We start from the raw sequence: 288,358 nt of genomic DNA, 5'->3' as shown, positions 1-288,358 counted from the left end.
TGAGTGGTTTCTAAATATCTCACAAATCCTCACCTCAACCAATGCTATACCATCCCTTTAAAGCTCTGCATTTACTGGGATTAAGGTTTTCTCCCTTGATACAGGGTAATGGAATTGTAGTGATACCAGAGACAGGGAAAAAACCAACAACTGTGATTGCTTTAATTCAAGGTTACTCTAGATGCAGGTCATGCAAATACCACCAATTAGAGAGTGATTAAGTCAATAGTCGATTCAAAGAGAGCAATGCACTTGTTTGTCTGAATGTACCCTGACATAAATTTCTCTGAACATCATAATTACACTGTACCTGGTATTCATCCAGCTTTGCATGTTTGTCTTTATATGTGTACATATACAATTTCTGTATTTTTGCACACCCTTTGAACACCTCTCATTCATTTACATTATATGATTGTTTCATCTTTGCCCATTAATTGGAAAGGAGATATAAATGACTCTGTATGAGAATAATTGATTTGTATTGTGTGTGTTTAGTAATTCTTATTGAACATGTTGATTTATAAGTGAACAGATCAGAGAGGCTTGCAATTTGAAACCTAAAGGAAAACTAGTGGTTTGAAGCATATGGCCTTGATATAATCTATAATTAGTACCTACTATTAGATAGCTTGTCTGTCCAGTCAGGGTACTAATTATTTTCATAGAGAGGTACTACTGGACAAAGAAAAAAAAAATGATCTGAATAATAAATCTGATTCTAAAATCAGAATGTGCTCTTACATTGTGTTTTTTTTTTCCAACTTATGCATTTAAGCATCATTTATTAAATCATTCAGTTGCCTAAGTCACAGTTATTGTCATTGAAAAGAACTGATTAATTATTCTTTGAATGATCTGAATAATAAATCTGATTCTAAAAGTAGAATGTGCTCTTACATTGTGTTTTTTTTTTCCAACTTATGCATTTAAGCATCATTTATTAAATCATTCAGTTGCCTAAGTCACAGTTATTGTCATTGAAAAGAACTGATTAATTATTCTTTGCCATTGTTTTTATAGTAAATATTATCAGTATGTGTGTATCTGTCAAACAAAAGTGAAAATTATTTCAACCATAATTATATGTTGGGGCATCTTCATTGTACACGTAGGTTGCTTATTTTACCCCCGCCACACTTAGTGTGATGGGGGTATATAGGAATCACCGTGATGTTGGTCGGGCGGTCGGTCTGTTGCAAAATCTTGCGTCGCGAACTCCTTCTACAGTTTTGAAGCAATTTAGATGAAACTTAGGGTAAATGATGATATTGAGGTATAGATGTGCAAGACATGTTTTTTTTTTTTGTGTTTGTTGGACAATGCATTGCCATGGTAACCACAATTTTACCAAAACCTTGTGGAGGGAACTACTTCCATAGTATTTAAGCAATCAATTTCAAAATTGGTATCAATGATGATCTATAGGTGTAGTTATGCAAGACACTCTTTGTGTTTGTACTTGACAAAGCGTTGCCATGGTAACCGCATGTTGTCTTCAAAATCCTGTGGAGTGAACAACTTCCACAGTTTTGAAGCAATTGAAATCAAATTTGGTAGGCATTATGGCCTTGAGGCATAGATGTGGAACACATAATTTTTGTATTTGTAAGACAAAGCATTGCCATGGTAACCATACTTTTACCAACACCTTGTGGATTGAATAACTTCCACATCATTCAAGCAATTAAGGTCAAATTTAGTATGTATGATGATCGGGAGGTGTAGTTATGCAAGACACCATTGTAAGAAAAATGTGTTGCCATGGTAACCACTAATTTTTGTATCAAATTGAACCATTTAATCTATGAAGGTGAAATTTGGTGTGTATGATGCTCTTTAAGTGTAGTTTTGCAAAATGTCCTAAAACTGTATTTGTATCGGACAATGCGTTGCCATGGTAACCACGTTTTTTAAAAAAAAATCCTGTGGAGTGAACTTCTTCCACAGTTTTCAAGCAATTGAAACCAAATTTGGTAGACTTTATGGCCCTGAGGTATAGATGTGGAACACATAATTTTTGTGTTTGTCACACAAACCATTGCCATGGTAACCACAATTTTACCAAAACCTTGCAAATCGAATAACTTTTCCATCATTTCAGGGTTCTCGCCAGGAATTTCTTCACGCTTGTCGGCATTTATGCGCGCTGTTCTGGGGGTGGGTACGGGAGGGGGGTTCCCCCTCCCGCGCGAAGCGCGAAAGCCTTCGCTAATGCTCAATACAACACAGATAAATCGCCGCTAAGATGCCACTAAATGCGACATTTTCACGGAGATGTAATGAACGTTGTGAGGGGCATATTCTCACAGAAACAATGCAGAAATTCCATACCTTTTGTTGGCGGCAGTTCCTAAATAATAAATGAAAGAGAAGTAGGTGCCGATGGTGAAGGTTCTGATTTCTTTCACTGTTGCAATAATTAGCCGTCTCTGCATCGCAACAACGCGCGCCGTGTTGCTTTCTCGCCGTCTGCTCGACCACGTGGGTAGGCTTACTGCATGCAGATGCGCGAGAAGCGATCGAGAACTTTCGGGACATCGTTGCATTTTCCTTTCTGGGTATACTGCGGTAGTTTGGCCGTGACATCAAAGAGATATCATACAAAAATGTAATGATGGTCATTATTCCGAAGGTTTGTTGAATCATAAAATGAAACGATTCATTACTGAGTACTTCAAAGGTTTGTAATCGAAAACAACAACAACACCAAAGGTCGGTACTACAGATGAATGTTCAAAATAAAACTGATTTCGTTCGAAGATTAACAAGCATTTTTTCTTTACTATTTTCCGATCAACGAACCTTCAGAAAGGAATCTATCATCTATCATTGTTACTGTTTCGGAATAACAAACCTTCAGAATAAGAAAACACCGTTTTGGGGCCGTTGTATTCCGAAATAATACTGGCAGAACATTCGAAATAACAAAATTGATTTCGTGTGGATATAAACGAATATTTTCTCCTTTATCATTTTTCTATTAACGATCATTCAAAATGTAGAGTATTATTTTGGCATTATTCTTTCGGAGTAAAGAACCCTCAGGGTAAGAAAACTGTAACCGTTTTCATTTCTTCTTTATCGTTTTCCGATTAACGATCGTTCAGAATAAAGAATCTTAAGTATTCATTTTTATCGTTATTCTTTCGCAGTAACGAACCTTCAGAGTAAAAGAAAACTGTAACCGTTTTGGGGCCGTCGTTTTGTTCTGGAATTTCACTGACATAAACGTTCGAAATAACAAAACTGATTTCGTTGTGAAATGAACGGACATTTTTTTTTCTAACCATTTTGGGATTAACGAACCTTCAGAATAAGGAATCTAGCATTATCTTATCATTAATCTGTCGGAGTAACGAACCCTCAGAGTAAGAAAACTGCAACTGTTTTTGGGCAGTAATTGTTTTATTCCAAATTTCACTGGCAAAACGTTCGAAATGACGCACTGATTTCGTTTTGAAATTTACGGACATCTTTCTTTATTTTATTTTCGGTTAACGAACCTTCAGAATAAAGAATCTACTATTTATTATTTTATCATTACTATTTCTGTCGGAATAACAGACCCTTAGAGTACGAAAACACGCTTTTTTGTGCCGTCGTTTTATTCCGAAATTTCACTGACAGAAACGTTCGAAATAACAAAACTGATTACGTTGTGAAATGAACGGACATTTTTTCTTAATCATTTTTTGATTAAAGAACCTTCAGAATAAGGAATCTAGCATTATTTTATCATTAATCTGTCGGAGCAACGAACCCTCAGAGTAAGAAAACTGCAACTGTTTTTGGGCAGTCGTTTTATTCCAAAATTTCACTGGCAAAACGTTCGAAATGACGCACTGATTTCGTTTTGAAATTTACGGACATATTTCTTTATTTGATTTTCGGTTAACGAACCTTCAGAATAAAGAATCTACAATTTATTATTTTATCATTACTATTTCTGTCGGAATAACAGACCCTTAGAGAACGAAAACACACTGTTTGTGCCGTCGTTTTATTCCGAAATTTCACTGGCAGAACGATCGAAATAACAAAACTGATTTCGTTGTGAAATGAACGGACATTTTTTCTTAATCATTTTTGGATTAACGAACCTTCAGAATAAAAAATCTAGCATCATTTTATCATTAATCTGTCGGAGTAACGAAAAAAAAATGAACCTTGGTGGTGATAATTGATGCTGGTGTAGAGAAAAACAAAGACAGCTCGCTCAAAAGATGCTTCCTTCTTTCAGTTTATTTTCTCCCCAGTCATTCTTATCGTTCTCCTCCCATGAACCCCTGCCATGCACGGACGATGAACAAAACAAAATGTTACCGATGTTGCAATGAAAAAAAAGAGAAAAGAAACACGTCCTCGACGCAAATTATCTACACTTTTCAAGTTTAACAAATTGTTGTTCGTAATGAAGAATGGAAAAAAGAAAAAACACGACCACAAGCAGTGGGGAAACTTGATATCACGGCTTGTGGAAATTTCCACGAAATTTCCACGAAAGCCAGGTGTCAGATAGAGGAATGCCGCGCGTACTGTCACCTTGCTTCAGTGGTCGTAAACAGCGTGTACATAGCATGTAAACCAACTGGGAACATTGATGAATGATCATCATTTATTTTCTGCCCATGAAGGCCCCCTAACCCACCTTTTAACAAACCAAGCCAGAAGCACGTGGAGCATTACGTACGTTGAACTTGAAAGACCATCATGACAGAATTACTATAAATTTCGGCCCGGAAAAGGAAAATGGAATATTCACGAATGACGTACAAATCCATGGAAATTGAAAAGAATAAAATGGAACGCATGGCTTTTTAGTTAAAAAACAAGAACAAAAACGAAAAACCACTGAAACTACCAAAACCAAAATAACAATTTGCATTTGCTTACTCCATCATACGTTCTTTTTTCTTTTTTCTTTTTTTTTTAACGAAAGATCGAGTTAATTTTCTCTCTGCGGCAATGCTTTGAACGCATCTAATTTTGCGTCATTGCCGATGGCCAGCTTCCTAAAGAATTGATACGAATCCTTTCAAATATACGAAACAAAGTCTAAAAATCCTGGATCCTGGCGGTGAATTCCGGTGGTATTATAAATCCTGCTCACTATCAAAATTTAATCATCTGTTCCTTGCGCCATTTTACCAACCAACTGTTCCTGAAAATTTCATCCTAATCTGTTCCCAAATTTTGACTTATTTTGCGAATAGAGAGACAGACAGGCAGACAAACTAACAAACAAACCAAAGCAGCCAAAAAAAAAGAAGAGAAAAATACAACCTTTGGCGGAGGGGGGCATGCATTTCATATCGTTTGTTTTTGCGTAACCCGACAACAAGCGTGACAACAAGCGAGCACGTGTCAGAACACTGCCTTCCTCAGCCTCCTTCGGCCTCCGACCCTCTCTTTCCGTCCTCTCTCTCCCTCTCACAATATACTGTACTGTTGTATGGTAGCCCTACTACATATCGACCACCCTTATTGAAACCGACCGCGTATAATTCGCGCACTGAACACTTAGTACGCACTTCTCTGCGCGCAAAGCACATAAAAATGGATTGGCTTTGAATGTAGATTAGGATGGCGTGGGAAAACGCGATAATTCACTGTTCACTAATGGTTTTAATCAAGGATAAAATTTCGAATGAATATTTTCACCGAATCGTAATGACAGCACAATGTAATGTCTATGGAAGTTTCTAAAAGGCTACTAAAAAGCTTCGTACAACACGGTGTTCAATACAACTCGGTTTACGTGCATTGTCAATGCAAAATCAGCGGTCGATCCTAAAAACGCGATTTACCGCGGGGAGCTGAAACGAGGCCACGCAAGTTCGTCGGCGATATTTTTGCACTGAAACTTCGAATCGAAAAGGGAACAACGGCATTTGATAGAGCTGGATTTTCTCAATCACGTAGGTCAAGTTTTTTACGTGAATTTCAGTGTTAAATATTCTTATCAAGCAAATAAACATTAGGCGGTCGATTAGTAGTAGGTCCAACCCTACATGCAGGCGGCTGTCTGGCCGGCTGGGTGCAACTAGGAAGGTGAACCTCCTTTGTGCATGTGTGTGTGGATCCCAAATCAGAGCGCATGTAAGTGAGCAAGTGTGTGATGTGGTGTGTATCAGCTAGCACAGACTGCACGTCGCTCTGTTGAGCCGCATTGTTGTGATCGGTGCGGTGATAGCGTGGATAACTTTTTGCGCTTGTATTTGTAAACTGCTGCTCCTTTCAACATCTAGATTCTTTTCTAGCCAGATAATAAAGACTGAAAAAGGCGAGAAATTGGTCCGAACTTAGCTCGTCAAGCAAGTCACCCTTGTCGGCAAGTTCACGCGTGGTGTTACCCTTGTCGGCAAGTTTTACCCTTGTCGGCAAGTTTTACCCTTGTCGGCAATTCTTTCTTCAAACCGCACGCTTGTCGGCACCGACAAGGGTGATATACGCTGGCGAGATCCCTGCATTCAAGCAATTAAAATCAAATTTAGTATGTATCATGATCTAAAAGTGTAGTTTTGCAAGACACCAAAGTGTCAGTATAAGGAAAATGTGTTGCCATGGTAACCACTCATTTTTGTATCAAAATAAACCATTCAAGCTATGAAGGTCAAATTTGGTGTGTATGATGGTCTTTAAGTGTAGTTATGCAAAATGTCCCTTGTGTTTGTATCAGACAATGTGTTGCCATGGTAACCACACTTTTTACCCAAACCTTGTGGAACTAACTGTTACCATAGCACTCAAGCAACTGTGGTCACAAACTTGGTATTAACGTCATTGCCCTCATGACATCACATACTATGAAGCAACACCAGGGGCGGGGGTATTAATCACCTTCAGTGATAATTCGAGTTGTCATTGGTATTATTATTGATATTAGTGATAGAAAAGTAGCAACAGCACTGGTGGTAGTAGTGGAAATATTTCTATCATCATCCTTGGATGTATAAAATTCTCCCAAACTGTAGCATCTTTATCAGAATTGCCTTTCATCAAAATAATTTTCATATTGAAGTTGCTGATGTTTTCAATTCTTTTGTCTGTCCTTTTATTCACATTTTAATGAATACATCAGGCAGAAAACTTTTCAAATCATGCCAGTGCACTTACTTGCCACTAAGACAAGTGACATGGTGATATGAAAAGTTAAAGTTGAAAGAACACCATGATATTTGCTATATCAAGTGAACCATCATTGGCAGGGTGTACGACTTGTCATGAATGCAGAATCTTGATAAATACTGAAACCTCTCCAGTTTGTATTACTGTCATCCCTTGTTATACTTGATAAGCAATCTTTATTGCTAAACAGACAGTGTTATTGTCACTTAGATTGTTCTAAAACATGAATTAAAAACCAACAAACAATGACATGTGTAGGACACCAATATAAACTCTCTGTGCAAAAGCTGTGTGCAGTTATAACAAACTTTGTGATGGTAACATATGGTATCTTCCAGAATTCACCTGCTGATGAAGATGCACAGGACCTTCTGCAGTCTTCAACCTATGGTGAGGGATCCAGCAAGCACAGCACACTCAGCAACAAGGACAATGTCTCCACCCATCACGTGCAACTAGGTCCGCCCCAGGTCCACCCCCACCCCCACCCCCACTCCCCTCTCTCAGATGAGGAGAGCCCCCTGTTAGAAGCCAAGCGGTCTCTGACATCTAGCAGGGCAGGCAGTCGTACAGGCACTGGTAGTACGGTGGCCAGGGGTGGAGCTGGGCAGAGGGGCAAGCCACATCGTCGATCTCTCTCCATGATTGTGCAGCCAGGAAGTGTAAGGCGGCATCTGAATGTCCCAGAACATGAGTACGATGTTGAGACGGCCATGAGTGTTCCAGCAACCCCAATACCACAGGTGAGTGCTTGTCTTTACTGAATATCTTTCAACCACGTCTCTACCTGCATGTATCTTTGTGCCATCACCATGCCCAGGAACCAAGGCTCCTTCATTTGTCCCTTTCCAATCACGCCATCATGTAAAACACATCTTTTAGAAGGGAACAATATTATGAATTGCCCTTAATCTCACATTGTTACATAAAAAGCATCGATAAGCATTTCTGTGCTTTATGCTTTAACCTATTGAGGACGGGCTGATATTGCTACAACATACATTTCCCATAGACACCTGCCCGAGTATACTCGGGACTCATCAGCAACGGGTTAAAGCATCGCAGTGGCAGATGGAAGGTGCAGAATGGAATATGGAAAGTGAAATAAATATTGTGCATTTACTGTAGGTAATGGTTGTATGAGATATTACCTACTTTGAATGTTTTATGGTGCAACCCAGAGAGCTACAGTGCCACATGACTATTGCCTAGGATGACAAAATCTCACCCTTCGTAAGTATGATATCGAGGTATTAGATTCTCTACTTGCCACCTCACCTGGCAAGGCAAGGGAGAAAACAGAAATCACATTGCCCTGCAATCCCCACAACCATCTCATATAGGTATTTTACTTGACTTGATTTCTTGACTACAATCTCATTAATAACGGACGGTTAATGACAGAATGATGTACTGATGACATTTAAAAATGGATTCAAGACTGTTTAACTCATTACTGCTGCATGATAGATCCATTTCTTCCTTTTTTTCTGTTTTTTTTTTTTGTGACAAAGGCTTCAAACACGAGCACCAGCAATTGAGGCACTTGCGACACTGTCCCATCATATCCCCATGAAATTCTCATATCTTGATCCGTTGGTTATATTTTGTATTTGTCTCTTGCCCCACCCACCATCCCTTGCCTCCATTCCCCACCCCCTGGGGAATATTATGACTCACTTTCATTAAATATGAAGACCTCCCCAAGCTAGCTGTCCTCGCCTCCTGACTGGCCAGTCCACTACAAAAGAAAACAAAACATTCTGAAATGGGGAAAATGGGGAAAAAATCTAATCCCATTTACTGGTAGACTGAATCTCAGCTCCACTAATCCTCCAAGACAGACTCATGTCACCTGCTTACAACAAGTACTCCATTCATTATCGGTCAGTGACATGAAGAATTGGGAGGAAAATTAGAAGAAAAATTCATGGCAGTTCATTAAGCTGCTGCTAATACTTTGGCTATTGTGATTGATTGAGCTTGTTAGTATCTTTAAAAGTGGATAATCCTATGTATTCAATGGTTGTGATTTATTATATTTCAACACATCTTCATGCTGGATGAGCATTTTTTTTTTCTTTCTGGAGATAAAGTGAAATTGTATCAGTGAAGAAAGATTGATGGTTCATGAACATTTGCTTTACAATCAGAAAATTAAAGCATCATCCATCATAAACCTAGCTGATATCAAGAGTGCAGGAAACAATTCCATGTAGAGAAATTTATTCATAAAATAAATGAAATGATGGACTTTCAACTTAGGTATTGTTTCTGCAGGTTGATATTAGTTTGGATATATAATGTTTACAGTAAAGCTGTATATTCAAAAATTATCTGAATCCAAATATGTAAAACAATGCGAGAATCATTACATTTCTGTCTTATCTTCTTCTTCTTTTTGTCATAGTAAACAAAACTTATTGTTCTTGGTTATGAAATTTTCACAATTTTGTTAAATTTAATTTCAATTTTCCCTTCACTTTCTTCACTTATGTTAGCAAGCTGTTGATTGACAAAGTTACACCCCAAGATCTCTTGGAAGAAAGGTGAAACAAAAAGCAGAACACGAATGTCATCATCAATTATATCATGTATCCCTTCCCATAAGAGGTCTGGTCTACATCTGGCAACGCTCTATTTACATATGTCTGCAGCTAGCTCCAAGTCTACCTCTTTTCTGGCTTCTTTGATACAATCCATTCATCTCTTCCTTGATGAAAATTCAGTCATTTCTTCATTGATACGATCAATTCATGTCTACCTTGATACAGTCCATTCCTGGGTGCAGTCCAGTCATCTCTACCTTCAAGATACAATCCATTCATCATTACCTTGATACAATTCTATTCATCTCTAACTTGATACAATCCATTGAATATCTTCCTTGATGCAATCAATTAATCTCTTTCTTGGTAGAATCCATGCATATCTATCTTGATATAATCCATACATCTCTTCCTTGATTCAATCCATTCATCTGTTCCTTGATACAATCCATTCACCTCTTCCTTGATTCAATGCATTCATCTCTACCTTGATATAATCCATCTCTTCCTTGATTCAATGCATTCATCTCTACCTTGATATTTAATCCACTCTTCCTTGATTCAATGCATTCATCTCTACCTTGATATTTAAACCACTCTTCCTTGATTCAATGCATTAATCTCTACCTTGATATAATCCATCTCTTCCTTGATTCGATGCATTCATCTCTACCTTGATATAATCCATCTCTTCAGTTCCTTGATTCAATCCATTCATCTCTACCTTGATGTAATCCATATCTTTCTTGATGCAATCTACTTATCTCTTCCTTGATACAAACCATTCATCTCTACCTTGAGGCAATCCATTCATTTGTTCCTTGATGTAATCCATCCATCTCTTCCATGATACAATCCATTCATTTGTGATTTGCCACAACAAAAAGATCCTAAAGTCACTGATGGCTGAGCCGAGAAAATCAAGTTTGAAGTAAGATCATCAAAATCAGTCAAAATGACGAGAGTTTTCTTTTTGACATTATATTATAGTCTAATATATTGTCTATCATCTGCTGAAATCTTTAAGCTAAATGATCACAGTAAAGGCAAGAAATTAGCATTTTTCTTGGCCATGATTTTCCGACTTTCAATGGAACAGAAATGTGTCCGAAGATTAGGGTTTAGCACCACAGATAGACTCTGCCCCAAGCAATGAGGGAGTGATCTTATTGGTCAGTGCAGGGTATCGTGGTTACTGATTGGTCTTGTATAGATCGCTGGCACTAAGCTTGAATGAACATCGTGGCGGTTGCCCAGAGCATACCTTCTATTGTCAAGAGGTGAAAACTGTCTTGCCTCCCCTTGATCATGATAGTGTTGGAAGGAAAACTTTGAAGGCGGTTGTCTCGCAACACTGATTTCCTAAACCACTTGACATGTGCTAATAAAATCATATATATCTCTGCAACCAAGTACTTTTATGAATCATGTTCATATAAAATTAAAGAGAAGTATAAGGGAATAATGTCATGTCATATTCAGAAAATCATCCTCCCCTGACTTTCGGATCCTTTTGTTGTAGTGTGTCAAATTTCTTCTGTGATGCAATCCATTCATCTCTTCCTTGATGCAGTCTATTCACCTCTTCCTTCATTCAATCCATCCATCTCTTCCTTGTTACAATCCATTCATCTCATACCTTGATGAAGTCCATACTTCTGTACCTTGATGCAATCCATTCATCTCTTCCTTGATACAATCCATTCATCTCGTTCTTGATACAATCCATTCAATTCTACCTTGATACAGTTCATTCATCTCTTTCTTGATGCAATCCATTGATCTCTGCCCTGAGACAAACCGTGCATCTCTGCCTTGATGCAACCCATTCATCTCATACCTTGATGAAGTCCATACTTCTGTACCTTAATGCAGTCTATTCACTTCTTCCTTGATACAATCCATTCATCTCTTCCTTGGTACAATCCATGCATGTCTTCATTCAGGTCACTAATTAGGTCATTCTCATCAAACTGCCTCAGCTCAAATGCCTCAATAAAAATAAAGTCTCTTCTTTGTGAATCTTGTCTTCTTTTTGCATCTCTTTTGCATCTCCTTGTGCTGCTGTTGTCCTCTCGTGACTCTGCCCCCTCAGACTACCATCAGCCACTTAATCTTTGCCACTTCTTGAGACCACTGTGTCACCTGTAGAAAATACCAAGTACTGATTAATTCACTTTCTAAAAGCTTTGGGCCTTGAACTTTGTGGTAGGCCTATCTCCAAATCAGGGACTCTGGTTTGCTTTGATATCTTGGTATAGCTGATGATCTTCTGTTTTCTTATCTACCTTGTTACCTACTTACCTATCTACCCTCTGCACCCAACTACTCAACTGAATGCTGATGATGTTGCATGGATGTAAAATACCGGTATATATGTATGAAATTATGATAATGAAGAACGATAAATGAAAGGATATATAAGATTTTCTTGGAAGCTTTACTTTATCTTGGATGCAATTTTCACAAAATATAGCAAAAATCAAATCGAGATTTCTTTTGCATTTGTTGCTCAATATCCTATACAAGAAGCATTTTTTTTTTTGCAATAATTTCATGGAAGATGAGGAGTAGAAATAAAATGAGGTAATACATAATAGAACTCCATGGAAGGACTCAGCAGTAGATATTGAAGAGAACAAACTACTCTTATGCTAAGTAAAAGGAGGTTCTGAAGCCTCCTATAGCAGCCTCAAGCAGCCTTTCAGCTCAGCATAAACAGACAGACTTCAGAAAAGGAGATCCGATCAGATCAGGTTCTGAAACCACCTGCAGGGGGTGGTTTCAGAGCTTCCTATAAAAGCCTCAAAGAGCCTCGGCTGAAGTATAAATGCTACAGGGTTCCAAAAATGGCTTTTTTGCCAACCCAGAAGTTATCACTGAAGGTCATTGCCAGCTAATATATAAACAAACCATCCATCGTACATGTAGCAGCCGCCGATAAATGCCACACAACTTGCACACTTTTGCATGCAATTATGTTTGCAGTTATGTAAGAAATTCAAAAGCCTGCACTCGGTATTTGGAGGGGAACCTGGTTACCACGGGAATGGAGCCAGTCGGGCCTGCTTGGGAGCAATGATCAACAGATAAGAGACTGTTTTGTTTTTTGTTTTTAGCTCACCTGAGCCAAAGGCTCAAGTGAGCTATTGCGATCGCCCTTCGTCCGGCGTCCGTCGTGCGTCGTGCGTCGTCCGTCGTGCGTAAACTTTTTACATTTTCATCATCTTCTTGAAAACCCCACGACCGATTTTCATCAAACTTGGCAGGTAGCATCCCTAGGGGGTTAGGAACTCAATTTGTTAAAATGGGCACCATGCCCCACCCAGGGGGCCCCCAGGGGGGCCCAAACCCCCCAAAATTAAGGAATCTGTAAAAATCTTCTTCTCTAGAACCAGAAGTGATAGAGCTAAGTTAATACTATGAGTTAGTACATTGATGACTGTAGTTTCAAGTTTGTTCATGGCAGAATCAGGGGTGCCCCCCTTGGGTCCCAGGGGAGGGGGGTGGGGAGGGGTCCTAATGGGGCCTAAATTGTACATTTTCATCTTCTTCTTGAGAACCCCATGACCCATTTTCACCAAACTTGGCAGGTAGCATCCCTAGGGGGTTAGGATCTCAATTTGTTAAAATGGGCACCATGCCCCACCCAGGGGGCCCCCAGGGGGGCCCAAACCCCCCCCCCCCCCAAATGAAGGAATCTTTAAAAATCATCTCTAGAATCAGAAGTTATCGAGCTAAGATAATACTATGAGTACATTATCGAGCTAAGATAATACTATGAGTACATTAATGACTGTAGTTTCAAGTTTGTTTATAGCAGATCCAGGGGTGCCCCTCTTGGGGGTTGGGGGGGGGGGTTGGGAAGGTCAAGTGGGGGCCTGAATTGTACGTTTTCATCTTCTTCCTGAAAATCTCATGATGGATTTTCGTCAAACTTGGCAGGTAGCATCCCTAGGGGGTCAGGATCTCAATTTATCAAAATGGGCACCATGCCCCACCCAGAGGGCCCCAGGGGGCCCTAATCCCCCGCAAATTAAGGAATCTTAAAAAATTTGGGCCCTTATTGTTCATTTTCATCTTCTACTTGAGAATGCCTGGTCAAATTTTAGTAGAGCTGTGAATAGTTTAGATTAGTCAGTGACTGCGTGAAAGGTGAACTTGCGATACTCAGGTGAGCGCTAGACCCGCGGGTCTCTTGTTTGTTTTGTTTTGTTTTGTTTTGTTTGTTTTTTAGCGGGCTTTCAAACCTCAAGGAGGCTCTGAAACCCGCTTGCCAAGAGCATCTGAATAATTGTACTGATTGAAACAACAACAACAACATGTGTATGAGGAGTTTGTTTGAGCCATCACCCCAAAGGATGCCAGAGACAATATATATTGTGTACGGCGTGTGCGTTTGCATGCACATGTACGTCGCATGTGTGTCCCTTTATCCATCTCACATCTTGTTATCTTGTTAATTTAAGAATAATCACTCAGCTGTTTTTTGTTTGGGTTTGTTTGTTTGTTTGGGGGGGTTGTTTTGTTCTTTTTTTTTGTTGTTTAGCTAACCAAGATATGCTACACATGGTGTAGATGTGCTGATTAAACTTTTAGCAAAATACTGAAAAGTCAAACTCAGGGTAATGGCAAAAAATTGGCATACAAAGCAACTGTGGTATGAATTCATAATCTGAGAATGTCCAGTAGTAATACATATGATAAGGTCACTTTTTGCAAAAGAAAAGAAAAAGAAAAAATAGAGAGAGTTTGTTTCAGCGTATACTAACTATGTGTTCAACAAGAAATATCTAGTGACAGTGTAAATTATTTGACAGGGTAAAAATAAATTGACAATTATTTGCACATCCATGGTGATGTGATAGGTCAAAAGTTAAGATCAAAGGTTGCTGTACATAAGTTGATCATGTCATTCTCTAGCCATGGCTTCAGTTGGAAATGTTCAGTAGTAATGTCATCTTGTAAGAATGATGGAAATGATTGAACAATTAATATCCTGAACTGACATGGATAAAAATCCAAAGGTCATTATAACTCAGCCAAAATGTCAATTTCTGGCAGTAAGCTGGGTTCTGGGTACAAGTCCACTAATTTTTTTTTTCTTTTTTATAGAGATAGATTGAAATGAATTAGATAGTATTTCCTTTGTGCAGAGAGTGGTATTGTCAGTTCTTGGTCTGTGATCTAGATTATTGAGCTTCATCAAGTGTGAATAAAGAGAAAACATTATTGTATTCTGAATGTAGATATAGCAATTGGGCAGCAGATTCATCTCAGTCAACTGTGCCCAGCAGTTCAATAGGTCTATTCTACTAAGTGTTGCATATATACTCAGTCGTAATTTTGCTTATTTTAAGAGCATTATTCTTCATAGTAGAGACTTTAATCCTTACACAAACATATGACATGCATTTGAGAAAATTTTTGGTTTCCAACTATATGCTGGTAGATAAATGCAGGGGAATGCACTATAAGCTGATTCTTGTATGGTAATTGGTGTAAGATGTGCTTTTTAAACTGCAGTAAGTTGTTAACGAGTGAAGCTTTGATATGACTTCATTATAATGATGTGGGAACACTGTACTGCACAGAGCAATAAACCTTCAAGGCAACAGGGCCAATAGCCTAATTGACAACATTGATTTATAGACATCTATGATTGAAAAAAAAAAAGGATGAAATAGTCTCTTATTCAGACTCTACATGTTATATCTCAGTTTATGATCATTGGTACACTGTCAGTGGGTCCCTTTCAGGCTGCGTCCAATTTTTCCTTCTTTCACATATCATCCCCCTTAGATTCTCTCTCATTTTTGCTCAAAATTTGTGTTATATCCGTGCATCAAACTTTAACTTTGGTCGTACTTCATTCCTGTCATATCTTCCAGTGAATAGGATCAGCAACCACACAAAAGTCCCCTTTCCAGTAGTAATAAGTGCAGCTGGTCTCAGATTAGTTTGACACATCAGCTTGTCAGTAGACTATCCTCATATCATCCTGCCAATTTGACTGGCCCCATTTTACGTGTGACTGTAATGGATACTCCACAGTCTGTTTGCAGACATCCCTCGCACTCTCTTACTGCAACAGTTAATTAGTATTTAATCTGCCTATTGCTTCAGGTTTGGTGAATACAGACAGATACTCACCAATATTCAATAATGTGTTACAGCCAGTCATCTCGAGGAGCTACCCATTTACATTGGAAAATATGGATTACTGGTACGGTACCTCTTATGTACATGTTATGAAATATAATATATCTGGTTTCTGTACAGTATTTGTATGTTTTGATGGTATACCGGATTTTCCAATATTACCACAAAATCGGCATTCATGTGTAAACATAATGTTTGCCCTGCATTTGAATTGATTGATGTACAGGGTTCATTGTTGCAGTGCAATTTGATATGTTGTCTTAATCTTTCACAGGGATGTATAATTAGATCATAATACAATATAAGATAAGAATAGTTTTTTGTGGTAAACTATTTTGCATCTCTCCTGTCAAAATTAAAGTTCTGCATGTGGTCAAAGTAAACTTATAGGCCTATACTCTGTAATACTCAGTTTGACTTGTTATTGCTGGAGCTAGCTTGGTCAAGCCTGAGGCAAGATCTTATAATATATCAGACAGGATTAAAAATATCCACCCTAAACAGTTGTCTCTTATAAATGGTGCTAAGTAATCTAGTATAGCATTTCTACAGGTATAGAAGATTAAAAGAGAAAAAGAGCGTTTTATACCTAATGCACCTATATAGCTTACATTTGTGAGGAGAGTTGAGTTACCTATCAACCCTTGGGGGAATGAATTCTACACCATTATGGGCAGGTGGATGGGTAAAGTTACTTTGTAGTTCTTAGGCTTAGAGTTGATCGCAGAGACTCCATCTATTTCTACCTCAGTCTGAAAAGGACAAGTTTTAAGGTATTGTTCTTGAAATTATATATTGGTGCTTTTATTTGTAGTTTCATTTGAAAGCTTTACCTTATAGCATAGCACAACAATTTTGTTTCTCTTTTGCTTCCCCTGTCATGACAATACATTCATTTTGGTTATTTATTTATTTTTATTTTTTTGCATATTTTGGTTGTCTCAAAGCAAATAACACTTGTCCTATTATCAGTGACAAATGTAACTTTGAAGACAATAAATCACACTGTCACATAAATTGTAACAGTAAACACTGGATATAGTTAAAAGTATCTTTCACACGCACAATCATGCACAATCATTCACAATCCATAGCTAGAAGGGTTGTTCTGGTATAGTACTCATTAACCCTAAATGAAGTGTGTCTCTACTGACAGTAAATGTACTGTACACACTATATATTTACTGAGTCTAGTTTTTCGCAAGTCGGGACTTCCCAAAGAATTTGTGAGTGGTTAAATTTGCGATTGTGAAATTTACAGTATTGAACGGAGAAATGTTTGTGTGCACATCCCATTCATGTGGGCATCAGAGTCAATATTTTCATGTGTTATGAAATTGATGGCGTGCGCTCAGCTCACGAAATTAGCAAGAATGAAAACCCTGTGAAATATATGGCAGTGTACATGTATCAGAGAGTGTAACTCTAAAGTCAATGTGACTCTCAGTTTGCTTATTTTGATTATGATGTATGACATCTGCAGTCAGTCGGTCTGTGCCTCGTACGCTGCATACACCAAGAAATATATGCAGCATACTGTATTCTGCATTCATTTCTATCTTTTCTTTTCTTTTTTCCAGCAGCACAGTCCTGTCCATTAGTGTGAGAGTTTCCACATGGGGCAAAATGTCTTGTTTGTGATCATGTTTATGAATGCATTGCTAATTTTGTTAGGAGTTACAGGCTGGTCAGACACTTAGTGAGTCTCCCTACCAAACACAAATTGCTAACAATGTTCCATACCACATGTGTTTCTCAACATTCATGACTGTTAATGAAACATGCAACTGTCTACATGTATGCTATATAGTAAAAGGTTGAATTTATGTCAGACATAGGCCTCTATGAGCAAAGCATATGGTTTGTAGGCATCTCCGGTAAATATGAGGTAAAACTTTGCATCTTGGAACAAGTGTACGTGTTGGCTACTCAGGAGCGTGTCAGGAGCTTTCTTCATGTCTTCCATAAAACAAAGCAGTAGAAATATTTCAGGCTATCAATACGGAGTCCCTCATGATCAAACGTGTACTAGTAATTAAATTTACAGCCTAATGCTCGGGTAATCCTGTCTTTAATAAACATCAGAACAGGTTTCCCAGCGGAGGTTAAAAATCTAATTTATTTGTGTTTTCTGCATGTTGCAGCATCTTCCCCCTCCCGATATTGTAAAATGCATTTCGCCTAATTATGAGAGCATGTGCCTGGAGGACTGGTTCAGTGATTAAATGCTCAGAAAACCTCCATGGCTCATAAATAATCACCTTGCTCCTTCAAGGGGTCTGTGGACTTGACTCAAAGTCTTTGCTCTGGGACTTGAGCTAGTGTCTATAAAGCTCACACAAAATGCAAATTATTGTTACCGGGTGATCAGGCATGTGCCTCTTTTCCCCTTAGCGGAATGTCCGTTAGTGGTACCCAGGCTCCTCATGAGTCATTTCAGATTAAATTGGAAAACCGTTGCACAAAGAAAAAAAAAAAAAACCTCTTTCATATTGCTTATGGTTATGAGGAGTGTCTGAATCATGTCTGATTACCGTGCAATGGGTATAAGAGTGAGCGGAGACCTCGTCATTTGTAATATATGAAAAGATGGGAAAGTCCCAACAGAGCACTCAACAGCTTCTTATAGATGAAAAGTGACACCAAGTATACTGATTGCATAGCATCAATGACTAGTCTGTAATGCACTGCTTCCGCTAATCTCTAACAGTGAAACTTTGCAGAAGTTTATTTTAAAGGTTTCTATGTTGTTGTTTTTCTTTAGGTTAATGTGTTTGTTTTTTTCAGGTTTATATGTGAGTATAAATTGGATGTATACAGATTTCAAATCGAGATTCTTGAATGTCTCATACTGGTACACTATTCTGTGTGCCAAATCATAGTGATGCATACTTGTTCCCCCAAACAGATAGACAAGCAGTTCCTTATCCCAAGGACTTGAGAAATGACAATTTTCACAGTTACATTCCAGTGACTTTGCTCCATGATATCAAAAATTCAGAGGAAAACAATGTTTTTGTATGGTAGTCGTACTCTCTAGTGCTCTAAATGATATACTGTATGTCTGTTCCTGACGTTCTCAACATGTGGTATTAATATTGACAATCAATGTAGTCCTTTGACCAGGCTGTGTTATCAGTACCACAGAATTAAATGGCATCTAAGAAAGTAAAACAGGGAAAGATTCACAAATGACGGAAACAAACTGACACTTTGATGTGATATCAAATGTAATATCACATGCATTTAACAATGTAAAGTTGTCTTGATTATGATTTAATATCAAAGATGTTATCAATAATGGACACACATTTTAAACAATTCCACTATGAGGTATCACACAGAGTAAGTACTTCCAGAATTTGAAAAGAACAGATGTGATCCTGTAAAGTGTGGCTGTTCAATCTTGGCCAGCATATTAACACTAATGCTAATGTACTCTGTATAACACAACGAGAAGGAGTTGAAATTAAATATTAATTCTTACAGGCTTTCAGGAGCTGAGCAGCAAAGGATACCACCTAACAAGCGAGCCGACTGGCCGCACTCCAGGCTCGTTAGCAAACATCAAATGTGATTCCATGCAGCCATGTATTTATCTAACCCACGTTGAATGCACTCTATTTATGCAGGGGAGGTGGGGTGGGGGGAGTAATACCATTGATGGAATCAGCCAGGCTAAAATTACTGCCTCCCACCTTGGAGCCATGCCTGTGGAAACAAGCTATGCATATTAGAAGGTGGGTGGGGGGGGGGGGGAGAAAGATGAAGGGAAAAATGTTTGATGTACATGTGTTGAGATCAACAGAGAAAAGATGAAACATGTTTGATGCTCTGAGTGAAAGGAAAATGTATTTTTTAAGAACAAAAAAAAATGGATAAAAGTCTCTGAAAATGTTGCTTGTTAGCATTTACCTGTGTTGAGTTGGTCCTTCAAAGAAATGTGTATTTTTATCCATAAATATACTGACATTGTTCAAAACTAATTTGTCATTCATTTCATACTCTTTTATCTTTAGTTTGTTGTTTATTTTGCCCATGTAAAGTCTAACTCTTAAGTGTATGATTATAAGCTTTGCATATGTTTTCACCCTGGATTTTTTAAAAGTTTATTATTATTTTTAATTTTTACATGATTCAGTCTGCAGTTTTCCATTTTATGGCTTTGACCACCTCCTGCTTTGACTAGTCTGTTTTCGGTATCCACAATCTACGTCTTACATTTGAGGAGCGTTCACACGAATGAGAATCCGCCGGAAATGGATCTCATCATTCAGGGACTACTCCACTGCACTGCGGTGAAAACAAAACCTACCCTTGGGCATTCCAACCCAACCTCAAGCCACTACTACTATCCCCGCATAATGAGGATAATATTTGGTCATGTGACTACTCCGCGTGTACAGCCTGACTACTCCCGGTGTACAGCCTGCAGTGGATTCTTCTCCCCCCCCCCCCCCCCCCCCATGCCTCTCTCCCTCTCTCTCTCTGATCATATTTCTCCAGTATTCTACTCTGTGCTGAACAACCAGTTTGCTAGCAAATGGAAAGAGAGTAGAGGTGACTATGGCAACATTAGATTGACAAATCAGCCGTAACGGTCGGCATGATGGTTAGTAGTTGCAGGCAAGATAAAACGAAAAGGTGATCGATTACAGAAGTGTAATGAAGCATAGGGAGTTTTGAATAAATTATGAACTATGGTTGACTGATGTCCCCACCCTTGATGGTATGGTTTCCACTAAAAGTGTTGATATGATGAGATTGCTTAATGGGTGCAATTAATGCAGACTCATGCAGTATATTTTCATTTGACATAGATGATAATTGATTTATTTGAAAAATTGAATTGGTATGAATGCATTGTGTCCAAAGACTCTGACAAATGAGTTGCAGTAGTATCATGACATACCTTTTGCACAGATATCCTCATCCTCAAAAATACATTCATAACATATTGACCAATGCTTTCCTTTTAATCTCTTATGAAATTTTTGACAATTTTTTTGTGTAATTGTTAGTCTCTTTCATGTTGAGTTATACTGAAAGATACCCTAGATAAAAGTAAGTATGAATTGAATCTGCTACTGAATATCAGAAATATTAAGGTATGAAAATTAAAATTGAAGAGCACTGTGCCAAGGCAAACAGTTTGATGGCAATACAAATGGCCTACATCCCCTTTCTGTGTCAAGCGACACTTTGGAAGCACAGCCAGAGCTGCTGGGACAGTCATTGTCACCCTTCTGTTTACTCAGATGCTCATGCTTGGCCAAGTTCACACTCATCATCCATTCACAGAACCTTCCTCCAGCGTTTCGCCATGACGATGGTAGAGTGTTGTGAGGAGAGGGGGATAGTTAGACAAAGGAGGGAGGGAAACAGGTGCAGTACTCTGAGAGGGTGATGAGAGAGGATGCTATACGTACAGACACTCTCTATCTGGATGCAGTTCCAATATCTCTATTGATATTCCAGACTGCACAAAAGCAATGAGATATGACACAAAAGATGCCGACATTATTACAGGTGTAGCTGTACGTACTCAGTTTTGTATAGGGCCAAGGAATGTTTAATATTCACTGTCGGGGCTCCTAGTGGAAGTATCATAGGATGAACTGATAGGTTGCACAGCAAGGCAGTGTATCTCCTGTTTGTGGTATGGTGAAAACAAATATTGGTAGAGACATTTTGGATATGATGTCTATTTTGAATAGACATGCATTATTCTGTCACCTTGTAGATTAGTATTCAAGACAAATTGGAACGATGATGATGTAATCTCTTTTTAGAAGTTTTTCAATGGTATCAGAGATCTAAATTTGTATATGTAGGCCTACACACACACACACACACACACACACACACACAAGTGCCTGTATTCTATTATCAAATGAGGGGCAATGTAAAAAGTGCTTGTGAAATGATATGATATAGGTTTTTAGAATGCTTGTTTAAAATGTTGTTGTTACACATGATGTATTTAATCAAGCCAGGAAGCCAGGGTGTGAGTAGAGAGAGTCTCGAGGGTCTTTTAGGCCAAGATGCTGGTTTATACAAACTGCTTGATGCAAACAAGATGTTCCCTGCTTGACAGCTGCAAGGATCAAGAGGGGTGACCTCTGGTGCCATGACAACAAAGGAAATTCCAGGAATGCATCAGTTGGGGTTGGTCCCAATGTGTACTGCCATCACATCTTCTTATGATTAGAAGGGAAATTGAATTCAGGGGGAAGATTACCTCAAAAAAGAAAGATATTTTGAGTGAAGCATTTGACATTTAAGGAAAAGACCAGTGAATGTTTGAATGAAACTGGACAAGCATCGAGCAACAGTTCCACTTGCTAGTGATCTTGTATGGCTTCCTGAGGTGGAGATTACAGGAAGGCAATAGCAAGAAGACAAAATGATCCTAAATGTGGACGAAGGACTCAACTTCTTTCACCAAGGCTGATGTCTATAAACATATTATCTTTGAGATATCTCTGCAATAGTCACAAAGATGGTAGATCTTTCTTTACAATGTATGATCAGTAATGTTTCATGTGATTATGCACAAATACACACACACATGCAAAAAGAAAAAATGCGCATAAAAACAAAAAAAAATCTGAAGAATATAATGCATGTAATGACATGTAGGCCTATATCTGACTCAGGAAACATCGTCAAGGTGTGTAGTGAATGAAATGTTACACGATTTGCTGACATTCAAATCTTTGTAAGTTGTTAATGTTTACCTAAATATATATATTTTTTTAGATCTGTGTTGTTGGTTCCATCTTCCTTCTCATCGTAAGTGCTCTGTTTACCAGTAAAGCCGCTCCATAAGTTTTTGTCGCACATTGCAGCTGTCATACTCATAGAGAACTGTGCGGCAGATACTGTTAATACCCATACTGTATTCACAGTCACTGCCTTGTGGAAAAAGGCTTTATGGGTAAAGCTGACGATGAAGTTGAGCCAGCATTGGACAGCTTTATAAACAATGAGGAGAAACTGAGCGAGGTTGCTGCTAGAGGGTGTATGACATTATTTTTCTTGTGAATGTTAAGAATACACTTCAGTTGTGGACAGGAAGGTGGGAAAACATTTCAAGGCTTTACATATTACATTGGATGCTGTTTAATGTGGCAACAGATGTTGCAGGATCCTTGTCAAATTCTTCCACAAACACACCTCCTCTACCAACCCGATATGGATTTCTTAATGGTCTTTGTTGCCAACTAGGCAAATATGCCCCATTTTGAGATGCCATAATTGGTTGGCGGGGGGGGTTAGAACAAAGTAGACCTTCATCAAACAGTAGAAGACGCTGCCACATCCTTGCAATTTACATCCATCTGTCATACTTCCTGTGGACTAATTTATCTGTCCAGTCATTATCAATTTCTTGGTTAAGGAATAGCATGATATATGAGGAATGTAGTCGTTCATCTTTACAAGCATTGTCTTGACACACATGTAGTCTCCTCCCATAATACCAAGCATACTGGTGGGTGATAAATGAGCAGGGCTCATCGGGTCATTCGTACTTGCTGTGGCCAGTCAGGACAGTGCACTTCCCCCTGATCACATGACCCTTCTCAGTTCACGCTACCCATATTGCATTGCTGTGGGCAAACTTGAGTCAACACCATCTTCAATGGGCCAGGCCTTGCAACTCCTCGTGTGTCGAAATTGACCAATCAACAGAATATTTGATTCCCAGTGGCCTGTCCTGACCTAAAATTGGATAGTCTCCTTTAGCCAGACTCCATTACATTTTTTTTTTTCATTTACTGCACCAGTATTGAATGATGTACCTTAAATATCTCACTCTTTTTGGTCATTCCCCTCTTCCACTTCTTAGGTTAACCACTGAAAAGGGAATTTTTATTCTCGCTGAATGGAATTTTTGCGATCATGGACATACTCATTCAGGATGATATGAATTCATGAAATAATAACAATAATTATAAATCTATATTGCACAGGCACAGTTTCAATAGGAATGTACTTAACTGCGCATGAATATATAATCAAAATAAAAGAGAGACAAACAGAATAATGCACAATAGCATCAATCAATTCTGAACTAAAAAAATTGTAATATAATAAGGATACAGAATTAAAAGGGGCTGATTATGCATTTAGTATTAGTGTACTGCATATTTTCAATTTACGCTCTTGTGCTTTTTTAGTATCTAATCTTAAAGCATTATGCACTCAATCTCAACTCTTACATGTAAAAATTTTTCCAAGCACAGATTTGTATGTCTGTGTTATATCGCAAAAACAAGTTATTTATGTTCCACTACCAGTTACACATATAATGACATCAAAGTTGTAAATTTCTGCTATCAGTTTTCCTGTCACAATTTCTTGTCCAGATATAGTAAAAAAAAAATGTTTATAGAAATACAGGAAAAAGATTGAAAAAAAAAGGGAAAAAAAGACTGTGGTGAATACTAGGCAGTACGTAACTGCAAGTCAGTGGTACATGTGTGTCCAATAAATACTGATTGGTTACTGTGCCAAAGAGAGAGAGGGAAATATGAATGCTAGGCCACTCTTTGTGGACATCGGTAATTTAGTTCTTTTTGTGATGCCGCATTCTCTTGGTGAGGGATTTGATGATGATGAAAGAGGGAGCCCGAGCCAGCATTTTTGGATGGCAAATGAAATGAAATGATAATTAATTTGTTCCGTTATGTCCTGGCCACTAGCAGGTAGATGACATACATACAAATATCAAGATGAGAATATACAATATATTCTACAGGGTGTGTAAGAAGTATGAACAAAATACCATTCTCTTTCAATTCCCTCTCTTTCCCTTATTTCTAAATATATTGTGAATAAAAAAACACTTGCTCACTGTAGTGAAAATGTCATACAGTACAAGGATTTTGAAGCAGTGATAAAGTATTTCTGAGAGATCATAGTTATATGTTTATATAAATATCTTTAAAGCAATCATTAGTTAGTTCTCATGCTTGTCTTTTGAAGCAATCATATTTGCATTTGAATTAGTGGATGAATTCATTCAGCGGCAGAATTTCACATTCTCTATGAGGCTCATAAATCATGGTTGCATGAATTGTGTCAATGTTCCAAGTTTATTGTATACCTTTGATTTATGACAGATGCATGAACTAGAAAAGTTGAATAATTTAAGCTTGTCATATAATATCTATGAAGCAAGCATGCAATCATACTTTCTGCAGAATGCATTTAAAATTTATGCCGCAGTGCCTCTTGCCAGGTATATGGCACAGTAAGCCTCCAGTGTTGTGATTAGCATCTTTATGACTTGCGCAGAGGAGTTTATACTAGCTTCACATCTGTAGGAGATAGCTCCTTATGACCTGAAGAGGGCAGCTTTCTTGTCTAATGCAGCAGCGTGTGGTGTGGTGTGTACTTTCTGTTTCCACACTTTTAGCTGAAGAGAGGTCCATGCAAACTTTAGATGTTGGTTCATCTGCTTTTAATGATGGCTGTCATGCCATCCCATAGAACTGTCACTCACTACCGTCACACATGGATGCACCTGCCTGAATCTTCGCTGGCCTATATGTAACCACCTGTTAATAAACGTACAGCTCTCTTACAGTAACTGCCAATCTATCTCAGTGTGATATAGATATACTAAGGGGGCACCACACTGCCATTATGTGCATACAGCATGAGATGAGGGCAGACCCCAATGTTGAGATGTGAGAGACACAGCTCATACTCCGAGTCCTCCTCTGCCACATCTGCAAACTGCATAATCTCCCAGAGTCATTGCCAATTTGCCGGTTTCCAGCTATACAGCAGGGATGCGCTGGAGGACATTTGGGGAAGGCGCTCTGTGTTTGCTGGTATTGCTACGTCTTGCTTGATGCTGCGTTCCTAATCAATGGCTGCCTCCTGCTCCTTAGTGTAGATGCCTCGACACGTGTCCAAGCCTCACCATGCTCGCTAATTATGTTCTGCACAGTGAAGAAACGGTTAGGCTGCATCCAAGGGTGAGTGGCTATGGCATGTTATGTGTTCATCCGTCTGACCTGTGCAATGGTGTTATAATCCAAGGAGAATTTCATTGCAGAAAGAGAGAGACAGAGAAAGATCTTTTGGGGCGGGAGGGGGAGAGAGAGAATGATAGGGGAGAGTATGTACATTCCTCGCTGCAGTATAAGAAAAGGGGAATAAAAATGGGTTCTCATACGTGTCCACATTCCTAATGAGAATTAATTCTGTTCCACAAACGTTATTGGTGGTGCGTGTCATTAATGACCCACATGGATAATCCTATTACTGGGCTGATTTACTTTATCCTCTGTCATTCCTAATGACATGCATAATGTGCCCTCAAATGTTCCAAGTGGTATCCACTGTAGGGTTGTAGTAGCACACATTTCATATAACTCTCCTGGCAAAGTATAGTATATTAAAGCTGGAGATGTATTCTGCATAAGTTATTATGAATGAACTGTGCGATAGATTTTAGCTAATGTTCCGCACAGTAGCTTTAGGCTGTAAGTGATGATGGAATAAATATTTCCACTCGTATGTCAACATTTCATTTGTCAAAGATGCTGTATTTTCAGGTTGAAAAAGGAAATAATGCTGTTAGTAATAATACTCATGAGTCTTCATATACTGCAAAAGTGGATGTTTTCGCGTGACTAATTTTTCGCGCTCGGCCAGGTAAGAAGAGTTTCACGTGTTTGTAATTCCACAGAATCAAGACATCATTTACTGAAATGTATGGCAAGCACAAATATTTGCGTGCTTTTATTTTCCACGCTAGTTTCTGGTTGCGCAAAATGCGCAAAAATTTCAGCACCGCAAAAATGTCTACTTTTACAGTAACTCTCCTGGCAAAGTAAGTTAGCATAGATTTGAGATGTATTGTGCATAATATCGTGAATTAACTATGTGATAGATTTCAGTTAATGCTTCTGACAGTAATTTCAGACAATAAGTGGTGATGGAATAAATATTCTGCACATGACACAGGAAGAATAAAGAAAGATGAAGAAAATGGAGAATAGAATAAGTAAAAATAGGTAATATGGATGAAAAGAAAATGTCATTCACACATGAGATAAATATCTGTTCAGTGCTTATCTCTCCAGATAGGACGTGCAATATGTAATGAAGTCGAGAATATGAAAAACTGTTCTGAGGTGACAGACACAAGTTACCATAAAAGTGGATATTTTCGTGTGAGTAATTTTTCACGCTAGGCTGGGTATGATGAGTTTCGCATGTTCTTAATTCCACAGAATCAAGACATGAATGTTACTGGAACATACAGCAAGCAAAAATGTTTGTGTGCTTTTATTTTCACGCTGGTTTCTGGTTGCGTGAAATGTGTAAAAAATTTCAACATCGTGAAAATTTCCACTTTTACAGTAAATTGATGTAGAACCTGAATAGAAATGCATCATGTTTGAGCTTGATTCTAAGGTGTGAAAAAGATTGCGTTTGTGTAAAAAAAAATTATAAGGTATTGCATTGTATATTTCATGTGTGTGTGGCACATCCACAAAACCCGATGAAATAATTGAACATTGCTTTCAGACTGTAAGCTTTCCAGTGGTCTGTAATTGGTTCCACTCCATTTTCAAAAACTTACCACAGAAAATGATGAAAGAGCCAGCCAACAGACAGATACAGTATTAAGAAAAATGTCATTTACCTTCTCAAGCTGAATGTAATATGAAGGAGATTAGGTGGTACAAAGAAAAGGTCAACTTAAAACACCTGAGTAACAAGGGCCAGGAAAATTGAGAATGTCACATTTCAAAACATTCACAGACACTGCATTTTGGAAGGGAGGTGATAAGTAATCAAGCTTTATATCTTTTAACAAATATAACATTTATTATCTTCAGCTAAATCACCTTATTTTTCATTTCAGACATATTTTGTATGCATATCATTAGCTTTATTAGTGATCAGTTACCATACTACCTTAATAATGTTTAGAGTGATAGGAGCCACACATGCATTAATGGTACATTTTTTTGTGTGTGTGTGTGTGAATCCCAATTGTTTTACTTTAAATGAAAAGTGAAAACCCATACATCAATGGCATCATGTTCAGAACATGAGGACTTGGTAATATATCGCTCATCTTTCCTGCTTAAACAATTGACCTTTACAATTTTGATTATGATGTCGGCATTTCCACAGCAATAAGAGTACTTTTCAGGGATGTCGTGTAATATTGTGTGTCCATTGTGCATTACTTCCCAATGCAATATGATCTTTTAGAACACTTTAATGAGAGATAACTTTTCTCTAAAATTGCTTTAAACAAACAATCTATTAGAATTTTTGCCAAAATGAAAATCTTGGGGGTAGCGTATGTAATGCTGGATAGAAATGTATGAACGAAAATATGAAGATCAAGTAATGCATATTATTGAAAACTTACTGTTTTTCAACTAAATGGCCTAATATTGATCAGAAAAGATAATAACAGCCCTAAATTTCCATGGAAGTGACAGTTTGTATTTGTGGCAAGTTTAAATTACTCTCCTAAATGCAATGGTATTTTGCAACTTATTTTGTGATGTATTTGCAATCATATTGTGAATTACTGCATGAAATGCAGTGGTAGTTCATGGTAAGTGTGAATGCACCTTACAATGGAATACCATGGTATTTCATGGTAAACATGGATGCACCTTACAGTGGAATACCATGGTATTTCACAGTAAATATGAATGCATCTAACAATGGAATACCATGGTATTCATGGTAAATTTGCATGCACCTTACAGTGAAATACAATGGTATTTCACAGAAAACATGAATGCGCCTTCCAGTGGAATACCATGGTATTTCACAGTAAATGTGAATGCACCTTACATAGGAATACCATGGGATTTCACGGTAGATGTAAATGCACCTTACAATGGAATACCATGGTATTTCATGGTAAATGTGAGTGCACCTTACAGTGGAATATCATGGTATTTCATAGTAAATGTGAATTCACCTTACAGTGGAATACCATAGTATTTTATGGTAAATGTGAATGTACCTTACCATGTGTCCATCTGCAGTCATCAAGGAGATGAACCCATATGAATCTTGCACAAGATGGAAGTATGATATGTACCCAGCTATCCAGAGTTGGTTTTCACAATGTCTGGCCCCACTTTTTCTCTCTGGTTCCAACTGAAACATTTAACATTGTATTCAGCATATTTAAAATAATGGGTAACACCTTATGCAGAAAAAGCAAAGTCCTATGAAGTCTACAAACATAATCAACTTTTTGCTGCAATGATATGCAATGGCGAGACTTCTTCTTGCAGTTGTCTAGGAATAAAATATTACATGACTGCTGTACAGAAAAAAAGGAAGAAACCCCATGGCCTTAATATGTATACTGAAATCACTGATGAATTACAAGTCATGATATTTTGCCTTCCACAAACTAGCCTCATCATGGCAAAGACTTGTAACCTCATATCACCTTCAAAAAGTTTATATATTTTCTACAGTGTACTAACTGGCAAGGGGAATCTGGATATGAGCTGAAGATGTCAACAGAGAAATACACCATCCTCGTTTTCTGACAAACTAGAATGTGACAGAATTAAATTACTTCCTTGTCATCCTTGCACGTGAGATGTCTTAAAGATACCTGTCACTGGTCATGTGATAAAAGAAGATTCTGACTTTCATATTTATCATCAACACCAAGATTTGTAATTACAGACTAATAAAAGTCATCAGCAGGCAGCAACAACTTGAAAGTAGCTTTCAGCAAAAAAGAACAAACCAACAAACAAATAAGCAAACAAACCTCACAAAGTCCAAAATGCGTAGCATGTGTGTTAGCTTGTGAGTATAGTATGTATGTGTGTGAATGTGCCTGCGTGTACTTGTGTGTACTTTTTTTGAAAATACTGCCCTCACATGTCAAGCTCACAACAGACCGTCTTTCTTGCCTCTTCGCTAGACATTTTCACATCCCTCAAACTCAGCTTGTTGCAGAGGCTAAGTCAGGTGGACAAATAGCTGTGATATAGTTCTATGAGTAGGCAAAACACAGGCCTGGCTTTAAGGAGACACCCAAGTGTAAAGAAATGTCAAGATTGCACTGAAGAGGGTGCACTTTGTATGTCATCAGCGGCAGTACGGCACAATTACGGCTTTACTATATTAGTATGCGGGCAAGTTCAGTTAACCGTGCTGCTAATATGCCATTCCTGGCTATTTTCAAAGTGAGTGTACCTCCATAAAAGCTATCCTGTGGTTAATAGCTTCATTGCGGTCTGCCAGTTTGAATCTCAGACGAGTTAATGAACCAGGGGAGCATCTTTCCTAGGGTCACAATTGGTGCAGTGAATGTGCAATCATTTCATGGTATCATGGTTAATGAGGAGTAAAGAGGACAGTTAAGTACTCATAGCTCTCAGGTTGAATTTTCATTCATCAGATTGAATTCATCCAGTGGGCTCGAGTGTTCATGATTTCTCACTACATGCATAATTTTCATGAAATATCTGCTGTGTTTTAGTAATTACATTTCCTTTGAGAGATAAAGGAGTTGTTTGTTGGGAAATGCAGATATAAGATAATAAAAGAGAAGAGATATTATTGCTTCATTGTAGGCTTCCCCCCCCCCCCCCCTCTCTCTCTCTCTCTCTCTCTGGCAGGCATTAATGATGGTTTCAATTTTCATTAATTTGAGATAATTGCAAACACCCATATCTTCATATCTACTCCAGAAGTGAAATACTTGAACTCTAGTCAATGTTCTCATAGGATGAGATATTAAAGTGATCGATTACATAAAGCTCTATATTTGATTCAGACTGATGTATAGTGTAATGTGTCTGGCCCTCATTTCATCTCATTTCTTTGGCAGTGGTTAATGTCTCTGATCTTTGTGTACGATATATCATTGTAAGGTCTACATACAGCCACTAGTGGATAACTGTGTTTTGCTTGAAACTTCCTATTTGTTCGTTTCTTCTCTCCGAGACTCCTTCTGTACTTTACGACTGTATTTGTGACTGCCCGGCTCAAAACCCACAGATTAGGATCCTCTGTAATGGACTGAAATATGTCATTTATGTTGACCAACTCAATTCTTTAAAGTTTGTCTTACTTGGGAGGGTAAACTTTTCCCCACCTGCTGTCAAACTTTGACTGCTTAAAACAAAAGCCGAAATTGAGTTACTAGCATTTTTTCTGGACCATATATATATATATATATATATTTTTTTTACATTGATACTTCTGCACAGCATGCCTGAATGACCCCCTAATCTTTAACTTGTTGACGATGATTTGATTTTGCTATAACACACAGTTTCCATATAAACACCTGCCTGAGTATACTTGGGACTAGTCTTCAATGAGTTAAATTTATCCTATTTTCTCCCTTTTCTATAAAACTGTACCTCCTAACTCTTATTTTATTCACTTTTTAAATGGATTAGGGTGAACCAATTTTAACAAATTATACATCATTTTAAAGCTTAGACCTTACTCTTTTACACTTTGTAGAAAAATGGAAATTCATTTTGACCTACTTTTTGTGGTTTTTGAAGTTGGACGGCCTCATTTCTTTAGTTTTGCATTCTAGGATGTAGCCTGCTTGTTATCTTCCTTTCCAGTGACCTGTATTGATAATGAGGTTGTTGCTGGATTAGCAATGGGTTGAAAGCATCCATGTTTACAGTATCAGCGGAAAAGATTATTACGCAGCGTGGCACCAATATTCTGTTTTGTATGCTTTTTAGCAGTGTCATGTTTTATTTGATATCTTATGAATTTAACTTCACCACTTGTCTTTAAACCATTGTATAGGTTGATAATTCTGCATGTAATCACAGCATTGTAAGATAGAACAGGAACCAAAGTTGATAAAGTAATCCAGCATTTCAAGAAATGGACAATTCAAAGAATGACTTAAATATTCAGAATGTGGTGTCCATGACAAGGCAGGCAGTTTGCCAGACAGCTAGCATTTTTTTTTTTTTCTTTTTGCCCTGATCTATCTTTCAGGGACCAAAAGTCGCGGCAAGTAGGAGGGCATGCAAAATTCAAAATGCCATTTTTTTTTTCTTCTACTAATCTAGGGATAGAGGAGGGGAGCAGACGTCTGCCACTTTTGGCAGAAGGCTTGATACCCTGCCATTTGCAATTTGCGCCAGTTCCGCATCAAGTGCTGCCACGGAGATGGGATGTTCTCAGTATTCATGAATTCATGATCTCGGCTGTCTGGAGGAGCGACTCCTCCAGGCAATGTTAGGGGTGGATTGCACGCCTCATGCACCGAGGAGACCCAAACTGCCTTGTTTCTACTCACTTTCCTCTTCACCCATTTCAACTGTTAAATATCATATTCCACTTTACACATCAGCCCATTGATCTCTCACACAAAATTCATTAAGAGATATTTTTTCCCTTTTGAAAGTCTAATGTTGGTCATGCCTACTAGCTTTTATTTCTATCTCTCCTTTTTTAAAAATTTTGTTATTGCAGGTACTTTTTGAGACATTAACTGATTGGTAGGAAATAGATTTTGTGTGATTTAGCATCACAATCACCCTATATAGTATACAAATAATGAATGTTTATGAGTGCAATGGACAGAATATTTCATGAGGTGAAAGATGAAATGATCCATTCAACGAGGCGCAGCCGAGTTGAATGGTTCTACACTTCATATTTCACCGAATGAAATATTCTGTCCATAGCACAAATGAAAAACATTTATTATTTGCTTTATATAACGCCTAAAATAGATCCTTCTCATTTGATGTTTTATTAATTTAGAAACAAGAGAGAATCTCAGATCGCGAGAGTGCTTACTGAGCGCTTTACACTTACGCTAGCATGCTGGACTCTATCGCATATACACACACTGCAAACGCGTAGTGTGCCGGGCTCTCAGCGAGCGTGCAATGGAGCAAATCGTATGGATCCAAAATTGCACGGTAGATGGAGCCGCAGTTGAACGGGTGATGATATCATAGTGAAATGGGCCGAATGATCATTGTCAAACAGCCAATCAAATGACAAGGATCTCTTCAGGCGTTATATAATATTAGATATTGCTGCCCCACACACCTCTGTAGAAATAATCAAAACTTTCTGGTACTGTAAAGCAAGATATATTCGAAGCATGAAATTTTTGCAAATTGGGGCTGATAGCCTTTTTCGTGTCATGACATTTTTATGAATTTATTTTTATGAATTGCCTCTGTCTTTTAAGGCATATAGTATTAACAAGAACTTTTGTGTGTATTATAATTTTGCGAATCTTGGTTCTAGCAAAATTCATGAAATTAAAATGCACACAAAAATTTTTGGTTTTACAGTATTTCGGTAAGCTCCATCAGTTGTACAATTTCATAGTATCAGCTTCCTGGAGCCATTTGTAATTTTACACCTGCTGTAGGTAATGTGCATCTTGTTACCTCCTCAGTTTAAAAGTTGCTTAGTAATCGAGGCATAAAATGGGCATTTTATGCATCTCATTCTGTCATTCAGTGTACTTGGGCTCATTGCCAAGCTTGGTTCATTAAGCCTTGCCTCTGTCTATGTCCCCTTCCATTGCCTCCTTTTTTCCTCTCTGTCTTTTTTTTTTTTTCTCCTCATCCTCCTCCTCCTTCTCCTATCCAGTAAGCCCACGCCTGGAGCGATGCATAAAATGGTCTGAAAACCTCCAGCCGTTCCTCAGTACTCCCTCTCCCCTCGCGCACCTGCACCTTTCCAGGCCCATTTTATCCATCAGTCAATGCAGCAGCAGCTAGCTCACCCCTGGCAGTGCAGCCGTGTGCGTGCATACCCATGCTTGAAGAGTGGCTGGGCGTACTCTCTCGCATGTGCACACACACACATACACACACACATCATATCCCTTCTTGTAGAGGTATTGTGGCATACACATAGTGAACACACACACACACACACAGAATGGAGTGAATCCTTTCATTCATTCACCCCTTCCACAAGGCTGTCGTCTGCAACGTTCACTGTGCTCGTCAAGCTGTATCTCACGCGCACGCTGCATCGTTGCTGGCAGTGCACATTTTTGGCATTTCTCCCCATTCCATGGATTTTCTGCCAGCATAATTGGACTATGTGTGTTTTTTCAGTGGTTTTGACAAGGACAGGAAAGACTTAGTATACCGTTATCCTTTCTTGCTCGCCTGGAGGGGGAGAGCTGCAGTCTATAATGTTATGAAGCTGTTTGTAGTGGATGCGTAAAATACCCACAGCAGTTAGAGAGCTAATAGCTGGCCTTGGTGTGCATGTACATGATGGATTTCTCACCTGATGGACAGTAGGCAACATTGATGTGACCATTTTGCTGGAGATAATCAATCAGATATTGCGCTCCTGTGTGCAACCCAGTACACAGACAAGGCAGAATTATCCATTCACTGCGTGATATTGTTCAAATATTTTTTGGTTGGTACTCACCATGGAGACGGATGGCTAACCCAGCAGCGTTTCGACCCCGAAGTCGCAGCCCGTCGCCGGTGGTTGTGAAGCGACACACGTACACCACCATGCGGCTGGGTTCGCTGTGTTGTGGTGGACGTCCACCTCGCCGCTATCCACCGTTTGAAACGAGGCCAACCGCCAGCATGGAGGAGCTTGAGATGCAGCTTGCCATGGAGGTATTAACCCAGTTACTACCACTTACAGCTATTCTACACAAGATGTCAATGGCATTTCTAATCAATTTCTTCTAGCTACTTCGGCATTTTTGTCACTACACTCTACTTTCCTAGCTCAGGCACTGCACTCACAGGCCTGTCCTGAGGGATATCATCTGTTACACTGAAAGAAAAAGTGTTCTGTGATGTCCAAATATAACAAAGCCAGTTTCAAGAGAATAGCCAAATGTCTCTCTTTCATTGTTCGATCTTGTTACCAAGGCAATTTCAGGGTTTGTCCTCATTTATTGTTTACAATCAATTACAATTGTATTACTACCATACTGTAAAACCAGAAATTTTCGCTTGTATGAAACTTTGGCCAAGATATGCGAAAGTAAAATGTAAAGAAAGATTTTGTCTGTATACAATGCATTGAACACCAGTTGCAATTTGCGAAAGTTTTAAACCACAAAAATGGCTTTACAGTAGTTACACAACTTAGGAGTACATAGTCATGTAAAGGCAAGGCATGGTAGCATACCATGAAGTCTGAAACTGATGATATGTAGCTGTGTTATACTATTTATAATATGAAGCATTTGTTATACCATCACTCCAAAGGCTAAGGTCAAATCTCTGTGTTCCATGAGAATCTGACCACACAGTGTGTGTGTATTCAGATCCCACTGTGTGTGATCCACCATATGGCAGACATGAACTCTGTGTCAATACCTATCAAGCAGCCTGGATTCTTGTGTTTATCAAAAATCTTCTTTGTCTAAATTTGTTCAACATGGCACTGGATGGTATTCACAAAGGATGGGGGGGGGGGGGGCTCTTTGTGTTGATGGCACCGATTTTATAGTTATCTCTGAGCATTCAACCTTTCAAAAAAACTTATTGTAAGTTGATGATGTACTTTGAATCATTTGTGCATTAAGTGTCTGAACCTCTATTTTGGAATTTTATTCATTAGCAATCTGAACTATCTCGGATAAAAACTTTCAGTTAAAGGGGATGGCTGGTAACTGATTAGTGGGAATCAAGGGGATGATTTTTTCAATTCTTGTGGGATTCATTTAAGAGTACATTATATATCTATTGTTGTATGAAAATTATTTGCTTCAGAACGGTCTCATATTCAAGTGATGTGCAGTTTGATGCCCCGTCATTGTACAGGCATGCCAGCCTGGAACCATTAAACTGCACATTACTTGAATATGAGACCATTCTGAAGCAAATAATTTTCACACAACAATAGATATTTAATGTACTCATAAATGAATCCCACAAGGATTGGAACAATCATCCCCCAGCATTCCCACTGATTCCCACTGATCAGTTACTAGCCATCCCCTTTAAAGGCAGTTTGAGATGTATAGGCTGTTCATAGTGTTCCATTCCTTATGATAAGCGTGGATTTATCAATTTTTGTTTCCCCCTTTTTATTCTGATGCATCTGCTTTGGAAGGATACAATATGCATTTTAGTTTAGTTTTCTGTCCAACCTTCCTAAGATGAAGTGATGCCTTATATGAACATGTCCTTTGGAGGTCAAAAGTCAATGAACTTTCTAAACCTTCCTTTATGTTAATACTTTTTTTTTGGGGGGGGGGGGGGAGGGGGATAATTTTGATAACGATTTGGTTATTACTGAAGTGGATATCTGTGGTATTAACGAAGTAAAATGTGTTGCTAGTGTTAAAGGTTATGCAAAGAAAGGGTGCTTGTTTTCTTTTGTTAACTATATAGTCATTGTTATCACATATCAGATGTTTTAGAGACACATGGATATAGATTGCCATACAATGATGAAGATCAGTTGATTTAAATATTGAATCATTAAGATGATTAAAGTATTTAGTTTTACATGGTACTTTAATATGAAACACCATTTCCAATGCCAATAATTAATGTTCTGCCATCAGAGGAGGTGTCAAAACTCTCAGGTATAGTGCCAGGGATTGGTTGCTATGCATAGGTAATGATGCATTGTGATGTCATCACTGTCATCACAAGTGTGATAGAGAATGTATCATGTGCAATGTAAGCCAGAATCCACCGGAGGGAAGAGAGGGGTGGATATCACTTTACCCCACACCATGTTCACATTTCTAGCCTAGGGATTTCATCTCATCTCTCCATCTTCAATGATTCCATGCTAAATCACAAGCTCCATTGATCTCTATCCCTGAGATATTTTCGTGGCCCACAGTGCAGAAGATATTCAGTGAAAGCCATACCTTCCTCAGCTTGTCGTCTTCACCTTATAAATGTACCGTAAAAAGAGCTTTTACGGTTGTTCCGACATTTCGTGAAAAAGGAATTTTATGAACATGATGGATACTTCTTGGTAATTTGTTTCTGGAACCTAGTAAGTAGTCATTACATAATTTACCAACTGAATTCTATTGGGCACACAGTTGGCATTATCCATCTAGTCCTATTTGAATGTGTGTGTTTTTTTCCCTCAATTTTCCTTGTAATATACAAAGTGTTCATCTACATGTCCTACTGGATCGGGCAATCAAACTGATTTCGAGCAAAGTCTAGTGAAAGATCATCAGCCAAGTGGCATAATATATAACACTACTAAAATTAGAATTAAAAACTAAAATGGCAATAAGATATGATTCATCAGATTTGCTCTAATAGATGAAACTTAAAGGACAATTGACTGATTTAATCATCTATTGTTCAGATTGCTACATATATGCCAACAAAAACAGATGAGTTTACTACAGTTTACTGAAGTAAGTTTTCCTAGTTTTCTTGTTTCTGATTATCTAAGAATAGTTGCGGCTGATGCAGTGTGAAATTGTACCACTAAGACAGTGAAAAATCAGTCGTATAATGTCTCATGTATAACATGCATTTACCTATTCATATGGAAACAATGTTACAGAATAAATAAGGGAATTAGATGTAGCTCTCACAAACTCTCTATGGAGGTATTCATTAAAAAAAAAAAAGCCACTCAATATCAACCTGACCATTCAATATGTATCATGGTCAGAAGATCTCAAGATGATTTGGGATGTTTGAGAGCAGGATTGAAATATTTTATACAACAGCTGCACTCTTGAATTCAAGAGGTGTCCAATTCATCCAGTTAAGGTGTGCAGGTAGGGAGTTCACCTGTCTTCATGCATGAACATGAGTGATTTGGGGACGCTGTCCTCCTCTGATCAGATGAGAAGGACTGAATGGATTGAGAACCCCGAGAAACAGCGGAGCAGGGATGACAAACAAGAAATTTGCACTCTATTGACCGAGTTCTGAGATGGTATTTGCTTCCCGAGGTCTTGGGCTTTGCCGGTAACCGGAGAGCCTTGCTAGATATTCACAGGTGTCAGGGGAGGCAGTTTCCCCCTCATGGATCCTCACCAATATTGTGCGGTCTCTGTGAAGAGATTCTTGTGCAGAATTAGAGGTAGTGGTATTCAAATTTAGGGATTTATGTAAGGCAAAAGCTTCCCAAATATCTGTCCACTGTTTCCATGGCAGTTAAGCTGTGTGTGTTGATATACACTGATGATGTCTTGTGTGATTAAACTTTGCATTTTTCTCATATTTGCCTAATTTGACACGTGATAAATTAATCTAATACTGTCATTTTAGTAATGTCATTAACTTCTCTGGCATTTTGTCTCTAATCAAATTCCCCCGCACCACAGGGATCATTCAGACTCTATGCAATGCAGTTGCCATAGTAACACTATCATACGTAACTGTTTGAGAAAACGTAAACTGTGCAATGTGCCTGGAAATTACTGTATTCCCAATTGTCATAAGAAAATTTGTCACTACTGATATTTTTTACAGCTATTTTCCCTGCTGATATATTGATGTTGAGATGACAGCAATCTCTGCTAGCTTGAAAGAGGGAAGAGCTAAATTGTTTAGACCGAGTAGAGAAAAGGTTGGGATACTGTGTTAGCCCTTGTGTGACAAACCTGCATGAAAAAATAGTTCCAGAACATAAAAGAACAGTCCATTCTTACCCATCCTATCTGTGTAGTGTGAGAGGTATTTCAACTTGTATCACAATCTGTAACTGACCCAAGTATAGCATTTTTATGATCAATGTGGCTTTACTACCATGTTGTTGATGTGTAAATTTTAATTTTTTCAGTCTTTTTTTTTCCATTTTTTGTTGTTGTTACAATCCATCAACTACTAGGCTAGGGTTAACTTCTAATCTGTCTGTGTGAGAGTATGGATCATTCATCAACTGATTTTTTAACAGGAATCAGAAGGACACACTATTTTCACATGGTGTTGCAGAGTGGAATTTCCTTTAATGTACTGTAAACTTGACAATTCAAGCCATGTGGTATAAGGTTCAAACTTATTCCTGTCATCTGTAAGCAGTCTTGTGAAGGAGACGTGTGAAAAGGATTTGGATGTAGGGATGTAAATCACGTCTGGGATGCCAAGAATCCCAAACCTCCTCTAGTGGAAGATTAAGGGGACAGCGGAGTAGCTGTTTGGATGCAAATTTGTAGACAAGTTGATATATGAATGGACTGAGGGTAATCAGAAGCCATTTCACTGTGAGATATAGATAAACATTTCACTGCTTGTAAATAATTGGATATATGTATATGCTGTTTGAATTTGTTCTCAGATGTTAAATCCATGTATACATCTGTCTGTCAATTTTAATTGTGACCAAACTTTTGAACCATGTTCACATATTGACAGTTTTGATTTGTGATTTGTCTTTATTTGTTTTCAATTCTTCCAGAATCCCACGCCTCCTCCAATAGATTTCAACCTTTACGCCACCAAGAAGTCAGTAGCAGAAGGCCTACTTGTGGTGGCGCTGTTGACGGCAAATGCAGCGCAGCTCAAGACCATTGTCACAGCAGGGCATCAGAACCGTTTCCATGGTTTTGTCACAGCCCTTGTCATCCTCTCCATCCTCCTCCTGGTCACTGTCATCGTCTTCCTGCTCCTGCTTGGCCGCGACAACCTCAATGACGTCTACAAGCAACGGCGGCTGGACTGGCTTAACAACATCGCCACCGCTCTCATCGTTTGCATTGTCTTTATCAATGTGTTCGTATCAGCATTCGGGATTGAGTATTCCCCGTTATAGCAGGGGAGGCCAAGTTATCTCATATTAGAGGAAACTCTTGAAGTAGGATGACAGTATTAGCAGTCTTTGGGAACAAGTGGAAGGATGAATGGCATGGATGTAGCAAGGAGAAGAAACCGTGTAAAGATGCCTCCATCATACACATCTTCAGATGTATTTCAAGGGAAAGATATCAGTAGGGTAAAACAACAACGACAACAGCTTAGCTAAGGTTCATGATGTGCTGATTCAAAGAATCACATTTGATGGGCTGCTGCAGACCACAGTGTGTTCTGCTACATTACTCATGCTGCAATGCCTTTGATAACTCTCGTCTACCCACTGTCATGGGATCAGTAGGTGTAATGAATGGCTGCATTGTGATGTCTGCAGACTTACATATTGTATGTACCAACACATTTGTGGGTTCCAACAATGTTCAATCTCTTTGTTACAAACCAATGTGCCATTTGCCATCTCTCACAAGCCTCAGCGTTGTTTCTATTTGCATACATTCTGCATACATGAATTCCTGATGCTGTTTTCTTTCAGTGGCCCTAAATTGTATGACAAAAAGGTTCTCAGCTAAATGTCAAGTTTGTGTCAATCAAATGTCCAAAAACCTAACAGAATTAGAGATGTGTTAATTAAGCTAAACTATTCTTGCCAAGCATCTGTCTGTTTGTGTGTTAGGATTCAGTTAGCATGATACACATTGATTTACACAGTGAGTATCATTGTAAGCCCAGTGAATGAAATGATTCCAAACTGCATTGAAAAGTCAATATCTGAAAGAGTGTTTCATTAATACAAATTAACTGAGTGTAATTTGCAACCTTGTATACACTCCCTGTGATTGCCTACATTCAGAAACAAGGACAGAGTCCACATAGTTTGTCCTGTGTGTTGATACATAAACCTATCCACCAAGTTTTATGTACTGTGTTCATTGTATTCATAGTATAAATCATATTCTTTTGTTTCAATATAGACCACAGTATGAAGGGAACAGAGAATATATTGAAACTCATCCTTTGTCTGTTAAGCTCCTGTGTGTTGTATTGTCTCACAGAGATGAGCTATAGTATATGCAGGTAATTGTGATATATCACCTTGCATCTTTCCAGATGTGCATTATCCTGTCTTTGTGATTCACAATTTAGCAAGCTTCTGATATTTTGGTAATACAAAATCCAGATCTCCTGCATGAAATGGCCATGTCCAGACGAGTTAAGTAAAACAACAACAACAACAGCCAATGAAAACATTCAGGTGGTGCTATACAGTACAAAATGGTCTTTGCATGCTGTGCTCATTGTAAAAACACAGCGATGTGTATTTTGGTCTTTCGCAAAAATACAGCTCAAGTCTTTCTCATAAGAAAGCATGTCCTTCAAAGCTATTCTTACATTATGTTTGATGAGGCTGTTCCTATGTGTGCTAAATTTGTTAGCTGAGCAGTTTTGTACATGCAATTTCTTCATTATACCTCACTTTATTACAATCCCTGCTTTTCAGTTTTCTTTGAAGAAATTACCAGTAGAGTGGCAGACGTAATATGGTTCCATGGCCAAGATTTGTGTTTTGACATAGTTTGCAGTGTAGTTTGATTTAGGGCCATTGTCCGTGGGAAAAGACCCTTGTGGGTTTTCTCATGGAACCAGAATATTGGCGTTTTCTGTCCTTTATATTAACAATGACCAGTCTCACAGTCAGTGTAACAAACAATGCAAACAATGAAAGTGTTAATCTAATAATGCAAAGTTTGTAGCTGGTATGGCTGGATTTGTTCACCTGTATTAGCAATAGATTTCATTTGTATCTATTTGAAAATCATAAGCTTAATTACTTTTTTTTCATGATCATGATGGATTCTGCAAGTTCTCAATTACTCAAAAACAATTTGATTACAAAGCTTTCAATCTTGATGCTACCGTCATCAAACAAACTACACGTGCAGCATCGGAGGTATTTTCTCCTCTTGAAAGATGCAATTTGATACGACAGTGACCCAATTCTTGCCGCGGGGTAGCAGTTAGCAAAACATCTCTTGGCTGGTCCTCTCTGGTCATTTAATTAAGCCTTGGATGTACAGATGTAAGATTGGTCTGATATAGCTTGTCCAGTCTTGCTAGTGAGTTGAAGGCAGACTTGAAGCTTTGATGCAATCTTCTGGTTTCTCGCTGAAAAAAGAAAAGAAGCTTGTTGCAGTGTCTGACTCTTCAACTGATCCAAAGAGCACCTTTGCCCCGTGGATAGGTTGCTAAAAAGTGGGGCTTTACTGCTGGAGGGCAGTGATGTTTTCCAGGATGTACTATTTGTGGGAAAAAAAAGTAATTTGTATGCATTCACTTGACTCTCACATTGTTGTGTAATACCAAATCAAAGATACCCAGAGGTTTTTGTATATCAAGGAGCCTCATGTTTTCTATTATTATCAACATCCTTCATGAAATTCAATGATTTATAATAACCTTTCTGTATAATCTTGCTCTTGCTTATACATGCCTGAACCTTACAAGAGGTGCCTTTCAGGCAGCATTTACAGGCCTACACTTTTTATTTTGATTGTGCACCCAGAATTATGAAATCAAAAATTGTCTTCTTGTTGTATATATGGAAATTATGAACTGTGGAGAAACACTTGCCATTTCCAACTGAAGGAAAATTGCTGATAGCGTAAACATGGAGTCTGTTGTTCCACTTGGAGTTGAAAAGTGTGATATTACGTTTTCTGTCCTTCAGTGAACTTTGATATTTTAGACCATTATTTCTTTTTTTAGAAATGTGAAAGAGAAGTTAGCATGATGTTTTAGGCAGTTCTGTGCAGTTTTCCAAGCCACACATCTCCTTACTGTATTTTTTGACAGGAAATATCAGCAACTGTTTTCTACTGCTGGCTTGGTAATTACAACTCTATTTTACCATTCAGTACTGAAATAAATTGTCCATCTATTAGATTAGCTGACAGTACTGGTATGAATGTATTTAAACGACTGAAGCTTTAAAGATTGGAAATCATGCCGATAATTGAGTTTCAGCTTTCAGCGTATCATCAGTGAAGCTATTTGCTGTCTCAAGGAGGCTTTGTATTGAATGGGAGCACCTTTCTACAGTCCTGCTGTCTTACCCAGATGGTGATGTATTGCAATCCTCAGTCGAAAGGGTTGAATGTTTTGACAGAGCCATTGACTAGGCCAGGTAGAGCACTTTTCGCCATCAAGATGTCTTCTATATCTTCTTGTGTGTTAATTGCAAATAATTCAGGAGGTAATTGAATTTGACATGCCTGCAGAAATTTTTTTAGTGTTACCATTACGACTGTGATTCCATGAATGTAGGAAATGATGCCTGATACACAGCAGCACTAGATTCCTTCTCCTTGTGGGAAGAAATGGCCAAGCTTTCGAGCATGGTTTAATTTGAAATATTGCACACTCAACCTGCATTGCAATAGTTGACATTGTTTTATTTGCTATTTTCCTGCCATAGTTACGCATTTACAGCACTGGCCCCAAGGTGTGTTAGATGAATGTTTCTTATTCAGTCTTTAAAACAAAAACAAAAGCACTACCCCCCCCCCCCAAAAAAAAAAAAGAAAAAAAAAAAAAGAAAAGGGGGACACGTGCCATGTTTTAAGGCTACGAAGTTTATGGGTAAAGTCCTTCAAAGAGACTTTTTTTGTGTGTGCTGGCCCACTTCCATAAATACGACAAATGGCTGAAGTTTGAGCAGAATCTGGAGGAAGTTATGACAGGTACAACATTCCCATTGAACATGATACCCCATAGACATCTTGAAATCAAATTGCATGATTTTTAATATATGATAAGGCACATTCACCCATTTTTTTTTTCTGTGATAGAAATGTCACTTTATATTATCCTTTGCAACTTATGACTGAAAATGATGTATTGGTGAGATATGTCATTCTATCACTAAGATTCATTATGTTAGTAAGTTATGATTACCGGTATGTCTTTTTTATTCTTATTAATTTAATTGTAAAATGTTGTTATCTTTCATTTAAAGAATAGTATAAGAAATTATGTTCCACATATTCACTTTCTGTCAGGTCTGATTTATGGTGTCAAATTTGTAGTATTTGATATTAGCTATAAGGAAATATATGATGCCTCTGTGTACAACTAATAAATGGAATGTTGCAAATTTGTGAGAAAAAACAACAACTAATGATCACAAATATGAGCAATAGTTGCAGCTATATTCTTTAATTAGTTCATGGAAGATTTTTTTATGTTTTATCAGATAATGATGGATACTCACTCCTTATATGGCCTTGAGCAAATTATGACTAAGAGTGGTCATGTTTGTTGATGTACATTGTAGATACCTCTTTGGAGATTGCAGACTTAGCCAATTCTTCCCCCAAGGGTTGGGAGTTTCATGCTATGTGTGCATGGAAAGTAGTCATCACATAGACAGATGCCTGTTATAAGCTACAGGTAAAATTGAGTGGATGTGATTGGACAGCCACAAATTGAGCAATATGCCATCAATTTCACTTTCTCGCTGCTTGCATACCACACAAATTTTCGCGTACCAGCTTCCCGAGTCAAGATGGTATCTTAATTCAGACACAAATATGATTATGTCTTCTGGAGTCATATAAGCCATCTTTGTGTTCTACATTCAGGATATTTCTGTAGGTATGGTGACGGGCAGAAAAAGATTGAAGTCATTGAAGTGATGGGATAAATGAATGCAATATACCATTGATTCAGGGGATATTTGTAGAGAGTGGCTTCTGATCAGATATGGGTCACTCTTTGCCCAACTCGGCTGCCACGTTTGAGGTTTACATTGAGGAAAATGAGAGCTGTACTATCTTTGGAATACTGCCAAGGATGTACAGTGTTGTAGTCTGTCACATAGTAGCTTTCTTAGCTCAAAGTCAGTATGATTAAAGGCAGCAATAAGAAAAAAGAATAGTGCTGGAAAATATTGATAAAGTTCCATTTGCAGACAAGTTCACATTTTTTGTTTTTGTTTGTGTTTGTTTTTTGCTTAAGACTGCAAAACATCATGTGAATGACCAGTTACAAAGGTTTGTTGTGTTATGGATAGCAAATGCTTGCACCATTATTTTTTTCTTTCTTTCTTCTACATTTTCAAATGAGATGGTAAACTACTGTGTAATCAGTTGATATGTTATAAGAAGAGGTGTATAAAATCTGGAGGCAACCCATTTTAGGTATGCCATCTGACATATATGATGGGAGTACACTGGTCAGTCTGTCATCTGGGGGGTGTTTCATCAACGTTTGTCGGCGCTGACAACTTGAATCACCATAGTAACAGTCAGTGAACAGAGCATCTCAGCCAATCAAAACCAAAGATTTTGCTGAAATTGGTCAGCGCCGACGACAAGCGTTGATGAAACACCCCCCAGATGTTAAATCTTATCTAGCTAACCAAATCTTCAAGTGCAATTCAGCATGTCATACTTCCAGTGATGTGGTGTTACTGATGTTGTTGAACTGTGGATTATCACAGTGATTTAGCAAATAACAATGTGAGTAAAACTTTATACAGTTGGTAATCACAGCAGGTATTCACAGTGGTTTACCAATATGAGTTTATACAGTTACAACTGTGGGCTATCACAGTGGGTTTCCACAGTGGTTAACCAATCAGAGATCAGACAGTTACCACAGTGTGTTATCACATTGGGTTTCCACAGTGGTTTACCAATCAGAAATTGGACTGTTACCACATTGTGTTATCGCAGTGGGTTTCCACAGTGGTTTACCAATCAGAAATTGGACAGTTACCACAGTGTGTTATCACATTGGGTTTCCACAGTGGTTTACCAATCAGAGATCAGACAGTTACCACAGTGTGTTATCACATTGGTTTTCCACAGTGGTTTACCAATCAGAAATTGGACAGTTACCACAGTGGGTTTCCACAGTGGGGTACCAATCGGAGATCAAACAGTTACCACAGTGTGTTATCACATTGGGTTTCCACAGTGGTTTATTAGTCAGAGATCAAACAGTTACCACAGTGTGTTTTCACAGTGGGTTTCCACAGTGGTTTACCAATCAGAGATCAAACAGTTACCACAGTGTGTTATCACATTGGGTTTCCACAGTGGTTTACCAATCAGAGATTGGACAGTTACCACAGTGTGTTATCACAGTGGGTTTTCACATTGGTTTACCAATCGGAGATCAAACAGTTACCACAGAGTGTTATCACGTTGAGTTTCCACTGTGGTTTACCGATCAGACAGTTACCACACATTGTTATTGCAGTGATTTCCATGCATTTTCTGCTGTTGGTTACCACAGTAAGGAATCTTACCTCCTGTGAAATACCAAAACTGTGATGCATTGTCTTCATGAAAAGTTATCAGCTGAAGTTGTGGTTTCATGTTCACAAACAATATCAGATGCATCAGTTGATATCTCTCTACTTTCCCCTCTCCCTCTCTTTTATTCTTTCTTTCTATTCCCTTTTTCTTTCCTTTCTTTTCTCATCCTTTCTGGTGATATATATGATCCCATCTGTCAGTCAGTCAAGCCCCATCTCACTCTCCTCCTGTGTATCAATCTTGTAACCAGGAGGTTGATTCATGCCATCTCTAATCCCTTACTCCCACTTTCATGCTCCATGATGCACATCAGTGATTCAGCCATGCTTCTCTGCTCCTCCCACTCTCCCTGCCCAGCCTCTCCCCCATTCTCCACTCCGATGCACAACCTTATTCCTCAAGGATTTTTTTCCCCTTCATATCCTAGTTTTCAATCCTAGCTTGTTGTTTTTCTCTCATCTTTATCAATTTCCTCTCCTCTGCCTAGGTGAGTATCTGCATTAGTCTTTCTATTCTGTCCCCTAATATCTGTTGCACCTTCTACCTCCTCACCTTTTTTTTTTCCTTGCTTATTGTATCAGACACAATCAGTTGCCTTTTCTGCGCACATTTCCAGTTGCTCAGTATAAGTATATGCTGATGATTTTTCTCTATATCTGTTGACATTGTACTTTTGCCCATACAATGTGCAATGTATGTTATGTCCTTCTGTGTCTCTTACTATGTACTTCTATCACACTAACATGTCTCTTTCTCTCTTAACCCACACTCCATCTCTCGAGAGGGAGGGTAAATGGCTCATTCTGATGAGATTGGCTACCAGAGGGTCTCCCTGATCACTTCTCTATTCTCAAGTCAGCCACAATCAAGGCTACTAGTGGAAGGGAAAGAGACATGACTTACTCACCTCCACCATGACTGTTTCCTCCCAAATAGATAAGAGTCAATGCCAATTTGGAAGCCTGGCTGCATGGATGTGGTAGGGGGAGAAAAGATGAGACAGTCATGTGATGATATTGTCTTCATATCATGGTCAGGTGTCCCACAAGGTTGGTGCACTTTAGGATCCACCCGCTACTGTAGGTTTGGCGAATTAGGGAACGGATTTCACCGTCACTGTGCGGCGCTTGCTGCTTCTCTTTGAGGTTAAATGAATAATTTATGCACCGCCCCAAGGCAGTTTTGCCACAAAATTGAATGTGTGAGGCATGGCCACTTTGCTATGACGATACCAGCTACACGTTTACCCCTTTATCTGTGGAAAGTGTCAACTTCTGTCCTGGTGTCATAAGAGGATACGAGATGAAGCTTAGCAGAGATGTCCTTTTAATTAACTAATTTGTCACACCTTCACAAGAATAATTTATGTTGATTATTCTCAAAAGCCTTTTTATCTGTAATGCATAGCTTGCATAGCTAACATTGTTTCTGTGGTCGATTGGACATATCATAGCATTAGCTCCCTTTGGAGCATCATCCACAAGTGTGTGATAGATTCCTATCAGAGCAAGAAAAGGCACATAATAATTCCTGTCTCGCATTAGTCGCATCATGTATGAAGCCATGTAAAAATTCTGTCTGGAATTACTCTATTTTTACTATCCACTATTTTCATTTTTGCTCAGAATCCTATCTTGAACAGCTTGTCATGATGGGTAAAAATCTAGGATTATTTTATAGTCAGTTCATGGGATTAACCAGCACGATGAGCAACTAACAGCGTTGATTTCACGGTAGGCTATATGAATGGAAACATTTCACAAAATTTTTGTATTTCAAGTTAAAACATGTTAAAACAAGCAAGATTTTAAGTATCAGCTTCAATTAGTTGTGAAGCTGTTGTTAGAACAATCTGTCAAAACAAGATATAGATATCTTTAGATGTTGAAAGCTGTGATTTACAGTACTGAGATGTTTTTCCTCCTCCTCCTCCTCCTCCTATAGCCTACGTCATCCACCTACTCTGTAGAGACAACAACTAAAGACGTAGACATCACCCATAGACACATGCAGACACAATCTTCCCCCTTAGACTCAGAGTGTGGCTAGGGAGATTGCTGTAAGGCTGAGATTCATTTGATGGATCATCTCACCCCCGTCTTAGTGGCAGGCGGGATGCCTGGCGAGACGTGTGAAAGATTAGTCCTCGTTATGGCAGCATGCTAAGTCAGAAACCCAGAAGAGTGTGTTAGTCCATTTGGCTTTAAATCACTGATTCCCAAAGAGGCTGCATGGAACCAGCATCAGCTAGGCAGAAAGAAAAAACAAACATCCGAAGGAAAAGAAATGCTTCTTTCCTTTCTAGCCAGTCTTTGTAATTCTACCTCTCTTATTGATGATTTAAATTTGGATTTTTTTTTTCTTGTGAGTGGTTGTGAAAACATGCTATTAACTCTACCCTGATCCTATTTTGTACAGGGATTGTCTTGCAGAAAGCAGAATGTGCCTGTTTTGCAGATGATGTACTCAGGTTTTTGTGCTTGAAGGCAATTGTTACCATGGCCTTGTTAACACAGAAAATTATGTCTTGAAATTGCGCAAATTATCACAGATTTTTTTTTGTTTTTTTGTGGTTTGATGATGAAGTTACTTGTGCTAGTCCTATGAGTTATTATAACTGAAATGGAATTATTATTATTTTTTTTAGGCAAAGCAAGTACAGGGATTCGTCTCCACAATCTGCCTCAATTAAACTTAACCTTGATTAAGATTGTTATTAGATCAGACAAGAACGTTTCATGACCTTTTCTCGTATATGCGAACAGAGTAAAATATTCCGACAAACGTGCCACACAATGTATTGCATCATTAACATGCATGTAGATATTTTCACATCTAGCAAGTCTACTGCTGTCAGCAGCTATCATCACATCGTTCACAGGTTTAATTTTTGATCCATGGATATTCGCCTGGATTTTCCCCTACAGTAGTGGGAGTCCAATACACGACTGCCTTGCAGAAAGAAACCATGTTGTATGTCCTTGTGAGGTTTGCTGTCAAATGCCTATCAACAAAACCACAAAATCCATGGCTGCATGTGTACATATGTTAATGAGGTATGAATTCTGCAAGGGCATGACACTGACAAGAAGTACACTTATCTGCAAATATGGACAACTTGTGGGGAATGAAAACACACCATATGGCATGTATGGTAGATATGGAAACTATGCATAGTGAAGGGAATTGTTTGAGTTGCCAATTTGGAGACAAATGTAATGTAATTTGAAATAGCCTGGAAACTGAAATGAATTACAGTAATAAAAGCATGAGCATGGTTCTATATTTAGATTCGACTTTAAAACACTGATATAATGAAAAATATACCAGAAATGCATATTTTATCAATAGGAGATAAATATTTTGAAGAGGATTTCAGCTGAGGAAAAAAAGATAAATAATGGCTTTAGATGCAAAGCATTTCATCTGTCTCTGACTGTCAGGGTAGGAAATTGAGAGCAATTTGACAAGGGAGATAACCAAAGGGACTCCACTTTGACAAGGGAGATAACCAAAGGGACTCCACTTACTGTTGACTTCAATTTGTATCCAAAGGATCAACCTGCAGAGTGGAGTATTTAGATACAGCTTGAGGGACGCAGAGAAGATTTACAGACCATTTACTCTACCCAGTCACTGCTGGCCACTAAATTACGGGAGTAAAATGAACAGCGACATCTGACTTTAGGATGGAATCCAATGCTATTTCCTCTCTCTATGGCTAAAGAGGCTCTCATCTTTAAGGATTGACTCTTCTACCCCACTCTCGCCCTCTCTCTGCTCTTCTGATAGCTCACAATTTTTTCACTGTGACAAGACTTGTCATAGAACATTTTATAGTACCCTGTTCTCTAGCATGCCTGAAGCTATCTGCCTTTAGGGATGAATTAATGCATCAGTGTCACTGTTTATATTCATTTTAAGGTAAAATGACAAATACCATGGTTACAGCACATCAGGTTCTAAGTCAGATTGAAAGTCACACAGAGATATTTATGAAGGAGACATCTACTAATTTTTAGGTCATATTTTAAGGTCACATTTTCCCCTTTACCCATGCAATGAATGACTAAAAATAAACAATAGGTAAATAAATTTTGCATGAAGAGAGGACAGTGTATAACTGATGATGTTTGTTATTAGAATAGAAAAGAATTTCTTAACATCCAATTTGACAGAGGTGATAGCCGTGGCTTAAGTTATACAAAGTATGATTTAAAGTGACGACAAACTATAAAAAGAAAGAAAAAAGAGTGGGCAAATGTCTTTCTTAAAGAGAAGGAAAAAGTAGAAGAGAGAAAAAAGATGGGTTACAAGAAAACAGCACAGACTTGCTGCTAAACATCACTCTCATACATTGTTATATCACTGATTTTTTTTTTTTTTTTTTTTTTTTTTGATGTTAGATTCTTCATGGACATGTATGGCTTCTTAAAGAGGCATTCAATACCCTGTTTATCTGACTTTGTGAGGAAAATGTTGATAGTGTAAGCATCTTGGATTTCTTTTTGAGTATGAATCCTTCATTGATTTTGGTTGAGTTCCTCCCAGAAGTGACATCAAAGCACAAATAGCCGATGGCACAGAATGGCAGAGACCCAGTCTTTCTCACACTGCACCTGTTATGAGCTCAGTTGATGGGTGAACTGTTTGTTCTGTCTTGTCACCATAGCAACAAGATTTAATGCCTAGGGAGGTGGTGGAAGGAAGATGTGAAAAGGGCAATTTATATCAGCCTGGCTTAGCCAAGGATTGTCTTGGTTGTATTTTTGTTTCATAATTTGGGTCATGGCTGAAGAGACTGACTGTTATGCAATGAGATATTCAAGAATACACTTTTTGTGTTCATGTGTCGTTATGGAAGCATTTCATGTCTTGATGTGATGATGGCATCCATGCAAACACCAACCCTCCTCCCTGAGACAAAGGAGGTACAAGGTGAACTTGCCTAGTACCTCCTTGCGCAGACTGCATATTGTATCCTAAACCATTAGTAATGGTACTGTGAATGTGTGCAAAGCAGGCAGAAATTCTATGTCTGTGTGTATTCCACCATGAGCTTGTCTCGTCCACTGTTGATGCCATCTCATCTTTGTCCTTTTCAGGAATAGAAAAGGGCAAACACTTTCCATCTTTCGGATTGTCCATATGGTCCAGTCATTACAAGATTTATTTATGAACACATCTATCCTGATGCAAAGGCTTTTTTAGGTGCAGGACAGATATATACCACAGATGTCTTGGCTGAGGGGAAAATTTTTCTGGATATCGCTTGACCAGGAGCTAACAGCTGTCTCAGCATGCTGTATTCCAACATATCTTGGGAAGGAATCGACTGGATAGAATAGTTCTGAAGATAATGACCTACTGGTAGTGTTTAATTCTTATAGTTCTCATTGAGGCTGTCTTCAACAAGATTGTCTACCAACCTGGAGATTCCCACAGAGAAATCCATTCATCTGTTTGACAGAAGACTTGTGAAACACTTTTTTAACATCTCTTTATCTTGTGACAGAGCTTCAAAATCATCCGGATTGTATGGTTTTGTTGTTGTTTTAAGTAAAGATAGGGTATAAAATAAGCATCATAATGTAAGACTATTCAAATGTCTTGTTCCACAAAGACATCAAATATTTATTGATACACAAAATTGCCCAAAATGGTAAATCGAGAAGACTTTCATTGGTCTCATAAAAGTTTGAAATCTATTCTTGGGTGGGGCATTGCCCCCTGCACCCATTTGCTAGGAGTTTTCTTTGTCCTATCTGATGAGACCCCCTGAGGCAGGCATCAAGCCACACCCACAATGTGTTCAGCTCTCACGTTGGACTCTCTCAGCTACATGTATGTGGTACATTTGTCATGTTTAATTCAACTGTAAGTCTAATCAATGACATGAAATTAATGGTGCTAGTGTTCCTATTCAACCACACAGCAGTTTACTGTGACATCTATGTAATGTACCAAAGATTTGATGTATTAGTGGTTTACATATGAGATTAAATATTAATAAGAACCCCTTTAGACCCTTGTGCAATTTTTATTGAACAAAATTTTGGACACCTGCTGCAGGGAGAGCAGTTTTTATATTGGCTGAAAGGATTTTTATTCAATTATCTTAAGCATGGTGCCAGCCAATATTGGTTGAAAAGTTAAATGAATGAAGGTAATTGAACATTGGTGTGGTCTCTTATATGGGATTTCACTGATAGAATGAGGAGTCAGATAGCATTTGAGATATTGTCAGCTGTTTGTGAATTCAAGCTTTGTTCAGGTTTTGAATCATTGTATTTTTCCCAAAATATAATACCAGCCTGCCACTTGATTAATTCTTAATATAGTGTATTTTCAACAGATCGTAAAACCTCATTTGTGAGCAAATTTCATTCGTGAGATTTGAAAACTCTGTACAAATAGAGCACTGCGGAGCACTGCTGTAATTATTTTCACTTTGTCGAATCTCCAGTCATAACTCCTCCTGAATTGCTCTCTTTTGTAACTACAGATGGACTGTAGGGATGTAGAATTTTACCCTTTTGTCCACCAAACAATCTGTCTTGAATTTCCAATCTTTAGCATCAAAAGTGAAAAGTCAAAGTCCTGGTCCCTCCAGCAAACAAAAAGTGTCTGACAAGCAAAAAGAGTTGAGTATTTCACCCTTGAGTGAGGAAAGAAAGAAGGAGGGGTGAGTTCGGGGTGAACAAAGAAAGGTTACAGACTTACTACTTGACCTGCATCAAACAGTCAATGTAGAGCCATGGGCTGTATTCTGGGCAAAACATATTATATACCTCATTTCCAATGAGAAGGCTAACAATTACCACTCTTTCTTTGTGTACCCCAGGTTGTACCACTCCTCTGATATGCTTGTGTTTTTCTTGCCTGCCTGAAATAACCCATGTAGCCCCCTGCCACTGGTTTGCCTTGAAATCTTGTCAATTTCTGAGACTACTCACTTCTCTTTGTTGATATCAGTATGCTTCAGACTCTCTAACACCATTTTTTCTTACTTTTTATTGTTCTTTATATTTTCATTTGTATCTCTAGCATTTCTGATTTTCAACCATAGATAATAACATTGTATTTAGTTGTGTACATTACAACCTTGGCAGTACACATATCCATGTATCATCTTGTTGATGACAAGATAAAGTAGATGCATATCAAGAAACCAAAGACACTGCTAACTCCCTGCAATTTGTGTGATCAAACTGATTTATGAGATACTGGTGATAAAAATGAATGCATCCTAGTTTGTTCATGAAACTAAAGATACTAGTTTGGAGTAATCATACAAATAATGATAACATCCTAGCTTTGTTATAGGGAGTCACAAGGCAAACCAGCCCAATCTAACAACATTCTTATATTGCAAAATGACATTTTAAAAATTGATGCTGTGATCTTTAATACGTGCAATATGGAACAGACTTGTAGCGATGGTGGATATGGTGGCTAAAAGTAGTTAAACTCAAGACCAATACATAACATTATTTATTCTTTCTTGAGGCATTTCTTGATCGTTTTTCATTTTTGTGCCAGATAGGAGCTGATACATACAACAGTGAGTAATTGATTTTCATTATAAGAAAGTTTTAGTTTGCAGAAGAAAGTATTGCCAGATTTCCGTACAAAAAGAAGAAGAAGAAGAAGAAGCTGCTGCTGTCGTGCAGTGCATGTGAAATGACTGTGAAAAGGAAGGTTCCATTTTATAGTATGTGTCTAAGAGCTTGGTTAGACTTTTATCTGTCAATGTTTTTTTATTTGTTTTGCTGAGTATGCACCGTATAGAAGTGTTTAAAAAGGCTTAAAGATTGCCACAATGAATTGACAGGCATTTCTTATTTACAAATGTAGAGCCATGTTTGTCACCAGCCCACAACTTGCCTGCTATAGGTCAACTGACAAATTCTGGTAAGATGAGGTAAGACATGCCAAGCACTGAAATGACAAGACTTCCTGGGGACCAGGAAAAAAACACACTTTGTCATGGCATGTTTCTTCTCTATTTTTCTCAAGGCGATCTGTGTATGTATGTACTTATTTATTATTGTCAGATGTGCTTATTGTTTGCTTTCAGCTAGTGGATTCAGCGTAGGAATGTGACTTCTTTTGAGTGCAAGTGTCACGTTATGGATTAGCTTGGACAGGAAAATTGATTTCATCTTTGATCCAGACAGTCCTTCAATGTATATGTGATTTATTGCAAATGTTGTATATTTATTGCAGAAGTTAACAAATATGAGTATTATTAAATCTGTGATTGTCCAAATGTTTGGACTTTGAAAAGCCTGCTATGTATCGTGGGAATACCTTAATTATACATAAAATCCATAAAGTGGAGGAGTAAGGGTTAATATTTGAATGAGTGGGTGATGATTTAACTTGACCAGTGTGCTTGATGTCTTTCACACCACCATACTTCTCTCATGGTCAGTCTGGCCAGTTTTATTTCTCAGGAGAATGATACAGATGTGATCGTGCTTGGGTTGATGCAACTCTTCTGGGGTTTCATTTCTGAAAATTTCATGTTAGAAATGATTGTAATGACAAAACAATGAAAACGATCCTCCACTTTATTCTGATAACATCATGAGACCACCCTATGGTTTGACACGTCAAAGGGAGGCCATAAAACTGTGTATGGTCAAGCAAGTGACCATTGACCAGAAGTGTAATGCTTGAAAAGTTTGGTGCAGATCTCTCAAGCTTGATTGGGCATCAAGTTTGTCTCCCTTGTAATGACAATGATACATACATGTATGTAGAGCATTGCTTGATTTAGTTTTGTTTTCGATTTTTCACAATCAGTTGAAAGTAATTGTGCAACAGGCCATGGTGTTGTGATATGTTGCTTTGATGTAATTTGGCCATAAACCATATGCGTTCGAGCCCCGAAGGGTGAAATAAGTGTAATAGAAGTAAAATGTATCTTTAAATTTCATTGTGCTCTTTCTTCTTCGTGTAAGACACATCTCTTTTCAAGACACTGCCTTTCAGCATTTCTCATTCATCATGTAATGATACTTCATCATTTAAACAAAGTATCCATTTTTATCAACTTAAAAGTGAATCTTTTAAGATGAATATGTTGCAACAAAAATGAAATGTACATATGTTTTATGTAGATATTACATGAATATTTTTTGTGTTCAGTGTTTTAATGGTGTTGTAATCTAAAACATGATTTTTTTTTTGTCTTGTCAGATAATTTAGTTCAAAGACAAATGATTGATTAGTGTCCACTGAAATGAAATAAAGAATTATGTGAGAGTTTTTTTTAGATGTTGAAGACTCTTCATTATGATCGTTATGTAATGATATTGTATGATGGTTCTACTTTTTAGAAAAGAACTGTGTTCTAGATGTAGAAGTTTAGAGATATTCTTTGTGTATTTATTGTGACTGGTTTCTTGTCTTTGTGTACTTTTGTGACCTACGTGAATAAAATGATTTTGTACAAACAAAATGATTATTCTCAAATTGGGCATTTGTACAGTTGTGTGCTTTGTAATTTATTATGACATTTTGCTACACTTGCCTATGTGTGAAATTGCACCAAGATTGTGTGGTTTGCAATTTGTTCAGGCAAAACTTTTCGAAAAATGAGTTGAAGGCTACGTCAGTTTGTCAGACACACTGAAGAAGATCTGATTAGGGCAAATAAAACATGGTGAAGGTTCAAAAAGTGAAAGAAGAGAACTAATTGATTAATAATCAGTATTTTTATATAAACATTGGTATTCATCAACGATATATGTATATATATATATATATATATATATATATATATATATATATATATATATATATATATATATATATATATATATCCCTAGTTGGCACCTTAGGGAGACATATTGGGGGGAAGTGTCTTCATTAGGGAGACAACTGGTCATTAAGGAGACAATTTTCGTGTCTCCATTGCGTAAACTGCCATTGAACATGTATTAATAAATTTGCATATAAAACAAATGGAAATGTCTTCCAAATGACCCATCTAGGAGTATATATATATATATATATATATATATATATATATATATATTTTTTTTTTTTTTTTTTTGGGGGGGGGGAGGGGTCAGGCACATTACAGGCAAGGTAATACATATACTGTACATACAATTGCTATGTAAAGGTGTATATGACAATTTAAACATGGACTTCTTAAAACCACTGAAAATCCCTGGCTATAATCAAGCTATAACAGGGCAGGATAGCAATAATGTACCAAGGAATTCTGATTTGTCTTGACAGGACTTCTTGAGTATTGTCTTGAAAATGTATGCTGTTAAAATAAATGATTGTGAACTTAACTAGCTAAGACTAGAAATGGCAAATGGAATGCCATGCAGACTGACGGACAGGTGATGACACTATCAACCATCACTGCTTACTGACAATTTTGTTTTCCTTTTCACAATGACTGTGGCATCCATAAAGAGAAACATGAGATCAGTCCTCAAGAACGTGGTGTCACCAATCCTGAAACCAATATGCCAAAGTTGGCTGTAATAACACTAGAATAACAGTCCTCCTGTCAAAATGTGAGGTCCAACTTTATAAGGGTGATAAGAAGTTTGGAATTTCCCCTTCATTAATTCTGCTTGCCTCTATCTTATTGCTTAACTATTTGTTTATTCTGCTAACCACCACCCCACCCCCTCTATGACACATTGATATTGGAAATGCTAGGCACTGATGAATAAAAGCATACATACAATTATGGCTCAAGATAACACAAGGTATCACAAACTGTATGGACAATTTAACCTCACATCCAAGCACTATTGATATAGTGAAGTCAGAAGGTGCTGCCATCCAGTGTTGATTTTCAGTGAGGTTTATGCTCCATTGTGTTTGAGTTTGAAGTTTCTAACTTGCTGCATTGTTGAGTCAAGCGTGAAACCATGACGCATTAAAAAAAAAAAAAAGAAAAAAAAAAGGAAGAGATAGTTGTGATGAATGAGATTCTATATGTCAATACAATGACATTTTATATCCAGTTATCATCCAATATGCAAATCTCTGCCCATGAAGACTAAAAGTATATACCACTCAAACCCAGACAATGTTAACACTATTTCTTCATGTAATAAACAGTTAAATTGTGCTTCTTTCTTGGAAGAGTTACAAAATAGCAACTACAGTATGTCACTGCAGAGGAAGTACTAGTATGAGGAAAAGGAAATGATGTATTCATGAAAGTAAAAACACACAAATATATGGAAACATGAGAATGTGTTTTTAGAGAGTATGTATTAGAAATGACTGCTATAAAGGGAGTACAGGTTAGACAGTTTGGGTATTTAATCACTTCTTTGCTAAATGCTCTTTTTAATAGCTATTTCCCCCTCTCATTTCATTCCATTCGTCATCTCACATCCCTTTGATTATAAAACATTCCTTACTTCAGCTCCCTTTAGACAGACAATCAAAAACATTCCCAAGGTTCCCTCAAGGAAGACCTAACACATAGGACCTGTAAGGGCTCCCTCAAAATGGACTCTTTAACCTTACTAGGGCATCCTCTGCTAAGAATAGAAGACAGCCCTTACAAAGTGTTCAAATCCAGACAAACTTACACACTTAGTATCTCCATGATGTGCATAAACACACATTCTAGATAGAGCTCACACATACCCTCCTCAAACACTAAAATAAAAGCAAACTCGATAATTTGAAGTTTCATGTAATTCCTTTATTCAAATTCTTTCTTACATCAGGACTGAAACCATCCATACAAATAATATATTATATATGTACAAAAATAATGACAAAATGCTATGATCATTGCTCAGACTGCTTCACCTGTACAAACTTATCTGTACATTCAGCACCAGCACGACATAATATCACTAAATACAAAGAGTGCATACCTGATTATGAAACAAATACAAATCTTACACATAGAAACAAAAACATTGACTCAGGGTGTAGATCATAACAAGCTGACACCTAGACTCCTACTCCAGGAGTTACCTCCAAACTAAACTAGATTGATAAGACTGGCTCGGTATACATCACATGTCAACCATTTGGTGTGGGGGTGGTATCTTTATTGGATTCTAACCAGTACAACATTCATTAAGTACACACTAATGTGACACAAGACTGCTCATATGCTACACACACTGTGACTGGAAACACAACTCAATACCATGGGATTCTTCAGAGGGCAAATGTACTTCAAAATCTCAAGATTCTTCACTAAAAAGAAATTAAATTTGAATCTAAACCAATGACTCAAATGGATACCTCTGCAACAACTTTTCATCAATTCAATGAAAACATTTCACTTCTACTTCTTGTCCTTTCACATCAGAATATCTGAGCACCAGTTTTGTATATTGAAGATACAACGTAGTTAGGGTTCAACAAGGGGGAATGTTAAGTTAATGGAAAAATGGAAGTATAGTTAGAAAAAAAGAATCCATTTGAAACATGCTTGATTATTTGACATGAAGAAAAGGACTGGCATTTGTTAAAGTTTCCACAGACAGAGAAATATCATTCCTAACCAAAAATTTGCCAAAATCTCAAGACATGTGTGTTGGGTTGGTGTTGCCAATTTCAGGAAGAAATGATCTGAGGCTCATATCTGTGCCAGAGAGGGAAAAATAAAATGATGCCTTTGGGATGTGGCTGAAAGAAGGCGAATGTATAAACAACATAGGACAACATTCTTTTTTTTTTTTTTAAAGACAGGTAGCAATTCCTTGTGTGTGCATGTTTAACCTAGAAGTCATGTTTTCATTCCATCTTGACTGGCACTTCAAACAGAGGTACTAAAGAGGGCACGGAGGAAGATTTGAAGAAAAGAGACCCACAAGAAGCTGATAAGACAAGCAGATGATAAACATACAAATACACTAGACAGAAAACAGAGATATGTAGGCTGATGTGTGAGAACAGAGAACAATGAGGAGAGGTAGGATGAAGACAATATTTACAGATGGAGAGATAGATATCAAAGTAAATGTAGCTTTTGAGGTGGCGAGATTGGCAGAAGGTGGAAATATATGTTGATAGGTACATGAAGATATCGATCAATATAACAGGTGTACAAATCACACGGCAATAACGATGGTGGATGATACTTTCATAATGCAAGGACATATTAACCCTAAAGGGGCCGGGCTTTTTTGGCTATGCTCAGACCGGGGGGGGGGGGGGCGGATTCCGCCCCCCCCCCTGAGATCTCGGCCATCGGTGGTGCGATCGCGATGAAATTTTGCATGCGTGAGACCCGCGTCATAATCTACAAGATTGTGTCATAAGATTTTTTTAAACAATCAATTTCTAATTTTAATTAATTAATTATGCAAATTAAGCTCAAGGTGATATTTTAGCTTAATCAAAAGCATTGGGAGTCTAATTTTTGATCTGTAAATCTGTTTTAGCATATTCAACAATTGTACATCACAAAAACTTCCAAAACTCATTTCAATTCTTATGTATTTTATTGTTTTCAGAATTTCTTATGTATTTCATTGTTTTTCAACTTTTGTTTTTTCTTTGTTTTTTCATTGGAAATTGTCACTGACCACTTTTCTACCATAATTAGCACAAAATTTATCAATGAAAGTGATTAATTGTAAAAATAATCAGGTTTTTATGCCTTTCATGACAGAGCACTGTTTTCCATAGGAAATGTACACAAAATCACAAAATTGCGCCCGTTTTGGAGCGACATTCCGTTACAAAAATGGGCGTGGCTTCGCAAAAGTATGCGCGGACGTTGCAAATTTGGTCTCAAAAGTTGCGCGAGACTTGAACGAAGAAAGTCAAGAAGCCTCGCGATGAGGCCTTCTCGCGTTACAGAATTATAGCGCGAAACGTCGAGGGGGGGGCGGATTCCGCCCCCCCCCCCCGGCCCTTTTAGGGTTAAACTTGTAGCACTCTCCTATTTACCCACCCCATTATGTTGGCACAAGGCCCTGCAAAAAAAAAAAAAAAAAAAAATAGATTGACAGATCGACAAAAATAGGACAAAGACGTCGATAGTGAAGATGGCATGATTATATAACGAGCTGAAAAGAAAAAAGAAATTGTGAAGAAATAGACAAAAATATTCAGGTTTTTTGAATGACATGCGCAAAGTTTACAGACAACATGGAGCTGTTCATTATATGAATGCAGAACTCAGCTGCACAAGTCACAGATGTTTGAATGTACAATTTGTAAGGAACACTTTGGACTTGGAGATGACTGGATTTTTGTGTCCACGAAATTTGGCAAAACCTGGAAGCCATGATGAATCCTGTAAAGTCCATAGTGAAAGACCTGGTATTATTCATCCATGCACATCGCACAATGTATACAATTGTACTCACAAAGCTCTTCCACAAATTGGCAGACATCACACGATCCAGGCATTATGAAATTTGATGTTTGATGTACTTTCATCTCTCAACTATTTCTGCTTGGTTCTTCCTCTTCCTTTTCTTCTTGGTGTCCAAAGAGAACGATTCAATTACTAAGGAAGAAAAGGAGGTATTCAGCTTCCTGACAATGCTCAAATATCACCGTTCACAAAAGTCTCACCTTCTTCATGCACTATTCACTTGTTCAGACAAATTATACCACAAGACACCAACACAGAATGACACTCTTTACAATGCGCACTCAACAACAAAATTCAACTAAAATAAATAATATGTATGTTATAAATACCACTTGTCTTTTGATGCCAAGAGTCATCTAGATTGTTCCATACCTTGTCAATGGTCTAAATATCATATAAACATGTAAATACTCAAACACTCACAATCACATACAAGCAATACAACTTGTAATATCACTTGTTGCTATCTCATTCCAATTGCATAGCAAAACAAATATTACATCATATACATCAGACATGGCATTGATTGGGTATATAAATGAAAGTATTACTCATGTACAAGTTCCAATTTCAGTTATAAAGTTGTTATGTGTACAATACATGTGATGCATTCTCATGATGAATATATTAATTCAAATTTATGACATTGAGTATATCATTTCAGCACCAACAAGATGCCAGCATGCATATTCTGGAAGACAAAGAAAATAGATATGATGATATCTCTCTCATACCCCTCCTCGACAACAAAAACAGAAATAAGTTGAATATACCACTTAAATTTGAATACAAATTGAAGAGTTGCTGGCAGGTATTTAAACAAAAAAAGATAAATGAATAACTTGCAGAAAAAGAATAAAACTGTTAGCACCATGGGATGACTTGTCAGCAAACTCTATTAAATATTACCCTATGTCTTATCATTGTGAAAAACTCATTGTATCATACAGTAAGACATCTAATTGTACAACATGCACTGATCTGTCAATTTACACTCACTCCACTCTCTGGGATATTGTAATTTGGAATTGAAGCCTGTCGTATGTGACTGGGGTGAAATGCCCTTCAAAAGATGACTATGACATTTTAACCCCACGATGACATTACTGATACCACTCCCAAAGCCTGATGAACGTGAAGTGTGAAGACTGTGCAAACAACCATTCACTGTCTATTAATGAAACACAGTCAGTGCTTCTCATACTGACAGCTTTATCATTTTCACACAAAATCTTCCATTTTTGACAATCCTTCCTCTTTTGCGATTGCTGTTTGCTCCTGATACAGTGTAAAATTCAGCCTCAATGCCACAAAATACTGAGGAAGAAGATGCAAGGTTTCTATTCTAGACAAACAAGGACACATCAATGCTGGCAAACTGATGATCCACATCATGTATTTTCTGTTCAAAGTGAGGCAAATTTAGGGGTTCCTCTCTTCTATCTACTTCAAAATAAACTAAGGTTACATGTACTGTCATTTGTTCTCCTGATTGATATGGAGAGGTAAGTAGAATTGGTCCACATAAAATACACACCCTGTCTACACACAGTGATATCAGATAAAATTTTATGGTATTCAATTTCACTTACCAATGAACCTGTACAAGTGCAATCTTACTTGTATCAAGTTGTGATTTTGTGATGATTTTGACCTAACAGAGACAAGAGCTTTCCATTATACATCATTGCAGATTCAAATAACATATACTTATCAGTCAGTCAGTGTTCCTGAAGAACAGGCTTTTCCTTCATACATCATTAGGTTTGATGAAAAGGACATGATGACCTTAATGATCAGAAATTACAACATAAGGACAATGAACCCAAGGGACACAATCAATTGATGAGAAAAGCACTGTTACAATATCAACTTGATGATATTAAACAAACATAGCAGGTTATGGTCACATGATTGTGAGTCATCAAACATATATCTCGTGGGAACTGTAAACAAGTTGTCTATGTTGTTTGACAGTAATCACACTTGTGTATAGATTCTTGACATGTTCTGTATTAGTGAGCAACTAAATTCTCATTTTTTTTCCGCATTCTAGCCATGATATGTAAATGCAAAATCATGATTTATTCAAGTTATCTTGATTTTGGTAACACGAAAAATGTCAATCACAAACATAACAGAAATTCACATTTCTTTTCTTTTTCTTCTTTTTATCTATTGCCAATTGTGCACGGAGCAAATGATGATGATATATTTCTACATGATTTCATGTTAGACAATTTTCAGAAAAATGAAACCATTAAGAGTTCCCTTTAATTCCTCCCACTCTGCTCCATTTTTCACTATTTTCTTTGTTTTACATCACTTCCTCATTCACTACAACTTTCTCCTTGAACACACTTGCCTCCAAAAACAGTAAGATCCATTGGAGAAATAATCTGATTGTAGTTTACAAATTATCTCTGACAGATTCTTAATGTTAATTTGAGGTGGTAACATAAAGTGGTTTTTCACACAAATTACAATGCAGCATAATGGTAAATTGTATAGCAGTATGCACATGGTCGCATAAAATTGATAATATGATTGTTGAGGACAAAAATACATATATGAGATGAGATTGGCAATGTGAAATACTAATTCTACAGATAATCACTGCTACAGATGGTTTGGCAACATGATGTTGTGAGCTTACTTAAATACATTTACTCTGTGCAATAATAGTGACCACCATTTGTACTAGCAGAGTGTAAACAGTAAGTCAAATCACTCCTTGTTCCCCATCCCCCACAAACAAGCAAACTAACAAACAAACACATTGTTTACACACTACACGACAAGCATCTTTCACGATATGTAGTTCTGTATGCAAGTGGTCACAGCTGCCAAGTTCCCACTATTTGCTCAGAAAATTGTAAGAATTGTCACTCCACACTTTCAACTTTGAAACATTTTGAGTATATTTGAGTATAATGGCTTGAGTCAAGGGATCCACAGTTGAGATTTGAAAAGAAGCCCTAACAGACATCTCATCTTTGACCTTGTGTTTTCTCAATACAAAACTCAAATTTGTTTTTCCTTTTTAGACTGTAAGATAATGAAACCATAGCAACAGCCAATCACCTACCAGGATCTCTGTGTAGTGCAATGGCAGTCAATTTTTTTTTTTTTTTTTTTTACTAAAGCAATGCTGACAGTGGATAGGTTCCATGCTGAATCTATATATGGCTTGATACAAATGTGTTAGCACACAACAGCACAGAAGAGTAAGAAGCAGTATTAAGTGTAACTATCACGAAGCAGGTCACACTGGCAGTGAAGTGTGATATGACCTTTGACCTCAAACCTGTATCACACCTTACTATTGGTCTTCTGGTCTCTAGTCTTTGTTCCCAAGCATCAGGCTCAAGTGCTGTGTATCTTTTCTAATGCTACAAGTTTGGAAGGTAGAAATACAGTTCTGCCATGGTGGGAGGGAATATTTTAATTTTAATGTTCTTCAAAACATTACAGATGAGCTCCATACCCCTTCAAACTGTTTGCTAAAAGCACCAAATTGGCAAAATCCCAACAGGTTTTCCCTGATCTTATAATAATCTCCCGATATGCATCCTCTTTCTGTGTCAAATTTCATTTTCAAGTCTGGACACTGTTTTCAACTACAGAAGTATAGACTCTCCTTGAGCTGAAATTGATAAAAAATTATATGCACACATGACGTTTGCAATGAGTGACTACTTGTATATGTCGGTAAACGAGGAAGCACCAATTAGCCAGTTTGGTCTGCACATTATCCAGTTTTGTTCTAACAATACATGATTGGAGGCCTTGTAAAACTTCCATCCTTTCACTTGTAATGTAGTGTGTAAAGATATCGTTTTCTCTCTATCAGCATCTTGCATACATAGAATGATGTGAAAGTTGGGCGGGCTACACTCAAATACCACTTGTGGCAAATTTTTACCATTTGAAAACTTGATGGTTCTCAAGCAATAGATCAATACAAACAATACCAACATCCAGACAACACTGCTACACCACTGGTACATGTAAGTACAAGGAGAGGATGTTTATCTAATGCTGGTGCCAAATTCACCTTAAAATGCCAACATTTGGGTGGGAAGGTATGTTCAAATAGAGTCCACAATTGCCACGTCTTCCAGTCCTTTAGAATTGCTGTGCCACGGGTTGCATGGAGACAAACTGCCTGTTTTCATTGGCCGTCCATGCCCCTTCCTCCGCCCCTTCCGCCTCTTGGTTCTTGGAGAGGGGGCTGCGACTTAGCACCATCTCTAGCTTGTTCCCGGAGTCAGCGATCAGCGGTACCACCATGCAGCAATCGAAGTTATGTGTCCTCGTCTGGTTGATCTGGTATGGTGTAGGTGAGAAGCAAACACAAAACAAGAACATAAATTATTGGTGCTTCTAATCTAATTCTTCAATTCATGCATTCATATATAATATTTTGTGGATAAAGACTCTGAATTATACATGATTTATGCTGATAACAGATAGATATACACATAAATTAATACATAATGAATTAAATTCATTCACAAACCAACCATATAAGTTTGCTGTGTTTACAGATCTAGCAAGTTTCAGTGACTGAAAAATGTCACATTCTCAGGCCTAATTTTGTCATTTTATCCTACATTTGTTTCACAGCTGTTTGCATAAATATACAACATCATTTCATTGTAATCATAGGAATTACACACACACACACACAAAAAAAAAAAAAAAATGGGTATCAAAATTTCAGCAAAACAGGTGGAAAATCAATCTCTAAAAAAATGGGGCAACAGCATCAAATCATGTCAATTTGTTCAGCAAAAAAACAAAAAACAAAAACAAAACAGAAAGAAATAAAGTCTACCCAGAATGTGCCTGTAAGATGTCATCACAACGAAATTGGGTACATGAACTCTATAAGAAAGAACTAATGCAATAGACACAAATTCAGAGCATACACACACACATGCTGAGAAGACATCTACCATGCATCTATTTTCTGACACACCCTGTAAAATATGTCCTGACTTTTTTTCATTTCCAGCCATAATTAAACCTCCGGGGAAATTTTCCACTCCTCTGACACGAGCTCGCCATATCAACTGAGCAATTATGAATCGTCACATTGCCTGGTGAAGCAGAGAATGGTCTACTGCTAAATCTCTACACCCATTCACCATTCCATCACACAGACAATCAGTTTACAGGACATTTTCAGCATAGGAAGCCTTTTTGGTGCACCCTGTACTCAAATTCCCAAGCCAAATTTCAGACCTAATTTGGCTGGAGGGGACTGATAGTGGCACCTCATTCTGATGGCGCTGCAAATCAATTCACACGTTACAGCCTGATGCTCCAAGCACATTTCTTCTCATAATGCACAGTTATCATATTCTGCCTCTCTTCTTTCTAACCCCCTCTCTTCTTTTCCCTCTCTCTCTCTTTTTCTCCCATTCTATCTCTCTCTCTCTCTTTCTTTCTCTCCCTCTCTACTCCAAATCTTATTTTGTAATTTCTCTGCCATACCCGTACCTTGTACATTCACAGTTTCTTCTCTTCCCTACATCTTGCTTACAGTGTACTTTGCTTTTTATTAATTCTCCCCCCTCCCCCTCTTTCGATCTCTCTCTTCCAATCTCTCTCTTGACAGCTTTGCTAGTTTTCTTTTCATATTTCCCTCATCTATACAAGTTTCTTTTTCTCTCTGCATTTGATAAAAATAGAATGATTTAGTGCTGGTTTGACATTTCTTGGACAAAAAAAAAAAAAAAGGCAAGCAAAAACACCTTGTTTGCTTCCATGTTTGTCAGTGTGTGTTGTTGATTACCCTGAGCAAAATGCATACAGTAATGACCGCAAGCATATCAATGGACATAAAAAAGGTCAGAATTGTTTGTCAGTAAAGCAATACTGTTTATGAATGCACTCCCCTGCAAACATTCCCTCATCTGCAAGTATTCCTTGTTGTTTCATATTTTTCCTTCCTAATGACATGATCTCACTCAAACCTACATGAATTACACTTCACTACTTAGGATGTAAAATGATTGTGAACCAATGTGTCGATATCATTGTGTTTCTGATTCACTTACATGTCTTGTAGATTTGGTCTTACCACACAACTTGAAAATCATGCATAATAACTGTCATGTCTACATAATTTCTTTCTTTTCACCCAGTCACTCTGTACAACACCTCTGATCTTGCCTGTTAAACCTGGTTGGTCTTATTTTTTTAATATTAAATATAACATTGCTAAGACTGGTCTGTCTATCTGTATTTTATGAAATTTCCCAGACACATAAGATGGCACACACAGGTAGAGACAGGATTCTGTGCGTCCATTGTACCTTAATTACTGCCCATGGCAACAGTTGTCAAGGTCAACAAGGAAGAAGTCAATGGAGTGTAAGATGAAGGAGTGATTCAATAATTGTATCCAGGGTGACATAAAGAGAGATTTTCCCCCTCACTGACTCCTGCTAATATCACATCAATACCTATCCCCCTGGTCAAGTCTGCTTCAGTGAATATTACCACTGCCTTGACCTGTATCTAGGGCTGAGCTTGCTAGTGATGTGGGTGGAGTAAAATAAGTAATGTCATTGCGTTTATTCCTATCAGACTTTACAGTGCGTTGCTGCAAAGGAGTATGTGTATGTTAATTCTTTCCCCTTTGCACTCTTGTTGGCTATATTTGCTGCCTTACACTATTACAGTGGGAATGAAATGGCAAAAACGTCTAAGCTGCAAAGTGTTACAATTGTAAATTCAAATGCAGTATGGGATTTGGCCAAATAGCCACAAGTACACAAAAATTATGAAGTTTACATGCTCTAGGTATGACAATTAGATGTAGATCAACATATCAGAATACACATATTATTTGGATTTGTTTATGAAATTAAAGGTTGTGAAGTAATAATTAAAGTTTTTGGTAAGACGTAAATCTTCAAGCTACTTTTACCACATTGTGACATCCAATAAAACTGCACAACATTCAAGGAGTGCTTTCCAGATACTTTAAATATGTCTTTCCAGGCATAAATTTGTGGCTGATGAGCCATGATACCTAGTAAATCTGATGTTCATTCTTTCATTTTGGGGGTGGGGAAGCCTGTAGTCATTATAAAATTCAAAAATAATGTACATCAATATGACCAACCAAGACAGGAAATACCAATACAGGATATAATTGGCATTTAAAAGTGACCAAAGTATTTGTGTATCTTCCATTTGGACAAACTTTTTCTATGGTTCAAATTTATACAAGGAATCACATTTACACAGCAAATTCTAGATACACATGAATCTTTGTATCAATGCGGAAAAAGAGCTATGATAATACCTTAAAACAAACAATGTAAAACCTGAAATTTTTAGTTGCCTGAAACTTTCACAAATTTCATGAGGGGCCACAGTTCACTGTAAAACCAGTAATTTTTTTTCTCTACACAAACCAGTACATGTAGTAAACTTGTAATATTTTCCTGCCGGGCAATTTGCAAACATTTTATGCCGCAAAAAAGGCCATCAGCTGTAATTCCCAAAAGTTTCGTGCTGTGAATTTTACTGGTTTTACAGTGATTGATGATCATGTGATAAGGATAGAGGTAAAAGTATAAGGAGTCACCTACCTGAAGGATTCGGTCAAAGGGTCGGACGTTTCCATTCTTTGATGCCGGTCCACCAGGCCTGACAGTGTTAACAAACACACCTTTCTCTGAGATACCATCTGACAAGCTGAATCCAAAATCCTCCACATCACTGTCCTTACTCAGTGTGACCCGGTGGAGCTCTACGGGCGTGGCATTACCCTGGTCCGACACCGTGGACTCATCGCCGAGGTGGGAGGCATCGTTGTTGTGAGAAACCTGATGCTGAGTGGTGTTCACACTCTCACTCTTGGAGCTGAAACTCTCAAACTGGTTGTAGCTGCCACCGAGATGAGAGTGAGATGGAAGAGTGTAGGCATTGTGACCTTCAGAGTACATCTGGAGGGAGCTGGTACTCGGTTTGCGAGCTCCCATGGAGTTATTATAGAAGCCGTGACCGATGCTGCCAGTACGACGCATCTCGCTGGACGTAAACTGATCTGTGTTGAGGAAGCTGGCCTCAAGCTGGCGCAGAAACTCCCGATGCTTGGCGATCTGAGCCTCATGAGGGTGGTAGCTATGCTGGGAGTGTGCATAGCTTTCATCTTGGTCTGAACTGAGGAGGTCACCGGGGTAGGGTCCCCTGAAGCCTCGGTTTCTATGGTCCTCCAATTCCTCCTCACTAGCATCATTGGGTGACGTGGAGTGAGATGAGTTCTGCACTCGACGGGATCGCGTGTTACGTCGAGACGGAGACATGCTGCTACGGCGAGAGTGGCTGGTCTTAGGGGAGTGGGAGCGGGAGTGATGCGTGTGGTTACTATGGTAACCAGTGTCCATTCCTGACCCTTCCCACGAGTCTCCATTGTTCTGCATCATGACTGGAGTAGTCATGTGATCCACATCATATTGGTTCATCCCGCGACCAAACCTGCTGGGGCTCTGACTACGAGATGGAACCTTGGTTGTCAGCTACAGGTGCAAAGTTTGGGCAGAATAAAAACAAAAAATTTACAGAGTACAGAAAATCAAAATCTGCAATCATTCCATATCTATTTCATTTAATTCTTTATTGCATCTTGCTATTGTAACAGTTAAATATTTCATAAATATAACTGGATCAAAGGTCACATCTCTGCTTGTGATAAAATATCTGCATTAAAGGTTGTAATCACAGGAAAGAAGTGTCTTGTGCACTATATTAACTCCACCAAGCCCATTCTCTCCATGGGGTTTTGAGAAACAAGTCTTGGTACCTGTTAAAGACCCAGTAGCATGAGTATTCATAGGTGTCCCAATTCATTCATTGCCCATCAGGGTACATTTGAAAACTACAAATAGCACTAGTCAGCGAATATGTGCATCAAATTGTATGCTCATTGCCAACGGCCGACTCCAGTCGAGATTCTTCGACTGTGTTTGTCCTACACAACGAAATCAGTGATACAGCTATACACGATTCGTTAGGGGGATTTTTGAATATATATATATATATATATATGTATAAGTCAAGCCAGCCTTCCCACTCCATGGTATCCCCATGCTATCAGGTCTTTGATACAAACAATAAGATTTACTAATAAGGAGGTAGGAGGGTGGGTAAGGTACCTGGTCATATCCCCTCTGTCTCTCCCTCTTGCTAATCTTGAGCACCACAGTGTCCCCAGCAGACTGGAGCAGTCTGATTGCCTCTGACAGGGTCTTTCCCTTCAGTGAGATACCATTGATGGCCAATAGTCTGTCTCCTAAGTGGATAGCACCAGTCCTGGTGGGAAAAGAAAACACAAGTCATGCACTACTCCATTCAATGAATACACAATCTATGAAGGAATTGGAAAGTGATGAGTTCATATGTACATATTATTTGCACTTGGTTTCTGTAAAATTGAAGCCAGATCTCAAAATGTGCATAATGTGGCTCTACATGAAATTTTATTAATCACATACTTGAGGTTTATGTTTGTACTTTGTCAATAAGGTGGTTTGGCTTACCAGAATGCAGATACATTCATGATATCTATTTCAACCAGTAGTGTGGCTAGATTGAGCTAGTAAGAGAGTGATACACTTGAACTGAACTACACATCTAAATCTTGCCTCATACTCTCGACAGCACTGCATGGTTAGGTAACGGGTGGTGCATTTACATATTATGCCATCATCAAAGTTAGGGAAATGAATCCAACCCCCTCACCTTTCAGCGAGACCATTTTCTGTGAGACCAGAGATGATAACTGGATCAAAAGGTTCCTCAGTCCCTGAGATGGTGATGCCGAGTGGTCCTCCATGCCGGACCAGCTCCACTGAGTAGGATATTGCACCGCTCACATCCGGCTCATCTAGGGAGAATATAAAGTTTATGTTTGCCAGTGAAATACAATATTGTATGTATAATGCATGCTTGGGAGTTGCATGTATCACATTATACACTCCCATACATTTAGCATTTCTATCATCATTTATATTTTCAACAAGGTCACAGGCCTTGGTGGTATTTAGTGCATGCTGGAAATTCTGCATTTATGGGTGTATGATTGAAAGGGTAAATTTGACAGCAATAATCACATACTGCCTATAACAAAAAATATGAAACTGTATTGGGTAAGTCTTCTCAATGTACTATTCGCAAGCATCACCCAAAATGCAGAAAGTGAGAGTGAAGAAATTGTCATGTGCCTTGTTCACTACACCCAATCAACAATGCACTAGGAAGAAAATGGCTTTGACTGATCAGAAATTCATATTTAAGCATTCTACCTTTGTAGTGCATCTATACACTACTTCAGTGTTTTGCTTTGTATCATATAAAATATGCTCATGTATAGACTTGCATGAAAAAGTCATTTCCATTTGAAGGGGTGCCCAAAATATTTTCAGACAAAAGAATAGAGTCCCAATCAATCTTGGTTGCCATGGAAACCCACCTGAGTAAGCCTCATTTTTCTTGACCTTGAGTTTGACAATCTCATCAGCCTGAGCGAGGAGGTGCATGGCCTCCTCCACAGTGATACTGTCTAGATGGATGTCATCGATGGCAAGAACTTGGTCTCCTGGCTCCAGTGTACCACTCCTGTAGTCAGCAAGGATACAGGGACACATCAATATCACATCATCTTCATCACTATCGTGATGACAGAAGAATCATTTTCGTCATCATCATCCTCATTATCATCATCTTTCTTATTTGAAGCATCCTATGAAGACTACTTTAAATGTATGCATAAGAGAAAGGAATAAGGCAGTTTTCACAAGACAGCATGTTGATCCCCTCACATCATTGGTTCATTTTCTGCTACTACACGGAAGCAAAATGGAGTTGTTATTAGAATTGTCAGTACTCTCTTTTATTTCTCAAATATCATGGCAAAATGTAGTTACACAGAGCTTAATATAGGCACAGAATCTCAACATGAGTGGGCATTCCTCAAATCTCATTGACTGGTTTATTCATGGTTTGTTTTCCAGTTCCTCTTATCAAAAGAATTCCTGTACACTGCAGAAGAATAAATCTTTCAGAACAAATACCAGGTGATTTGCCTCAAAACATTATTCAGTGACAGAAATATACTAGTGATTTTGTGGGTTTTTTTACCTTCTTGGTACAAAAATGTCATGCCTTGGTTAGAGAATCTATGGTTTTACCTTAATTCTTTGCTCTTTTTAGTAGCATCCTAACACAATGGATATACAAATCATCACAAAAGACATTACATATACCCTTTCACACTCTTACCAATTTCTATCCATACAACTTAATCTATGACATATGACATTGAAAATAATAATGAAATAACAAGATAGGCTCACAGTGTGATCCTTAACATACCTATTTGCTACACTGCCCTTTTTTACTGTTGATATAAGCAGGCCATCCCCTTGCCGTCTGTGCTTAGGAGCTGAAAACCAGAAAATATTGAAATGATCACAAAAATGACAGTTTTTACTACCACTGCAAGAATTACAAAATATATCTAAGTACATGAATTCGAGTAAAATTTATCGATAACACCTACAATGCATAATCAAATATGACGGTATTGACTGCAGAAAAAAATGTATACAAATCATTCCTTGGAAAAAAGCATATCAGCATGAACTTCTACCTACATTCTTCTACAAATATTCTTACCAATTATTTGAAAACCTAAGCTTCCAGAGTCTTTATTACGTTTCCATTACTGGCATACATTGTACTTGAATGTCTTGAAACATTTTTGTGAGTTGCTAATCACAAGTAAACCATAAAAGCATAGATGAGAACGTTTTCCACGAGAAACTTACATGTTAATGTGATTCCAAGTCCCATTTCACTCACTGGTAACTTGACATTAAATGTTCCACTGCTTGGCACAACTGACTCTGCAATGATAGAAACAGATAAAGGTTTGTGGGTCGAACTTTGTCACCATCAAACATACAGTGACATCATCATGAATAAAAACACATCAAATAACACTTATCAAACTCTTCAATTTATTTTAGAGCTTATATATACTGAGAGTACAGTGAATATTTCACTATACTTTCACCAAATGATGAAACTCTTTTTTTTCAGTATGGTTTCAGAATAAAGCTGTATCAAACAAAAATATGAATTAGCAATTAAATTTCCACTGATCCTCATTAACTGTCCAAAGAAGGGAAAAATTCTGCCATTTAATTTGTTATATGCATTTCAATGTGACAGATAAGAAATGCTTTACTCGTCACTAATTTGTTTTTTCTGTCTTTTCACTACCATCAAACATTCTATGTAATTCTCAGTAGCTAGGAATGACACACAACAAAAAGGTCCTACCTGCGATATCAAACTCGACTTCCAGCGTGACCTGGGGTACACTCTCTCTCAGTATATGATTAGCTTCATCAGCTGTCATATCTTCAGTGAAGTTTCCATTGATGGAGATTAGACGATCACCTGCTTGTACTACACCACTCCTGTGTTACAGAGGCAAACAAAAATGCATTATCTCACAGGTAAAATCAGCTGGAGTAACATCTGGGTTTTCTTGTGAGTCGTATCAAGCTGATTACATACTTTTTTTTTCTTTCTTTCTTTTTTTTTTTTTTTTGCTTTGCTTTCTACTGCCAGAAAACAGATGTAGTCATGGAATATCGTTGGATTTTATCTACGAGAGAACATACAGCACCAAAGTGACAGTGTCACAGTCTTTTGTTATAGCTCGGGTTGGAACCAGGTGCGAGCATGGTTAATAGCAGTGAGCTACGTGAGGTTGTTAAGAACCAGTTTCCATGGCGATGAATGGCTATGACATCACACTTTGCAGTCAATACTGCATTCTAGCAATCACATGACACCATGTTTCAAAATATCATGTGATCAACTGTCTATTGTCACATTTTATATGGGAGGGAAACATAATCCTGATTTGTTTTACATACACACTCTAAAGTTAGTTATGATGCCAAAAGCAAATTGATCAATCTTTGTGAGAAGTAGATGTTGTAAAAGAGATGACATTACATTTTCTTATTGACACATCTAGTAAATCACACACAATACATCACTGGAGAGAAATCAACCATCTCCTTACTTCTCCCCCTTGCCTCCAGGCTCCACAAATCCTATGATAGCCGCTGAGCCCAAGACCTCCGTAGCAAAGACACCACTCTGGAGCTGGATGCCGTAGTCCCCGGTACGAGAGTAGAGAGTCACGTCCACTGTGTCTGTGTGACACACTTGTGGTGATGACAGTCCATTGATGGTGGACGCAATGGACACTGCAATGACAAACAGTGTGTAAATGTTTCAATGTTTAACAATGTTCATGATACTTTCCTTTAACATTTTGAACACAAGATATTGGAAATAATTTTCTACGACCACTCAGAGGAGATTTGATGACATCATTGTGAAATTTACAGATGCACTTCTTAAGACGAAATTCTGTAGTTTGTAATGTCCCACTTTGCAAAAGTTTTGCTCACAACGTTCCACATCATTCAGGCACAGATACCAGACATGCCACATGTAGAGTTATGATCAGGGATCTCTTTTTCATTCAATCAGAAAGAATTTGATTGAAATATATGATTCCTGATCAATGAATCGAATACCACAATGTCCAATGAGATACTCACACATAGATCCTGTCTTGTGACCTTTTGACCTGAGTTTCCGTGCCAATGTGCTGCTCTGTTGTCTGGTGTTCTGAGACTGGTTCATCGTACCAACCCGAGACAGACTGCTGTGACTGTAGCTTGGCATCAATGGGCTCATTGGAGTGGTGCTTCTTGAGGGTGGGCCTGGGAGGTGGGGGCAAATAGGATTAGGAAGATTAGTGGGGTGTTGCCATGGTAACAAAATAAGATAACATACCACCGTATGCAGTGAAATCTATTATATGTGCTAAATCCATGCATTTTTCTTCCTCAGGATAATGACAGTAAGAACATGTTTACCAAAATGATGAGAATGAGTAAATCCTTTTCAGGACCACATTTACATCCAAGAAAGAATTAACAGTAAAACCATCTACTACTAAACGTTCTCCCACCATGAAAACCCTCAAATAATATGTGTTAATCTAGTCTTCTTTATTCACAGATATACAGCCTTGTCTTGTGTTTTCAATGGGCAGATTATCATAGTTTGACTATATTCCATTTGAATATAATTTGAAAAATTAATTCATACATAATAAAAGGCCACACACCTTAGGCAAGCACTTTACCTTAAAAAAAAAAAGAAGAAAAGAAATATAAATACCTTGGTGTTGAAAGAAAACTTCAAATGCACCAAATATTCTGTGTATGCATGTATTAGCATCATAACTTACTCCCTGTCATACTTTTCTACAGATTTGTTAGTCTCATTAACTCATCTAAATACATACTTTGGCTATCAAGTTAATACTGTATATGCCGAATATTTCGTGAGGTTTTTATTTTCGCAAATTTCGCGAGTCAGCTGGTATTCACGAAATTAAAAACTCACGAAAATATTGACTCTAATACCGATATGAATGTGACGTACGCATATGCATTTCTCCGTTCAGTACAGGACTCCACGATCACGAATTTAACCACTCACCAAATTGTCGAGAAGTCCCAATTCACGAAAATTTATACTCGCGAGATAGATGGCGGATACAGTAATCTGGTTTAATAAACCCAGTAAGGAGCCAGAGAATACCAGGACCAACCCCACTTCTACCACACCTACCTGTCAGCTTGGGCATCTCCCTGGAGTAGGTCAGTCGAGGGGTCATCTGGCTGACCGGCAGGATCTCCAGCTTGACCTGCTCTGTGCCGGACGCTAGTAGCTTCATGGCCTCCGCAACACCCATGTGACTAGTGCTAAGTCCATCAATGGTCAGAATCTCATCACCAATGTGTAAGGCACCACATCTAGATAAACAACAAAATGAAACCCTTCATATACTGACACTGTATGCATCATTCATGAAATCTATGGTCACACTTTCGATATCATTACTGTAGTAGCAAAACAAAGTGACATCATACTCTATGTCATGGCCTGGAGGATGAAAGTGATCTTTATTTTAGATCTGTCTGCAAAATTGATGATTCCTTTGAGGAAGTACCCTAACACTCAAACAGAAACAATCAACAACAACAAATGTGCACATTTTCTTTCTGTTTTAAGTCTACCGGGACTAATTTATTGAAACAAAGTTTCCCCTCTGTATGACAACTCTTTATATATTTACTCACAAGAAGAGCAAAACTCAGGTTGGTGCTTCATGGCAATCACTGTTAAATGCTGCCCTCTGCTGCTCAGAGCAGACCTATGTAACTGAGTTGGCTCAGTCTCTGTTATCAAATTGGCCAAGAAATTCTGGTGATCAAGTTTTCAGATTAATTACATCCCAGACTAGAGGAAGTCATGTGCGTGCAGGGACACACACCCACACCCACATACTGGGATTATCCACAGGATTAGGGTCTTTCTGCCCATTTGATAGGCAAGATAATCCACTGGATAATCTGGAGTTCTACATCTCCACTGAATTCTAAAATCCCTGCCCAAAATGGCAAGTATTTCCAGTTCAAATGACTCCAAACCTCAGCTCCTCCCTGTTTCTAAGAGTCCACCACAATTCTTTCTATCACTCTATATTCAATTTCTTGTATTAAAAAAAAAACAAACCAAACAAACAAACAAATAAAAGCAAATCTCTCTTATGCTTTATGGAAAAAAAAAAAAGAGAATTTCCACATCCCCATTTACCATTCTCAAACATTAATTACCTTGGCAACTTACGGATTGCACAATATGATTAATAATGACTTTGTCCTGACAATGGTCTAACATTCACATCATTCCTTAAAACTTATGGATTCTTGACTATTTTTACACGAATAACAGACTGAACCTCAAACACATTCACTTAATGGTCTCAACAGAGGCCCTTACCTATCTGCTATACTGGCTGGCTTCAAGTTGTCAATAATGGTTACTGTTTTGCCACTCCTGGGTATAGAGCTCAGTCCCACTCCTAGGTGTGCACCGGGGGTTTTAGACACCTCCACCAGTAGGGGGCCAGTTGCATTCTTCACTGCCTCTGCAAAATTCATACATAATGAATCAACTAAAATTCAAACATCTTATTTCAATGCATCATCAGCATTCTGAACATGGCTACAATTCCATTGGTAACAACTGTTAAGTGTTTTGATATTACAAACAGTCACATTATTTAACAACCTGCAAATAATCTGAAGTGTCAATTATTTCATATTCTTAGCTGAAGAAGGAGGTATTCCACTGTTGTCTTTAGGTGCTTAATGTCACATTGTGGGTTCAAGCTTCAGATTTATTGGTCTACTTAACAAAAAGTTATGACCTTCAGAAGAATGGCAGGTCATGTGTCAATATCCACATAAATATGCTAAAATAAATCATGCTCGGCACATAAAATATAGAGAGGCAATTCTATCCTAAAATCACACTACAGATATCACCTTCAGATCCATTCTCTAATGTTTGCCATAAAAACACAAACAAATGCAAACATATAAAGACCACATCAACTTAAACAGAAGAAAAGTACAGTACACGAGTACAACACACGTGCATCATGCTAACATTCAACAACAAAGACAATTCAACAGTTCATCCCAATGGTTACACTTTAAGCACTAGTTAGGTATTTTCACTATAAAGAGTATGGCTATTTTAACCACATATGACTTGTGCCTTGTTTAAAATTGATGCAGCAAATGTGATAGTATAGGTTGCACACCACAAGACAATTCATAGTACTGATAAAGAACAGATATGCCTGCACTGTTTAATTAATGTAGATTAGACAATAATTCATTAACGGAAATATCTAATTATATCTTAAAATAATCCAGCAGCATGGTAGCAGACAAGGGGTTCTGTAGTCATTCACGATCAAAACAAATCCTAGTAATCCTTTTGTTCTTGACTTTTCAACAGGTTCCTTTTTATGATCTTTATACTCTCATATAACCCATCAGAAATCCAGAGATAATCCTTATTATAACGTGTTTCCTTTTCAGGATTACAGGCATTATTTTGTTTCTCTTCAAATGAGCTACAAAGTCTTTTATAGTTTCTTACAGCCACAAGCCAGTATGAAGAGCTTCTTGAATTGGCCAATTATATGAAAATTATCACTTAATACACAAGAGGAAATTGGTGTTTATGGGTGCTCCTAATCCCTCTCGGCTCACACATCTTACAGGACAGGTCTTAATAAAGGTACAAGGACTTAAGTCTCATGTGTTCACAACAAAGGACAGGGTACTACAAACCCTTCTATCCACTTGGCCAGGGCAAGTCCATTTCACTTTCAGGCAAGTGAAATGAATGAGCACTTGCCTCTTCAAAGCATGTAGGCACTTGGCGGAATGGCAAATCGGGCTAGTGAGAAATATAGTTTTTTGTTATGCCCAGCAGGGACTAGAGTCATTACATTTAACGGGGCAGTCGACCCTGAAAATTACTTTGTGTGAATAGAAGCATAAAAATTGAGAGGAATAGGAAAGTGATAGTTTGAGCAAGTTTGATTGCTAACAAACTAAAAAAAAAAATCAAAATTTTCTTCAGTTTTATCAGACTTTGCTCAAACTTTCACAGTTGTGTCCCTTTTATTTTTAGCTTCAGTTCAAACAAACTAATTTTCAGAGGGATTTTTACCTTTAAACAATGCATCAGACATTTCCGGAAAAGACAAGACCTACAAATTACCACAAGCAAGAAGGACATTCAAAGACCCAGGAGAAACTATGGGTGAAGCTCAAAACAGGATGAAGATTTCAAATCATTTTCTTTCTAGTCCTCTACTTTCTGTGCTTATCAACATGTGTGGGTGCATTTCAGGTACAGTTTGATTTGATGCATGGACACCATTTTGATAGGATCCTGACAGGGCATACTGGGGTGGAAAGGATGAGGACACAAAGCGGAAAGTGATGAGGCTACAACAATGCCATCTCTAGGGAGGAGAGGTATACCACAGGCTGACAGAGGTACAGGAAGCTACCATAAACATGAACAGAGGGTGAGGGATGTCCAGATGTGAAAATGGAGACAAAAGTGCTATGACAGAGAGTCAAATAATGATGGAAAGACCCACAGATATTCCCTAATGGTGATTATGACCTTTTACTACAATCCTTCTGACAAAAATATTCTCAAACCTTTCCATGCGAACAGGTGGCAAGACGTAATGGGTATTAAAATCATCTTGATAAAAAATAGCAACAGACACACACCTGTTTTGGCATGCTATGAACAAGTATAATGAGAGAAAAAAAAAAGAGAGGTTTTATATCAAAATGACAGAAAAATGGAAGTACAATCACTGATGACTATCAATCACTGATGGGCTTCAACAAAAAGACAAGAAGTACAAATTTGCCATGAAGTGCATCAGAAAATAGAGAGGGAAGAGGGGGGGGGGGGAAGATCCTACATGCATCACAGATGGCAAGATAATTCTCATCCTTTCTTTCCTGTTTCTCCTTTGAGGACCTTTGCCAACAATCAATCCAAAACAATTATCAAAATTAGAGTCAATTATGCATCCATCCATCTTCATTTCAGATGAAATTGTGACACAGAAATAGTACAACTGGTAGTTTTCAATGAGCTACCTAGAAACCAGAGGTGAATAAGGCGATGACCACATGGAATTGAAGCCTTGTCAAACACAGGTTTTAAAGCAAGTCAAAGTGATGAATGTATGGAAGTGGTAATTTCCCTCGCTCAGGTCGGAGTGTCTGACTCATCTGTCTTACTACAGCATAGATGAGTTGTAGTGGAGGATTACTTGGGGGAGGGGGGTTAATGAGAGAAAGAGAGAGAGAGAGAGTAGACAGAGAAACACACAGACAAAAAAAAATAAACAAAGAATTGGATGGGCACTCATAGATAGACAGATGGATTATCAAAATACAAGTAAGAGGATAACTTGCAAACTCTCAGTATATGTAACAAGGAAACACAACATCACAAGAACATATCATAACGAATAGCCTATACATATGGAAAGTGATTCAGTAATATAATTATAAGTAGAAGATGAATATAATTATACATCATTATAAAAAAAAAAAAAAAATTAGTTTTACATGTGTACAACAAATAGGCCAGTATTCCCTGAGGTGGTTGAAGTCAAACCATGGTTTAAATTTAGTCCATGGACAAAAACCAAGTGTGAAATAGGTGAATCTTTCACACACGAGTACCAGCATGCGGTTATTATTGGATGTGTGTTGGTGTGTGTGATCTGTCACGTGCATTTACGCAAAAGAAATTTGCATAACCACTGACTAAATTTAAACCACCTTCATGAGTTAGGGCTATAAAATTTAGCGGACAAGGGTGTAGGCCTATAGATTCTATCAAGATCACCAATACTGGTCATCCACCTCTTACATCTCTTTGTCTTGCTCATATATTCTGATTGCTCATTGAATGTGGGTGTGTTGGTTAACCACATTATCGACTCCATCTCTAGGATACTCTGCTCTACATAAAAACCAGTCTAGCCACATGCCCAATTTAGGGCTATTTTTTTAACCATTTACCAAATTTAATCTGGTCATAGCTGGCATATCAGATTTTGGATGGCTGCCTACATGAAGCTGAAAATATTTCCTACTCTTCCATACCACTTTACTGCAAGCATCTGACTTGCCTATTTTTGGCAGGAAATATTTCATTCCCCGTGTATGATATTCACGAGGCAATCCTACATACTTCATTGTCTGAGGCCCCTTCCTTTCCTTGTTTTGTAAAATGTCAATGTTTGTAACAACCTTCACAAGAGTCTGCATCATCCTTTATCCAAATACTTCACAAAGACACTCAACTTCTTACAGCCAAGTTTAAACTAGTGACTCAATGTTCATTCAGCCATAGAGTTATGTGTTTGTTTTGTAGTGTTTGGTCAACCAGGGACTTAATAGCATCCACTGTACAACAGTATACGTTGTTGTTGTTTTTTTCATTGCTAACCACCATTTGGCAGCTAACGTCAAGTATTCACTTAATTGTTAAGAAGGTATTCTGACAGGACACTTAAACTACACTTTTCAACTGGTGGATTAATTTTAATTTAAGTAAATTGACAGATTTTTACCTTGTTTGATAGTCTAGCATCAAGAAAACAACTTGTTATCATTTGGTGATTTATATCTGTGGGGAAAAAGATGAGTTGAAAAGGACCGTGTACCTACATGTAAGCCTACATGCTGAAAATGTTTGCAGTATGTAGTCCCACATATGTAACGTCATGGACACATGTGGATGCTCATAGAAAAGCATGGACCGAAGTCAAAAAGTGAGGATATTTCTTTATATTTGATCAGTTTTAAGAATCACAACATGCTTAAAACTTGACTGAAAGTTGACTTTCTGTTCATTTGATCATAAAAACCACTTTTTACCAATATCTTTATGTATTACGGTAGCATACAAAGGAGAGTAATCACCCACCTCAGAATATATTCAACTTTCTACAATGTCTCACTAATGGCACATAAACTTCAGTATCTGCTGATAAACGCATGGAATCTGATTTAATAGAGTCGTTCAGTGGAAAACAGAAACAGAAACTGTGATTATATTCTCAAATCGGTCATGGTGTGCAGAAGTAGATGAAAATGCAGATGAGAGTCAAAATTACTCCCTCCATCTTGAGGGAGTCATTAGAGGCAGGCAATTTCTCCACAGAGCAAAAATTAGTTTAATGGTCTATAAAATATTTATAGCTACTCCTAACTTCTTGTATGCATTTTTTGGTGAGTGTTGTTGATTTTTTTTGTGGAAACCAAAAGGCACTATGTAGGCAGTGGTGATTCATTGACGAAAATAGAGTGTACAAGAGACCTTGAAACTTCAGGCCGAAGTGAGAGTCAAAAATTTCTCCCGCATTATCGATTAAGAAGGAGGATTAGAGAAAATGAGGGCTAGCTTCAGTCGATAATGATTCAGAGAATTTAATGAGACAGAGGTGGAAGAGATGTGTTATGATAGTCTTGATTTCAGCCTTCAACATTACTCTTTAAATTACTGGTAGATGGCTATGATCAGATGCAATGTTTGCACTCTATTAAAGGACAAGTTCACCTTCATAGACATGTGGGTTGAGTGAATGGAGCAAAATAGTAGAACACATCAGTGAGAGTTTGAGGAAAATTGGACAATCCATTCAAAAGTTATGAATTTTTGAAATTTCTGCTGTCATGGCTGGATGAAGAGACTATTATAGCTTGTGATGTCACGTGTGTACGATATAAAGAAAGAATAAAGAAAATACAACATATTTCCATTTTTCTCGCATAACAAATGAACACTCGACTTCTCTCTTTCAGAGGGCAGGGGGAATAACATTACCCTTAACATACGTCAGTAACAATTAAGTCGAAGAAATGTGCACTTTATTCAAAAAGTAGAATTTTGTGAAATTCTCTTTTTATTTTCCTTATATCGTTGTACGCATTTGACATCATACACCGTAGTAGTCTTCTCATCCAGCGGTGACTGCGCAGACACTTTTAAAATTCATAACTTTTGAATGGATTGTCCGATTTTCCTCAAATTTTCACTGATGTGTTCGACTAAAATTGCTACATTCTCTCAATCCTTATGTATATGAAGGTGGACTTGTCCTTTAAAGTCTTAACAGCAAATTACATTTCCTAGCAAAAATAGGTAATAAGGCCTGTGGCTCAAGTTAGGTGGTTGTGGTATAGAGTGTTGCCAACATTGGTAGATATGATAGTGATGGGATACTACTGCTGGTCCTTTTCTCCTTTGATTGACACACTGACCCTACTCCCTAATGCCCATCCAACAAGGTCAAACAAAGAAATCTGAGTTGGGACAAACTCCCTTGCTTGCATGATTCAAAGATTCTGAGGAGCTGTTTGGGCAAATTTGGTCACATGGAGAAGATTAGATGCTTTAGTCAACCATGATTCAGAATCTCGCTTTAAATCCCAGGGTCTTGGTCCATTGCCTTTAAAGATAGAATCTCTCGGCCCTGGCCTATAGCCTTCTTATGTGGGAAATTTCTAAAAAATTATGAATCCCTGTATTTAATTTCTCTGCTCATGCTAGATCAGAAATTTCTGTGTATTTTTTATTTATGATGCATCAAATGAAGGTACAATTTGCATCTTGAAGAATAATAAACTTTACCATCAGACAAAGAACAAATTGAATTGAAATTGAAATTAAACAGATATTGTTCACTATGATTAAAATGAAATTTACTTCAGAAGTTTATCATATTTCTAAAGTTTAAGTCACATATTTTTATCATAATGTAAGCTTTAGAGACACCAAATGCATAAAAAAAAATGAAGCTTAAGTAATTACAATTATATTTTTTCCTTTAAAACAATTTGAACTATCTTTGAATTCTGATGCTCAGTGCATTGATGCCCAATAATAAGATACAAATTGTAACTCTGTTTGCAAGAGGGGACTTGGAAGTGAAAGAATACCACTGTGTTGCAGTGTAGTTTTGTGGTTCAACACAAGTTATCTAGGATGCTGCTTCATTTACTTCCCTGAATACTGAATGCTACAGCTTGCTGATGAATGAATATTTGCAGATATTAAATATATCAGTCACTGATTTAACGATATTGCCTTGCTCTCTGCCAAAGATCATTCAAACTTTTTCTTTTTTCTATATTCTTTTTTTTTTTTCTTGTGGGGGGGGGGGGGGGGGGGAGAGACTTCTACATCCACTGGCTTTATCAAATATCCATGACCAATTTCCCCCTTGCATGAGGCTAAAAGGCAGACTCTTGTCAACACTCTAACCTGAGTAAGGCTGCCACCTGGAAGGTTTGATATCTCGCATGAAATACGTAACTCAATTTGCCTGGATGATTGAACTGTCATTTGTAACACGCCACAACCAAGCAGAGACATGCTGTCAGTTTCTTCTACTTCTCTTTGGCACAGATATCAGACTTTATAACAAACTTCACAATTCCAAAATAGCCTTCCGATGCATCATTTACAATCTCTTGAAATTGCAGTTTTCACCATGATGCCATCATGAATAGCCTGGTCAATAAATGGACATTTCTTATTTTAGAACCAAGCATACTTCTCAAATTTATAATCCCCTGGAAAGGAAATCAAATTCAGTAATGAAAATGCATGAAATGAGACAGTTTTATGTCTGGAGATCAAATCTAATTATGACAGACTCTGGTATTAAATATACCAATCTCAGGCAGATGATTCACAGCACTGTTAATATGTCATTACTTCACCATTTCAGTCACTTTCTCACACACACGGATTAGTGGTCTTTCTTAATCCTTATCTGTTAATCAGTAATATTTTCTTCCTCTCGTATCACTTGTCATACAAGCCAAGAAAATCCAATCTAAATAAAAATCAAGACACTGATATAAAACATACTAGTACTAATTTGTAAAAGCAATCTTATTTTGCAAATACATGACAGCTGACAATTTTTGTTAATGTTTTCCTTGGAAAAAAAAAAAAACATCATTACTACTCAATATCTTCTGTGAAGTAGGCTTTTCTCCTGCTACATAAGGGCAGGTCAGGAATAACTTAAGGATGAAATCTTCAGAAAATCATGGATGTTACGACTTCTTTTTCCGATTTTTTTTTTTTTCTGATAATTTTTTTAAAGATCACTCCCCATTCTGCGGCCCCTGCTGCAGAGCGTGCAAATGGCCTGCACATGTTTGATAATCCAATAAAGGAACAAAAGGCATAATGACAGTTCTATGTCTCATTTTGATTGGGTAGAGGGAGGGTAGAAGAGAGCATTCCACCCATATGTCCATCAAGTCATGTAGAGTCATTTAAAAAGATCTCCTAAAGACAGTGTGTGATGAAATGAACACTTTCAAGTCTGGTGAAAGTTTGCTGGATTGTAACAAGACCCATGACTGACATACATGACTTGGATTACAAATGCCCACATGTTTCAACAATTGCACTTATGACATTACACAATTAGTTCCCTTGGCTGAAACTACAGTATGTACGTGTATATGTTAAAGATCCTGTGAAATGCAAGTTTCAGTTTTAAGTTGTATCATCGACAAGGATATCCACACATAACACTCTAAAAATAAGAATTGAGAACTAATATGAATTTAAAAATAATTGCTATACCAAAGAAAAGTTGCTCTAATGAATATTTAACAGCCATTTCATCATCAAAGATGTTTGCTCAAGTTTGGCAAGCCCTGTATGCTAAGTGTATGCATTGTGGTGAATGGTTCTAACAAAAAAAAAAAAAAAAGAACTTTGTGTGTTTTTTATTTCACTGACAGCTGTCACATTATTCATATCATATCTGATTTAATGTAATAACATAATAACATAATGATGCTTTAACAAGAAATACATTTGATTCAGCCTTGAAGAAGACTAACTGACTGAGTGATGACTACTACTTTGGATGGTCTATACTCCCCTCACACGTACTGTATAAAGTGCACATGGGATCACAGAATCTTTCTTTGCCATTTTTTTAAACACTGTCCTAATTTCCTATGGCCTAGAATATGACTATGATTTCCGGCACGCTATAGTTTAAGTCACGATATGTAGTATGAATCCTTTCCTCTGGGTTTTTGTTTTGTGTGTGTATGGGGGGCTGCTATGTTTCTCTCTATTCAAAAGGAAAAACAAAAACAAAAAGAAAATACTCTTTTAATGGATGACATAACATTATTATTTGGATATGTTTTCCCAAGCAAAAAGAATTATAGACTGCATTTGACAAAGCAATCTTGGTCTCTAGGTTTACTACAAATTACCAACATGGACTGTTGATTGTTTTTTAACATGAACTGTTGATTTTTTTTTTAACATGAAAAGTAAGAGGATTTTCCATGAATCTACTGCATGCAATTTGACATCCTGGCATACAAAATGACAGACAGACAGACAGACCGACACCAGACTCAAAACAAAGGTGAAGATACAAAATATGATAAGGATATGTCTTGGTACCTTGAAACACATCACTGTTAGCATTAGACAGGAAAACCAATACAGAGTCGCTGTTAGTATTATTTACATTAGTAACACAGAGACAAAACACTCCAGAATCAAGTCACTGAACTGTCAAGATAATAAACTGATATTTATAAAAAGAAGTAAAAAGGATGTATTTAGAACATCAGTGTGTGATGACAGGCAAAGAGTGCCTAGATATCACTGCCTTCTCCTTGAGTTCTAGACCAATGGGTTCTATTATGGGGTAGGCAGGAGGTTAGTGTCAACACATTGATAACTTTCACGTCTGTTTGATCCCCTGTCAGATAAAGGCACAAGACTGAAGGTTAATGCACTTGGAAGGAACTCTGACAAACATGTGTGCTAGTCGAATGTGTAACGCATCACATTTCCATCAGAGAACACAAGGTATGACAGAAGAGTTTAAACTTTTCTTCAAAGAGGGGTGAGGGGAGTCACGCAAGTTCAGACACCTGTTATGACCCTGAATCAAATATAACACTTTTTCATTTCCCTTGAAACTTCAGGGATTAACATTCTCCTTTCATGTCATCTATAATGAGTCCTACCTCCTTCATATTTTAGACTCGTCAATTTACTACCGTGGAATTGTTCAGCTGTACATGACTTTCAAAAAGGGTACTTCAGCAATCTTTCATTAGTCACTATATATTAGAACATATCCTGGTATATTGCAAGAAAGGATGTTGGGAAGAAAAGGGGATGGGGACAAAGAAGGGCAAAGGGGGCAGGGTAGGAGTGAAAAACTGACAGAGAACTTAGCATTGCAAGAATATTACCCTTTTTTGTACGATTTCTGCTTGACTAAATCTTACTTTTTAGCTCTTGGTTACTCCGTCTTTGCAGACTACCTGTGCAATTCTATCAAGTCCACAAGGGCATTAAGTTGTTTGTTGTGCTACAAAAATAATATCCTTCCAAACTTCCAGTTAAGTTTTCTATTCCAATCATACTTTGACAAGTGTTTAGAGATAATTTTCAATATAAGAAATGATATGTGAGAGAGAAAGGTGAAGATGACAATGCACTCTTTCATTTCATTTATTCGTTTTCATTTTCAACAACTCTTTGAAGGCTTGCCGTTTATTTCAGGACCCAGGGGCAAGCAAAATTTCACTCTGTTTCTCAGGAGCAAGAACCAGAGATAAAAAGAGAAAAGATTTCCCCTGTACCCACTTCATCATCTCACACAATGTCATCCATACACTGACAATTGATCTCTTAAGCAGTGACCTACACCAGAATGTCTCACATTAAGAGCATTGCCATGGTAACCATATATCATGAACTACATCATCCCGACTCACCCATGATGGATACATCGTACTCAAATCGCATCACAGCGCTGCTGCCTCCCCTCCGTATAAAGTTAATGGCCTCCATGTGGGATGCTTGGCTGACATTGGTGGACTCCACAGCAACCAGCCTGTCACCGACCTTCAGCGACCCCTCTCTACACAGGTCAAAGGTCAAATAAGTATGATGGATGCTGTTATGAATTCTTATGACAGGGTAATGACACATTAATTTGAAGCACATTCTTAGGTTTGATACAAATGACAGCTGAGATGATTTGAAGCTCACAATAATAGCAGGGCAGGTCCCTGGAGGATGTAAACTATTGTTAACAGGTTACAGCTTCCCTCTTGCCGGTCCTTTATAAGGAATATGGTTCCATATTTTGCCATCAATCTTTCCACTATTCATCCTGTTTGTCACAAATATTCATGCATGCAGTGCCACCAACACATTCCAAGACCCATTTTGTGGACAAAATCTATTCAACTGCATCTATTGAATGAAATTCGAAGGCAGTATGCATTGATTTTGATCATTCAAAACACTTTTATTCCAAAATACATCCCTACTCTCAAGAAGTCATATTCCCACAGGTAAACATTTCAAAGACCATACTAACATTCCTAGCACACCATCTTTTAAATGAGTCTATTAGTGATCATTGGCAGAATGGATTTTGAGTGTGATTATCAACTTAAATTGTTTGAAACGGGTTTCAATACCCACTATCAAAATGTGTTTGCAAACACCTTTCAGATGGTATTTCTCGAGTTGTCGCATTTATCAACTCTGTCTCAAGTTGATTGGGAGGCCTTGTCACTGCACAGCTCCATTGCACAGTTTGATGCGAGGAGCAGAGATGTGTAGTTGGCAGAGGTTGGCGTTGCGAGGTCTGAGCTATGAACGAATTTCAAAGCAACTTTGCATTTCACAATTCTACTAGCTCAAATGCGTTTGTGATCACAATTTAAATCGAAACAGCTTCGTGTTTATCACCTACCCAAAACTCCCTGAAACTTGTTTGGAAACCTTAATTCCTCACCAGAAGTGAGTTGATAAATGCACCCTATGTCTGCTACACGACTGTCTGTACATGGGTGGCAGGTCCTAGGATGCTTTGCTTGGCTGGCATGTTTATGCACTAAGAATAATCTATTCTGAATCCAAAGTAAGTGGGTCTGTTTATACTGAGTTAAGAAAGAATATGACATCGTGCATGTGAACAGACCCACTTACTGTCACTACAAAGAAGAGATGAATTAGATCTGAGATGTTTTCATGACATGTTCTGTGATGACAGCTTTGGAGTGGTGTTTACAAAGAGACCTGCTTGGGATGGATAAAGTGGTAGGAGGTGGAGTCTGCCTCTGTTTTCAAGAATGAATGTTATCCGAAGTCAAATCCTACCTATCAGCTGGGCCACCTGGCCTGATGTGAGTGATGATGAGTGGGCGTGTCTTCATGCCGTTAGCATTGACTCCGCCCCTCACGGTGAACCCATAGCTTCCCTCCTCCTTGGCAAGTCTGATGTCGAGAGTCTTGGAGTAGCCTGAAGCTGTGTTGATGGGGGCTGGAAAACAGTCAAAATATGTCGTGTGATTAGGACTGACACGTGCTGAATTTTCATAGAACAGACTTATTATCACAGCTTCTCCAAACTGCACTATCACTTTATGCTGAATACTTCATTTCAAAATAGCTTTGTTGTTTGGCATTGTGTAATTTGTAATCACTCAGGGTTTTCTTGTTTTCTTTTTTGTTTGTTTGTTTTGTTTTGATAGTACTCTTTTGCATGATCTATGCTGGTCTGTTTCTTTGGTATCCCCATCAATTGGCCTTAATTCAAATCTGCACTAGTTTGAGGTATCGAAGCAAGTTTGTATGAAACAAGTTGCATACTAGTATATAGAGTTTAATTTAAAGTTTATCTTTGGAATAAACTGACTTTTTACTGCACAGATTAAAGCTTCAATATTCTATTGACACAAAGTGATATTGGGAAGAATCTTCACAACATTACACAAGAAATAAGAAATGAATTGATGTGAAAATTTCTGTTCCAGCAACAGCATTGAAACACATGAAAAAAAAACAAGAGACCCGTGGGTCTAGCGCTCACCTGAGTATCGCAAGTTCACCTTTCACGCAGTCACTAATCTAAATTATTCACAGCTCTACTAAAATTTGACCAGGCATACTCAAGTAGAAGATTAAAATGTACAATAAGGGCCCAAATTTTTTAAGATTCCTTAATTTGGGGGGATTGGGGCCCCCTGGGGCCCTCTGGGTGTGGCATGGTGCCCATTTTGATAAATTGAGATCCTGACCCCCTAGGGATGCTACCTGCCAAGTTTGACGAAAATCCATCATGAGGTTTTCAGGAAGAAGATGAAAATGTACAATTCAGGCCTCCATTTGGACCTTCCCACCCCCCCGCCCCCAAGAGGGGCACCCCTGGATCTGCTATGAACAAACTTGAAACTACAGTCATTAATTTTATTAATGTACTCACTCATAGTATTATCTTAGCTCTATAACTTCTGATTCTAGAGAAGATTTTTAAAGATTCCTTCATTTTGGGGGGTTTGGGCCCCCTGAGGGCCCCCTGGGTGGGGCATGGTGCCCATTTTAACAAATTGAGATCCTAACCCCCTAGGGATGCTACCTGCCAAGTTTCGTGAAAATGGGTCAAGGGGTTCTCAAGAAGAAGATGAAAATGTACAATTTAGGCCCCATTAGGACCCCTCCCCACCCCCTCCCCTGGGTCCCAAGGGGGAAGGGGGGCACCCCTGATTCTGCCATGAACAAACTTGAAACTACAGTCATCAATGTACTAACTCATAGTATTAACTTAGCTCTATCACTTCTGGTTCTAGAGAAGAAGATTTTTACAGATTCCTTAATTTTGGGGGGTTTGGGCCCCCCTGGGGGCCCCCTGGGTGGGGCATGGTGCCCATTTTAACAAATTGAGTTCCTAACCCCCTAGGGATTCTACCTGCCAAGTTTGATAAAAATCGGTTAGGGGGTTTTTCAAGAAGAAGATGAAAATGTAAAAAGTTTACGCACGACGGATGACGCACGACGGACGCCGCACGACGGACGCCGGACGAAGGGCGATCGCAATAGCTCACTTGAGCCTTTGGCTCAGGTGAGCTAAAAAAGACAAAAAAAAAGAAGGAATATCCATTGGCTCATAACACTATGACCTGAATATTTCAGCCAACAAGAGCAACACTTGGCTTGATATCACATTCTCTCCAGTGACCTCATAGGAAATGGTCGGGTTTGATCAGCAAATTCAGTGAGTAATCTTGCTGATACATCCTGCTTAATTTTAGATCGTATGCTGTGATGGATGCAAGTAGTGGCACGACATACCACAAAAAAAGAAGAAAAAAAAAAGAAAGATTACAACCCAGCTCCAAGGTAAGTCTATGAAGACAACTGTGACTTTCATCACACACCTGTGAACCAAGGAACAACACATTGCCTCCTGGCATGTTTACATAGATTCCTGCTTCAACACCTGATCATAGGTGGCGATCTTGGGGGGACTGGGGAACATGCCCCCCCCCCCCCCCCCAGAAATTTTCCTGGGCGGGTGGGGGGGGGGGGGTTCATCTATCCTCAGTTTTTAAAGCTTAACGTTCTTATTTTGTTAGCAATCTTGACAGTCAGTATCTGCAAACCTGTTCAGAAGATTTAACATTTTTTAACTGCACCTGATATTACAGTTTTCGCGAAGCACTATCCTGTGTTCAAAGTATGTAAATGATTGAGGTTATATGGATCACTGAGGTTATATCAAACCATTTTGTTTAGCCATAATCAGTGTACTTGTAACTGTAATCAAATGTAAAACGGTGCCTCTTCACGTGCTGGCTAGCAATTGTGGTCTACTGAAAGAGAAATTGATTTACTGTAACTTGGGAGCTCGTATTCAATCTCCAGCGCCACTTTGTCTCCGGCATTCTTCAGCAGCATGATGACCTCATCGTGTCGTAGGGTCGCTGTCTTCACATTGTTGACAGCCGTGATGAAGTCACCGGTCTGGAGCAGGTCGCTACGGTGAGCCACGCCCCCTGGACGCATGTTGGTGACCCTCGGTCGACCATCTTTGTCAATTCCACCTGATTAAATGGGTGCAAAAAGTTTGCTGGTTAACTGAGATCACTTACTATACATCATTCAAAATATCTAAATGTAAAAAGCTATTGTCACATACAATGTACATACCTTGACATTTACTTTGTGATCACAGATTCTCTTTAAATGTATGAAAATGAGATAAATGACATCTCAAGAAATGAAATCTTTTGAAGATACACATGTACCATTGAAGGAGCAGAGCAAAAATTGAGGGAACATTTATTTATATTTCAAAGCATATTTAAGGATAGCAGCTTCATTAACACTTTGATATGCTTGGTTGAATGACATTTCAAGAAATGATATCTTTTGAAGGTACACATGTACCACTGAAGGAGCAGAGCAAAAATTGAGGGAACATTTATTTATATTTCAAAGCATATTTAGGGATAGCAGCTTCATTAACACTTTGATATGCTTGGTTGTATGAGAGATGAAAGTGCAGACTATGCAATGTATACACTCAAGTACATAATAAACTGATATCCACATGAAAGCAAACAATCTTGCATTTTATATGTGTAGAGCTTTGCTCACTCGCCAGAACAGTTCAGCATTCCATACCATTAAAAACACTTGTGAATAATAAACTTGGCCCCATTTTTCTCTGATCGTGCCAGAATACACTGAGATACACCCAAGGCTATAGACTGCACTGGGTAAAAACACTGATCAATTTTCACATTTCCCTCAGTCCTCATTAAAATTCAATTTATTTTCTTTCCTTATCACATAAATCTTTCCTATCAATCTTATTCTATTACTATCACAAAATCTACTTCAGGCAGATGGTTTTGCTCAACATTTCATCCAGCGTCATCATGCCTTTTTTTTTTAAATTCTACTATGACATCATTGGGGGTTCTCCCATTTTAAGACATACTGTACCACAAGCCTGAGTAGTTAATGAAGATCTGATTAACCTTCCCACTCAATTTAGTCTACACTCCACATTCTGTAAGGTGTAATTATGTCACAAATGGCTTCACTAATCCTATCATCTCTCAGCCATCACTATGCATCTTAAAGTTTCTTGAGCCTCTTCTTCTAAACTCCTCATTATCATGCCGCAGGATATCGCCTACGCAATGAATTTCACCCCAATTAATCATTTCTTGCACTTTCTGACGTATCTCCTGTAATCTCTACCAGCCAGCTGCATCCTCGCCAGACATCACACCCCGTAGACCCCTTGGTCTTTACCATCCCTCTCCCTGATACTACATCCAGAGGGCATGTATCGCCTTGCTGAAAGAGGTGTGTTCTATCTGGACCAACACCCTAAGATGCATGGCTATCTATCCATCTACTCATCCTATAGGGTCTGTAGGATGCCTCTGCCTGGCTGAAAACCAAATAGCACATCCTAAAAACATTGTACCATTTATCCTGTGACTACTGGCAGAGTTTCTCTACCCAACATCCTGGCATAGTGCACAAGCTACCTTTACTCCATTGCTTACAAGGAATCTTTATGACATGCATAATACTCAGTCAAGGAGGAAACCAAATGTTCGATAAAAACTTCTGATTGCCCCATTTTGGCAGGTTTTAAAGGTCAAAACCCTCTAGAGTTCAGTGATTCTTATCTCAATATGGCTTCTGGCTCAGGAACAGGCATTCAGGAAAATATGCAATACCCTGTACTACCCACGTCAGTATCTATTCATTTTTGAAATAACAGATTCAGTAACAGTAGCAGAAGTGCAGAACCTTTGGCTCAATCTAAAGCCAAAGACCAATTACTGAGAATTAACCATAGCTCTGAGAAACCTCTCTTAAGCGTTTCAAAATGTCACTTAATGATGGTCTCAAAAGACAGCATCTTATAAACATTTGTGAAGGTGCAGTTTTGAAAAACAAAACAAAGCATTGCATCATGATAAACCCTTTACAATCTAATAGATAAAACATCTACTTTTTACCCAACACGATATCTGTAATATTTAACATACTTTACATTATGAAGCTTTTTGCAAGTTTTCTGCGTTTGTTTATGAACAACATGCAAACAAAATGCCATATCGTTTGTGGATTTACTTTTACTGCAATATCAAACAATTTCGAAAATCTATATGTTCCCAAAACCTTGGAAAATCCCTCCTGTTTTGTTAATGACTTTAAAAATCTGCAGCATTTTTTAAGGTATAACTGGTTAGTGTCTTGTAACTCAAATTTGGAATAAAACAGTTACCAACATTGATCCCCTACCTTCTTTACACATCACTCTGCAATATTCTAAAATTCGGACTGAAACAGCTCAGTCTTTTTCACCAGTTCACATATCATCTTTTCAAGATATTCTCTTTGGCTTTACAAAGGAAATGGAATAATGACAGCTACTTTCAATGAACCTGAAATGTTAAATTTTAGATTACGAATATGGGCATAATGCCCGCTACAGAGCCATTGAAGTCAGAATGCATAGACTAAATTGGCACCTCTCAATGACAGTCCCACTCCACACCCTCCTAGCTAGCTATCACGCCTGGATGTCATTTCCGATTAGATCCTGTGATTGAAGAATCTGTGGCCGGTGTTTTGTAGGGTGGCAGGACTACAATAGAATGCCACGCTATCAAGGCTGTAACCTCAGGCATTTCAGCGACAACAAAGAAGACTGGTTTTTCTGTCCCCTTCACAGTTTTGACTGACCCCAAAATAGCAAAACTGTTCTTTAGCAGCTTGTGGGAGAGCTCTGAGAACCTGTGAAATTTGTTCACACACCAAGGGAAATAACTGGAAGTGGAAATGTTGCAACAGATTAATGACCAGAACAAGAAAAAAAAAAAATGGATAAGAGATACATGGAGGAAAAGAAAACAGACGATAACAAATCAACAGGCATAAAGTACAAGAACCAGAACTCTACAGTGCCAACATGGATTCAAACACACTTGCTAGAAAACCATTATCTCTAAATATCGCAACTATCAGGTCACACGATTAAGATGGAGCTAATAACATCCATTATAAATGGTCAAGATTGGATGCAATATGATGGAAACTGAAATTACTATCTTTAAGATGTCACTACATAATTTGCAGTACTGTAGCTTTAAGTCAAACCAAACAAGGAAAGCTGAATCAGACAAAATATGAGTGAGACAAGACTTAGTTCAGTCTTTCAGACATTTAGCAATCCTAAGGGAATCAATTTTGAGGGCTTTGAACCAAGGAGGTGAGGGAGTTGACTTCCTGACACTCAGACCAGGCAGGGTTGAACACAAAGGGAAAGACATTATGAAATCAATGCTAGCATCCTGTATTCCTGTCAAACCGCTTACAGTGACAAATGATATATCACACAGCCAGGAAACAGGAAACACAAAAGTATGTTGTATACCTATTTTAACAATTTAACAATACGGCTTCTGACACCACGATAGCTCACAGGATTCTGCTTAGGGAGACATATATGATATTCTATGCAATGATTTACATGACAATGAAAATTACACAAACAAAAAGAGGGAAAACATGACATTTCTACCAGACCTTCAGTGAAAAAAGATAAAATTCTTTCTGAATGAATCATCACAAAGGTGTCTATTCTGGCATTTCACCCAGGTATTCACATTTGATACGTTGGTGCATGGTTGGTTACACAATGATTAATTTCTCTCCTTGTAACAGAAGTGTGGGTGTTCAATCTATCATGACTCTGTCAAAATTTCAATACTTAGCACTTAAAGTGAGGGAAAACATGTTTCAGTCTGACAGTAATAAACTGAGATTTAAAGTCCACTTTCATTCATCTAGCCACACTGGAGAGTGGTTTCACATAAGAGTGTGCTAAGACTAAAACTAATGTTCTGCGCAATCTATTAAACATGATTTACTACCTTTAGTCCCTCATTTTTCTATGATGTGAGGAACTATTCATTTGCAATTCATTTTATTACAGCAAAATTCCCCCTCACGTTAAAGCTGACTTGACTAGAGAAAATCAGATGGTTGCAATAGTTAAAGCTTTAACAAATCAGACTTAAATTGAAAGCGGTATAGAATTATAAAGTTGCACATATTTTCACAAAATAGTAATATCAGTTTTAACAACAATATGCAATTTACCAGACATAAATTCTATATATATATGTCATTGATTGACCCACAATTCTCCCACAAATTTGAGCACAAAAGATCATTACTACCAGGTTTTGGTCAAGAATTCAGCAGCAATAACCCTTTCTTGTAAAAAGCAATCATTTCTATGTTGGTGCAACAAAGAAAAAAAGATTGATGTGAAGGATACAAGTTTGTTTTTCCAGATTTCACATCACAAAAGAAAATTAAGCAAGTGAAGATCTGTGTGTAGGTCCATGTTGACTTGTGAGGCCATGACATCATCACCTTATCTAATTTGCATACATAATTGCCACTTATATCACTGCAATGTCAAAACACATGAACTTCAAAATTCAATAAATCCTCTTTTTTTTAGTTCCAATTCTGCCTTTCTGTTTGTTTTATTTTGCTCAATTTATTGAGACTAATTTGAGCACGATATGGAATTTTCCTTCAATTAAACATCTCTGACACAAAGCCTGTATGACGACCTGTGTCACATGTTTTGGAGTGGGTCTAGTTACAAAGATATCTCCTTTCACTGTATTCCGCTGCTGGCAGATGCTGCCTCACCCTACACAGGTGGTGATGATCAGGCTAGGGGCTAGTGGATGGGGTGGTGGTGAGTAACTTAGCAACCAGTGGTAACCTAGCAACCTGTGGTTAGAGGCGGGTACTTTACCCTGGAGGAGGAAGTACATGTGTTCTCTCCTGACTGACAAAGTGTCAAGTTAAAGGAGGGCATGGTTTGTCATGCTCCCGGTACTTTTAGAGAGAGTATGTTACAAAACTGGATAAACTTTGGCTTGAAGATAATTATAATCATGACAAAGTGTTCTTCTTTGTGACATTGAGGATCTGAATTTGATGCTTCCTCCGTGACCTAAGCGGGATTTATGCAATGTCAAACTTCTTGCCAAAAATCTATCACTTTCCGTCATCTACACGGAAAAAAAAAGAAAAAGATAAAGCAGTCCAATATAATTAACAGGAGCATAATACAGATGTCACAATGAAAAGTTTGATGAACCCTACTTCCCCAAAAGGGCACAGAAAAACATACATCTTATAAATGTTTTGTGACAGTGCATGTAACACTTTGCCCACACTGTGATAGAAATATAGGCCCCTCTTTCACCATGAAACTTTATGACTAATTTATTTTCAGGATAGAAACTCTCTACAGTGAATGCACTCAGAAAGAAGGTGCCCTCAATCTGAGCCTTAAGGTGGTCGGTTGATCAGCCTAGGTAGACCAGGGGTGTGTTTCATAAAGCTGTTCGTAAAGTTACGAACAACTTACGAGCGACTGGTGACCAGTTCTGATGTGCTATACTTATCAAAATTTCCATAATTCAGCACCAGAACTGATCACCAGTCGCTCGTAAGTCATTCGTAACTTTACGAACAGCTTTATGAAACAACCCCCTGATGTCAGTGGTGACAGAAAACCATCACAAAGTAAGACTAGGAAACTCGGGAGAAGGTTGATAATTCAAACTTTCCTGTACTTTGGCGCACTGGCCACATGCTCACCATAAGTCAGGGCAGTCATCCTGAGCTTGAGGGACCTGGATGCAAAAATGAGGGGTAAAGAAGGAAGGAATGGGAGAGGAAGGGGGCAAGGGAAGCCCCCCTATGGGGTTGGTAATATTTCCACTTGTCAGTCATTACCTGATATTGTCAATCCAAAGCCAACACCAGGCAGCTTTTCCAGCTCCACAATAGAGTAGGCTCGAACTTCCTCTGCATTGGAGATAACACACATATAACAGCAATTAGCTCATGAAATATTTTACCCCTGTCAAAGTCTCTTTAAAACATACTTTAAAATCAGAACAATAACATGATAAATCTCAATTTGAAGTTAGTAGGCCTCAAGATACAAGATGACCTTAGAGAAAGCTTTTAATGTTTTCAAAGATATCAAGATATATAATCATCATTATTTGAATGCCAGAAATCATATGAATTACAGAAGTGACACAAACAAAACCAGACATCAATATTGCTGATAAGATGTATGCTGCCAAAACAAAAATAATGGATCAGTGATTTGCATAGAGACTCTAAATTTTAGGAATATGACTTCAGCATGAATTTTTCTCTGAAACCACTGATTCTACAATTTTCAAACCTTGAAAAGAATAAACTTCCCACGAATGCACAGTGCTTACCTGGTATTGTGGAGTTCTCATTGTGTAGTGCAACCTCCTGAGTTGTTTTATTCTTACTCTTCCTGTTGTCATCATCTGCAAAAGGAAGATAAAAGAAACAAAACCTAATTATTTAGCTGAAAAACTGACCAAATTTGAATCTGAATTTTCCCTGAAGAAAATAAATATTACTTGTTTGTAAAAAAGGCAAAGATATTGATATATGGTGAGTCAGCACTCTCCCATCCCTGGATTGTTTGGCATCAGGAACTTATATCATGTTTGCCAGTTCCCTTTTTAAATGAACACATGATACAAACAGTAAAAGACATGTCTGGTGTTACGCTCAGTCTTTACAGCTCAAATGTTGATACGCTGAACAATGCTGCTGGATAGAACAGACTCTTCAACATTAGATGCAGTATAAGACTGGTGATATGTCTCAGACAACAATGAATGGCTCAATGTATGCACCTCACAAATACACTGGAATGTGATTCTGCTTCAGTCTTTGGCTGAAGCAAAATCTACACCATTCATTCAAACACTTGACAAATGTTTATTTCTTGTAAATGTTTGGTTCGATTTTGTTCAATAAACAATGAAAGAAGAAAACACATGTCAGCTAAAAAGAGCACAAGAGCTAAAGAACATTTTCACTTTGGGGAAAAGTTTCCCTTGCACATTCTCTGAGTCATGCTAGACTAAGCCTACATGCACAGTTGACAGCCATACAAAGAGTTGGTAAACATGGCTGTCTTTCAGTAATACATTTATTCCCAGCAGGGTACGATACACATGTACATAGCAATTGGATTTCACTTGGAATGCATACGCTGTATCTATAGCACATCATTTCATGACGATCATACACACTCAGCTCATATATCCCTGACAACCCTCCCTCTCTGCATAGCAATTACCACTCAATGAATATCAAGTTTTCATACATGTGTATAGGTGGAGTATCCAACACTATGTTCAAAAGGATACAAACAATAAGAAGCTATTCTTCCAATTTAAAGGGAGTAAAGAGATAATAGGGTGCAGAAACACATTGCTGTTGTGAATTCAAAACAATGCAGAGTATACAATAAAAACAAAAATTACAACAGAATTGCTTCAATGTGTCCCAAAGACAGCAGAAATTTGAGTATCCACTGCATGTCCCTTGCTACAAGAATGAACATGGAACTACAACAGTCCATTGTATCTCCATGGAGTGAGTTTTGGTAGTCCACTGCCAAGCTGCCTGTGGAGGTTTATGCATATAATAGTCCCAAGCAGAGCAGTAGGACCCAATCCCTCATGCCCAATTTTTATAATCAAAACCTGTCATAAAAATGTCAGTTCAGTGAATGTTAAACTTGTGTGGTTTATGTCGCCCTGAATAGCACTGAGAAAACCTTGAAGCCTTTAAAAACTGGTTTGTCACAAATCAGCTTGACCTTATGAGGACTGGCTGTTCTGGTATGCCATTGAATGAGGTCTAGAGGCTGTTGAAAAATGGACCGCATACTCATGTCCTGACCTACATATGTTACTGAGGCCAGTCGAGGTAACCACAGGGAGATATCTCACTTGTTGGGATATTATGTGTCAGAGTTATGACTACCACCTAGCAGTCCTTAGAGCCCCCTAGGTCCACCATTTCCAACCCTGGACAAGGCACGGATAACAAACCTTTTACCCCTTTCTTTCAGTACCGGAGTCGGTACCTGGAAAATCATAAATAGTAACTTCCTCCCACCTTGAATATAACACTTGGTCAGTGAATGACCATGAGAAGAAAACCTGCACAGATTAACACTCACTGCAACTTACTAAATGACAACAGAAAGGAAGGTAGCGCACAAATAATGATCCTATATCTCTTGATAAATTCCACCATTAATCTGTTTGCAATGGCTACATATCACGAGCACTGAAAGACCAAGGAACTCTTTCATTCCTCTCTTTTACAGCTGAGGGTAATAACTGGAGATTTTGCATCAATGTGGGTATGTACCAGTAATCTCCAGATACCATCTTATGATTAGGTGTAACAGAAATTGTGAAGATTTTTGATGACATTACCGCAAAACTCTGTTAAGTTAGGTTCACATGCTGTACCTAAACTTTAAGTTTAGGTCGAAAACTAACTCTCGATGATTAGCTTGTAGTTTAGCACTGTGTGGACACACTCAAGAGTTAGCAATCATTGACAGTTAAGTTTTTGACCTAAACTTCAAGTTTGGCAACTGCGTGTGAATTAACTTTAGATGTCCATGCTGGTTGCTAAATAGGGTTTTAATCTTATAACTATTAGACAAAAATAATTAATGGAATTTTAAACCTCATGATTTCCCAAACTTTGATATTGATCACATACTATTATGCAAATTAAATGGAGTGATGTCACTACCTCATATCTCTCCATTGTGTACCGCTACAAATATTATGATTATTATTTTTGTTAATCATCTAGCAGCTAGTTACAAGTACAATTCCCCTGTGGGACAGTCATGATTGCTGCATCAATGACCCTTTCTGAAAACATCACGTATGAAATGAATTCATTTAAAGATGAAAATTTTATAAACCCACAGATCCAAGTCAGTTGAAGACATTTTGCTGATCTCATGGTTAAAATGCATTCCTTCAATTTAGAGGAACTTTTATCTAGGATAAACTTTTTCTCAGATGTAGTCTGAGTACTTTTCTGTATATTTATTATGTGATTTAAGCAAATCATTTTTTTTTCTTTGTGGAATATCCCATTTAAAGCAACAACAACAACAAAAAAATGTTACTGTAAAACTGATAGCCAAGCAAATCAGGTCACAAGTAAAACAGGGTTACAGCAAAGGCAGGCAAATTCACAATAGCAGCATCAGAAAGGTTGGCTCTTAAGTGTAAATATTGACTTCCTGTCTTCTGATAAAAATATAGCATGAGCAATGGTGCTTCACACCAACCCCATTGACGAGTCGCAGTGTGTTACAGGGCTTCAAAATCTCTTCATTCAGTGCAAACATTCTGTAAGAATTATAACACTGCACAGCAAACAGTGAAGGACATTATGAATAAAACCTAGTCTCTGTAACTTGTCTAACATTTTATGTTGATAAATCACAGTGATTTAAACATACACACATGCATTGGCCCAAATCACATAACCTGAGTGAATACCAATCAAGAGATACTAAAGTCTACTCTCTATTCCACTTCACATTGAAACTTTAACATCATAATTTACTTTGCAAACAATGCTATGATCAGCTTAGCTTTGCTTGTTTATTTGGCCTTTGTTTTCAATGGTAACCTATCATAATGAAAGGTTCTGCACAATGTATAGAAATAAGGTAAGTATGCTTGTCTTTAGGCCCTAGGTCCCTGTACCTTTAAGCACAACAAAATGAAGTAAACAAAAGACTTTGACAGAACTGATATTCTTTTTCCTTTTTCAAAAAAAAGAAAGAAAAAAAAAGAAGAAGAAAGAAATGCATATCGTATGGAGATAGAAGTGATACCCAGACAATGAAAAACAACCCTCGAAAACCATACAACTACAATGTCAATCTATCGGTTGCTTGGATACAGCCAACATGGGGGGGGGGGGAACAAGATAAAGGATAAAGACACTGTAGGTGACAAATATTCTAGATAGCAAGGCTGTTAACGTTGAAGAAAAGCGGACAAACAAATGTACGCAGTTAAAAGTTAAAGTAGCAATTGCTTGTGATTATTAAACCATCAGTGAACTAAAGTGTTGAGTTGTAAGACTGCCTCCAGTATAGCAGGAAGCCTGAAAAGCTTTTATAACTTCTCCAGAGGAAAAAGAAAGGCATCCATGCAATGAACACATCCTCATGGCTAAAGCAACAGTCTGATTAGCTCTCCACACCACTAGCCTTGATTACATCATCCCTTCACCTCACATACTGGTCTAGAAATAGACCTGCCTACCTACATGGCTTGCACCTGCTGCAAATCCAGACAACTATAAATAAATCCTCATACTCATAACACCAGCCTGATTTCGGACAACATTGATGACCTTAGGAGAACATATAATTCTGCAAGTAAGCAATTCATATCATTCATTTCAAAATCAAAGTCATATCCTGAAGCAACTATAACTGACCTACAAGGTTGTTCGCAACAAAAGGTGTGTTTTTTTTTTCTTTTTCTTTTTTCGGTATTGTCTCGCCACTGTGTCTGACAGCCACTACTCTGTATGTTTGTGCAACTCATACAATTTTAGTTCAAATGTTAAAAAAATAGAAATATAACAAACTAAAGTTGTATGAGTTACACAGTGGCGAGACAATACATTTAAGATTTGTTTGTGTGTTTTTGTGTGTGTGTGTGTGTGTCAGCTCAAGACAAGAAATCATGCCTTCAGTCCGTGTCCTATTCATATATTCTTTTTTTATATGTTATCAATAGGTCTGCTTCGTAGTCAAGTCAAACTTTTAGCTATTGTTTTGTCTAACAGAAACTAACACAACAACAAAATATAATTACCAACAAGGTAGGAATGCTACAATCAGCCATGCTAATTGCAGCTTTTCAAGAACATAAAAGATGGAAGTATTTTGAATCATAGCACTTTCTTTGCAAAGACTATACTATTCCAGTAACATTTTTGCTGTTGAAGTGTGAATAAAACTATATAGAATCAAACCTTCATGTCACAATTATCTCAAATCTGTTCTTGCTCTGTTAAAACTCAAGCAAGTAAAATGGCAATCATGAATATCAGAATAAGTTCCAGATTAAAGAATTATTGTGTGTTTTGGCATAATTTCATGCTGACATAGATTCAGCCAGTGCTAATGAAAAACAGAAACAAACAAACAAACAAAAACTCAAGTGTGGCTATTCATGCAGCAGAATGGAATAAATTCTGATAAACTTTCCAGTGATTTCAGATAGCAGCCAACTGCATCCCAAGCAGGAAGAAAAAAAAATCTTATACTGCATTGTGATTTGTTCTCCATGAACTGGTCAGATCATTCATGAGTAACATCATCCATCACTGGGAAAGAGAACTGATAATGACACTTGCAAATTGCTCAAAACAGTTTTGAATTGCTCTATACAGAATTGTAGCTGGCTAAAAGGGTTAAAGAAAACTGCCAAATACCAATCCCTGTCTTAGACTCACTCAGATTGCTGACAAAAGTCTGCATGCATTGGATATCACTCTTTTCAGGATTTCTTTACTGCCTACATGTACATTTTGTATGCATATACACACACAGTTGCAACATTTAAAAAAACAGGCTAAAACCAATGCACAAACTACATGATATGTAATCTACTAACTCTCATGCCTGATTGTCTCTAGCTACGAACGTAGACCTGGCACCAAGTCAAGTGCAACTGGGCAGTGGAGCGTTCTGACTGCTCCATATTAATAGACTACACCTGTATGACTACCTCAGTAATCTCCACCTTCCGTTCGCTATGATCTACGGAGTTGTACAGTATACGAACCTGCCTTGCGCGACTTTGGAAAGCAACTGGTCTTAGACATGATGGCACTCCTTCCAGCGATCCTTGAGAAATCCTCTGGATGAGAGAAAATTCCAGGACTCTGTGCAGCAGCTTAATTAACCAGCAGACAGTGCAGGAGGTAAGAGTAGAATATGGGGTCTTCCTGGGGAACAGGCTGTGGCTGCTTTGCTGTAAGGATGACTAAGACTTGGGGTAACCCTGGAGCTGGTCAGCTGGAATTGATTGCATCCATGTCGTCACTGGGCCAGCCTCTAAAGGATTCCACTGATTGGATGAATCAAGATGGAAACGGGATTCCTCACCAATCTTCACACTTTCCAACCACCTGACAGGACTTCTATGCGACTCCTTGCACACTACTGACAGTATTTCAGGAAAACACTGGAAGTGACGAACTAGGCCACTGACTTCTCTCACAAACTAGACCAGAGAAGCCAACAGCTTCGCTTGATTTCTCTACTTGCAATATCTCTCCCAAACTAAACAGGAATCGGGTTCAACTTGAAGTCATTTGCTGAACAGTCTGTCAAATGCACATCTCTGATTCTATCCACTTTTGCATCTTTCACTGAAAATCCTTCACCACACTGATTGGACCACAGAGATGAATATCTGTGAAAGTGAACAGCTCCAATCCACAGGCAACCTACAAATAATCACTTCCATTTCACACCACTGCTCCACAAAAAAAAAAAAAAAAAAAAAAATTGTTCTGTACAGAATCCAGCTTTGCCCGCAAATATCCACTCCCTTTGATCACTCAGAACTATGAAAAATGCCAGCAGTTGCAGAATCTTTTTTAAAAATATCTAATGCGAGAGGCATGCGCTGGCTGCAGAGGGGAACAAGTGCCAAGGTTTGATGTTACTCAGAGAGAGCGAGAAGGGGAGAGAGGGTAACAAGATTAGCGTGGTGGGAGCTTGTCACACCACAGGGAAGGAAACAAGTGACATTTTGGCACATTCATACCATGTGATCCAATGCTGTGAGCAGGTTAAGTTTCGCCATGCACAGGTAATGAGTGCAAATTATCAGCACAGACTTTCTCCCACCGAGTCCAATCACCATTTCTTACTGTGATACTTTGCTAAGAAACATACCGGTACATGTATATTTACAAGTAAGTTTAGTTCGTCCTGATTGTCAATTTCATGTCATCATGTTGTTCTTACCCAATATTGGCAAACATTGAATGCTCTACATCAGTTGCCTGTGCCATACATCAGTAGCTACAGAATGACCAGATGAGTCACAACAAATCTCCCTTACTTTTTGAAATACCGGTACCCTCAAGATGGGTCATATGATTTCAGCTTGTCCAGAGGCATTCAATCCAACAAAGTTAGTTCATTATCAAAAAACAAAAAACAAACAAACAAATGGTATTTTTGTGAAATAATAGGCCCGTTCACACACAAGGGAAAAAGTGCGATTTAAAAATCGATTTTCTTATCGCGATCAAAATTTCCAAATTTTTTCCAGTGTGGACAGAAAAATCTCACTAATTACCGCGATCCTTATCGCGATCCAACTCGCACTATTAGTGCAATTTTTCAGAATAATCGTGATTATTTTGCCAAGCGTCGTGTGTGTGAGCGCGATCGAGATTCGGAAATCGGTATTTTTAATCCCATCGTTCATAGCGCGTGCGAAACTCTATTGGGACTGCGGGGTCAGTCTTCGGTCATGCAAGATTCGCGCATGTGCAGTTTGGCCACTGATCGTTCTTTCCTTGCTGCGAAGTGCGATTTTTCCCTGTGTATGAACGGTCAGAAAAAAAAATCGAAATTTGGATCGCGATTGAAATTTCGATTTTCGTTGTTTGTGAACGGGCCTATTTAGAGAGTTCACTACAAAACAGACTACAGTAAAGTATGTGGCAAAGATAATGTTTTACAACTGAAACACACTGACATGGATTGGCCTTTGGTAACTTCTAAGATATTTTTGCTCAGAATCAGGTTTACTGAGTGACGTATATTCAGGTATTTCTTTTATAACTTTGTTTTTGTCTTTGTTTTGTTCTGATTTTTAATATTTTGTTTTGTTTTGTTTCTAATTTGTTGTTTTCTGTTTTGTTATTGTTGTTCTTTTTAGTGAGGGTAAGTTCCCTTACACAGTACATACAACAAAGACCTGGAAATACTTCAAACAATAGTGCAATGATACAGATCTATAAAAAATATTACCATGGTGATGGTCAACAACCACCTGACCGAAGTGAGGCCTTTCATTTGATACCAGTAATGACTTTGTGTTGGATTGACTCACTCTTTCAGGACTTTTTTAATCAGTCTTTCTGCACTAGTTAGGATTTGAGTTTAGTGGATTTCAACTTTCAGTGACCTTTAATTCAACCCTCCTCTGAACTTGAATACACTGAACCACCCAAACACCCTTCCTGCTCACAGATAATGAATATTACAATTTTCATGGATATAAGCTGTGAAGGCTGTTCAACAGAAATCCTTGTCATAGTTCAGCTGATAAAAACTACTTCAACTCTCTCTCTCCTGTTTCAGTGAGCTTCATTTTCCATTAATTCAGTCCGACTGGATTTTGCCTGCCCTTTTTGCATTCCCTAGCAATCAAATAGGAACAAGCTGATGCACTGGAAAGAAGACTGGTTGGCTAAATATCAGATCTTGCGATGATAATGACCAGGCATGGGGAGTTGCGATATCTGATGATTAAATCGTATTTGTCATCTGTCTAGGGAAAAAAGATTTTATCATCACTCTCCACAGTCTGTACCAGTATACCCTGAAAAATCTTTCATATTCGCCAAATCACCCTGATCAAAGCCACAAGTACTGGTAAACGTACACATACATTGGACAAAAAGCCTGTTATGAAGCCTGTATAGCCTTGAGATATCATACCATTCACTCTGCTATCTCTCTAACTGTTGTTATTGCTACATGTACATCACCAGCTGAACATGTGACATAACCAACACCTACCCCCTCCCATTATATTTTAACCCGTCGAGGATGGACTGATTTTGCTACAACACACATTTCCCATAGACATCTGCACGAGTATTCTTAGGACTTGTCCTCAATGGGTTAAACTGTGTTCCTTACTTCGGTCTTCCCTCTCCATTTCAGTCAAACGAAAACCAAAACCTAACACTCTTTTTCAACCCCCCCCCCCCCCACTTTCTACCCTGTATAAATATTTCAACACAGGGGGACACTATTCCACATACATGTACTTTCAAGGTTGGTTGACAGAGCTAGAGAGCTCTGCCTGCCATCTAAAATGTGGAAGAAGTCAGTAAGTGCCATAATTTCAATCAGTAAGAAAGTAGTAAGTACTATTCTCCATTTCCTCCACATTTGTCATGCAGACAAATGTAAGGCTTTCCACACAACCTGAAGGGAACCTCTTGACCTTTGCTACCCAGATGAAAGGACACAGGGGCTTAGGTCCATCACAGACTTTGACCTTAATCTCAGGTCATGGCACTATACCATAGGAACCACAGTCACTGAAAGGCCTAGTCTCTGTATCCAGACTCCTTGCTATTTTTAGGTGATCCGAGTATCCTCTCGGATCACCTTCTGTATCTGTACGGATTCTTTGTTGGTGGTTCTACTTCTTCTTTCTTTATTTCTGGACAAAATTTGTGTATCGATTAGCTCAGAAAGTGTTCTTCCTATCAATTTCTAACTTGTACCATATATGTATCATGTCCAAAAGACGACGGGTCTAATAAAATCATAGTGATCAGTCGACTGTGACGTCACTATGACGTCATTATATGAAAACACATTCTCAATCATATCTCATTAATGGAATGGAATTTTTCAATGAAATTTACGTCACATATATTTCAAGTTATGCGCATTCTACTCATATTCTAAAAATTCATATTTTCTCTTAAAACGCGCGCGTATGCGCGCGTTGAAATATTTGTATGCTCAAATCGAGCTCAAATTTTTTTTGCACACGTTTCAGACCATTTGGAGCATTTTTTTAAAAATTGAAAAAATCGGACGGACGCGTACGCGCGCGCACATATACGCATGCACAGCTCATATGCAACTGAAATTTCCCATTTTTTTACATTTATCGGATGCCTGAAATGTCAAGGAATATTTCTACCAAGTTTCAAGTCAATCTGACTCAATATGACGTCATACGGGCCCGTCAAAGTTGGAATTCCGCGCGCGCGTCAATGGCGATATACAGTGCAACAATGCCAAAAAACCGCCAATTTAAATTCCGATATTACTCATCAGGATGGACGGTGACCCCCCATTTTCTTTTTATATTTTGAAAGCTGATAAGTTGTACATGTTATTTCATGGGTTGGCGATGCTGTAAAAATTATCAAAAGGTATCAAATTTCTTAATAGAATAAAAAAAGTAAATTTTCAAAATGAAGTCATCAAGTTTCAAGTTCACTCGAGCGTATCGCACTAATCCTTTGCCAATTTCCACCCAAATTTCAGTATGATGTAGCTTATTAAATACTGTTTCATTAATGTGTAAATGACATTTTAATCGGATGATGTCTTCACCTCGTAAAAATGGATTGAAAGTAATCTTGTCAAATTTGACCAGTTTACGTGTTATCTCTATGGGAGTGCAGTTTTTCAGGAAATGAAAATTGACGTGACGGTCTTTATCGAGCACTAGCTCACTTACTCTTCTGTGAATTTCTCCCAGATTTTAATATGTTGTAGCTGAGACTTTGTGCTATCGTAATTGTGCCCTACATTTTTTCATTTGATGTCGGGATCATGTCCAAAAACTTTGTTGAAAGTAAAGCTTATCTTCGATGTATTGAGATATTCCTTTCTTTTTGCAACTTTCTTTGCAACAACTCAAGAAAAACATATCCTATCACCACCATAATTTGCACATGTTTAGTTCATGTCACGTACATTATTTCACAAAATAACAACTACTTGATCAGACACCATCTTGGGTATGTAAATTAGGGTCAAAGGTCATAAATGTTTTATCCTGTATCTTGGTGAATACATGTCCTATCTTCCCCATATTTTGCACACATAAAGAACATGTTACAAGGATCATTTCACAAAATAACCATTTTTGGCTTAGAGGCCATCTTGTCTGTGCAAAGTGAGGTCAAAGGTCATATGTACTTCTTCCTGTATCTTCGTTATGACGTGTTATCTCTATGGGAGGGAATTTTTCTAGATGTGAAAATTGACCTGATTGTCTTTATCGACGACTAGCTCACTTACCCTTCGGTGAATTTCTTCCAGATTTTAATATGTTGTAGCCAATTTAATACTCTTTAACTTCCAAAGTTTTAATCGGATGATGTCTTCACCTCGTGAAAATGGATATAATGTAACCTTGTCAAATTTAACCAGTTTACGTGTTATCTCTATGGGAGGGAATTTTTCTGGAAATGAAAATTGACATGACGGTCTTTATCGAGCACTAGCTCACTTACTCTTCTGTGAATTTCTCCCAGATTTTAATATGTTGTAGCTGAGACTTTGGGCTATCGTCAGTGTTTTCTCCATTTTTTCATACGACGCCGAGATCACGTCAAAAAACTTGGTTGAAATCAAACTTATCTTCGATGTATTGAGATATTTCTTTCTCTCTGCAACTTTCTTTGCAATAACTCAAGAAAAACAGCCCCTATCATCCCCATATTTTGCACATGTTTAGTTCATGTCACGTACATTATTTCATAAAATAACAACTACCTGATCAGACACCATCTTGGGTATGTAAATTAGGGTCAAATGTCATAAATGTTTCATCCTGTATCTTGGTGAATACATGTCCTATCTTTCCCATATTTTGCACACGCAAAGACCATGTTACAAGAATCATTTCACAAAATAACCACTTTTTGCTCAGATGCCATCTTGGCTGTGTAAAGTTGGGTCAATGGTCAAATATACTTCATTCTGTATCTTCGTTATAGTGTATACCGAATTTGGTACCAAAGATGGCAGACCTGACTCTCTTTTCTAAATGAGAATCCAAATATCACACGGCCAATGTCTCTAAACACAGATGAAACCTATATGGTCATGCCTATTGCGATGAGGACTCGAATCATTGATTAAAAAAAAATCGGATCACCTAATTTGTCAGTCTTGACAAATTCCGAGTCTAGTTTTTAATAGTTTTGTTAATAGATTTTGAACTCATTCTCATTCTGCCCTACTATTACAAGATTTCCTTTTCCCATTTTGTTCCCCTTATCATGTTATTTCAGATCTCATGTTTTATACATTTGATTTCCACAATTTTTTGAAGCATACAATGTAGGGCCTAAATACATTTTCACAAATGATCACAAAAAAATGTCAGTTTTTCTACAACTTGACCATTTGATCCCCGAGAATGAGCTACTGTAAAACCAGAAATTTCACAAGCATGAAACTGTTACAAATTTCAAGAGGAGCCCAGATTCACAAAAGTAAAATGCACGCAGAAGTTCTTATTGACACAATACATTGAATGCCAATGGCAATTTGCAAAAGCTTCATGACGTGATAAAGGCTGCCAGCTCCAATTCACAAAAGTTTCAGGATGCAAATGTTTCTGGTTCGACAATAGTATTCACAAAACAGAACCAAAAGCCTGTACATTTGGCAATGACACATTGCAGCTACATTGTACGATTGTAGATTGTTACACAGGCTAGGTTTCCAAGACTACAGGGGTATTTGGGGTAAGCCACTGAAAGGTTCAAACTGTCAGGACAAACCCAGATGGAGGGGTGGGGAAATGTTTTCATTTCATCCAATCTGCACTAGCTCACTGATGGATGGAGTCTCAGTGAAAATGGCTGTTCTGTAAGGCAAAGAATGCGGGCAATGAAAAGAATGCCAAGATTGGCGACTCTGTAGACAAGCTACAATACTGGGTCATCTCATGATACTCACAGCATGGAATGAATCCCAAGTATTTAAAACATGAATTCTCACATCTACATTACTGGATGCATATTCCTGCAACATTTCTCACTCTTATTAGGTTAGTGTGACAATACTTTTTTTTAAACCCCCTTTGAGTAACATGGGACAAATGTGATATCAGTAGCCACATACAAAATAGTGGGATAATGATCATGCTCCTCACCTCAAGATTTTTTTTGCAAGTGTTCACAGCCACAGACAGAAATAGCCTGCTAATTGCTGATTGATACATCAATAAATCTATTGATGTTGTGCCTCCCAGTGGTGTGGTGTGAATCCTGTAGTGATGTGTGCTTTGAATGATGGGATATAAAATCTCAAGATTATATGCTCCAGTGTTCCAACAGTCACTGCGGGGCAAATTTCTTGAGATTTCTTGGGATTAGCATTGCGATGCTGATCGCACAAATTTGTGGGTTTTTGTGTCCACACGTGCAGAGATCTCGAGATTGCGATCATGATGCATATCTTGAGATTTGTATCCCGCTAATTTGTGTATGTGTGAATCCTGCCATTGTCTTTATATATTGGATAAATATAACAAGAACAACTTTCATCTCATGGGAAATCTTATAATGCCCTTCTAATATGTTTGTATTGTTGGAAATGATATGAAATGAAATGAAATTGTACTTCTCCCCAGTGATAATGAACAGTTTCTCCAATGCACATTGCAAAAATAAGAAGTGAATAAAATTTACCATTATTTTTAACAACTATTCACACACAAACAATTTCAACTCCATATTGTCATCCTCTACCAGCATACAAAATGGTTTCAAAATTGAGTTTACAGTTGGATTGTTGAATTTTCTCTCTGTTTGTACATAGTATCGTAAGTGTTTGTATTTCCTCAAACAAAGCACTGCATGGCAAGGTCAAGTTTACAAAGATTGTAGTGCTACACAAAACAAATTTACCATCACTCTACAAGTAGCTCAGCAAACGTACAGTGTGTGCTAACATGGCAAAATGACCTAATGGCTAATAAAAATCATAAACTTGCACTTACGTGTACACAAGACTCCTGCAAATCTCAAGTACAAGAAAACTACATATCTAATAATATTGATGAGTTTTATTATTGTTTGTTAAAAGAACAACTAACCAACCACTCACGAACATGGGATAAAAGGCCACAAATAGGCCCTTCTGTGGGAAACAAATACGGCTATCACTGACCACAGTCTTATTTAAAAGAAAAAAAAAGAGGGTGGACTCCACAAGTTCTTTGTTAGAAATAATGACACATTCCAGCTGTTGATAAAAATAACTTGAAGCCAGTATGACTGTGGCTGTTTTCATGAAAGTACGAACTATGGAAGTAAAATGTCTTGCATCATCAGGTCATACAACATGCCTAAATCCGAGTGCCACCAATATTCATTCCTACTGTAACAATCTTATTTAGAACTTGGTTAGTATGATAAGAGAATTGGATGCTCTCATTTAACTTTGGAAACAGTCTAAAACCCATAAGTATAACGAGTGGGTTTACACAGTTCCAAAGTTAAACTAGTGCATCAAATTCTTACCGATCCACTCTGTCCTGTGCAACATTTTTATTCTGAAAACTAGTTATTCACAGTATTTTATATTCAAATCAAGAGCATATAAATGAGGTTAAAAATATCCCTGGCAGACTGCAAATACCTTGGTGACTCATCAGCTTTTGATCTAAAGGAAAACATGTCATCTTTACTCCACTGTGGAGAAAAATGACCAATAAAAGAATTTAACTGCCTAAATTCACTGTGAAGCACCATAGTCACAGCTTTGCAACAGAAAAAAAAAAAAATAAATCAGGTCATATCCGAGGACATCAACCATACTGAACTTTTGAATATGTTTAAATTTCATGGTGGATTTACCTCAGTAATCACATAGGATGGGGGAAAAAATGCTGGCTTTGAAATAGAGCAGCTGATATTTTGTGGATAGTGATGATACAATTCCCGACAGCCATCAATCAGGATTAAGTTTTGGTATTTCAAAGTCAGTGAATATGTGCGCCGGTGTTACAATAACAAGGAACAAACAGTTCAATGGGTTCCACTGGTTTGTCTGAGCTAAGGGACAGGTGATATGAAAGATGGATAAAGAGTTAAGTTGGTTCAGGATTCCCCAACAATTATATCACAAAAAAAAAAAGATATATCTGTACAAATTGCTCTATGTATCATGCTGCATTCAGAAATTTCAGTGATTTTTCTATGGTCGCCACTGGAATGTATTCCATTCAAATATTATTCCAACTTCAGTGTATGTCACCAATGAAATCAGCAACACAAGTGTTCCTTAAAGGGGCATATCAAGTTAATGTAAACTTAATACTGAAAAGTAAAGAAGAAAAAAAGATCCTCACATCATTCAGAGATCACATTCTAGTGCTACTGCCTGAACATTCCTATCTCGGCATCTGTTCCTCTACACTGTAACCCTTGTCAAGATACAACCATGTAGTCTTTCTCCCTATCTCTCTCTCTCCATGGATGTAACATTTCATGTTTGCTTCAAAGTACCTGAGGGAAGCAACCCCATCTGATGACCTTTAGTCTCGCGGCAACGAACCAAACTCCAGAAGAGACACAATTAGAACATGGAGACACAATGTTTGAAGACCATGACATGTGTAAATATACAAAGATGCCATGGGCAGTGGATGGCACTGAAGAGGCAATTTGAGATGTGGTGTGGAATAGTCGAAACGATATCATTTGGAGCATCTCACAGCTCATCCTATGACAAGTTACGAAACAGCTGTGGGGGCGGGGTCAGACACTGTTTTTTTCTGCATACTGTAAAAGTGGTCATTTTCGCGCTCAGCTGGGAAAGACGAGTTTCGCTTGTTTTTAATTCCATGGAATCAAGACAACGACCACAGAAAAATATGGCATGCAAAAATATTTGTGTGCTTTTATTTTCACACTAGTATCTGATAGCGTGAAATGCGCGAAAATTGCCACTTTTACAGTTCACTCACTTACTCTGCTAATGCTACAAAGCAGAGCCATTACGATAGAATAAACCCTATCAACTAGCTTTGAATGCTTTAAAAGAGCATTGCTTAACCATAATGCCAGCTTATTGATCATCTGACAGTATAAATGCTCTTGTCAACACTTGTTCACAGACTAATTCTTACATTTTATCATTACATCTTTACATTTGCTTACACATATTGAACATAAATCAACTTCAAACATTAATTAGATCACTAACTAATTTGATATGGTGCAAATGACTAATACTGTGTTTAAAGTTCTCCATCAATAAGAACTGTGGAATCACTTGTAAGTTGACTGCAAAGGATTGAAAGTAAGTTATGTAATTCAAATCATTCAATACCTGAAACTTTTTTCCATATAAGGGTATGGCCTTTTGTACGACTACAAATGTACATTAATCATACATCAATGATTATCAGAGAGGGAAGTATGCTTTATATTACATGTACTTTAAAGCAGAAAGAGTAGTGCACACAGGATAAAATTTTATGTTTTGATTCTAAGAAGCCCATCAGTGTGTTGCTGGGTTTTTTTTTTTAAATGAGTGACAAGTTCATGGCAAAGTGTCATCAATGCCATGACTTCACACAGCATCACTCTTTATCACTACTCTGATGTCGCCATGGCAACACAGTCACTGATGGCTCATGTCCACATGGGCCTCTCATCAACGTGCCATTGATTCATTGATGAGCTGCGCAAAGCATCTACATGGAAGCGAGGATATCGATACACGTCGGAACATTTGTGCCTCCATCAATACTTGATAGAGAGGAAATTGATAGAGCGGCAACCTTGTTGTCTACCGGTAGAAATAATAAACAAATATAGGTCAACTATCATCACTGACATCATGTTACTTCAAGCAGTTTATGTATCGCACACATGTATCTCACATGCCTATCAACCAACCATGACCCCATCAAAAATAATCATGACTACCACACATGCTCAACGCAAATCCAATGCAGAGGCCAGTCCAGTCTGAGAATATCTCCATAACCCCGTTATACAGGTTGATGAAAGATTCTTGTCACATGTCTGTGGATATGATAAGGCAGTGACCTTGCGGATAGTACCTGGACCTACGATCTTCCCGAAACCGAAATAAGCACCTACCTCTGATGGTGGGAAGTCGGTTTTCCTTGGGAAGGCGCAATCTGGCCCTGAATCGCTGGTGCCTACGTCGCATGTACGCATCCATCAGTGTCCCCTCCTTCGGCATATCATATGCGCACATCTCCCCCCTAATTGGCATTCCCTTATTCCATGTATAAAAACCTCCCACATTCAGGAAGCGACCGTCCTCGCCCGTTTGCGCTAAGACATCTCACATGTCACGCAGAGATTCTTAACTGTCTCTGATGCCAGTTGTTTCTGCGATATAATCCCTCGCCTAAGCTGTGATTTATTTTTCCCCCTCTTTTTCTCTCCCCCTTCTTCTTTCTAGTGCACGAATAGATCGTACAAGGAGCGTGAGATGATAAAGGCAAATATCAAGCAATGATCAGGGAAGGTTGGAATGGACATGGTGAAAGGAGGGTCTATTGCTACACCAAGATGTGGTGATTTGATTACAGGACAGGACTTAAAGGAACGTGGGTTTGGCTCTATCAAGCTGATCTCACGTACTGACTCAATGTTTGCTCAATCTAGGCTCGGAGCATCTCCCTCTCAAATCTAATCATTTCTTAATGACTGCTTTATTGATGAGTTCATTTCATCATATGGAAGCCACATCAAAATTATATATCAACCAGAAACCACTGAATGAAATCACATTGTATCATATTGCCATGCAGATCACCATGAGAGGCTTAGCTCCATCCAGTGTGAAATTGTCAACTTTAAAGGCATTTTGCCTCTTTTCCAAGGATAAAATCTCTAAATCTAATACTTTCACCACATGTTATGTGCATTACACAAATTACAGGTCAAAAGATATGTGTAGGAAAAGACTGACTCTGCAGAGTACTTCACCAGTGAGGACTAACATAAAACGCAAGTAAGTCTCCCCAGACCTTGGTTACTTTTTGATTAGTAACGATGTTACTCTCATCAACACTGCCTGGACAAATAATCCTGTTGTGATTTTCAAAAGACACCTCTTCCCTGTTGTTTTTATTTTCTGTCCCCATTTCATATGTGAGCTTGTTATATGCTTAAAGGGAAAGTCCACCCCAAATTCAAGTTGACTTGAACTCACAGAGTAAGGTAAAACAAACTGGCCAGTGATGATTTACTATACAACTAAAAATATTCAGGGCATTAAACTTTCGCAAATTGGAGCCCATGGCCTTTTCGTGCCATGAAGCGTTTATCATTTGCCGATAGATGGTGTACAGCATTGTACTGGCATTTAATGCATTGCTTCAACAAAAATTTTCATCTGCATTCGACTTTTATGAATCCTGGATCCTCCCAAAATTTTGGGAGACTTTCATGCACCCATAAAATTTCTGGTTTTACAGTATTCCAAATCTGTTACCATATGTTATGTAAACGTTAACTTGAACAGAGTTGCACTTCAATTTGACCCTATCATCCAAAGGTTACAATGTCAGGTACAGTAAAGACAAATACACAGATATGTGTCTTGAAAGAATAATAAAAATAATCATGAAGGAAAAAAAAATCAGTATTTCAAGTAACTGAAATACATTCAAGCCAATATGAGTGAAATTCTAAACAGGAAAATTTTGAATGCAGAATGTTGTACATGATGTACTGTCACACAAAGACATGAGAAAGAAGAAATTCATAAAATAAGAGCTCTCATTGATTATACTAAATGTCAAGATTATGATGAATACCAAGAAAAGTAATAACTAATAACAAATTTAAAATAATTAGATTTAAGGATAATATGGTGTATTATGCACAGATATCAGTCAAAACAAACAATAAAAGTTGCAAAGCCATATACTGTGTATGTACAGATCCTTACATTTTATCTTTTTTCAAAAACGTCTAGAGAAGTAATTCTACATAATAACATAGAGTACATGCATGCATACATCATTGGAATTACATCACTTTCTACTACAAGCCAGTAGAAACTTTCTCAACACACTGCATATCACAGGTCTTTTTTTTTCACATCCGTCTCCTCAACTTTAAGCCTCTAGCACAAATCATATGCCTACTACACGTACGATGCAAGTTCTATTGTAACACCCAGGCACATGTACCTGGTAAACACAATTTCAAATAGTACACCGTGGGTAACGAAGTGAAGTTGAATGAACTTCCTGTTCTTTCATTATCAGTACCACCGGTAAATGCAGTTTGTTGTACATCTGTATACAAGATTGGGCCAGTGATAGTATTGTGCATATCTGGTCACAAAAACTCTTTGACAACACGTGATAATTAGTATGGTCCCAGATTTACGTAAATCTGGTACAGTGTACAGTAGAAAAGATTGAAGATACATGTATAACTATTCCCCCCCCCCCCCCCACAAAAAAAAAACAAAAACATACGTAATAACACCCTCTAGATATCAGATCATCTGTAAAATTATGCTCTGAAAAAAAAATAAAAAATCACACCTTCAAATATATGGCATTACTGATCGAACTGTGTTCAATGATCTATCCTTCCCAACTGGCCGAAAGTCAAATTCACACATATACCACTTTGGTATCATGTACACTTTGTATTCTTTCTTGAAGGAAATAAATAAACAATTAAATTGAATTGAACTGAATAGTACTGGTATTAAAAAACACTGATGCATTGACATTTATGATACACGCATATGAGGAAAATGTCCTTCAACAATTGTGTCACGTAAAAAAAAAAAAAATGTGTGTTAAAGATTTACTTTCAATATACACTGTCTGTTCTACTACACATGGGTCGAACATGGTGTCCATCTAACCCTATTGAAAAATCGTGACTCAAATCACACCAGTTTTAGTAAGGCCAAACTGTGTATGCTTAAGTATCAGAGTTTGACCTGACTTTGACCCAAGTATCCAGAAGTATCAAAAATTGCATTATGGGATATAAAAAAAAAAATGTTACAATTTTGCACACAGTACATACTCACAGCAAATAATCACGACTATTCTGAAGAAAAAAAAATGCAGCTATTTTGGAAACATCACACTTCACGCAATGTGCGGATTACAAATAATCTCACTAATAGTCGCAAATACTATGTCCACACACACACAATTGTACATAGTTTTTTTTTTCTTTTGCATCACAAATAATTGTGACAACTGGTGGCTGTGTGAATGGGGTTTTGAGACGACAGTCATTACAGGATTAAGGTGCAATTCCACATTACATTCATATTGGCATACTAGGTACTGTAAAAGAAGATATATTTGTGGCATGAAAATTTCGCGAATTGGAGCCGATGGCCTTTCTCGCAGCATGAAATTTTCGCGACTTGCCACTGGCATCCAATGCATATTGTGTAGGCAAGAACTTTTGTGTGTATTTTAATTTCACGAATGTTGCTGCTCGCAAAATTCACGAAATTAAAATGCACGCGAGTAATTGAGAGAAATCAGAAAAACAAAATGGTAGACATTACTAGAAGCCTGTCAGTTCATAATGAACCATTACTACGTACCACATCAATACAAAATTTGATGATTTATACAGCAAACAACAACAAAAAATGGCTTCTCTTAAGCAATATTTATGGGAAGACAGTAAGGTAGGGATGGCAGTGACATATTTACCATCTCGATGAAGAATGTCCAGCATCCAAGAAGACAACTTGTTGGTTCGCCAGTTCCATCCCCGTTTCTTTTGAAATGGCATTGTGATAACGTGATGCAAGAAGTAGGCCTACAATGTTTGTCTGTCTGTCTGTCTATCACTCAGACGTGGGTAAGGAACACGCGCCAATTTTCAAACAAATCCTTGACTGCTCCGAGTAATGGATATATGAAAATGTTTCAAATTGTGCTGCCTCAGGGTGCACGAAGAGTTCAAGTCCTGGCTGTGCGTTGGGTGACAGGATGAGTTTTATTCTTCCACATCTTTTCCTCTGGTTGTCTACAACACGTTCTGTTCACTCAATCAAAGACAAAGAAAGTTTTCCTGTGAATTTGATGATAGTTTCCTCGACAGCTGCAGATCAATTGTAAACCAAAAGCAAAATATTACCCATCTATTTCCTTCTGCACTGGGGATCCAAGAGTCACTTGGCAGCAGTAGAAGACAATGAGCTTCACATCCAGCTCACCTCTGATTCACATTTCACTCCATTCTCTCTACTTCCTACATACATTCATAGAGCAATGACATCCTCAAAATATCCTGAAATCTTGCCATAATATTCTGGCAAATTGGAAACTTCCTTGACACTGCTCTTCGAAGAAAAGTGCTGAAAAGATCTGCTCCTCTTGAGGGGCCCAGAGTGTTCCCTCTCTCCAAGAAGCAAAGTTTCCAAGGGCACGAAGCAGAACCTCAAACCCTCTGTATATAATCCCTCAAATGCAATCCAGTCAGACTTTCTATCACCAAAGCACATTTGTGGTGATGATATTGGCCATCATCGGTGAAAATCAGTTGGTTTAACTACCTTGGTAGCCACACCCTCACCTAACTTTGTGACAAGCATTCTACTCTCAGGAACTCATTAAAATAACAGGATCATTAGTAGGTTAGTACGGCTCAGCAGTTTTCCACATTGACTCAGGAAAGCAATTTTCCCTGTTAACCTGAGGGAGCAGGTAACCATAGCGACCAAGAAAGCAATTTCCATTCACTTGTCTTCAGACTTCTCACTGTAATGGATTATGCTGGAAAATGCCTCGCTTCCTTTGTGATTTCTACAGAGCATGACAACGCAAAATGTTCCAAACCCTACAGCCACAAAACTGAACACAGCGACTTATATGAAAATGAATAGCACCTCGAGAAAGTCACTTTGCTCATGATCATATTACAATGTCTGCCCGTGATCACTTCCAAGACTTGAACTTCAAATTGTTTTAACAGCTTCAAGCAGCAAAATCACGTTTTCCTTGTCTGTTTAATTACTTCAGGACAATATGTGACTGGAATAGAACACAGTATCAGCATTTATTTTGAGTCCAGGTGTCCTCGGCTCGCTCCTTCTCCAGACAGAAATAACTACACACAATGGTGATGACCAATACGGGTCCAGGACACGTCTTGGAGTCATTCCACAACTCTAAATCATTCAGGAAGTCAATCTGTTGTCTTGGGATGTATTTAAACTCAATTTCTTCAAGATTTCTGTCTCCTCCGGAGGGAGGGAAAGATGTGACTGTCCCCACATCTCACCAAATCACTGATAGAAGAGGCTTCCAGTAACCCTCAGTCTACCATAAACAGGTGCAGCTCAGAATGAAGGCAAACAGTCACAGTTAAATCTGACTTCTTCACTGGGACAATATCTCATCCGGAGTAGTCAATGATAAAATTATGAAAAACTACAACGCCTGTTACCATCTCTAATTCTTGCTCCCAGATGTGACCTGACAACTTTGTGACAAGCGAGTCATTACTTTCACTGTAATGAATGGGAAGACCCAGATGGCTAGAATCCTCTCTTAAACCACTAATTTAATCACACAACTCACGCAATCACATAGTATTTTGTATGCCACAGAAGGAGCCCTTGCCCTGCCCTAATGACATCTGCCCCTTTCAATGGGAAATAATTGATGGAACTCACTGGAATCTAATTTCAGGACAAAAACAATCATCTGCACCATAACGTCCACATCGGCAGCTGCTTGATACAAAGCCCTTTGCCTGCTGTTTTCCATTAACAAATTTCACAATATAAAGCATATCCTGTACTTACGCGTGTATAGTTGTATGACCCAAAAATCACGTTCAACTGTCAAGACAAAACTTCCATCGGTGGGAGATCTCTGCACACCAGACACTATGAATCATAGTAAATTACAAAATACACAGAGGCCACGACCTGAGGGTACATAAAACATATGATACACACTTCATGAATCCAAAACCAATGATATCTGCACTTCTTTTTTCTTTCCACAATGTAAAAAGAAAAGGTGGATCCTCCATCAAACAAATCAATTCACAATATATTACACAATTAGAACCACTAATCTCAATCAAGAAGGAAATAACACATCTCTGCCACAGTCAAGCGTATCTATCTGCCCCAGATTCTGTATCTTCTCGAGTAAAATCAGGCCTTCAACAACATAAAGATGAACCATCCAAATTAACCCACTGAAAACTAGTCCCGAATATACTCAGGCTGGTAGCAAAATTAGCTTGTTCTCAACAGGTTAAAAATATTCTCAGAATTCCTTCACAGGGGCATGCGTCACAGAAGAACCACTGAATCGACCAGTAAGAGATGATCCTCCCGCTTCACATCATCACACGGTATAGTAGTGATGGGAATGATGATGGAGGGAAATCAAGGCAGACAATCCCATTGACAAGCGCTTCAAAACTCACCCCACCACCAACGGAGAACAGTGTTCTTTACGTAGGAGCTCCTGGAGTAACAAGGTCAATGTAAGTTTATTGCGCCAAACAACACAAACCCCAGCGCCCTTGAGATGGTTATAACAACACAGCTTGAACACTACGTTTTAAATCTTTCCCTTGTTGTCAAGTCCATGCAGCGATATTTCATATCCCATAAAACACACACACAAACACACACACATATCTAGGCACACACAAATGCACGATGCTCCCCTGGGCTACTAGGGGATAAACTACACATTCCTTATCATAGTTTTGGGGGTGAGCAAAGGCCTATATAGCTGCTCAAGAGCTCACTGAATTTATGATAGAAGACAGACTTGCCTACACGCATGGCGCCTCAGGGTGCAGGGCATACTACCGGTGTCAAAGAGTCAAATGGATACCTGAGGTCCACAAATGGGGAAACCTGACCAATATGAAGATGTTATTACGATGCAAATAATATCATCCTATGGAGCTCCATAAAGCTCTTGTTGAGTAGAGTCCATCCCAATATAAAATGCAGCACAACCCAAGAGATTCCATTTCAATAAAAAATCCAAGAGCATCTCGGCACAAAACTATCCAAACGTCTATTCTACAGCAGGCATTCACTCCCGACAAAAGTCATTCTGAGTGTTTACAGACCTGAAGTTTACAAATGCACTTGAAATCACCACAATCTCTGGCTTCTGTTTCACTCTCCTAATGGTAGAAAACAAACAGCACACATGTCAATAGAGATCCTCAACTCACACAAACAGGCCAACTCCCACATAAGAAGTCACAGACCATGAGTCTAAACAGCCCTGCTCTAAATGGAATCGCATCCTTTGTTCAAACAGTACACAAAAATGTTAATCAACAAATCCATCCACACGAGTCCCTGATTACAGGCGGTGATGCAAAACCACTGAACGAAAAACACAGAAAAACATAGAGAGAAAGAGAGAGAGAGAACAGAAAGTGCGTTGTATACCACCTGGTGAAAACTTTACCCATAAGGGGCTGTGACCCACTGAGCAATTACCAGACTATTGCCGCAATTTGCTTCTCAGCCAAATCTGGAGGTAATTACAGGCCTCTTCCATCCTTCATTTCCTTCACTAATACAAATTTTCTTCACTGACAGACGCCACAGATTATCAATGAAACATTTCCAGATCATGTCTGTCTCCCGTTTCAAGACAAGATGCGAGGAAAAAAGATGCACAACTCTTTTTGGAGTGTAATTGCTAATTTGGCAGCTTACGTTACTGCAGTCTGCTTTGGGGTATCCTTGTTTCCTTTGCGTAATCGGTCTACAGCTATGTTCTTGTAGGAAAGAGCAGAGTAAAAGCCAGGGAAAGAACACTGTATCTTTCTGCAGCCATGCTGATTGATGAGGCGGGAAGTTCATCACTTCATGGACCTGCGATAGGGATGGTCTGGCGACTGAAGAGAGAGGCTGTCGGACGTTGGGCGCAGAGAGATAAGAATGAAGGTGTTTATTGACACCATTACTGACACAAACCCTTTTGCAGACAACAGCATAGGGGTACAAAGGCAGAAGAAGATAAATTACAAGGTGCATTAAGAAGAGATGTGAATTCACATAGCAACTTGCTACATTTAGACTGATTAAGAAAAGGATCTTATATAATATGATGTCATATTCTTCCTGTATTTCTTATTCCCACATTGTCTACTACCAACACAACTACATGCCCATCTTACCACAAACTCAGTCTTTCTTCCTCTATGATAACTGCAACTCAGAAAGTCATATTGTCATTATTAGAATCAAATTCAGAAGTGATGTGGTGCAGAAGATAATGAACTATGGAGAGTACATACTGATGTCAATCAGTACAAAGCCTACGCATAGTTTCTATTCTGCTAAATACACTAATCTTTTTTACTACCTCAATAGAAATTGTGCATGACGAAGACTGAAGCTTGAAATTGACATGAGCTAGTCACTCCACAATGTTATCAAGGCAGACTTGTTCAGATAAAATGCTACTGATTGCTTTTTATGGATATCACCAGGGGATCACAACACCTTTGGAGATAGCACAGTTTGTCTGGGTCTCTGGATATGTTGACAGTAAAGATTAGGATGCATTCTTGTCACTTTTTTATTCTTATCCCTTCTTCCACACAGACATGTTTACCATGGCACTAACACCATGTACAATGTGTGTGGGTAACACATGTCACACATGTTTGACACCTATTCATGAATAGTCCTTTCTTTTGTCACAGATAGGAAGTAAAAATTAAATTTACTTAATCCAATTACAGTACAGGATAATCAGAGCTAGTAACTATGTTGTATAATAATTATCATTCAACACTACACAGTAATGTAAATACATGTAGTGTCAAAATTAAGTTTCATGTAACGCTTCCCTATAAGGAGGATTGGAACCAAGATGTTTAAATTTGGAATGTGACATATAATCTTTATACTCCCAAAGACTCCACCAGTATGTGTCTGTATATTTACCTTCACCAATACCAGTACCTGATAATTATCCTATTTATTGTGTGCCTTTAATACTGGCAATGAATCACAATGTCATTTTCTAAACACAATGTACTGTATCTGACAGGATGCCCAATAATCCTATATAACCTAGTATACATGGTACAGACAAAAGGTACAGTAACAAATGGTGGTGAGTATTGGTCAAAATCTTCTATTCACTGTTCTTCTTTTCTACCATCACTTACAAGTCAAGTAGCATTACTATTGATCAAGAATTATATACAATGATAATGGATATTCAAATGTGTTCCCACAACGACCCCCACCAAAATAAAAAGGAAAAACAAACAAAAAGATAAAGAGAGGAAAAAGAATAAATTTGCCTGGCTGGCACTGGAAGGCTGAATACTGCTAGCTCAAGTGAAATAACTCATTAGCCAGTCAAGCCATGTAGCAATAACATTGAGTCTCCTTTTGAAACTGGTTTGTAATCCTTGCAGCTATTTGTATTTAATCTCATAACATAAAGCTCAATCACAGGATACCCGCCCCAACACTTCCCTTCGTGTCTATTACCGAAGGCAAACACAGTCACAGACCAAAATTTCACTTATGGTACAATGTAGATGAGAAATGCGGTACTACAAATTGGGTAAGGTGGTATGAAGGGGAGCACGCTGTGAAGCCAATTTCAAGGGATCAATCATCGGAACGCAACTCGAAAAAACATGTACCACTTTTGACTACTCTGGGGGTCACTGCCCTGGTATAACAGTGAACCCAACAAACAGTTGCAACCTTCTCGGCATGAATGAATTATACACATACCAGCAGGTCTGTACAAATGGACGCATCTCCCCCAGTATGAGAGAGTTTGGGAGGGGGTGACATAGAGGGATATCAATTTCTACGTTATATTGATTTACTTTCTGTAAGGGTTGTTGTACGAGCATGATCGACCGAACCCAAATAAGCAATGCACCATTAGCACAGAGATATGGACTGGGTTGACATACATGAACATAATTCATACGTGTTCCCAAACAAACTTGGTACCAATGGTAGCGTCCAGTACAAGGGACCTCTTTCAGATGGAGTATTAAAGTTGTTTCAGCAGGGGGTAATGCGTTTTGGGGTAAACAATGTTAGTTACACATGTGTGCAATTACTGGACAATTCTGAAGAGAATGCAGACTGGGAAACTTTGGAAGTTTCTTTTGGTCAGTGTGTTATAGTGTTATCATGATATGCGACTTTTGTGGGGTCAGGAAAAAAAAATATTAGACTGTGGCAGCTAAAATATATACACATCGCAGTGCAATGGTTCAAATGAAGTTACACTGTAGATGCAATTGTGCCAGAAATCTTTCTGGAAATATTCTTCACTGTAATAACCTTCACTGTGCAAATTAAACACTTTATTAAAGATGATATTGCTAAATGTATGAATAAATGGCCTGGGAGAGCATTTTTTTCACTTTCAGTTACTTACAATGCATGAAAAAAATAATACATAACTACTTTGAAAAGGAGATTATAAAGTTCTTTTTCCATTTATGGTCACAGTCCGGCAGAACATATCATATAAAAAGAGCTGATATCAATAGCAATGGTGCAGATGGGAATACAAAATTGTAGATGGCTGCAGTAGATTTGTCATAAGAACACAAGCAAGGCAAAATCTAGTTCTCGCTAAGACAACACAAAAACTTTGTAATTCCCTGAACTGACAGATTAGCAATGTGTTTAATCAACACTGGAACACAACATGGAATGTCTCTGCAGTGATCACATGCCTAGGGCCAGCCAATCAAATCCAGAAGCCATACATGGCTGTTCCGCAGCTCCGGGCTAGAGAAGCTGTGTTTACTGCTGAACAGGTGAGGCAAAAAATCAGGTAGTCAGTCAATTCTTTCCGAACTCTATATTACAGCAAATCTCATAAAGACCCACTGCACATGTATCACTGTAGCCCCCTCTTACACAATACCACTTCTGTGCTTTGGGGATACTGGATGCACAATAACACTTCTTTTTTTTTTCCAAAGAATAATGGCACACAGATCTACTGTCACCAAGTTTTTACAATGAAACATGCACTTTTAATACAAATTGCTCAGAAAGCAGAAGCTTCGTGCCAGCAAGACATTTTCAGCCAATTCAGAAGCAAACCAACAATCAGACTCAGTACCTGGTACCCTGAATCTCAGCACATGTCTCACAAACAAATACAGTAATGGAGCCGCACAATGCGACGAGTTACAAGCCAACTTCTGCAAAGATACAAATATTCCAGTGTATATCCCAAAAGACTCACGACTCCAGATCCTCCACCACACTTTTAAGAAATCAGAGATGGTTTGGCAAGTTCTTCAGAAGAAGTAACAAGATGGGACAGTGTGAAGAAAGTGATGTTCCTAGGTATGGTACCAGCAGACACCACCATTCACGGTCCCATATGACCAGCCACTGAGCCAACCAGCCCACATTTAGAACCCAAAAGTGCCTCTGTAGCTGTACCACAGTGATGCACTCACAGTGTGAAAAGCTGGCAGTGGTGCCAACAAGACAGAAAAAGGAGGATTAGTTCTGTTCAGACCTCTAGGCTTTCATTATTTGGGACATTGTTGGAAGGCTTGTCCTTTCACTGGGAATTACTCAGACCTGTGACAATGGGATTCTTCAAGAGGGAAGGTGTGCAAAGTTGCATGTGAAAAAAAAACTTTTCTGGTCTAAACATTTGTGAACAAGCAGCCTCACTCATACTCACTGATTCCACTGAATACAAACCTCTGTTGTCATTCCCCTTGAAGTCTTCAACCCTTTTTCTTTCTCTCATTAATTTATGGGCAAAGGTTTTGTAATGAAATGTTATTTGAAGCTTCTAACCTCGTTTACTGGCAGGAAAGACACTGTCTAAATTTTACACAGAAGGTTAATCATGTAGACAATGTATGCATTCTGGATCATGTGGGTTGGCAACACTACCCCCCCCCCCCCCCCCGAAAAAAGGAAGTCATGAAACATAAGAGCTGACATTGCACATGAGTGCACTCTGGAGGTCTTTATCAGGGATACAGGTCTATATATTGTATGTGGAACCTGCAAATGCCTCCACAATATCAAAACATTCACACACACACACACACACACACACAACTTTCAGGGACTTTACACAAACTTATTATCATTATCATTGTTTTTATACACACACATACAATTCCAATATAGAGAACAAAACACCTCATAGGCATCTGAAACCCATGCAATATCTTTTAAATCACCGCTACAGCATTGTGAAAATCTCTTTAATTAAATACACACATAAAAGATTTTTTTTTAATTTAAGTTTTCCAATTAGGCTAAGAAAAATATTTTCCCTTAAACCTCCACAAGGCAAGAGTTTAAGGAATTGCCACCCATTCAGTCCCTTGTGGACAAATGACTTGTACCAGTGAGAATAGCGATGATGATTAGAGGGAAAAGGGGACTCTGAGGACAAAAGGGTAACCCCAGATCTCTTTTAAGGTGTTAGTCAAGTATCCTGAATTATTAGATCCGGTCACTGTATTAAAGATGGTGTAATCACACCTTTGTTCATCCACCATCCATGCAGACCAAAGTTGGGCATTTCTTGAGGCCAGCCAGCCATGGCCAACCAGCCATAACCAGAGTGGTATCACGTACAGCACAACATAAACAGGACTACAGCTCAATCTGTGTGATTCCTTCCAAGTCAGATATGACCACTCTGTCACCCTTCAAAGAATGGAGCATGATCACTGGTCTGTAACAGTGTTAACTCAATGTCTATTAAAAAGCCTGATTGTATGAAACTGAAAACCATGGTATTCTAGGATAGTGCTACTCTGACACATTGTATTCTTAGAAGAAGCGCTTGAACTGGTCCACATGCATCAGTACATTTATTCTTTTCCTACCGTATGTCAAGCACTCTGTCTCATAGCATAAATTTTGGGACTAGCATCAAAACAGTGTCTTGAACCTAGTCATTAAAGTGACTAGGTTCAAGACACGTTTTTGTTTGTTGTTGTTGTTGTTTTTGTTTTTGTTTTTGTTTTTTTGTTTTTTTTTTTTTGGGGGGGGGGGGGTAAAAACTCGCATTGATACATCAAAAATGGATCTGCATTGAGCACTACGAGAATATTTTCATTCCAACAATTATTCCTACGTGTACTGCCATTCTAGCCAGCATATATGAAAATTATATCATTTAGCACAATTTTATATTCTTTTGAAAATCTTCAAGAGAGAGACATACAATTGTACAATGCACAAAACGTGTACTTCCAAATAGAATCTATAAAAATACCTTGTCAAGTTGCCAACAGTACAAATTGCACATTATGTACAAGTCATGTATGTACATCTGTACCAAAGTTAACAGTTTCAGAACATCTCAATAACTCTAAACTTTGAAGATAGATTAGATAAGTAGAGTTCAGTTTACTTCTCTCGCTATACCTGTTGCTGATATCATTATTAGTCTGTGTTGTGTTGCTGAGAATTATGTATTCACATTACACCTAATTTCAATCAATTTAAAGCTAAAAACGTATGTGCAGTATACACCAACATTATCAATATCATATGATCTCCATGCACAAATCCAGTTTTGCATACAGTTTTATTTAATAGCAATTTGAACACAAACCAAACTTCAGGGTATTACACTGTCTGTCTACTAATGCTGAGGGATAACGCTGAAAATGTGCACTGCCTAAGCTCTGGATTTACTGAAAGAATATTCATGTAAGGGTTATCAGAGAGATTTACAAGGATTATGCGAAATGATGACAACTCCCCTGGATCTTGACAAGTGTGGTGAAGTCAGTCACAAACTTGGAAGATGACTACTATATGGTAAATACAGCCCCTGCCAGGGTATTGAATCCTTTAGAGGATCTGATGCTGTGCAAGGCGCTACGTAAGTGCTTGCCCGACTGCCAGGGTAAGTGAAAATCAGTCCGGCAAGCGTTTTGGAACATTAGAAAAAACACACTGTACTTGCCCAAATTGGGCAGACAAATACATGTACAATGTACTTTTGAACCTACCTTTTTTTCACACCCCCCCCCCCCCTTCAAACCCACAAAGTCAACCAATCAGAAACCCAGAGATAGTGACTGTTTTTAATGATAAAATGCAAAACCATTTAATTTCATTTCAGCAGCAATACTTATACTATTGTTCATGAAGAAGTCCCAATGCAATGGAACACCAGCACTCAATCAAACCAAGTTTGTTACGCCAATGTGTTTAAGCGTGTAAATTAACATACTGTGCTGTTTAGTCATATGATTGTGTTTAATCAAACCCCTGACTTACATTGTACAAGTGATTTTCTACAAAATACATATTTTTGTATTGATTTTCTTTTATTTTTGGACTTTCTTTCTGAGCAAGTAAAATTCATGTTCGGGCAAGTGTTCTGCAACAATTTGGTAATCTGCATGCCTAACTGGGCAAGCGGTTAAAAAAAAAAAAAGCATTTACTGTATGCAGCCTGAACAGTAAATATATTGTGTTCAACTTGAGGCTGGTGATCAAAAAGTATGTGATTGAGTACCTGAATGCTCATTTTGAATATAAAAACATCCAAAATTATCACTTGACATTGCTGCATACTGGCAAAACTTGGGATCATACACATAATTAATTGATACTTATATCATTAAACAAATCAAGTCCTTAGCTACAGCATAGTATGTACGTCAAAATTCCCATCAAGATGAATTCCACCCACACAAAGACCCCAATCCTTTGAACAACTTCAGTATCATCTATAACCCATGCACAAAATACACACCTGTCAGAGAAAGGGAGAAAAACAGAGCAACCTGCTCTGTGTTTCCTGCCTCTGAGCTCTCTCTACTGCCATTTCTAAACCCTACATCCTTCCTCTACTTCCTCACTATTTGAAGTGTTCCTGACATATCGCCACTTTAGGAAAAAACTGTTTCAGCTCGTTATGTCTGTTCAAGGCCATTTCAGAGTGACATTATGACACAATGACTCAACCCACATACAGTGTACACTTATACAAGCTAGTTGTATTCCCAATCAGGAATGACGATAAAATTGACTTTCTTGTCTAATCCAAACAGCCCACCTGTTTCAATATGATTTTATCCGCATTCTAAATAAATGGGAAAATTAACAACAAATCTCGCATATTTTACAACTCTACTGACAATGACATCACACGACTTCACAACAGTCCACTACCATGATGCATCTTTCGATCTCCCATCTTTTGATAATTAAATGTACAAGTATCTCCCATACAACATTCAGGCATTTTTTTCCATAAAAAGATTACCACCTGACTGTACTGCCCTGAAGCTACTGGGATTTGAAACTTCACGAAAGCTTGTGGACTTGTCATTCCCTCTGGGAGGATTGACTTACCCGACTAAAGCGAGTGAGGGCAGTATATCCCTTCAAAGTACAGGATGCACATGTACAGAGGAGGTGAAAGTGGAAATGCAGGAGTGTGTGCTCTGTGTAGCAGCAACCTATACAATAAATGTCTCCTTGAAATGTTGGCCTGCTAATGGCAGAAAACAATGCCTGGAATGTGGAGAGAAGTTCTTGCTCCAGTTTGTTCACACCAGGACACAAATCAATGCTATGCCAGGCATCTCGTACCCTGCAACAATACATTGTACAAGAACTTTCTTTGCAGTATATGATATACATGTATGAGAAACTGTTTACAGCCCATAGGAGAAACTCAATTACAGTGATGTATGTATGATGTATTCCATGTATCAAATGTTTTGAATGGAGAGGAGTTGGGTCTGTTTCACCTTTGTTGAACAAAACAGGTAAGGTTTTGAAGCCAACATTTTCCCCTCTTTGATAAATGGCATTCTAAATACTGTATAATATCCTAAAATATACTGGAGCATCACTACAAATAAATCCATCATCAAGCAATGTATTGTACTTTAGACTGAAGGTAGTTAGTTCCTTCTACATACTTGTAAGCCCTTCAAATTAATCCAATTTGAACTAACAATGGCAACCAGTATGAAGTCATATCAGAAATACCACATGTCAAATTTCAGCTCTCACTATTTTTGTAAAAACAACAACAACAACAAATGTACAGTTTTTCTGAATTCCTGTCCTTTCCATTTCATAATGATTCTGTGCTAATACCTTCAACATCATTTTGCTAAAGATAAACAGATCTACTCTCTTAAGGTCAGTCAGTCATAACACATAATTCAAATGATGGACGGAATGGTAGCTTCATCCTGCATTTGGCAATTTTTTCATTGAAGATCCCCACAACTTGATGCAAATAAAAATGACTACCGGTACTTCTCTCAAGTAGAGAGAAAGCACACACAACTTGGATTTAGCACTCAACATTAAAAAAAAAAAGCCAAAGCTTGGTGATATAATGTACATAGTATTCCAAGAAGTACTACAATGTATATCCTCTGCAGTTTCGGCAGGCGTGTTCAAAAAGTTTTCCAATACATGAACAATACTAATGAGGAGCTCTTTAATAAATCAGCAGCCACCTGCCCCCACAGAATGTTTCAACATGTGAAGTTGCTTCTTTCCTTTTGCATTTGGCCTGCTGCACTGAAATATAATTTGTGTGATACCAAATTACATTTGCACACCTGAAATTGCACAAGTACAGGTACAATTGTACATGTTGTACATACATGTACTGTAAGGATAAACTTCAGCTTGGGACCTGACAAGCATGCACACACAATCCTCAAAACTTTTACCCAGTGCATCAGAGTTGAGAATAAATCATGGTTGAAAATGGCCAGAGTTACTCTGTAGTTGATTTTACTATTTAGCAGTGAAGTACAACTGTACTTCCCTTCTTGGTCCCCCTTCCAAAGAACATGGTAAGTAAGTGAGTAATCTGAAGGGTACAGTTGTAGACTTAAAGGGAAGCACAAGTTCATTAAAGGAAAGTAATCTCACATTCTAGGCAGGAATTCATATTGCAACCACCAATGATATAGAATGATATAGAATACCATACTACATGTATAATATTACTTTGGAAAATCAACACTGGGAGACCAGACATAACTAGTGGTTGCCTCATGATCTTGCACAACCAAAGTAAGCAATGGTCTACTAAAATACAAAATATCTACTATTTGGTTCCCTGGTTGAAAAACTACAGATGAATGAAAATAACACTTTTTACATAGAAACATTTGCATTTTGGAATTATATCATGAGATATCAATACATAATTATCAAGAAATTAATTATAGAGACCAAATTTTACACAATTAATTTTGTACATACATTGTAAATGTGTTTAAAAGAGATATGATTTGATTTGCTTTATTTATTCTCCATATGGCATCATTTACAATTTTTGTTTTTGTCAACATATCAAACATACATGTAATATACACTATACAAATATGATACTCAATAAAGCTAGTTTCTACAATTCCAACAATTTTGATTACACATACATCTGTGACATAATTTGATGTAATGTAATTTGATATCCATTTCTTAAAAATGTTTTCAGTTCTGCTCACAAATAGTTAAGGGAGATTTAACAATGCACTGTATAATATACAATGTACAAGTATGTATCCAATCAGGCATGCAAGTGGAAAAAAAAAATGGTTTCAATGTAACTTTCAGTGTTGAGAAAGGAGTGACTACTGCTTACCAGTGGTACTTTAAATGCCTTTGGTACAAAACCATAGCTGTACAAAATAAAGTCAAACACACCAAGGTACTTGTGTGTTCATAACATGTGTTAACTTTCTCTGGGGTGTAGCAGGAAATTCAAGCTTACTTGCCTTTCCCTGGACTAAATTATCAAGTTTCTGCAGAAGATCAAAAAGTTCGAAACTAACTGAGCTGGTATCTGATCCAGGATGGTATTTTAAGACTATAGTCGGGGAAGAGAAGTTAAGATCACAGTTGTGATTATCATCTATTTCCATCTTTGTAGGTCCAATGACATTTCATGACTGGCTTTGTGCCAGTGATCATTGTTTTGAACTATCTCCCATTTTTCACATATCTGTCTTTGGACAGGTACCATGTAGGCCCTACAGCTACTCAAAAAGATTGGGTTGAGCCCAATCTTTAGTTTCAGGGGATAATACTTCTTATTTTGCTATTTTACTATCTCCATGTGTGAGTGTTGGGCCTTTTTAAAGTTGTGCTGTGGCACCTGCTTAGAAAAGCACTTTATTCAGAATCAGAGCAGCTTTGAAAGTGATTTCACTGTAATGTATAATACTTGTAAGTTGTAGAGGAATGATAGAAAAAGAATTGATCATCATTATACACAAATAAATTTAAATGAAAATTAAACAACTCTATGTACATGTAGGTCCTACACATATGTGACCCGCTACAACAAAAAGGTCCTAAAGTCGCGCACGGTCGAAGCCGTGAAAATCGAGTTTAATGTCAGAGCATTAAAATTGGTCAAAACTTACGATTTTCTGATTTTGATATAATATTGGAGTCTAACATGTCTTCTATCATCTGTCGAAATTTTGAAGCAAAATGATGAAAGGAAAGATAAAAAAATAGCGTTTTTCTGAGCCATGTTTTTTGGCGTTTCAACGAAGCAGAAACTGGTTCGAAAATTTGGATTGAGCGCCACAGATAGGTTCCGCCCCTAACAACGACCAGAGTGATCTCATTGGTCAGTTTGCTGCTTGCTGCTAACCGAAGCGTGAAGCTCGCACACTGCCCAGTCGACTGGTGCGTGCGGGCGGGGTGCGCTATGCTCAGCCGCTTCTCACATCCTGGTCACTGATTGGTTGGTGAGGAGACCGCCGACGCTGATGTGCTTGAATGAACTCTTCGGGGGTTGCTAGGGCTTACCTTCTATTGTCCAGAGGTGAAAACTGACTTGCGTGTCCCTTGATCGCGATTGCGTTGAAAGGAAGACTTTTAGGGCGCTTTTCTCGAAACAGTGATTTTCCAGACGTCTCGACATGCTCTCTTTTAAACGTCAATATCTCCGCAGCCAATTATTTTTTATAAAATGTGTTATATATCAATTTAAAGCAGAAAGATTAGGGGATTATATCATGCAATTTTCAAATATCGACCTCGCCCGACTTTAGGATCATTTTGTTGTAGCAGGTCACATATTATATTATAGTCATTCAATTGTATCTTCACCTTTAAGATCACATACCGTTATGTCATTTTGTTTTTGAGAGCACAGATTACCATTTTATGGCAAGGACACACCACTGACATGCTAAATTGTATCACATATGTACAAATGTACAGGGAGTTAAAGGGGAACTTCAGTGGCTGTAGAAATGCAGAAAAATAGACATCTGCTTCAGGAGGAGACAGCCACAAAGTGCATTGTAAATGGGCTCAAATCTTCTTTCTTTGGCAATTTCTCATACAAATACATGTATGAGAGGATGAAAAGCCCAAAATATAAGAGTAGCTGAGTCAAACAGCAAGTTCACAGTGTGTATGTGTGCAATGTTCACTACAATACATACATACAGTGTACATCAGTGTACATCAATACGTTCACACTACAAACTACAAGGTACGTACACACTACGTTTACTGCTTGCCAATTTTTCTACAGTATACATTTGTACGTCTGATATTCAATATCAGCAAAGACAATGTTGAAACTGGTACACAAGAGGCGTGACTCTCTTCTCCAAAGTTCAAACTGTGATCAGAACTTACTGTACAGTTACGGTACATGTATATCCATGTGTGTATTCTCTGGAGTCAAGTGTTCCATTCTTTTTGGCAGCGTGCATTCAGAAGCCTTATGAATCACCGCACAGAAACAAACAGAGAATACACATCGCATCATGTCACCTGTGAAACCTCACCCGACATCACAAAAGGCTGGATTTACCTCTAGACCTTGATTCATGTGACTTCACACTGAACATAGGTTGTGTGGCTGTTCTCCCTGTGTGTTGTCTTCAGTGTGAAAGAGATGACTGTTCAACTGAGGCATTCAAGACTGACTGCCATTGACATTTAAGAAATCAAAAGGGAACATCATTTTTGTCTAAGCCCTCTTAATATCAAAATACCATCCAGAGCTGTCATTTGCCATCAGGGTTACCTGCAGTGTCAAACTTAAGCTGAAACAACCGCCATACACTGCTGGGAGACATGACGTACATTTTTTTCTAAATACTTACAGGTTTTTGCTCTCTTCTATAAGCCCTTACTCGTGACATACAGCTGTACTCATAGTCAGCACTGTTCACAGCTTATCATGACTGCAAAAATCTATAATGCTTTATAATAATGAACTTTTTCATCCCTGAAGCATTCCATTTTCTCACCAATTTGGCTGATTAATTATACTTTGGATATAGAATGTGTTTGGAAGAACAAAATTTGTCAGATACATGTACTTGCATATTATAGCAGATTTCTTCACTGATTATATAGGGAACATGGCAGATTTCACTCCTAGACATGCTAGACCATGTGTAAGCATGCATGCAAACTATTACATAACCATCACTACTACAGTAGGTCATCTTTTTGTATCAACTGCATACTTTTCTGCTTCATTGCACATTTACATATCAGTTTGTATGTGTACAGGAGTATGTAGGATGTGGTAGATCAACTTACGAGACTGTTGGTAGTCCAACACTATAATCAAGACTCAGCGCTTTGTATCATCAACAATACAGAAGGAATAATCAGACTGACTGATGTATGAATTTAAAAAAAAAATGAAATTATAGCCTTAAAACAGCAATAACAAAAATGCACAAATATTTGATTACAAAAACAGACTCTGCATAGTTTTTGCACAGCTGTTTGTATCTAATTTGTGCTACTATTCCATATCATTTTAGAGGATGTCCTTCAGACAAAATTGCTACCAAAAAATGTTCGATTGGAATACTGCAACACAGCTCAGAATTACACTGCGCAAACTAACCAAAAAACAAGACAAAACAAAACAAAACACAACACAACACAACACAGCCCAGGATTCTTTAAGGGTTCTGTAATTAATAATAATTTGACATGATGTGGCAACCAATGGGCACATTAGCACACCAAACTTTACTGTATGTAAAATTTGTACCATGTTTGTGACCATGATATACAATATTGTAATACAATTTGCAAATATTTCTTATCAGATATTGGTATTTAGTGAGGAAAAAAAAAAGAAGACCTTTTTTTTTCATCAACCCATGTGAAGCAAATATACTGTTTATTTATCCGCTTCTGTATGGCGACAATATTGGGTTCTGAGCGGTATGTTTTGATACATTTTGACTGGAGTAACTTTCATAAACTTTTGTGTGAAAAAACTGCTACACTGGTGACATTTCATGAACTTTAAACCCCATTATTCTTCTTGCATATGTGTAACCTTACACTTTGCAGCAAAAGCACTCTTGGTGCTTCTACAATCTACACCTGTACATACTGCACAGTCAGATGGTAGCAAATACAATGGAATGTTGTTGTTTTTCAACGCATAGCTAACTGTCAAATCTCCTTTTGCTTGTACAGCCTGTATACACATTTAAAGCAACAATCATATTCCCCCAGGACCAAACAAAGTCAGCTTATCACATTTGAATTTTGAATAACTCATAGAAGCAGGCTTATTGGCACATGGCAAGGGTAAAATTGGGCTACAAGTGAGAGTAAAGAATTTTAGTTTTGTTTTCCTTTCCAATTATAGCTTTATCCGAAGTGGTGAATAAACAGCTGACATAAAATAGGCCTGTCACACAAGAGGGAAGGAGATAAAAGCTTGAGTCTGTTTTCATTTATAAAATAATCCTGACTGATTAAGATCCTTGTCAATGACTTAAAATTGCCAGCTGTTTATGACTGTGCAGATTCTCAACTGCTTATTAAATGTCATACAGAGACAGATAAACTTATGCCAAGACCTACTACAGACAGAAATATACTGACATCAATTTCAAAATTTTGTATGCAAAACAATATATTCTGCATGACAGACAGAAGCTGTAGTGCATGATACATACTGTCTTTCACTCACAAACTAACACTATGTGCATGCATCACATGGAGAAAGTTGTCTGTCCTACAGGATGTACAGTGTACATTAAAATGTACATAATTACAGGAGAGCTTTCCTATTGAAAATAACAAAATGTAGGGAGATGACACAGTTGATTAACATTAGATGAAACCGATATTTTTACAATACACATTAAATGCCCTTAATTTTTTGATGTTGCATTGTTATACATTATTCTACATGCGTGGTAAAATTTCAAGGTGATTATGGTTTCTTGTTTGTAATCATCTAAGCACATTCTTGTGGCAACAAGGGTGAATCTATAGACCAGTAATTGCCTTACTTCAACAATAATGTAAAACAGCAACTACTGATGTTCATACTCATTACATTAGTACTGCACTAGACTTACTGGTTACAACTGTATGCACAAAGTATTGTAGCTCCAACAAGACTGTGGAGATACATGTACAGTACATGTATGTAGTCAATGCAATCAGTAAAGAAAAAAAAAACAAAAATGTTTGGCAGGAGCTTGTTTCATAAAGAAATATACAATTACAACATGTATTGTGAATTCAGTGAATTAAGGCAACAACTTGAATAAAATACTTGAGCAAAATATAATGTACATGCTAAGACAGTCTCTTCATAATCCAGTATTTTTTAATACTGATAAATCATCCAAACTCCAACAACTACTGCAAAACGAGGAACGTTCGTGTCCATTTTAATTTAGTGAATTTCACAAGCGCCACGATTCGTGAAATTAAAATGTACCTGAAAGGTCTCTATTATGTGCATTGCATGCCAGTGGCAATTTGCGAAAATTTCATGCTGCAAATAGGCTGTTGGCTCCAATTCGCGAAAATTTCATGCCAGGAATATATCATGTTTTACAGTCTATAGCTTACATACAGTACATGTACTGTATCATTTATCATATCTGAGTGTGAGGTACTGAATTCTTGCTGTGCTACATGATCAAATGCTACTATGGTATAGTGGAATCCCATTATAACGAAGTCCTCGGGACTGGGAGTTTTCTTCCATTATACTGAAGTTTGTTTATAACCGAACATATAAACAATATAGAACAGAAAGCGGATATAATTTTGCGGCCTGAATTTTTACTTCGTTGTAACCAGAATTTCGTTATAACTGTGTTCGTCATCATGGGAGTGCACTGTACTCACCCTTCAAGGGCTAGATTTCACAAATCAAGATGTTACAACCATTTCTCGATTACTTTGAGATGTTCCTCTGTGTCTTGAACCATGTACATACATGTGATGTATCTATGGCTATCGGCCGTTGTTTCATTTACAGCAATTCATACATATAAGGGATATCTGTTTCATTAACTCTTTTGGTACTTTTGCACACTAAACTCAGTCGACAGTTTGCCAACTTCACATATTGTGCTCAATAAATTGATCAATGAATTGCCGAATGCCACTGTACAATGAAGGGGTCACTTGCAGTCCATTCCTCACACAGATACATGTAGTTTGATCAGGGCCGGCGGAACCCCTGCCCCCTTTTTTTTACCCTGGAAGTGGCACCCAAAAAAAAAAAAAAAAAAAAAAATAGAAAGAAACCTTTGATTAAGGCCTTTGTTTTGAGCTGAAGGCCATTTTTTTTTTTTTTTTTTTTGCTTGTCAGCTGAGGAAACCCAGAAGTGGCACCTGAAGGCCCCTTTTTTTTTTGCTTGTTAGCTCATGAAACCCAGAAGTGCCCCCCCCCCCCCCCACTTTTGAAAACGTGGCACCAGCTGTGTTGACAGTGGTGATTGAATAGCACAGTTTTCCGAAGGGTGTTTTTTTTTTTTTTTTTTTTTAACTAAATCTCATGAATGTCATCACAACCAAGAATACAATTTTGCAGTCTGTTTTGGGATTATGTTTTGAATACTGGCCATTTGCAGGAAATATTAATCACCACTTTTTGGTACCTGGTACTGTTTACATTAAAAGAAGACTTGGAATTTTCTCTACAAATCCATTATACTGCATTTTTAGCATTTAATATTTAGAATGTTACAGTATTACACTGTGCTCATACGATATGGTCTCAGAATAATGTGGTACACAGGGGGTTTAGTTTACAACATGGCATACAAAGAGTCAAGTCAAACAAAACTTCAGTTTATTACACAAAATCAATGCTTGCGCCTGGTTAGTTTTTACCTGTCACAAAGATTATGGAAGAATTTGCTCGATAATGAATCTGTAACGCAAGCCGCCCATAATTCAACTACAGCACCTTCCAAAATTCAATCGCCTGCTACATGTATGTGTAGAAACCCCGCACGGGGCACTGTAAGGTTCGTGTTGGGGTCGCTGGTGCAGTTATAGAAACATGTACGCTTTTGCACACAGTCAAACCTTGGCACGGAAGGTCGAACCTTAGTGCAAGTACCGATAATCCTACACTGTATTCCTACATAAAATAAGCCGCCAATATTTCAACCATAATACTGCCAAAAATTTGACAGGTGGCTACATGCACAAAAATACACATGTAGTCAAATTTTGGCACTGGATGTCGAACTTTGGTGCTAGATTTTTGTACACTTGTAGTTTGTAAATCAGCTCATGGATGAATATGAAGCTTACTGAGTGAAGGAACGGCAAGCATGAATAGATCTACAGAGTGCCGTCACAGGAAGTGCTGCTTCCAGAATGATGCAGCAGTCTAACGGAAGTAGGTAAAGATGTGGAAATGGTAAATAGGAAATTGAGGTTTTTGTGCAATGTCTGAGTACATGATTAATCTAATGTTACAAATTTTACTGTTTCATTTGTTTCATTGTCACATTGTCAGGCACCACAGAACAGGAAGCGCAAGCTGGATCTGGATCTGGATCTGGATGAATACACTGAAAAACTCTGAATAGAGTATCACTCAGCACTGTGGTGTGATGTGCAGCTAATCACAACGGAGGTGATGCTGGAGCGCTTCTTTAAATGTATCAAATTTATGAATCTGTTTAATATTGCTCGGCAGGTTATTCCAATCCTTCGCTATTCTATGGAAGGAGTTGGCAAGAGCAGTTGAAGAACCGTGTGAAATAGAATAATTATCAGGGTGATAACTTCGGGTTGCCATACCACTTGGTGCTTGAGTCGGGCTGATATAATCCTCTAGCTTTAAATCAATATTGGCCTGCTTTATTTTATGAAATGTTGATAGCCTTAAAAGTGTACATCGTTCTGGAAGTGAAGTTTAAGATCCTTTGTCATTCCAGAGGTGGAAGACTACCATTGCCATTTGTAGTCATTACAGATGAATTTGGTTGCTCTATTTTGTACTGCTTGAATCTTCTTGATGTTACGTTGAGTGAAAGGGTCCCACACTGTACAGCAATACTCCCAAGTGGGGACGCACTGGGCTCTTATATGCTTGGAGTTAAACATTTCTCAGTGCATTATGTAGATTACCACAGAGGAAGCCAATCATACTGCTTGCTCTATTGTAGCTGTGGTTGTATCAATATGTCTGTTCCATTTCAAGTTGTCTGATAATAAACAACTCCTACATGTAGGTATTTATGACTGGACACTGACTCTGGACTGATGACCGGAAAAGGTGTACGTGCATGTGATGAATGGGTCGAGACTTCCTTGTGAAGCGCATAACATTGCATTATTATTATTATTATTTATTTGGCTTTCAATCACAAATACATTTTTCGAAATCAGAAAATTGTACATTGGAGTGGTAAGGGGGCACCAGGTTGGGTAGCCCGGGTCTGGAAAGAGCCAACTAAATGACTTAGGCCCTCAGGCCATCCTCCCCAACCCACCTGGTGCACTCAAAACAGTCAGTTTACAATATAAAAAATACAAATTTCATCAACAGGCATACATAAAAAACAAAAACAAAACAACTGTTTCTTTGTAAGTGTCAATTTGACACTTGTCAGGCTTGCATTTCATCTGCCATCTCTTTCCCCACGTCACGTCTCTAGGATGCGTAGATCTTGTTGAAGTACTGTACAACTGTACGACACAATCTTTGTGTGTCTTTAATATGTAATGGGATGGTAAGCTACAGTCGTCTGCGAATAGGCAGACATTGTCATTGGATGAAAGCTTATCAGGGAGATTATTGATATATGTTAAGAAAAGCAATGGGCCCAGAACCATGCCTCGGGGCACTCCCGAAGAAACATGAACAGGTCTAGAGGATGATCCTTGGACTATGACTGTCAGTGTTTGTTCCCTTTCTGTGAGAAAGTGTGAGAAAGTGTGAAATCCAAGCAAGCAGCATCTACCTGTACACAGTCACAGGCTGTAGCTGATGATAGGCAATACAAATTACCCTCTTTCAAGGTGTTTACTTTATAGTACTGACTGCTTGTTGGTACTATTTAGTAAATTGTAGCCGTACATTATTACAGAATGCATCCACAAAATATGTCCACTCGCATGGACAGGTGGAAACAGGAATGAGATGCACCAGCACTGCACTGCACTGCCACATTCACTTTGAACATCAAGACATCAGACGCACTGCGTGGGACTACACGCAGAAAACGCGACGGCGAAAAGTCGGACCTTTAAATCACATACTAATTTTCTTATATTCCACTTCGAAATATTACACAATAACTTACCGTCACTTGGCGCTCTTAAGCACGCTGGCTTCCAACCTGGCATCTTCACAAGTAGAGCTTATATTCCTTCAAAACAGAATTCTAGTGGATCATTATTCCCACCCAGCTCAGTATCACGGGCTTCAGCCAGAAGTTTGCCAGAGAAAAGTTACACTCGACTCGTCGGTGCTCACTCTCCTCGCTGCTGATTGCCTGTCACTCATCGAGCAACGCACAAACAGGGATTTGTCGCCCGTCGTCCATTGAACGCTGTGCTTCGATGGCTGGCGCTACGCTGCGGTTAGACGAGACTCGATTTACGGTGTTTCGCCCCCGTAAAAGGTAACGAAACTCACGTAGCTTTGTGTGTGTTCAGCCTGCGTGGGGCGACTGACCTTCATCGCCGTCTCCGCATGTACGCCAAACTTGAAATGCAGGACAACATTGGCCGTCACAGGTCACATGACTCTTTTGTTGACGGAAGTAGCATGACTTGATCGAAAGTGGAAGTCACCCAGACAAACAGCATATGGGCCAGTATCTTCACTGTCTTTTACTCTTTTCTTCTCTATTCTGTATTTGTCATGACACTGACTTTCCATTTAGAATTTGCATCTCTCTATTTTATCATCAAAATGTGGATAAGTATACAAACTAGACGAGAGGAATAGTATCCCTTTTTAAAGGGATCGTATAGTTCTGGTTGAGAACTCATTTCAGGTTTCTAACATTTTTTGGTGAGATAATGAGAAACCTCTCATGAAATGTGAAAGAGCATGTAATTCTACGAGGAATTCAACGTTTATTTCATGAAAATTGATTTTGAAATGGCTGAGATAACCAAAAAAAGAGTGATTCTAAGAAAGTGTGGGACCCACACTTTATTACGATTGCTTTGTTTTACTTTGTTTTTGGATGCTTCAGTAATTCCAAACCCGATTTTCATCAAATAAACTTTGAATTCCTCTTAAAATAGTATGTTCTGTACCACATTATAGGTGTTTTCTTGGTATCTCGCAAAAAGTTTAAAGCCCAATTCTCATCTCCACCAATACTGTACTATCCCTTTAATGCATCACACATCATTTCAACTATATCGCAAGGGGGTCTTAGTACCGTCTTACGTTACCTTGATTGTGAGTATTCGCGTTCTTTCTACATGGTGGGATATCCAGCTTTCACTTTTGTAACATTGCAAAATACATCTTATTGATTGTTAAAAAACAAACAAACACGTATGTTGTTTATATATTGCGATCATGAGGTATGTTTGGGAACATTTCTGTGCTGAATGACATTAAAAGGTCTGAAATTATCATTTTTTTTTAAGTTACAATAAGAAGATTGCGGCCGGATTAGAAATGAAAGCTTGCACATGACAGTAATAAGCCAGTTCGGAGTTCCACTTTGCGCAGGAGCAGAAAAAAAAAAGTCATTTATTCGTACCAACAGGCGTGTTGGTTTTTTAATTCATTTGGAATAAGCATCTGTGATGTAATGATCACTCATGTAATCCATATTTAAAATGCTGCTTGCCAGCATATCCACCTGACAGCAAAAGTGGTGTTTAGCAATATCACTAGAAAGAGATTGTTAATACATTCAATACTAAATAATGAACGGATAACTGACGGATCATTATGGTCATCTGGTTTACGCAAGTTCATTCTTTGTTTGAACAGGATTGATAAATGCCATAAATGTTACGTGAATCTTATGCATTATGTCGCTCTGAAAATGAGTAAAGTGCCCCTAACCGACTGATAAAAAAAAAAAAAAAATGTCATTTGTACAAATCGTAACTCCGAACAGGCTTAGGTTGATCCCCCAACCTGAGCAGCCCATCATTGGGTTGCTTCTTCTTTTTTTTCTTCTTCTTCTTCTTCTTCTTCTTCTTCTTCCTCTTCTTCTTCTTCTTCTTCTTCTTCTTCTTCTTCTTCTTCTTCTTCTTCTTCCGCTTCTTCTTCTTCTTCTTTACTCAGAATACGTCTATGTTATTAGTAACTCGCTTTTTTCAAATTTATCATTAATTGTACTTAAATGTGCCGAATATAATGACACTGACAAGTACTTGTACTTGTATTTTTACTAGCAGTGATACTTCTTTCAATCAATCTTCATTTGTCAAAATAAACGAGGGGATATAGAGTAGGAACTGGATACAAAAGGGGAAAAAAGGCATTATGGTGACATACGACAGAAACACAAAGTACAAAATGATAACAAGGGAGCAGGAATAGAACTATTGATGGCGAGGTTAGTTCGATATTCAAGTTTCAAGTTTCGTGGTTTGTTTGTTTTTTATTTCATTTCCAACAATTTTAGGATACAATGAAATGTTTGGGTATCAAATAATTACATGAAATCAGTACAACAATGTAATGAACATAATAAAATGTAATAAAGACACAGGGAATTGCTAACAGAGATACAAATAAACGTTATATCTTTATGGTAAATTCCGAAACAAAGTTGTTGTAAATGGAGGTTCCGAAGATTCGTTTTACAAAAGCGAAATAAGGTTTGTATAATTCTGAAGGTTCGTTAGTTATTACGAAAGCGAAATAAGATTTGTATCATTCTGAAGGTTTGTTATACTTCGCACCTTCTTTTCATTTTCGGATTAACGAACGTTCGGAATAACGAATCATATTTCATTTCCGGATCAAGGGACTCTCGAGTAACGAAACTCCTATTTCATTTTCGGATTGATGAACCTTCGGAATAACTTACTTTCGGCTCAACGAATCCTCAGAATAACGAACCATGTTTTATCTTCGGATTGACGGACACTTTCACTTTGCGGATTAGCAACGAACATTTCGGTATATAGGGCATTTATGTATTTCGGAATAACGAACCTTACTTTATTTACAGATTAACGAACCTTTGGAATAACGAACCTTGTTTCACTTACGGATTAGCAAATCTTCGGAATAACAAACCTTATTTCATTTACGGATTAACGGATCTTCGGAAAAGCGAACCTTATTTCTCGGATTACGGATTAACGAACCTTCGGAAAAGAGAACCATACCTCATTTACGGATTAACGAACCTTCGCAATAAAGAGCCTCACCCGATGGGAATTTCAGCAAAGAGAGGATAAGTTAGGTAGAAAAAGGAGAAAAAGATGAAGAAGAAAAAGAAGAAGTAGGAGGTGGAGGGGTAGGAGAAGGAGAAGAAGAAGAGGAAGGAGAAGAAAGCAAAGGGACAGGGAAAGGACAGGAAGTACATATCATTAATAATGTCAATATGTCAATATTCTGAGAATTAAAGATGTACGAAATACCAGTGATATCTTCCGCACCTGACGTATCATGAAATGATATGATTGTATGATTTATATAGGCTTGCAAATGCGATTGATCTGATTTTTCGTCGGATCTATATTCCACGCAAGAATGAGTTCATCTTCACAGAGATAAACTGCAGTCAGATCAGGATCAGAACTATGTATGACATTCAAGAAGAATAATTATGATGACTAAAAGACGAATATCTAGCACGGACACACAGCTCTTGACGTCATGAAATCCAGAGATAGAGTACATGTGTTGATATGTTTGTTTGTTAGTTTGTTTTCATTCTTTTGATTTCTGTCGCTTCAATCAATACTTCATAGACGAATACCTCCTACTTTTTGGAATATTGCTCTTTGTTAGTAGCTTCTTGAATGAATATCCATTCTGACTTGTGCTTTGCGTTTCACATGACAAGTTTACTGAAAAAACAACAACAACAACACTAAATACAAGGATCGCCAAGAAACTGCTTATAGATGTGACTGACACGTACAGCATCATTTTCCCCACCATATTCCTGTCCTACTACTATTCAAAAAGTGTGACTTTTCGACCACAACATACGATCATTTAACAGTTTATGAACATTCCCGTTAGTTCCGTCACAGTTTTTCATTAATTCAAAGACTACAAAGGAAGATTGAGAATCAAACCTTCATTCTTAAAATTCCTGTGAATTACTATTGTTAATCATGCGTGGTTTATTGTTCAAAAGGTTCGTTCAAATATTAGTCCAAATACTAACGAACCTTCGGAATTACTAACCTTATATCGTTTTTTAATCAACGAACATTCGTAATAACGAAATGTAACGGTTAGTTATGGGTGGTATCGTAATAGTTATACCGTCCAACTCAAATTAACCACAGATAATAAACTGCACATGAAAGCTGGAACGTTTCCCTTGAAATATGAATAGTGCTACAGTGTTTCTATCTCGTGCCGATCTAAATAAAGAGAATCGTATATAATTATGCCTAAAAATGTCACACAGTCCATCCAAAATGGAATGTCAATAAACTCATTTCCCGGCGTATTAATTTTTGAGCATATTTCGAGGAGAAGTCGATCACTGACAACCCCGATGACTATTTAGGGTTCGTCACAGGTTTGCTCGACTTAGAACGCCCAAGTGTCAGCAAAATAGACACTGTCTTCTAAAACAAGTCCCGAGTAGCACGCCCAGTTGTGTTATGTATATAGGACAAAGAGGTTGCCAAAAAGGAGTAGTGGGGTAGAAATGTTCGTGACTTTAGTCGCATCGTAACCTAGTATAATGCGTCTGAGAAAAAAAAAAAGTAAAGAAGAAATGCGTAATTCATTCTGGAATTGATGTCTCCCCAAGAGATTGATGCAGAAGATGTTTTTAAAAGAAATGTGTGCTTGTAGATCAAAGCATATGCTATACGCATGACAATTTTAAACGGTTTTCACTCTGCCATACGTATAAAACAGACAAACAGACAGACTGGCAAACATCAGCTTAAAACACACGCCAGTTTTCATATGATTGTCATTTTACATTTGCATGCATTTCTAAACACAAGTGACGCAAAAATAGAAAACAAAAATGTATTACATGAAGATCCAGAATTATATCAAATAAACATGAATGTGAAATTTTATAGACGTACATAGAGTATATTTTCATAATTTGATCAATGCAATAGCAATGCGTGAATGCTTCATACCAAAATCATTATATTCGCCTTTCACATTATCGCTATGAATTATTATTTTCATATAGGCCTACATTGTGAGCTGGCTAGCAAACTGAAAGTGATAAAGGAAGGACAAACGTTAGGTGACGCTTGATAACAACTGTTTGTAAGAAGTCTAGATATCTCCATTAATCAATATATCACTGAATGTCAAAAGATCCAGCAAAGTACATGAACGGTCACTCTGTAAATGCGGTCACGCCAGACACTACGGTAACTATTTCCAGGACCTACCTTGTCTACAAACACGGAAGGAAGTGGGAAGGTAGCAGCCATTGCAAAGCAACCTGACAATAAACGCTTCCGGTTCAATGAATAAACAACATACTATTCCAACTCAACTAACGACTGAAACAAAAAGTGAACGTAGCAACGCTGGTAAAACAATGGTAGAATGAGCACTTCGCGATTCATTGTTCATTTTTTTTTCTTCAGGCTATAGATCAAAACGTGTGGGTTTTTCTAAATCTTAATTACATATCTACTGCATGTCAGGTGTTCAGAAACTCTTGTTGCTTCCTAAGAATATGCATTCACTCTAAAGAAATACCGCGAGGTACTGTGACAGAGTCATTAAAGATGACGTCACTTACCAATGTAAAAAGAAAAACAAAATGAGAGCGATAAGGGCACTGAATCACAGTCTTTTTACTCAGCTTTTCACGTAAAATTGAAAATTCAATCAGGAGCATTCTTTTATTCTCACAAGATGCATGAAGTATTTTGGATTGAAACAATAAAAAAATCACATAACATTTTTTTTTTCTCACTAAGGAGAATACCCCTTCATTTAAGTTCTTCTTGTTCGCGCTTTTACGTTTGATAGGCCTATTCATTCATTAGAAATCCAACTTTGTGCAGGGAGTCGAACAAATATTATTGTAGAAACATCAGAAGGCGAGCATTTCTCCTTTTAAAGGATATTGAAGCAGATCATAACAAAAATCCCCACCAAAAGCCATACAGAAAGTATACGGCGAGTTGGCCCGCAGTAAAACCTATTCCAGGAATAGTGAGTTATTTCCCCTGTTTCGTCAATCCTCCATAAGAGGAATGTGATAAGCATTGTGTCTCTGCCAACTATAATCCCCACTGTCTCCGTGGTTTTTTTTTTCTCCTCCTTTATGACATCCAGACATATAATTCTAACTTCCCTAAATCATAATGATGAACTCACTTGTAACTAGAAAAACCCCATGGAGACAGCAGACCTCGGTAGAGCAGCACATTTCCACCAATGTGATTTCCAATCTCTGAACAATTCCTGGATCCAGACGAATATCCGAATCACTATAAAAATCTAATCATCCGTTCCCTGTGTCATTATTTTTTTCCTGAAAATTTCTTCCATGCTCGTTTATAACGTTTTCCTTTTTCTTCTTCTTTTTGTTTTTGTTTTGTTTTGTTTTTTGTTGTTATTGTTGTTGGGTTTTTTTTTGCAAATAGACAGATAGAAAAACATACAATCAAAAGCTGGCAGAAACCTCCTTGGCGGAGGTATATATCATTAGAATGGGTGACGACGAAAGGCCAAGGAATCTGCTCGACAATATTCTCCGAGGCGCAGACAAGTTACTGTATCGTAGAGGGCGTGATCCCAGTTCAGGTCAGCAAGTACATGTATAACTACCACAGGTAGGGCCTACTGTGTGATAAGGTGTTCGTCTACGCGGCAATGAACATTCTTTTCTCTCTGTCCTGAATAATTACACATCACAATGCTATTGCAAATGATCGACCTGTTGATTGTCATGATTAAGTTTAAGTAGAGCTACTAGTACTCATAAGTTTCTCACACAACACTTCATTCCTTTGTCTTTTCTCCAAAGGTCTGTATACTTTTTCGAGATATATGTGTAATGTGTATATACATATAGATTGAGAGATATAAATTGTTAAAATAAATATGAATATATATAAATTCGTTAAAATATCAATTTCATGCACCAAGTTTCATTTAACTTTCAAAAGCACTGAGCACAAAATCAGCTTGATGTCAGAGAGATTAAGAGTACAAAAAAAAAAAAAGTGGCGGGGAGGGATACCATTGACATGTAGCCCCCCCCCCCATTAAAAAACAAAAAAGTCTGCAGCCCCTGCATGTACATATACATACATATACAATCATGTACATCAACCTGATTTTCTGACTCATGCTTTTGAAAGGTGAATGGAAGGTGAGACTGATACTAGTATACTTTTTTTTTTTTCATTCATTATGCATTGTAAAGTTATTGACATTTGCTTTAGCAAGTTTGGTACTGTAAAACAAGGAATGTTCACAAGCATTTTAATTTTGCAAATTTTGCGAGCACCAAGATTTGCGAAATTAAAATGCACGCGAAAGTTCTTGTATACACTATATGCATTGATTGCCAGTGGCAATTTGCGAAAATTTCATGCCACGAAAAAGGCCATCGGCTCCAATTTGCGAAAATTTAATGCCGCGAATATATCATGTTTTACAGTAAGTATCAATCTCAAATGGAGTTTCATTCACCCTACTCTCTGTCTGTCTCTCTCTCTCTCTCTCTCTCTCTCTCTCTCTCTCTCTCTCTATATATATATATATATATATATATATATATAAATAAAAGCACACACACATATATATATACACACATATTTGAGAGTTGAAAAACTTTTGACCTTGACTTATTACATTCCATTCTCACAACTTTTAGGGACTTTCATTTTCTGTGAGTGGCTCCTTAAGATCTGTGACACTGTACGTACTGTCAAACAGTAAGAAAAATGAGCAGCTTAATTCATATTCAATATTTGTTACCATTTATTTAACAAAAAAAAAAAACCACTTGCAAGAGCTTAATGGAACAGCTCATCAACTATAATGAGAGTTGACTAATGTCTAGCAAATGAAAAAATACCCAGTAACCTTTAAAAGGTACTAGCCCACATTTGCAAACCCACGAAAATCAAAACTGCATAAAACAGGTCCAATATGACTTCAAGTACAAGTTATAACAGTAACATACCTCATCTGTCACTCTTTGTCTATACCATTCGATAAAAGAGAGAAAATCATCGTTTTAAAATCAATTTTCAAACCGGGTCAACCCGACCCGAAATTGAATTACGAGCGCGGGCTATAGCTACGTACATTGTACATGTAACACGTACGTGGACCGGAGCTAGCGAGCGTTATACGCATGCATACGGATTACGGTGCATTTTCATTTATTTTTATGAAAGTAATGGACTAATTGGAACGAAATTTTGCACAGGTGTTACTGCAATCATACCCAAACTCCATGCTAACTATGAGACCAATTGCTGCAGGTTTACAAATGTGGGCTAATACCTTTAATTGCATGATGGATTTTATTACTAAATTTAGGCAGGATAAAATAAACTTGGAAAATGAAGTTGATATGGAATTCAAAACCTTGATTTTTCTTTTTGACTTTGAAAAAAAGACAATAGCTTCAATCAACTTACAAGATTGTCAAATTTTGCTGGTGATGATTAAGATACTTCATCCAAATGAATCACACCAATGCAAGTTTGACTGGGCATATGAGAGCATGCTTTGAGATGCTACAGACCTCACCCACTTTACAGTCTATGAACACTCCATTTTGTTACTTTACTGTGTGTTGCACATCTGCACTTCATTTAACTCTGTCGACGGAGTGCCAAACCCACCCAAACCGATCGATAAATCGCCAAATACCACAGTACAATAAAAGCATTTCTCACGATTCCATTCCTGTCGCATGTCACTTGCATTTTATGTCATGAATGACTATCAAGCAGTGTGTTCTACTGGATTTGCAAGTAAAATCTAAAAGTTTCTGTCATGCCTTTACAATGATATATAGTTACTGGTCATTTGAAAGAAAACCAATCACAGATTTGTCAAAAGAATTTACATCAAAGCAATGCTTGGCCTTTTTCTACATCTTTGTTCATTATATGCCCAGGGTAACAAAAAATCTATGAAAGTTACATAGTTTTAAAAAACAATTATAACGTTTTCCAAAAGCATGACGTAAGTTGCTATTTCTGAATATTGTGGCACACAGAGGGTTTACACCATGGAACATAAAGAGTTAATCTAGGGTATGGAACCATAAAAATGTATGTACATTGTACTGCACTTGTATGTATCATGGTTTCCATCATAATATGTATCACTGTCTAGTCATGAACAAGTAATGAAAACCATGCAGAGGGGTTCTTTGTATATGGAATATGAGGAAAAAACTTAACCTGACTAAAAGCTGAATCAGCAAACTAAACAATCAGAACTAAATGATCCAAGATTAGGTCCATTCGAGGGTGGATGATTCCACACTTCATATCTAGCTAAAGACTTAATTGTGGAATTTGGTGTTCCAACTTTTGATCTCAAGACAAGATATTTAACTCCGGAATTTTCAGCTGTCAACGCTACAGCCTTCATCATCTGAATGACCTGTCTTTGCCTTGATCATGTGACAGTCAATAAGCAGGTCACAGACTTTCGGAAGTTTCTTGAACACAGACGACGCCCCAGTTCCACCTCCTCTGAAGTATCACAACACATCCACATCGAATCGCCAGGCCATCACGTGGACCTAGAGAAGGTGGAGGTTCTAGACCGGGAACCTCGATACTTCGAAGGGGAGTTAAGGAAGCAATCAACATCAGGGCCTACCAACCTTCTCTCAACAAAGATGGGGGGGGGGGGGGGGGGCTACAAACTTCTGAAATTCTATGAACCGCTTATTGACTGTTACGTGATCAAGGCAAAGACGGGTCATTCAGCTGATGAAAGCTGTAGTGTTGACAGCTGAAAATTCCAGAGGTAAATGTCTTGTATTGAGATCATAAGTTTAATACTAAATTCAGTTGAATTTCTAAAACAGATGAGCTTCAACTCTGACTTGATTGTTGTTCTTTGAGTCCTAATTTTGCTGTGCAAGATAAGCTTGCCACCAATTATTACATACATGTACTAGCTCCTCCTTGATTACACAAACAAAGCAGAAAACTTATACTCGCAGTAAAGAAATCAGGTCATAATAAACTTATCCATGCAAATTTTCATTTCCATTGACAAATATATTTATCATTATGCATGCTAGGGTTTAGAATGACAAGATAAACATAATACAATGTACATGCATTTTACTTTGGAGTCAGAGAAAAGTACTTTTTATTAAATCATTGTTCTAGGATAAATCAATCTTTGTTTATATAATCAACATCAATTGCCATACTGTAGTTGCAAACACCTTCACATCATAGATCTAGTGAACAAAAGATATTCTACCACCAGGCAGCGAGGGAGATCAAACTTGATCAACTCTAAGACCACTCTGCTTCTTTTCACACTTCCGAGTAATCTTGCTCTACAGTTGTATCTCTGCAACCACAGAGCAACAGTCACTAAAATTGCACATCATTTACTGCTTGGAGCATTTCTGATTATGATTTTGCATAATGATTTGACAGCATATATAAAATAAAAACTTTGTCATCTCAGCCACTGATGATGAAAATATCCTGCACTCTTGCTACACACCTGATAATTTCTGAACACTACAGAATCAAAGTACTGAGTAAGTTTGTTCTTTCCTTCATGTTAAAGGGAAGATAAACCCAAAGAGCAATGTGGATTGAGTGAAAGCAGCAACATTAGTAAAACACATCAGTGAAAGTTTGAGAAAAATCGGGCAATCGATGCAAAAGTTATTAATTTTTAAAGTTTTGGTGTTGGAGCCGCTGGATGAGGAGACTACTAGAGGATATGACGTATGAGTGGACAACAATACAAAGAAAATATAAAGGAAATTCAACAAAAATTCACTTTTCTAGAATCATGAAAGAGCAATGGACCAACCTCTTTCAGAAAGCAGGGGGAATAATTGCTACCCTTGACATATGTCAATATCAAGTTGATGGAATTTGTAATTTTCATGAAAAATGGATTTTTGTAGAATTTTCTTTATATTTTCTTTGTATTGTTGTCCACTCATACGTCATAACCTCTAGTAGTCTCCTCATCCAGCGGCTCCAACACCAAAACTTTAAAAATTCATAACTTTTGCATCGATTGTCCGATTTTCTTCAAACTTTCACTGATGTGTTCTACTAATGTTGCTGCTTTCACTCAATCCACATTGCTCTTGGGGTTTATCTTCCCTTTAAAGTGTACATGGCTTGCAGCATGCATCTCTACTCACAGTACACAACATTAAAGGTACACTCACTCACAATAGAAAGAGACTCCCAAAGACAGACAGCAGGGAAACAGAAAACTGGTCAGCAAAAATTTGAGTAATGCTGGTAGAAACTCACAGAAATGTGTTGTTTCCTTTTCATCTGTATATCAGTAATTCACCTGATACAATAAACTAAGGATACGCCGAGTTGGCAGTTTCTGTCATATGGCTATAATACTATATCAACAGAACTCATTAGTTTCATACACAAATCCCAAAACCCTTACACCTTCTGAAAAGGAAAATCATCTCAGTGATGATACTGGATATATATCTCTTATAATACAATATCATAAAATGGTAAGATAGAACTAAAAAAGAAAATATGAGTTATATACTCCGGGTTTTTCTATCTACAAAGTAAGATGACGGTTAGGACAAGGATGACACAAATCACATGGTTGAGTGAAGCCTCACAGATGCACCATTTCATTGACAGGTAAAGTCTGGGAGAGAGCTTGGTCACCATGTTGTGTTTTAAACTCATTTCATCAATAATATGGCAGTAAATTTGTTTCTTTAACTTTAGACTCCTCACTTCATTTTACTTTACTTCAAAAGGAAATCTCATGCGAACACTATATCGAAAAAGCTGTGTGCTGATAAAGTTAGATACAATAGATATCAGTGTATCAATTCCATTCTGTATATGACATAAACACAGCAGCTGGTTTAGAACTGAAAAAACATTTTCATGTACATAAATTGATGAAAAATTCAATTCTGGGGTTTAAAAGAAAATACTTTTTTTTTTTCTCTCTCTCTCTCTCTCTGAATAACATAAAAATAATGATCAGTCAAAAATTTTAGACTTTGAAACTGGGGCATCACAGCATTTGGAAAAAAAAAATCAAAATTTTATGAACACATTATATGAAAAGCTGTGAGGAGATTACATCAACAACTCACTCATTTCCATTGACTGTGTGAAAAAACAAAAACAGCTTCATTTTCATACCTTCCCAAATTTTTATTTGATTTTGATCAAGCTTTCACATTTGTGCTTGTAAAATTCTCTTTCTTTTCAGACTGGCCAGCAATTTGTCCGGAATTCTCTGTTAAGAGATGACCTAAGCATTAAATTTCAGTCAAAGTTTCTCAGAGTTGAAATAACTTGAAAAAAAGACAAGAAGGAAGCACATACTGACACTCACACACATTTTAGTCTGACAGAAATCAAAGGAAATTATCAGGGGTGACTATGCTAGGATTGGGCTTAGGGTTAGATTATGATTGTTTTATTTCTTAAAGTGTAAGGGATTAATCCCCACTGGATTTATCATGCAAAATGCAAAAAATGACAGACAAATCTGTTTCTTGTCAGCCATTAATTAACAAACAACCTTACATCTTGCTTTCTGTCCCTGAATAGGAGTGGGTTATCACCAAGTAGTAACATACAGACCACCTTTTGAGGTTATGTGACAGGCAGCTTTAAAGATATGAATATATATCCACAGATGTGATAAATTGTGCTACAACTACTTAAAATAGGATAATCCATTTTCTATTGTCCTAATCAGGCTTGGTAATGACAGATGCAGATAAATTTCAAAGTGGTTAGAAATATCATGTGAGTTGTTCATTATAAAGCTTCTAAAATATAATCAGCTACTCACATTACCATACTGCGATGTTGTGTTCTTAAGGAATGAAACCCAAATGTGCAGGTGAATTGAGTGAATGCAGCAATATTAGTAGAACACATCAGTGAAAGTTTGAGGAAAATCGGACATTCTGTTCAAAAGTTATAATTTTTTACGACAAGTACACATTTCATCGATGGGTAATATTATTCCCCCTGCTTTCTGAAAGAGGCAAGTCAAGTACTTTTTCATTATGCTAGAAAAGTAAAAATATGTTGAATTTTCTGTATATTTTATTTATATCGGTCTTCATTTGTGACATCACATACTGCAGTAGTCTTCTCATCCAGCAATGGCTGCACCAAGACTGTAAAAATTCATACCTTCTGAACAGATTGTCCGATTTTCCTCAAACTTTCACTGATGTGTTCTACTAATATTGCTGCATTTACTCAATCCACAAGTATATTTGGGTTTCATTCCCCTTTGATGCATTGTACCTGGACATGAATACACCCATGACAGACCTTGATAGATCCCTTGCTGCTATCTCGCTGGAAAAATTGTTCTCCCGTCATCTACTTTTCATGGCATACCATCACAATTAGACAGCCCTGGGCCTGGTAATACCAGGCAGCATGACACATCTGTACGCACACACATTACGGATAACACAACCAGTTGAGAAGAAGAATGAATTTTGAAATGTTTTTCAAAATACTGACCATCTTCTGCTCTTCAACTGACTACATACGGCAAGAAAACAATGACAACTACAATGGATGATCACCTTGTACTTTGTTAAGTTTCTCAACAGCAAAGTCCCTTTATCCAAGTACTCTGTAGCATGTAAAGTGTTTTGACGCATTGTGCATCACTCTCAGTCATCATCTGATTGGACTCAGCCTCTCAATGAAAGTACGGGGAATCCCTAAGGTGACCAGTTGCTCTCTGGACATGGTACTGAGGTTTGGACTTTGGGACAGGACTTGGTGCCAGCATAGTTCGGACAGGGATGGGATGTCCAGCCACACCCTCTGGACGATGGATGTCCGTACTCGCTCGTCGAGGTCCTTTACCCCGCCAAAGAGGTACATACATTTGGTCTGGTAAAGAGACGTTAGAAAGAAGAGCCATGAGATACACAGAAAGTAAGAAGACGCAAAGGGTAAGGACACTAGTGGTATCAAGTGAAGGGAAGGGGAAAAAATGCAATAGTTATTCTGAGAAGTATTTTATGAAAGACTACATTTGAAACATATCTAATAAGAATTGAAAATTCGAGAAATCAGACATGATTAAAAATGCAAACAAACAGGAGTATAAACACTACAGTATAAAATCACTACAGTATAAAATCATGCTGATGCTCATACACACATATTTGACATACACCTTTGTCAGTATTATTATAGTCACCAAATAAACTGAAAACATCTATAATACTTGCATACAGTATTTCATTAAAGTTATTGTAAAAGTGGTTATTGGAATCAACACATTTACAAGTGGAACATATGATGTGCAGAAATATTGGTGTGTTTTTATTTTCAAATTTCGCGAATCACTGTTGGACTGCGAATTTAACCACACGCGAAAATATCTCAGACTGACAGGCATTAGTGCACTTATGATAGCCGAGGTGTCAAAATCGCGAAAATAACATCTCGCGAAAATGTTTTTGACCTCCTCATTCGCAAAAATATCCGTACACAGAAATAACAGCTTATACAGTATTGACTATGTACAGATGGGAAGGGAAGGACCACCTACTTCAGTTATTGCAGCTGCATGAAAGAAAGTTTTTTGTGGTAGGGTGGTGTGGATCTTCTGCCATCTCAGTTCTGGTAGATGAAGACACCAAATGTCATCTAGGACCTGCTGGTGATCATGGCCTCCACACATGTAGACTTCTACAGACATTGCAACATAGCAATGAATATAAACAAAAGTAAAGAGAAAACATTAAAACAAAACAACAACTCTAAGATATCACACAACGGATCAATGGTATACTGTGAACACAATGCTTTGAAAGATAACTTTTACTTGAAAATGTAACCACAATTTTTGGGAAGATTTTGAAATGCATACCAGGTATGTCATCCATAACAACATGAGGCTGTTCCAAATACATAATCATGCCAGTTATATCCTTTGCATGGAAATTGCATATGAAAAAATGGACAAACCTACTCTGTTCATGATAATAAATTAGTACAGAACTCAGAGAGGCACTCTGAGAGCACAGACCTCCGCTACGCAGCTCATTTCCACCACTGATCTTGTTCTCCAACAGAGATCAGTGATTTCTACCCGTAGGTATGCATGCTGAAAGTCGCCCGATTTCCCAATACAGAAGCCTTTTGTTACGTCATCAACTTCAAACTGCATGGTGTGCCTCGCCCTAGCAGAAACTAGAGCATGCACTTTAGTACACATACGAAAACCCTCAAAAATGCGCAGCTTCAATGCCCAAGTTCTTTGACCCTACCTGCCAAAATATCAAAAATCCTTCATAACATCCATAGAAATTTCCAGATCACTACCAAAATTTAATCATCTATTTCTTGCGTCATTCCCAACCTTTCCTGCAAGTTTCATCCAAATCCGTCCACAGCTTTTTGAGTTGTTTTGCACATGGACAAACATACCAATGGTAATGAAAACATATCTCCTCCCCTGGCAGAGGTAATTATTGTAAAGGAAATACATTGTAGAAAACATCAATAAGAACATCTTATATTTACCACCCATAAATCACATGCTGAAGTTGAAAAGATCTAAATGTATTGTGTTTTTTAATCAGCCTAGACAACAAGCAATTTCCAGCAAAGTCACATTTAAGTTGAACTGTACATATCTTGTTTATCCACCTATGTACTATGCTGTCACATGTGCTTTTTTTATTGTTTTGTTGATGTTAAAATTATTGAGCATGTAATGTTAGTTAGACCAGGTTTGGTCATGTACATGTAAATGGTTGGAAAGAGACTTACATTTGGTAAGTGTGATATTCTTAAAATCAAGAGCTTCAATGATGGAATCAGTTTAAACATACCAGTGACTTTACATTAGACTAACCTGACTTCCACTGGACACAGCTGTGGTATGCCCTTCTCTGAGGTGAGCTGCTCTCTTCTGATGGTATCGTTGGCTCCCAAGACCATCGCATTGTCTCCAGGTTAAAGACATGGATCTACCAGACCAATAGAGCAAAGAGCAATGATTCCACTTCAGGTTCTGAAGTCCAGTTCTATCTTTTATTCATGGCTTTTTGTAAGCAGAATTAAATATCACAAATTCATAGGAGAGTTCAGACAAAGGATGCTAAAATTAACATATTAGTGCATAAAATGTATAATGGAATTGATAGAGAGGAATAATTATCAATGGAGGATGCCAGCATCAGAGCTGATTATCACTATGGTTATGTAATCTTAAATAAAGCATACACACTTGCTTTAGAAGTTTTGAGGATTCTGATTACACAGAGTCAGGGCAGAAATCTAGCTGCTTTCAATAAACTGATGTCTATAATGTATGGGAAATGTCTATACAGAATGTGCCACATATCCCTGGGAAGGGAGCAACCATCTTGATGATACTCAAAATTTTGGTACCTCGCCTGTTCCTAGCAAGACAACTATGTCATCTAAAAGCAAACATAGATCCTATTGATCATGCTAAATTTCACGCTATTCAAAGGCAACTTTAGTAGTGTATTTGTGGCTAGAAGGAGCTCTTATAACCAATTATGCTTCTTGTAGATAGAGTAAAGGACATTTTACTGAAAACCTGCTCCAAATGGAAGTAAGGTAGTAAAGAAGGTGGAGAGATGAAAAGAGAGAGAGAGAAATAGAAAAATTACTTGACAAATTGCCCTACATCGACGTTAATAAGCACTGAATTGATCAGTGTTTTAGTAGTAGCCATGATAAAAAATCATGGACGTACATACTCAAGCAGGATTCGAACCTACGACCTCCTAATCACAGGACAGGCATCATCTCCACTAGACCACCAAGCTTTCGCCAGACAGCAAGTGTTGGTTCTCATCCTTATAGCATGCAGCAGGTACTGCGTAATTATTCAAATACATTAAATTCTTCCATTGAGATGTTTTCATTGTAACTGATTGACAAATTGCCCAACATCAACGTAAATACGCACTGAATTGATCAGTGTTTTAATAGTAGCCATGATAAAAAATCACGGGCGTACATACTCAAGCAGGATTCAAACCTACGACCTCCTAATCACTGGACAGGCGTCATCTCCACTAGACCACCGAGCTTTCGCCCCAAAATCAATGAAAACATCTCGACAGAAGAATTTTATGAATTTGAAGAAAAATGACTTGCCTTTTCAAAGTAGAGCATATGCCAGAGCTCTTCCCAGCTGCTGCCGATGACGTAGAGCTTGTTGTCATGGAAGGCCAGACCATGACGATACATGCCTCGATTATGGGCCAAGGTGGCATCTTCCCTGTGGTCACTGGTCAGGAGAGTTGACCACTCCTTTGTCCGCATGTCCAGCTGGAAGAGCTGTGAGTCAAAGAAGTGCTCTTCCTCTGACAGTCGCTGGCAGCCCCCAAAGACATAAAGTATAGCCTGATGCATCACCATTGCCTAGACATCGAGCAAGAATGGTACAGTTAAAAGGAACAAAACTGTTTTTCCTTCATGGAACAAGCTTTAGCTGCATAGTTTTTATATGAAGGGAAGAGTGTGTCTAACTCAATTTTGCACATCATAATACCTACCAGTACAGTAGAACCTTGTCATAAGGAGAATGGATATAACAAGATATCTGATATAATGAGGAAATTTCAGTGGCCCTAAGCAGCTCATTCTAATGAGAATCCCCTGTACTACTTTTAATCACTCAAAATGATATGTCTTTACCATTTTGATGTAAAAATCTTCTCCATTTTGATAATCAAGTAAATATCACTGAATATTTCATGACATAGCTTACTTCTTTAACATTATTTGCTTGAGTGTTTGCTGACATGAAAGATTTTGTACACTTCTTCAATTCATTTTACATCAAAACAAGGTAAAGGCTGTGTAGTACTTAGATATTAGTGCACATGAAGAAATATTTGACAATAATCTAATGAATGAAATATATGTTCAATATATCTCATATCCTCAGCTCATTTTTTTTTTCAGCCAAAGAAAATAGGCAACAGTAAGTTTCCTTTACATACTGGTAGAAAGTGCAGTTGCAATATGCTTTAAAGGCAGCATTATTTGCTTGATATGAAAACATCATTAAACTAGAAATGTCGCTATGGCAACTGGTATGCCTCTGCCATAATGCATGATTCTTCTAATAGGTCTATAGTACATGTGGACAATGTGTGATTACATTTGCACAAAATTGGCAAAATATTGAAATGACATGTTTGTCACAAATGTGTTGAATGTTCACCTCCCTTGACCTATGTTTAATTGGATGAATAGGAGAGCATGTATTAGGGGATTTAAGAACTTTAACTTGACTTTGACCCTTTCATAAGTTTATGCATTGAGTAATTTTCAAGGTATGGAGAAAAAGTGCAATTTCTGTATCGAACAGTAAATTGTTATCATTTTCATCTGGCCTTTGACCCTAAGATTTATAAGAGAATCACTGTCAGGCAGAACATACATAAATATGTACTAAGTTTCAAGATAACTTGAGCCACTTCCGAGATATGGAGAAAGAAGTAAGTTCAGCACTTTCACTTGATCTTTGACCTTTTGACCTTTGACCTTCTTGGCAAAAAAAAAAATCCCAGAGAATCTCTATTGGGTTATACATGCATACACCAAGTTTTAAAATAATGATCCTGCTGGCATTGCATACATAAGGGAAATAGTAAAATTTAAGTATTGCCCTTGACCTTTGACCCCTGACCTTTGACACCATGAACCCCAAATTCCCTAGATAACCACTGCCCGTCAGTACATTCTTATATACTATATTCCATGAAGATACCTCGAACAATTTCCAAGATACGGAGAAAAAAGTGAAATTTCAACATTTTTACTTGACCTTTTGACCTTTAACCTTTGACCTCATCACCCAAACTTTCACCAGAGAATCTTAATTGGGTAATACATGTATACACTAAGTGTAAAGAAAATATCTTCAGGCATTGCATAGATATGGGGGAAATAGTGAAATTTTAAGCATTTGACCTTGACCTTTAGACCTTTGACCTTGAGCATGTGCACCCAAAAGTTGATAGGCACAACTTCACCCCCTAATACACATACTGTACATGCCAAGTTTCATTAGGATACCTCAAAAGGTTTTTTAGTTACGCTGTCCACAAAATTCACTACGGAGGGACGGAAGGACGGACGGACGGACAACCCGAAAACATAGTGCCTCCGGCACCACTTCGTGGCGGAGGCATAAAAATCATAATCTTTGGGGATAAAATGGGTGATTGTCTATCTAAATGTTGACATTGTCGCAAATATGACAAGTAAAAGAATATTTCTCGCATTCATAACAGTGTCAAATGCTGTTCAGCCTTTCTACTGCCATCTAGTGTCCTAACACTCTTCACAAGCCTGACATACTGGCTGGTCTGGGGAGCATTTCATTAAGTGTTTGGTCAGATATTTTTTTTTTTCCCTTACAAAACCGAAACTGAAATCTTTGCATCTGATTGGCTGAGAGCAAATTCGTCAGAAAAAAAAAAAATCAGACAAAACTCTGATGAAACACCCCTCTGATGTCATGGTAGAGAGAAATGACAAGATTAATGATTGCAGACAGGTGTTAAGGTGACAAGGTCACGTCACTTACCTGGCCGTACTTCCCAGGGATGGAACCAGTGCAATTCATCACTCTCCATTTCCGCTCGCCGAGATGGAGTGTGTAGATTTGGTCATTGCTCACTATGCCCCAGGGGTGGATGGTGCCTCCAAACAGAATCAAGGTGTTCCCGCTCAGGAGCACTGTAAGTCAAGAAAGAAGAATAAATCTTTGTCATCAGGGGGAAAATAAAATGGATGGACAGACAAACAAACAGACAGACAGACAACCTGAGTGCACAATGCCTCCAGCACTCTTTAAGGTTGAGGCATAAGAATAAAAAGGAGTTAGTCTAATGGATGCTAAAAATATGATGAAAAGACAGATTTATCAACCTTGCAATATCTTTCTTGCAATGGAGCAAATAGAATTAAAACAGGTCTGAAACTCAACACCTTTTTTCCTTCTCAGTGAGATTGCTATGGCCTACCACTTTTAACATGTAAAAAATACATTTATTTTAGGTTGTATTACTTTTACTTATATATACATGTACATGATACTTTTCATTTCTTACAAGTTTGTTTTTAAAATCAATGAAAGAGTATTTTCAGTCTTTAGCTTAATAGAAACAGTAGAATCACTCATTTTCAAATACATCGTATTACAGCTGCCTCTACTGCAATGATACCAAGTTCAAATGGGACAGTACTAAACAAATGTCCCATTTGAACTTGGTATCATTACATCAGAGGCAGCTATACGTATCTACAGCGAGCTTAATAAAACATGTTATAACACAAATAGCTGGCATTCACTGATGAGTATTTCTGCTCACTTTAGTCAAAGAGAACTAAGACATACATTGTAACTCCTAATCACAATAGCATCCTACAACAAGGAAAAGTAGAAATTACGCGGTGCATAATATATGTCCCCGCCGGAAGTAGCATTTTGTAGCAAAATGTACAATATAGGTCAAAAATCAAGGTCAAAGGTCAAAGAAGTCAAAGGTCAAAATTCTGTGTAGAAGTTTTGAAGCACTCACCTAGTGCCATCACATAAAGCAAACGGAATCGAAATCGGGTTAGAAATGGCGAAGGAGTAGCATTTTGTAGCAAAATGTACAACAAAATGTAGGTCAAAAATTAAGGTCAAAGGTCAAAGGTCAAAATTCTGTGTAGAAGTTTTGAAGCCCTCACCTAGTGCCATCACATAAATCAAACAGAATTGAAATCGGGTAAGAAATGGCGAAGGAGTAGCATTTTGTAGCAAAGTGTACAATACAGGTCAAAAAATCAAGGTCAAAGGTCAAAGAAGTCAAGGTCAAAATTCTGTGTAGAAGTGTTGAAGCCCTCACCTAGTGCCGTCACATAAAGCAAACAGAATCGAAATCGGGTTAGAAATGGCGAAGGAGTAGCATTTTGTAGCAAAATGTACAATACAGGTCAAAAAATCAAGGTCAAAGGTCAAAGAAGTAAAAGGTCAAAATTCTGTGTAGAAGTGTTGAAGCCCTCACCTAGTGCCATCACATAAAGCAAACGGAATCGAAATCTGGTTAGAAATGGCGAAGGAGTAGCATTTTGTAGCAAAATGTACAATACAGGTCAAAATCAAGGTCAAAGGTCAAAAAAGTCAAAGGTCAAAATTCTGTGTAGAAGTTTTGAAGCGCTCACCTAGTGCCATCATATAAAGCAAACGGAATCGAAATCGGGTTAGAAATGGCAAAGGAGTAGCATTTTGTAGCAAAATGTACAATATAGGTCAAAGGTCAAGGTCAAAGGTCACGACTGAAATTCTGTGTAGAAGTTTCAAAGCTCCCATGTAGTGCTATCATATAAAGCAAACAGAATCAAAATTGGCTCATAAATGACAGAGAAGTAGCAAATTGAAGATTTTGATCACACACGGACGCACACACGGACGGACACACGGACGGACGGACGTACGGACACACGGACGGACACACACACGTACGGAGCCCGTTTCATAGTCCCCTGCTCAAACTCGTTCGGCGGGGACAAAAATGGTATTTTCTTCCAATGAGTCTCACTTGACATTGATGCTGTTTGCTGAGGAGGTTCGCCTGTTGTCTCCAACTTCATCCATTTCCTCAGGGATAGGTTATAGCACCATAACTAGGTACAACAAAGGAAGGCATCACACGTATGATAATTCATACATTCTTAATACAGTGGCCTGTCACATGTTGTTCCTAGCAATAATCATTTAATCTTGCTGTTACAATCTTTAATTTGTAGCTACATCAACAAAGGAATACCACATATAATATGTTGAGTGGACATTGACATTTTATGTGAAACAAAACAAAATAGTGAAACCATCACACCTCATGGTGAATCACTATACATAGGATACAAACAACCAAGTAGTCAATATCATTTTATGAGGTACAGGCAGAAAAAGAACTGCTTTCAAAATACTAGAACAACACACAACTCTGATAAAAAGACAACATAACCTGAATAATTGATGTGACAGCAACCAAATGGTCCTACTGCAGTATGTCCAACAGACCCGCATGGAGACTCTATTTCCTCCTTAGTTGTCTTTCATATACAGGCAGGAATAGCTCATCAAGTACACTCACAGATATTCTGAATGCACCTGGATGGTTTCTGTTTCCCATAATCAAATATCAAGAGGATAGAATTACCACCCCCCCCCCCCAAGAAAAAACAAACAAACAACTACACAAGTATTCTTAAGCTGAAACCAGCATAAAACATCACTAATACTTCCATGTAATTGTAAATCTAAACTTCCTTTCAAGAGGAACATTCCTGCATCACATAACAGTCTAAGACTGTCCTCAGGCTTTCCCTATGGAGATCTACTGAGAAGAGAAGGGACATGTACCAAATTGAACTATTTCATTTCTTTCTGATTACAAAATTTGCTAGAAGGAAAACAGGAAAACTGATATAGTGTTGCTGTGTATGTTTATACACAGAGACAAAACCCCAACACATTTTCACAGAAGAAAAGTTACATAATTTGTTAATCCATGTGATTAGAGGATGTTTCTCAGTCGCCTTACATCAGTGAATATATGGTTGTAGTGGGTGATATCTTGGATGCCAGGTGTAGAGACATGAACCTCTGGATGGTAGCCTCCGAAAACATACAGGTTGGCGCCATCAGTGGCACAGCAATGGCCACTCCTCTCATGGGGTCTCCAATCTATGGTACAGGCAACGAATTTGCACAGTTTCATGAAAGTTTTAAACACTGTAAATATGCCACTTCTATTCACTGACCCTCCAACAGCTCCAACATCGTTGGCTATAATCAAAATGTAAACCTATTACTGTTTGCAGAATGAAATGTACAGTTAGAAATACTCAACTGCAACAGCAAATTAAATTATCTAACATCATTTATAAAATCTGGGGATTTTCAATGGGGAGGGGAATAATATATATATATATATTATAGATATTTCTTTTTATCACTAAATTAATGGCAATAATATCTTCATTCCCATTAAAGCATAGTAAGATACTTCACATGTGCTAATTACAAATCACTTCTTTCTCTTTTCGTCTTCAACCTACAATTTTGTAAACGTCTTCCATTGGCACACAAATAAATCTTCACTAAATACTGTTTGTTTGTTTTTTAATCAATGGATCATAAAAGAAGAAACTATGTGTTCTTTTCAATCAAAGAGTCACAACTATTTAGCAATAATAAAACCAATATTTACATTTTGTGTGGATATAATGATATTTGAAGTTAATTGTCAAATTATTGGAATACATTATTCTCATATTATCTTTTGATATGTAAAATGAAAGGGACTGTAAACCAGAGCCAAGTGCATGTCAATACATGTACATGAATGTAAAATTTCACAACTTTCTCAGTTTTTGCCCCACTTTAAGACACCTTTCACCTTTTGTGCATAATAAGTATAATGACCTCTCAGCCAACATAATATACTCAATCAGTCAGATCACACGAAGAAGAAGTATCCATGCATTTACACATCAAGTAATGAAAACATGACATCCATGCTATAACAATGAAAAAAGAATTCAACAATCAACGTAGCTTAAAAATGGGCAGGTCAATTTAAAAGTACAAAGACAAAATATACACATTGAAATGAAATGATCACTAGAATTGATTCTATTGATAACTAGAACTCTATTTCATCTAGAATCTACATTAATTTATTAGCACTTCCTTATCCTTTCTTTTCTTTCGAATTCTATATAATTAATGCATGGTTTGTGAAGATCACATTGCAGCAAACATTTTTTACTTGATTAGACAGAAAAATCCATCTGTCTGGAGGAGTTTTTTTAAATCACTTTTTGACATTTACGGCTCTCGCCTCCATTAGGAGGGGATTCCGTGAAGCCAGACGTAGTCTCCCCAGAACATATCCCCGGCGACCAAATGCAGTGCACTCCCATTATGACAAACACGGTTATAGCGAAATTCTGGTTACAATGAAATAAAATTTCAGGCCGCAACATTATCTTCTCTATGTGTTTTATTGTTTATTTGTTCGGTTATAGTGAAATTTCGATATAAATATAACGCAAGAAAACTGCCAGTCCCAGATCCCGAGGACTTCGTTTTAACGAGAGTCCGTCGTACAGACCGATCTTTTGGCCAACGTCAGCCAGTGCACAATCCATCCCAGTTTAGCTTTCTACGAGCTGCTGCAGGGATTATCCATTCAGGGATTATCCATTCATGGAAACATGGACAGATAGATTAAGGCGAGGCTACAGTCAGTAAAAAATGACAGCAGACAGATCCCCGCGCATACAATAGCGAAGTAAATTATTCTGAATTCTGCATTTATAAAACTTAAGTTTATTTTCTGAGAAAGTAATTTTATGCAAAGTATTGATATTACGCAGTTGAAGGCGCAAATATCCAAATGTGAATGACGCGCCTCAAACACAACAACAACAAGGCCCCCACAATTGGCCACAAAAGCACAACTTACAACTTCTACAAGCGCAATTTCCGCGCAGGCTAACTATACACAGCCCAGTCGCCGCTGCACATACGTAGCGTATTAACAGCGTCTGGTCGGGCTACGCGCAAGCTAGCTCTACAGTTCGACCTCGATTATCCGGCCATGTCGGGACCGGCGCTCATCCGGATAAGCGAATTGGCCGGATATGGGAGACACAATGTTAATGTATAGGCCTATAGCTGCCGTCCAAGCTGCCGTCCCAGTGCACTGGCAGCTAGGCAGGTAGCGTACCCCACAACGGTGGTGTAATCTACGCTAGCCTGCGCAAAATTGTAGTCCTTTCTTCACAAAAATAAAGCATATCTTTTTGTGAAAATCATACATTGTTTTACTTTTACCTCATTACAGATATTGAGAAACCTATCATGCACATGTTATGAAATTTGTGAAATAGATCAATGAAAATCACTGTTTTTTCTCAATTTTTGGATGAAAAAGAAAGTCCTTCACTGCTTGAACCCGTCCGGATAATAGAGATTTCCGGATAAAAGGAGGCCGGATAATCGAGGTCGAACTGTATTGCGCTAGCTAAGTCACAAATACGGATAACTTTTCCAACATTAGAAGAAAGATATGGGACCAAGGACTTTGCTATTACGCTGAGAAGTAAAATTACATACGATACTTTTGTACGTAATCATATGGTAATGTAGTGTCTAGGCGCAATTTTGAAAGCAATACCTAATATCGATGCATTTGACCACTTTTATCCGGGCTTACCTTCACTTCCTAGTGTCTCAATAACACATGTACGAGCAGATGGAGGCGGAAATCTAGATCTGTGAAACATTTTAAAGACGTTTTACATAATGTCAATCTCCCGAAACTGCAGCACAGCGCGAGCGAGCAGTTGTTGATGTTGGGGTTTTTTGGCTTGCACCCCTAGATCCTCTGTAGCTGCACATACATCACGGCCGTATACGTACAGTACAAATGTACCTCTGTGTACCGTACGGACGGAACTAGCTTGCTAGCTAGCTATTGTGTACGTCCGCAGCAAGCAAGGACCACAGATTTTACATAACTTCTGATTGGCTCAATTGTCGGTCAATATGAGGACAGAAACCAATCACTGTTTATTTGACATTCTTTCACAAGTTAAGTACAAAGGGATTTTTCATCTCTGTGCACGAACTTTGAAAACATGGAAGTAGGTACTGAAACAAGTAAACCACGAAGAATAAAGGCCTTATTATCATCTTTCTTGAAAGGAGTTTCACGTAAAAGGTAAGGATGTTACTCGTATGTATTAAGTTTTATTTTGAACAGTTGTAGGCCTTGAATTATGGCTCTGATCAAGACTGAAGGATGCATGGTGTATGTCAATATAAGTGCGACCAGCCCGAATTACCGAACGCGAAGCTCCCACTGTTGGAAGTTTTTCTATGTGAAGGAGCGCCCCATTGCCGGGGTTAGATTCTAGTGTGTCACGAACATATTTTGCACCCATCTGATTCCAACAGTAACCATCCATCATTAATACCCAAATACTAGGGTTAATTTTCATACAAGCTTGCATGAAGCGAATGCGCGGAGCTGCTGCGGCAGCAGCAGCCACGACGATCGGTGCCGGTAATTGGTACGGGTGCAGGCATCGACACTGCACTGGTCATTGCACCGGTGCGGTGCCCGCCGCGCCCCCTTGCCCGCCCCACGGCCCGTCGTCGGCCGGCGCGGCACGGCGTAGTCTTGACCAACAAGTAGGCCCTATGTCTAATTCCGCGAAAAACTTCTCATTTATAGTTTTGACATTTGCTGGGTCAGTTTTTCGCTTCTTTAACGTTAGACAGCTACAGATGCAGACACCATTTGATACATACCGGTATGTATCAATGGTGTCTGTCTTACTAAAGAAGCGAAAAACTGACCCAGCAAATGTCAAAACTATAAATGAGAAGTTTTTCGCGGAATTAGACATACTTATTGGTCAAGACATAGTCAGGTGTGTCACAATTTTAAATACAAGTAGGGCCTAGGGCGCGGGCCTAGCTAGGGAGGGTAGGGCCCCACCCCAGTCATGCACTTACGGCCCTCTCGGTGGGAGATTACTGAATTTTACCATAATCGAGCAGTGCATGTGAAGTCGAGTAGATTCTAAACCATACCTGGCTGGTACCTACCGTGGTTATATGGCCTACAAACTTTAGAGGTCTAGTTCTATAATAGATGTCTGTGGGTCAACTTAGCCGAGTTTACCCGCTTGGCTGAGTTTACCCATATGATAACTATGTATTTGTTTTGATTAAAACTCAATTTTTGTCAAAACAAATAGATGGAATTGACAATTGACGGTAATCCTATTTTTTTTCCCGACATAACCGTGCAACAATTATTTCAGAAAAATATTTGGAACAGAGTATTCACTAGCACAAGTCATATACCCAAGTTTCATTCTTGGGCAATAAAGAAAAATGTGAGAAATGCTTTTTTAAAGTCAAAATTTTCTGTTTTGGAAGCTAAATCACAGGTTTATTCTCAATAAAATCCCAAATAAGTAACATTGCGAGAAAGAGAATAGCTTCTTCTTCAATTTGCTGTATAGATTTTATCATTTGGTAGCTTCTGAGGCAAGATATTGCGATTGTCCTGCAATACTTCCTCAGCGGTTTTGCGTAAACACATTGCTTACTTTATGCAAATTAGGCAGCGAGGTCAAAAGCTTTTGGTGAGTTCATTGCAATGTAGTGGTAAACTTTCGTCCTTCATTCATGATTTTAAATTAGATATACTAAATGAATGGATGCTGTATATCTCAAGCAGGGATCACTAATCACTAGAGGGCATATATGTCCACTGTCCTCGCGCAAAATTATTCTGTGAAATAATGGTAAAAAAAAATCCTCTAAGATCTTATCGCGATCCGTCAGACTGTTACCGTACCATCTACACAGTTACCGATTCACGGGCAGCCACTACATGCACACACACACACACACTCACTGACACAAGCCTGATGCCTGCGCGGGTGGTTACACAAATTGCGATGAGGTGGTGGCAGCGGATGGATGAAGGAGGCATAAAGATATTTACATGATTGTTGTGGCTCACTAGGATGTTCAAAAATGGAAGCTATTGTATAAGCAGACTTCCTCACGCTTTGCCCCATAATCATGGCAATTTTTCTGTGATGCAACAGCATAAATGTAAAGCTTGATAATCCTGTAGTGGGGAGCAAAGACATGCGATATTGCACAGTGTTTGATGTGTCAAAATCACAGTGTGAGGCGGGCTTCAGTCACATTATCACTTGTCACACGGCATTCCATACATCAAGAGGAGCTCGCCTGCTGCTCAGTTTGTGGTGGTTCATGGGATATCACCTTGGCATACAGGGAATGAGGTACCGATAATATAGGGCTGTAAAGTGCATGACTGCCAAAACACTTATTGAAACTTGTGTTATAAGAAAGCGTCATTTATGCTATAATTATAATTGATATAGAAAAGTAATTTTAGTGTGCCCAGGGAATGCCTATTGTACAATATTTATATGAGGTTTTGTTCAATTTTTGTACACGATTGCTTAATCACGCAGTTTCTCCATTGTTCCTCAAAAGCCCAGGCATTTGGTTTCAGTATTCTTTTGCTTTTGTCTCACCTGCACAGCGCAAGAAAGACATAGGTGCCGTTTTCGGCATCAACAATTTGGTGTAGCTACTCCCAATAACTTTCCACAGCTTTGAGCTATGACCACTAAACTCACACCACAGGTACATAACCTAAAAATGCCTGTTGAGTTCGAATGTGGGTGTAGTCTGTCAAGATGAAATGTAAAAAGTCAATGAACTTGCCCTGACAAGTACTGTACTCGCAGTATTGTGGTGTATTCTCAATAACTTTCCACTGATCTGAGCTATGACGATCAAACTCACACCACAGGTACATCACCTAAAGATGCCAGTCAAGGCTAAATATGGTTAAGTCGGACAAGGCAAAGGTCAATGAGCTTACATCGAAAAGTGCCTCAAGTTTCATGTTTGAGATTGGCATGTGGCCTGCAAACACTTTCCCCAAATTTTGGAATATTGTATGCACTGGGGTAGTGTTGTGTCAAGTTTGTGAATATAACTTTGTATATATTTATCATGATGCCTAACATATCATTGAATATCAGCGTTTTCTATATTTTTTCCTGTAACCCTGCAATTTATGTGTTTAAATGGCATCTATTTTTATGCCTCCGCCACGAAGTGGTGCCAGAGGCATTATGTTTTCGGGTTGTCCGTCCGTCCGTACGTACGTCCGTACGTCCGTCCGCTTTCGTTTACGCGATAACTTGAGTAATATGTACTGGAATTTTACCAAACTTGGTCCAAGTATGAAGTATGATGGGGCAACGATTTGATAAGATTTTGGGTGAAATCGGCTAAAGGTCAAAGGTCAAGGTCAAATCATGAAATTGTATCCGTTTACGCGATAACTCAAGACTGTATGGAGCAAATTTCACCAAACTTTGTTGGAGGATGATGTATGATGGGAAAATTACTTGATTAGTTTTTCAGTGAAATCGGACAGAGGTCAAAGGTCAAAGATCAAGGTCAAATCCTAAAATTTATCTGTTTATGTGATAACTCAAAACTGGATGAAGCAGCTTTCACCAAACTTGGTCCAAGGATGATGTATGATGAGACAATTAGTTGAGTAGATTCTAGTGACATTGACAAGAGGTCAAAGGTCAAAAGGTCAAGGTCAAATGCTAAAAATGTTGCTATTTCCCCCATATCTATGCAATGCCCGCAGTTATTTTCTTGAAACTTAGTGTAGACATGTACTACTGCGTAAGGATTCTCCAGAGAGAGTTTCATGTCATAAGGTCAAAGGTCAAAAGGTCAAAGGTTAGGTGAAAATGTTGCAATATCACTTTTCTCGCAAATGGTTCAATGTATCTTCATGGAACATGGTACATATGCATGTACTGACTGGCAGGGATTATCTAGGGAATTTAGGGGTCATGGGTCAATAGTCAGGGGTTCAAAGGTCAAGGTCAACTCCTCAAAATGTTACTACTGTATTTCCCTCATACATGTATACTAGTATATGCAATGATTGCATTATTAGTTTTAAAAGTGTTTAATATATGTACATGTATTACTTGATGGAGATTCTCTTGGAAATTTCCAGCCAGAAGGTCAAAGGTCAAAGGTTAAGGGTCAAAGGTCAGGTTTAAATGAAAAAAAAAATTGTACTGTAATGACACTCTTTCTTCATACCTTGAAAATTATACTCAATGCATTTCATAAACTTATAATAAGGTCGGTCAGAAGTCAAGTAAAAATTTTCAATTCCCCAAATATGTGTACATGCACGCTTTTTAGAGACAATTATAGCAAACCCAGTTCGTGGAAAGTGAACATTCAAGATATTTCTGACAAACCTGTTATTTCGATATTTTGCCAGTTATGTGAAACTGTCATCACACATTGTCAAGACATTGTACTATACACCTATTGGGAGAATCATGCATTATGGCGGAGGCATCAGTCGCCGTAGCGACATTTCTAGTTTAATCCATATTTCCTATCGTAATCTAGGAATGACAGTGAAACAGAACCAGTCGGAGAGATTCCTGGTGGTGTTACAGAGACTGAAGTCAAAGATGACTTTGTAGTCATTGAAAACTTGGTTCCCCAAAGTGATGAGCAGAGCAGCACTGCATTGCCTCAAAATCGCCAAGCCTTCTTCAAGAGAGTGGAAACCTTTTCTGTATCCTTCTTATAGAACAACAGTGTGCGTTTATAATGGCTGAAGGATTGTACATTCCAGTTCTTCATTCTAAAAAGATGCAGCAAGCAGATATATTTGCATGTGAAAAGTAACTGACATTCACAACAAACTACATTTACATCGTGTTTACAAAATCATAATGCTTTGTAAATTGTGCATAGTGAATTCGTTTTCAGAGTTCCATGTCACCAATTGATTGTGGGAATATTACCAGAATGACAAATTTTCAGTATTTAACATAGAATGCTCACAAGGGACTCTTAGCTCAGTGAATGTTATGGACCATATGTCATTCATGCTGGCATTCAGTGGCAAGTGGAACATTGACAAAATCAAAGAATTGTCATTTTAGTGGAGTTTGCACTAAGTCCAAGAAAGTATAAGTAGCTGGGATAGAAATCGTTGTCTTATGATGACATACAAGTAGCATAAAGACTTGTCACTTTTCAGTTTATTAAGATAATATTAGTGTTAGTAAGTCCGTTTAAATTTATGTTTAGTGACAGAAAATGATCTTGTTCTTAGCCAAGCATTAAACATGAACATGAGACTCTGAACAGGGCATTTTACAATACCTTCAAATAGATTTGTCATGACTCATTACATCATGGTTACTTGTGATCGGTTTCTTTCTGTTATGTATGTCTATGTTTATATGTGTGGATGGCAACATATCTGTATCACTTTGTTTCTAGCACTAGATATAATGCAACTGAAAAGAAAGAAATTATTACATGTATGTCTTTAACAGTAACTATTTTCAGACATCGACTTGGTTTGCCAAGCCTGAGGCTGTATCTCCTCTCCGATGTGCCCAGTTTGGTTGGGAGAATATTGGTGTTGACTCCCTGAAATGTGTCACCTGCAAGGAGGTGCTCTACGGAGGTCTTCCCCCCAAGTGGGAAGCAGACTCCTGTAAGACTTCATGTATGAAACTTGTATTAGAGGTTTTTGAGGTCTGCTAAAGTTTTGTCTGTCATCATCTATCACCTATGTACTGGGATCCAAGACAAATATTAATTATTCTGGATAATTATTGCGTGAAAATCTTATAATGGTGACTCTCAAGGCTCTTTCAAAATGAAACATACAATTGTAAGCAAGAGAAATAGACAATAGTTATCTTTAAGTCACTTTAATCAAGGAGTGATGTACTACTCCCTCCCCATCTCACTCCTTTTTCTCTTATTCTTTATAAGGCAGAAAAGAATAGAAAGAAAATGAATATCATAGATAATAAGTCAGAGTGTTATGATATTGTATAGCTGACATGCATCAGAAGTGGTTTAGACTTGCGTAAGTAACTTACATCCTCCAAGACAGCGAAGCTATATTGGTGAGCTTGCAGAGAGACTCGAATTGTCAAATTTTTTTAATAGTAGTTTATCTATCCAGTTAACCTTGTCAAAAGATATTTTCATGACCCCTTGATAGTAAAACTTCTATTGTATCATAATTAGAACTATCACAGAGAAGTGTAATTATGCCTAAAAAAAAAAGTGACTAAGGAAAATTGTGAAATTATACCTGCGCTTCATAACTTGATTTGTTACAATATCTTTAAATGTGACACATATTTCAACATTTTTGATATCTTGGAATAAATAAATCTGTATGGACCAACAGTTAAATCCAAAATAATGTGAACATCAAATAGTGGCTTGATTTATCAATATAAAATGTTTTATTTTTCATTTGTGTGTATTTGCTGCCAAGGATTTGGTGAAATGGGTCTGATGTGAAATATATATCTTTGTATGTGTACATGCTATGCTTATCAAATAGAAATTTTACTGTGACTGTCTTTTGCTTATCATTTGTTCCTGTCATGACAAGAATCATTTAATTTTTTGCAGATAAGAATGCATGCAAGAAACTGGAAGATGCCCTGCAAAATGGGCACAGTAAGATTTGTCCATGGCCAAGCAATCCTTCACCAGGTATGTGACCTTACTCTTGACCTCTGGTCATCCTGTCTGTTTTAGAGTCATGGTGATGGGGGTTTGACAGCTAGAATCTATTTTCACAAGCCCATTGCACAAATACTATATACTGCTGTTTCTTATGTACTGCTGTTTGATGAAACTCTTCAACATTATGTATGTCATGATGAAAAAATAAAAGTTCACTGCTGAAAGATTGTCAACCTGCATTTTACTACATGCAAACGTCAGTTTACCTTCATCCACAAAAAAAAGAAGAACAAAAATGGATACTCCATAGTGCATAGCGTTATGTGAGTTTGGCTGTCACTTATTCTAATAGATTATATTCGTTATACATTTCTAAAGCGTGTGAGGACACTGTCTAGATTATGTCACTACCACTTTTCAGAGTACACCAGAGCCCTTTTTACACTTGTGTTTCTTAACCCTGGACTTTCTCTGACCCAGGACTATCGTTAGTCCCGTACCAATTTCTTCAGCTTTTTACACTGGCCAATTAGTCCCGTACTATCTCTTGTCCGGGGTTAAGGAGAAAACTGACCTTTTTACACTCGTATTTCTTAGCCCCAGACTTTCCAAACCACATGAATATTCATGATTACGCTGTGCACTGTACACGTACACGCACGCACCGGCAGCACTTGATTACCTCGTTTCTGATTGGCCAGTAGGTGTCGGACTTCGTCTCCGTCGCTTAGCCCCGGATTATTTTTTCGTTCTGTTTACACTCACTTGCTTGGCACCGCAGTTGCGGTGCTAACCCTGCTATTTTGCAGGGCCAGATAGTACAGGATTATCGGTGGGGCTAGCCCACTTTGGCAAAAACGAGTGTAAACAGAAAGTGGGCTAAGGATAGTCCCGTACCAACGGTGGGGCTAAGGCCCCCCCTTAGCCCCACCGTTGGTACGGGACTAAGCAAAAATTTACAAGTGTAAAAAGCCCTCAGGTTCTGTCTTCTTCTCTGAAGGGATGGTGATATAGCTTCTTTCTCAATGTAATACAATTATTTTTAGTCATTGTATAATTTCCGTAATTTGTGTCAAATAGCAAACAAGCCAGATTATTGAAAAACCAGTGGATATTCATATGATTTGCGTGATTGCAGACATGGTTATACAATACATTGTTTACTGCATGATATACTGCGGGTTGTGGAAAATTTGTATCTGTAGAGAATTTAATGCTCTGTTATGAAATATTTCAATTTTGTTGCACCACCACACAAAGCTGTGGAGTTTTTAAATCTGTAGCAAAAAGTGATCATTATTTTTTGACGTTCTTGTTGTTGCTTTTTTTTTCAGCATCGTTCCTAGAGGTACAGCTCCTAAACCACAGTGAGGCAGAGCGCGCCTTTCTCCATCGTGTCTCTTCCATACGCTGCTTTGGTGCCAAGATGCCTGCCGTCGATAGCTCTTTCCTTCCTCAGGTTTGTAGAAAAAGCCTGTGGAACATCATATGAAATGCAGCCCATCAGTAAACGTAGAAAAGATATTTAGAAAAGATATTTAACCATTTACATGTACATATATGTGCCCAGACGCTTAGATTAACTTGCCAAACTTTGTCATCAACATTCATTAATATTTCCAAACTTTACCTAGTTGAAAAGTCAGCAAGCCCACAAGTCTAGCAATGTCTCTCAATCTACCAAGAAGGCCAAGGTGGCATAATAAGGATTAGGGGGATTAGGTAATGTGTAATCTTTGACAGTTAATTTCCAGACATTTGTGCTTATTGGCGAAGAAAGCACACCAGCATGCATGCCAGTTGGCAGACAAAGCACTATTTTATATATAGGTATATTATAATCATATGAACATCTGTTGATCAGTACTGTGTGCAACTGCAGGCAATTGCTAGATGTTTGAAAGTTATGTTCAGGAAGTATCAATGTCTGCAATGGAAATATTAATCTTGTTTGGTTAGATCTCGTGTAACTAGTGCTAATTTTGTTCAAGGGCACTGCCTGGCAAGGATTCTGTTTTGTTTGTTTTGGTTTTTGTTTTTTGATATGTGACAGACTCACCACTCGTAAACATACGTCACAGCCACTTTCAAAAATTCAAACAGACTCTAGAAGAGGGCAACATTTGTGCAACATTTGCCAGGTTGACACTCTGTATCAATGTATCATTGATGCAATCATCGTGCAACATAGATCAATATATTGCTGGCCCCCGCATGCACCAAGTCGCAACCACTGTGCATGTGTGATAATATACTGGTAGCTGGGCTATACCTGCTGTACAGTGTATGTGCGTGCAGCTAATACTTTACAATTGTAGATACAGTGGACCTAATGATATAAAAGCAACAACTATTGAATGTACATGTATCATTAAAGGCGCAATCAGAGGAAAGTCAGGCATGAAATTTATATACTTGATAAATTTTGCAAATGCCATTAAATCATGTGGCTTTCTCTTCACAGAGATTATAGCTATACTATAGATATTTCATTGGCATGTGTTTTTAAAACAAAGAGAGATGCACAAAAATTCTGTAGCATTTTTTATCTGATTTTGAATTAAAGCCCAAACAAAGTTCTGGTATGCCTGCAAAAGTTGTCAAATTTTGCTCCAAAATGTGAACGTATGCCTAGGAAATGTGCGGAATAACGCTGTAATAACAAGATATTCGATGGGTAAGGACGAAAATGGGATATATTAACCAAAAACATTCAGTCTCGGAACTTACCCGAACGGGGTCAGGCTAGACTCGGACTCGGGAATAACTCGGCCTCGCTTTGCTTGACGGCGGGATGAGTTGTACTGCTACTGGTTTTCCCTCTGGATTGTACAGTACTATGCACACGGGAGCGGCCTGTATAAACTACATTGTAGCGTTCTGGCTACTCGCAGTAATGGTCCGAGTTGTTACAACACGCGCATCAAAAACCTCTTTGGCGCGCATGCAAAATTAGTGTGCGCCTCTCAAGCACCTCTAAAAACAATCAAAGACAATTGATGAACAACAACAAAAACTTCAAAGACTGCGCATCTCAGCAACTGAGGTGATGTGCGTATTATAAAGCGTCTTTGCTAGTAGGCTTGAGGACCGCGCGCTGTCCATTTGTTTTGTACAGGATTAGCACGCACTTTCCTGTCTGCTCAGTAAGGCCTCGTTTGGCCTGTGCCCGTAGTATTATAGAGTAGGCTACTGATGAACATGGCGATCACGAACTGTGTGTAAATTGTCTGAAATAGGGTCGAGTTTTCCCTGAGACCGAGTTAGTCTGGAGCCTTCTGGAATAAAAGTCGGTTTACCGACTTTTATTATTTTTCTCAAAATACTCCAAAACGACTCATCATTCCGGCAAACCGCGTCAGCCAGGTAAGTTTCTTTGTAGACTCTTTCGATATATTGCAAGCAAATATGAAATGGTGCCAGACGGGTTCTCAAGCCCTTACCAGAACTTAGTTTTCACTTTAAATGCATGTGGCTGTTCTAAGCTATGAGAAGTGATTGTCAGAATTCGGGCTTGGTTTTACATCAAATGCATCATACTGGCTAGGTAACACTGATAGGCACTGACTTCTATGATGTCTTCTTAAAAGATTGACTCTACCTTCTATCTCTGTATTTTGAAATGTTCAGGAGAGCTCAACAGAGGAGGGAAGTGATTCAGTATCTAGACTTGTCACAGGAGTTTTGGGGGAGCAGCCCACAAGTGACTACAAGGACAGGATAGAGCTGGTGTGCATCCTTGCTCTATGTGGCTGGTCAAGAAGGTTAATGTTTGTGTAATTTTAATGTCAGTAGAGTCCATTAAGCTTTTTCGGAATGTAGCAATTTGTTTTGTAGTGTGTACCATATTTGGAGAATGTATTTAGTTGATTCTGTTATAACATTTTAGTATAATATACTTTAATACTTTATGCCAAGCTAGGCATACACCTGTAATTGCAAACCACATCATTTGTGTCCACGTTGTAACATACAATATTGATTACACCCTGGCTGTATAAGCATTGTTCAGTATGCTGATCTTTTGAATGTATCCAAAGGGGGTAGTGATGATTATGACTCAGAGAATTTATCATCCCTATTGAATATCATGGGTTCATGGTTACTTTATATGTTAATGTGATCAAGCAATAATGATAGGTTTACAGTTACTACAGTTACTACAGAGTGTGTGGATTGTAGTTGTAAATATTAATGAAGAAAAGGTTAACTTTTAGCAGCATAATTTCATTAACCTGTATTGATTCATTACTATTATCACACCCTGTCAGTGGACTCAGTACTTTAGGTCTGCACTGTGCTACTCACATGTTCAACTCGGAACATTGAAAAATATTTGTAACCAAGTGGGACAAATATTTGTCTGTGTACTGTCAATGTCAATCATGTTCACCTAGGGAACTATTGGTATGGATGTATTGAAGACAGCATTGGACAGATGTTGCCCACCAAGCAAGTGCAGGAATTTCTAGTTCATAGGTTTTGATTGTTGTTGTTGTTGTCTCTGTCAGTTCTTCAGAGGATTCAGACAGCCCCACTATGATGTGTGAGTATTGTCGTCGCACCATCGGTCTCTGGAACTTTGCACCGTATGGAGAGGGAGGGTCAGAGAAGAAAGATGCCACGATTGACACCCCAGAGCCTGCACCAAAGAGGTTGAAGGTACACGTAGAACAGTATTATCTACTCATGGAGGCTCATTGGATATCAATAGGACCACAGACTCTAAGTCTTGATGTCCTTGGTTTGAGTCCCATCGTCAGCAGCAATGGTGTACCCTAGGCAAGGCATTTTATGCTCATTGCTGGGAAGGGAGTCATCAGTCCTATGATTACATAGTCGGTGTCAAAATTGATTTCCTATCCTGAGTTGATTGAGTGTGTTATATTCATACTTAGATGTTCAGCAATTGTTACAGTTCTCTGTTTGACACCCAATGTCAGCATGGTGGCCGACACCATGTCTAGCTTCTTCTTGTTTTTATGAGGAAAAATAGGGCCCTATTGAGAGTAATGTGCCCCAACCAGCACTAGTATCAAATCAACTGATATTATGAACAAATCAACTGATATTATGAACAAATCAAATGACATTACTATCTAAACTTATACTAATGAAATGTCTCCATGATGGAGTTCATAATCGTTTCCATAGAGGAGCTCATAACAAAAAATAAGTCACCACAAGGGAGCTCATATAACAGAACAAACTATAAAAGCACTTGGAGAGCACAGACCTCTGCCAAGCCAACATCTCATTTCCACAAAACACGCATGCAATTTCCCAATATAGAAGCCCTTTGTTTACATCATCAGCAGAGCACGCGTTTTAGTGCGCATATGTAAACCTCCAGTATGCGCAGCTAAAACTCCCAAGTTCATTGACCTGATATGCCAAAAGATAAGAAATCCTTCAAAATCCATGAAAATTTCTGGATCACTACCAAAACTTAATCATCTGCTCCTTGTGTCATTATTGTTTGTTTTTTTCCCCCGCAAGTTCATTCAAATCCGTTCGCAATTTTTTGAGTTATTTTGCAAACAGACAAACCAACGCCAATGATCACTTAAAGGGATCATATAGTTTTGGTTGAGACCTAATTTCAGGTTTCTAACTTTTTTGGTGAGATAATGAGAAACCTCTTATCAAATATGAAAGAGCATGTAATTCTATGAGGAATTCAACGTTTATTTGATAAAAATTGGTTTTGAAATGGCTGAGATATCCAAAAAAGAGCGATTGTGATCAAGTGTGGGACTCACAATTTATTACGATTGCTTTGTTTTACTTTGTTTTTGGATGTTTCAGTCATTCCAAACCCAATTTTCATCAAATAAACTTTGAATTCCTCTTAAAATGGTATGCTCTGTACTATATCATAAGTGTTTTCTTGCTATCTTGCAAAAAGTTAAAAGCCCAATTCTCATCTCCACCAATACTGTACCATCCCTGTAACCTCCTCCTTCCTTGGCAGAGGTAGTAAGATTATGACATAGTCTCCACATTGCAACTCATGCCTAGCTTTGTAAGTTGAATTATGAGTTGAATTCCATTTCCTGTTCTAAAAGCATACATTTGGGTGGCAAATACATTAACATTTGAGAATATTTGTCAGACGTTTGAAGTACTGTAAAGTATTATGAAGATAATGATTCAGTCCTTTATGTGCAGGTAACGCTAGCCTTCAGCAGGTATCAGTATTTTGATCTGCACAGGGTCTGTAAAGTAGAGAGCAAAAATTACAGAGAATGACATGATCATTGAGCAGCATATTTTAGTCAGTATCTCTGTTGCAACTTCTAGGTGAACAAAGGCCCACTGAATCCCATAGAAGAGCACAGAAGCTGGTGCCCGTGGACCAAGCCTACAACGTCCACCTTCCGTGTGAGTTCTCTGCCCAAACAGACTGACCAGGCCGAGGAGGTGACCCTCCGTCCAGCCTGGCAGGAGCTTCTTGTCTTGCTCCAGCGGAGATCAAGTCCAGGGAAAGTAGCCTCAGATGGACCTCTGACCAACAAGGCTATGGTGAGTGCATTAGTCTGACTGACCAAATCAATGAAAAACAATACACTGACATGTTCGTAATAATTCCTGATTTGAGATAAAATACCCCTCCACTGTCATGTGACTTGAATTGTGTAAATCAAATCAAATCAAATCAGATCAGACATAGAACCAAGAAGTCATGAAATGCAAGAAGTGCCACATGTTCAGATGAGATGGTAATTTTGGTTGCATCTGCATATGCAAATCAAATGTGAAAATAAGTAGAACTTAAAGTTCTGCAACTCTCTTATTTTATGTCCAATTGTACTGAACCATCAACCATTCCATTCCATTTGTCTGATTTTACTCTCTTTATCTACATCAAGGTAATCATGGAGTGCCCTCTGGCTTTAATAGTTGAGTCTTATCATAATTGAATTTTCATTGTCAAGGCATAAATGAAAGAAATCTTTCATTCATTTGAAACTTCATTTAAAGGTGTCAAAAAAACACACCCCTTGATGAAACTTTGGTCACCAGAGTTACGGCAAATAAATTTGAAATTAAGAAGTACTTGGGGATATAAAGACAGTAGCCCTTCAAGTTCCATTTCTCTTTGTCAGGAGATAAATTTTACTATTCAAAGGACTATATGAATGATATAATGGTCCATAAGTTTTATTTATCATTGTTCTGTTAAACCATTTTGCCGGAGAGAGAATATCACTGTTACATATCAAGCAGAGTCACTGTGGAGATGTTGCTCACAAGAAAATATACATTTGATTATGTTTAATTTAAGTGTAAAAAAATGGGGAGTACTACAGAAAAGAATTTTTAAAGATTGGGAAAATGCATCTTCAAAGACAGATGAGTTTATCACTGTGTACACATCAAACAAAATTGACTTAGAATATTGTTTGGTGAGAAATAGTTAATGTTTACCAGATGCACTTCTGTTGGTATACTGATTTTTTCATAATGATTTATGTGCATTGCTTGTTACAGTCACAGTCAAGCTTGAAGTATCCAAGAGTCAAATGATATTTGGATTGATCATGGAAGTCAGCAAATCAAATTCCTGAAATATGCCACTTCTATATTTCAGTTCTTTTTCAAATATTCTAATTCATAGCAAACTTACAGCATCAATCAAGTAATTTCAGGAGAGGAAGATGCTTTCATACTTCTTATCATTTCTACCTCTTTGATTCTCATCAAACCCAGACTCCTCCAAGCCAAGCATGGAAGGTGGTGAGAAGGATCGCAAACTTCTGGCAGAGTCACGGCACCAATCGGAAGACGTGATGGTTTCTCAGTAACCAGCCAGCTTTGTCATAGTCTCCCTGAAGAGCAATGAGCTCAACGTGAGCTCCTCCCAAGAACAATGCACAGGGTTAGAGGTCACTCCTATCACCCCTACGCCGAAATATGTGATGATGGAGAAACCTGCAGTGACACAGGATATGATGGCCCTGATTACATTTTCTCAGAGAGAGTGTGTTGCTGAGGCTTTCTAGTAACAGCCTTCATTTTAGTTCTCACAAAGCCTGTAATATTCCTGCAATCAACAATCTAGTTTTCTAGATTTAAGACTTCACTTTGCCAGTCTTAGCATCTAGGAGACTAATTTTCTTTTTTAAAGCAGATACTTCTGTAATAACAGTATCAATTTCTCCATGGTTACACATTGATAATCAGTGGATGAAAGTATTTTTCCCTTATATGATCATCATCTTTTAGAATTACAATGGGTGCATGTAGTTGGTAACTAGTAGTCTTTCCAATGTTACACAGTACTTCTTCAACTCTCTCTCTCTCTCTCTCTCTCTCTCTCTGTTCTTATTCCCATCCTTGTACTGTGTTTCTTTTTTTTTTTCTTTCTCTTCAACTCTTTGTATTTCATTCTTGATGCCTGTAGCCTCTTCAGATAAGTGACCAATCTTCTGTCTGAAAAATTCATTCCAATATGAGGAGAAATGTACCCTAACAGGTACTTGAGTCTGCCTGCAAATCATGCTGATAAAATCAGCAGAGTGGAGATGAAACACAAACCTGTAAGGATTAAAAGAGTGATAACACAAGCATCCCCTGGATTTCACGCTACCAACTTCTACTTCACTATGTCTCTTCTTTAACTTTGTGTTACATAAATGCTTTGCACATGGCAAAGAAGGGGGGAGAGTGTTAATTTCATTACCTTTTCTGCAATGATTAGAATGAAAATTTAATATTAGATAATCATCATGTGAGTTTCTACACACTCTATCCATTTAAACATAGCATTTATTTTGTTTAAATTGTCTTCTTCCAGTACATAACTCTAAGCCGACTGATTTAAGTCACTGCACACAAGCTTACTGTGTTGTGTTAAGTTGACAAACAAACTTTACATCATAGTAAGTTCTGTGCTGTGCTTCTGTTTATGACAAGAGCCAGAAATTGTCATTCACAGACTGGCAAAGTTAGAATATGTGCCATACAGGCAACTCCCATCATAACAAAGTCCTCATGACAGGCAGTTTTCTTTCATTATATCAACATTTTGTTAAAGCTGGACAAATAATAAGTAAACAAAGACATGTAGATAATTTTGGACCTGAATTTGTACTTCATTGTAACTAAATTAGATACTGAGGCTCCCTGATGGCTATATACTGATCACACTTGGGACTGATTTTAGCCGTTGCAGGATTCAGTAATGTTGAGGATGAAAGTAACTGATTCTTTAATGTGTCTGTTGTTACTGCTTGTATGGACAATTACTATGATTAAAATTTTGTATGAAAACAGCTTTGAGTTTTTCTGTGTTCTGTAAGTTTTTGTATGTCTAACCAGTCTCTTGGGTTTGAGATATCAAGTGATCTATAGGGACAAGTGAATCGTGATTGCTTCTTGGCATTTGTAGATGAGTAAATGTCATAAAATATATGCTACGGCAGAATGACAACATAGATGTTAACAGTGGAAAAATGAGTCTTTGGTTGGTGGGGAGATCTTTTGGGATTCGTTGTTGTGTGATGCGTTACTAGGGGTTGTGAAATCAATCTGCTGACTTTGGTATAATTGTGTCAGATTGTATCAAGTGTCTTTGATAGAAAATACTGATTGCCTTATGAAACATTCTTTTGCAGCTCTACGTATACTAACCTCGCGTCAGTGTATTGAATTCAATTCAATAGTCACAACACAGTAATAGTTTCTTGACAGTATTTCATGTAATGGTACCTTTAAAAGTACAATCTGCAGTTCATCAAGCATGCATGGATCAATATTTCCAGATTGTACATTGCACTCATTAGAATAAGGATGATCTACACTTTTGAAAAATGACTTGAATACGGAATTTGCACCCTCTTTTTGAAAATGTTATTGGGTACAACAATACAGCAAAAATGCACATTAAGACATGAGGGGATGGGAAATTAATTCAGTAAAATGTCCTTCAAAATGAAGATATGCATCATATCTGGTGCATGTATGTGTTATGTTTTGGTATTTGAATCATCTTCCAAACATATGTGGTGTAGGTGTTAATATTCACGGGGAAGAACATAATCATGATACTGGAATTGGAATAAGACATACTTCCTACTTCCAAATGATGATTATTATTGGACTGCTGTTTCATGTCAAAAGTGGCCGATTGGTCACTTAGTGACAATCAAAAATGTCTTTTCTCCCAAGTCAAGATTGTAAAGATAACTTAAAGAGAGAAACCCCCCCCCCATGAAACCAGTAGATTTATAATTTATGTAAACTCCTCACAATGTCCACAAATGGAGACATAAGTGGTGAAAGATGGACGTGTACACTTGTGAGGATTACCGTGAATATGGTAGTGAACATGCTGTTGATGAGATCTAGAGGTTGATTCTCCTGCTACTCCTTGTGGTGGTAGTGGTGATGATTATGATTACAATGATGATGATGGTGATGATGATAATGATGGTGGTGGTAGTGGTGATGGTGGTGATTGTGATGACGATGGTGATGTCGATGGTGATGATGGTGGTGATGATGATTATGGTGATGGTGATGGTGGTGGTGGTGATGTTAACTGTGGTGCATGTTATCAATACAATGTACTAGGATGAATGAAAGTAATTGTTAGTAAACTTCTCACAACCTGCATGGTCAGGAAAAGAGAACAACAACAACAACAACAACAACAAAAAGACAGCAGAAAGTTTCTAAAAGATGGGGTAGTGTACATCTAGTAATTGACTCTTCATCAGTGGTCTGACATAAAATATCTTCATCCAATATTTCCTGAAGGAAATGGTCAAGAAATGTGTTACAAAGTACAACACAAGGACAAATTGTTCAGCAGCACATTTCTCTACCACAGCACACACTCGAAGTACTCTGCTTGCATTATTTTGGTAAAATCATGTTTTTCCGAGATAGCAATTTGCTTTCTCTCATACAAATTCTAATTTGTGGAGAAGAAGCAGCATCAAGTGTGAAGAGTAATTTCAAACCATGTTTCAGATGACTAATTAAAAGAGCAAATTAATCAGATGAATGAAAAACTTCAAACATGAATTACACGTTTTTACCAAATAGTAACATTGGTTACAGAAGCATATATTTTCTGCCTTTGTAGATATTATCGGTTTGTGCAAAACTATACGATAAACATGTTTCATCAACAATTCAGCAACTACAACGTTTGTCCTTGTTACAGTAATCATTACTGGGTTATTGCAATGAGACAATAAATAATGATACAATAAAACACATTTTCTACTTAAATTCATGTATGAAAAAAAAAGAGAAATTTAATAAAGGTTTGTGTCTATTCCATGGGAGTTGTGTGAGTCCATGACACCATCACCTCTTCTAATTAGCACAGTGGTCACTGCTAGGAATGCTCAGGGTCTGCATAAAAAGATGCATAACTCATTTCAGGTCTGAAGCAACTGTGGTAATTATCTTTTGGGATTTTATTCTGTTCATAGAAGTCAACTTGAAAATGGTATGGAATTGCACTTTAACCTTTGACTGAATTGTCTGAAATGTTTTTTTTTTTTTTTTTTTAAGGAAAGAAATTACTGTAAAACTAGGAATTTTCGCGTGCATTTAAATTTCGCGAATTTCGCGAGCGCCAAGATTCGCGAAATTAAAATGCACGCAAAAGTTCTTGTCTACACTATATGCATTGAATGCCGGTGGCAGTTCACGAAAATTTCATGCCGCAAAAAAGGCCGTCGGCTCCAATTCGCGAAAAATTCATGCCGCGAATATATCATGTTTTACAGTAAGTGTCTGACTTTGCTACAGATGATGATATTTAAAATATTGCATTTTGTCATAAAGTGCCAGATTGAAAGGGTGATCAAACACCTTCTCCCCCCCCCCCCTAAACATAATAAGTCATTTGAGTCCATGTTTTGTGTTGTACATGTGCTGAAATGATTTTATTAACTCTGATTGGTGTGAAATAAATTATAATTTATTTCACACCAAGGGTTTCAGTCTATTGGTATCCTTAGTCAATTAAGCAAAATAACAACAACAAACGTCCCCTTTCTCCCTACGATATCCTTGAATGGCTAAAACGTATTTCTTGGAAGATTTGTTTACCTAATTTGCATATTATGCAATAGATATGACCTTCCACCGGTGACCCCCGGTGCACTGTCGAAAGCCTTACTTGCTTACGTCATTTTTTCCAAAAGGGTATGATATCAGGTGAACACGTATAATGTTTAGAATAAGTTTTGTTTTATTTGAAAGTCATCATGTAAAATATCAAATCGACGTCAAGCCTGCGTATAAATTTCTATGGTGGTCTTATATGAAATTTGTAAGACAAACTTCTGTATTTTCTGCTATTTCAAAAGCGTCAATTATGATGTTAGTTTAGCAATTTCTAGCGACAGTGGATTATTTCCCCCGCAACAAATGGAATCGTCCAGTTCTGTCATTGTTTTGGTTCGTTCGGCAAACTTCGGTTCTGCTTGCGAGTTACTGAGGGCGGCCTGTTGTGCAGTAATCAGCTGTGTTTTCATTGACAAAAATTACCCAGAAATAGGATTTTGCAAGATGTCGTCGCCTCCACCGAATAAGAAGCGAATAGATGCAGATGTTATCAAGTTGTATCCTTTTTGATCAAAATATTTTGTGTTTATTTGCACGACATTTCGTGAGATCTCGTCTCCTGCTCACGCAAGCAACGTAAGCACTGAACTGCCATTGGTTTCCGTAAATTTGTTGTACACGTATGGCAGACGTATTACAGGCGAGTTGAGTTCGTATGCAGCTATTATCAAATTAGCAGCACGATTGTTGTCCACTTTGACGAGTGATTACTCAGCAACTTTACAGTGTCGAGCCATATATTGAGAAGGTTATAATGCTCAGCATTCATAATTATATGCACAATCCAAACTTACATTTTTGCTACTCCCTTTTGTCAATGCAAGGGCATTCAAAAGTGGCTGTAGCCTGAAGCCAGTTACACTTACACAGTTATTAACATTGCATGCAACTTCTATGGCTTGCATTTATCATTCGTAAAATCTTCTATAAATTGTGAGAGATACATGCAAGGAAGGAGAACAGAAAACTAAGGAATCATTGCCAACCAATGTTTTCCTGCTTCTAATTTTAGATGTGCTCTTCTTCAAGTAGTAGAAAACTATGTGATGTAGCCCGACCAGACGCTGTTACGCTATGCGAAAACAGCGTCTGACGAGTGCGGCATGCAGCCTCAAAGTGAGGAACCTCAACACAACTACAAAACTTAGGAAAATGTATACTTTTCTCCTTTAAACAGAATACTTTACTCACGTTAAATGCATGTTTCTATTACAGAAGAATAGTTCGCCACACTGGGTCCATGGAGACCACTTGCGATAAGTCCGTGGAACAAATAAATGACACTTTCTGGCGCAATTCCTGACCGTCGGTACGTCGCGACGTACCATGTACAGCGACTGGGCTGTGTATAGTTAGGCCTGGCGTGAAAGATTGTGTACCGTGCAGCCGTGTGGACATGCTGGATATGATGATCAATTTCGGTAAGTTTCATTGCGTACATTTGAATACTGATAGCATCAGATGTAGAGTAAATATTGAAAAGTATACTCGTTGAGTTTGAGGTGACAAACTGTATGTTAAGTATCAAAATTCAAAGCTATCGTAATACGATTACGTCGCTCTCCTAGTGGTTGGTCGCGCGCGTACAGCCCTGTCGCGACGTACCATGTACAGCGACTGGGCTGTGTATAGTTATATGTGATGATGAAATGTGTGGTGTTGACATTTCTTTGCCTTCTTTGATACATATAATTAGTACGCTCAGTTCATTCTGCTTTAGCATTGATGAAATGTGCTTGTTTCAGAGCCAAGCATAAAAGAAGTTGATATCAAGTTATCTCGTCATCGTAGTTTTTAGGATGTCCCCTGCCACACTTGGCTGTAAACAGGCCCATGGCCATGCTCCACTACATACGCCTCTCACACTGCTACCGTCATGAGCGATGACGTCGTGTCTGGCTCAGCACACTGCATGCACCATGCCATTTATCCCTATCATAGCAGACGATGACAAGCTAGTATTGGTTGATGCTCAGCTTGCTATCGCTTTCAACTATGAAAGGTTTTCCCTTGTTGGTCGGTTGTTCTCCCACAATGCCTTTTGAAAATGACATCATTGCTTTCTTCCATTCATAAGCTTTACATTGATACCAAATACTCCTCTGTGGTTTTTTTTGGAAAATGACATAAATTTTCCTTGTAATTTCACCCTCTCTTATGGAATTTTTCGGCAATTTGTGCCAGGAACATGTCGTCAAAGGAGTAGTGTTGGTCATATATTTATCTTCTTTTTTTTTTTAAATCTCGAGCGATTTGTCTGTGTTTTGATACTGCTTTTAACTTGTGCGAGTATGTGCAATGTATGTGCGAGGATGTTTGAAGTACATGGATCTATGTTCAAAGTGTGAGATTCCGTAGCGAGTGACCTACCCCATACTTCTGCGTTACGCAGCGAGGCTTTGAGGGTACATACAAACGGGTTACGAGAGCGAGCTAGCGTGCAGTAACTACACGCGCTGTGCTGGCAGGAAGACGAGCAAGACACACGGCCAATGCAGTGCCGTGGCTCAGCCAATCAGCAAGGAGGTAAGACCTGGCAAGCACATAGCGGAATGGAGAGAGCCCGAGAGAGTAGAGACTAAGACATTTTTAGCTCTCGCCTTGCTGCTATCACACGGCCGATAGTCGAGATATATCGATATTTTATACTCATTCGGGAGTGAGTAGTGGAGCGGAGGGCATTCTCAGTGGTTTCTGGGGCGATAAATTCATTTTTTGTGGGGGGGGGGGTGTTGGACGCAAACCCATTGATATTCCATTAGTAGTTACAACTGTACCACAACAGTTTCCCTTCTAGTCTTTTTGTAGCATCCAATACATGCAATGATAACATGGCCCTCTTACGAAGAGGACCGTAGATAAGGAGGACCATAACTAATCTGTGCATGCATGAAATCTAATGACTTGCCTTCCCCTTGATTTTTGATGGCCTTTGTTGGAATTAGTGTTCTGCACAGTAGCAATGAAAAATGCTGTACACACAACATTCCTTGGATCACAGTAATAAGGTTAGCGATAAGCACTTACAGGATATTTTTATATTTCAAACCTTCATCATATTTGATGACCATGTCTGTTCGTCAGAACTGCCACTATTGCTCAATCCTGACAAAATCAGCAATTTACATGGGCTGTCAAAATTTTATGCATACTTCGTCTTAATTTACATTCATGCATATTGTACACAGACTGAAAAGCAGATACTATTACTGTAAAACAAGGAATTTTATGCATTTTAATTTCGCGAATTTTGCGAGTGGCATTATCTGCAAAATTAAGATGCACACAAAAGTTCTTGCCTACACAATATGCATTGGATGCTAGTGGCAGGTCCGGAAATTTCATGATTAAAAAAAGGCCGTCGGCTCCATTTTGTGAAATTTTCATGCTGCGAATATATTGTGTTTTACAGTACTTACATGACAAACAAAAGGAATAAACACATTCTTTTGCACTGACCCTTGACATAGCAAGTTGTGTACATCCATTACAAGCATGCTGCTTCTGTCATCCGCTGTTTGTGGAATACTGTCACTTTCATGTGTGAAATTTAGATACAAAATTTACACATACATTAACAATCTGTTATGAATGAGAGATGAATTTGCACTTACCGTGCATCATTACCTCAGCCAAGGAAGTAATTTTTTCCCAGCATTGGTTTGTTTGTTTGCCTGCGTGCAAAATAACTCAAAAAGTTGTGAGCGGATTTGAATGAAACTTGCAGGAAAAGTTGATAATGACACAGGAATGAATGATTAAACTTTGGCAGTGATCCAGGAATTTTTATGAATTTTTGAAGGAATTTTTTAATGTTTTGGCCAATGGGGTCAATGAACTTGGGATTTCAAGCTGCACATATTTGAGGTTTGCATGTACTCTGCTCGAGGCACCATGCAGCATGCAAGAAGCTAATGAAGTACTAGATAAACACAAGGCTTCTTTATCAAAAAGTTGGATGAACACCTATACAAATCTTGAGATTTGGATCACAATCATATTATCAGGCAATTTTGTATGTGTGAATGCAGCTATAGGGAAATTATGCAATTTTCAGCATGCATGTATGGGTGGAAATGAGCTGCTACTCCTAGGCAGAGGTCTGTGCTCTCAGAGTGCTTTTCTAGTTAGTAATACTGTAAAAAGCGGTTATTTTCGCGTGAGTAATTTTTCACGCTCGGATGGGTAAGTCAAGTTTCGCTTCAGCTTGTTTTTAATTCCGTGAAATTAAGACATCGACCACAGAAACATATGGCATACAAAAGTATTCGCGTGTTTTTATTTTCACGCTAGCTTGTGGTTGTGCCAAATGCACAAAAATGTCAACACCACGAAAATTTCCACTTTTACAGTACTACAGGTGCGAAGAGTTCACACATCCCTATGCTTGAACTTCAGCATATTTAACAGAGTATCTAGTGTATGTTTGTACTTACAGGTTTGTATGCAGTGTGTTGGTTTTACATGTATGTTCTCTGCATCTTTGTGGTGACACCGGCATGTATTCCACAGCATGCTTCACCAGGATGGGAGTGTACATTGTAGGTGACGGCTACTGCCTAAAAACCAGTGGTCTTTGGTTATTGGCAAAATCGGGCAGTGGAAATTATTCTCCTTCTCCTGATCTTTCTTGTTCTTTCCTGTCTTTTCCTCTTCCCTTCTCACCCCTACCCCAACCCTGGTATTCCTCCTTCTCCTCTCCTCTCTTTCTTCAAAGTGTAAAATGATGCAACAAGATGGTAGGGCCTACATCATCTAGACACTCCCCAAATTGTATCCTTTTCATGAAGCCACCATGGAGTTGCTCTATGCTGCCAGTCGAAGAAGTTGCCATACCAAGCTTAGATGTAAATGAAGTTTTCAATATTTATGACTAACAGTTGTATAACCAGTGGATAATGCAGTAGGAACGCTGCTTTATTAATAAATTACAATAGGCCTATTTGTGACTAAGGATGAAATTATTTTGGGGCTTAGTATTTCACTTATGAACATTGGATTTAGGGAGGCACTAGGGATGCTACATTGTACCTAGAGCTTTTATATAAATCCCCTCTTTGAAATCAATTGTGTTACAAGAATGCCATCAGCAAACTATAAATAAAATGCAACACAATACAATACAATACATGCCATACTCTTTCTCTGCATACGGTATTGTCCAAACAAAACTAAAAGCAAAAGCATGTGACACACACACAGTTCATTCAATACAAACCTCTACCCCTCTACATCAGAAGAGCTGAATAAAGAGTGATTTTATGACTCTTTGCTTTCAGATCAAGACTTGTGTCTGCAGTTGAAACAAAGCTAGGGGGAAAAACAAAAAGAACTAAAGAGAGTGGAGATCCCCCTCTGTGGTCAAAGTGTAATAAATGCAGTGTAATAAGTACAGTGCATTACTATACATGTATTACCAAATTTTATATTTGGCATCCTTACTGTTCAGAAGTAGTAGTGGTCATAACTGTGCAGTTTCAAGTAGTCGCAGAGTATATCGAGCATGCCTGTTAGTGCAGAAATAATGGTATTATATGGCAATGTATGGGATACCAACTGAATATTGGCTCTAACAAGTGCAATAATCCTTGGCATTTCATGAAATATGGCCATTCAATATAATCATTATTATCCACAAACATTTGCAGTATCTACAGAGGGCATTAATTGTTAAAAAAAAAAATACTACTTTTATTAGAATTTGAAGTAGACTCTGTACTAAAACAAGAGTGACTTGGAACTGTAGCAAGAGTTCATTCACTTAGCAAATGTTCGTACACTCCAGCCTATGAACAACAGGCAAGATAAAATAAGGTGTACAATAGTATACAAATAGTGAATGGTCACGAGTGCAATGGTACGAGATTTTGCACGAGGTGAAAGATAGAGGCGCTCTATTCAACGAGACGAAGCCGAGTTGAATAGTGCGCCTCATCTTTTACCGAGTGCGAAATCTCGTTCCATTGCACGAGTAAAGACCATACACTATTTGTTTTATACAACGTCTAAGTAGATCTTTGTTATTTGGTTGGAGGAGTGTTGGGTAGGTCTGAGTAGGCCGAGAAGTCTATATTATACAAATGATGCACAGGATAGAGTGTGTTAGTGAAGGTGCGGCCGCTGTCAATACTCGAGAGTGCGCCGCACCTTAACTAACGCCACGAAATAATCCTGTGCATCATTTGTTTGATAAAATGTGTCGAAAACTAACAGCATTATTCACGTACCTTTGTGGGTCAATACCAGTCAGCTACATGTACAGTGTAGCACTCGCTCAAAAGTCAAGATGTCCAAAGATGTTCGTCCGAAACATTTACGCACGTCGCACTCGGAAATCCCGCACATAAGTACTGTACGTACGTATAAGAGTATACGTACGCCACGTGTTATGCACAAGAAAGGCCGCCGGCTGTTGTGGCAGCCCGCGGCCCGAACTAGAAGTTGTTTACAGGATTGACAGCGCGTATAGTAGCGTGTGACGCACTTGTAACAACTGATTGAGTGCGCACTGCTAGTGTAAACATTGTGACGTACAGCTGCACGTCAGGCCAGGGAGGTGGAAGAGAGACTCTTCTTAGTGCATTTACTAAGAAATTAATGCACGCACACGTGACTCATTTCAGCGCTTCCAATTGGCTACATTCTTGAACCCATTTTATAAATTATGTATGAAAAATATAGCGATACTTACATGTGGATCCACTGCGATTCTCTTTCTGGCTTGTGCAGTCAGTGTAGATACAGGTCACAGCTAGCGCTCATACACGGACACTAGCACTACGTAGGCCTTCTACATACACGCATGCATGTACGGCACACATGCACTACTGCGCTAGCTGCATGCAATCCTCAATATGCATTACACAGTACATGCAGTACCGTACAATTTCTCGAACCTTGGAATAGAACGAAAAAATCGAACCAAGTTGCACGCAAAAATAGAACCAAAATTGCACGGCGCGTTGAATGGAGTACTTATTGAATATCACGTCACCAACAATCCTCCAATCAAATTACAAGGATCTACTTGGACGTTGTATAATATTCCACAGCTACTGTGCTAAGTAGCCTATGGGAGATTAATACATTAGCCTATGTGTTTCAGTGAATATGCTCTGATATTGCACATGACGATCAAGCAGACAAAAATGTCTGTTTTTAATGCATTGCTAGAAATGCCTTATTATATACATTTGCGGACTGCATAAAAAACCTGTGTCTGATAAAATTATGATAAAAGTCTTGATGACTATAAAACAGTTCTGCCTTCAAGCAAGCACTCACTTCTCTTATCTGCAAAGCACTAGACAGTAGATGACTTTTAACCTTTAATGCTTCTTTGCCTTTTCATAACAAAACATCGAAAAGCAAAAGCCTCCTATGGCATGATCCAAATCACCTCCTAGAGGTAGTCACAGGCCTCGTGCATTGATAGCACTTTATTCAAAATTCTCTTCAATGTGTTCCACCGTATTCTGTTCACCCCATAGCGTATATTCAAAAGTGTTTTCTGTTCACCTGAATTTTGCAGTGTGTTAAAGGGCTGTCAGAGGGATCCGATTTTGTAGGCCAGTATTCTCAAGAGTATCGCAGATACACGCTTTGTAGTAACCAACACAGTGATGAACAATGAATGCAAGCATGTTATTATCCTTTCTCTCTCTCTCTCTATTTTTCAACATTCATTACCCACTCACTAATCCATGAGTAATGTTTCATACATGGTATATCTTTTCAATTTGTTTATCTTGATCATGTTGTTGTTAAGACAGGAATATGTTGAGACTTCTTGCTTTTCTTTACATTTGAAGAACAAAAGAAAGACAAATGTGGCCCATGCTGGTACCAAGTCATTTGTTTCAAGGTGGCTAGGCATACCCTCCATGGCAGCACTTTCCTAAACTAGGATTTCCATAAACTCACACATATACACTCTATTTGATCAGCAAGTTTAGTGAAACAGAGCAATTATAGTATCAGAGAAAGAGGAATACAGTTTGATCTGTCTGTAAAAGGAAAAACAGGAGAGGAAAAGTAAAGGAAAGACTGCAGGCTCTATCTTTCATCTGTGGTAACAATATTGTACCTTTTCTATCCATTTCTTGGACAAGATTCTCTTTTCCGCAACATGATCAACTAAAAACAGAGCAGGGAGTCTAGGGAGTTGTGCTATTAAATGTCAATGCTTTATGAATTATTGAGAGGGAAGAAAGAGAAATAAAGAATGAGCTTATTTGGATTCTCAATGAATGTTGAATGATTGTTGTCAGAACATGTCTCAACTCATCAATAAATGCACACTGCAGGAAAATCAGGCATACTAAGTGACATATGAATGGCAAACTCCACAGAGTAGTACAACAATTCTATGTTTGGTAGCATTAGTACTGTTTCATATTAGCATGTAGCACAAGACATGGGCATCCATCCTCTATTATGTGGTCTTACACGTAAAGGTGTAACATTGCTACTGTTGTGTGTATGTTTTCCTCATGTTCGCCTTGGCCACGTATACCTCACATTATACATCCATTGATTCTGCTTCTTGGAAACCAGTATCATTTTCTCTGTTCTCTATTTAGATCACATGCTCTACTTGCAAACATGTGTGTTATTTATATCCTTTCTCAGTCACGTGCACTCACAATGTGGAATTACAAGCAAAGTTTGCCAAGTTGACATAAAGAATCTGCATGTGACACACCCCCCACAATAACAAAACTACCCCAAGCAAAAAAAGACTGCAATGCACTGCATGTATACACATAATGATGATTTGTGAATCTTCTGTCTGACATACATTTTGTGAGAAAAGGCAACACAAACCAACGACACAAGTTTAGTGTAGTAGGTGTCTCTACTGTTAATGTAGAGATCTTGTTCTTTGTTTCTCATTCTCAGTTTTTTTTTTTCCTTACTGCTGTACTCTAGCTTTCATGTGAACTGTTTTTAACAGTATTTCACACGTTGTGCAATGGACTCAATTAAAGCACTGAAAAGCAAGTGCATAACCATCGATTGCTCTTTTTTACTGTCCTGCACATTGTATACAGAGAAAGTTCTTGTGTGTAATAGTGGGATAAATCATTTTAATATACTGCAAAACCAGAAATTTTCGTGTGCGTTTTGATTTTGAACATTTCGTGAGAGCCAAGGTTTGTGAAATTAAATGCTCTCGAAAGTTCTTGGCTACACTATACCATGCTTTGAATGCCAGTGGCAATTTGCGAAAAATTTCATGCCACGCCACCAAATTTCCAGAAAGGCTAGGTTATGGTGGTTGATAAGGTATCTAAAACTCAAAATGAACTTTCTGAATTTCCTCCTATTTTGAGCCTCCAAAATTTTATATTCAAAGATTTTAGTGGCCTGAACGAGCTCCAGAGGATTAAGTTAGTGTTGAGCCCTGACCATATTTGCTATCTAGGCTAGTGTGATTACTGTAAAACCAGAAATGTTCGAATGTATAACATTTTGATTTCTTTAATTTTGCTGATTTTGCGAGAGTCAAGATTCGCAAAATTAGAATGCATGCAAAAGTTCTTGTCTACACTATATGTTGTTTTAAAGAACGAAAGGAGAGAGAGAGAGAAAATGGGGCCCTATACAAATAATTTGCCCCATACACGATATGCTTGAATGGCAGTGGCAAGTTTCAAATATTTCCTGCCACCGAAAGAAAGTAGTAGTGGTCTAGTAGTCTATTTGCGTGGCTTCAGGCCCCATGATGATTTGTATGGCCTGCAGAAAGAAATTATTGAATTGTAGAGACTGATTTAAGTGTATTGTTGAAAGTCTGGGATTTCTTTCTACTAACCATGCAGTTGCACAACTAGTTCATCATATGAAACTGATGGAAAAATGATGACTGTACTTAGAATGTCTTTGGAATAAATTTCCTTTGCCAAAAATGCTTCTTGCATGAACAAGTACTGAACATGCTTTTCAAACTGCTCACATCTGCCTTGAGTCAGTGATATACCACACAGTTGCTTTCAGGATGAGACATGGCAGGTCCTTGACTTTTACTGCACCTTGCCATGCTAGCAGTATCTGTATTCCATCATGTTTTTACATTGTACATGTACATTATGTTTATCTATTGAAATTTGCTGCATCTCTGAGTAATGAAGCAAAGGTGATTTGACCATGACTGTGCATGAGTTGATATCACTGTAATCAGTCTGGTGGACCATACTAAAGTCATATGTGAATTATGCATTCTTTTGTTAATCCCTACTTATCATAAGCTATGACTCAGTAAATCAGGGCCCTGAATAGACTGACTCCCTCCCAAGTTAAATAAACAGCAGTATAAACTTGATGTATTCTTTATTATGATTAGTCAAAGAAGCAGTCACTAGTTTTTGCGTAATCTGCGTGGCAGTCACCTGCATATACTGTACATGTGTAAGTGTACTGTATTTGCAAGTTGTGAAATTGTACTTTATGTAATTTTTCTGACCAGTGGCATGACAACTCATTTCAGTTGCTAAATTAAGCATAAATGTCTTAAATCAAGCAGGATTCAGTATATAAGATATAGAATAAATGTTGACTGCTTCTTTGCAGGTCACGATTGAAACTATTTGCCCTGCATGATTTCTCAATTTCTCAACTTTGTATCAGGGCATAGCACTGTTGAGAAATCACCTCCATGCAATTAATTTTAACCGTGCCCCTAAAAGCAGCTGATATTTGTAAACTACCTGCATATTTTTATACCATTTTATATTGAAAAATGCGTCCATCTGTCATGGAATATGTTGTGATGAATTCCGAGGTTCCTTGTTATTGATATACCACATCCTTGTGCTTAAAGGGAAGGTAAACCCAAAGAGCAATGTGGATTGAGTGAAAGCAGCAACATTAGTGGAACACATCAGTGAAAGTTTGAGAAAAATCGGACAATCGATGCAAAAGTTATGAATTTTTAAAGTTTTGGTGTTGGAACCGCTGGATGAGGAGACTACTAGAGGATATGACGTATGAGTGGACAACAATACACAGAAAATATAAAGGATATTCAACAAAAATTCACTTTTCTAGAATTATGAAAGAGCAGTGGACCAACCGCTTTCAGAAAGCAGGGGGAATAATTGCTACCCTTACCATATGTCAATATCAAGTTGATGGAATTTGTAATTTTCATGAAAAATGGATTTTTGTAGTATTTTCTTTATATTTTCTTGATATTGTAGTCCACTCATACGTCATAACCTCTACTAGTCTCCTCATCCAGCGGTTCCAACACCAAAACTTTAAAAATTCATAACTTTTGCATCGATTGTCCGATTTTCTTCAAACTTTCACTGATGTGTTCTACTAATGTTGCTGCTTTCACTCAATCCACATTGTTCTTGGGGTTTATCTTCCCTTTAAGTTGCCTTGTACACATGTCGCTCTTGTAACATTAGATATAGAAAAGCGATTCACATGTTTTCTTCCATTACTTTGCGACGGCATAAAAAATGGTATCGTTGGATACTCACATGCAATGAAGGTTCAGGCGATGAAGTTGCAAACACTTTATGTATGTATTATGTAGCTCGCATGACCCGGGCCAAAATAAGCTGTGACCCAAAACCCATTATCCCACTTACCAATATCTTTGGCTTTTCATCAAGTCTTTGAGTTTCATCTTACGATACATGTATTTGAATTATGGCCTCTCCCTTGAAATCCATGATTTATGGTCATTTAGATTTATGACTGTCTTGTCAGCCATAGCTCACTGAATCTATTTTCATTGCTGTGCCTACATTGTACATCAAGGTACCAACTCTTCCGAGATCATCAATGTCACTTTCCACTTCACACGAGGTATCTAATCTTAAAGATTAGCTCAAAGTTTTTAAACGTGATGATTAGCTCCAAGTTTAGCTCCATGAAGATGCACTTAAAACTTAGCAATCTCTAAGATTAGCTGATGATTAAAACCACAAGATATCTTAGGGTTTATGCTCTATCCGTGAGCTGAGGGGGGTCCCCGCTTGTAGTTTAATGTCATTTAGACACGATAATCAACAAACCCAAAAGTTAGCATGACTTTTCCATGAACCCCATTCCCCCTTAGCTTTCGGGTCAACCTCCAGTTCATGTTGTACACTACTACATCATCGCACATTATCAGGTTTATGGTTACACTTAGCTCTCCGTGTATGTATTTCTCCCTGTTCTGTGGTTTGAGCATCAAAAGGGGCTCTCCTCGAAAGTTCAATTGTAGAGATTAGGTGTCATCTGGACATGCATCATAGTTTGAAACTACAACCTAATCATCAAAGTGTAAAAATTTCAAAGATTGCACACATAATGTGAACCTAGCTAATGAAGAACAAATCTCCGCAGTGGACTAAGAAAAGGTTAAAGGGTGACCTCATGTTTGTCTGAATGTGATTTGTGATTCATCAGGCTGTGGTTTAAAGGCTGTACGTAGGCCTACACGTATCCTGTATGTACATGTAGTACATCATCGGTGTATACTGTGAAGTTAGAAGTCATTACCCTGAAAGGGTGTGTACAGTTCTGGTGGAGGTGAGGATTTAGCTTGTAACGTTTTGCGAGATATTCAGAAACCACTCTATGAGTTGTCAAAGAGCATGCAATTCTAGGGGTATCAAAAGTTTATTTGATGAAAATCGGTTTTGAAATGGCTGAGATATCCCAAAACAAGGTGAAACAAAGAGATCCTAATAAAAGGCGTGGCCTGTCGCCTTTTATTATTATCCCTTTTTTGGATATCTCAGCCATTTGAAAACCAATTTTCATCAAATAAACGTTGAATCCTTCTTAAAATTACATGCTCTTTCATACTTCATAAGAGGTTTCTCATTATCTCACTTAGGAATGTTCAAAACATGAATCCCCACCTCAACCAGTACTGAACAGTCCCTTTAACACTGGGGCATCTGAAATAAATGTATCTTAGAAGTGTAATACAGTCTTAAGTGTTCATTATCATTACTTGTATTTGTATTGTAATATCAGGGATGTAAATTCACAGTTTAAAACATTAGTCAATAATAGCTTTAGATATTCAGTGCCTTTCTTTGTCAGTGTAAGAAATTATCCCTATTTTTTTTTTTGCATTGTAAGATAACGAGAGCACAAATATTGTGCATAAAACAACATCCCTGTCATCTATAATGTTAGCTTTCAAGGGGAGTCCAAAGTAAACAATAGCAGTGTGCAGTGTAGAATGATTTCTTATAGTCCTAATTCATCCCTTACTATAGTATAAAGATGACATGTTAAAATATGTTAACTGTTGAAAAGATGATACAGCACAAGATATGATTTCACATGAATGGAGAACATGCTGTGAGGTTGTCGTTTATTGGGGAAAATCCATATGGCAGATTATGTATAGTACTGTACATCATCATGGATATCTTTTTTTTAAAGAACTGCATTAGCCCAGCAGTGTATGTGTAGTAGGGTTCTCATTTGCAAGTATATGTTTAAAATTCTTTTCTCTCGCGATGAGCAAAAGTATACAAAGTAAAAGCCAACATTTGCCCACAATATGGCAAACTGACTGGCCATTTGTAAAAGAATCTTGCGACTCTAAGTCACAATTTAGTTTACTGACGTGACATGCTAATTTTCCTCTTGAGTCTTCTGATGCCCACAATAGCTTTACTAGTTGTGCAAGATCCAATGCTGGCATGGCTTGATTTTTTTTTTTTATGCCTCCGCCAACGAAGTGGCCGGAGGCATTATGTTTTCGGGTCGTCCGTCCGTACGTCCGTACGTCCGTCCCGTTTTGTTTTTGTCGATATCTCAAGAACTGTGGGGTGGTTTTGCATCAAACTTGGTATGAGGGTATATCCTGGGGGGATAATACTTTGTTTGGATTTTATGGTCACGGGGTCAAAGGTCAAAGGTCACAGATTATTTTGTGAAAAAAAGGTTGAAATTTCATGTTTTTCTCCATATCTCGCAAATGGTTCAAGGTATCTTCATGGAACTTAGTATATATGCATGTACCGATGGGCAGTGATTATCTAAGGAAGTTGGGGGTCATGGGTCAAAGGTCAAGGGGTCAAAGGTCAAGGTCAACTCCTCAAAATATCACTGCTTTCCTTATATTTATGCAATGCCTGAAGGATTTTTTTTTTTAACTTGATGTATGCATGTATAACCCAATATATATTCTGTGGGAAGTTTCTTGCCAAAAGGTCAAAGGTCAAGTGAAAGTGCTAAAATGCACTTCTTCCTCCATATCTCAAAAGTAACTCAAGGTATTATCATGAAACTTACATATTTATGCATGTTCTACCTAACAATGATTCCCTTTGGAACTGTGAGGTCAAAGGTCAAAGGCCAAGTTTAGATAATACTATTTTACCATTTGATACTGAAATTATACTTTTTCTCAATACCTTGAAAATTACTCAATGCATAAACTTATAAAAGGGTCAAAAGTCAAGTAAAAATCATCAGTTCCCCCAAATACGTGCACTCTGACGTTTTAATCATTCATCCAAGTGAACCTAGTTCTAGGAAAGTGAACATTCAGCACATTTGTGGCAAACCTGTCATTTTAATATTTTGCCAATTGTGTGAAACTTTCAATCACACATTGTCAAGACATTGTACTATAGACCTATTAGGAGAACCATGCATTATGGCGGAGGCATACACCAGTCGCCGTAGCGACATTTCTAGTTTTTAAAGAAATTATATTTTTTCATGTTTTTATATTGCACATTGTTATTTTTGTGTTTCAAAGACAATTTGCAAAATGCATGAAAATACCCTTCGCTACAATTTCCGCACATACAGTACTCTGTAAAACCAGAAATTTTTGCGTGCATGAAACCTTCGCAAATTTCACAAAGAGCAAAGATTTGTGGAATTGAAATGCATGTACGCAAGTGTTTGTTGACTCGATGCATTGAATGCCAAATGTTGATAATTTTGTGCTGCAAAAAAGCTGTCAGCTCCAAATCATGAAAGTTTCATGCCGCGAATGATTCTGGTTTTACGGTATGCTTATGAGCGTACTACTTCAAGCCAGCTCTTCTTATCCGTAGCTGGAGCTACTGGGTAATGAAGGGGTCTTTGTGAGCTGTATGCTGAAGTCTCACCTTGCCAAATGAGGAGTGTTAAGGGCCAGATTGAAAGACAATGCTTCTCGTGTGGAATAATGGGAGGATTAACTTGCCAGTGGAATGAGTTTGAGATATCTGTGTGCAAAGTCAAGGGGACAATCTCAAGTTTGATATCTCATTAACTGATAAACTGACTGTGAATCCATTGTACCATCTTCAGTTGGTGCAAACATTGTGCAAGTGTCTAGTAACAGACTAATTATTAATTAATGAAACAATTTGATTATCAGCTCCGTACTTGAAATTGACTCATTCAAGACAGACAAGTGTTTGAACGCCTTCTGTTTGATTAGTGTGTCAGATCATTAATGCAGAATCTCCTTCACCCCTCCCCCCCCCCATCGATTGCGTAATACAGCCTGATTTCATACCAAGTGAATCTACAATGTACAGACTTTTATATGTACACACACTTGTATTATGAGCTAGATGTGCATGTCTACTGAAAAAGTATAGAGTGAAAAGGAAAGGCCATAATATCCTGTGCTTTAGTGCATGTTACATAACATTGTATATCTTGCAATGGTACCACATTTGGTTGCCATTGATGCTGGTATTGTTCCTTTTCTTCATTTGTGCATTTACATACATTGCATTATATCATGCATTGGATTTTTTTTTAAGGGCAACTACAGTATTTATCAATAAAGCCACACTACTTGATGAGGATACATGGTGAAGACAAAGAATCATAGATACAAATTTAGAACTGAGAACAGGAGCAGATGCTTTACATCTCTACACCCAAGTAAGCTATAGCTTCTTATCCCATTTACTATATTTCTGTGAGTGATTTAGGCCATATGTGGTGCTGACATGCAGTCTTCTTACACTGTAGGCCAGACCAGTTGATACTTGATGCCGTGACATTTACAAACATTCTGGAGGCAGTAGAGCCTGAAATGAACCATCGCTAAAGAAAGAAGAAAAAATGGAACCACCCTTGGGGGCAGCATTACATCTTAAATGTCAGTGTCAACATGTTTACAGATGGTGACCGCAATGGGCTGAATATCTACAACATCCATCTATGGCTCCCTGAATTCCCTGTTACATTTGAGGGACGTGATCCATTTCAGCGGAAGCAGAAAATGATGAATTGTGTCACAGCTCGTGTGAGATAGGGAGGAGTCTGAACGGGGCATTAGCCCTCGTCCATCATTAGGCAGGTGTGTGTGTGCTTGGCAGTTGAGGGGAGTTGATGAGGCTTTCTTACACATGTCTTGGCCCTGCTATCTTTAATGCCTGCTTATAGGATGTATTAGAAGACAAGTCTGGGGGTCACAGGAATGAAAGATGTGCAACAATGAATAATGTGGAGTGAATGTGATTCATATGATATCAATATGAATCAAACAAAGGTGACAACAGTTGGTAATGCTGATTGGAAGAAAAACAGTGATAGTGATATCGATATACAGTGGTAAGGGAAAAGTGTTGAAATATATTTTGAATAATGATTTGAATGATATGATATAGAAAAAAGGACAACAACTTCAGGAACTGTCAGTAGTAGAAGATGATAATGGTACTGGTGGTGATCGATAAACCCCTTTTTTAACAATAATGATGATACTGTAATTTAATGGTGCTTTTTAGACTTGAAGATATAGTTTTCTGATACGGCAGCCATTTGTAGAAAATCAAGTCGCATATGGTTTGTAGAAATAGTCAAGTCACGGTGTCACAACCCTCAGTTGACCCTCTGTTGTTTGCCTAAACCGTGATTGCAAATATTTGCAGGTTGCATCAATATCTTGTCTTGCAAGTGGAAATAAGCGATATGCTCGAATAAAGGTACACTGTAGTTGATTTATGATGCTTGAGTATCGAGTACCGAGTACAGTGACTTAAAAAGCATTTCCACAAGTATCCAATAAAAAGCACTGTATAGTTCTACTTTTACAAAATTGAGCCATATGTTCTATAATAATCTGTCTGTGTATGTGCATTTGTATAGCATTAGAGGAAAGTGATAGAGTTACATAGATAGATATCCAGTACACTGAGGTATTCTTGAGTGATCTGTGCAGCTCATCATAAAGCTTACATAATGTGCCCTGATGAGGTCATCGGGAAGTATTTTTGGCCTGTGACAGGAAGCTGAGAATTTTACCTGAATGCCAAACATGGCATAAAGTATTCTATTTTTAGAACCAGCTGAAAAATTAGATTGCATACATGTGTGCTAAGATAGGAAGAAGTATTTACTTAAATAAATTAAGTCTTGATGGACGGCCATGATTAATCAATTGTGTTTTGTGCATGCTCTTCATTACCATATTAACTGGACAGAATTTTCATTTTCAGAAAGTAATGCTTTGTACAGAAGGTTTATGGTATTTAATTATGTCTAATAGTACAGACCTAGGCTGTTTCATTTTTTTAACTCGCTGTCAGCTTCCATGCGTATCAGAGGCTTCAATAATGAAATGCAAACAAATTTACAGTAGATTAAAGGCATCATATAGTTTTGGATGAGACCTACTTTCAGGTTTCTAACATTTTTTGGTGAGATAATGAGAAACCTTTTATGAAATATGAAAGAGCATGTAATTCTATAAGGAACTCAACGTTTATTTGATGAAAATTGGTTTTGAAATGGCTGAGATATCCAATAAAGAGCAATTCTAATAAAGTGTGGGACCCACACTTTGTTATGATCGTTTTGTTTTACTTTGTTTTTGGATGTTTTCAGTCATTCCAAACCTGATTTTCATCAAATAAACTTTGAATTCCTCTTTAATGGTACGCTCTGTACTGTATTATAAGTTTTCTTGGTATCTCGCAAAAATTTAAAAGCCCAATTCTCATCTCCACCAATACTGTACTGTCCCTTTAAGATTTACAGCAAAATGCTCCATGTGCTGGAATCACATGGGAGTGAAACATGCTAGAGGTTTATTTTCTATGAATACACATTTTATTCAGTGCAGCGATGTCACTAGCACCCTCTTTATAAAGGGGCCTACATTGTAGTCAACCCAAATGAGCTTTTAATGAGCATAAGACGTATTACGAATCAGTCTCCATTGCATTTCAGAAGTGATCGGGTTATTGTGAGCTATAGCTTTGGATGTGTAGGTGTTATTGTACAAGCAGTAAGCAGTCATTCTTACCATCTTTTGTAATATGTATGAACAGGGTGGTCCATGAGGGGTTTTAGCTTGTCGCTGCAACATGCTAAAATTCTTGTGCAACATCCTCAAAAGCTAGCAACATGCCATGCAACATCCTAAAGAATTTGCAACAAGCTCAAAATAAAATGTATTCAAACATCTGAAAAACATGTGCAAAACATGATAAGAAACATCAAACTACCTGGTACATGTACTAAGATGTTTGTGGGCAAAATATGAGAGAGAACATTGAATGAAAGCAGCACAAAGAGAGATACGCTGCAAAATATTGTATACTATAATGTGCTCGTGATGTGCGCTCCGCTTTGCAATATTCTCTGATTCTGAGCTTGCAACATGCTCAAATTTCAAGTTGTGGACCACCCTGTATAAAGCAAGTTTTACAGTGTATCTAATCTTCATTTGCATTGACATTTCTGTGTGAAAGATATACCAGAATCACAGATAGATTTGTATAGATGACACACACAGATACATGTATGTAGTTTATTTTTATCTTTAATATCTTAATGTACAGTAATATACTGTAAATCAGCTTTTTTTGTGTGAGTCTTTTATTTTGCAATGGATGATTTTTTTTCCCCTCAAACTGTCCATGAGGGTCGTTAAATGCCAGACTGTGTGCCTTTTGTCTTTATTAAAAAAAAAAAATGCTCATAATGTTTTGTGTACAGTAATGAAAGTAGAAACAAAAATAGTCCTGGTAGATTTGAAGGAAAGTACACAGATGTACACTGTATTTGTAATGATTGAGTTTTAGGAACTTTAAGAGAATTTACCCTTACCACAAGCTACCAATATACTTGTCATCAAGTCACAGTATTTGTTTTGATTATAAAAATGTTTAAATCAGTTTACAAAGCGTGGTTTATATCCTCTGAAATAGCCCATTGTGTGTTATTATGACAAAAGTTGATCGTAGAGGATTGCAGAGCATTGCAGATGGTCATGTCATGTTGATATAATTGATAGTTAGTATCCATGTTATATAAAACCTCTTGGCATTGGGTTTGACAAGCCACAAGAGAGATCTAGAGAGATCAAAGAAGAGCGAAGAGCTCTGTATATATGGAGAGAAGAAAACTGATCAAGTTGCTATGTGCTAGATCAAGTGACATGTCATATGGGGATGGCATGGTCTGTTGGATATCAACTGTACTTTCAATAAGAAGTCCAGGGTAGAAGCTTTGCAGTAACACTTTTATCCACAACCAAGACATTTAACTCATGGTTGTCTCTGCCCAGGTGTGCTAGATGAGTGCTGGGTACTGTAGACCGAGGAATGTTTGCGTGTGTTTTAATTTCGCGAATTTTGTGAGCACCAAAATTCGCGAAATTAAAATGCACACAAAAGTTCTTGTCTACACTCTATGCATTGAATGCCAGTGGCAGTTCGCGAAAATTTCATGCCGCGAATGAAAGTTTTACAGTATGCAGTGGAATGTATCATGAGGTGCATTCACATTGACCATCTAATGCCACAGTATTTCACGCGGTAATTTGTAATGTGAATGTGAATACACCATGAAATACACCATGAATTACATACTGAAATATCTTCACGTACTGTAAAGGAAGATGTTTTCGCGGCATAAATTTTTTGTGAATTCGAGCCGACTGTCTTTTTCGCAGCATCAAATTTTTTGCAAAATATTAAATTGTGGTATTCAATGCATACTTGTAGACGAGAATTTTTGCATACATTTTAATTTCGTGAATCTTCGCTCTCACGAAACATTTCAGGTTTTATAGTGCTTAGGGTGGCAATTCAAAACTTTGTGTGCGAATTTTGAATGTGAATCGTGTGACAAAATACCGCCGATCATATAGCGGTGTGTTTCTCACATGACCTATAACACCCCCCCCCCCCCAATCTTGGAGACATATAAAGCCCCTACCCTCTCTACTTGGCGTATGACAATTAATCATCTCCAACTACGGAGAAGTTAATAAGGCTGAAAATTGTCTTTCAGGTAAACCTGCTGTAAACATACATAATGTGATTGAAATGTCTGTAACATACTGTGCATGGCAGGCTGTTGTTAGAGAAAGGTTACAGATCATAGATCTCCTTTCATGGGTTTAAAGGGACACCTAAGATAAGAACTAGAAAAATGCAGTGGATGTATTTGGGTTAGGGGGTCAGAATTTGTGCACTGCAGTTTGGCAGTGCCCCCGTGTATTTGTTGGTGTGGGACTGAGAGTGAGAGTCAGACTTGTACACTGTAAGGAGAAGGAATATCTGATATTCCACACTGGGAGATGATCTGGCCTCCAGAAAAACAGCAGCAATCAATAAAGCTGATTCAGTAATGGGATTGCCAGGGTTCACAGGTAGTACCTTTCCCCTCAATGGTTGGTAGCCCTTCCCTCTTTCTAATCTCTTCTTCCTCCCTGGGCTTTGTAAACAGACTTGATTGCTTTTGTGTGAAAGCCAAAATGCATGCAGCCATGAACCTGTTCCACAGGGAGGCTGAAAAAACACGGTTGGTGTTTCGTTTGGAGTTCAGTGGTTGTCTTTTTGCCAACTTGAAAGAGATTGAAAATACACTAAACCCCACTTTTCTGTCTAGAATACTGTAGGCTAAAGTAGATCTCCATTTATTGTGGGTAGCAGTTAAGTTCAGGTTTTGTTTACAATGTATCTGAGATGGCTGTAAGATAAGGAACAGTCATAATATCGCATTTATATGCATACAGGCATTTTTGTGAATGAGAGGATGTGTGCCATTTTTGCCTACAAGTTTTCATGTCATGCAATTTGAAAATCTCAGTCACAAGCACAGCAGGCTGCCCTACCTGTGATGTGCACAGCAAATTGAAAAAAGAAAGAAAGAAATAATATACGCCCTATAATGACATAGATATAGTAAAGTATTTTTAGTGTGAGAAGGCTCTGCCATTCTATTTCAAATCATATTCTGATTAGTATTCTCCTATTCATCTCCTACCTCTGTGTCATGTTTTTGTTGTCGGTCTAAACCTAACCTCAGATAGGTTGAGCACTTTTTGTGGTGAAGCAGGAATTGAGGTAGGAGTGGAAGTGGATTTAAAGGTCTAATGAGGTGATAGGGTCGTACATGCCCACAGCGTACAAACTTGACAAACAAGTCACAAGTGATTTCGTCAAATATTTATTGCTGGCTGTAGCAATGTGATGTTCATATTAGTCATGTGGTGAGTCTGTCTCAGCTGATTCTGCCCGCCTACTGCACCGCTGCTTCACTAAATTCCACTAACCGCAACAAGACATGTATGCTTTGCCTCAAACATGTTAGCAGGTAGACAGTTCCTCCATGCTATGGGGAGTCTGTATCATCTTATTTATTGCTTCTCAGAATGAATGTGGAGTGTACGAGCCTCAATAAAACTAGACAGGGAGATAATTGAATAAATTGGTGGCATAGAGTTGAAAAAGTACTAGCGCTCGGGGAGCAGAAATGATGTTGACGTTTGTAACAAGGTTTCAGCTCTGAAGGAAGATAAAGAGCTCTACCTGTGACAAGCCGATGGAAGAGGTCACATGTTAAGTCTGGTGCAATGAATTGGGGGAGTAAGAAATGGCAGATAATGAAAGAGTAAAATGTCCTTGTTGGAATTTTATTAATGATTAAAGAACAGCATTTTTTTTTCATTGCTTCTGGTAACGGTTAAATTATAGATCGACTGACTTGGATGATATTGCACCTTAAAAATGTTCTAGGTGCTATAAAGCCAGGAAATCTGAAACAGCATAGTTGTGTGAAATAGTGGTATTGAATGAAAGCAGGCGACATCATGCAAACATAGTACACTTTCCCTCTGTGTGAGAGTCACAAGGTAAAGCAACTGACATCTTGTTTGTTTTCGAATGGGAGATATTTTTGCAGTACATTGTATTTGATTCAAACATCAAGTAACAGGGGAGGTAATGTCAAATAGCCAGTTGTGTTTACATGTATGTCATGTATTCCACCATTATTTGAATGAAGAGCATGATTTTTTTGTGAGTTCTTTGTCATGATTTCTGGTAACCATGTGTTCCCATTTGCAAACTAGAGAAGCACTCTGAGAGCACAGACCTCCGCCAAGCAGTTCATTTCTACCAATGATCTTGTTCTTCCATAGAGATCATTATATTGTTCTGTGTTTCCACCCTTACATGTACGTATGCATGCTGAAAGTCGCCCGATTTCCCAATACAGAAGCCTTTTGATACGTCATCAACTTCCAGCTGCGTGGCGCGCCTCGCCCTCGCAAAAACTAGAGCACGAACCTTAGTGCGCATATGAAAACCTCAAAAATGCGCAGCTTGAACTCCCAAGTTCATTGACCCTACCTGCCAAAATATAGAAAATCCGTTATAAAATCCATAAAATTTTCCAGATCACTACCAAAATTAAACATCTGTTCCTTGTGTCATTCTCAACCTTTCCTGAAATTTTCGTTCAAATCCTTCTGAGCTATTTTGCACACGGACAAACAAATAAACGGTATTGAAAACATAACCTCCTCCCTTGATGGAGGTAAAAACATTTCACAATGCAACCACACGTTAACAGCTGTACATGTTCAGTGTAAATTGTACTATTCTGTTCATTTTGCCAGTAACTACATTGTAATATTGTCTTGTATTCATTTGTGTATTTCAGAAACTTCTGCTGTGGGCATGTTTATTATGTTATGTTCATCTATACTCTTGTAATAGTAGGGCAGATATGTAGCAAAAATTGGTCGAGATGCTCACATCCGGTGGAAAGTATGAAATTTTGCATACAGGGGTATTTTCGGGCGCTGATTTCAAAAATTGCCGGATCCAAGAGATCTGACCACGGGGTCGTCCGCCATTTTGAATTCTAATATGGCCGCCATCACAAAACAAATTTAAAGATCCCTATCTTCAGTTCTGAATGACCTGTGGTACCAAAACTTGGTACGCAAGAGCGTTTTGACATATTGAATTTGATGATAGATTCATTTGAAATGTCTGACAAACATCGAATAGCCGCCATTTTGAATTCCAATATGGCCCCCTCGACGAAATGTTCAAAATCCCTATCTCGAGTTCTAAGTGGTGAGTGGCGGTGAAATTAGGTGCAAACAAGTATATTAACATACTGAGTTTAAAAATTGACTAATGTGATGTGTCTGACAAACGCAATGCTCGCTATTTTGAATTCCAATATGACTGCGAAGACAAACATCACTGCTAACATTCACGGGCATGCCAAAAAGTGCAGCAAAAATGAAGCACAATGCACCTTTCACTGATGTCACAATGTAAATACAGCAGCGCGCACTCAATCAGGTAGCCTAATTTACAAACCCGAGATAGAGATTTTCAACACTCCAACATGGCAACTACAGGAAAATTCAAATTGGCTGCTGTGCAGCTTGTCAGACATATCAAATGAGTCTGTTATTGAAGTCATCCTATCACCATGCTTTATGTATCAAATTTCAATGGTTTAAATGTCATTCAGAACTGAAGATAGGGATCTTTGACGGCGGCCATATTAGAATTCAAAATGGCGGCCGACCCCGTGGCCAGATCTCTTGGATCCGACAATTTTTGAAATCAGCGCCCCAAAATACCCCTATGTGCAAAATTTCATACTTTCCGCCGGATGTGAGCATCTTTTTCACATATCAGCCCCACTATAATACATATTTTCCCTAAATTGGAAAACAGTGTATAAAATGGTTTATTGCAAATTGGCACTTTCTAGTAAATATTTGCTAATCTCATAATCTCAGTATCGAGTGATACTGTAAAAGTGGATATTTTCGCACGACTAATTTTTCGTGCAGCCGGTTAATTCTGCGGAATCAAGACATCAACTACTGGAACACATGGCAAGCAAAAATATTCACATGCTTTATTTTAGCGCTAGGTTCTGGTTGCACGAAATGTGCGAAAATTTCGACACTGCGAAAATTTCCACTTATACAGTACTGTGATCTTAAAGTTGTGCTGTTGAAGCGATTCACTCAGTATTGCACCACATTTGTACAGCCATTCCTTGACTTTGATTGCAACAACAGGATTGAAACCAAACGTGAAGTGACAATGTTAGGTGGGCTGAATGAATTCCTAGTCAAATTCTACGGACCCAAAGGAAGTAAGTATTGTGTGATTTCATATTTTTCTCATTTAGTTTAAAATCATAATAATGATAATAGAGATGCAGACTTGCACAAATTTATCAGTGCTTTTCTACATTGTTATGTGATTACTCACTCAATGCTTAATATGCATGGTTTTATATTTCAGGCATATTATTAAAGATGATGATTTAAGAGAATTAGCCCGCTGCGTACAACATCTACCTTTGGATGTATTTGTCATTGGTCATCTGTTGCACTCTTGAAGTGTGACTACACTCATTGCCAAAAGAAAAAAAAACATGAATGAAAATGTATTTATCTTTCTTTTTTTAATGGATATCGTCTTTTCTTCAGTTTAACCACATTTACTGTTCTAGATTTACATGCAGTTTCACTGAATTGCACTCTATTCATCAGTTTGCATAATTTATGCAACTTTCTGCAGTGCAGACTGCCCTTTCCTTATGTTTTGCAGAGTTTGATAATATCATTCTGCAGGTATACTTGTGTTTAAGGTACATAAATCATGACTTTTCATAATTTTGTATATACCGTATGTATTGATTGGTATTATGCAAATTCATGAAAATGACAAGAATTGCGGCTTTCCTTTGACTGTGAATATGACTTTCAGTACCTGGTATTCTAAAATATCTTAAAAACAATGGGATGGATTTGAAGGCAAAATAACTTTGTGCCTCTTACATGCCATGTACATGTACATGTAGTATGTGAGAACAGTTCTTGGTGGCTGGTGCTGTCTACATGTTAACTGCACCAAGATGATAATGTGGGATTATGTTCTTATACAACCACACAATGAGATTTCTAACAGTTGGAAATGAAAAAGTGTGAATAACTTCTCGTATTAGAGCATAATTGGGGAAGACGGTGATCATTTATCAAGGGAGCATTAATGCTGATTCTCCCCTCACTGACTGTGTCAATTATGTGGTGGATGCTTGATCAGACATTTATGGCTTTTACACGCACTTAACTGAGGTAGATGAACTCGTCTGAAGACATCTAGAGGTTGCCTGGCGTTTTTCTGATGCAGGGAAGAGTATTAGGAAGAGCTAGGAGCTTGGAAAAGATTGCCTGGTGGGGGAGAAAAATAATTTCTCTCTATAGAAGTAGGCCATGTCAGGGTTCATTTGCACTGACCTGATTATAGGCGACAACTTATTGCTAGCACACTCGTGATTGGCCCAGTGAAATAATATGTTCCGTTGCAGTGCATGGGTTTCAGTGATCTTATTTCGTCGATATTAAAGCATCACATGCACTTTATAGTCCAATACTCATTCATTGCACATCAGTAGGCTCCTCCTGTATCATTTGTTAATATTTTATGCATAGAGAGGAAAAATATTCTATTAATGATTATGCTGTGTTTGCAGCATGCACATGATTGACATGATTGCATGAATGCTGGTGTCATTATTTCTCTGAAATAAGAAAGGGAATAGAAAAAAAAGGATGTAATGACTTCACATCCAAGACTGATAACCAATACTCTGTGTTTAGCAGGTTAAGTGTCTGACATTTATCTTGTCATGCCCCCATTCTGCACTCCTGAAAGAAGAATTCAGTCTCGTCACACATCTCCCTATTAGACTGTAGAGATCTAGAAAACATAGACATTAGAGGTCTAGAAGGACATGGTCTGCAATCTTCCTATGATGCCATGGTATTGAGTCATTGTGATAGGTACAGCTGTAGTATATGATTCATCATGCTGAGTTCCTGAATAGAATGTAGATCCTGCCTCCTGCAATTCTGCAATAATACTTCAAATTGTACTCTTTACTCTTTTATCTCACAGTCTATTGATTTATTCAAAATGTTCCTTTTATACTCTGCTTCTCTGTCACAAAGAGCATTTATGCAGAAAATCCCACTTCTGACTAAGCCCTTTAAAGGGACTGACAGTTCTGGTTGAGGTGAAGATTTACGTAGCTTTTAACATTTTGCAAGATATTCAGAAACCACTCTATGAGATGTCAAAGAGCATGCAATTCTAAGGGGAATCAAAAGTTTATTTGATGAAAATCGGTTTTGAAATGGCTGAGATATCCAAAAACAAGGTGAAACAAAGAGATCCTAATAAAAGGCATGGCCTGTCGCCTTTTATTATCACCTTTTTGGATATCTCAGCCATTTGAAAACCTATTTTCATCAAATAAACGTTGAATTCTTCTTAAAATTACATGCTTTTTCATATTTCATATTCAAGGGTTCTCATTTTCTCACTTAGGAATGTTTATATAAACCTGAATCCTCACCTCAACCAGTACTGTACAGTCCCTTTAACACAGTATGACCCAATGGATATTTAATTAGCGCATTCATCTTTATGAACGGTCTTCTGTCAGCCCTGTGATCTGTATTTGTCTGTCTGTGGCTTGCATTTTTAATTTATCAAATTAATTGATTAGTTGATTGATTTGTTTATTTCATACATGTAATCTAGATCTCTTTCTAGCTCCCTGTGTATATCACATATTAGCTGTTCAGGATTGTTACAAGTGTATTAAGTGATAAAAGCTGTTCCAATGTACCATGTTTGTTTTTGAAAAAAAAAAAGAGGTAAAATGCTTGTCAGTGGTTTATTACTTCTACATGATGCCAATTTGGGCTTGGCAAATCTCACTGCTACTCAATAACTACACTTATTGCTTGTGTCAGTGATGCATGTATACATGTGAAATGCTTTAAACTGTCAAATTTGAGCTGCATACATGGTTGATGGCAGCTATACATCTTTTGAATCTGTTCAGTCCACAAACACAATCAGCTGACACACAATGCCTCCTGCTAGCTCTTGAAATGACCCAGGAGATTTCAATTGGTCAATCCATTTGAAATCAGTGGTAGTTTATTGCTCCCACTGAAATATCATCATGCCTGTTATGGCACGGGAACTGGGCCAGAATATTGATGTTTTTCAGTACGGCTATCCATACTGGGAAGGTAGGACTGAAATACATGAAGGTACATGTATTGAATCTCTTTCTGAGAGTACACAGTTTGTTGAAGGTTGATGAAGACCATGTCAGTTTGCCCTGCTGTCTTCAGGTATCATCCAATTATGATAATCATTACCTTGTGTCTTGCCATATTTACTCCAGATCTCCATCCATCCTCGTGTGCAATATATTGTACTCGTATGATATTCTCTCTTTTCAGCCATTGTATTATTCATGGACAGTACTCTGTCATCCTATCATAACATTGCCCTAAATCTATGGAGGCTTTATGTCGGCGGGGAAATCTATTTTCTTCGTCTCTATCTCCTGCACTTATACTCTGTCCTTGCTATCAATCCGTGTTGCCCTTTCGAACAAAGAAATTTATATTCTGTAAGTTTTTGTTTTCTGCAGTAGATATGTATTCAAAAAAATTATTAGTATTTTTTTTCTCCCATGTGTATATTCAATGTTCTTTGCACCTGTCTAAAATTGTACACTTTTATCACCCTTACCGTCATTTCCGACTGCTAGGCTGAAAGATGATGCCATCTACTTATTGTTGGTTTGACATTTCTTCATGATTTATTGCTTGATAAAAGTCTCCATATTTTAGTACGAGCACAAACTGTGTAATGTTTTGCAAGGTAATGCTATAACATCATTTTTTCCTTCCGTTCTCATGTATTATTCTGACTTTTTTTTAACCGCCTAGCACCGTACGAAGGAGGAGTATGGAAAGTCAGAGTAGATATACCAGACAAATATCCCTACAAGTCACCTTCTATTGGTGAGTATAATATGTGATACATATTTTATATGTTTGTCAGGACATGATCAAGGAAGGCTCACTAAAGACGCATGTTTTTATCCATTAGCACAGAGATGGCTAGAAGAAAAAAAAAGCATTGTATGCTTACACAAGCAACTGCTTAGTTTGATTGGACAGTGATGTTATGGAAATCTGTATGCATCTTTTTCTTTGTTTTATGGACTTACAGAGGGAAACAAAATATATCAATACAATTTTAGTTACAAGTGTGTGAGATTAGTAGAAATTATAATTTATTGAATCAATATATACTCTGTAAGATTGTTGATTTTGAAGATTTACTAGTGTTCATAATTATTACCAGGCCGTATGTACATAGCTTTGTTTTGTATACCTTTTGTACTTACATGTAATCTACAATTAGATTCAGCTTTTACCAATATTACTTTCCGAACATTAGCTCTTGCTTGCACTCCTGAAGCAGGGCAGTGAGAGGAGAAATCACATGAATACTTATCTTGAACAGAAGTATGCAATGTCAACCTGATAAGTGTCCATATAAAAGGAAGTTTGTTTCATAGAAACTGTACGGGGTACATATGTAGAGGAAGAAAACTGTGTCACACGATTGTGTGTACATTGTAGTATGGACTAAGAACACACACACACACACACACTTGTGCGCATGTATTAGAGCTTTGTACATGTACAATATGTATGTGTTCTATTATGCATCCACAGGTTCAAAGCAAAGACCTTTGTAATTGATACTTCTGCAGTACTAATTAATTCCAAAATGAATTCAATTAAAAGATGATTTCATATACCGTAGCTCCATTTTACGTTTCTTGGTCTCATCTTTTTGTCAAGATGTACAATATTGTATCACCCTTATGGAATGTGCATGTTTTGCAATTCATTTTTTAATAGTAGAGATTATGACAAACTCTTGTAATCTTTCATCCACTTTATGACTCAAGCCATGTCAAGACATGGTCTGTAATTAACATGAAAGTTAAACAGTGTTTTGAATGAGAATATTCAATTACAAGGATGACTACGTGTATATATGTGGCAGTGTGCCAACCCAAACCACAATGAATATGACAGCCCATAGAAAGACCCTGCCCTGCACATCAAAACTCATATCTTTATGAAATGGGATCTATCATCATGGTCTTATGATATGTTGATGTGTCATATTATATCAATGGTGATAGATTTAATTCTGGTTTGTTCCAGAAGGCCTACTTAACTGCAACAAGGGCATTGTCAAATTGTTTTTCAGATTTTTCTCAGTCATCGTTTTATAATGGTCACTAATTGCAATGTAGCACCCATGGGGCTTCATGCATTTCTTACATATGTACATGTATGTATAGAATTCACAGGAAAATGTATGCTTTTCAAGTTGTAATTTTGAAGACATAGAAATCTTGCTACCACGAAACGAAAAGCAATTCCCTAAAAGTGTCTGGGTTCTGATCTCTGTTATGTGAGCTCAGAGGGGCAGAGTTACTTAATTGTACTTTTACTGGGGCAAGTTGTGGGGGAGGAAGAGAGAGACTTCACGATATTGCCAGCTGTGAACCAGAAGGGCGATATCGCATTGTAAGATTTCAGCAACAATAAAAACGAAACAATCAATTTTCACGAAAGAAAAAGCTGATTTAATCTAAAGTGGGTAGATTAATAAGCATTGTTTCAAATATCAGGTTAGATAGCACCCTTGTGGTTTACTGAAAATGAAAATAATTTGAAATATTGTAGATAACATAATGTAGGGGAGATGGAGCCCAACAACATGATATGTACCAATAATTTGATACCCCTCAAAATTGCGATAGCGCCCTTCTGGTTCTCAGTTGACAATATTCAGATTGATTTTGTGATGAAATATTTGCAGTCAGTTGTAGGGTCTGAGGGAATGGGAGTTTCACTTTCAGCCTAAAAGTTTAGTGCCAGTTCAGTTTTTACCAAAATAGGTCTCCTGGCAGAAATATGAATGCAAAATTGGTGCTTTTTCCCCTTTAATTGCTTTATTTGACCACCATGCTTTGTATTGATTATCAATATACAAATCATGTATTCAAGCTGCTAGTGCCCACTTATGTTTTCACCCTGTGATTGCAATGAGGAAATTGGTTTATTTTGACAGATTTCTTATGTAATCTTGTCCACCTAGCTATGACCCCCCCCCCAAAAAAAAAGAGAGAGAGAGAGAGAGAGAGAGAGAGAGAGAGAGAGAAATGGAGATTTTCCCAGTGCTGTGCCATCCAAACAAACATAAAATCTTTGAAGAAACGAAACTACAGTCAATAATGAACACACTTGGTAAAAACATTGTAAGCCATTACTGTTTTGCAAAGCCTGTTAGACAGCAGAGTACAATGACCCCATGGACAGCTATTCAGCTTGGTGAACTGGTTTTACAGTGCTTCATGTCAGAGTTCTGCTAATCCTAATCTGTGGGAGAACAAGGAGATGTTAACCCTCCAGAATGATGAGCTGCAAGAATGAGTGGTTGAAAGGATCGAGTCTTCATTTACATTTATAGTTCTTCAGCTCAGTGTAAGTGTTTGGCTTGTTTACTTGATTCTGCAGATTGGTCATGGTTATATATATGTATTTTACAGAGATTTTGTCATCAAAGTTTTCTTCTGAATGCTTATTTGCATTTAGTCCAGGCACTTTTGAGTGTCACTGTAAGACTAGCAACAGCAAACAGGACTATGAGAACACTAGGAAGACATTTCTTTTTTTTTTTTTTATCAAGAGTGGCTTTAAATCCAAGCATACATTTTAGTTGTTAACATTTTAGAAAAAAAAAACACCAACAACAACAATTGAAGAATTATGTTAGAGAGACACAACTCATGCACATAAAAGATTCATTCATTCATGACAAAGAGCAAGGCGAGTAACTCAATGAAGTGGTCCCACCTCACATCCAGCTGGACCCCATGGAAGACCAGCTACAACTGTAGTGCAGCTGAATATCTATAGGCTATCCAGCCGTCTTCTCAGATGGGAAATGAAACAAACAAACACATTACCATCCCGCAGTGGTATATGATGATAGAGAAGTGGAGGATGAGGGCTCCCATCTCATATATTTTGTCATTTAAAGAAAAAACAAAACAAAACAAAACAAAGCAAGAGGCAATTAGTGATGAAAAAATACATGCATTGTACTACTGCATCTGGTAGTGTTAAAATGTAAATATTAAAAACAGCTTCGGTGGCTGAATTTAAGGTAATATGTTCCAGTGCTGAAGTTTAAGAGTATTGCTACAAATGTGTATCAATTCAAGAATTGGTCATGTCATTTAGTAGGCCCTAATCCCCATTCAAACCCACATAAAGTGTAATTTGTACTGTAAAAATAATTTTTGTTAGAATTGTGAATGAGAGTCTACAGCTAGTATCTTACTACAAGGAATGGAAAGATGACATTTAGTTAGTGAAGTAGATTTAAAATAAGATGGCAGCTCAAACTTTTATCAGCTGTGAAAAATTCAACAAAATTTCTTTTCCATTTTTGGGGATGCTTTGTATGTCTCTGAGATGCCTTACAACCTCTGTGATACCTGCTAAAACATGGTTTTGCCAAGGGGATCACGACATGTGCATTGTTTATCAACTGCTAGTTCAACCAAAGTGTGCTGGAGGTTTTTGGGGGTAACATTCCCTGAGGACACAGATGGTAGACACTCAATGCAATCAATTAAGTGAAGTGATCACACCAAACAGACTACAGATGATTAGATTGTCTTGCCTCTTCCATCAATCAATTATGTTTTGTTCCCATTTAGGTCAATTTAATGTTGTCCATGCATTAACATGCATTTATGGCCTTGATATTTCAGTTTCTTAAGCATTTACTGTATCATGGATACATACAATTCTTGTTTTGGTCTTGAATCTTTATAGAAGTCCGTGCAATATGTTAAGGTAGTGAGGCATCAAATTTGAGTTTGTGTGTGTATGATGTATGATGCAATGTTGCAGAATTAAAGGCATAATTTACCATTTGCATATGAGAAAAAAACAGTATTAGTGCTTTAAAATAGTTCTAAAATGTGAGTTAGGAATAGAAACAACAACTGTAAAAATTTGAATCGGTAAAATTGATGTTAAAGATAATAAAAAGTTTTGGTACCTCAAAAGTTTCCCTGAATTTCCTTGTCTTAGTTTGTGTTTCAGGTTAAAGTACGTTGTCTGTGAGACTTACTTGCCCCAAAGTGCTCTCATGTCTTAGTAATCATGCAATAATGGTTTCGTATCAGAGCCGCCGCCGTACGGCGGCGAGGTAGTATTGTACGAAACCACTGACTGCGACCAGCAGCGTGCAGCCCCATACGCATAGCTAACTGCGACCAGCAGCCCCATACGCATAGCGTAATGGGGCTTCGCATTGTAGCATTCAGGATCATGACAGATTTAGTATCGCGGGTAAATGTCAACTTAAAATCCAAAAATTTCTTCAATTTGAAGACTTACCAATTAAGTTGAAGTATTGAAAACAGGCTTCGGACAACGTTTGGTTCTGCCAATAGTCCCTTTCTGTTCGAATTGATGACTGAATGTGACTCGGTCGAGAGGACCTTGGGCGAGCTACATCCACTGAATACTACGGCCAGTGCATGCGCACACAAACATCTTATCCCTTCATGGATTTGAAATTTGTGCGCATGTGATGTGTTCGCATGCACTGGCTGTAGTATTCAGTGTATGTAGCTCTCCCAAGGTCCTCTCGACCAAACGTTGCCCGAAGCCTGTTTTCAATAGTGTACTTCAACTGAATTGGTAAGTCTTCAAATTGAAGAAATTTTTGGATTTTAAGTTGATATTTACCCGCAATACTAAATCTGTCATGATCCTGAATGCTACAATGTGAAGGCCCATTACGCAATGCGTTTGGGGCTGCTGGTCGCAGTTAATTGCATGATTACTAAGACATGAGAGCACTTTGGGGCGAGTAAGTCTCACAGTGTTAGTTATATGAAAGGTACTTTAACCTGAAACACAAACTAAGACAAGGAAATTCAGGGAAACTTTTGAGGTACCAAAACTTTTTATTATCTTTAAGTATTGTTGAATATACAAAATTGAAAAATAGTTACAATGAAAATGTTTCCAGACTAAACCATCTACAGTTACAGTTTATCGAGAAGAATACAGATATCTCCATATGTTTTAGGCTTTATCATGAAAAATTTTTATGATAGGATGTTTTGTGGTACAACAGACCTACACATATGCATTAAATGTCATATCTTGAAATTTTTTTAAATCACTGTTCCCAAAGGTAAACAAGACCTTTAATAATAATACCATGAATACCAGCAATCTTGCTTGTTTATACAATGATTGTTAATGTCATGAGCTCAATTTTTCTTCAACGTGAGTTCATGAAAATTTAAGACATTTCTCTGTAGGTAAATTGTCTCCTCCCAGTAAGACAAAGTCAGTGCCAAGCTAAATCAAGTGCTTTGCCTGAGGAGTTGGCTGTGTGTGCCCACACAGTGCCCTTGACTCCATTCAGCCTACACATTGTTTATGAGTGATTTGTCACCAATCAGGAATGATTCATAATTACTCTACCCCTAAGGGGCAGGATCCAGCGTTCTTCACCTCTCTGTACGTTTCCTTCCCACATTCTGTCACTTCACTGCCTTACTGTCAGCCAGCCCTTCAGCTAATCCTTAGGGGTATCTGGTGTAGGATGTCTCCTGTAGCTTGGGGCAGGTGTGACCACTTGTCTTGGCATAAGTGGTGATGTGTTTTGATCCTGCATATACATTCTGTACATGTACTTCATGAAGAAATGAGAGTGTTTTTTCGCTCCCTATGTAATTATTTGGACAATCATGTAATGAATACAAATCAAGTCATCGGAGTCATTCATCTTGACTGAGTATCTGCATCAGTTGGCATAAAGTGGTGATTAATAATTTGGTAGTGTGTGTTTGTGTGTGTGAGGGGGGAGGGGATGTTTTAGCAGCATTGTTGATACTGGAATGTGGTTTGTTATTATGATCCGAACTGTGTAGATGGATTAAATAACCAAGCTGTTGGTTTGTTGTTGTTGTTTTTTTGAGAGAGATTGACTTCAGGTAACTTGATGATTAGATGGTACTACTCTATACTTCTTGAGTCTTTTCCAAATTTGAGACTGATAACAATTCAAACATATTGCATGGATGAGATTCAGCACATTTCCTATATTGTTAGCTCATTTGAATTAGTTGAATGCATGATTATCTGAAATCATAATGTAATTAAGTTCAGTCAAACCTCCTTTAGCAGCCACCTGTCTATAACGACTGCCTTTTCCATCTCCCTTGGGTGGTTGCAGTAGACAGGTTTGACTGTACATGATACCCTGCAATGGCCCCCAGGGGGTGATTATGCACTTTCCCAATGTATAAAACTGCCTGACCATATTATGACTGTTGACACTTACAGAATTCTGCACTGTTTGAGAATGGGATTAGATGAAATAATAGTTGTTTTATATTGATTTTTTTTTTTTTCAATCCATGGCATGGGTAGCCTAGAACCGTTAATGCCAAAATTACATGTATTTTACAGCTAAAGGAGCACATACTCCTTGTGTATTCCTTCTGATGTGGCTGTCTCTTCCTTGAGAAGAGGTGATGATACACAAGTAAACTGCCTCAGATATTTATGTGGAATATAAGAGGTAGTGATGGTATTTTACCTATGCTTTTTGCTATTCATTTTATAAATGATATGTTGTTCTTTTCTGTTTTTATCTTGCAGGGTTCTTGAACAAAATCTACCATCCAAATATAGATGAAGCGTAAGTAGCCTATCGTGTGAGGATATCTTCTCTCCAAACCACAATTATTGCTGTACTTCGTTCAGTCTTTCCGAGAAATATGCTGATTTTTATCTTTACCAAGGGAATCAGTCAGTGACAAGTACCTGTGTAGAGTTACATGCAATGCGGTATAGTTAGGGTAGTATTTTGTTGATATAGCTTGCTCTGGCAATCTCATGCATGGTCACTTGAGTATGTCTCCTCATATTGTCTTCTGTAAGCTTTCCTGCATGATAGAGGTTGCCATGGTGATTTGGGTAAAATTATTACAGTTGGGGGATTTGCCAAGAGGGGTATTAAAACATGTTGCAGTTGTCCAGCACACACAACAATAGGGGCTCCTCTCTGCCATAAATTTAATGCTTATCCACTTTCCATCCTCTGTGTGACTGTGAGAATGGGTTGGTTGAGTGATTGCAGTGTGCCATATACACAGAAAAAGCAATACCGTGGCTGAATCCAGTGTTTGGAAAGCTGTAGACAAGATTCTGACCTTGCATTATGAGCACACTAAAAAGAGAAAGGTGCTCAGCTCCCCCTTCTTACTGCCATTGGGGTGTATTGTTATCTTCAAAAGGCCAGAATTGCAAAGAATGCATTGATTTCCACAATGCGAAAGTCACAAGCACTTTGCTTCAGGAGCCAAGACTGTAGACAGAACTGATACAAACACTCTCACCTGGTAGTGTAAAGTCATTGGCAAAACCACTACACTGCTTCCTACTCAGACGTACCGTCTGAGATACCACAACGGACACACGTACACACACACATACACACTGCTCAGAGATACTCTTACTTCCTGTAGCTGTACAAAAACCACCATTACCTCCCAGTGTACCCCCTACCCAGTCAGCCAAATCCATCCCCATCCTCGCAGCACTCAGCAAACATGACATGAGCATGCAGATGCAAGACATTCTCCATCCTTTAACAAAGCAAATTGTCAACAACATAATCACCAGACATGAGTCGTTTTTGTCTCACTGGGCATAATGTACATCTTCTAAGGAGACCTTTTATACAGGACTATAGTCTCTGGTCACCCTCTTTCTCACTGTTCCAGTCGGTCACCATGCTTGCTTGCTGTTTAAGGCAAATATCAAAGATCTTATACCCCTTTTGCAAATATCATCAAATTTTGCATGGTTGAAGAATACTGTCTCACAGCATCTTGTATGAAATCTCACAGTAATACAACTCAAGAGTTCAAAAAAGAAATAGAAAAAACTAAGCCCATGTCATTTGAAAATATGCTCCCCTTTTGTACCAAGAATAACAGTTGGATTTTTTTTTTTTTTTTTTTTGGGGGGGGGGGGGGTCCGAATAAATTCATCTGCAATTCAGACCTATCCTCAGAACAATAAAACTGGAAACTTCTTTAAAATGGAGGAGGAATAAATACTTTAGATTTTCAATGAATTTATTCGGACCCCCCAATATACCAGCTTATGAAAGGAATCTAATTTTCAGGGCTGCAAAAAGGACACATGAGAAGGAATATATTCTGTGCTCTAAAAGGATTTTGTGATGTGGTTACACTGAATATTAAAAAGAGGATTATGCTACCGAGATGGCTTATATAGTATGCTATTATCGCCAATTTTCTAAGTAGATATCAAATGTTCTAACCCGTTGAGGACGGACTGATTTTGCTATATCACGCGTTTCCCATAGACGCCTGCCCGGGTGTACTTGGGACTCATCCTCAATGGGTTAAGAGTATCAAGGCCAAAGGGTCATAACAGTGTAATCTTTATCAGTTGTATGAATGTATCCTTAAGAGCACTCGACTTTTCTGTTACATTTTGCTTTTTGTTGGTCTCAAATTTGTTTCAAATGTGTTTGTTCTGCCCTGAAGTTGTGTTTTGATGGTCAGTAATTTCCTTTCATTTTTATCATGCAGAAAACAATACTCTTGCATTCCAACTACTGTATTTCTATCTTCTCAATCTTTCTGTTGCGTTTGAAACATTACAATGGTTGGAATTCATTAAGCGTTTGTACCCATGACAGTGTTTGCTATGCTTTTTCAATACAGATCTGGGACAGTTTGTTTAGATGTTATCAACCAAGCCTGGACACCACTGTATGGTGAGTCACCCCTAGAGTTGTGAACCACCTCATATTAAATCCTTATATTCCTGCTTTCTTATCTCCACCATGGAAAATGGAGGATAGATATCTTTTTCTATTCATTCATTTTTTTCTTTTCTTACATTTTTGTACGCCTGAAATTATTCCCAATGTAAGCATTTGTTTTTGCGAGAGCATTTCACATCCTTATTTTGCAATCAATTTTCTTGAAACTTTCATCATTTGACTGGGTAAGCAAATATGATATGAAGGGCAGGAGATACAGGATGTGTTATTTATTCAAACTGTCAATTAACCAATTTATATGGAAACAGAATCAGTCAGTCCACCTGTGCCAAGTCCTAGCCATTCCACACCCAGTGTGGACTGGTACAGTTGCAATTTATCCAATGAATAATTAATGAAAGTCTGTGTGGTCTGCTTTTTGTAGTTCCTTAACTGTTTGTGTTACACCTACCTGCTTAGTGCAGCTTCATGGTAGTGGGAAAAAAAAACCCACAATGTTTAAACAAACAAGGTATTCTTAAGCCAGGGGTGCCATAAGGTTGGTTATTTTTCAACTTGGACCGCTTGTACTTGTGTGCATTCTGTTCCTTGTTAATCTGGGAAAGCTCCAGGCAAAAAACAAACAAACAAACAAACAAAAACTAATAAAAACAAACCCACGAAAACAGATGGAAATGTATCATAGATCTTTGGACAGTTTTAATTGCAGTAGTTTTGTGACATGTTATTTCCCTAATTACAGTAGAAACCACACACAGTTGTATATTGTCTGTTGTGTTAAATAATTCAGGTGACAAATCTTCATGTGTAATGGTAGGTGCTTCAGATGAATAAGTTTAGTGTAAGGCAATGAAAAAATATCATTTATCATGGCTATCCTGGAGAAGAATGGTAGCATTGTTGGCAGTTTGAATGAATGTCACAGGTATGTGGTACATGTATTGAATACGATAAATGCTTTGTCTTAAACCACTTCAGTTCTTTACTTTGTTTGTTCATTATGAAGGTTGTCTGTGGAAAACAAACCTCAAAAGCCAACATAAGTGTTACGCTGTACTTAACAAGATTTTCTAAAGCACAAAAAGACAGTCTATCAAAGTGAATGCAGTTTGGTAAATCATCTGCTGATGTATGTTTGTTCTTTTTCTTCTCTTTCCGTAGATTTATCAAATATCTTTGATCAGTTCCTTCCACAACTTCTGAGCTACCCAAACCCAATAGACCCACTCAATGGAGATGCTGCTGCCATGTCTTTGCACAAACCAGAGGAGTACCAGAAGAAAATCAGGGGTGAGGAAGAAGACACTTTGATATGTACTCATCCTATCACTTACGGATTAACAAACTGATTGGGGTCATTCATACAGACAAAATGATTAGGATCGTTCATACAGACAAAATGATTACGGTTGTTCCCAGAGACAAAATAGCAGGATTTCGATCGCGATCCATGTGTCAAGATATTTTGCACCATCAGTTCAGAAAGATGAAAATATCCCCACAAATTACTGATCATGATAGTGTCCGACCAAACTGCGCATGTCTAAAATCTACCAAAATAACAACCCATGCCCTTATGTTCATGTTCTGTTGTGATGTGTGTTTTGAATGATGGGATAAACTATTTCAAGATTTTTTGCATCAGCGTTCAGACACTCGCTGCAGTGCAAATTATCTCGCTATTTCTCAAATAATCACAATGATTCTGAAATAATCGCAAGATTTCTTTGGATTTGGATTGCAATGCTGATTGCATTAGTTAGATTTTACATCAACACTGACAAAAATCGTAAGCTATGGATTGCAATTCATATTTTGGTATTAGTATCCAGCTAACTGGCATCAGTGTGAATGCCACAATTGGAGTCAAATGAAAAAATCAACAAACAATCATTAGAGTTCTTGATGAAGGAATGAGTTCTGCTTACTACCAGCATCATATTTTTAGCATCTCTATTAGTTTCATTATCATCACCACTGTTATCATTATCATCCAAAATTTTTATAATTGGCCATCTAAATCATGACATCATTGACAATTAAATGACCATTATTTTATGAGTCTATAACTTTTCACTGCACTACTAAGCGTTCTGGTTTGTTACAGCCATGTTCAAAAATCCTGCTCTCTCAAAGTATCAGAGGGTAGAGATTGACTGTCCAAAGGGGCGTGGTCGTTACTTGAACCCCAAGATGACATGGCAACTGCGACGTGTTACAGAATGGATTAATACTGAAAAATAGTATGAATTGTATGACTAAATGTGAATGCATCAAGGATGATAGGTTCAAATACATTCAAAATGGAGTACTGGTATACTGTAGGGAGAGAATACTGGCAAAATTGTTTTGTCTGATGTATTGTTTTTAATGTATAAAGTGCTTTGTATCCTTTGAAAAGGGCCCCATACAAATATCTTAACCCGTTGAGGACGTGCTGATTTTGCTATAACACACATTTCCCATAGACTGCTGCCTGAATATACTTGGGACTAGTCTTCAGTTGGTTAATGTATGTATGTATGTATGTATGTCTGTATGTAAGTATGTATGTATGTATGTATGTATGTATATGTATGTATGGATGGATTATATATGTATTGATGTACGTTGATGTTTGGCAGCATTGATGTATGATTTGACCTTTTTTGTGTGTGTCTGTTTTGTCTGTCCTCACAGAATATGTACAGAAATATGCAACTGAGGAGGTACTGGAGGAGCAGGAGAACCCGTCGTCATCCAGTGAAAGTTCCATGAGCGACTATTCAGAAGATGAAACAGAGGGCATGGAGCTATAGCCCCTGCTCTTCTCCTTCCTCTTCCCTCGCAATCTTAGCCCCTTCCTGCCCCCTTTTGTATAGTAATTTACCTTCTTTCTCTCTCTGTCTGTCTATCTCTCTCTCCTTCCTCCCTATCCTCACTATTGTGAATCAAGAGTCACTTTTTAACCCTCTATCTCCTGTGACTGTTATAGACCACTTTATCTTCCTAGTCAGGGTGGCTTCTAGGGCTTGTTAGGTCAATCAGTGGTCAGCTTAATATGGACAATACTGACCGAGCAGTGTTGGAGGCACACTCACTCTTTAAAGCAGGTTAAGAAATAGCCCAGAATAGGGACAGCCCCTCTGCAGTATTGGTTGCCAACACATGTCAAACATGATATCTATATTCCTCTGGTATGGTGTGATAGACACGTTTCAGCTACTGCAGTGTTGATAACAGGCAGGAGGGAGATCCGTCAGGTGATGCTACGAGGTGGAGTGTGAGCTGTCGGTGACAACTAGCGGCTACGTCTCCCGTCACATCGTGATATGACAGATGTCTGTACAACAGCATCAGTCAGTTCCTGCTCCAAATAATCTCTACACTTGGTATTCCGTGCTCCGTTGTCATTAAAACTCTTCTTGCCATTACGAGGGCCTCACTTTATTTAACGGCTTACAGCAATTGTTACATACAAGGATTGTAGCTGCCAGGGTAACAGCTGAAATACAGCTGATGGGCTGTGGCATTTCCGTTGCTACTAAATCTTAGTTTTGCCTGCAAAATTAAACACTTCTTACCTAGCAGCTGTGCAAGCACATTATGTAGTGATATTCAGCTGACTACACATCAATCAACAAATTTGATGTGTGTTTGTGTGTTAGCTCATCACATTTTGCCATGCAGTATCACAGATACTTCTGTCCAATGCTGCTCAGGCAGACATAGGCCCATCAACATCCTTTATTATAGCCCTTTTTACAGTAATGTATGTTTATTTCATACCTCACACATTTGACACAAATTATTCTTTAGCTTTGCCAAATAATGAAATGTGTAGGGATTCAATGGAAGTGAAACAACAGTCAATAGTGATATATACAATTATTTTTGTATGTGGTAGATTAATAGTTATTTCTCTCAGATAGTGTTGAGTTACCATGTTGTAATAGTAGAACTGTCCAGATATTTCATCATATCCTGACAACTGGTAATCACAAGGTTGATTCTGGTCAGCTGCTACTCAAATTGCAGCCACCCAAGGATGCCCAATGTCCAAGAAATTGCTGGCCACAACCACCAAATTTTAGTGACCACAAGAAATTTTTTTTTCATGAATTCTGCGCCTGTTTTACCAACTTCACTCAGGTTAGGTGCCAGTTGTGCTGTCATGGTAGATCAAGTCAGTGTTGCCATGGGAACCACAGGGTTCAGCGCACCTTTCCTTGCCCAAGTGTCCTTATGTTTCACATGATGGGAGTATGCTATAGACCCACCTATGTGAAAGTCCCGCATGGTTTATCCAAGACTAAAAAAGAGGTACTAATAATACACTCACACAGCAGCATTCAACAAAGATGTCAGCCATTTTGAAATACTCCCCTGTTATGATAGCTGCCACTTTGAGTGGTTGCATGAGTAGCAGCAATGTTACATGGAATTAAAATTCAGATATGCAAAGGTATAGTTTTCAGGTAAGAGGCAACGCCACATGAGGCTTACTGGCAAGATGCGAGTAGCATCACATGGTAAAGTATGTTGGCTTGAGTTGTGGCGATCAGATTTTTCAGCCTCAATTATGATACAGAGATCAAGAGATATATAGTTTCGCACTTACGTTAAATTCCATGAAAGGCAAGTTGTTTCAAGTCAATCATGCACAAATACCTGTCATATGGCTTATATACAGTTATCTGTCACACAGCTGTAATGTTACTCATATCTATGTATTCAAATGATAGTAGAAACAGTCATATCACTGTATGAAATTTAGTTGCCTCAGTCTGACTCAGATTGTTCCATAATAAAGCTTCCTGATGGCTTTAGCTAATTTTTCTGAGGATTTTTATGAGCACTATGTCAAGGACATTAATCTTTTTACCAAGCTAATATTTCTGATTGTTTATTTTATTGATATTTAAGATTTATAGTAAGTTGATCTTTTAGTAATGGTTTTTGAAGGTTTTCCCATTATTTATTTCTCATTGCTGTATTAATTTCATGAGTGTGGTCAGTATTGATTTTAACATACTTTGTTTTCACTTACATATGAAGAGATGGCATATCGCTGTGCTGACAGTGGGCTAGATGTTACAAATATCAAATTGATTTTAATGATAATTCCTGCTGCTGATGATTACTGTACCATTTCAATACATTGTATCAGTACACAACATGTTGTGTGGCAAAAGAAGAAACCAGTCGAGATATATTTTTATGCAATGCTGCACATGCACAAATAGCTGTTTTCTTTCTGCAGAGGCGGGCTGCATGATTGAGTCTTTTATTTACACTTTGATCTGGGGATGAATTCAATGAATTTACCAAAGTGCCAGCGATTCCAGCGATGTCATAGGTGTGTCAAGCTATTTCATTGCTGTAGACAGCTTGCCAATTTTGTTCAGTATTGCACAATATGGAAAAAATTCACATGTCATTTGCATAAAGCAATACATGATGGTACATGTTATTTATGTTGTTCCTTTGCACACACCAAAGAGGGTCTGGTATCCACAGACTAGCATTAGGAATACCGTCTGCAGCAATAGGAAAGTATTTTTTCTCTTTGCTACATTTTATGTGAATTTAAGTATTTGGACTGACAATTTCTTGTGAGTCATGTGGCATGCAGTCATATCTGTAATTTGAAATTGAATGTTTATGTATTTCAAAATTTTAGGAGGAGGTTACACCAAGGAAAACTTGATACACTGATAATGGAAGGAAACAAATGTGACAAATGAGTGAAAATTTGAGCTGAAACAGGAAACTTGGGAAAATTGCCAAACTGTTATTGTCAGTAAGTTGTGTAACCTGGCAATCTGTGGGGCTTCAAACTGCTTGTTTGACTGATGTGTTACATACTTCCTTGTTATGAGCAGGACATGTCAGTAATTTCTCTGTTTCTCAGAGGATACCCTTTCTTCATGCCTCGGCTCAATACACAGCCAAAGAATTGTATACATTGGGACTAAACACCCTCCAGCATAGAGGCAGTTAATCCTCCACTTTGGCCATATTTGACCCTTGCTGTGAGTAGAACATCCTCAAACCATCCCCTGCCTGGCAGAAGGGCCCTAGCATAAATTTTGACCCAAAAAATCTAATTTTGGTTTGTGACATAATTCAATAGGGTTTTGAAAGCTCTTTCATATGATGGTTACATTATTGTCTGTGATTCTTTGAGCAAGCAAGCTGTTAGGCCCTTCTGCCAGTCAGGTGATGAAGTATCTATGAGATGGCATTGTAGTCAGAGAACCAAGATGGCTGTCTTGATATCTCCATTAAACCCCATGTGAACTGATTGTCAGAATTTTCCCAAGACATCAATTTTGCTCAAATTTCTGCTCATGTGTTGCCTTCATTTCCCCAGTTTGGTTCAAAGCAATGTTTCATTTGAGGTAAATTCAGCATTAAAACAGAGACAATTACTGTCTTACACTCGAAATCTGAATCTAATCAATCTGAATTAGAGATTATAATTATGTTATAGGGAAGTTGTGAACATTTAATAGCAAGTGTATGAAACAAGTGTGTCGTAGAGTTTCTTCCAGATGATTACGAAGAAGAAAGAAAGTCCCACCCTGACTCTTCTCTTGTCTATCTCTTTCTATTCTTCTAGAACTTTCTATTTTTTTTCTCCTAGTTTGTCACCGCTTATCTACTGTACATGTTTACCTCTCTGTACATGCATATTATATTTAAACTAAGATACACGATTTTTGCTAGAGTTATTTAAATATGATAGCTAAGGTGTGCAACGTAGGGAGGGGGAACCCCCTCCGTGTGTAGGACCGGTGGCTGTGGGCGGAAGGAGGGTGTGACAGACACTAGAGCATGCCAGTCAAGTAGAAATCAGTCTTTGTGTGATATTCTTGCATCTTTGTCATCATCATCATCCTTTATCACTATTATCTTTTAGTTGGAATTTGTAAATAATCTGTAAACAGATCAGTTATGTGGATCTTATTGTATTTTTTACCTAGACGGTGGACAGATAATGAACATGTGCTGTGCTATTTTGTGACAGAGTGTCTTTTTTCATTCTATTCCAGGATGTTTGGTAGGTGATTCAGTCCAGGTATGAATTATGCTGGCTTCCTGTGCCCATCCCAAACCCTCACTGTGTCATTCATTCGTTGTGAACCCTTGAACTTTGTACCCGTTGGATTATGGAAATGGCTGAGTGAAGGCCTGATGCAGACCTAAAAGAATATTGGCAGTGAATTGAAGCAAGCCTAGACATGTCGGCTAATCCTTCCTTGTCATGTCAGATGAGGCACGGTGTTAGCCTAATTTCCAGACTCTGAACTGTATCTTCCTTTCTGCTCTCTGTCTATTTCCAATAAAAGGTATAAAAAGCATGAGTCTTTCTAGAGACCCACTCCTCTGAGACGTTTAGTCCCTCAGTACCAACAAGGGGAACTCTCCTGTGAATTTCGTCGGGGGAAAAAAAAAAGCATGTAGGAACTTTTCAGAGCCTGGAAGTGAGGCTAGCAATAGGTCAATGAAGGAAAGAACGTTATGTTGAAGGCAGCATTGTATAAAATAGCATTGAGACAGGGAGGCATTTTAGAAGGAGTGGAATCTCTTCAAAATTCATTCAAATTTATGTGGAGGTTCTGTAGGCTAACACTTGGATGCTTAGCATTCCACTGGCTGTGATGTCCCATGCGCCAAGTCGCTCTCATAGAGAGTTCTTGATATGGCAACTGAAGAAGTGGTTCTTACTCCTGACAATTTTTGAGCCATGTTTCAGAGGAAATGTTGAAATCCTTTTCAGAACTTGATGGTAATATTGTGTGGAACAAATCCAAGTAGTTTTCCTTAAAATCGCCTTGTTATTAATGCCACAGAACTGAAAAGGGGAATAACAGTATCTCACAAAAGCATAATATTTAACCATTTTTGCAAATATTTGTGTATGATTTTGTCCACCAGGTTTAGCCCTTGGATGTTTGATATTTGAATAAAGCATTTGACTAATGCATATTTCTGTGTCACAGTTGAAGAAGTATAATTTTTCACTGATTTTTTTCCTCACCCATGCTGTTCTGTGCACAGTAAATAATTGCTGCCAAAAATATTGAAAGGGACGGCAAACTGCTGCCCACTAGTTTTGTTGTGATTGAGGAATAATGCATACTTAAAGGCATAATTTACCATTTGCAGATGAAAGCATTAGTGCTATAAAATAGTTCTAAAATGTGAGTTAGGGATAGAAACAACCACTGTCAAAATTTGAATCCGTATAATCGATGTTAAGTGTTGTTAAATACACAAAATGTGAACAATAGTTTTAATAAAAATTTTTCCAGACTAAACCGTATACAGTTACGGTTTATTGAGAAAAACCCTGATATCTCCTTATATTTCAGGTTTTACTGCAAATATTTCATATGGTAGGATGTTTTATGATACAACAGACCTACACATATGCATCAAATATGATATCTTGAAAATTTTTGAAATCACTGCTCCCAAAGGTAAACTGGACCTTTAAACGGAAATGCTCTCTTTTGTCAAAGCAACGTAGAAATACCTACACTAGAGCACATAAATTCTCTGTGGCATGGGGCATGGGTATGAAGGAGAGATTCTGCTTTCTTCTCTAACACCTCCCTGGTTAAGGTTTATGGAGAAGAGAATTTGAGGTGACAGATTTTTGAATTGAGACATAGATTTGTCCATTTCATATATTACAGTGGAGACTGATGGCAAATTAAGAAGTTTCTTATGTCTTACAGTCACATTATTCTGCACTAATGATTTGCAGTACACTCTATTGTATCTGACTCTGATAAGAAAGACCTCACATTCATAAATTGAAATAAGACCACAAGCATTACTTCAGTTACTTGCTGTAAAGTAGCCAGAAGATATCTAGTCAATCAAGGGTATCTGTATTATTCAGAAACTCCCTTTCCAATTTTGACCTTAGAAACAATGATCCACTTTCTTCTGACATATTTCAAGTGTCACTGTTATGCACAGCACAACCATTAATTGCTGTAAACTTCATTTACCTTTGCCGAAAAAAAAAGAAGAATCTTCAAGAACTTTGTGCTTTTAATCACAGTGCTAGTGGAGAGGGAATCTTGAGTTACTGAAATTGAATTATCAAATACATTGTACTTGAGTGTGGTATTCTGCTGCCAAAGAAAACAAACAAACAAAAATCCTCAGACTCATGTATGTGGCCATGCGTGACATGCATCGAGAAAACAACCAGTGCAGACTAAAGTTTCACACACCAGAAGAAGCCGACACGTGGTATAAGAAAGGTGATTTTGTTTCGCTGTCTGTCATATGTGTGAGTAGGTTTTGTTTGGGCTGGCTGTACATAATGATCCTGTACATTAGACAAAGTGGATATAAAAGAATGGGACAAATGAAACAGTGATGTGAGGATTTTAGCAGTGTTGGGTGAATGTCAAGCAACTGGAAAAAAGATGAAAGGCAAGAGAACATGTCAATATCCATCTTTCATATTTTAAAACAAACCCTCAGCCGTCAACTGTGTCTTTATTTCTAAGCTTGTCCTTCTAAAGGTTACTTGTGTCCTGCAGATGGTGGTTGTGTTTGTGGTGGCAATTTTGGTAGTGAGGAGGGTGAAAGATTGGTTATAATGATGGAGGATGTTGATGACTGAATAAAGTAGTGATGATGAACAATCTTTTTTATTGTGTAAAATTTACTAGGAATATATGTTTACAAGAAAGATGAAACATATATTTTCAAACAGAAATGTTTTCAAAGTAATGCTTTTTTGAATTTGAAAATGGAAGTATTTTGCATCAGTTTGATGTTCGTCTCGTGTTATAACATAAAAGCATGTTAAAGATCCATTGCTTAAGGTGCAGGTTTTGCTTGAAAATTTGTACAATTTGAAAGATAGATAGATAGATGTATTAACATTCTCAGAAAACCCCATGACAGACTTTCACCAAACTTGGCAGGTAGCATCCCTATTGAAATAGGACTACTATTACCTGACAAATCAATTGGCTTTGGTATGGGTCTCCTGATCATACCTTATATCAATTTGAATTATATTTGCCTGATAGGGCCTACCTGATACGAAAAAAGTAAATGCAAAATATTTAGAAACATTATTTTTTTTTACGTGAAAATTTTCGTTAATAATTCCCCTGCTCCTGGATATGGCAAAATTCTAAATGTCCCAAGTAGTTGATACTCATTTCACTCTCACTGGACATAACAATTTGATTTTGCCCAATAAATAAACTGATACAGTATTTTGCAGGTGTGGTGCACTTCACAAGGACATAAATTTTGTCGACAAACACAAATCAAGTGCGCCCTCTCTAGCTCATATTATCTGATAACTTGTCAAACTCGCTGGACTGCGAAATTTGATTTTGCACTGTCGTCTCATATTTACAAGTGGTCATGAAAAGATCAACCGTGCCAGTTTGTGAAAGATGTATAGTGCCCTCTATTGATCACTGCGCGGCTAGTCGTGAACACCCTCAAAGTCGGTTCGTCTCGTGTAGACGAGACGGCCTGGAAATATAACACCCTGCTCATGTACCATTTGCGCCAACTGTAGTTGTATAATTATACTTACAAGACTTTATTTTGCCCACAGCAAGTTCATTAAACAATACCTGTGTATTCATTTTGTATTTCTTATATAGGATATAGATAACCTGATGGAGACCGAGTAGTTAACGCAGATAAACCTACCCTCTAGAGCTGATACTTTGACCTGTATATCGATTTATCAGAACTCTTGTGAATCAGTGACATTACATTCTTCCATTTATGAAGCCTTCCACAAATTACACTCGTAACATACATCTACTGTAAGATCAAACGAAAAAAACAAAAATTCAAAAAATCCCCGTATAGAGAATTAACTTTACATAATAAAGTTACAGAATGCATTGAAATTAGTCCAGAGTATACCATATTTGTCCCCGCCGAACGAGTTCGAGCAGGGGACTATGAAACGGGCTCCGTACGTGTGTGTGTCCATGTGTCCGTGTGTCCGTCCGTCCGTCTGTGTGTGCGTCCGTCTGTGATCAAAATGTTCAATTTGCTACTTTTCTGTCATTTATGAGCCAATTTTGATTCTGTTTGCTTTATATGATAGCACTACATGGGAGCTTTGAAACGTCTACACAGAATTTCAGTTGTGACCTTTAACCTTGACCTTTGACCTACATTGTACATTTTGCTTCAAAATGCTACTCCTTCGCCATTTCTAACCCGATTTTGATTCCGTTTGCTTTATGTGATGGCACTAGGTGAGGGCTTCAAAACTTCTACACAGAATTTTGACCTTTGACTTTTTTGACCTTTGACCTTGATTTTTGACCTATATTGTACATTGGCTACAAAATGCTACTCCTTCGCCATTTCTAACCCGATTTCGATTCCATGTGCTTTATGTGATGGCACTAGGTGAGGGCTTCAAAACTTCTACACAGAATTTTGACCTTTGACTTCTTTGACCTTTGACCTTGATTTTGACCTGTATTGTACATTTTGCTACAAAATGCTACTCCTTCGCCATTTCTAACCCGATTTCGATTCCGTTTGCTTTATGTGATGGCACTAGGTGAGGGCTTCAAAACTTCTACACAGAATTTTGACCTTTGACCTTGATTTTTGACCTGTATTGTACATTGGCTACAAAATGCTACTTCCGGCGGGGACATATATTACGCACCGCGTAATTTCTACTTTTCCTTGTTATACTTATAAAGTTAAGATCATGTGTGGGGGAACCTACAGAAATGCAAAAGCTCGTGGGGTAAGTTTCAGGAAAAGATTTTCATATACATGTACATCAGTGACTTCATGACTGTCAATTCATCGCCTAAAGGAGAAAACCTCAAGAAAAATGAATTCAAGTGTAGCTATAGTTAAGTAGTACGTACAGAAACCACACAATTCATAAAGTCCTTTCACTGACGTTGTTTGCGACCTCGAGGGATAAACAAGTTTAATAAGTTATAAAGCTTTCTGCGGGAGTTTGCAAGCTCATTAAAGTGTATTTTTGGCGAACTATAAGATAGCGAGTCGAGAGAGTTGTGAAGGAGGTTCAAAGAAGAGAGTTGCTCTCGGCCTTGTATCTAAGTCTTCATTCTCTTTGCTTTGTACGATTCTCAAAAACATCATTATCTGGATTCGTGCTTTTTCCAGTCATCATGGTAGTGAAATTCATAATAATTATTTGTGATATATGAATATAAATATAAACATATGTATGTATTTATATATGCACATGAATAATGTATGTATATATATATATATATATATATATATATATATATATATATATATATATATATATATATATCTAAAATGTAACCATAATTATGTACGTGTATGTATGGATGAAAGAATGTATGAAATAATTGTCTACGATGCCTGAGTGTAAAGACTATTCTATTCCTATATACGTGCGTATACTTTGTCTAACCCTATTGTAATTTTTATCTGCATCTGCTCCAGAGAAAGTGACAAACAAGAACATGCATATTATAGACTAACAAGGATTTAAAGGGAAATTCCCGCCTGCTTAGTTTCTTTCTATGAAAACAGGAACAAATATCTGAAAATAGATCAGTGAAAATTTTGGAAAAATCACTTAAACAAAAAAGTTCTGAACTGTAACAGTGAGTAAGAGAAATTAGTAACTTTGTGTGATCTAGGTGAACAGCTCTCTATTTGGTTTGTACAAAAAATCACAAATGCTAATATTTCTCCAAAGAATTTTTTCTTTAGTCCTCCTCGTGGCGTTAAGAGTAATACGTTTTGCGTGTGTTCCTCTACCAATATGTTCTATATCCAAAATATTTAGGAAGGATCAAAAATAGGTGAAATTTTGTGTACAAATACACTGGAGAGCTGCTGAGCACCATAAATTACACAGACCTGCATGTCTTACTCTCTAAACTCTTACGATTCTTTTTCTTCATATATCCGATTTTCCTCCAATTTTCACTGATATATTTGTTTCACTATTTTTTTCTTCAACAAAGTAACTTAATATCAGGATGATATTTCCCTTTAAAGGTCGGTTTATGCAGTCTTTCGTCTCTTCCGTAAACACACATTATCCCACTTAACTTGTCATCGTTATTAATGGTTGTAGAGTTCAAAATAAATAGACACACCTTATTACACTGATTAGAATCATTTAGTCAACATGCAAAAAAAAAAAAAATGAAAGGAATTGACCACACGTCACTAATACACAGCCGGTGTATTTCCCACATACATTACAAGCTATTCAATACTGTATCTGTAACTGTAAACTGACCCAGAACAGCAATCCAAAACATGAGCTGCGTAACTGAGGAAATCAATCGGAAATAGCACTTCCAGGATCAGGAGCACCTGTTGAAACTACTTGTGTCATTTCCCAGATGTTTAGTTACAATGAACTTTGCAGAGAGGATTATAATGATTTAGCAATACAACCATGCCCTGAGTTACTCTCATATAGCACCATCTCCACGCCATACATTCAATATAATATATCGTTAGATGGTGAATACACACGGAGTCCATTACACTGAATTCACATGTCTACGCAATCGCTAAATGCTGTAATGTTGTGTGCAAATCATTAAGCAGACACTCAGTGCAGCCGGCTGGATGTATGGAAAAACAATGAACTAAAGACTGATGACCCACAGTGAATGTGTCTATCATGCCGATTTCGCAAAATCGTTACATGGTTACTACATGTACAATCTTATATGCAATCATAGTCTCTAATGTATAACCACATGAATATGAAGAGAAACACACGCACACACGCACGCACAAAACAAATACAATGTACACAAATAATTCATACACTTGGCATCTATGAATAACTGATCTTAATTTACAATTATGTTCTTCCTGAAACAATCTCATCTGCAGTATTTTACGTAAAGGAGATTGTATTGTGAACCACTACACAAAATGGTGGATCCGTGCATTTTGGGGTAGATGTCATTGCTCATTGGGCGGGCAGGTGCGGGCGAGCTGGGTAGGTGCGTCACTGCGGAGCTCTGAGTCGCGCCACCGTGTTTGGCAATTGCAGAACCACTGATTACGTAATGGGTCACAGTGTGAATTCTATCAATTGCCAATAATAGAGGCGGAGGAGTCTACTGATGAAGATAGTCACATGATTGTTGGGCGTAGACGCGATGTCACTCAGCAAACTCTATTTCCGAGGGAGATAGAGAGAAATTCGAGTGTTCACAATAATTATATCACGCTGCGTCAATACAGGCAAAAATGAATCCCCCGATGTTTCAACTTTGATTGAAAAGTTGTGTAGACAGATCGATTGAAAATACTGATATGCTGATACAATAAGGTGAAATCATAAATTCGGTATTATTCAAGATGACACGCACACCCTCTATCAACGATATCATGGAATAACTTCCAGTGACTTCGTTTGTTAGTTTGTCAGTTTTGATACTTGCAACAAGATTTAAACCATAAAACAAAATATAATATACATAAATGTTGTGATCTTGCATGATGACAAAGAAATGCAAAAATTACTCTCATGGCGAGGTCACATAAGCTGAGATAACAGAACATCTTTCAAATTTGTACAACTTGTAAATTCATCAACGCAGTGGTATCTTACTTGCTTAGATGTCAAAGAATTGATGGAAATAATTTAGATGGATAGATAGATATATAGATATATAGATATATAGATAGATAGATAGATAGATAGAGATAGATAGATAGATAGATAGATAGATAGATAGATAGATAGATAAATAAATAAATAGATAGATAGATAGATAGATAGATAGATAGATAGATAGATAGATAAATAGATAGATAGATAGATAGATAGATAGATATATAGATAGATGAATTGATAGATAGACATATAGATAGATATATAGATAGATAGGTAGGTAGATAGATAGAAAGATGGAGAAATAGATAGACAGATAGATAGATGAATCGATAGACAGATAGATAGATAGAAAGAGAAATAGATAGATGGATGGATAGATAGATAGAAAGAGAAATAGATAGATGGATGGATGGATAGATAGGTAGATAGATAGATAGGCAGACAGAGAGATAGATAGATAGATAGAGAGAGGGAGGGGTGAATACAGTAGGAAACGTAAAAACACAACCAAATTATACAATTAACATTTTGGTGTGACACACAGTGACATAGGTACCGAAAGGTTTTAGTCATCATCAAGGGTTTATAGGACATTAATATACTGTTATTTGCTACATGTATCTACCTATCTAGTTTGCTGGTCCCATCATGATAAGAGATAACACTGAAAACGAGACAGGAAAAACTGACAGGAAAACTCGAGGAAAAGAGAAACAGAGGGAGACAAGGGATACAAATATTATACTACATTCAATGATTATACATTAGCTCATTGGGAAACGTCTGCATGGTTAACAGCAGTCTTAACATACGTACCTATACTGTACAATGTATTACGAATAACCAGCATGACCAGAGATAGGTGCCCCTATAGTGGAAATGAACAGCCTTGATCAACCATGTCTGGAACAGACAAGGCACCTATAACGAGCAAGCAATCACTATTTTCTTTTTATCTGTCTAGTGATTGCACACGTAATAATCTTTATAACTATCTATCTATATATATGTGTGTGTGTGTGTGTGTGTGTGTGATAAAAACCTAAAATGGCATAAAAACGGTTCATCCTTGTGATAAAAACCTAAAATGGCATAAAAACGCTTCATCCTGGCTAGGATGAACCGTTTTTATGCCATTTTAGGTTTTTATCACACACACACACACACACACACACACACACACACATATATATAATAATTATATATGTGTATATATATATATATATATATATATATGATGAATAGTTACTGAGTTAATGTGAGATATTCGCGATTAAAGCTGCCAAAAAACAAACAAAATAATAAGAAAATATGGGACATTTTACTCATAACTGAGAATATTTCTTATTACGTATCAAATGAAGTATTACTGAAAATGTTTGATTTTGATCTATCTAATTAACTTAATTCAACATGTTTAAAAACCTCGCTTCACTCGTTTCGCATTGCGATCAAGCTCTTCATAAACCATCCATAAACATACTTGTAAATACTTTCATCGCAATTCCTCGCAATCAAGACCTATTAGATTTATTAACTTCTTCTGAGCTGTGTGTATGTGTGTGTGTTGTGTGTGTTGTGTATGTGTTGTGTGTGTTGTGTGTGTGTGTTGTGTTGTGTATGTGTTTTGTGTGTGTGTGTGTGTGTGTGTTGTGTGTTGTGTGTTGAGTGTGTGTTGTGTGTGTGTGTGTGTGCTGTGTGTGTTGTTCACACATAATTCAGTATATTCAGTATATTCAAAGGATATAGGTTTGGTGCATGTCAATACTTTCTCGTGAAGAAATTGTCAGTAGGGTTGATTTATAATCGAGTTGTTTATGTTGAAGAGAGATGATTTGCAGTGTAAGTTGACAAATGGATTTGTTTGTGTTTTAAATTGCATTTGTACCTTTTATGTTCGTTACACCCAGAATGGGTTGATTTATGAATGATTTGAATGAAATCAATAAAATATCAAGGAAAAACATAAAAGTTGTGTGTCTATGCATTCATGCTTCTGTTGAGCGTGTTGAGTGAGTGTCTGATATATTACGCATAATATTCCAAGTATATACCAACGGCTTTACAGAGCTTTGATACTAACATCAGTTGCAGTAACAGACGATACTAACTGCTGAATACTTCAAAGTCGATGAGCTTGAGACCATAAATTGTGATTCTTTTTGGTCATATCATGATGAAATCATGGTGGAATTTCATTTGGTGTGTACCATTATCATGTCATGTCATGTCAAATATAAGATATTAATTTGATTGTTGTAGCTGCATGTGATGCAACCACATCTATAACCCGCAGTTCTGACTATTAGCATAACCACTGGAATAATCATATTCATTATGCTGACGATATCATGTTATGATGTAATCAATCAAAATAATCCTCGTCATTAGAAGCACGCACGCAATCCGTTCATTCTATGTACTCAGTGGTAAGCTGATCGCAGTGCATGTTTCTCTTGCTGACAACGAAATCACTTTAATATGAGCGGGGCAGAATCTTATAGGGAGGGATGTCGAACTTAATGCACCTCCCTTATATGGGAACTATATTCATCAGACCAAGGAGGCAGTGTAAGGAATCAGACTAAACACGCTGGACATGCAGCTAATCCAGAATCCAGCTATGATGATCAACAAGGGGCCCTTTTGCCCGATTCTTTTAACTAAGCACTTATCATTAATGTTACTGATGTCATAGGCTCTCCATACGTGTGGCGCCAGGCAGTAGTAGACAGCGAAGAAGCCTTACAGCTACCTACTGGTGGATGATCAGCGTGGACGATGCATCAAGAAGCCCCCCCCCCCCATGATTATTACGTAACTCCCTAATTAATCGCACAGTGCGCACAGTCAGCAATGGCGGGGTGCACCAACTGGGGTTCTTATAGGCAAACCACTGCCCGACATGCATTGACCAGACAACCCGCAGACGGGACAGCTGCGAGCCTGATTTGTGGTAATGCAGTCATCAGCGTGTGAATACTGATACAGGATAATCATACAACGAACATTTTCTCTTGTTTCTGAATGAATGAGTCACTTCTTCCACGCCGATGTTCTAATCTTTCTTTGCAGCACTTTTGGTCATGATTAAATCCTTTCTCGTTACTGTACTACGAGAACGAGAGTTGGGGAAGGGTCATATCAATATTGTTCCCTGTAATTCATAGTGATGTACAGTCGATGTCGATCTCGATGTCGCTGTCGATGTCGATGTCTCGATGTCGCTGTCGATCCCGCCGTTCTGGTTTGACACTCGCATACTTTGCACACATCTTTAACGAGGGCTCCCTCTAGTGGGGATAACGCAAAATGTGCTAGTGCCAAACAGAACAGCGGGTACAAGGCGAAGTTTTGCCGACACTCTCTTGGACCTCCCTGGTCAAGATAAAGATGTCCCTCCTAGATCACGGCTTCAAGAGGGCACCTAGTGACATCTTGTTAACTTCCCATGTCAATCCTGCATAGACAAGAAGTTTCGAGCCTTTCTATCGTCGTTCGAGTGAATGACTTTTTTTTTATTACGGCAAATACTTAAATTAATTGCATATTTTCAAACATTTTCTGCTTCTCACTCTTCCCTTTCTTCCACTGTCAATATCCCTACTGCTTTCATTAAGAATCGCTGTTTAATTAGACAATGACTGACATTTTAAGGGCCCGACCGATTTCGAAATATTTCCCGCCATATTTAAACAACCGTGCCATCTGCTGGTATAGTCTAATATCAAGGCTTCGGTAGTTGTACCTTCACTGCAGAGAGTTGCTTAGCAAGTTAATCGAAACACGATAGATATCATCTTTACCTTAGGCCTACAATAATTCTCTACCAAGAGTATGTCACATTTTCATGCTTCATTCACTTTTGGTGAGTAAAAAGCAATCAAAAGATATTTTGAAAAAAAAAAAGATAATTAGTGACGAAGGTGAAATGTTTTTGAATGTTTCTGATCTTGCCTTGTTTCTGACCAAATTTTGTGCAAGCAATATGTCCAAAAATGTGCGGCTCAGTATCTAAGACAAATAGACAGTAATACCAACAATGTCTAAATTATTATGAATTCTAATTCTAAGATTAATTCTCTCCTAAATACAAGTTTTAAATATTTATATATATATGTAGTCACGTTCAAATATAGTCTGATCAAAATATTAATAATGATTGTGCTTGATGTTGGACACCTTCCTCATCGGGGGTTTCAGATAAGGGGTTGCAAATATCCCACAAAATTCTGACTCGGTGAAAAGCAAAAATGGTTTCTGGAGTCCAATTTTTTATCAAGCCAATTTGTAGGTCAAAAGATATTGCATCTCGTTGAATCTTCTACATGGCTACCGAAAAAAACAAAGCATATTGTATTATGAATAAAATGATTTAATGATGTATTTTCACTGAACTGACATGATTACCAAAGGATGACAGACACACCAATCTGCGAGAAGCGAAAAGATGAAGTCTTAACTGAGTAGGTAAGCCGAGCAATGGGAATCAACCAAACTGCAAAAACCACACGTGAATGACTACATCATACAAAGTGAAGCACGAACACCATCATTAATGAGCGATTAGGGTTTCTCATCGTGTGCGCTGCAAGAAACGGAAATGAGTCTCAGCAAGCATGTGATGGCGGGTGCATGATGGGAAGACAGGATAATTCAGTGTGTTGGTCGACACGAATACACGACACACGAAGGTCTACTCGTCATGCAAGGTACCACAGAATCCACTGCCACGGAGGTTAGGCAAGCCATACAGTGAATTCTACAGTGCCATACAAGACAAGCAGACGTGAAAGAGGTAACACAAAGCGGACGAACGCAAAGCATGACGGGTACAAGGCAGATGTAGCGAACTCACATGCCCGGATACTCTGGGTTGACAAGCAGGGATTAAGGGGTGGGATGCTTGTGAAGATATTGTATTCTTTTATATCTTCTATGATCATTTTGAGTTTTTGGTTATTACACTTGAATAATCTCGATGATTTAAGATGTGCACATATTATGACTTCTACAACACTTCTTGATTCAAAATAGCGTACTCACGAATGCAATCAAAGCTAATTTAGTATTCATTATCATTTTAATAGTAATGACTTGTTATTGTGCAAACATACCAGACCGCCATTGAGAAGCAGTGCTTTGATGGAATGGCTTTGTGAGGATGACTGGTCATGGTCAGAACTTGATTATTATCATTATTATCATCTTTATTATTATTACTATAATCATCACTGTAAACGTTATTTGTCATTATCATCACCAACCCAATCTACAGTAGGGAGAATTTCCCTTTAATGCAGTTCTAATATTGTCTTGAGTTTTATTAGAGATATAATGTCTGTAAATCATATAAAGCGTGACTTAACATATGCATGTTTTTTTTTTTACTTTTAATAAAAAACCAAAAGGAATATATATATATTATTTCCTTTCGATGCGTTGCTTGAAATCGAAAGATTTTGTATAGAAAAAAAAAAGCATTTCTTACAGTTCTTCAATCTCGAAGAAACATTTCTTGTTTGTAAAGTTACTGATATTCCTTTTTATTATTATTATTATTTTCGTGTTTGGATAAATGATGCTGGCTTTGTGAAGGTTGCAACAATAAGGTAGAAATCGGAAAATGAAAAAGAGAAAAAAGCAAAGTAATACAATATTTCCAGAATCGATTGTATGATTACATCACAAATCCTGTCAAAGTAGCTTGCATGCTTAGTTTTTTTTTTTTTCATTTCATGCATTATTTAAAACCCCTCACATTGACAGATCCTGTTCATATCCAACAATAATCACATTAAGACGACATACAAAAAGTTATCGTCCTGAGAACATGTGGTTTACGTGACTCTAAATTGACTATGATTTCTTTTTATCCGTTATGTCCCATTTAGTATCTTTATATTCTTTCAGAGAGTTGTCCAAAGGGCTTTGTCATTTTGTGAGATGAAAGTGAATATGCAGAGAAAGGAAAGGCACAGCAAAGCAATGTGTCACAACTCACGTGGGATTACAAAATCACCATACATAATCACTCGTGGAAAGTGTGAACACGTGCATATCTACAATATAAATCATGTATTATGAGCCTTTAGCTATGCAAGGGAATGATTAACACTATATGCGTCTACACTACACTATCATTAATAATTCTCATACGAGATTACGAGACCACCATTAGTTTATCTAGAATGCGATGGTGTCCCCAATGAGTAATTTGTAACTATGGAAACTACAAGCGTTAATGAGAGCTTTGGTACATAATTCTTACAGTAAACCAAGAATAGTCCATTGCAAAAAGGCGCTTTATTCTGTAGTTTATTTCATTTTTTTTTTCATTTTTTTTTCTATAAAAAATGATACAATGCAGTGATCAATCGTATTCTGAAATATATTATGTTCATTCATCTACAAATAATTTCGTATTTGAACAATGACACACGTATCTAACTAAAACTATATGTATATATATATAAGGTCAAAAACAAAACTTGAACAAAGTTCATGCTGCATGTATTCACCAACAGTTTATTTCTGCACGCAAATTTTCGAACTTTGTTCCAGTTTTGTTTTTGATCACACCAACACGTGGACAACCTACTCAATATATGTATATATAATTATACATATATATATATATATACATAATATATATTTGTATTCTATTTCACTCTTTTGTAGTAATCAGTGAGATGAAATATCAAACTCATCGATCAACGCAAGTTTGGTTTGATTTCATTATAATTGTGTTTTGTTGAATCGTGGATTCTGTAATACATGTGATTCGATTTATCATGGAATTGTATTGAATATGGAATCAATAAAAGATTATGGAAAAACAAAAAAAAAGTAGCAAGCAAATCAAACGAAACATATAGTGGTAAACAGCAGGGAATTCATTGTGGGCATGCAAATACATGACGTAATCTGTCATTTCGTATTGTCCATCTGGCATTATTGTCTATATGAAGAAATGCTACATGATGACTTTTAATCGTCACCTTAAGGATCAAAATTACCAAACGATTGAACCCTAAATCTATATACCAAACAGGTAGAAAAAATAAGTCAAAATACTTACCATTCCATTTTGATAAATTGTTTAGAGTAGAAAGTCTTGTAGAAAAAGAAAGTTTCATACAGAACACAAAACTTCAGTGACACAAAATAATAATTCTATACGATGAAATTTGCGCAACTCCGGTTTTACCTCCTAACGTATCTATTGACTACGATACTACTTGGACAGCATAGTTTTACCTGCAAACTAAAATATATTTGTTCCTCTTACTTGCATATTTAACAGTTAACAGACGTATACTGTATTATATATTATGACATCAAACATCCACATAGCCTAGATTTCTGTCTTAATAAGAGATGGCAATATCTGAACAAAAATTAATGTGCGATCATGTCTTCCTGGTATTTTTTTTTTTGATATAATTTCTTTTAAAAAATAGCCAGAACTTCAAAGTAATGTTGAACTAATTTTTTACTTACCCCATATTTCAGTCTCCTATTCATCAGCATTATCAAGGTCCGTTTGCAGTCTGGATTTAAGAGAAACAAACAAGCAAGCAATTACGTTAGCTTACCAACTTTCAATAGACAAGGGAATATACTACAGATTTATAAGTTTAACGAAGAATGAATAACTATCAAATCAAGACGGGAAGAAAAGACAGAAAAATGGATTAACAGACGTAAAAATGCTTCAAGGCATAAGACATCGATACTTCCCTCAAGAGTGATTATCAAGGGGAAAACTACATGTGTGAATGGTAAATGTAATTGTAATAACTACAAGTTTTTGTTCTATATTTAAAATAAATATGCAGTAGTGTCTGTCATCTTCAATCTTTCCGTTGTCGACGTAAAATAAATCGAAAGAAATAATGAATTCACGAAATAGGAATGGAAAATTAAATGGAAAAACGTGGGTCAAATTAATGTCACATTCAAATACACACGTATCACAAAAACTTGCCCAATATCAGACCAATTTGCACTATGGGTAGCTCAAAACAACAACAACAATAACAACAACAATAATAACAACAACATCAACATCAACAACGACAACAACAACAACGAAAACCCCATCAACCACAAATAAAAAAATTAAACAAACAAAAAGCATCCATCGGATAGCAGGGCATTGTCAGTTTGTATTGAGGCAAATCATCTTCCTGTAATTCCTCTCATTATGGAATGGCAATATCAAATACCTGTAGTGCGACAGACGCTGCCGACGCATAGAGTCAACACCAGCCAGCCCCCCATGCTTTTTAACAACTCTTTCGACCCAAATCATCATGAAACCAATGAAACGCATTTAAAACTCGATACAAGTCCGTTCAACGGCATTGACCTTTTCCCAGCCTGTGACCGCCCTTGTTTTCGCTTTATTTTTGTCCATTCTTGTCTAACAACGTTTGCACGGAAGTTCAGTTGAAAATGGTGACATTGTTTGATGTTGGTTTAAAGTGATAAGCGACACAAAGGCGATACCTGATCGATCACTGCCGGTATATTATGCCGATAGGTGATGCTTATTATGATGATTGACGGGAATGTAAGCCAAGATGGGGCCCGAGGCTAAATTCATGTACATGTAACACGATCAGCACTTCGCGCCTCACTAATTATCGAATATAATATCAACCTTAACTCTGGCAGGTATATAAGACAGGATGATAGCAAAACAGTGTATGACAGGTATGAAGACCAGAATAAAATCGAACAAGTTGACCTTGCACTGCCTATTTAATCCTCACTCCTTCCCACCCCACCCCCATCCCGAAAAAGGGAGAGAAGATCGTAGATACGGTCACACGTCCCTATTTAGGGAGGTGGATTTTGACGTTACTCATTTTGTATAGTTCTTACTTTATTTATAAATAATCTCATTATGATTCTTCAAAAATGTGTGCTGTATTTTCTCAGGAAAGATTTTTTTTTTTTAAGTCTTATTTGACGATGCAACTCTTTTTGAGCGCACTGTATCTTCTTTAGAAAATGATGCTGATAATGACTTTGTGATCTTCTCATCGACGATTACCTAATCTTGATCACTTATATGGCGATGAAATATCATTAGACTCAATTTCAAGCTGGCTATATCAAAGGCAATGTGAAAAAAAACCCCACAAACTGTTTGAAATAGGAACTATTGTGTTGCAATGACAAAGATGTGTACATTTATGTATATGCATTGGCTGTCTAAAATAAAGTTCAAGTACTTCTAAAAACACGAGCATGGCAAACATCCTAGGCAAGTAGAAAAACATTATTATATTTCTGATGATTTTGTTGTAGAAGTTTTCGCGTGACTTGTTGCCTCAAACTTCTCTGTCCTTGCACGATGTCGGCTTTCACTCGAACAGGACACAAACGAAGGCACAAATTTTAGGATAACTTCAATGGTTGTTCCCGGAACTTTATTTGGCCTTCAATCTTCCCAACTGCTGCGAACGATTCATCTTTTCCCTCCCAACAAGACATCAAAGGAAATTCGTCCCTGATACCCTTTTGAGGGGGGCAGGTGAGACATGCCAACAGCACGGTACTACGAAAGGCTACACGTGTAAAGCGGCTCACCACGGACTACACTCATTGAAGACTTCCTCTCCTGCCGCCCTCGCCCCGACAGACACCGAGTATGATGCTGACTGTCAAACTAAATGTGGATGAGAGGCGTTGCGTAACGACGAATTCAAAAAGTACAGGACTTACAGTTTAACCATTCACAAGTGATTGTGTAATTGCGAAATAAATTTAAAGGAAATTGTCCGTCAAGCAAGAAACAATTTTCGATAAAACGTGTTAAATGAACGTGCAGCAAGAATCAAAACAATTAGGAAGAGTATTGAGGAAAATTGCACCAAGTGAAGTCAGTTGATAATCTGAGGATTTATCGCCGTCATTTTGGTCATTGTGACCAGAAAGGAACGAGTTACATTAGTGAACGAACACTCAAAGTGAAAAAGGATTAAGCGTTCGCTTAATTTCTCATATAATATCAAAGATATGTAAACAAATATAAAAAGTCTTTTACAACATATTAGTTTAAAAAAAAGAATAAGGAAAAGATATTAGAGAGCTGCATTAGGTAAGCCAACCCTAGTCACGTGACTGTATTAAAGTACGTCATGAAATAAATTGCCCAAGTTTGTATGACTAACGTACTGTCTTGATATTCATAGACTTCGCCTAGACTATCAAACAGCGTTTGCTCTCGTTTTGATACGTTGGATTTTGTTCGAGGCGAATGTTTCCTTGAGGTTCATTTCCCTTTAAAAAGTACAGTACTTTTGCTTTATGCTTTTATAATAGGTATTCACCCATATCGTCTTGGTATATAGGTCTGGAAAGTTCACTTTGTCATGACTTAAATGGCTTTATAGTGTCAAGTGCCTAAGAAATAGCTACTTGCGTTTTGTTTTGTTTTGTTTTCCCTTTTGAATCAGCGTAGAGTTCAGTCTACTTGGCTTTGAACCAGACATGACGGGTAATATCATGTAGCTGACTTTATGTTAGAACTAACAGAAGGACAAGCACGTGGCCCCGTTTCGTGTGAACCATAGCTGTGAGGCACGACTGCCGCTGTTGGGCCCGCCACTGGCACAGGTGACTCTCGCTCTGTGAGCGAGGGGTCGTGATGAACTATTCGTCGAAAATAGACCGACGTCTTATTGCCATTTCCGATTGTGATCCCGTATCCTTTCGCGAGCTCATTGTTGTGATCTGAGCACTCTGACACAATCACTGCTCGAGTGTCACTCAACATCGTTAGATCTGTGAAGGTACTTTGTAGGTATAATGTGACAACACGCATGCAGGAACGTAGTCTAAATCTGGGAAGTAGGTGTAAGTGGACGCTGATTTATATTGTGGAGTAAACAAATCCAGTGGCAATACAACAGTTTTGATATCTGCTTCATGCTTTTAAATAGATGGAACATTGGTGTGACTTAATTAGATATCGAACCAAAATCATCAATAGTATAACATCTCTTCCACTCCGTTATTTAGGAACGGACAACATCGACGTATAGATACGGAGAGCGGTGATAAAACTCTGTCGTTTCGTTCGTAACATTTGAATGTATACTTAACAAAATAAATGTAAAGTGTCGAACAATGCTCACTGAAAAATGTATGATATGATTAAACGTACAAAATAATGTGATTGGGTTGGGCGTATATAGACTTTAAAACTGAGACAATGTCTTAAACACACACGTCTACGGATTATGTCTCTACATGCCTGAGTGACATTTTGGATAACTTTCAAATGAGAATCACGAGGTGTCGCTCGGCGTTGATCGACGCTTGTCATTATCTGCGCTGCAAAGCTGTAAGGTAGCATGCTATTGTCCGCAGGTAAGTGTTAATCCACACACAAGGCCAGTCGTAATACCCACATCTATTGGCGCTGGATCAGCCTCGCCCGGTGACCCCTATAAAGCCTATATTTCCAGACAATCCCATTAAAAGGTATGTTGTCCTTTTTTTTATGTAAGGTCGCACGGGAGAAAAAAAAAATAGCTGCCGAAAATAGAATGATAAAATTCAAGCAAATAGGTTTCATTCACGAGAATAAGACTGTTGTGACTCGTAGGGAACAGGCCGCTATCACAAATGTCGGTTGAATCACCCCCCAGCAAGGCGGACTTTTGGCTGACCTGTACGTACCGCCTGACGCTAGCCGGCGCACTCGCTAATAGGCCTATCAGCCGAAGATGTCACCTACACTTTTAACCCCAACTTGCCGCGTAAACCAGAAACCATCGGAGTCACGTCTGACTCTGAAGGGTAACAGAATGTGCAATGATGTTGGCGGGAAGTTAACAGTTAATTGAGGTCCTTGTGAAAGCTAGGGGTAGACCTTATGTAAGGTCTAATTAATCTTTCTCGATGAAATGATATACAACTTTAAACCTCACTACTATTATTACCTTACAGTTGAGTTCATCTTTTATTTTCATTTAATTAGGGGGTGAGGGTAGAAAATAACTTGCTCTTAATTGACGCGTCAATTTTCAGAGAAAATGTCACTATTCCGAGAGCGTCTAGTTGTGCAACAGTGTTGAAAAAAGCAAGCAAACAAAAACAAAACCGAAATCCAGAAAAGAAGAAGAACAACCTTCCGCAATCATTCCATGTTTTGTTTCCTAATTAAAATTGGTCTCTCCATTTATGACTTCTTGTAACGGTTTCATAAGAGGCTTAGAAATTAGAACCTTAGATATTCATATAGTTCTTAATACTACAGTTGTATCAGTAATCAGATGCGCGCATATTAACATAGTGGCTTGTTTTGTGTACATAGTCTTTTACGTTTAATCCACTTGCACACCCATATTAACATGTTTACAAAACACATTCTCTGTTCATTGTACGTACAATATCACCATGAAAGTCTATAACGATTTCTTTTTTTCTCTCTCTCAAATAAATGCTTATGCAATCATCATAGGGAGCAGTTTAATTGAAGAGAGAAAAGTAATTGCAACAATACCATCGAACAACTTATATCTTAGTAATATCTTAATAATAATGAAAATATGACGTATCTGTGTATATAGTAGGCCTACTGATACGCATGCGTATGTGTGTGAGTTCAAAAGTTGAATATCATTTTTTCTTTGTGGATGTATATTAGTATTTTCACGTGTTTCAATATGCTATACACTATACATAATGTCCTGAACGATATTTGATGCATAAAAAAGCTTACTGTAATATCATTCATTAACCTGGTGGCTTTTTGTGGTGTGATTATTGCAACAGGGGAGAGATTAAACTGAGATATAAGTTTCTTGTCATGGCATTCCTTTTATTATCCAGCAATAAAAGTAATCAAAATAGAACTTTTGAACTTAAGCAAATCAAGTTTGATCATCAGAAAGTTGCGGGTGTCATTGAGTTGGCATAAATCAATTTTATTTAATAAAAATAGTAGGAGTAGTAGTAGTAGTAGTAGTAGTAGTAGTAGTAGTAGTAGTAGTAGTAGTAGTAGTAGTATAGTATACTATAGTATACGTTTGATATATATGGTAGTAGTGTATCACTGTTACCACAACTACAACTATATAGTAGTGGTTGTTGTAGTAATAGTAATAATCGTAGTGTATGTAGCCTATAGTAGCAACAGTATTGTACCAACATTAGGCCTTTAGTCATAGTATCTTTGTACTAATAGAAACAGAAGTGTAGAATGACGAAAAGAATAATGAATATAAGCAAAAGAAAAACAAACTTGTGCCATCTGCATAGAATATCTATAAATTAGCACCAACTTCCTTACCTTTATAGGCAAAGAGTGTATAAAGATGTCACTGTACTGTATACAGACTTAACACTGTTTGCAATGGCCACCTTTGGGTCGTTGCTATATAGACGTGTTTTGTTGGTAGTTGTAAATTCATTACGACGATTTAATTCTTATCGCCTATTCTTTTGATTTCTGTCGTGTACGCAAGCACCAAGCACAATATCCACGGAGTTATTGTAGCAACGGAACCCTCCTCACCCCCCCCCCCCATTAATGAACGATTTTTGAAATAAATCATTATGCACACAACCTGAACGATTTTAATATGTTAAACTTCCCAGTGGCATTCCAGTCATTGGCTACGCATGGACGCGAGTGTGTAGGTTGTGTAAGGAGTCAGTCAAAAGTGACGATTATGAACCAGACAGATACAATCGTCCTATCTTTGTTTTTCACCACCATGTGAGCTTCAGTTTGCTTTGCTAAAAGCACCTGAACGCGAGTTGAACTCCATTGTTGCTCATTACTTTGTCGAATATAATTCGTCATCACAGATTGGATGCATCTCGAAACAGTGGTTGACTCTTCAAGGTTGCCTCCCAAGTGAATAGAATGACGCGGGGAAAAAATACAGCCACATAATTCACGTTTGATACTGTCTGTGGTGACCCGGAAGGCCGTACGCTTCACACTATAATGTGTAAATGGCCAAGTTGTTAACACGGGTTAATACTGTGTGCGCCACGCTGCCATAGTCTGCCATTAACGTATGGGCCTCACCGTAGAAAAGTGTAATACATGTAGTCAATAAGAGTAACACTATACACTTCACATACTCCAGAAAGGTGCCATACACAGAACTACAACAGGTTGAGAGCAACACCGAAATATCACACAATACCACATAAAGAAAGATAATATTCGTCGCAGGTACTTCTGAATGAATTCTTAGTAGACTTAGCGACTATTTTTTCTTCTTTCATGCAACCGAATCTATATTCTACAGCGTAGACGATGGACAATTTTTGTCGATTTCTTTGCGTAATGAGTACATTGATCTTCAGGTTATTTTGTGCCTGGTAATGGGATAGCAATGTACAGATGGTCAGTTTATTTGGCTGAAATTCAAATAGATGTTTCAGCTCATTCCTTCAAACCACTGCAAAAAGTAAATAAAGAGAGAGAGAGAAAATAAAATAACCAACTTGCCAATACTACGCATGATTTCCGCCTTGCTATTATAACTACCTTTAGATTATAAAAATTGGGGTAGACCAATGACGAGAAAAAAGTAGGTCTAATTAGATATATATTGGATATCATAATCATGTAGATCGTTTGTTTGTTTTTGACTTCTTGGTATACATGGTATGATAGTAGGCCTACCATGGAATAGAAGAAAAGCCTTGTGATGGTTTGTTTATTAAAACACCTTCAGATAGATAGATAATCGATTCTCACTTGAAATGTATATCGATCTATGTTCGTTAGAGTTGAGAGAGAGGTCAGCCGTGTATCCGGGCGACAGGGCGCCTCTCTGGGCCGGCGGGCAGCCGTCATAAGTCCCGTGATCACTCGTCATTCGAGGCACTTCGGCACCATGTCTATTCATCTCTCATTTCCACTGTCTTCTTCTACTATCATAATACCTCATCAGCAATTCAATCTGAAATATATATAAATATATATAAATATATGTATATTACCTTCTCCCTCTCTTTCTCTCTCTCACACGCACATATTAAGATTATCTCGGCGTGTCCCGACTGATTACCGCCAATTATTCTCAGGATCTTGAGTATCTTTTTAGAAATATTTTCTTCGATAGTATAGATTATTTGCTCGATTGATATTATAATTATGATACCCGCAAAATTTCCTTTCAAAATCAGAAATATGCCATTTAAATTATTTCACAACCACTAGTTAAAAACTTTAAGAAACTACTGGTACTCTCTTTTTATCTGATCCGAACAAAAATCAGGTGCGTGTGTATTTAAAAAAAAGAACACAAAAACAAAATAAAAACAAAAACAGAACGTCTAGACGTCATATTATAGCTAGTCGACTATGTTGAACGCAACTATCATAACAGAATCGAGCTGACATAATGAATAATATGATTCTTTGGACACTGAGCAGAATGATTGACCTGTAGACCACACCCACCACTTGACTGGACACACAATTGGCGATCGTTATTGGAGTGAGAGCGGGCAGCGTGTTTAACCAGTCAAAACGTTAGATCTTCATTGAACGGGGTGAATATTATGATTATAGTATAGGGCTGTGATATCAGTCATTGGGGTGACGAAAGAAGCAAGACGAGGTCGATATATTGTCTCTGTGTTCTCACGTACAATAGTGGTCATTCGCTTATTAACAACGTCCTGACTGCACGCTTGCAGTACAAACCGACATGCACCCACGGCTTCTAGACGGGGCAGATTTAATCATGGTATAATACCACGGAGACAGCGTGGTTGCTAGGCCTCTCCACGCCCCTTTCTCCCACAAACAATTCAGACAGTGAACATTCTATTTATGTATGCATTATGAACAGTTTACAATCTTACATCACCCCCGATAACAAAGAGTTAAATCAAACACATCATGTCTACAATGGATATGTTAAACCCTTTCATGAACTGTCACACTATTTCACAATTGGCTTTTCAGAATAGATTGTAAATTTCTTGTTGTTCTTCAAACTTGTATGTGAGACTACGAGGATGACTAATAATCCACTACATTGTACGGACGGTACGTTTTCAAACCTCATTTCCCGGTCAATTTCATAGTTAACTATTGTGCAACGACCTATGACATTTTCGTGATGGAAAAAAATGTAAAGACAAACGAAATAGTTTTAATTCTACACTATAATGCCAAACATGACACAAGTCAGTGGTACCTGAATCTACTGGGGGGGGGGGGGGGGGGTAAGCTAACCCTGAACAACGTGGAAGAATTAATTAAGTTCAACGTACGAAGAAATACATACCCACTGACGAGGCCTTGCCATGTCATATGTTTTGTGTTTGCCGATCTTCCTTTATATTCCGTTCCCTCCGAGATCATCTCCAAAATAATAATAGTGTGTGGCAACAGCGAGGTATTTACACCGGATGTCATTAAAGAACACACATGCACACGTACAGGAAAAACATTTTTTTTTTCATACTCCCGAAGTTGAAAATCCAATTTATCCGGAAAGTATACAGCGATGGCACAAGTAAAAGTCCCGAGTAGTTATTCCAGTCGTTTTGCCAGATGTCTAGTGCACAAAGTCACAAGAAGGACATCATACATAATGTCCACGGTTGACTTCTACTAAGCCACATAACTTGACGATATCGTCTGCTTAAAGTTATGGATTCACCCGCCTCCAAGAAAGTGTCTTGAATATGCTTATTTGATTGATGCTGAATCGGCCCATTCATGAGAGAACAGAAATACCCAGATCTGAACGACGATTTCGTTTTACCCGGGAACACAATCAAATCATGGTTATAAAGAGGAGCGCCCATTCCATTTGATCATTTCGTTGGAAAGAGAGTTTTCCCCTAAGCAGAAAACCTGTCACGTCGGGCTATCGTCATATCATATGGTGCCAGTAAAGAGCAACGAATGATCGCTAATGGTGTAGAGAGGATGTTCAACATTTGTCAGGTAGGCCCATCAAACGACAGTTTCTGCACAGTTTTCCCCGCCACGTTCGATGAGTCGTTTCGCGCGCCCCGACCCGGTTCGTCAAATTCCAGCGATCATACTGAATCACGCAACGACAGAAATCGAAGCAGCGCAGTCCTGTGCCGTCCTTCCTCCACTCATTCATTCACATTCGCGATAAATAACAAGGTGAAAAAAAGTACACAGGCCATAGTATCCGTTCCACAGATATTCACACACTGTCATACTCGTCCTCGCTACCTTCATTGTGCTGATGCGTGTACTAATTATCAGCATAGTGCTTTGACCCGAAACTCTGACGTGATCGATCGGCGTATGGTCAGTAATCGATATGCATTGTCTGGTTTGGAGGGAAAAGTCGTCTGCTAACGTGACTTTATGTTATCCCACGGCTTGCGGTGTTCCTCGATGTTAACTTACTGCTTCCTTCAAAACCATCTCTTAATTTCAAGCTGCATTTCGTATCGGAGGCTTAAGACCGCAATGAAACTCCCGTTCATATCCACCCGATTGATCACCCGGCAAAGAATAGAGAGGGAAAGGCTAGGGGTAGCATACGACTCGCAGCAGCTCAAATCCGCTTTGGTGCAAGCTCCATGACTGGAAAACCACGCAACTGGTCCGATCAAAAGGAAGGAAGGAAGGAAGGAAAAACGAAAGGCTCTGGTTGAAATAATCAGAAGGTATTCAACCATACCCGGCCTTCCGTGACTAGACAAGTGTTTCCGGTTTATCGCACGGTCGCCCCTTTATTCAACAGTCCTCATACCTAGCTCAGGGGATCTCGAAAGCCCGGTGTGCAAATGAGGAAGTCACGTTGACGAGCATCCAAGGGGTTAACCGGGAAAGAGGGAATTAAGCAATCAAGAGATTTAGGGCGAGAGGCCCATGTAGAAGCCAGCACTGACCAATTTAACTCCTCGAATCCTGCCACGTAGCCAGAGGTCTGCACCACACCCTGTGGCCATTCTCAGCACTATTAAACCCCTCCACCCCTTACCCCACGCCCGAACTCCACCCTTCTTTTTAACAGCATTCCTTTAACGATTCCAAGAACAGTACTTGGCAGAAGTATCTGGAAAAATGTTATATATAGACAAGATAAGTGCACGTTGTACCAGTTGAAATACACGGACAGAGAGAAGAGTCAAATGCTTGGTAATCATGCAGTGGTGAATGTTTTATTAATCCTGTAAGCCGCGAAGCGTTCTCATGCGCCTTGTGTCCTTGTCGCAGTGAGCTCTACACGAATTCGCTTTGCTTTATACATGTACAGGAACAGGTTGAGGCGACACGCAACGACCTCGGTACGAAAGAAAAAAATTCAAATATTTCCCCTTCGAAAGAGGCTACCACCTTTGCACACCATTCGCGGCCTGCTCATAAACTATACATGTTCATTTAGCGACTGGCATAAGTACGCTATATATACGGAGAATCTCTTAGGTACTAATTATGCTTCTCTGATCAACGGAAAGGGGAAAAAATAATAACAATAATATGGTACGTGGCGGGTATTACGTAATGGTTTCCTCTACCGAAGATAGTAAGATAGATGGCCTGGATAATATAGTCCTCATTAAGTGATGGTTAGGCCGTATCACTAGCAACAAAGCGGGTCACTTTTTATAACACATGAATGATGGCTGCTTCGAGTAATTTTGATGGCCCCAGGTTAGATTTGAACGGGTAGGCAGTCGTCTGTGTATTTGATACGTTGTAAATTACGTGTCCTGGTTAAATAGATTCATTTAGTAATAAGACGTGTGGCATGTGTGGTGAGCTTTGTTTAACGCTCTGGATGGTTGAACCATACCTACGATATCGTCTTTAGGTGTATTTTTACACACTATACAGTAAGAATATAGAAATAACGTTTGGTAAGTAAACTCTGCATATCCCCATCGCTAGCCTGCATAACATACATTGAAATATTAAAAAAAAAATCATTTGGCATGTTTGCAAACGGGTGATTGACAGACGAATGTTCAAACAAGTGATTTATTATCATAATTTGCTGATTATAATCCTAAAAGGTGAAGCATTGATGGAGACCATTTTCTATCCTCCTCGCTTATTCACCCCCTCAACTCAACAAGTCTTTTGCCTGCAATATTATCACACGCTTGCCTTAGCGAGGGTCAGTGTACTTAAATTTGATATCAATTAAAATTTATCGTACTTGTTACAACGGATGCTGGCTCGGTCGGTGCTGGTCATCAAGCCGCGAAGGACTGACCGCGTGTATTTAGTGGCTACTGGTCAAGAATTGTCAAGCTGACCAAAGCAGCCTGCATTCGAGAATGGGCAATTAGTCCCACGAAATTACAGCCTAATTGATGGAATAGACGATCAATAACACAATGTCTTGGACATAAATTTGCAAGAAGGGTAGCCAGCATGATTAAGCGAGCATGTATAATGTGGTAGACAATATTTCATATACATGATAAGATACAAATGCTTCTTACTCATAAGCATTTGGACGATGTTGATTCTTGCTTGATTGTTCAGTGGGGTAATATTTGACATTAATCACGCCGTGCCATGCTGTTTGACCTTTACCTCCTCCCATTGGGTGAACACCAACTATTGAGAGACATCTCAAACGAAAACGGGCTTCGCTTTAATCCTAGAGATATATCCCACTGATCTCCATGTTACTGCACAATGAGTTATCGCAAGAAGACACATTCTTGTCAGTCATTAATCATTCTTTCAGTCGAATTAATGGCGTTTCCTTGCCAGTAATCCAGACAAATTTAGACCGCCATTTTCTATCTCTTCTCCACGCCGGTGAACCTTCGCCGTAAGACTCAAAATTGAAATCTTGAACTACACTAATCATTCTTCTGGGAATAAAAATGACCATCGCATATCATAATATTATCATTATGTGTTTGCGCGGGTGTGTATCAATGCCTATAAGTGCATATTATTATGTACTCCTCTATTAAACTGTGTGTGTCATTATTACAATGTAGGATAACAAACTATCAGACCACGCACAGAATGCAATCGTATTGGGCTATTCAAAATAAGCGGAGAATGTGTAATGACGTAAGAAACAACACAAGAGTGCATGAAAAAATATGTAATGCTTACCTAATAAAAAGGGAGAAAATGAAGGAAAAGGACAAGATTCGTCCACTTATACGATATGAATTATTTTAAATACGTTGATATACCTCCAGACAAAGAAATGCTATAAATGCATTTTTTTAAATGATTAAGTAAAATGATAATTTCAGAAACTGTCATAAGATTAACTGGTAACAGTGACACCAATTGCTAGCAGAACACAACACACATACGAATGTTTCAGTTAAAACACACAAAATTGAAGATAAGAATGTACATGCAAGGTGTCAGTTTTAAATGGGTAAGACATAATACTAGTAGTTGTTTTGTATACTTGGCATCAACAAAATCTTTACATTTTTGTAATCTTGCATAAAACTTGAAGTCTGGTTCTGAATTATCATGCCAGACTGGTTGAATGCTGATTGCAAGGTGGGTAAAAACAAATTGATTATGAGCGAGAAGAGAAGTTCTTACAAAGGATAAATCATATTTAAAAGAAACACCGAACCAGTTGTGCAAAAACGTATGTAAGTAAGGTAAAGGTAGATGAAATAGGCATATTTGCTGGGATATATCACATACTTTTATACTTCAATTGTGACTTTGATCAAGATAGCAGTGGGATTACAAAGAAAGGACGACCTCAATCTCAAGTATAGTTGGAGCAGTGACAGTTATTCGGTTCAGGTAGAGTTGAACTCTAGAGGGCGGTGCATTTATTTTAAAGTATGATCTTTTGATATCATAATGTGGATACACATCAGCATGAATAAAATTGAGGTATTCAGCACAGTGGCGAAGAATAACACATTTCCAGCAGCTGTTTTTCGCACTTTCGCACTGGTAAAGAAGGCTTTTACCAGTAAAGAAAACAAAAACAAAACAAAACAAAACAAAAACACGACGTGTGATAGACATGGGTTATTCGTACAGGGCCGTCATTGTAAGCTAGGGATGAAAGCCCTAGAAATCGGGCGATGTTTTCTTGCTCACACCGTCATCTCCAATCATTACGATGTTATAGAACAAGAGAAACACGGGTCTAAATCGTCTTAAAAAACGAATAAACAACACTGTAGACGTGCATTTAAATGGCAGACATCATCCACAAAGTGAGGTTATACTCCCAGTTAGAAGTGATTCGGTGCATAATAGAAAACTCAAATGAGAGCATTTCGGCAAAGAATTATGCATATCACATTTACAGTCGTACTCGATTTTATTGATTGGAAAAAAAAAAACCCGAATAGTTACTCTATGGCAAATTGTTTGGTTTCTCTGAATAAAAAACAAAAAAACAAAACAAAAAACAAAACAAACACACGCTTTTCCAGTGTTTTAATAATCATGACGATTATTACAGTAATGAATGTCAAAATAGTACGAGTAATATTGTACTCATAGTTGAATAATATTTCAATAGTAATGGTATAATCATCATCGCTATAACCACCACCTTCACTATATCATTACGATCACCATCACCATCATTATTATCATTATTAATTCTATCATCATTCTGATAACAATTAAATGATTCTTGCTGGCGTATCGCGAGCTCATAAAGGACTTTCATTTGCTGGTGTTCTGCGACAGTGATTTGTCATTCTTTATAATCCTTTTACGGCATGTATGAGCGCTGACATCGTGAAATTAGCTAAAAGACACAGTGAGGTATAGATGTAGGCAATAATCCACACTGTACGTCACCGCCATCTCTGATTCGAATCACCCCCACCCTTGGGATAAACCCCCACCCCAAGAGGAAACCTTGTTTGTTCGCCACGTTTTGTGTCTAATGCTGGCACAAATCAAGAAGGCTGAATCTCATCATCAGCAAGATGAAAAAGAAAGCAAAATTGAGGCTAGCTTTCAACAGAGACAGAACTAGCAAATCAGTTATTTGTCGTCTCTATAGTCCTGATTGTTGTTGAGAGAGAGAGAGAAAAAAAAAACGCATTCTTGGACATGCAATCTACAATCTTGTACAATGGACTGCTTTAAAACGACAGAGTAGAATTATGTTCGCCACACAGCGATTATCTCAGATGAACCTCGAGAAACGTGGGAAAATCGAATACCATGATATGTCACTTAAAGGTATTAGCCCACATTTGTAAACCTGCAGCAATTGGTCTCATAGTTAGCATGGAGTTTGGGTATGATTGCAGTAACACCTGTGCAAAATTTCGTTCCAATTAGTCCATTACTTTCATAAAAATAAATGAAAATGCACCGTATGCATGCGTATAAAAACGCTCGCTAGCTCCGGTCCACGCGCGTACTACATGCATGCGATACATGTGTTTGATGTACGTAGCTAGTCCGCGCTCGCAATTCGATTTTGGGTCGGGTTGACCCGGTTTGAAAATTGATTTTAAAACGATGATTTTCTCTCTTTTATCGAATGGTATAGACAAAGAGCAACAGGTGAGGTATGTTACTGTTATAACTTGTACTTGAAGTCATATTGGACCTGTTTTATGCAGTTTTGATTTTCGTGGGTTTGCAAATGTGGGCTAGTAGCTTTAAGACCGTTGCTTGAGAGCAAGAAGCTCCTTGTTCAGAGTGAAAATAAAATCGACACTGGTTTCTGTCAGCACCAGCGTGCGTACTATGAATGGAAGTGTCCAATCCTGACTACAACTCTGATTTCTATGATTTTTAAGGACTCTAAACTTAGTTTTAAGCTCCTCTTCCGAGTTAGTTAAGAAAAGACAATCACAATAATCAATAGAGTCATTTCATGTTAAAGGCTCCATTAAAATGATCCTAAATGACGTCATGGATAACAAGATCACATGATATCCGAGGTACCAATGACAATACATAATAATGTACATTCATCACTATTGTAACATCAAAGACGCTTAGAGACGGATGAATTTCATTTATTTAAGCCCTGCGTTAAGCATGTAAATGTGTGAAATAATGGATGCATTACATAACTATATTTATCATATGTGTGTGTGTGTTTGTGTGTACGTGTGTGTAATTTGCTTAGCGATCAGACATCTACAGCTCAATTTATATGTGACAGTGTTTTACATTTATATGCATTTTTTATTAAAACGTACGCACACGAAGAGATGAATGACTGTATTACAATAGATGTCTATAAGATTATTATCATAATTATGTTGCTCATCTCCTATAATTTTGTGTCAAAAAAGGAAGCTGTTGTGTAGACAAAGTAAATGTCTGTAGGAAAATATGAGAATTTAAAAAGTATGGAATTGGACGGCTAGATGTGCACATTCATAGTCTATTTCTTCTCTATTTTTTTCTAACTCCTATTTTCTTTCTTTAGGCCTATCAGTACTTTGGCCTTTCTTTTAAGAGCCTTACTTGGTCTGTCAGTCCAAACTGCGGGATGGGAACAAGGACAAGCTGGGGTAGATGAATAGATAGAAAATGGTTTGAGATATGGAAGAAAAGACAAAAACCTTAATACACAGCACCCCTCCAATGAGATCAGTGGCCCACTGAATCAACATTCCATTCATCCAAACTCTTTTCTGTTTTATTTGATCGGTTCCACTAGGTATCGACGTTTCTACTGACTCCCAAATCTTTATTGACGTATTCGATACGCGGTTCGAAAAGTCACCCATCCAACACTGTCATGCATTGATACAATACCGTCTTCTGACGCTATATTAGACTCTCCTCCCAGACTTTTGCTAGTAATTGATCAACACAGTTCTTCTTCTTTTTTTTACCCATCGTTCTTTCTTTGTTGTTGTTGTTGTTGTTTACGGACAAGAACACTAAACATGTCACTACTCACTAGGAATTGAAGTTTTTGTTGCTTGTGTCATGGTTGATTTCTGTTAACACGATGATAAAGAATTCATTGCTCCCACAGTCAGCCTTCAGGATCCCTCGTTGTCAGCATTGTTGAGTTTGCGCACACACTCTTACTGACCTTATATAATATGACAGACAGCATTCACTGTCCTCTGGAAAAGTCGCCAATATTCATCGTAAACTTCGATAGTACATCCAAAGATCGATGACCTGCATGACCTTTTCATGACCCTTATTCTTCAGACGAGTAACGTCAAAGTAGATTTCTTGAGAATGCATTCGTAACACCCTCTCCTTTTCCGAGTTGGAAGGATCCGCCGTTGAAATGTAATTTGAGTCTAAAGAGAACGTGACGGTTGATTTAGCCCGTCGATGCAGGTGTTTACTTCAAGAAGAGAAGTAATGGTGTCGATATGGATGGGCGATGGCGCAGGGGACGATGAAAGTAATTTATACCGGAGGGGGCAGAGGGGGTATACGGGGTGCATTCGCTTGGCCAAATGTTTGCGTCTACCCTTGCAGATAGGATCGATCTGAGTGTTATTTGTAAGTTTGAAAACAAACCAAAAACATTCTATTGCAACAGCTCGATTCTGATTGGCCGAAAATTGTTTGACGTTACGTTACGTAAACTTGAATCAGAGTTGAAGGCATATAGATCAACGAACCCTTGAATGGATGACGATGTTTAAGGTCTTTAAGGTTAGCAAGAAAATTTCCAGTAAATATTGCAAGCATGGAAAACTGTTAGCAAATAAACGATCAACAAGGGGACACACACAAAAACAGAAGTCATGTAGATCTCTGCACAGCAAAAATTATCAAGAGAGATAATCTCATGATAGTCACAGAATATTCAAAAGAGTATCTTTTGTGTACATTGCAGAATTTGAGTGACACCAGACACAGTTCAGTGATCGAGTTCACTACATCATAAGACATCAGAAACAAAAGGGGACTATTTACTTTTTGTCTATGGATATTTCATGGCAGTATTTTACAGCATTACCGAGTAAGCCTACTTTGCTCTACTCGATTTCTCTTTCTGGAAATGACAAAGTGACATCATCTTCACTGGTGGGTCATAAATCTGTCATATAATCTATTCCTTTTTTTCTTACTTTTGTTTGGTAAAGGTGAGTCTGGGAAAGAAAAAAAAATTGCTACAATTTCTCATGAAAAATCATGCAACATATACATAACGTCTTTCAATAGATGGTCATGGTGTAACATTCACTGAATAATTCGAACTACTTCAACCTCGTGTTTAACCGCTTTAACCATGAACACTATAGAAAATGAAATATTTTTGGTACATTTTCGCATGGGTTTGTTTGATACCACATGACTCCATCAGATTATCTTTAGTGTAAATTTTACCAATAAGGGGGTCATTACACTTAAAGGAAAACTTCAGTGAAAACACACAATGCCCTTTACGTTTTTCTCGTCATCACCATGGCTACGACAAATCTCTGTGCCGCAAGAAAATCTTAAGGAATTAAACTAAGTCATGATCAATATTTTGATTTTGCAGTACAATTAGAAGTCAAATAAAAGTACATGAATATTAATATCCTTACATCTACAAATACTATGCGTCTATGTGTGTCTGTGTTTATTGTAATTACCTATCAATAGTACTCATGTTCATTCAGTCATAAATCAACATACATGTTGGGACTGATGGTTTATATAATAATAGGAAGACAGCATGGCATGTCACAGGTATGGGGTAGCTTACAGGGGTGGAAAACTACTAAAGTGAGTTTAGTCAGTAAGCTATAGGCCTACATTCTTGCCCAGCTCCAAGGGACACCCATTCTTGCTAGCTAAGGAATGAGACAAAGGGTGGTAAGCCAAGCGGAGCGTCCGCTGGAGACACGTAGACCGAACAGGGCCAGACTGCTTGGACGGGCTTCCTTTCACCAGGGGCTTTACTCTCTATCTCAGCGACCACATTCAAAAGACAAAGTATGGATTTTTGTCTTCTTCCTTCCAGCGGAGGCTAAGCTGTGGAAGGTTCGTTCGTTTGACATCCATCTCCCGCACCCCCTCCCTATCTCCGACTTCTCCCTTTCACAGATGGATTCACGTGGACACGATGAAAAGAAGAGAAACGGTTTGTCCATTGTTTGAAGGCTGATCCTACTGTGGAAGATTTTTTTTTCTTTCTTTCCATCGTTTTTGAGGTTATTCTGTCAGGATTGAAAGAAAGAAAAACTCAATTGTCTCAAAGAAGGAGAGATGGCTTGTCGCCTTTTCTTACCCCCTCGCCCTTTGAAACTCAGAAGGACTGCGGTCGCGGGTGGGTGAATCGATCGATAGTAAAAGTCAAAAGGGTTGTCATCGTTTGGCCGGCCGGCTTTGGACAGGAATGTTTGTAGTCTATCCATTTAGACCTCGAGTCGATCGAAACCAAACTATGCCACCTGTATGACAGGTCTAAGGCTGGAACTCAAGATTGACAGCACATTCACCATGCATGATAAAGGACATACAGACACACAGATACACACATACAGTCAGACACACACACACACACACACACACATACACAATAATTACATTTACACCTATTTCCAAATTTTCACTGAAACTTGTGATAATAAAACAAAACATTTGTAGATATAACTCATTTCCCCGAAGAACAGGTGTTTTTGGTCTATTCTTTTTTTTTTTTTTTTTTTTTTTTTTTTTTTTTTTACACTGACCCTGCTCTTTCAGATAGCACCCGCCATCACGCACACATAGTAGTTCTGGAATACTCTTTGACGAAACATTAATGTGGTTTACAAAAATACTGCTACAAATACGGCACATAAAATATTTACTACAGAGTAATAATGGTTTTGGTTCTGTTTCTGCTTTGTTACTACACACAATGAAAAAAAAAAAAAAAACCCGCCCTATATAGAGTGCAGTGTCGAAAGCATTTCCGTAAAGCAGTAACAGTTATTTTTTTTACAGTTTTGACTAAACTGCATACATCCATGTTTGATATATTTTTTTTTATATCAGATTTAAAGCTTGTTAAGGTTTGGGGCTGTCTCACAGAATCTTGGAGTAAATTCTTTTGAAGGGTAGTACGAGGGAAGATTAAGTATTTCAGGCAGCTTTTGCTGAATGTTGGTTTCTTTTGGGAGAACTGACCATGTAGGTTGAAAGGGCCACTCTTATTATGAGTATTCGAAAAAATGTGTATATTGCTTGGGAACAGTCCGTCTATAATAAGTTTCTTTGTAGATCATTGTGAGCATAGCTCTTATGATGCGATCTACATGAGACTCCCATCTTAGATTTTGTGTGAAGAAGGACGAGGTGCATCATTGTTATAATTACCGGTTACAAACTGTATCTCTTTTTTGGATTTTTGAAATTCATAAAGTATGTATCTCTTGATGGGGATCCCAAACAGTGTTACTTTATATTCCAGTGTTATATGCGGTGATTTATCAGCCATTGGTTTTACCTTTGTTATAAAACAGCGGATGTTTCTTCCGAGTAAGAGTCCGAGCATGCTGTTTACCTTGTTTTATGTCTTTCAAATGGAACGAGAGCAGGAGAGGTCTTTGAATGATATTTCAACTCCAACATAATAATGATGTGCACGGTGTTTCACTTTTGAGAACGTAGTGGACAAAATTGACTGTCATATGAATTTGACAGCTAGCGATTTTACGACAATGCATTGAGAGTGATTTGTTTATAGGATAAATGATTACTGTAAAAGACAAACAAAAATCCACTCAACATACTGTCCCAATGAGTTACTATGAAAGTTGAATAATATTGTCAATTATGCTCCTACAGTAACGAAAGGTGTTGTCTTACCTTATTGCAAATTGATTACGTATATCCCTTGCGCCTCGTGTATTCCCATCCTATTATCTTTTGAGGATGCAGTAGTTGGAGAAATCCAGTGGCACCAAACAGGAGATTGAAAGCTGTAGGAGTGATAAGAAAATTGTAATATGAGTCGAAAAGTTCAACGAGGAAGTAGGACTATGCGTTTTTAGTGGGTGTGCACACCCATCTAGGCCGGGTGTTACGCGCTGGCTTGGCGTGTTGTAGCAGACGACCATGCATTTCTCTGCGATGTGTGTAATTCTCGTGCGTGCAGCGTTCCGCCACCCCCGCCGGCATCTCAATGTGTGTCCCCGTGGCGTCTCGTACGTGCATACCGACCCAACGCCCAGCCCAGCGATACATGTGCGGTAATCACCAACTAGCTAACCGAGGCATTATGTACAAGAGGCGCCGCAGTAGGCGTAAGGTGTACACGTAAGCGCCACCATCAGAAAAAGACCTACTTGGCGTGTTGAGACCCACTTGCAATCTGGCGTTTTTCTTGGCTTCCTGTTTTACCCCTGAATTTTAGAATAATGCTCAGTCTAACTTGCTGCAAAATTCTATATCAAAAGTATCAATATCTTCAAAAGCATTCACACCCTTCTGTAACAATGAAGTGCTGTTTAAGCGAGCAAACAATGCTATCAACTACAGATGTTCGTCTTACACCTTCCCACATTGTTGATTTTGATAAAATCATTTGTAGACATAGTCGACCATGATATTAAAACACACAGTGCATTCTGAAAAGCTTTTTGATATGATAATTAGTATTGAAGTAAAGTAAATAGCAAATCACATTGGCGACAATCTTTGTTTTGAAAGGATTGTAATATCCGTTGTTTCCTTCATCTAATAGCGGAGGAGGAGGGGAGGTAAGAAAGGGTTAAAGGTTAAAGGTGAAGTCAAAGACCTATAGACGCTTCGTTCACATCTGGCCCAGTCAATGTCAATGATGGCAGTGTACATGTTCCAAAAAGTGTGAAAAACAAGCCCAATTTTTCAACCTTTTCACAGTGTGACGATGCATTTAAAGGTATAAACAAGTTAACTGGTAAGATTATGAAATAATCATGAAATCTCGTTTTCAGCGCAATAATCAATAACACGACAGATTATAATATTTTCACTGTGATGTTAATACCATTCAACTTTTTATTTGACGAGATAAGTAACCCTGTATACATCTAAACAAGAAAACGCTAAAAAATGTACTCTTGTGGGGTGAAACAGTCCCATGAGTCAAATGATAATTATGCTACGTCGCCTTGTTTCTATTGCAAAACTCATCCTAATTCAAAGCTCTCATTCCCCTTCTCTCTATCCCTCTCTCCCTCTCACTGAAATTATTTCATGGGAAGAGCTCGATTAGAGAGCCCATTGGCCTTGGCTAATTTAGCTTCGGGACTGCATGCAATTTATGGGTGATGCTTTTCCTTGCAAAACCGGTGGATACCTCGGAATGGCATTAAGCATAAAATATCCGTCCAAGAGAAGCAACTCATTATAAATATTCAATCCCACACTAAAACACATACACACGAACAACACACATAGTTAAACACACACACACACACACACACACACACACACACACACACACAGATAGAGAGACTGGCAGCACATACAATGAAAGTGTGCGTGAGAGTCAGAAGTGTTGTAATGAACAATATTAGCATGAGAGGTGAAAGAGCAGAACACCCACTAAAATAATATCATTGTGATTGTGCATTGCCGGTAAATGATCTAATCAGAGGTGAAAATAAATGTCAAAAATAAAAACAGTTATGTCTGAACTAACTATGTCAGAGATCAAAATGTCATAAATGAAAATGAAACGAAACTTAACATGTATATCAATTTCAACATTGTATAGAAATCACGGTCACTATCACTTTCCATAGATTTTCACTCGTTTTATATACACTTAATTGCGATATCACCGAGGAGTATCTTTTTGCTATACCTCTGACTAACAACTTTATTTTAAATCATAAGTGACACACGTGACACTTTGTTATGCAAACTATTACGACTGGCAGACAAAAGCACAAGCTTTATGCAAATTTGTCCTGCGATTTTTATTCTATGAATTTGATCTTTTTTAAAGTAAAAGTAAGATGATACAATTATTAGAAAATACATATTTCACAGAGTAATCCTTTGTACTTTGTTTCATTATGAATATTTATGTGTACATTTTTGTTTGTTGTTTGAAACTATTTTCATGTAATTTGTTTTATTCATCGATGTCACATCAATAAATCATTTCAATTAAAACTCTTACTCTAACAATAATAGAGTTTCTTCCCGTCTTCATTGCTATTTATATATATTTTTTTATCCAATGAACATTTCTGCCTATTATAATTGTGCACTTTCATACAATTCCTTCACTGATCAATACCGAGATATTATAATCATTATTGGAATCATCATTATCACGATTCTTATTTTCTCTTATTTCTTTTATTCAAATTCACATGAAAACTGACAAAAGTGCCTCATTTCTCCCAGCCGTTTTAGTTAAAAGTATTCTATAACTTAATTTAGAAACAAAAAAGTATGTTGCATAAAACTGGCTGGGACGTATGCATGTATCTACCGAACAAACTGAGCATCATTTTAGAAACAATACAACGCACTTTTAATGGCTACCCAACATGCATAGGCACATCTTTTTGTTTAAAAATGAAATCACAATAATGTGTCAATTTGCCTGTAAACATGTAAAGCGCGATGGAACAATAACGAAACGGCGCTATTGGCACTATTATTGTCAACTTTCATTTACGAAGTCATTCAGAAAGCTCTCTTTTTAACACAAACACACACAATACAAATTTGCACTATTCTAGTAGTGTCATCACACCAAATTTAAGGGTTCATTCAACAACAAAAAATCTCTCTGATCCACTGATGCGTTGTACTCTATCTCTTCCTGGTCCTTCGTATCTTACAAAATAATGCCTTCGACCTTTGGAGGTTAAGTGGTTTTTCAAATCAAATGCCTACAAATATATTCATCGTGCCTAGAGCCTCAACGAGCATGGCTGTTTCCGAACTGCCACTGCAGTGGTCATATCTATAATTAAAACTTGTCGGCACACTTCGCCATGCGTAGTATGCCCATTGACTTGCATTGCGGAGAGGTTCGTTTGCTCGCTGCTTTCGTGGGACAAACTCCGCCGGCAATTCATCTACGTGCGTGAATAGACACAAGAATATAAGCGCTGCCTTCAGGCGAGAAGCCTTCTTGGTGAGTGCACTCAGTGGAGGTTGAAGTTGCCGAGGACTTTCCTAACATGCAAGTGCAGAAAATTCTTCTAACGTATGGAGGAGAACGAAAGTCGAACTCGTAACTAGGACTATATGATATAGCACTGAGACAGAAACACAGGCCCTGCAGTGAGTGAAATGGCCTCATTATAACAACCCAGCTGTGTATTGACACAATGAAATGCCATTTCTTGAATTTGTTTTTGTTATTGTTTCTACTGTTGTGCACACTAGTGTTATGCTTGGTTCTATAGTAGTGTTTTATCATGCATGATAATCAGCATTGTGCCATGATCCTAATATGGAGCAGAAAAAAATGGCTGAAAAGAAAATCAAGTCAAATCAAAATTACATTCAAGATGTAGAGCTTGAAAGAAATTTCGTGAATCCTTGCTCTCTTCACATAAAAGCGTATGACAGTAATTTGTGTATATTATAATCATATTATATTGCATACAAGTATCTTATCCACATTTGCGTGTACTAATGTGTATAATGATCTACAAGACCGCTCATTACCTTATGTTTATGATCACACACACACACACACACACATTCCTTTAAAACTCCAAAGAAGATATTTTGGAAGAAGAACAAAATGTATTCTGGTTCGAGGAGCTTTATAGTCAGTACTTCATTGCACGCATAAAACTAAAATAAAGCTGATGAAAGAATGCTAATCCTACTGTTATTTCAACTTTCATGAAGGTTTCCTTAGCAATTACTGAAGATTGACGATTATGTCACCAAGCCTCAAGACGTTCCAAACAGATGTGTTTATCATTGTTCAACGGATTGTTATTTTGGGCGTAAAAAGCTACCACAGAGATAAATATAAATGTTTGGTTGTTTTAATCTCATACGCAAGTCTCTCTACACGGCCCATTTGCTCCCAGGTCGCCGTTTATACAAAAATTTGAAATTAGCATCATGGCCTGATTTGATGGAAAGATAAGTCACCAAGGCTTTGCCCAACACGTGCAATGGAAAGAAAATGTGTTTATCGGCTTCCATAATAATATGTACTGTTGATATATAGCAGGCTGCGACCTCTGGAAGCACAACGCATATCGACGCACAATAATCCCAGAACGTGCTATAGACAGTCTCTCGACTGTATAGTAGTGTGGTAATTAGCCCCGAGAGACGGCACGAGCTTACATTCTCGTGATATTAGATAAAAACACTTCAAATCAGTGCAAAGATATACACTGTCTGCACAAGGCAGATTTCTTTCATATCCTGAATAAGCTCAGAAACGAATATGAATGGGATAACACGTCAGATGAAGAAAAAAAATGGTTCAGGCAAGGAAAATGCAACGTGTTGCAGCGGACTGTAGACCCAACCCGGAAACTGACCTTCACTGAGCCAGTGGCGCTCTTCTCAAACCATGAATTAACGATAAGTCATCGCCGCTCACGTGGGCTTTTTTTTTTCTGTGCATATTCATTTGCATTAGAAAATCGTGCAAGGGAAAGATTATTGCATCTCACCCAGGGGCAGTATGGGATGGTGTGAGTTAAGAAAAAAAAAAAAAGACCGTTGTTTTTATTTTTCTCGGACAATCATTGAAAGAAGCCGGTAAGTAGCGCTCAAGGCACGTCCCACATACTACTTGTACTCTCAAAATCTCATTCGTCGACACTATGCTTCTCGATTCCCCCACCCTCTTTTTTTTTTTTCTTTCATTTATAAGTTGAGTGCCTTCGCCTTTGAGTGTGTGGATTCGTATGGAATATTCAGGTCTGGTCAATAATAAAGACGACTGGCTTCAATCTGAAAACACATTGAAACCCCACATGCCATACATCCATAGTGACAGAAATAAAAGTTTGAAACCTAACATCAGCGTTGAGCTTTACAGTTTTACAGTCCCACGGGTACGTATTTGCGTTTGTGGACGTTGTCAACACGCTGCTAATCAGAGGAGATCTATCGTGTAGACCAATGGAGTTCCAGTGTTTTCCTTGATAACCTTGGGAATGATCGTGTTTGCTTGGCTTCATGACCAACCATGGATGCTTGATACATTGTCATGTTTTTTAACTTCGTGCCCATTCTTATTTGGGAATGTACGAATTATGAGTGTCCTGGGCCCCGTTGCTAGAAACTTTGCGTTTAAACGCAACTTGCAACTGATTGTCACTGACCATTCTGATTGGCTCAGGGTCTGCCCTATTAAGAAGACATGCATGCAACAATGATTTTGATTGGCCAGTGACAATCAGTTGCAAGTTGCGTTTAAACGCAAAGTTTCTAGCAACGGGGCCCTGGACTGTTTTATGTTTAGTAAAGAAAGACACCATGTACCAGTATTAGGAACCATGATTATGGTAGTATGTATGAGAATCACGATAACGGAAATGACGATGAAAATGACGTAGACGTTTCCGCTATGTTTAGTGCCCCCCCCCCCCCGAATGTCTAACGTGTCATCGAGTTTGAACAGAAAATCTTAGGGGTGATCAATTTCAATGATTAAAATAAAACATTCTGGAATAAAAAGTAGCAATGTCATCAAATTTTCGTGTAAATTTTTGTATTACATCTTGTGCTCGTATGTGTTTTGGGGGCGAAATTAATGCAGGGAACATGGTCTCACTACCCTTTTAAGCCCGATCAGTGAAATAAATTAATTTCGATGCAGATGACTTCTGTTGCAGATGTTTCGATGCAGATGACTTCAAAAACCATGATTCGTCAGGCATTGGTTATGTGTGCAACGTTGGTAATTATGGTATCGGCAAACCTTGAAAGATTTCAAGTCATACTATCAAATTTAAACTTTAAAAAGAATCAGCCCATGTCACAGTGTGGCACATTCCTGCAAAGTCTGACCAAGGAAGTATTACTACATAGCACCTCTCTTGGTCACACTGACGTCGCTGGTTGTGCATCATTTTTTTTGGAATGGTATAACATGATGTATTTATTCATTGAGTGTTAAAGTTGAAATAATATCGTTCAGTATACAGGACGATCGAGTTGAGAAAAGTACTTAATGAAGCAGCCAAATTGATAATACGACGGCATGCATTTCGTAATCATTGATTTCTTAATTCCTTTCTGTCTTTTCTTTTGTTTATTCTATTGGTCAGGGATATTCCCACTCACAATCTAAAATTAAGTATGTGATGTGCTTTCTTTCATGGCATGTACATCAATGCACCAAAAGGGAAGACTTAAACAGGGTGGCAATTAACATATTGTGTGTGGATGTTAGGAAGTTGATGCGTGAAAAGCTTGAGGAGTGATCGCCTATACACAAACAGCTAACAGCAAGAGCTTTCACAGCAGAGACAACAACTCTAAGAACGCGGTATGTTTTTCTCGAGAAGCCAGACGATAATATTGGGTTGCCATAGTGACAGCCGTAACTATAAGACATACGTGTGGATGTGATTGCAACAGTCATGCCATCTTGTTAAGAGACGTTGCATTCTCGTATTATACCTGTAACCTACCTACTCGTGTACAACCTTTATTCTCGATAGAATGAGATATTAAAAAAAAAAAAAGTGTTTCCATTTCTATTGAATACTTCCAACAAAGTTATTTTCTGCTCACACCATTCAACTAATGAAAGAGGCTGAAAATTGATCGACAATTTGATGTAATGTGGCAAGATAATCACTTGCTTCTGATATACCAAAAACACAATATCTGCCATGAAATGTATTTCGGTAATAGTCGTATCAAAAGCTAGTTGGAGAAACTGACAAGATTTTGTTTGTTTTTGTTTACGTTTGAATTTTTGTGATGTTCCTGTTTGCACAGAGAAATATTAGCTCAGTTCTAGTTTCTTCTCGGTCTCGCCTTGCTGTCATCATTGACTAGTATTTGACGTCACTTTATGGTTGGCACTGCCACTTATTAATATTCTCACAATTTTCGGTATAAGTTTATTGTAATCATTATTACATCTCTCTAACGACACACACACACACAAATCTAGACCACAATTGTTAGTAATCCTTGTAACGATAATCATTCTTTTGTTGCTGAGATGTTGTGATCATGGCAATCATTAGTGAATAATATTTTCCTTAAGTAAAGAATATTTCGTCAACTCGTTATAGTAAAGATTTCTGTGTCAAAGCGTCTATGCCTGACCACTGAACAGGCATGGTTATCTCAGATACTAACTTTGTATGATTCAACTGTTATCTTTCTTTTATCGAAAGACTAAGGTCAGATAGTTTCTATTTCCTTTTTTTTTCTAAGCTCAGCATTTTGTGCAACATTTGATAATCTCTACTTAGTAACAATTACATTATTGTATTGTGCCTTAGAAAGAAGCCGTGTAAGTTGCCATGTCTCATTCAAAAAATCAGGTCGCCAGTAGAACTATTTTATTTCTACTTCCTGGTATCACTCATTCTTAAAGAGATTGGGGAGAAAATCAAATCAAAACGTCTTATATATATATATATGGGGGGGGGGGGGATTAACCCCGAAGAGATGGCTAGAAAATGCCAGGATAGGGTGGTCTTAATGTCATTATGATAATATTACAAATAAATGCGCCTTGAATAAACAGTAACCTAGAAGCGAGAAAATGTCAATAACTGTTATTGAATTAAATAGAAATGAGCCTCAGTGTGAATTACGTGAATACAAAATTATTTGCGGCATACATCAGTGATTTTTTTTTTTTTTAAGGAAAACAGACAATACGAGCAAAAGTTGCGAATCTTTAAAGTTTCGGTGCCACCACCGATGGATGAGAAGACTACAACATTTCGTGACGTCACTACAGGACAACGATAAAAAGAAAATATAAAGAGAATTCCATAAAATTTCATTTTTATGAAACGTACACATTCTCTAGACTTGCTTCTAACATAAAGGTAATATCATTCTCCTCTTTTCTAAAAGAGTGTACATTCATCATTCTATAGAAAAAAAAAAAACTTAATGAATTCTCTTTATATTTTCTTTATATCTTTATCCTGCAGTACGTGACGTTACGTAAGTGCTCTTGTTTTCTCATTTAGCGATGGCTGCACTATAGCTTTAAAGAGTCCTCTGGTAAATCAGTTGCTATAATGAAGACGCCGCCCTGCCCAAGCATACCATATTATTTTTTTTTTTCATCTTCTTCTTCGTCGTCTTCTTCTTATCATTTTCACTGCTATTATCATTGTTGTAATTGCTATTATTATCATCATCATCATAATTCTCATCATTTATATTATCATTATAATAATCATTATCATCATCATCATAATTTACTATACGTATAGGTGAAACGACAGGAGGTAAGAAATTGGACTGACTTAGCGCGAATTTATTCATATCGCTGATCCAGCAAACACGTTAACCTTTGTCCACGCTGAGGTCGTAACACTAAAGATGGCTTGTTATGTCTTAATTTTGATCTCAAGGTTACATCTATTACGATGCTCATTGGACAACGCTATCAATTGCACAGTAATGGTTAAAAATTACTACTGTCATAGTGACGCATTAAAATATATCTTATACGATTCGTCCGCATGTGATTGGGCAACTGGAGAAGACTAGAGAACAAAGGAGGTACAGGAGTTGAGAGAAATATTTCACCAATTGTATTTCAAAATGTGGTGGTACAATGTTTTTTTCGAATCGTATTTAGAATATATATCTTTTTTTTTTTGACAGAAATAGAGGATGCACTATAACTGGCATTTTACCATGGGTTCAAAGAGACGACTTTTTTTTTCTTTACCATGAATTCAAAAAGACAACTTTGAGAACCAAATCATGATAAACATCATTAACCTGGTTGTTTTCTTTAGTCCTTAGATTGATCTTAGTAAATGAGTTCCTCGGCATACTAATAACGGACGTGGGTGATGAATTTTTTATTTGGGGTTATTCTATATAGTGCAGCAGTATCTTTATTCGTTGTCGCCTGTACGTGTTCTTGCATCTTATTGCACTAATCACGCGTTCACGCTCGATTATTTTTAGAAACACAACTTCCTAGTGAATGCCCATGATTGAATATTACCTTCTGTCTGACCGCAGTATAAATTCCTTTTGACTTCCCATCAGTCATAAAAACACGTGCTCAATTAAAACCACAAATGCATATATGAATAGTAGAACAAGAGGTAAAGTGCGTAGATACACTGGGTAACCCCAAATCAGCCTTGGAACTGATTTAAAAAAAAATGGCTCACGGTTGAATTTTATTCCTGCAGTGAGAAAATAAATTAAACGACAAATTCAGCTACTATAGGGTTTGAATCTATCAGTTTGAAATAGATACTATTACCAGTCTTTCTCCAGAAAACTTTGAATTAGGGAATAAAGCAAATGGGAAGATTGCCCACTCAGTGCTGCTGACAGGAAAGGAAACATTACCTCAGTGTGGTGACGTAGATGAAATTCAAAATGGCGAACTGCAAATTCCTTGGCTAATTGGCAAAACTCATTGTTTTCCCCCATTCGAATGAGACTTCATTGCAAACCAGTCCAAAGATCACTACATACTGTGATCGAGACTCACTGGACCATGACATACAAGCATCGTATCGACTGAAGGCAGAGAGTATAATATAGATGAGAGTAGCAGAAGAGTCACAGTACTTTGGTGGGCGCGAATTTCCCCTGATGAACGCAGCAGTTGACGATGGGGTGATATCGCTTGCAGGAGCTCAATTAAACGCTACATGTCTCTACAACGAATTTGTCTACATCTACTGTGACATTGGCATCATGAATTAACGAAAGGAGCACTCTATGTAGAGCTGAAACTTTTTGTATCGTAAAAACCACTTTGTTGTCGCTTCCATAATCATTTCGATGTACAGTCGACAGAGAAGTGCAGTGCAAAGCAAAGTAGTCTCCCCGCCCGGTGTTGGAAAAAAAAACCCATCACCTTACTGTGAAGGTATACGTACGCGCGTTGATACGCCACCAGCGAATTCTTGGGATCCGGCCTCGCCAAGCCGCGAGCGCACTGCCGCGAGTAAACTGCCGCTGGCGCCGCTTGGTTGCTTCTCAATTTGAGGCGACCGACCGGAACGCCGGTTTTCGCGAAGCTCATCTTTAAAAAGGTTTTGTTCGAAAAAAGGAACTCCCAATAGGATTTTGTTTCTCCCTAGCCTCTCTCTCTCCCTCTCAGTCAATCACAAAATCAATGATAGCAACATAAAAGTCTTTGATGCTGCACGGAACCACTGGTTTAAACAACCTCCCACCATCACCCCGCTTCGAACACTCATAGAGATGGGACGCCGGGTGCTTGGGTGAGGGACTGGATGGTTTGTGATCATTCGTGCGATAACAGGAAGGAAGCAACCTTCCCACGTGATTTCATAGAGAAAGAGAGAAAAAATATTGTATACATTTTTTTTTTTTTTTTTACGCAATGCGTAAATCAACAAAGCACCCTCTGTAACGATCGGAGCAGGCCTACTCTATTTTTTCCTATACATTTTTCTCGAAAACTGTTATGTGGTAAAAGGGTCATACAAATAATGCGTATAATCATCATGGCTAACTTTGCCCTGCGATGATCTCCAAACACAACACAACACACACATAAACACACACATACACACACACACACACGCGCGCGCACACACACAAAATACACACATTATTATACACACTCACATACACACACACATTATTATACACACACAATACACACAACACACGCAAAATATAACACTAAAATATTTTTACGATAATACACAAACACACACACACACACACACACACACACAAAAAAAAAAAAAAAAAAAAAACGAATACGCTCTCACACACGATATTAAAGGGTGTGGACGAGAGAAAGGGAGGGAGACCCAACCCCTGAGTATGAAACTGCATGCATGGGCCTTTGAAAATAATCGTTCTGTCTTGAGCCTTGGTAGATTGTCATCCTCCCTGAATATGCATAATATCTCATCATCTTCACAAAATGTTTATCTTTATTCCCCTACGCCCGGATATTTATTATTCTATATCATACGTACAATATTCATTCAAATCAAATGCCCATCCTAATAGTTCTATAATTTAACACCAAGTATAAGGTGACAATGCCTCGAGTGCTTCAAAGGAATTATGTAAATGCAAATGCATATTGACTTGTGCTGATTCATTACCTTCAACATCACTTAAGTGCTCAAAAGAATACCTGAATAATAGTGTGTCAAATATATATGTTGTAATAATATTTCTACTAATTTTCCTCAGATGACTTGGACACGCCCACAAAAAAAACAACAACAACAACAACAACTTCCAAATCAAGATTCTGCCGGCGACATAATCTAGAACAATATGAATAACAAAAGACATTGGAATGTACATTTCCCTGGGAGACCAATAAAAACTTGATGTTCCATGTTTACCAATGATTATGACTAACAAAAGACATGGCAGAAAAACATGTAAGTTATGCTCGGTCTGGGGCAGGTGCATTCCAATGTCTTTTGTTATTCATACAATGTATCAGCACTTTAGCTATGATTGACAGATGATGTCACTGGCAGAATCTTGGTTTTGAGTTGTTGTTTTTTAACGATCGTATTATAGAGATATTATTTTAAAGTGTACTTTATGGTACACAATTATTTGAATATTTTGTTGGTCACACAAGTGATGACCAAGGTATCATTAATCAATGAAAGTCATCATGCACTTGCACTGCATAGTCCATTTAATTGAATAATTACTGACCACGAAAAAGAGAAATGATAACAAATTGTATGTTGAGAATCAATCCAATTGCAGTTCATTGTGCTATAGGGGGTCTCATGAATATGGTGACCAGCTCAGTGGACAACAGCATAAGAATATCTCTAACTCCCTCATCTTTTAGAACATATACCCGGACGTACAAATACACAATCACACGCGCACAAATTCGTAAATTAACGAATAGATATCTAGATAGATGTATGTATCCTAATATACATGTACAGGTATATTCCTCTACGATGAGGGAAACTAAAATAAACTTGATCTTTAGTTATCCATCTTCCTAAAGACGTCTGCCAGCCTCTGTAAAGAAAGGTACGAATTCTTTCAGGAAAGTTGTTTTTTCTCTCTTCATAACAAGAAAAATGCTTAAATAGGTGAGATCCATCAGAGTCGTTGTGATGCTGATAATAATAATTCTTTTATATTCATAATCTCAAATTTACCTATCTCCTTGTACCATTCTTGCATCGATCTGTTCTGTTTAGCACTGATGGCTTTTTAACGTCATTACATGTAGACACACACTCACATACACGCACATACACTCACACGCAGACACACACACATACACGGGCACACAAAACTGATTCGATTTCGAATAATGATTTATTCGTTTCATAACGAGTTCAGTGCTCTTTCAACAAGCAACTTGCTTTATAAACATCTTGCTAGTAGAGCGCAGAAATATCACATTTGGTTTCATGATAACCCCAATATTTTGTAAAGACTTTTAGATAGGTGCAAAATAATCATATACTGAATATAATTCAATATATTTATAGGTTGCATTGATCTCATAAGCAACACGCATAATCCATCAAATTTCCTCACCCACGGTAATGCCAAGAAAGTTAACTGTGTAAGTTTTCTGATAAAGAGATGACTAGATGTTTATAACTATTTGCCAGCACATTTTTGTAGCATAATGGTTCGAACAAAAATTGAATTATGCTTTATCTCAATGATACTCCCTGATTTTGTGATTGGAATCCATCCTCACATTCTACTCAGTTCAAAGCGAAGTTTCTCTGGGTCTGTTTAGGTGACTCATGAAGTTATGTCATCCTCAAACAATACCTAGAAAAACATATCGAATGATTCAACGAGGAAATGAATGTGAATTTAATTACGTATTAGGGGGCATGAATCTACCATTCTGAGCCTCAGGAATTTTTTGTCTCACATCGGCACTATTCGGAAACCCCCGGCAAAATGTGAGCTCTTATATCGCTTATTCAGTTGTTAGGACAGCATAATATTTTTTCCTAGAACTCGGTAAAACCTGTACAGTACCTATGTTGCTATGTTGCTATGTTGATAGAAAACTCATGATAAACAATACTGATTACTTTACTAAGGTAAAAAAAAAATCCATGTATGAAAAAAAGATATTTGGATATAGGTATATTATTTTCTTATCTTGTCAATTGTAATGCGTTGACAATTGTTTATTTTTTTACTCACAACAATCTGAACTGTCATTAAAACTGTCTGTATGTAATGACGAAACTGTCAAAAGCTCAAAATTATTGTAAGAGCATTTTAAAAATAATTCAGATTCTTAAAAGTACAAAAAATGGCCAAAAAAGCCTCCCTTTCCTCTCTCTAAAGTCCTCATCCTCCTCTTTAAGACGTCTCTCATCCTGCTCCTCCGTACAATCTTTATTATCTGCATCTCTCGTGACTTGACGCTTCATCCCCACAGTCCTCTCAAAATGTCCATTTACTATTACGTAATCAGATCACGCCGGCTGAGCCATAGGCAGACCCGACATCCCCCCCCCTCCCCCGCCGCCCACATCTTCATGAATATTCGTCTTAATCCACATATAGAATTGAGAATTAACCGACAGTTGGGTTACTGTATGGTTTGTTGAATTAGAAAAAAGAATGGATTCCGTTTGAGTGAAGACGTAACATGTAAATACGAACTTGAAGCTATGAAGTTTGAGAATAGGCAAAGAAAAGTTAAAGAGAAGACGCCAATATGAGACATTGCAAATTTGAACAGGATATCAAACAACTATAATATGATGAAATCCCCTTGTCTTTCAATTAATTTTCCTGTGAAACAAATTCAAGGGTTTTTTAAAGATAATGATACTACTACTCGTGATAAGATTAGCAACATCACCATCATCACAACAATACGACCAATGCCATACATTTCTGCTACTACTATTTCCATCAGTATGATTTCGTTGCCGATAATGATAACAATGAATGGTAATTGTCAAGTTGAGTAATGATTTATACATGACAAAATTGATGACAGTCAGAATGACAGCAACAACAACAAATAAACGCCTGATGATTGTCATGATACAGGAGGAGAAATATTACAGAAGTTGTTAGAGAAATCTTGTTACATAATAGTTAAACCAAGGAAGTACTAGGCTTAGTACCTCCTTGTTAAAAAAAAAAAGCCCACAAGTGTAATACACCATGGTGAAATTGCACCAAGGAGGCAGTAAATCTGAATAATATTCCTAAAATAGGTCTGTGCGCAATGATTATTCAGTTTTCATGATACCTGCATCTTGATGCTAAATACAACTAGACATCTAAATGAGTAAAAAAGAAATTTCAAAGAATTTCCGAAGACTTCTCTCTTCACTATCCACTGAAACGATGCAGCAACGCGTTACGTCATAGTAGACCATCGTCATTTGCTACGATAAGATACGGTGCAGTACGATCCCATATACGATACGACATGATTTATTGTTATTATCTTCATTAGACATGAAGTTACGACTTGATGTATTTCAGCATGAAAATGGATATTACACAAGAGAGCAAATAGTTTACATAAATATGAAGCTTTGGTGTCAATATCTTGGATATCATGTGTTTAGAAGTGCCACGATATCGAACTATTTACCTGGTTTGGTTTGGTTTTGACTTTCTGTGGTGCTTGGACATGGAAGAATGGTAGGTTTCAATTTCCTGCACAAAGTCATGGCAGATTGATATTCTTAGGGATTCGTTTCTTTGTTGTTCCTTCTTTTTTCACGTTAAGAGGCTTATCTTGACCTCGTCTGATCCAGAGCCGCCCGCTGCCCCTTCATTCAGATTCCCTTTCGTTTCACTTCTTTGAGCAACAACTGAACTTCGCTTAGGACGATTAGCATCCATGACCCATCTCAACAAATCGACTTGCCAGCTAAGAACAATGCGGTTCATTTTCTACTTGACTGTATTATCTATGTATAGCAGGCTTTATTGGAAAGTTACGATGACTTCGCGGCTGAACTGGAAGGGGTGTAGGCCGGGCATGTTTCCCCGTGGCCAAATCACCTTATCCGATGATAGGTTTGCAGGAAGCCTGGGGCACAGATTATACAGACTGCGGGATAATTTGAACTCCATTCTGAAAGTCAATCGATTTCTATGGCTTCAAAGGTTTCCACTGAAGGCGAAAGAAGGAGGAACCTAATTGGCCACACCTTTGAAGACCAAATTCTCCATACCCGAAATTACCAGAAACATCCGGTAATCTATACAAGGAGTTACAGAGCTTTTATCGACTAGCTGCAGCGAAATTGTGTCCCTTTTGCTAAGGGGTAAATCAATCAATATATCACAAGAGAAAAATAAACACTCTCCAACTACAAACGAGTTTGAACAAGACACGATTACTCGGATTACAGACCTCTAAGTACAGACTTCTAATCTAATCCACGATGTGTACATAATTCAGTTTTACTTGTTGCCGCTCAATTATTCAACCATGGAGCTATCTGTTTAGTAGCTCCATGGTTCAACGAAGGAGATGTGTGATACTATAGTACCTCTTTGGTTCAACCATGAAGCTTCATGTTTCAACCAAAAACGCTTACACTGGGCAGTCCTACATTGCTACAAATATTGATAGGTCTTCGTTGTTTGGAAGGACAAATAGAAGAGAGAAAAGGAAACAAACACACATCCAGGAACTGAGAGCTAATCGCTTTCTGTTTTTGTGCGAGTAATTTGACTGTTGTTGGTTTTAAAAGGTAATGACTACTTACATACTAATGACATAGATGGCAAGAAAAGAGAATTTGATAGACGGCAAGTGGTTGAAAGGAAGTGGAATACTATAAAGACATTGTAAATAAATGTATGTTATCAATTTACTGAAATATGGTTATCAAAAGTTCTCTAGTTTTCTAACAACGAAGGAAAGAGAAAGAGGATCAAAAATGTCTGCTGCCAGTTAGAGGGTCATTTAAAAATACCGCAAGCCTATGAAAAACAACGGGTTTACAATCCTTGTCAAGTGAATACGAATTGCAGAGAATGGTAAACGACAAGGAAAAAAAAACAACTAATAGAAAACACCAAACTAGAATGACACGCACTAAATAATAATGTGACAACTAGAAAAGGAACATAGATACCTTAAACAAAACAATGAAAAGAGTGAAAAAAACAACATTATGATCAAAACCCGAAGAAGAGTGAATAAAATGAGGAAAAATATCTGAGCGTGGCGGAATTATTTAGAAACTTTGAAACTTAACATCATTATCCACCCTTCTTGAAATTTATACACATATTTAAATTTATGGAAAGATAGCTGACCTCGTATGAGAATCGGGAGAAAAAAGCACTACAAACAAACCGTATGCTGTATACTTGGGATTACAAAGTTCAAGTTTCATATCTGCCCAAGACGAATAGACTTGTGCGTCTCTCTGTCTACCAAGGTTTGGTCATTCTACTTTGTATCTTAGTATTCATTCAGTGGTCACTTTTCTACTGATAGGCCTATCATTTATCTAGTAAACATGTGTGTTGGTAGGACAAACTAGTTCACACATCATGCTACAGACGGGATAAGTGTCACGAAATGATGCAGATACAAGTATGTAAAATTCTTATCGAATGTAAAAAAAACAACAAACATGTATCAGTAAGATAAGAGTTGATATCCTTTTTTGTAGCTTACTAACCAAATTTATATTAAGTTTAATGATAAGACGCTGAACATGTTTCCTTTTGGCTGATATTACAACTTTATGGATACTCGACTTCAGTGAAGAGCAAACGTTACAATACGTTAATGCCGCAAGATATATAAACGGCATAAAAAATCATGATTTGAGGCAGAATCATCCAGTCCGCACCTTGTGTATGTAAGGCTATAGCTTTCAGTGAACTGACTTTGAACAGAAACTTATTGAGCTTAAATGTGACGTAACATACAGCGGCTGCAATGGCTACCGGTTCTACAAAAATAACGAATAGATGATTTGTAGTGTTATAACTAATCTATATAGGTGCACAGTCCGTCGAGACTTGCCAGTCACGTGGTAATTTCACAGCAGCATGGACGTCACAACTTGTCTCGCCAGTGATATCTCGTGGTGAATGGAGACTGTTGATCGGAATGGCCGTCTGTGACTGTTACGTGGATGAATCTGATTGGTCAGTTAGCTTAACGTCATTTTCACTAAGTTACCTGGAACCTTGGCAGCGAAATATGTATTCTTTCCAAAATTCCTTTCAATGGTCTGACCGTGTAACCCTGTTACTGGTGAGGTTGATTCCACCTTTGAAAGAGAGGTTTAAATTTGTTTTTTATTTCTATGACTGAGATCAATAAACGAGTATAACAGTTATAACTACATTTCACGAATTCGATGTGCTTTTTACACCCAGGCATAAAACATATCTCTCTGGGTATTCCCTCAGCCAGTAAGATTTTGAAACATAATGAGATAGATCCAAACCTTCAATTCTGTGTTAATCAACACGAGTACAAACACACACACACACACACACACACACACACACACACACACACACATATTCCTGTTTATATTCCTTTTAATTTGCTTGTGGCTTTCTTTTATTTCGCCTTGTTTTTGCCTTATTCTGTTCAAATGTTTGCAAATTGGTTGGGGTTTTTTTTGTTTTTTGTTTTTGTTTCACGTCCCAAGCCCTTGAAAAAGGCCTGTAACTAGGTCGAAAGCTTGGGAGAATTAAAGGCGAATTGAACACACTGCAACGTCTGCCAGCAGCCATTCTTCCTTCTTCCTCTGTCACAACTATATATCTATATATATATATATATATATATATATATATATATATATATATATATATATATATATACATATATATATATATATATATATATATATATATATATATATATATGTATATATATATATGTATATATATATATATATATATATATATATATATATATATATATATATGTATATATATATATATATATTATATATATATATCTATATACTTTTACCGTGTTAATCGTACGGCTCCACTTAATCTTATTGTACTTATAGTTTCGACATAAGAGATATCATGTTGGAATTTTATCAAAATTGTCACCGGAGGTGTTTACTTACGGAAGAGGTTCACCGGGAATGAGTGGTTATGAAATTATGAAATTCAATTCAATCAGGATTCCGCCTTCCAAGTTTTGTTTATACCAAACATAATTTGAGCGAGCATTCGTCACGCTATGATCGACAGTAGGACTATGTCATTTATCATACCTTTGTAAATATCGCATATTAACGTAGCCAAATATAAACAAAAACAAACAACTTTCCATTCTGCGTGCCTGCTATACTTGCTACACCGGCCATTACTAACTCAAATTTGCTATTAACCCAAATGGTGGTATATGATTTTTTTTATTTCTCATATAGTAGGCAAAAATGCTGTGGACTTCTTCAATCCATATTGAATCCATCTCAAATTTTCAGATGGACCAAAAAACAAATGAACACACAAACAACAAACCCAAAAATCAAAACATATACAATCCAACAAACAAACAAACAAACAAACAAAACCTTCATCTGGGTATGGAGAAAGTATTGGTTCGGCCTCCAGTGGGGAGGTAGGCCTATATGTAACAAGAACCTGTTTCAATGGTCTTCCTCCGTTCACAAGCCAATGGAATTTAAAACAGGATAAGTGAAATCACGCGGAAATGGCTCCGTGCATGTGTTCACCTTTTCAACTCTCTAGCCTTTGTTCTGTTACGCAACAGCGTGGTCAGACCGATTTTCCCGCTTTTCTCCCTTTCGAATCCATCCCAGTTTTCATCAGGACGTTCTCGTGAGCAAGGCAAAAAAAAAAAGATGGTTATGACATGACACGCGATTTACAATGTTGGATATTAAACGCCTATCTCGCGAATCAATAGAAATATACCATTTTTAACCACTGTGATTATGCATATCAGAACACAGATATAACACGTATACGCCGTAGGAGTGCAAGCCTTTTTCGACGTCAGGGAAGAGAGATAATGGCATAAGCATCGACATAAAATTAGAGTCAAAATTATCTATGTGTTTCAACCAAAATGATACGTCCCCATGCACGCCTCTGATCCATAGTGGTTTTATTGTAATGTACAGCTGCGTTTGAGACTACTGCATCTTTTTTTAAACCCTATTAAGCTTGCTTTGTTAAACTTCATCGAGCTGTCATACTCGGCTGAATCTTGAATCTCTCTCTCATCTCGTGTCTCGCTTTGTTCACAGAAGATAGTCGAAGCTCTTTCTCTCTCCGCCTATACGAACTCGAACGACCTCCAAAATTAGCGGTCTTGATCCATAACGTTAATAATGGCTTCATGGATTAAATAGTCATGTGTACCCAGACACAATAATCCTCAATGAATTGTATTTTTACTTTCAAGGGCCTTCCATCTTAGTCCACTTCGAGTTGATGATCTTTATTCTCGTCGATTTTCCTCGCCGCTGTGACTGTAATGGTTTGATAAGTTTGAATCAGACTGACTTTCCATACTAGCATTGAGAGTAATATGCTGTAGACATGTTAATCAGGTTTATATGAATTATGTTAGCCGACGGATCATCAATGAGTCTGTTATACAAACAGGTGTCATTCTAGTTTCGTCTGGTTTATTAACGGTGTGATTTAAGCTTTGTTGGTCTTTCTTTCAGCTTTATCACACATTGGCTGTTTGAGGAGAAATAACTTTCACTTCGTTGAGTTTTGTTGTTGCTAAGAGACAACCTCATTAAGGGCAGTAGTCAAAATGTCATAACACCGTAATGAAATAATGGCATAAATATTCTCAAGCCATAATGGGATATTAAGGTTGACAGATACCTTTCTCTTAGAATAAGAACGATGCAAATTGTTTGTTTATGCCTTGCACATATATTTAGTTAGGCACAAATACTTTTTCACATACACGCGACACATTCTCCCTTTGGATCCATGAAAACCTTAGTGAACTAGTCTGTAAAGCATTAGCCGAGTACAGACACTCCGGTAAACTCCTACACTTATCTAATACAAGTCTTTTCTGGCAGGCAAGTAACTTACCATTAGTATCCCTATCTGCTCATTCCCTACGTTACTTGCGTCAAGGCTATCACATTCAGGGAAACAATAGATTTATACTAATTTCACAGAACTTGGTAAGACCAAGTTTTTTATGCCATATTCAACAATCTGTAAAAAGAAAGACTGTGTTTCGCCTAATATCTTGATCTTAATCATAGGCCTACATAAAATTGGCGGTTTGCCTCACTAACTCATCTCTATGTAACTATAGCGACAAAAGAGATCAGTATAATAGCTTCACTCCTGTTGGCGCCACCAGCGTCGAGCCGCAGGTGGCAGTCGGCGGCAGTTCGGTGATATCTGTGTGCGAGCAGATGACAGGGCAAACGGTATCTGTGTATCGCTTTTCTGCCGCCGTGCCACAAGCCACATGTCAAGGGCGTACGAGCTGCTATCAAAGGCGCGCGGAAGCGTCGCCCGTCCACGGCACAGGTACGCGGAAGGAACACCGCATCCGCCGAAGATAAGTACGGAGGTGATCCAGGCACTGAGACACGCCAGGACAGCGGGCTTAGCTACAACAATGCTATACTGATCCATCTTTCTCTGTTTGACTTGTAGAATCATTCACTGAAGATAAAGACTGGGGACATGTAAGCCTACATATTAATTTTTTATCATCGTCATGGTGAAGAAGAGTAGAAGTAGACATTACAGTAGTTAAGAGACATCAGCTATTCAATTATTTCTACATAAATTTAAGAGTAATAGTGGAGACTCCGATAATCATGTCTGATGAACGAACCTCAACAAAAGTGCATTCATACAAAGGTCACTTGCAGTTATCCACCATGGACGCCATAGAAGATATCAGAATTTTAGTTAGCCTGACTGTTAGCACGAATCTGTGCAATATTCAAACTTTTTGAATATCTAAAGTATTCTGAGGATCCCTGTAAGTTGCTTATAAGGTACGACAATATCAAATAAATACAAGGAAATTTGAAGCTAAGAAGGATTGCAGAATATCTTCTTTCTTTATCCATAACCTTGATAATAACAGTCAGTACAAACTGTATAGTCAGTACAAACTGTATAGGGAAAATATCGTAATATCTACCAATCCATTCCATTCTTAGAAAGAGACTTTCGTAAACTCTGATGACAGTAAGAAATATAAATTGTCTAATGTCATTCGTGACACATTCCATCTGATTCTCATTGGCATACAACCTGAATGAAGGTTTACTTTACGGATGAAAGTGTTAAGGAACTCGAATTAATGATAAATGTTTTGTTTTTCTCATAAATCCTGTAAATTCTTTTCATTTTCGATTTGGGGAGGGGGAGATTTTAAAACATCTCTTTGTATTATTTCCAGACAGTTTAAGTGAAGATGAATCCTATATGTTTGCATAAATCCAAGAAAATATATTGGAGAAATTAGCAATATTTGTAGGGCCTACATTATGGAGAAAAGATATTAGACTAAATATTAGTCTGCGGTCATAAACAAATCTCAGGTAGGTAGAGTTCCTTCTGGCGTGTATCCTTAACCTCGGCTACACATGGATGGTTTATCTGCTCACTTAATTTGTTTTACAATAACGCCATTGTCGTCTGTAGCCACAATGACAAAGAGCGTACGAGGCAATAAACCATTGTTCATTCCATATATTATTCACAAAGCTCTTTGATGTAATCCATTCCTATAAGAGTCTCCGATTCTTACTTTCAAATCTATTTGCGTATGAGTCGTGCGGGTTTTTTTTTTTTCAGTTTTATGATCTATAGAGTTATCTCCGTCGCTATGTGAATATCCGTATACGTTCAGAGTGGTAACGCTTGAAGTAGTTTTGAATAATTATTATTGTTTATCATGTTTCTCATTGGTGTTTCCATGAATTTCTAGATTCGCACTTGCCTCTTTCTCTTCAACAGATGGCGTGCTGATCTCATCAGATCCTTGGAATGTGGCCAACGTATCATTCATACGTCATACTACTGATTCTAAAGTACAATGTACCATTCCGCTCGGGCATCGAACACTTGCACCTACACCGCGTTAAGGCATTTATAGTTTAGGCGCTTTGCAACACTCGGCAATATTCGGCAGCATTCGGCAACTTAGGAAACATTTGACAACATTCGGCACAGATTTTGCCTGGATTAAAACACTCTGATTGTGCATAGTGACATCAATCTCCGCCCAATTCACAGGGGTACACTTCCTTCGCAAACTATGCTTCTTCGGAAAAATCCGTTTCTCGCAGTTAACCGTCCAGTACTTCTCAGCAAGGTTCCTTCATTATAGAAACATCAAAATGAATGATTTCTTTCACAGAAATTTCCGTGTTTTTATTTGATCCTTTTGGAGGCATCGGTTTCTTCCAAACGAATGACACTAAATGACTACACACACACAAATGATAAATATGTCTTAAAATGATCATTATGATTAATAACTGAAATGATAGGAGGATGATACAGGAATGCCATGGTGAACACTTGATCCCTTTCAAGAGCCAAGCTGGAGGTTTCTCAAGTTCTTGTTCTTTTTTTTCTGACTGTCATTAGAATGCACATTTCAAAGCAACAACAATAACAACGAATAAACATGAAGCAATGAAGATACAGCAGGCTCAAGTGAGGTCATTGGTCAGTGTGACTGGCTCCTGGCTTGAGGGGCACTATGAGGGCGGTATTACCACCATGGTAATCACGAGGTTTATCATGTTTTACTTCTTAAAGAGATATTCCAGATGATTTTCATAATTCTACATCATGCAGTACATAAGTTGATAGTGCAATGTATAGATTTGTGGAATTTATTGTGGTCGGGTGTAGCAGATAACCCAATACACTCTAAAAACACAAATGTTGAATTAGCATTTAAAAGGGCCGAGGAGTGACAACATTTTCAAAGTGTTGGTTTTTCTGCTAGATTCAACATTTGAAATGTTATTTTAAAAGTTGGATGCAACACTTCAAAAAATGCTGTCACTCCTCGGCCCTTTTAAATGTTGATTCAACATTTGCGTTTTTAGAGTGTATTCTGAAAACCCCCAAAACAAATTATACTGAACCAAGATGATCACATAGGAGATCAATAAATTACAGTACTATAGCAATGTAATCCATGACCTTAACACTTGCTTCACAACTTTACCTGTGCAGAATTTATGCATGTTTTCTTCATTTGTTCTGCTTCCTTGAGCATCAGATCATGCATTCTTATGTGAAGCTGCTATTTCATTATCCTCGTTCATTGTGATTTTTTGAAATTTTGAAAACGTTCTCATGCCTCACAGCAATCACTATAAATTCTAAAACTATGTAATCAGTATGATCATTTATAGATGTTCATATGCTTAAGTCTGAAAATCATCTGGAAGTCTCCTTTAATCGTCATTCTGACTTATTTGTTGCCACTGCTAATATAAAAGTTGTTAAGGCCCAGCGTTCATTCTGTCAAGTTGTATGAGTTAGCATACACGCGTAACTTCACTCTGCTTGTGCAATTATATTCCACATGTGTCTAGTCCCCAATTAAATTTCTCCACAGGCTGTGCATTATGTCAAGGTTTCTTTCAATCTCTAATTTGTCATTAATGGTGTGCATCTATTATATCTAGGATATTCATCTTTGAAGAAAATCCACAATCATAACAAAATAAAAGAAACAGCCTAACCGTGAAGAAAGGCATAAAATATAATTTTCTGTCTTGTCAATACAGCAGTGTGTGCAGAATATCAAATGAGTATTACCTTATTATTATGAGACTAAATCGATATCATGTCATGATTAGAAATAAAGGAAAATCATAGCACAAGTGATGCATAAGATAAAGTGTCCTAAAATCCGGACTAAAGAAGTTATGCTATTGTGGGGCTCCAAATTTGAACGAAATGGGGTGGTAAGGCGAAGTCGCCATATAGGAGATAAGTTACAGATTGACGCAGACTTTATCTCTCAAAACATGCAATAACAATATGTCTCCGTGTCAGAGTGCAACATCTTATGGTGAATAAATTAAATGTGTCCATCTTGAAGTCGACTGAGAAAGACCGTGGGCAATCATAGGCTATAAAAACCAAGCATCGTCTGTTTTCTAAACAAAAAGACAGATTGGGTTATAATTCTATAACGGTCACTCTCTGACGGTGCTTATTTGGTTTTAAATGCCATCCTCGGATCTTTGTGGCAAGAGAAATTGTTACACGTTGCGATTGTTGCTGCTTTCGTTTCAGTTCATCTAATTTCTGCAGCGTGCCTACAGACTGGCGGACTTTCCGTGTTGCCTAACGACCTCACGCGCGCACAGTCTCTTGTGAGAGCACAAATTGCAACAGCTAGCGCTC

General features: G+C 37.8%; 5 protein-coding genes across 6 annotated transcripts in view; 3 read left to right on the top strand and 2 right to left on the bottom strand.

Annotated features, from left to right (window-relative positions):
- Nucleotides 1-39,563, top strand: part of LOC140245880 (uncharacterized) — a 42,263-nt gene extending 2,700 nt beyond the window's left edge. Inside the window, exons 3-4 of the mRNA XM_072325365.1 lie at nt 7,470-7,874; nt 39,210-39,563. Of these exons, the coding sequence (XP_072181466.1) occupies nt 7,470-7,874; nt 39,210-39,563 (759 nt within the window). The remainder of the gene's footprint in view (nt 1-7,469; nt 7,875-39,209) is intronic.
- A 24,794-nt stretch (nt 39,564-64,357) lies between these two features.
- On the bottom strand, nt 64,358-140,114 carry LOC140246085 (glutamate receptor-interacting protein 1-like). The gene is made up of 18 exons (XM_072325531.1): nt 140,006-140,114; nt 97,009-97,083; nt 96,506-96,577; nt 90,535-90,744; nt 88,022-88,184; nt 86,623-86,768; nt 76,202-76,349; nt 74,987-75,171; nt 73,903-74,067; nt 73,356-73,542; nt 72,599-72,738; nt 72,082-72,159; nt 71,627-71,696; nt 70,725-70,870; nt 69,995-70,139; nt 69,409-69,565; nt 67,843-68,772; nt 64,358-64,558 (listed from the first exon to the last, which is right to left on the bottom strand). The coding sequence occupies exons 1-18, from the start codon at nt 140,046-140,048 to the stop codon at nt 64,358-64,360; spliced, it is 3,261 nt and encodes a 1,086-aa protein (XP_072181632.1). The 5' UTR covers nt 140,049-140,114.
- Nucleotides 140,115-153,543: 13,429 nt separating this feature from the next.
- On the bottom strand, nt 153,544-165,443 carry LOC140246084 (kelch domain-containing protein 10-like). Its single transcript, XM_072325530.1, has 8 exons — nt 165,329-165,443; nt 162,647-162,789; nt 161,639-161,723; nt 159,637-159,788; nt 157,191-157,457; nt 155,911-156,025; nt 154,600-154,739; nt 153,544-153,932 (listed from the first exon to the last, which is right to left on the bottom strand). The coding sequence occupies exons 1-8, from the start codon at nt 165,396-165,398 to the stop codon at nt 153,714-153,716; spliced, it is 1,191 nt and encodes a 396-aa protein (XP_072181631.1). The 5' UTR covers nt 165,399-165,443; the 3' UTR covers nt 153,544-153,713.
- A 281-nt stretch (nt 165,444-165,724) lies between these two features.
- Nucleotides 165,725-181,619, top strand: LOC140246082 (zinc finger C3HC-type protein 1-like). 2 transcript variants are annotated; one of them, XM_072325528.1, is made up of 9 exons: nt 165,725-165,835; nt 170,140-170,311; nt 171,097-171,247; nt 172,189-172,272; nt 173,580-173,704; nt 175,876-176,009; nt 176,757-176,907; nt 178,549-178,770; nt 179,959-181,619. In XM_072325528.1, exons 1-9 carry the CDS (start codon nt 165,753-165,755, stop codon nt 180,037-180,039), a joined length of 1,203 nt encoding a protein of 400 aa, XP_072181629.1. In that variant the 5' UTR covers nt 165,725-165,752; the 3' UTR covers nt 180,040-181,619. The 2 variants fall into 2 exon arrangements, with proteins under 2 accessions (XP_072181629.1, XP_072181630.1); XM_072325529.1 differs by lacking the exon at nt 165,725-165,835 and adding an exon at nt 167,909-167,948 and having other exon boundaries at nt 179,959-181,618.
- Nucleotides 181,620-184,641: 3,022 nt separating this feature from the next.
- On the top strand, nt 184,642-230,860 carry LOC140246318 (ubiquitin-conjugating enzyme E2 H-like). The gene is made up of 7 exons (XM_072325790.1): nt 184,642-184,835; nt 208,619-208,695; nt 212,366-212,440; nt 219,212-219,251; nt 221,314-221,366; nt 222,537-222,665; nt 224,055-230,860. Exons 1-7 carry the CDS (start codon nt 184,642-184,644, stop codon nt 224,171-224,173), a joined length of 687 nt encoding a protein of 228 aa, XP_072181891.1. The 3' UTR covers nt 224,174-230,860.
- The last annotated feature ends 57,498 nt before the right edge of the window (nt 230,861-288,358 follow it).

The sequence above is a fragment of the Diadema setosum genome, chromosome 2 (genome assembly GCF_964275005.1).
Source record: "Diadema setosum chromosome 2, eeDiaSeto1, whole genome shotgun sequence".
NCBI lineage: Eukaryota > Metazoa > Echinodermata > Echinoidea > Diadematoida > Diadematidae > Diadema > Diadema setosum.
Note: the sequence above shows the minus strand (reverse complement) of the source record. Positions and strands in the feature narration are given on the sequence as shown.

Excerpts from the sequence above, each read along its gene's own strand:
- LOC140246082 (XM_072325528.1), top strand. The coding sequence starts at position 165,753 with ATGGAAGTAGGTACTGAAACAAGTAAACCACGAAGAATAAAGGCCTTA. Across the intron at positions 165,836-170,139 it reads AAAGGAGTTTCACGTAAAAG|GAATGACAGTGAAACAGAAC; the intron begins GTAAGGATGTTA and ends ATCGTAATCTAG. Across the intron at positions 173,705-175,875 it reads ATAGCTCTTTCCTTCCTCAG|GAGAGCTCAACAGAGGAGGG; the intron begins GTTTGTAGAAAA and ends TGAAATGTTCAG.
- LOC140246084 (XM_072325530.1), bottom strand. The coding sequence starts at position 165,398 with ATGTTTCACAGATCTAGATTTCCGCCTCCATCTGCTCGTACATGTGTT. Across the intron at positions 157,458-159,636 it reads TCCCTGGGAAGTACGGCCAG|GCAATGGTGATGCATCAGGC; the intron begins GTAAGTGACGTG and ends CTCGATGTCTAG. Across the intron at positions 156,026-157,190 it reads ATATGCTCTACTTTGAAAAG|ATCCATGTCTTTAACCTGGA; the intron begins GCAAGTCATTTT and ends TTGGTCTGGTAG.
- LOC140246085 (XM_072325531.1), bottom strand. The coding sequence starts at position 140,048 with ATGCCAGGTTGGAAGCCAGCGTGCTTAAGAGCGCCAAGTGACG. Across the intron at positions 96,578-97,008 it reads TGAGAACTCCACAATACCAG|AGGAAGTTCGAGCCTACTCT; the intron begins GTAAGCACTGTG and ends TCTCCAATGCAG. Across the intron at positions 88,185-90,534 it reads ATACGAGCTCCCAAGTTACA|CCCCCATCAACACAGCTTCA; the intron begins GTAAATCAATTT and ends ACTGTTTTCCAG.
- LOC140246318 (XM_072325790.1), top strand. The coding sequence starts at position 184,642 with ATGGAATCGTCCAGTTCTGTCATTGTTTTGGTTCGTTCGGCAAACTTC. Across the intron at positions 184,836-208,618 it reads GATGCAGATGTTATCAAGTT|GATTGAAACCAAACGTGAAG; the intron begins GTATCCTTTTTG and ends TTGCAACAACAG. Across the intron at positions 219,252-221,313 it reads CATCCAAATATAGATGAAGC|ATCTGGGACAGTTTGTTTAG; the intron begins GTAAGTAGCCTA and ends TTTTCAATACAG.